This window comes from Odocoileus virginianus, chromosome 2, assembly GCF_023699985.2.
Source record: "Odocoileus virginianus isolate 20LAN1187 ecotype Illinois chromosome 2, Ovbor_1.2, whole genome shotgun sequence".
NCBI classification, from domain to species: domain Eukaryota; kingdom Metazoa; phylum Chordata; class Mammalia; order Artiodactyla; family Cervidae; genus Odocoileus; species Odocoileus virginianus.
Genome location: NC_069675.1, coordinates 27,632,556 through 27,920,913, shown reverse-complemented (window position 1 = coordinate 27,920,913; position 288,358 = coordinate 27,632,556). Strand labels below are relative to the sequence as shown.

General features: G+C 40.7%; 6 protein-coding genes, 4 long non-coding RNA genes, 1 other non-coding gene and 2 pseudogenes across 27 annotated transcripts; 8 read left to right on the top strand and 5 right to left on the bottom strand.

The window, feature by feature from the left end:
- Positions 1–34,417: 34,417 nt before the first annotated feature.
- Positions 34,418–103,782, bottom strand: SOCS5 (suppressor of cytokine signaling 5). Of its 7 annotated transcripts, XM_070477840.1 has the most exons (3): positions 103,220–103,289; positions 85,370–85,431; positions 34,418–39,737 (listed from the first exon to the last, which is right to left on the bottom strand). In XM_070477840.1, exon 3 carries the CDS (start codon positions 39,723–39,725, stop codon positions 38,115–38,117), a length of 1,611 nt encoding a protein of 536 aa, XP_070333941.1. In that variant the 5' UTR covers positions 39,726–39,737; positions 85,370–85,431; positions 103,220–103,289; the 3' UTR covers positions 34,418–38,114. The 7 variants fall into 7 exon arrangements, with proteins under 7 accessions (XP_070333941.1, XP_020731807.2, XP_020731805.2 ...); XM_020876148.2 differs by lacking the exons at positions 85,370–85,431; positions 103,220–103,289 and adding an exon at positions 103,506–103,782; XM_020876146.2 differs by lacking the exons at positions 85,370–85,431; positions 103,220–103,289 and adding an exon at positions 103,556–103,782.
- On the top strand, positions 82,760–84,278 carry LOC110126476 (zinc finger CCCH domain-containing protein 15 pseudogene; annotated as a pseudogene).
- On the top strand, positions 102,994–120,100 carry LOC110126496 (collagen alpha-2(I) chain-like). Its single transcript, XM_070477871.1, has 3 exons — positions 102,994–103,352; positions 116,542–116,596; positions 119,029–120,100. Exons 1-2 carry the CDS (start codon positions 102,994–102,996, stop codon positions 116,543–116,545), a joined length of 363 nt encoding a protein of 120 aa, XP_070333972.1. The 3' UTR covers positions 116,546–116,596; positions 119,029–120,100.
- A 36,841-nt stretch (positions 120,101–156,941) lies between these two features.
- CRIPT (CXXC repeat containing interactor of PDZ3 domain) lies at positions 156,942–178,361 on the bottom strand. 6 transcript variants are annotated; one of them, XM_070477780.1, is made up of 6 exons: positions 178,192–178,350; positions 175,927–175,992; positions 172,185–172,260; positions 168,925–169,028; positions 168,546–168,610; positions 156,942–158,093 (listed from the first exon to the last, which is right to left on the bottom strand). In XM_070477780.1, exons 1-5 carry the CDS (start codon positions 178,205–178,207, stop codon positions 168,546–168,548), a joined length of 327 nt encoding a protein of 108 aa, XP_070333881.1. In that variant the 5' UTR covers positions 178,208–178,350; the 3' UTR covers positions 156,942–158,093. The 6 variants fall into 6 exon arrangements, with proteins under 6 accessions (XP_070333881.1, XP_070333902.1, XP_070333891.1 ...); XM_070477801.1 differs by lacking the exon at positions 168,925–169,028 and having other exon boundaries at positions 178,192–178,361; XM_070477774.1 differs by lacking the exon at positions 156,942–158,093 and having other exon boundaries at positions 166,813–168,610; positions 178,192–178,348.
- Positions 178,362–178,630: 269 nt separating this feature from the next.
- On the top strand, positions 178,631–208,704 carry PIGF (phosphatidylinositol glycan anchor biosynthesis class F). Of its 3 annotated transcripts, none has more exons than XM_020876164.2 (6): positions 178,631–178,867; positions 180,690–180,938; positions 182,075–182,166; positions 183,659–183,775; positions 197,364–197,472; positions 200,229–201,859. In XM_020876164.2, exons 1-6 carry the CDS (start codon positions 178,844–178,846, stop codon positions 200,322–200,324), a joined length of 687 nt encoding a protein of 228 aa, XP_020731823.2. In that variant the 5' UTR covers positions 178,631–178,843; the 3' UTR covers positions 200,325–201,859. The 3 variants fall into 3 exon arrangements, with proteins under 3 accessions (XP_020731823.2, XP_020731824.2, XP_020731822.2); XM_020876165.2 differs by lacking the exon at positions 200,229–201,859 and adding an exon at positions 201,875–207,403 and having other exon boundaries at positions 178,632–178,867; XM_020876163.2 differs by lacking the exon at positions 200,229–201,859 and adding an exon at positions 208,399–208,704 and having other exon boundaries at positions 178,642–178,867.
- Positions 205,791–245,970, bottom strand: RHOQ (ras homolog family member Q). The gene is made up of 5 exons (XM_020876169.2): positions 245,464–245,970; positions 244,843–244,901; positions 213,572–213,736; positions 213,167–213,262; positions 205,791–209,064 (listed from the first exon to the last, which is right to left on the bottom strand). Exons 1-5 carry the CDS (start codon positions 245,603–245,605, stop codon positions 208,909–208,911), a joined length of 618 nt encoding a protein of 205 aa, XP_020731828.1. The 5' UTR covers positions 245,606–245,970; the 3' UTR covers positions 205,791–208,908.
- On the top strand, positions 211,491–215,690 carry LOC139038681 (uncharacterized). Its single transcript, XR_011491739.1, has 2 exons — positions 211,491–213,083; positions 215,414–215,690. It is a non-coding gene; the product is annotated as an uncharacterized lncRNA (long non-coding RNA).
- Positions 214,401–214,568, bottom strand: LOC139031786 (U4 spliceosomal RNA; annotated as a pseudogene).
- On the top strand, positions 220,147–225,087 carry LOC139038680 (uncharacterized). The gene is made up of 3 exons (XR_011491735.1): positions 220,147–220,556; positions 223,529–223,622; positions 223,875–225,087. It is a non-coding gene; the product is annotated as an uncharacterized lncRNA (long non-coding RNA).
- On the top strand, positions 221,760–221,831 carry TRNAC-ACA (transfer RNA cysteine (anticodon ACA)). Its single transcript has one exon. It is a non-coding gene; the product is annotated as a tRNA-Cys (tRNA).
- LOC139038679 (uncharacterized) lies at positions 245,970–270,626 on the top strand. The gene is made up of 3 exons (XR_011491734.1): positions 245,970–246,239; positions 247,246–247,432; positions 270,181–270,626. It is a non-coding gene; the product is annotated as an uncharacterized lncRNA (long non-coding RNA).
- Positions 247,564–261,173, bottom strand: LOC110126485 (uncharacterized). Its single transcript, XR_002310448.2, has 4 exons — positions 261,054–261,173; positions 260,299–260,417; positions 248,319–248,624; positions 247,564–247,652 (listed from the first exon to the last, which is right to left on the bottom strand). It is a non-coding gene; the product is annotated as an uncharacterized lncRNA (long non-coding RNA).
- On the top strand, positions 261,277–270,151 carry ATP6V1E2 (ATPase H+ transporting V1 subunit E2). Of its 4 annotated transcripts, none has more exons than XM_070477724.1 (3): positions 261,277–261,347; positions 262,410–262,546; positions 269,184–270,151. In XM_070477724.1, exons 2-3 carry the CDS (start codon positions 262,504–262,506, stop codon positions 269,966–269,968), a joined length of 828 nt encoding a protein of 275 aa, XP_070333825.1. In that variant the 5' UTR covers positions 261,277–261,347; positions 262,410–262,503; the 3' UTR covers positions 269,969–270,151. The 4 variants fall into 4 exon arrangements, with proteins under 4 accessions (XP_070333825.1, XP_070333822.1, XP_070333829.1 ...); XM_070477721.1 differs by having other exon boundaries at positions 261,316–261,487; XM_070477728.1 differs by having other exon boundaries at positions 261,317–261,487; positions 262,410–262,561; positions 269,280–270,151.
- Positions 270,627–288,358: the final 17,732 nt, after the last annotated feature.

The following is a 288,358-nucleotide window of genomic DNA, read 5'->3' as shown; positions in this document are numbered from 1 at the left end:
GTATTTAAGACCAAGAATGGGGCCCCGATTTCTTGATTTCTACTATGGGGGATGCTGATCCCCACTATAACCCATGGATGATACTTCAGGTTTAAGTGCAACACCCTTCAAGTCACATTTTACAGCCAGGCCATTGATTCAGCTATTCAGCACCTACTGTGTGCCAGGAACAACTCAGGATGAGAGACAAAGTCCCCAGCCTCACAGAACTGACATGTTAGAGGGGAGGGACAGGAAAGACAAGGGCCACTTGTGTTACGTGGCATCAAAGGAACAGTGAGGGTGCCACGATAGAGAATGGTCAGGAGGACCCATGGGCCGAGGAGGGCCCCGGGGCGGGGAGTGAAACGGAAGCAGGTTGGAGGGTGAGGGCCATTAACAGCAGCCCATGCAGAGGGACAGTTGTGCAGAGGCACAGTGGTGAGAGAGTTTTATTACCCGTTTGAGTAGCAGGCAAGTGAGTAATCTGACCTGGCTGCCCTTGGAGCTCTTAAGAGAAGGAAGGACCAGGTGAAGGAGGAAACAGACAGAACAGGCTCTATCTTGAAAGCAGGACTCCATCTTGGGCTGGACTGTGGACCTTGAGCAACATGCCCAGTATCTATGGAAATGACATACCAACTGGAAAACCAGGCCCTGGGAAGGAAGAAAACCAGGCCCCCAGAAAGAAGAGCCCCAGGGCTTGTACCCAGACTCTCCGTTGCCTAAAAGAATACCCTAATTATCTGTGTAACCAAATAGAATCATATATTCTATTATGCTTATTGGGGTATGACCACAGGCCTGTTGATAATTGTCCACTGTTAACTACCTAGGCTTAAGGCACAGGAATCACGGGTTAACTTTGATTGTATCTTTCTTTTCCTTTCTTCAGACTAGTTTCAGGGAATATGGGGAGGTGGGTTTGGCATACACTTAGGGTATATAAGGTTTTCACAAAAACTGGTCGGGGTCCTTGGCTAAGAGGAGACTCTGCCTTGGGCCCGCGAGTGTAATTGACTGCAGTCCACTATCTGCATTGTCCTTCTGAGTGAGTGTGTTTCCCTGAATGCATGGCTACTACACAGGCAGTGTGCTTCTGCCCATCTGTGCTGAGCGACCTGGAGGGCCTGGCCTCCCTGCTCACCCCGTAACTAGGTCCTGCCTGTGGTTGCACCAGCTGGAGTCCCAGAAGGGTTCTGACACTTCCTCTGCCTGCACTCCCACCCCACCCTGGCCTACCCCACCAGAGTGGCAGAGCTCCCCAGCTCAGCCGCCTACCTTCCCAGCATCTGTGCTGAGCTCCCTGGCAGCCTTGTCACCCTGCTTTTCTCCACTGGAGCCATGAGGCGCCATTCACAGCTCCTGTCCACGCCTTCAACCTTCACTTCCGTCAGGCTCCTGCCTCTCCACTCTTCTTAGAGATGTCTGATGATCCCCAAAGGTCTCTTCAAATGCACTCCTGTCTGCCCCCCAGACATTTTCCTCCCCCTTTCCCACAATGCTGATCCCATTGTTAGTATTTGAGTCTCTCTCCCCAGCTTCCCAGGGCCAAGGTTTGAAGCACCTTTGTATGTGTATTCCTAGTATCTGATGCAGAGTAGATTATCACTAAGGATGTTTTGAATGAATCCCTCATGAACCCCTGAGAAGAATAATCTTCATTTATTCAGCATTACCAAACCGCTTTCAAAACTGCCCCATTTTCTGCTCTCAGTACTTCATACAAGTGGGTGGGGACCCACTGAACAGGTAAGGACATGGAGAAAGGTTATATGACTTATTCTCTATCACACATAAATTGGTGGCAGGGCTGCGACATCTGCCTAATAATATCTTTAGCCCTGGTCCCGCCATCCTCACCAGCCTTAGAGGACTCACAGCTGGAGCCTTAGAAACCCCAAGTTCCTCAGTAATAATCCTTAAGGTATAAGTTGGAATGTGTACACCTGTTATGACCCAAACTTTTAATTTATTTTTTATTTTTAAAATTGTTGGCTGCACTGGGTCTTCATTGCTACGCAAGGGCTTTCTCTGTTTGTGGCGAGTGGGGGCTTCTCTTCACTGTGGCACGTAGGCTCCTCATTGCAGCAGCTTCTCTTGTTGCGGAGCATGAGCTCCAGGTGCACAGGCTTCAGTCGTTGTGGCACATGGGCTTAACTGCCCCGTGGCATGTGGGATCTTCCAGGGATTAAACCCACGTCCTCTGTATTGGCAGGTGGATTCCTAACCACTAGACCGCCTAGAGAAGCCCTAAAATTGCATTTTAAGATCTGAGGTAATACAGCCTTTCAGTCATTCATTCAAGAAGCATTTATTGTATTCCGAGTTCTGAATTCTAGGAGACACCAAAGAATGTCATGTCTCGCCTCTACAGCACTCAGTTATTCAGGGGAAAGGACCCAGAGAAACAAAACAAATGGAGGATGGGGGTCAGGATATGGTAAAATGCAGCCAGATAAGTGCAGGAAGTCTGGACGGCCCTTGGGGAAGAATGCATGAAGTCATTCCCCTGGGGGAAAAGGAGTGAGGGCAGAGGAAGAGTGGGAATGAGGAGCAGGGAAGAGCAGGGGCGGTGGAAGTGGAGACAGCCCAGGAGCTTTGCAAGGGCACCTTCAGAAGACTCGCTTCTGGGGACTTGAGATGGTCTCCCTGGGTGTCTTGTCCATAAGTCAAGCATTTCTCTTCTTCAATTGCCAGAGACAATTTTAGGAAAACAAACTCAATCTCTGCCTAGAACGGATGTCTCGGCCCAAGGGATTCTAAGAGAGCAGGATTTGTCTTTCCAACTCCACTTAGCTCAACTCAGCCCAGTATAACCTGCTCTTCACACTACCTACCTGTCCTAGGTCAGCCCTCCCTATCTTCAGCTGACTGAGCTGGTGAAGTAGTTGAGAAACGCAAGCAGAAATTTTCTCTCTCTTCTCCGCACCACTCACAACTCACAGCATCCCTCCCACTTCACTTCACCTACCCCCATCTCAGTCCCTCCCCAACAGGAACCAAAGGCCCAGCTCCTTTAGTGAACTGGCCCTGGGGGTGGTTGGCGGTCCCCAACACTGGTGGGAGAGCCTCTGGAGGACACAGCTCAGCCTAGAATGTGACTCTTCTTCTTCCCTTATAAACCAAACCCACAGTGAAATGGGCAGGAGGACAGAAGGGGTCATTGTAGGTACATGAGCCCACCAGACCTGGCCATTGAGGCTGTGCTGGCATAGGGCTGTGCCCTAGGTTGGCTTTAAAGGTGCCAGGAGGTTTTACAAAGACCCAGTGCATAAAAGTCTCATGAGAAAGCAGGTCTAGCGGGCCCGTTCTCTATTACCTCTTTCAGACTCAGACCTCAGGGCTGGCTGGGTGCCAGGCAGGGATCTACTTCTTTCATTGTATCCTTGGGTAGCATTAATACATCTCAGCAGCTCTGTAACTTCAAAGACCCATGGGTCTCTGCGGAGCAGATCACACACAGAGCATCTCTGACTGAGCCCACTGGCCTCATCACAGTTTCCTTGAGCTGTTCATGGCCTGTAGAGACCATTAAGTAAAAGCTCATATGGACCCATATGGGTCAACACAGGAACCAGTCACTGATGAAAACATCTATATATTCCAACAGATTTCCTGGGGAAAGTTCCTCATCTCTTTTCATAACTTCTTTGTTCAGCTTGAACTCGAATCTAATCTCCTACTACAACACAAGCCTGTTCTCTTGGTTTGATCTTTAGAGACAGCACATTGAGTGAGAAAACCCATACACTGCACCATTATACTGGGAGTGGGAGAGTGGGGAAAAAAGAGACAAGAGAGGAAATTCCTACAGCCATTCCAAGAAACCAACAAGCAGAATTGTGGTAGATATAACAATAACCATGATCACTGTTATTTAGTGAGCAATCTCTCTGTATTAGGCACCCTTTATGGACTTAACAAACATCTCCTTTAACCATTTCTACCTTAAAAATAAGACAGCCAGTTATTTTTACTAGCAAAATGGGTTTATTAGGGAATAGCAGAAGAATTGCAATGCAGGATATGCAAGCTATGGCAAACCATGCACAAGTCTGGAGAAAAGAGGAGAGGAGTGTAACTTTGTAGAGAAAAAGGAGGAAGTTGAGGGGAGCTTCTTTGAATGAAAGTCCATCGAAGGAAGGTGAAGGGTTAGGATGGTGATAGTTTCTCATTGGCTGAGTTATCAGACTTTTTCATTGGCTGGGCTGTTATTGGGTGAAGAGAAAATCTTACTTCCTTCTAATGGGGTGGTAAGGTAAGCTTCTTCCTGCCCAGAATTGTAAAATAAAATGCAACTGGTGGTTTGCGTGTGAAAGATCCCCCTTCAGGACTTCTCAAGTCCATTTAAAATGAGGGTTTCCTGTTTTAATTTTCACAGTCATCATGTGTAGACCTCATTATCTGTTCTACAAATGAGGAAATGAAGAGATGAAGTTGCTTGATGTCACAGTAATAGAGGGCAAAGTGCACATCTAGATTGAGGCTTACAATTTCAACCTTAAAACATCCATCTGTTTAAAAAACATGTGTGGAGTATCTGCTACATGCCAAGCACTTAATTGGCATTGAGAACATGGACAGATACAAAGGCAAATACCTCTGCCTCATTTCAGAGACATTCACAGAATCACAGCTGCAGTGGAGACATAAGTGATTATGCACAGATGGGTAGGAGAGACCCACAGACACTGAGTGACGTGCTCTTGGTCACTCGGGAAATCTGAAGGCAGAACCAGGTGCCCTGTCTCTTGACTTCTCTTGCTACTCCTCTCTTCTTTGGAAGTAAACCTTTATTAGATAGTCAAAAGAACTTCTTGTTTTCTGGATTCCTTGCCCTAGAAGTTCTCCTCACTGCTTTGGAGGGGTTTTCCTAGCCTAAGATGACTAGATTGGAGAAGGAAATGGCAATCCACTCCAGCATTCTTGTCTGCAGAATCCCATGGGCACAGGAGCCCAATGGCCTACAGCCCATGTGGTCGCAAAGAGTCAGACACGACTGAGTGACTAACACCACCACCACCACCATGACCACTAGATTCAAGTCCCAGGGGTGCTGGTGTGTCAGCCCCCGGCGTGCAGAGCTATCCATGTGCCTGCTGCTTACAGAGGGCTATGCTCCTTGTCCTAGACCTTCCTTTTTTGGAAGGATGTAAATGCATGGCATTAATTTTTCGAATGCATGGTATTTACGAGTTTTTCCCCCTGGGGGCTGCACCATGTTCAGAAATGTGAACATGGCAAGAAGGATGGATACATTTTTAGATCAGTAAGTGCAACCAGATGTGTGGATAGGACTAAAGAAACACAATAAGCTTTTGTGAGGGATGCAGAGCTCTTAGACACAGCCTGGGGAAATGAGTTCATGACACAGCCTGGGGAAATGAGTTCATAGTTGGCACAAAAATTCATAAGTCTAGGTGTTCTCTGAATAAGAGTACCAGCTTCATGTACCCTCTGAAAGATTGGAACGCTGTGCTACATTCATGAATCCAGCTCTCACGACAGCAGATGATAGCCAGGGGCTTGACACAAGTCTCTGTTTTACTCCATCACATCCATGAAACTGATGAGGAAACTGGGACTCAGTCTGGCTAAGTAACTTGGTCAGAGTTATATAGAAGGAAGCAGGCAGGGTTCAGATTTCTACCAGGATGGTTGGTCTACAGAGTCCTTTTTCCTTCAGAACACCACAGTGTCACTCTGGAGCAGTTTCTTTCCTCAGGGAGCAGGCTGGCCAGAGGCAGGAGGTCTTTGGTGGTGCAGGATGCTTGGGAGGCTCTGTCCCAGGTGATTCACAATGAGAAACACCTCTTGGCACTGTTGGAGCAGATGGTAATGATGTTGCAGGAGGAAAAAGTATTATAGTACTCATTCCTGAGGAATTCAAAATCAAAGGTGAGGCAAGACCCAGAAGCACCCCTGCACTGTGAAAGACACGTATCAGTGTTCAATAATGCTTAATTCTGGGGAGGCAGACTGTGAATGCTTAGACCTGAACTGTGACCTAAAGTAACCTGGAAAATGTTCAGGGTGGAGGGATTCAAACTGCGCCTTGAAGGATGGGAGGAATTTGGAGAGGCAGAGGGGTGTGAGAAGCGAAAGAGGCTGAAGTGAGTAAGCTGCAAAAATAGAGCACAAGCACAAAGAGGAATTAAAGAGGTGAGGTTGGGGAGATGACAAACAGCATTTATTAATCACCTATTGTGTGCCATGAACGGTGCTGGGTCTTGCATATATTCTCATTGATTTAAATCAGCTATATTTGGTTTTAATTTACATATAAGAAAATGCATACATTTTTAAAGTGCATAGCACAGTTCCAATCACCTGTGCAATAATATCAAGCAGTCTGGTGTCCATGAAATTGGACTTCCAGAAAGATGGAAGAGAGGAATAAACAGAAAAGTATTTGAAGAAATTATGGCCAAAAATTTTCCCCAAATTTGTTGAGAACTATAAATCTACAGATAGAAATGTCTTACACCATGACACAATATGATCAAGTTTCTGAAAAACAGTGACAAAAGAACATCTTTAAAGCATCCAGAGAAAAAGACACATTTTGTACAGAGGAACAAAGATAAAACTTGTCACAGATTTATTATAAGAAACAATGCAACCCAGAAGACAGTGGAATGCATCTAAAAGTGTTGAAAAAAAAAGTCAACCCAGAATTTTAAATCTAGCAAAGATGTAATTTAAAAATGAAGGTGAAATGATGACTTTTTCAGACAGACAGAAGATGCAAGCATTTGTTGCCAATAGGCCTGAACTTAAAAAATATTAAAGTTCTTCAGGCAGTAGGAAAATAATGCCAGATGGAAAGTTGGATCAACACAAAGGCCTGGAGAGATTGGGAAATGGTAAATAATGTGGGTAAAAATAAGAGACCTTTTTTACCCTTAATAAAAAATTTTAAAAGACTAATGACTTAAAGTAAAAGAATGTATTCTGGCGTTAATAGCATATACAGCAGTAAAATATATAACAACAGTAGCACAAAGTACAGAAGGGAAGCATAGGAGCATACTGTTGGAAAGTTTTATATGGGAAGTAGTATAATATTTGAAGATACCCTGTGATACATTAATTATGCATATTTTATTTATTTTTTTTCATTTATTTTTATTAGTTGCAGGCTAATTACTTTACAATATTGTAGTGGTTTTTGTCATACATTGACATGAAACCGCTTAATTATGCATATTTTAAATCCCAGAGCAACTATTGAAAAAATAAGACAAGGTGATATAGTTAGCAAACCAATAGTGGAGGTAAAATGGAATACTAAAAAATGCACAATTAATGTAAAATAAGACAAAAAGATTAAAAAGAGAACAGAATAAAGGGAGCAAGTAGAAACTAAGCAGCAAGATGGTAGATAGAAACCTGACTCGATCAATCATTACGTTAAGTGTGAATGATCTAAACACTTGTTTCAGAAAGAGACCTCCCCACCCACCTTGAGCTGGCTCAGGGAAGAGGGATTTAGTGCAAGGATCTGTGAGGAAGGGATGATGACCCCTAGAAAAGAAGCCTTGACTCAGCTGGCTCGCATGGAGCCGGAACTGATGGGAAAGCCGTCCCAAGCTAAGGCCACGCTCCCCGTCTTTCCAGGAACCCGTGGCCTCTAGTTGCTGCTGTTGTCTGCTCCATTCTCCTGGCTCTGCCCCTGGCTGCTTTATGCCCTCATCTGGTGTGTGACCACCCTGGCAATCACCTCCGTCTCTCCCCTTTCTGCACCACAAAGTCCAAAGCCTCTCAGTTTCCCCCACTTACGGCCTGAAAAAGGAATCTTAATGGACTTTTTTTTTTTTTTTAACCAGGCCACAACTCAGTGGACTTGAGACAGGTAACCTGAGGTCAAATGCCCCCCTGGTCTAGGCAGCTGTACCTGAGATGGGCAGAAGGGCAGGTTCTCATAGGTTGGGGGTGAAGAGTGAAACAAGATTGGCCTCCCAGCTGACATCGTTTTCCTTAGTGGAAACGCAAGAGACAAAAGCTATTCTTTTGAGCATTCAGGGTTGGCCTTCTCACAGTATTCTCCAAAGAGAAGAAAAATGTCATCTCTAAACTCCAGATTAATCCCATGGCAGTTGGGATGTTAGTGAATTCATGGAGAAAAAAATTTCTGTGTGTTAATATGATGAAAGCAATAATAATAAAGTGGGGTCAATTAACTAGACTCAGACCTTGAAGGTTTGAAAAGGAGCTGAGAGAACAAGACCGGGAGCTGACTGTGGCTCAGATCATGAACTCCTTATCGCCAAATTCAGACTGAAATTGAAGAAAGTAGGGAAAACCACTAGACCATTTCAGGTATGACCTAAATCAAATCCCTTACAATTATACAGTGGAAGTGACAAGTAGAATCAAGGGATTAGATCTGATAGACAGAGTGCCTGAAGAACTATGGATGGAGGTTTGTAACATTGTACAGGAGGCAGTGATCAAGACCATCCCCAAGAAAAAGAAATGCAAAAAGGCAAAATGAATGTCTGACCAGGCCTTACAAATAGCTGAGAAAAGAAGGGAAGCTAAAGGCAAAGGAGAAAAGGAAAGATATATCCATTTGAATGCAGAGTTCCAAAGAATAACAAGAAGAGATACGAAAGCCTTCCTCAGTGATAAGTGCAAAGAAATAGAGGAAAACAATAGAATTGGAAAGACAAGAGATCTCTTCAAGAAAATTAGAGATACCAAGGGAATATTTCATGCAAAAATGGGCACAATAAAGGACAGAAATGGTATGGACCTAACAGAAGCAGAAGATATTAAGAAGAGGCGGCAAGAATACACAGACAAACTATACAAAAAAGATCTTCACAACCCAGATAACCATGATGGTGTGATCACTCACCTAGAGCCAAACATCCTGGAATGCAAAGTCATGTGGGCCTTAGAAAGCATCACGATGAACAAAGCTAGAGGTGATGGAATTCCTGAGCTATTTCAAATCTTAAAAGATGATGCTGTCAAAGTGCTGCACTCAATATGCCAGCAAATTTGGAAAACTCAGCAGTGGCCACAGGACTGGAAAAGATCAGTTTTCATTCCAATCCCAAAGAAGGGTAATGCCAAAGAATGTTCAAACTACTGCACAATTGCACTCATCTCACAGGCTAGCAAAGTAATGCTCAAAATTCTCTAAGCCAGGCTTCAACAGTATGTGAACTGTGAACTCCCAGATGATCAATCTGGACTTAGAAAAGAGATCAAATTGCCAACATCCACTGGATCATTGAAAAAGCAAGAGAGTTCCAGAAAAACATCTACTTCTGCTTTATTGACTATACCAAAGCCTTTGACTTGTGGATCACAACAAACTGGAAAATTCTTAAGAGATGGGAATACCAGACCACCTGACCTACCTCCTGAGAAATCTGTATGCAGGTCAAGAAGCAACAGTTAGAACTGGACATGGAACAACAGACTGGTTCCAAATTGGGAAAGGAGTATATCAAAGCTGTATATTGTCACCCAGCTTATTTAACTTATATACAGAGTACATCATGAGAAACACTAGGCTGGATGAAGCACAAGCCGGAATCAAGATTGCCGGGAGAAATATCAATAACCTCAGATATGCAGATGATACCACCCCTTATGGCAGAAAGTGAAAAAGAACTAGAGAGCCCCTTGATGAAAGCGAAAGAGGAGAGTGAAAAAGGTGGCTTAAAGCTCAACATTCAGAAAACTAAGGTCATGGCATTCGCTGGTCCCACACTTCATGACAAATAGATGGGTAAACAATGGAAACAGTGACAGATTTTATCTTCTTGCCCTCCAAAATCACTGCAGATGGTGACTGCAGCCATGAAATTAAATGACGTTTAATTGGAAGAAAAGCTATGACCAACCTAGATAGCATACCAAAAAGCAGAGACGTTACTTTGCCAACAAAGGTACATCTAGTCAAAGCTATGGTTTTTCTGGTAGTCACCTATGGATGTGAGAGTTGGACTATAAAGAAAGCTGAGCACTGAAGAATTGATGCTTTTGAAATGTGGTGTTGCAGAAGATTCTTGAGAGTCCCTTGGACTGCAAGGAGATCCAACCAGACCATCCTAAAGGAAATCAATCCTGAATATTCATTGGAAGGACTGATGCTGAAGCAGAAACTCCAATACTTTGGCCACCTGATGTGAAGAACTGACTCATTGGAAAAGACCCTGATGCTGGGAAAGATTGAAGGTGGGAGGAGAAGGGGACAACAGAGGATAAGATGGTTGGATGGCATCACTGACTCAATGGACATGAGTTTGAGCAAGCTCCGGGAGTTGGTAAAGGATAGGGAAACCTGGCGTACTGCAGTCCATGGGGTCGCAAAGAGTCAGACATGACTGAGAAACTGAACTGAACTGAGAGAATATTAGTTCTCATGTCAACTGTGCCCTCATGGAAAATTAGGCTTAATGGTGTAACATCCATTATTGATTCTTTTATTAAAGATCTTCCTTTTTGTCTGATTCCAGCAGAGAAGTTTTATAGTTTCCTTTGTTAAATCCTCACTTTTCTAGGAAGAATTTGAGAAGGTTACAGGAAAATATTGATCAAGACAGGTTGTAATTCCCTGAAGGTTTCAGCAGAAATGATATTGATCAACTCCCACCCCTGGCCCTCAGTCCCCAAAGCAGGAGACCTCAGGCCACCTCTGGGGTTCTTACTTCTCCTATCCAGGAGGCAGGCCCTGCTCCACGTGGCCAGACCTGGAAGGATTTGGAGTCAGCAGGGATGGGGCAGGGTCCCTGCTCTGGCTCCACCTCCAGTCCTGCCAGGAAGGCTTGGAGCTGCTCCTTGACCTGGGACCATCCCTGGGAGGGGCACAGAATTCTGCCGGAGTTTTACATGGCCACGGTGCAGCCTATCTCACCGAGGTCAGGAGGCCAGGAAGCCCAGGCCTGTTCACAGAGCCTCTGAGAGACTGACCCTACTTTATTATTATTGCTTTCATCATATTAACACAAGGAATAACAAGTGTTTTCAATATCCTAAACACATACTTAGAAGCTGCAATGCGCCATAAAAATACAAAACCTACAAGGAGCTGGCTACTTGTCTGTGCTCTGGGAGGCTCAGGTGGACTTGAGACTGGTCACCCTTGATCCTGAGCCGGCCCCCGAGTCACCAGGTTGCCACCCTTGGCAACGACTGACAGTGGTCAAGTGGTAGTGTTCTAGACAAAGGCTGCCATCTGCAGAACCACTTGCAAGAACTAGGACTTGGAAATCTTGGTAAAGAGAACTTTCTGTTAGAAAGTCTAGCCAGCTGCTGTGGGAGCCTGAAAGGACAGGTGTTATATAAGCAGGGTGGCCAGCATGGTCCAGACCTCAGATGTCTGCATTCGGGCACTGGTTCTCCATCCCCAGGGGGACTGCCCTGCCCACGATTGTCATAGTGCTGATTGGGCCCAGTGGAGGGGCCGTACTCACAGGGGTCCTGCTGAGCTCCCCACTCTGTCTTGCTGCAGGGAAGCCAGACTCTAGGAGCCCCCTCCCACTTTGGTAGGTGTTGCCCCTTACAGCTGGGTCACACTGGGCACATTAGCCAGCATCTCATAAATGGAAATTCTAGCCTCTGCCTTTCTGACCTCAAAGGGCTATTTTATCAGCGCAAAATAAAAGAGCTATGTAAATGGCCAGGCGCTGAAAAATGTGATGATGGCACTTGGTGAAATGACATTTAACTTTGAGGACATATTTTACTACCCACAAAAGTCTAGTCTCCTCTAAGGAGTAAGGACAATGGAAATTCCAGAGAAAAAATTGTAAAACAAGAAATACTGGGCCAATAGCAAACCAGAAAATGGCATTTCTAATTCCAGCCCTTAAAAGCCTTGACTGAGTCGAGGGTGACTGCGGCCTCCCTGGCGTCTGCTTGGAGGCCTGTGGTTTCAGTCCCCTTTGCTGGAAGAGTCAGGGTCTCATCCCCAATTTCCTCCCCACCACCCCCAGACTCCCATTGCCCACCCTACCCCACCCCACCCCACCCCCACCACATTACATCCCACACCCCCTCAAGAGTAGGCTCACGCCAGACCTCTTACCTGAAATCCCATCCGCTGACCTCACAGTCCCTCCCCATCCCTCCTTTGAGCCACCTGAAGTGGTCTCCCAACTCCTCCGGGCAGAGGGGTCCAGCACTTTTGGACACGATTGCTGTCTGTCCCAGTGTGGGTGCCCCCCAAAGGAGACTCTAGACAAGGATTTAGGTACAAGTTGTTTATTTGGCCTGGAGAATTCCATGGACTGTATAGGCCATGGGGTCGCAAATAGTCTGACATGACTGAGCGACTTCCACTTTCATTTTGTTTATTTGGAGATGATTCCCAGAAGCATGGAAAAGGCCAGAGGGAAAGAGACAAGGGAGGGAGGAGACCACTCAGGTTACGTCAGTGAGCTCTGGGCCTTGAGCTTGGGCAACTGAGAGGCAGTCCTGCTGAGGATCTGCTGAAGTTCAGTGTACAACTCACCTTGAGTCACCCTATTGAGGGCAAGGAGGCTGGAGCAGAGAGGAAGCTAGGGTATCTCTACCCGCTCTGGGGTTCTTTGTATTTTGAGAGGGTGCCCCTAAAAAAGCATTAACTCCCTCAAACTTTCAGTCTGACCTGTTCACAGGCAAAGAGTGCTCAGGGTTCCAGACAAAACCCTTGGGCAGAGTCTCAGGTGTTCGAGGCAAGAAGTCATCTGCACATACTGTTCTCTGAGCCTGCAAGGAACTTCCCCATGGGCTGGGGGTCACAGACAGTGCCACAGTGACCAAGGCTCAAAGGGGGGTTCTCGCTGCCTGTGCTGACATCGTCGCTGTTGACTTGAAAGCTGGCCCTGCCCCCAGAGCCAACCCTGAGCAGCTGCCCCCACCTGTAAGCCTCACACTCCTCTTCAGTTGTAATGGAGGTTCTTGTAGTCCCCCTCAAGAATGTTGTAGAGTCTAGGAGGAAACAGGGATACTGGAGGGGATTTTAGAAAAATGAATGGTCATGGAGAATAAGCAAGTCCCCAACACCTGAAATAAACAGCAAGGTGTCTCCAGGCTGTACTCTTCCCTCCCAGCTCTAAATTCCGCTGCCCAAACCAGACAAATATTTTGAAATGGCATTGTTGTGTGGTTTTGGAGATAAATGACACATGCCGAAATGTATATTGTTCATTTACCACAAGCTGCAGTTACTATTACACTCTTGATCAATCATTATGGAAGTTCTAGTAATAATAATAAGAACTGGCATGGCAATACTAGCATATTCCTGCTGATTATCCCACCAACATCTTGCCTGCCCGATTCCAAATGTTTTCCTGGCCTCCAGCTCATCTTGTTCCTTGTCATTTCCCCCTTTGCTACCAGCACATCCTGTACCCTCTCAATAGGAGGCTTTCCTAAGATTGAGTTTCACCTTAACATTTGCTTGCTGGCAAATCAAGAGTTTTCTTCATTCTTCTCTTACTGTACTAGATACCAAATGAACTGCCTTCCTGCCTACTTTGTAGAAACTGCCTCACATCAACTCGTTTGGCAAAAGCAATTGGTCCTGGTAGCTCTTTTATGCACTTATGTATGGTTATGGTTAATTGTTTCAAGGCTAGACAAATTGGGGGTGGCAGATGAGATGGTTAGATGGACATGAGTTTGAGCGAACTCTGGGAGACAGTGAAGGACAGGGAAGCCTGGAGTGCTGTAGTCCAAGGGTTTGCAGAGTCAGACATGACTTAGCAACTGAATAGCTTAGAATATGGACTTAGCAAGAGAGAAGTCAGACTGTTTCTAGGTGGCTGGATGTATAATGTAAACTCAAGAGCCGAAGAGGAGCCTGAGGCCTATGTTTTCCATCCTGCTCCCTGTTCTAAATTGGGGCACCAAGGCAGAACTTGCAGGGGGGGTGGAACAAATGTGCTCCACCAACATAGTCTCCTTTTTTTTTTACTCTCTGCCCCCAGCAGTGTCTTGTAGGTTTCAGTTTTCCTTGAACATTTTTTGTTAGATTTATTCCTAAGTATTTGATGTTTTTCATCCTACTAAAAATGGTATTTAGTTTTAACAGAATGTTGTGGATTGTTTGGAAACCTGGCAATCTTGTCTCTGACTTTGGGCTACTGGAGGGGTTTGGGCCAAAAAAGAGGAAGCAGGTTCTAATGCTGCCTAATCACTTCTTCCGCTTCATTCCTTTCTGATGATTCGAATTTCATGCTGGTATCATTTACCTTGTTCCGAAAAACTTCCATTAGCATTTCTATGTGCAGGTCTGCTGGTGTCAAATTCTCTTAGTTTTGTTTTATCTGGAAATTTCCTTATTTGACCTTCATTCTTGGAGGATATTTTTGCTAGATATAGAGTTCAGGGCTGATAGATTTCCTTTCCTTTCAGCACTTCAGGAATATTGTTCTACTCTCTCTTGGAATTAATAACTTCTGATAAGAAGTCAGCCATTTATTGAACTGTTCTTTGAATGTAGTACATTATTCTTTTCTTGCTTCCTCAGCAATGTTTACTCTTTGTATTTGGCTTTCAATATTTTGACTATAAAATGTGCCTTAGCACAGCCTGCTTGATGTTCTTTGAATACTTTGAATCTATAGATTTAAGTTTTCAACAAATTCATGAAATTTCCAGTCATTATTTCTTCAAATATTTTTTTCTGCCTTATTTTCTTTCCTTTCCCCTTCAGCTACATATATTTTTGACTGATATTATCTAAAAGATGTCTGAGGCTTTTGTTTTTTTCAGTTGTTAAACTCTATTCTTCATATTGGATTGTTTCTACTGATCTATCTTCAAGTTCACTTACTTTTTTCTCTGTTATCTCCATTATGTTAAATTTATCCAGTAGATTTTGTAAAACTTCAGCCATTATGCAGTTTTTATATATTATACATATATACTTTTTAAGAATATCTTAAAATTTTTTATTTGCTGAAATTTTCTGTCTTCATTGTGAACATTTTCTTTTACTTCATGGAGGATAGTTATGATAGCTGCTTTAAAATCGGCCTGCTAATTCCATATTTCATTCATCTCAGGCTTTTTCCTCAGTGGATATTCTTTTCTCTTGAAAATATGTTCCATTTTCTTGGATCTTTTTATGTTGAGTAATTTTGGACTGTATCTTGGGCATTATGAATTTTAATTTATGGAGACTCAGGGTTATGTTATTTTACCCTGATAAACATTCTTTCTTTTCTTTAAAAACTGTTTTCTTTCTTCTTTCCCTTTTCTTTTTAAAGCAGGCGATCATCTTTGCTGAACTCAAACTGCAACACATCCTTTTTTGGCCACTACCTCCAATCTCAAATCAGATTGTCTGCCCTCAGCAGAGCTGCTTTCAGCTTGTTCTGTGCATTCAAAGCCAATAGCGATATGAACAGACAGAATTTGGGGATCTCTTCTCCAGCTCTCTCCTGGAGCCCTTTCTAGCAGCTGTGGTTCCCCCATATTTAGTCTTCTGGTTCCCCAGAAAGACAGTAGTTGTTCCATCAGCACTCCCACTGTGCTATGTGCCACAATGACTGCCTGGTCTAAAATGGCAACTCACTCCATACAACTCCCTTCCTCCAGGCATGGACCCCTCACCAGAATCTGCCTGCTTTTGTTCACTCTCCAGTGCTTCAGGTAGCTGTTTTACTTTAGTTATCACCTGCATTCTGTTTAGAGTTTACAGTTATTATCAGCAGGAATGCTGGTCTGGTAGGGTCTTTCTCAGGCACCCAGGTGCCACAGTGGTAAAGAATCTGCCTGCCAATGCAAGACACACAAGAGACGCCGGTTTGATCCCTGGGTTGAGAAGATCCCCTGGAGTAGGAAATGGTGACTTGCTGCACTATTCTTGCCTGAAAAATTCCATGGACAGAGGGCCTGACAGGCTGCAGTCCACGTTGTCACAAAGAGTTGTATATGACTGAGCACGCACACATACACGAACATGCCTATCCTGTGCAGAGCAATAAAGGGCAGCTGTTTTTGGATTCTTCCCGCTGCCGCATGGTGGCAATTCAGCTTTGGCAATGTGCACATCTTCCGGTCTAATTAGATGTTCATCTATTGAACAGCTACTGTGTGCCCAGCATAAGAGACAAGATGGTACTAAGGACCTTGTTGTTAAGAAGCTTGTATCCTAGCTGAAGCTCACAGGACAGAGAGTGGCACAGAGTCTTAGGATACTAAGTACAGGGGAGAGGAGGAGGCAGGGACCTACACCTGAGCACACATGTCCCTTCAAGAGGTGCGTGAAGCGCTCTTTTCTGCTTCAGCAGGCAACTTTACCATTATGTTTTAAGGAACAGTCTTGTGTGGTATAAATTTAACAATTTCACAGTTTGGCAGCAAATATGTTTGTGCTGGATGAGCTTCTCAGACACATTTTCCCACACCTCCTCTTTTCTTAGTCTAGTGAAAGGCCCCTCTTGGAACCTCCCTGTAGCCCTACTTGACAAGAGTTAAACATCAATCATACCCATGAAACATACAGATGAGGGAGACCCTACCGACTTCAGCTTCACACAAGCATTCAACCCCAGTTCCCAGGGTTTGCTAACATATTGCACTTTAGTTTACTAAACTAATACCTCCAGAGCCCAGACCATACTTCGTCCTGGAAAAGAGTTGAATTATTTCCTTTTTAAGCCTCCAGGAGCCATACTTAGCCAGGTGTATGAGCAGGTGATCCCCTGCCTTAGTCCACTGAGGCTGCTTTAACAAGGTGCCAGAGACTGGATATCTTATAAACAGCTGAAATGCAGTGCTTGTTGTTCTGGAGCCTGGAAATCTGAGACCAGGGTGCCGGTGTAGTCAGGTAAGGGGCCTCTCTGGCTTGTAGATTTACAGTTGTATGCTCAGTAGCACTCAACTCCAATTTCCAGGGTTCACTAACACATCTTACTTTAGTTAACTAAACTAATACTAATGTCCTCAGAAGGTGGCTAGGGCTCTCTCTGGTGTCTCTTTCATAAGGACATGAATCCCATTCATGAGGATTCCACTGTCATCACTTACGCACCGCCTAAAGGCCCCATCTCCTAATACCATCATCTTGCGGGTTAGATCTCAACATAGGAACCTGAAGGGGACACAAGCATTTAGACCATGGTAACCCCCATGTGCCATGACTTGAGGCCATTGAGAGGCCTGCTTCTCCCTCCATCATATACCTTCCTGTTAGCCTGCAATTGAATTACCAATGAGTTAGAAAAGAGAGGCATAGCACTGCCTATTGATGGGGGCCTCCAGTCATTAATTTAGTGACATTTTAGTACTTGTTTATTAGATGCTGGGCATTGTGGTTAGCATATGATTTGTCTGCAAGTCACTCTTTAGACTTCTCCCGCTTGTTGGAGATGCTTTGGCCAGAAGGAAAGAAAATAGGCAAACAACACAAGACCAAAACAATTCTTTCAACAGAGCTGGGTGGGGGATTCAGTGGCAGGAAGCCATTGATTCAACTTTCTCTGTGAAGCAGTGCCTGAGGCCCCCTGTGTATCAGGCACTGTGATGGCTCTGGTGATGCAAAGGTGAACTGGATCCTGCTGTTGCTCCTCAGGCATCACATTCAAGTGAGGTGTCTGGTGTGGAAAATAAATGGTTTCTAATGCAAAAAGCCTGGTTGTAATGAAGTTATAAACAGAGTAGATGGGTATCCAGGAAGAGTGAGAGGAAATAACAGAGGGAGGCATGGGGCACGGCTTTGCCAGGCAGATGGGGGTGGCAGGACAGAGGGCAGGGCCAAGTGAGGAGAAAGAGGAGTGTGTGCAGAGAGGCAGAGCTGAGAGTGAGCAGTGTGTTCACGGACTGTGAGGTTCCAGAGCCACTAGAGACAGAGTACATGGGTAGGAGTGGGGCTCCAGGGCAGTGAGAAAGGTGGCCACTGCTCAGACCACAGTGGCCGTGTATGCCAGCCCATGGGATCTGGCTTGTACCTTACGGCCCCGGGCAGTCAGTGGAGCAGCAGCTGTAGAAGTGATACTGGGGAGCTGTGGTGAGAGGAGCAGGCTGGCAGGCGTCACCAGGCAGGGCAGAGAAGAGACTGGGAAGAACGATGCCTCTGCTGGGCTTCCAGTCCAGCCCAGGGCTGCCTCCCATCTGGGCTTCATGAAAGAAATGCTTATTTCGCATGACAAATTTTAAGGCTGCCACAAACACTTGTTGTTGCCTTATATAAGAAGTCTTGCCTAATATAAAAATTTAAAATCATAGTTTAATCTGCTTCTCAGGACTCCAAATAACCTATGTGACAACACAGCGGAGAACTTGGGACTTGGGATGTTAGGAAAAGAACCACCTTAGGCATCCTCTAGTCCATCACCTTCTTTGGTGGAGGTCTTTCAGAAAGGGCATGACTTTGCTTGAGATTCCTGCAAACAGACTGAGTGCAGTCAGACCTTGGTCCTCTGCCCTGCATATGAGGCTAAAGGCCAGAGTGTGCTACTAAAGAGAGGTGTCAAGACTAAGGCTTACACCCCACACTGCTGAGAAAGTGCCTTTCAACCTTCCACATGTCATATTTTTGAAGTTACAACTGGAATATTTTTCCTTCTCACTAAGAATTACTCTCAGTTGTTGACTGTGCTCATGCTCAGCTGTGCCTGACTCTTTTGTGACCCCGTGGACTGTAGCTCACCAGACTCTTCTGTCCATTGGATTTTCCAGGCAAGAATACTGGAGTGGGTTGCCATTTCCTTCTCTAGGGGATCTTCCCAACACAGGGATAAACAGATAAAATGCCCCACTGTTCTGAACAAATTATGTATATTTAGTATCTTAATATCTCCAAAATGTGCAAAAATTATGTAGGGATTAGTGGGAAAATAAATAATTTTGCCATTATAAAGATTTTTTGGCAACAAGCATTTTCATTAGAGGGAAATAATGGCTATATTTAGAATAAATAAGCCAACAGGTTGAAAACACAATTTGCTTATAATTTGTGGATAGTATACTGTATGAATGGAGAAAGTAATTTAAAAATATATGTATACATAGACATATGTACATATACATAAACATGTACATGTGTAGGAGATGTGGGTTTGATCCCTGGGTCAGGAAGATCCCCTGGAGGAGGAAATGGCAACCCACTCCAGTATTCTTGCTGGAAAATCCCATGGACAGAGGAGCCTGGTAGGCTACAGTCCACGAGGCCACAAAAAGTCATACACGACTGAGCGACAGAGCACACACACATGTATACATAAGCATATGCACATATATATGTACTGATCAGCAAGAGAGGATGTCACAGGTTAGATTTTCCAGAATCAGGTACCGAGGCAGAATTTGGAGTGCAAGAATTCTCACAGGGGAATCCCACCTGTGAGAAGAAGGAGAAAGAAGGATGGATCAGAAGAAGTTGAATTGCATTAAGGCCTCAGCCAAGGTAGCAGGGAGCTTTGGAGTGAATACTGTCTGCAGAGTTGTCTAGAATGGCTATGCTTTTACATCCCTGCCCCTGTTAATGGATATAAACTGTCTTGGGAAGGGTATGACCTTGAACATGGTACCTTTTTTGCAGAGAAGTGGCTTTTTGCAGCTGAGGTCGACCCTAAAGGAACTGACAGTTGGAAATTGATCGCCAACACCTCCTATAGATGGATAGCTGGTTCTTTCTAGGATGGAGATCTAAGCAGTGCATCTGGTCTCCAGCAGACAATGGTGCCCTGATAATCTGGGTCATTAAAAAATTTTTTTTAGTCTTTATTGAATTTGTTATGATAGCATTTTCTTTTTTTTTTAAATTAATTTTTATTGAGACAAAATAAATACATAACATTATATAAGTTTCAGGTGTACAGCATTATGATTTGATATCTGTGTTCACGGCAACTTTGTTGTCGTGATCATCACCAAAAGTCTACTAACTATCCATCACTGTATGCTTGACTTCCATCCATTTTACCAGCTTCATAACCTCCTTGCCTCTGGAAACCACCAAACTGTCCTCTGTGCTGATGATGTGTTTTTGTTTGTTCTTGTTTTCAGATTTCACATAGAAGTAAAGTTATATGGTTTTTGTCTTCCATCTTTTGACTTCCATCTATGTTGTCGCAAATGGAATTTGTTATGATAGCATTTTCATTCTATGTTTTGGCTTTTTTGGCCCCGAGGTGTGTAGGATCTTAGCTCCCCAACCAGGGATTGAACCTGCACTGCCTGCATTGGAAGTCTTAATCACTGGACCACCAGGGAAGTCTCACTCTGTCATTTTGACAACCCCTTTTGGCTGTGACTCACTCTAGAGTTGCCTCCCCCATGTCCCTTGGTTTACCTAATATCCTCCTTGCTCAACTAAGGGCAACTGGAGGGTAGGAGAGTGAAGAAGAAAGAGCTATTCCAGCCCTTTCTCTTCACCTCTCCAGCTCTGGATGTGGCTGTGTACAAATATTTACAGTTTTGGTTACCTCCAACCCCTCAGGACTGGCTCATTTCCAGGTTCAGTGTGTGTGTGTGTGTGTGTGTGTGTGTGTGTGTGTGTGTGTGTGTTAGTCACTCAGTCGTGTCCAACTCTTTGCAAACCATGGATTGTAGCCCACCAGGTTCTTCTGTCCATGGAATTGTCCAGGTAAGAACACCAGAGGAGGTTGCCATTCCTTTCTCCAGGGGATCTTCTATCCATCAGCTTCTCTTTGAAATCCCTAAATCTCTAATTTTATTATTTATAACCTAAATCTAAGGCAACATTTAACCATACATCCTTTGTTTCATGCAGTAAGCCTTTGCAAAAATAATTGAGGGGTAGGAATGTGCACTTGTTTTATTCCCTAAACTGCCCAGTTAGTATTGAGTGCATGATAGGTACTCATGTATTTTGTATTGAATCGGAGAAAATTTCTTTCAGAAGGAATGTTCAAAATGTAAAGTGATTAAGTTTTAACTGTATACAAATGGTTTTAGCTGTTGCAGTTTCTTATTTGAAAGAAAATTAATGATTATGAAGGGGTCTGGAGGAATAGCATGTGGGAATTTAAATTCATTAATTTATCAAATAGCAAAAAGTTATTTCTAGCTTCTTTACCAGAACTGACTAGGCTTCCAGAGTCATACTGCAAAGGTGGAAGGAGTTGCTGGATCCAAGTTTGAATCCATGGCTCTTGGACTGTTAACCTTGGGAGCTACTGATTATTTCATTTGAGGCATTGGTAAATCCTCGACCTAATTTTAGGATTTTAAAGGTATTTTTCAAATCTCATGGTTTATTCTATACAACTGTGTCAAAATTTGCATTGATGGTGCAAAAGCCATGGTGGGCAAAAATGGTACCCTTGCATGAATCAAGGCATTGATAACCAAACTGTACTAGGAATGATTGTGTTCTGTACTGCTATGCACTGGCAAAACAAAAAGAGCCAGCTCCACCTAAGAAAGTCCTTGATAAAGCAGTAGAAAGGATGTTTCATTCAATTTCAGCTCTTAAGTACACATCTTTTTAATATTAGGCGTGCCAACAGAGGAAGTGAAAAAAAAACATTCTGCTGCCTCTCAAAGTAAATGGTTGTTTCCGTGAAAAGTACTTGTGTGACTGAGTTTCAAGGTGAACTAGCCACTTCTTAATGAAACACCCTTTTTATTTGAAAGAATGGCTGACAAACTGTGGTGACTCAGATTTCCATCTGGCAGACATTTTCTTGAAAGTGTTACTTCAAGGTAAATAATTGAAAGAATTTGTTGCTAATGATAAAATTTGAATTTTCAATCAAAATTTTGAATTTTGGAGAACTGGTATCAAATATTATAAGTTTCCTAGTTATTTATCAATGAGATTAGGAGTGCTGTTATCAAATGTGATTTTATAATATTGTATATTAAAAGGCATAAATATTTGGAAGAACTGCATAATTCAGTGAACTAAGATTTTCCAAATGACCAATGCATGATGCTGCAAAACTCATTCAAAGTGCAAGACAGACCATTAGTTCATTGATACAGTTGCAGACTCTGCTTTGTAACCAGACTTTAAGAAAGATTATCTGCTGAGTTTTACTCTAGTATTATTGAAGAATATCCACAGTTATTTGAAAAGGCTATTAAAATACTCCTATTCCAACTACATATGTATGTAAGGCCAGAGTTTCTTCAAATTCTTTAACCAAACAACATATTACAATAGATTGAGTGGAGATAAGAATATTCAGCTGTCTTCTATTAAGCCAGATATTTAGGAGACTTTCAAAATTAAAACAATTTGGCTCTTCTCACCAATTTCTCCAAAATATGTTATGTATTTAATGTATAATGAATTTTTAAAAAGAAATAAACATTTAATGTTTTAACTTCTAAAATGCTAACTATTGATAGATAAATCAGTAAATAAAACTTTTGGGTGGGTCATCAATAATTTTATAAAATGTAATAAAGTCTTGAGACCAAAAGTTTGAGAACTGCTGCCATAAACCAACGGGAACTTAGGATTTTAGGGAAATGGGCTCAAACGACGTGAGGTATGCATCAGTTAGAGGAAGGAAGCGGTTCTGATTTCAGAGACAGCAGAACACAGACACAAGTAAAAGTCCAAACAACTGCCACTCCCAAATGTCTGGTGGGGACAGGAGCTGAGCTTCTGTGAGGGTGGGAGCCATATCATTTCTTGAAGGAGTGTCTTATTGGACACAGAGACTTCTCGTAAGCATGGAGATATTCTTTTTCCATTATGTGAGGTTGAGAGATCCAGGCAATTATTGTTTTTAAACACTTAAATTTAACCAAAACTTACAAATTAAAATATATTTTGAATCATTCAGTGTTATTCTTTCATTCAATAACAGAATAAAAATAATCATAGGATCAAACAATATAAAGTTTTTAACCTGGAAGTACTAGAATCACTCAAAGAGATTGGAACTGTTCTCTCCTGAAAAATTTTTCTGGTTTGATTATGTATGATAAGCTTTCTTGAACTCAACTGACTTAAGGCAGAATTTAGAATCAATGGACTTAAGGTAGAAGTTAGCTTCAATTTTAGGATATGGTCAAAGTGGTTTGTTTCACCTGTCTTCACCTTGACTTTCCTTCCCAAGCTGACAGACACAGAGAAACAAATGCCTCTGCAGTGAAGCCTACACACAATGTCACAGCAGCCAGGACCCAAGGACAGGACACACAGTACAAGTCACAAACCATTAAAATCTAAACAGGGCTTTCTTTGGCTTGGTCTGCATGATGGCTTTCAGACATTCCTTAAAGTGTCATAGAGTTTTCAAGATGTTCCATTAGAAACTGCTCCAGCATAGGGCCCAAGATTCTGAACATTTTGCTTTAGAGAATGAAAGCACCACTGTGATAGCCATTCAGTGTGAACAGGGGACAGCTGTATGGCCTGTATCTGTGTCCCCCAGCTCGTCTCTCTTTCAGGAAATACTTGATTAGGTGGGAGCATTTGCTGCCTCTTACTGATGCATTGCAGCGCCTCTGAGCCTCACTTCTTAACAAATGGTAGTCACTGCAACCTCAAAGCAAAACTGGCTTCTACACCTCCAGCAGGTCTAGAATCAAAAGATGTGTTTATGGTTTTAAAGAGTTACCTAAGTTACTTAGTTACTAAGCTACCTAAGTTACCTAAGTAACTGGAGTTACTGTTTACGGTTTCAAAGAGTTACCTAAGCAGCAGAAAGATGCAATAAAGCCTAAAAAGGTTAAGTCTCAATTTCAAAATTAAGAGACTTTTAACTATAAGGCAGTAAACTAATTAAGTCATTAGTCTTATGACATCACAGGATGATACTGTGACAATCTGTTTTAGTGGCTGCAATGTAGACTGTATTATGACTGTATTAGTCAATCTGCAATGTAGAATAAAGTACAATGACTTTTATTAATGTTTTGGCGTAAGTTAAAACTAGCAGTTACACAATGCTAGCTTGCTTTTTAATTCCTTCATGTTTTATGTTTTATAAATGTATCCACAATAGATATTACTTAATTTTTGAGAATCCACTCTTTGAACAAATATCTACTGAGCACCTGCCATGAGCCACGAGAGCTGGGTTCTCGGGATCTAGCTAGGAACTTGGGGGTATGGTCTCTGTGCCCACAAACCCACAGCAATGACCCTGTGTGTAAGGGTTTCCCTGGTAGCTCAGCTGGTAAAGAATCCGCCTGCAATGCAGAACACCCCGGTTTGATTCCTGGGTCGGGAAGATCCCCTGGAGAAGGGATAGGCTACCCACTCCAGTGTTCTTGAGTCTCCCTGATTGGCTCGGTGGGTGAAGAATCTGCCTGCAAAGCAGGAGACCTGGGTTCAATCCCTGGGCTGGGAAGATCCCCTGGAGGAGGGCATGGCAACCCACTCCAGTGTTCTTGCCTGGAGACTCCCCAGGGACAGAGGAGCCTGGCGGGCTACAGTCCATGGGGTCACAAAGAGTTGGACGTGACTGAGCGTCTAAGCAGAGCACTGTGTGTAAAGTGGGGAGGCAACAAACTAGGTGGAAAGGGACACAGGGAGATTTCCCCAGAAATCTCTCAGGCATGGAAGCAGCCACACTGGTTTTCAGAGTCTCAGGCAACAACTGACAACAGTTTGGATTTATCACAGGATGATACTGTGATAATCTGTATTAGTGGTAACGATGGCTACAACAGGTTTTAAGGCATCCTGTAGCCATGCCTATGCTGTGTGTGTGTGTTTCCTAAGCCTAACAGTCATAGCCAGGCTAGAAAATAAAGTGGTGCATGTGGAGAAAATAATTCCCGAAAGTTTTCTAGGTGTCCTGCCACATTTCTACCGGGATGTAAAAACATGAACCAGATGCATAGAAACTCTACATCTATCAATGCCCAAGATACATTCTTTCGCTTTATGGAAAACTAAAACACCTTATGAGCACTGAAATAAAAATTTGGACAGAATTATGGTTCTCTTTATCCTATCTGCTCCCCAATAATTTTCTGAGATTTAGAAATAATGTTTCAACATTTTGATTATGTCCATCAGCAAAACTCCACATTAAGCCAACAGTATATAAGAGAACTACTGGTTGAATTTACATTTTAGTCAAGCCCTTAACAGAGAAAAAGGACTGCTTTTGATCAGAAGCTCTGGATTCCAGTTCTGCACATCTGCTAATGTAATCAATGATGGGTGGAAGGATAAGAAAACAATATTTACTGAAAACTTACTATGTGCCAGGCACTGTGCTGCATGTTTCTCAAGGATTATTAAATGTATTTCCACACTACAGTGGGGGTAGAGATGCACCTTAAATGAACAGACTGAGCCTGCAGAGAGTTAAGAATCTTACTGGCTAGCAGGCAGCTGAACTGAAGCACAGCCCAGGCAGTCTGACAATAGCTACACACCTAAAATAAACTTGAGTTCTTCGAAAGAAAAACATTATATGAAGGACTTCTTTCTTAGTTTAATCATTTTACGTACATCTCTGTCTTTATATTAAGTCACATATTACAAATTTTTTCCAACTGCCAGAGTTCTGAAAATTAATGGTTAGTGCTTTTCCCATCATTTATCTGAGATAATTTCCAAAACGTGATTCTGTGAAAGGGGCAGATAATTCCTTTACAATGAGAAGAAGCAAAAGCCAAGAGAAACTGTAATTTGACCAAGGTGACATGAGTGCTGACCTCTGAACCTGAACCCAAGTCTTCTAACCCCACCACATCCCCCCTCTCTGGTTGGTTTAGTCATGTCCCATTCTTACGACCCCATGGACTGCAGCCTGCCAGGCTCCTCTATCCCTGGGATTCTCCAGGCAAGAATACTGGAGTGGGTTGCCATTTCCTTTTCCAGGGGATCTTCCCGACCCAGGAATCAAACCCGGGTCTCCTGCATCGGAGGCAGATTCTTTACTGACTGGGCTGTGAGGGAAGCCCAATCACATCTGACCTCCCTATGATCTCATAAACTGTCATACAGTTTTTCTTCAAGGGCACTGTTCTCTAGTTTTTAAAAAGATGACTTTCAATGCCATAAAACTTAGGGTGTATAGTTTCATAGATATAGTTACCTCCAACTATGTGAAACAACTGCCTTAGTTTTTCTAGCATTCATTTGTTCTATGTATTACCTGTGGGTTTCCCATTATTATATTATAATGGGAGGGTTATCATATTAGTTACCTCATCCTTTTTTGGGTATTTTTTAATTGAAAGTATTAGTTGATTTACAGTGTTTCAGGTGTATGATAAAGTGTTTAGTTAAATACCTATAACTATTCTTTTTCAGATTCTTTCCCATTATAGGTTATTACAAGATACTGAATATAGTTCCCTGTGGTATCAATTCAGTTCAGTCACTCAGTCATGTCCGATTCCTCACGACTCCATGAACCACAGCACGCCAGGCCTCCCTGTCCATCACCAACCCCTGGAGTCCACCCAAACCCACGTCCATCAAGTCGACGATGACATCTAGTCATCTCATCCTGCATCGTCCCCTTCTCCTCCTGCCCTCAATCTTTCCCAGAATCAGAGTCTTTTCCAGTGAGTCAGCTCTTTGCATTGCAGTTTCAGCTTCAACATCAGTCCTTCCAATGAACACTCAGGATTGATCTCCTTTAGGATGGACTGGTTGGATCTCCTTGCAGTCCAAGGGACTCTCAGGAGTCTTCTCCAACACCGAAATTCAAAAGCATCAATTCTTCAGTGCTCTCAGCCTTCTTTATAGTCCAACTCTCACATCCATACATGACCAATGGAAAAACCATAGCCTTGACCAGGTGGACCTTTGTTGGCAAAGTAATGTCTCGGCTTTTTAATATGCTGTCTAGGTTGGTCATAACTTTTCTTCCAAGGAGTAAGCGTCTTTTAATTTCATGGCTGCAGTCACCATCTGCAGTGATTTTGGAGCCCAGAGAAATAAAGTCAGCCACTGTTTCCCCATCTATCTGCCATGAAGCAACAGGACCAGATGCCATGATCTTACTTTTCTGAATGTTGAGCTTTAATCTAACTTTTTCACTTTCCTCTTTCACTTTCATCAAGAGACTCTTTAGATCTTCTTCACTTTCTGCCATAAGGGTGGTGTCATCTGCATATCTGAGGTTATTGATATTTCTCCCGGCAATCTTGATTCCAGCTTGTGCTTCCTCCAGCCCAGCGTTTCTCATGATGTACTCTGCATATAAGTTAAATAAGCAGGGTGACAATATACAGCCTTGATGTACTCCTTTTCCTATTTGGAACCAGTCTGTTGTTCCATGTCGTTCTAACTGTTGCTTCCTGACCTGCATACAGATTTCTCAAGAGGCAGGTCAGGTGGTCTGGTATTCCCATCTCTTTCAGAATTTTCCACAGTTTACTGTGATCCACACAGTAGATCTCTCTTGTTTATGTTTAGTAGTGTGTATCTGTTGATCCCAAGCTCCTAAATTATCCCTTCTCTCGCTTTCCCCTTTGGCAACCCTAAGTTTGTATTCTATGTCTGAGTCTATCTCTGTTTTGTAAATAGGTTCATTTATATAATTTTTTTAATTCCGCATATAAGTGATATCATATTTGTCTTTATCCATCTGACTTACTTAGTATGATAACCTCTGGGTCCATCCATGTGCTGCAAGTGGCATTATTTCATCTTTCTTATGGCTGAGTAATATTCCATCACACACACACACACACCCCACACACATATTCTTTGTCCATTCATCTGTTGATGGACATTTAGGTTGCTTCCATGTCTTGGATATTATAAATAGTGCTGCTGTGAACAGTGGGATGCATTCATCTTTTCAATAAGAGCTTTTGTCTTTTCTGGATATATGCCCAGACTGGATCATATAGTAACTCTACTTTTAGTTTTTTAAAGGAACCTCTATACTATTCTCCATAGTGGTTGTATCAATTTACATTTCCACCAACAGAGCAAGAGGATTCCCTTTTCTCCACACTCTTTCTGGCATTTATCATTTGTAGATTTTTTGATGATAGCCATTCTGATCAATATGAGGTGATACACTTCATTATAGTTTTGATTTGCATTTCTCTAATAATTAGCAACATTGAGCATCTTTCCATGTGCTTTCTGGCCATTTTGATGTCTTTGGAGAAATGTGTTTTTGATCTGTGCATTTTTTTGACTGGGTTGTTTGCTTTTTTTGATATTGAGCTGCAAGTACTGTTTGTATATTTTGGAGATCAATCTCATGTTGGTCTTATCATTTGCAAATATTTTTTCCCATTCTGTGAGCTGTCTTTTTGCTTTATTTATGGTTTCCTTTGCTGTCCAAAGCTTTTAATTATATCCTGTTATTTTTTATTTTCATTACTCTAGGAGGTGGATCCAAAAAGATCTTGCTGTGATCCATGTTAAAAATGTTTTGCCTATGTTTTCCTCTGTGAGTTTTATAATATCCAGTCTTACATTTAGGTATTTAGTCTGTTTTGAATTTATTTTTGGATATGGTGTTAGAGAATGCTCTAATTTTATTCTTTTACATGTAGCTGTCCAGGCTTCCCAGCACTACTTATAGAGGCTGTCTTTTCTTCACAGTATCTCTGTGCTTCCTTTGTTGTAGACTGGGTGACTGTAAGTGTGAGCATAATTTCTGGACTTGCTATCCTGCGTCATTGGTCTGTATTTCTGCTTTGTGTGTGTGCCAATACCACGCTTTTGATCGCTGCATCTTTGTAGTATAGTCTGAAGTCAGGGAGAATGATTCCTCCATCTGTTTTTCTTTCTCAGGATTCTTGTGGCTATTCAGGGTCTTTTGTGTTTTCATACAAAGTTAGAAGATTTTTGTTCTGGTTCTGTGAAAAATGTCATTGCTAATTTGATAGGTATTGTACTGAATCAGTAGACTGCCCTGGGTAGCATAGTGACTTTGACAGTATTGATTCTCCCAATCCAGAACACATCCCAGTCCAGAATCTTTTCACCTGCTTGCGTTATCTTTGATTTCTGTCGTCAGCATCTTCAAGTTTTCAGAGTACAGGTGCTTTGTTTCCTGTACCTTGCTGTCTCCTATGCCTTCACCAGTGAGCTTTCCCATTCATAATCTTCCTGTTTCTAGTTGTGGCCTTTTCTTTTCTGTCTAGAGGAGTTCCTTCAGCATTTGTTGTAAAGCTGGTTTGGTGGTGGTGAATTCTCTTTTGCTTGTCTATAAACATTTGATTTCTCTATTGAATCTGAACAAGAGGCTTGCTGGGAAGAGTATTCTTGGTTGTAGGTTTTCCCCTTTCATCACTTTAATACATCATGCCACTTCCTTCTGGCCTACAGTTTCAGCTGAAGAATCAGATGATAACCTCATGGGGATTCCCTTGTATCTTTTCTCTTGTTGCCTTTAAGATTCTTTCTCTTTTTGTCCATTTAATATGTGTCTCAGCATGTTCCTCCTTGGATTTATCTTGTATGGGACTCTCCACACTTCCTGGACTTGTTTTTCCTTTTCCATATTAGGGAAATTTTCAGCTATTATCTCTTCAAATATTTTCTTGGGTTCTTTTTCTCTCTTTTCCCTCTGAGAACCCTAGAATGCAAATGTTAGTGCATTTAATGTTTTCCCATAGGAGACCTATTGTCCTCATTTCTTTCCATTTTTTAAAATTCTCTTCTGCAGCAGTGATTTCTATCAATCTGTCTTCCAGCTCACTTATTCTTCTGCCTCATTTATTCTGCTCGATTCCTTCTGTGTATTTTTCATTTCAGTTATTGTATTGTTCATCTCTGACGATGATGCTGACCTCATAAAGTCCAGAAGTTTTCCTTCCTCTGCAATTTTTTGGAATAGCTTCAGCAGGATAGGCATTAACTCTTCTCTAAATGGTAGAATCCACCTGTGAAGCCATCTGGTCGTGGACTTTTATTTGTTGGGAGTTTTTAAATTACTGATTCAATTTCAGTAATGGTAACTGTTCTGTTCATATTTTCTATTTCTTCCTGGTTCAGTCTTGGGAGATTGTACCTTTCTAAGAATTTGTTCATGACTTCTAGGTTGTCCATTTTATTGGTGTATAATTATTTGTAAGTAGTCTTATAATTCTTTGTATTTCTGTGACATCAGTTGTACTTTCTCCATTTTCACTTCTGATTTTACTGATTTGGGCCCTCTCCTATTTTTCTTGATGAATCTGGCTAGAGACTTATTAGTTTTATCTGTTCAGTGAACTAGCTTGTGGTTTCATTGGGTTTTGTTTTTTGTCTCTGGGTGTGATCTTTAAATGACATGATCAGGTCTCTCTGAGGAGGTGACATTTAAGCTTAAGAGATAAACAGTGAAAAGAGCCTATCTTGCTAATATGGAAGACTGTGAAGGTGAGAATTTCAGGAGGGAGCAACAAGTGCAAAAGTCCTGAGGTTGGAAAGATATTGGAGTGTTGAGGCCACTATAAGAAGCCAGCATGACAGCAGAGAAGTGAGCAAGGGGGACAGCAGTGCTAGAAAAAGTTGGGGAAATAGAAGACTCCTTAGATAATGAACTGGAGTAGGAATTAAGGAATTCTAGGGGCCTACTGCTTCAATACTTTTATGAATGGTTTAGAATCTATTTTTATCAGTTGTTGAAAATTTATTGTCCGCTTGACATGAAAATAAGGGACAAAGTAGTGGAAGAAATTTGGCTCACAAAATTAGGATCCAGAAAATTAAGGTATCATTGATAAGCGCTTAGGTTCTGGCCTCAACCCATGTTTGAAACCTAGCTCCAAAATTCACTCTCTCTGTGACTTTGGCCAAGTACTTAACTCCTCTAAGTCAAGTTCCAAGACAAGCAGAGGATTTGACACAGCAGCTCAAGTAAGTCTTATGTATTACACAATAATTCATCTGCTGCATCAGGTTATATATGGTTTGTTTTTGGGGTGCGGGAGGCTATTCTGACGACTTCCCCTCTAGGATTATTTTAGGTACATTACCCAGCCTCTGACAGAATTCATAGATTTAAATGTAGACCCTTAACATTTATTTTGTTCATGTCACTAATATACTGCCTCTCAGATTATCTACTTGAAGGATGGAAATTTAGTATAGCCAAATTTTAGAAATTAATTTTAGTTTTCTAATCCTATTATTATTCAGATAGAAACTGCTAAAAGATATTTTAAAATACAGTTTGCAAATTTTATCATTCAGTCTTGTAACTACTACTATATACTAAAATTTTTCTCTATTCCTATATAATGTCATTAAAATTCAACACTTCCTCTATTACACTCAAGGGCATCTTAAAATATTTATAAAATTAGATAACAAATTATTCCAGTTCAATTTAAAAAATATATTCAAGTGTTTACAAAAAACTATAAAGTAATTCATCTTAAACAGAAGCCAATAAAAAGTAGGATTAAGTGCATAATTTTATTCATTTTAAGACAGATGAGAACGTATTAAACTGTTCAGTGTAATCCTAAATTGTATTGTTTAAAAAACACCCTAAAATCTTGGGGTTCTAGTTAAAAATAAGAAATACTTTCTTAGAGAAAGAAGTATCAGAAAGTACTATACATTTATAAATATAACCCTGAGTACTAAAATTAGAACTTAATGCAGTCTTCACTTACTAAAATTAAAAATGAGAAAAACTTCATCAATTAGAATAACTTTTGGGGGGTTTAAATTCAGTAACTCCCTCTTAAATCTTATTTTGCCTCCTGTTCTCAGCATTTTTGTCAGTTTGAAAAAAATTTTTGATGTTTAGATTTTACATAATTTTCCTATTCTCTATATAAAGCTGAGTGATGAACTTTTCCCTAAATATTATTTCTTTGCATTAAAAATGTGCCTTTCAAAAATACACTATCCATATTTTATTTAAAAACAGGATACATATTCATATTAAATGGGAGATACTATCTTGGCTTTCCTATAATTTGCTTGCATTTGGAGAAATTATGACATACCTATCATCTTCTAGGCAAGCAAATTGCTTGTTTTCCTTATCCAGAATGGTGGGGTTCCCCCACCCCTTTGCCAGTTTCTTTCAGATATGCTCCTCAGCTTAATACAGTGGTATCAACCTGACCCAGGCAAATTTCACAGGGCATCCTCTCCAGCCTCTCTCAGTTATAATCCATTTTATGGCTGCTGGCATAATCTCGTAATCTTTAATTCTACCTTGCTATGAACCTAGATAAATCCAGACTCTTCAGTCTAGTATATTCAATGGTTACACTCAACAGATTCTTCTACCTCACCCTGCCTTCATCAGTTGCTACTTACCACTACACTTTCACACCTAACTTCTCCACTATCTGCTAATCAATTTCTTAGACATTCTTGTGATGAAATAAACCTAAGACACCAAATCACCCTGCCTCCAAGTGGGTCACTTTTGTATTCTTCCTTATCAAGTATGCAACCAGTTTCTGCTAAATTACTTTTTCATTAGTCTATTTTCATATATTCTCATCACTTCATATTTATATACTTGCCTCTGTCCCCATTAGTTTAAAAGTTCTATGAGATGAAGATTCTCATCTTCTACTGACATTTTATTTCAAGAAACCATCAGTGATCGGGGCTTAGCAGTGTCAGTTACTCTAACCATTGAATGACTTGTCTCAAAAACCTGAAGAAAGTTAGGTCCACACTGAATCAGGTAGACAGTAAAATTTGGACCATATCTGAGTATGCCCTAAAAGTGATTCAAGGTCCACAACTCTCTTCCTCTCTTGGTATGTTATCATCCATCTCTATCCATATTTCAAAAACTTTCATCTTTTGTTAGAAATGCATGGATAATAGTGGAAGAGCAAATAATAAATGTTAATAGCAGTTACCTCTACAAAATAGGAGTTGGGAAGGTCAGGGTCAGGGTTGATGACAGTAGAGGAAATGGTAATATGGACTTTTCTGTGGTCTTGATTATTTTTAAAAGTTTTTAGACCACACTGTGCAGCATATGGGATCTTAGTTCCCCAACCAGGGATTAAACCTGTGCCCACCCTGCATTGGGAACATAGAGTCTTAACCACTGAACTGCCAGGGAAGTCGCATCTGAGGTACCAATTCTTTATAATCTTCAGTATTTTCTAAATATTCCATAATGAACTTGCATTTTTCATAAAAAACACTTGTACTAAAAAAAAGATATATTAACTTGACATGGAAAACATGACAACTAATTTGACATGAAGTTTTAAAACTGGGTACAGGCTTATGATTCCAGTATTTGAAGTTTTTGAAGTGCAAGTCCTCTATTGAAAGTAGATGACTTAAAAAAAAAAAGTTAATGATACAGAATCTTGAATTGACAAATTAAGGTAAGTGCTGCCATAATTACTTCTCCCAAAGAAATACTTGCTACCCTGGTAGGTCTGCCCTGGTGGGTCAGATGGTAAAGAATCAGCCTGTAATGCAGGAGACCTGGGTTTGATCCCTGGGTTGGGAAGATCCCCTGGAGAGGAAATGGCAACCCACTCCAGTATTCTTGCCTGGAGAATTCCATGGACAGGTGAGCCTGGTGGGCTACAGTCCATGGGGTCTCAAAGAGTTGGGCATGACTGAGCAACGAACACTTTCACTTTTTCCAAAGAAATACTTAAGCCCTGCAATTCCTAGCTCTTGCCATCCTGTCCTGTAGTATGTCATATTAGCAATGCCCCATATTTTCTTTTCCCCCTTAACTCTACATTCAGACATCCCAATGTCTCCACTGAGATAATTAATAGTAATTCAGACATCCCAATGTCTCTGTTGAGATAACTAATAGTAATTCATACATCCCAATGTCTCTACTGAGATAATAGTAATTTCTAAATTCAACATATATAAGGTCAAGATTTGACTTATACTCCCCAATTTGCTCCTCCAATGTTATTCTAAAATCATACATAGCATCACCATCCTTTGCTCAAAATCAGTCATCTTTGATTTCTCCTTTCTTCACATCCAACCTATCACCAAATCCTGTTATCTTTTTCCAGCAAAAGTCTCCTCCCTATGACTACCGCTCCAATCAAGGCTCTCACCATCTCTCACCTAGATGACTACAATTTTGCCCCACTGCAGCTTGTTCTCCATCTATTAAAGGAATATAAGGCATACCATGTCACCCCCTTATTACCATCAGACTCAGAATAAAATTTAGATTCCTTACTTCGGATCCATAGCCCTAAGTGGTCAGGCCCTTGTCAATCTCTACAACCTTATCACCTACCATTTTCCACCAAACTCACTGGACGTGGCTTACTAGCATTCTTTTTCAGTACAAAAGCTCATTCCTCCTTTTAGATCGTTAGTTTTATTGTTCATCAAAATACTTTTCTTTGATATTGGTGATTTTCTTATCACTCAAGGTCACCATTCCCCAATGACCCTATAACTTTGTCTGATAACCCAATGTGTGCCCATCACTAAAATGGTGATGGGCACATGGGTCTTCAATGAGTATCTGTTGAATGAATAGCTGAAATGAGTCTTAATATTTAATCAAGCTTCCTGGGTATTGAAAGTTGTTCCAACTGATCCTTACTTTGTAAGGACAATTCATCCACACCCCGCCCCCACCAAACCACCAACCACCTCCCACAAAAACTCCATCCCAAACCTCCTTAGAAATATACCACATTGTGAAAGTCTATGTTCTGTATTTGGCTGTTGCAAAAATATGAAACAAAACATGAGCCGAGATACGTAGTTTTTATGCACCAAGCAGTATTGCCTCCTTTGGAAATAATATTTCTCACCTTTAAGTCAGCCCTTAGTGTGCATGTTTATCTAATTTCATCTGGGTTAAACTGTATGTGTTGTGGTACAGAATATGATGGAACTCATGTGATTTGCCCCGTGTTAACACTTAACACACTCCCAGAGATGGAATTAGGCTCTGTATCTTTCCTAGGAGAGTTCTGGCTCACTCCAGACTCTCTGTCACTACCAAAAAGCAACTTTATAGCTTTCTTTGTTATAAAAATAAGGGATCTAAGACCAATCTCAATAAAACTTACCAAACTAATATTTAGTGATATGGAGCAAGAGAAAACTTAGGATGAAAATGAACAGCAACAAGGTCAAAACGTCAAATTAAAATGTTCATAAACTTTGAATTTTGTCAAAATGAAGCTCAGAATTCAAGTATCAATTTTTATGGTTCAAGCCACTATAAATCTTATGTAAATCTTCTCATGGACCATAAGAACACAAATCAGTTTGTGAAGTGTGATTATTTGGGCTCAACTTTTGTCTAAGAAATATAAATTTAATTATGACTCTTAATAACTACATTTAAACCAAGCCGTTTCTTCAAAGAATCTTTAGTAAAGAAAATACTAATGAATGCTTTCTCTTTATAAGATATTACAAACAAGATTATAGTTACAAGTCTAAACTTCAGGTGCAGATAATCAAATCTGAATGGTACAAGGATAGAGTGTATATTTATATCTATCTATCTATCTATATAAAGCCTTTAAATGATTTTGAATCAGGTGTCAATATTAATGTTGAAAGTAATATTAACATCATAAACACATATGTATGTGTGTATGTATATAGAGAATATGAATGAATGGATAATGAACTTAAGAATGACAATGTATACGAACCAGAGCAATCTTTCTTTGGGTTAATTATAATTACTTCTCTATGAAGTGTCTAAAGTTCTAAAGAATTTCCTAGTTTGTATTCAAATGCACTTCAAAAAAACCATAAAAACATAAATTTAGTTGACAGACTACAGTGGGATTCAGAAAAAGACACAGGGAATATAGACTTAGGTGCAGTTTCATGCTGGTGTTTTTTCTTTTTTTAAAATGTAAGCCACTAATTTTTTTAAGGAAAAAATTTAAACCAAAAATTGCATATGAATATTACACACAAACTGAAACATAAGTGACTTTTAGCACAGTGTATACATGCTTACATAAACTCAAATATTTACACATTTAAAACAATTTCCATTTAACATAAGAAATTTCTGAAATACATAAAAGCATTAATACTTTCTATAAAACTACAATTAAAACATCAATTTCCTACAAGCATATAAAACATCAAGTGCTTTCTTGGAGTTTCAAGTTACCTCTTTAAAACAAGATCTTGCTTGCATATATATAGTCTTTCTCCAATAATCAGTATGAACTCTTTATCTCCCCAAGAGGTTTATTTTGCAGGTACATTATAAGTTCAAGAAAACGGACCCAACAATTATGCAATGTAATTATGTCATAACAACTTAATTGCACATAATGCGTTAAAGTAGGTTTGGATGACGTTCTCAAACACTTTGGTATATGTTCTTCAGGGACTTCTATAAGAAATGACAGGAATTATAAGTCCCTTCAATCCCCATTTTGCTTTAAAATGGACAAGTCTTTGGTTAAAGTGTCTACATTTTGGGTATTTATTATTAATTAAAATGGTCCCCAAACCAATAAATGGTGCTACTGTATTATTAGTTCACAAGACTTCATTTAACTTGCTTCTGATGCAGGAGGCTACAGATATTCATCTACTGTAACATGTCATTGATAGTTTCAATCTTTCACTTATAAGCAGAGAAATCAATAGGTTTAGTCAGTATTTCTCTGTTCATTTTCTGTTATAACCTAAACTATACAGTAATTTTCTGTAACTAGAGAGATACTGTTCCACAGTATATGTGATTATGATTGAAAAGATGTACAGAATTAAATTTAGAATTAGCTTACTTGGAATAAGTCAATATCAGACTGTTCAGTAATTCTGCATTAACTATAGTAGGTTGCCAGGTAATGCTTATTTAAAAACCCCAAACCATTCCATTTACAAGAGAAATTGTTGCAAATGTATAAAACAGCAGATATACAAGGAGAACACCAAACATACTTTATTAGCACAAAAAAGCAGCTGTAACAAGGCACAGCAAGCAGAAACATACATTAGCAGTCCAAGGGTTAGTGTTGCATACAAATATAGCTTTCCTTTTTTGTGGCCTTGGCAATAGCCATTGGGATGTAAAATAACTTTCTGTAGCAGCAGGTAAGGAAACTAGGGAGCACTCACCAGTGGTACAGAGCACGTTAACAGAAAGACACGAGAACGGATTTGACTACTTTAGTGCAAAATGTCTAAGACGGACTGTAAATTCGGTTCAATACTAAGAAGCAAACACTAGAACTTGGTATTACGTCCAAAATAGCTCACTCAAGTAGTATTGCATACTATTCTAAGTGACAAAAAGGAGATAAGTAAAGTTATTTACAGATACAATGGTTGTACAGTACCTTTTAAATCAGCAATTTAGGTTTCAGATTTTCCATTAAAAATTAAGTGCACTGAAATTCTATAACTTGTACTTAAGCAATTCAGCTATAAGAGTTTACAACAAAGAGATAAATACTGCCATCCAAATTATGAGTTACAGTTTAACAATAATCTCAATGACCAGCAACCACTGTAGTTAGTATCATCTGACTTGTCTGGGTATCGTCTCGTCTCACTTTCTTCATGGCTCACAAACTCATCATGGGCATAGAAAAAGATCCAACTTTAACGAACCAGCAACTCAACTGCACATGTCAGCTTAAAAAAAAATCACACGCAGGCCTACCTTGCAGCAGCTATTTCCAATGCGTTTTAAGTTAAAGCACTCATTAAAAAATGAATACGTAAGGCCTTAAATAAAATTCTACTACCAACTTTCTATAAGTCTGAAATTTTAAGAACTACTACTTAGAAAACCTGGTTTACTTAACAGTACCTTTTGCAGAAGAGAAAAGGAGACTGACTATAAACTATATCAATACTTACATGAACTGCACTATGCCCTTGTGGCCAGAAAATTGCATTTTTTTTTTTTCTAAAAGGAAGGCAGTCTTTATTTTTTTGGACTTCCAAACTTGACTTATAGTAACTATAAACATCACTACTTTTGGAAGGTTATAGAAAAATTCTTAGAAAAAATAATAATTTCAAACATTAGTCATACCGTTGAAATACTCATTCAATATTAACAATTTGTTCTTCAGTAAGAAATAGAATTCTTCATAGCAAATGCCCCAGAGTTGCTTCACTCAGTTACTACAGCCATTAAAAACCAAACTGTCAGCTAAATTGGCAGAATGTTTTTGCAGCCTTACTGAATACCTGTAGCTCTACCCCCTGCTGTCTCAATAGGCACCACATGTACTGAGTAAAAGTAACAGCAGACTGCCCCTGACAGATACTAACACTAAGCTTACAAACTGTACTGAAGACCTAACACTGATATGTGTGCTTGCTATGGGTATACTGCCTGGTGCACATAAAAGCAGATCTAGTCAATGCCCTTTGGGGACAGGAGGGTTTACTTTGCTTTGACTGGTTCTCGTTCTAGCCAGCGAACTCTAACCTTCTGTTTATAATGATACTCTTTTAAAAAATCCTGTAACATCGATGGTAAAGGGAGCCCATCAATTCCATCATATGTCGTGCATCTGCAGATGACTGCACGGCAGATGTACTGCAGGCTAAAAGGGAAAGTCCTGTTTAGTGATATTGTAAGCAATGGTTCAAAAAACATGCAAGAGCTGGGGTCTTTGTAATGTTCCAAAAGTCCTGTTACAGTGGAGGAGTGAAACACACATGGGTCATGGGCATCGAAACTAAAGTTGTGATTCCACTGTTCAATTCGGGCATGCAGGGACCTGTTGTAGCGACGGAAGCTCACAGAGAAGAGGTAGTCCTCTTGTGCAGAGTCCCTGAGCAAAAATGTACCTTCAGGTTTCCCTTCCAGAAGGGCTTCTGCTTCGTAGCGGTCCATCACTCCCCAGTAACAGGGATTACCTGTGATCTGGAGCAAGTCTGGCACGAGGCAGTGTATGTAATCAATCTGCGTGTGGACCTTCCAGGCTCCCTGTCTGCTAACGTGGGCATGGCTGTCTCCAGATACCTGACGTTGCTTCTGCCTCCGTGACTGCAAACACAGCGTGGTTGTGTCCTCTTCTGAGTCACAATTAGCTTGTGGAATTGCAGAACTGTCCCCATTTATTTCAGTCATTCCAGGAGCTAACTTTGGTCCCAGTTTATATAACGGGTTAACCTGTGCAGTGGCTTCGAATGTATGTATTTGTGCGTTGGGAGGGGGGTCTACCCCTTCTTCAATACTAAGCCGCCTTCTCTCTCGAAGCCGATCTTCTTCATCTTCTGTAGAAACCAAGGATGGATCAAATGTATCAAAAAATGTTGAATGTGGGCTCACAGGGGCCGTATGCTGCTTAATCAAATGCCATTTTTGGGCCAAATCTGAGCCAGCAGGAAAAGGGCATTTCTCAAGCATTAATTCAGAAAGATGTATTTTTCTTTTATTAGAAAATAGGGGCTTTGACTGCTTGTTGTAAGTTCTCATGGGAAAACACAAGCCCACAGTATCCTGCAACCTCTGTCTCAGAGAGCGACTTCCTACAGTCCTGCTGGACACACCGTCCATGTCGTGCACGGAGCTGACACCGTACCGCCGCTCTCTCCTCTGAAGTCCACTTCGAGTTCTACCGAACTTTTTATCCGTATCCAGTGAACTCTGTGTCTTTGTAGAGCAGGAATGTTTTTTCTTCCCACCCCAAGGAGCATGTCGAGAGTAGGAATCTCTTCTTGCAAGTCTTGTTCCTGGGGTGACACACGAGTCATTATCCTTTTCAATGCTTATTTCAACAATCTGAGGAATTTCAGTGGCACAGTTTTGGTTTCTCCTTGAAGAATTCTTTGAAGGGCTTAACCCTAGTTGTAAGGCAACATTTTCTCTTAAGGGACTGCTTTGCTGCTGAGGAGCTGAGTCTCCTAAACTGTTGTTTTTCTCTTTGACAGACAAACATCTGTTGGAGTTCATATCCACATTTTCACTACGGCTTCCTCCCTCGTGACTGAAGAGATTCTGACACCTGTACTTGAAGTTATTCCACATTTTCCCCACTTTATCCATTGATTATAAGACCTAAAGACAAAAAAATAGAAAAAGAAGAAAAATTAATCAAAGGAGTGTGTGAAAACAAAAAAGGCAGTAAGTACCCACCCTTTTTCTCATGAGAAACATCAGTGGTTCTGGTCAGAAATTTACATTACATCACCCCATTATGGCAATGAGGTTTGGCACCTGTAGGGTTATGAGACCCTACTGTGGCACCGTTACCCAAGCTAGTCCTCACTTTCTCCCTCCCTTCACACAGAATAGAGAGGAAAGGAAACAAACCCTTTTAATTAAACTCTGGTGGCTTTCTCATATGTGTTGTTGTTGGTAATCATTATGATGTGTCCGACACTTTGCAACCCCATGGACTGTAGGCCACCAGGCTCCTCTGTCCATGGGATTTCCCAGGAAAGAATACTGGAGTGGGTTGCCATTTCCTTCTCTAGGGGATCTTCCCGATCCATGGGATCTCCAGGAATCAAACCTGTATCTCCTGCATTGCAAATGGATTCTTTACCACTGAGTCATCAGGTCATTATGACATTGGTTTCTGTCTCCTTACTCTGAATAATTTAGGTACTGCCTCAAGTATTATAAACGGAAAATGTTTTGCATTGTTGAAACACATCTTCATTCAACTTCTTAAAAGTGATAATCAGGACCACATTTGTGTAATACATCAAAATTAATAAAAAAAGAAACCTTTAAGCAGTAATCTAATTTCACTTACCAACTAACTCTACTCCACTCATCTAGCAATCTAAGCCTTACATGTCAATCACTTGTTAAAATTCCTAATCTGCCCTCCTCACCCTATGAAATAATTTTTTCCCGTGATTTTCAAGTAGTTTGAGTGTAACAGAAAACAGGAAAAAAGAAAGATAATACAGTATTTAAATAGAAGGTAAGCGTCCCGATTCTTAATCCTGGAAAAACTTGAAAGTAACAGAGTAATAGAAAAAAAGTTATGATACTATAGTAATTAAAAAATAAAAACTATGCAGTTTGGGTTCTTTATTCTTGCTCCTTTAAAAAAAATCTAAAGTAGTTCATGGCACTTTACAAGTAAATTATTTTAAGACTATGACATTTATAAGCACACTGTCTCATTTAGTAACCTAAAAATCAACATTAGAAGAAACAGAAAAGCCTAAACTTAAACTTCAACCAGTTTTATCACAATATGACAGCAGAATCTTTTTCTTCTTCTATTTTTCTATTTAATATTTATGGCACTTTTTCCCCTGACTTTTTTGATTTATGTTTATTTACTCTCATTGTGTACTATTCTGCACAGTTCAGAATCAGTATTGGAAAACTGAGTTTTAACAGTGATGAGTCATTAGAGCTGATCTTTCCATAATTGACTAAATCTCTGTCAGAAATATTTCCATTTTCAAGAAGCTGACTAGGAGCAAGATAAATAAACTTTCTCAAGAAGAATTATGTATCTTCCCTTTAGTTTATTACAGAAAGGGTCTTGAACTAACAGTGCTCTTGGAATAATGACAATGCCAACATAGATAATTTATGTCTCTGAAATCATAAAATGTACTGTTAGAGTCCTCTTTATTAAAAGCTTACCAATAAATGCTGGAGAGGGTGTGGAGAAAAGGGAACCCTCTTACACTGTTGGTGGGAATGCAAATTAGTACAGCCACTATGGAAAACAGCTTTTCTTAAAAAGCTGGAAATAGAACTGCCATATGACCCAGCAATCCCACTTCTGGGTATACACACCAAGGAAACCAGATCTGAAAGAGACACGTGCACCCCAATGTTCATCGCAGCACTGTTTATAATAGCCAGGACATGGAAGCAACCCAGATGCCCATCAGCAGACGAATGGATGAGGAAGCTGTGGTACATATACACCATGGAATATTACTCAGCCATTAAAAAGAATTCATTTGAATCAGTTCTAACGAGATGGATGAAACTGGAGCCCATTATACAGAGTGAAGTAAGCCAGAAAGATAAAGACCAATACAGTATACTAACACATATATATGGAATTTAGAAAGATGGTAACGATAACCCTATATGCAAAACAGAAAAAGAGACTCAGATGTATAGAACAGACTTGTGGACTCTGGGAGAAGGTGAGGGTGGGATGTTTCAAGAAAACAGCATTGAAACATGTATATTATCTAGGGTGAAACAGATCACCAGCCCAGGTTGGGTGCATGAGACAAGTGCTCGGGCCTGGTGCACTGGGAAGACCCAGAGGGATTGGGTGGAGAGGGAGGTGGGAGGGGGGACTGGGATGGGGAATACATGTAAATCCATGGCTAATTCATTTCAATGTATGACAAAAACTACTGTAATGATGTAAAGTAATTAGCCTCCAACTAATAAAAATAAATGGAAAAAAAAAAGCTTACTATTAAGTACATAGAAATTTGCATGATAGGTGGTATATGTTCTAATAAAATGTTAGATGGGACTGTTAAATCTATTAAACTCTGAACATTTCAGAACATTTTGCTTCCTCCTCCTTGCAAAAAAAAATCTTTTGTAAGCATTTTTTGAGTCTTACACCATTTGAACATGCTTTACTTTTTATCAGTTATTCTTTTTATATTAAGATTTCACTTATGGCCCTGTTATTTTTAGGACTAATTCCTGCTCCATTCTTGTTGACTCTAGAATTTGTAGATGTACTCTTCTAACATCCTAGCCCCTTTTAGACTGGCTTCCTTCTCATTTCTTAAAGTTGCTTTTTATTTTTACCTAACTCATACATTTACAGGTTCAAAGGTCAAACACTACTACAAGGCTTATAACACAAAGGAGTACTGCCTGATACACTCTCTCCATTCTTGATTCCCACTCCCAGGGGTCAAGGAAAGTTACTTTGAATTTTGTTAAGCTGTTTTTTCTGCTGTTTTCCTGTTTCTAGATGATGTGTTTATAGCAGTTGATAACATTCTAGGATGGAAATAATTCACCCTCAGAATTTTGAGGGCCTTATTCCACTATTCTAAAGGCTTCAATTTGGCTGTAGAAAAGTCTAATGTTATACCAGTTCCCAGTCTTCTGCATGTGACCTGTTTTTATTTCGTGAAACACTGCAGATTCTTTATCCACACTTTATCCATAGTGTGGGACCTTTTTTACACTCATTGTGCCAGACCCTTTCAATTTCTTTTTACTCCCCCATCTTCCCTCCCTCCCTCCTGAAAGTTCATTAGACACTAGACCATTTAGATTCATGTTCTGATTATCATATATCTCCTTTTAAAGACTGTCTTTCTTTTCATTTTCTACTGGTAGATCTCTTTGACATCGCCATCCAACAGTTCCAGTGCAGTTACAGTTCTTTGTATCACAGTTTTAATTCTCAAGACAAATTTTCCTGTTCTCTGAATGTTCTTTTTAATAGCTTCCTATTCCAGCTTCCCTGGATATACTATCTCATTTCTCTAAGAATACAAAGTTTTAAAATGTTGTTTTCCTTTTTTCTTCTTTTAACATTTTAAATATTTTTATCTGTTTCTTCTAAGTAAACTGCTTTTTCTCCTTAAATCTTTAGATCTTTGTTTTTGACTTCAGAGGCTTTCTCTAAGTGTCTGATGATGCATCAGCACTGACACGCTGATCAGAAGCTCTGTTCCCTGGTGGGGTGGGAAGCAGGGGGTGGATGGGGGGCAGGGGGGCGTTGCTTGCTGACTGGTTGGCTTTATTACAGGTGAGGAAACAGTGAGTTGGCTTTTTATTAGGGAATCCTCAAAAGTTACTATCTGTAAGCTTGGTCTCCTGGCTGTTCATCCCAGAAGGAAACGCTCCAACCTCCTGTGTGGGGCACACACAGCTGACTGCCATGTTCTGAACACAGGGAAGGGGAGTTGTGAGGTCTTAACCTCAATATTCTCACTTTCACTTAGTTCCTGTTTTTCAAAAGTGGCACTTATTTCCAAAAGATATCCCAACTTTAGTTACGACTAAACTTCTTAAACTCCTCCCAGCTCTGACCTCTAGTTTTATCCAAGGTAAAGGAACAGTCATTTCCTGGCTGCTCAGGGTGAAAGACGCACGGGAGACTGATGCACAGACTGCCCAGCATTCTGTTTTCAGCTCCATATCCCACCCTGACCACCGGAGGTAACTGGTTCCTCAAAGTTTTGAGCCAGGAGCATAAACTGGTTGCAGAAGCACTGAAGGGGCCTCTTAAATTATCTGTAGTGAAAGCAGTTTCTTTTTAATTTCATAGACTGATTCTTCTGTAAAATATAATAAAATTGCTTTTAAAATGAAACATAAAAAAGACATGAAATGTAAGTGCCAAGTTTCTTACTAATTGAACAGATGTAAAGTTAAGTTGCTATAAAATATTTTAAATGCTTGTTTTTCATTTCTATACTTAACCTATCAAAAACTGGTAACTGTAGACTGACACCAGCTCACGGCCCCTGCTTCAAACAGCTCTGGTGCAGAACTGTGCTGCCTGGTACATGTGGTTACTGAGTCCTTGAAATGTGGTTAGTGCCACATATTGAAATAACAAGTTTGGATGTAACTGGTAAAATATTGTAGTAGAATTCATTTCATCTGCTTCTTTTTATTTTTTAAATGTGGCCACTAGAAAATTTTAAATTACATATATGGTCCAATTTATATTTCTACTGGACGACGCTAATCTAGAGCAGGGGTCAGCTGGCTATAGCTCAAGGAGGAAATCTAGCTTGTCGCCTGCTTCTGTATAGACTCAAGCTAAGAATGGTTTTTACATTTTTTCAGGGATTAAAAAAGACAAAAACAAAAAGCTCTGAAAGAACATTCAACAGAGATCACATATAGCCTGCAAAGTCTAAAGTATTTTCTATCTGGCTCTTTACAGAAAAAGTTTGTTGACCTTGGTCTAGTTTATGTAAGATAATAAGCCATACCACTGCAGAAACTGTAAGAGTAATATTAAAAAAGTACAGAAATTTCTCATCTCCATGTTTATAAGATAAGTTTTGTAGCTATCTAAAGATACTTCTTTGACAAGCAAATTATACCTAAAAAAATAACCATTCATTTTAGAAAGTGACCAAACTTAAAACCACTTATTTTCATATATAGCTCTTTGTAAGCTGTATGAACAAGCTGCATGACAGGACAGGTGACAGCAGGCAGTTTCCAACACTAAACCTCTGGTTCAGTTTCATAGACAGAGCATGAAATTTAGTGATTTCTGTATTCCTAATGTGGAAGGTTGCTGCTAGATTGCATTGTGACAGAATATCCTAACTTAAAAGACTAGTATGCTTCCAAACTCCTTGGCGACAGAAAATGGATTTTTTCTTGATGTGGGGAATGCTATGTGGGTGGCTATAATAGTGGAAAGAAAATCCCAATAGTGATTCATAGAAGAGTCCATGTAAGAATCAGGAAGACATACCAACTATCTTAATATTTACAATGTCAGTTTTGAGGTTCTTTTTTCTGGTTAAATTTTTGGAAATACAACTGAAACCATTTGAGAACTAAATTACAACTCTATTACTTTATGGTTTCATATAAAGTTACACAGGGCTTTTTTATGAAAAACTGTTAAATTTCAATTGTATTGATTCTAGATTGAAATCATCCATTAACAATCTTTCACATTTCTATACCTGCAGAGTTATCTTTAAACCTATCCAAAGCAAATTTCTAAAAAGTCATTCCTTCCCTGAAGGACAATCATAATTTAAATTGATTTTATAATACTGTAGTAAGTTAAACAGCTTTTATTGAAAAGTGATAATTAACAGGATAAGCTATAAATCAGAATTATGAAAAAATGAGAGGTCAAATTCCATTACTAGAAAATTTACATATATTAACAAAGTAAAGACTGTAGTCAATGGCCCTCTTAATGCCAAGTAGTATCTATTACAAAATTTCCACAAAACAAAGTCGTTGAAATAGTTCCCAGGAGTTCATTCCAGTGGAACTTAATCCATACTTTATCAGAAATAAATTAAATTCAACAAATTTTAAGACTAAATGGCATGCCACAGTGGGCAAAGAAGAAACATGTGACCCAACTAAACCTCTCCTCTACTGTTTAATCTATGTAGACTACTAACCATAATACCTTTTCAATAGAAAGCTCTTCAGTTACAGTACAAAAACTGGGACACATGGACTGAGGCTAAAGTATTTCTGTGTCAAAGTCAAGTACAAGATGCAGTTTAGGAGATTCCATTTTTGACTGATACTTTGGTGACATTTCAATAACTTAAAAAAAAATACAGTGTTTAATATTAAAGACTGATCCAGAAATCCAGAGAAGCATGGCTGTCATAGCTCTAGTCCCTTAAAAGAATCTGAGAACCACTGGGGTTTTTTAGAAAATTATTTTTAAATATTTTTAACATACGTTATTGTCTGTGACATGATCTACATTATCCAACTGTATGCCTACCTATCTTTTACACTGTTATTTAATATTATATTCGACCATATAAAACTGCTGTTTTGTGGGTAATAAATGGTCATATAATTCAGTTACAGTATTATACTATACACAGTATGTTAATATAGTAGAGCATGTACCTGTGGAATCCACTGACCTACTATACTCAGACTTCTTCCCATCAGCTGAGTTTTACTGAGTTCTACATCTGTTCATGTCATTTATACTTATTATTGCAATTAGGTGATTTAATTGTTAGTTAACCTAACAAAATGTGGGGGAATGAGAAGACTGAATAGTTTTTGATATACTCGATAAAAGTGAGATACTTCTGTTGCTGAATTAGGTATAGGCAAGAAAATAGTTTCAAAAATTAGAAAAAATACTACAAAAATATACAAGGATTCTAAGATCAGAATGCATCAGAAAAGTCTAAACTCTTGTTCTATTTAGAAAACCCAAACTATAAATCTTAAATGATATGAGTATAGTTTCTAAAAGATAAACAATATGGAACTGGCAACTAATGGACCTACTCCCAAAGAAAAGGCCTTTGTCCCTTAATAAAAGACTGACAAATGAACATGGAGTCATGTTCTGAGAGTAAAATACTTAAAGTATGCATCCCTTTTAATGATTTCTTGCTTTAATAGACTTTGTAGACTACTGGTACTGACGGAATCAAAGGAAAGGTCTTCCTTAATAACCAGTTAATTAATTTTATAGTCATGCCAGGTGGGAGTGGTACAAAGTCCTAATGTTAACAGGGAGTCATGAGCTAGATTCAGGGGTGGTAAGGAAGACTTCTCTCTGAGGAGGTGGTATTTCAAAATTCTGTCAGGAAGGATGAGTAAGACTGAACGGTGTTCAACACTGTTGTAGAATACTAGGACAGTGTTCTACAGGCAGAGGAAGCAGCATCTGCAAAGGTCGTGAGGCAGGAAGAAGCATGGCATGAACAGTGGCTGAAGTTGACAGAGACGAGCAAGTGGAGGGAATGAGGGGTAAGGCACAAGAGGCAGGGCTGTGACCCATGGGGAGAGGACAGGGAAGGACACTGGTGCTGCACAAAGGCCACCTCAGAGGCCAGGTAAGGACTCCACGAGGCTGCTAACAGTGGAGACACAGATGTGAAACCATTAGAAGTCAAACCTACAGGATTAATGATTGCCTTGAAATTGTGAAAGAGGAAGAGAAAGGTGTCCAAAATGAGTTTCTCGCTTGGGTAAATGGGTGGAAAGAAATGCTATTTCAGAGATAGAAAACTCAGTAGATAGAGCAGTTTTGGCACGTGAGAGGTTGAAGAGAGTTAATAAACTCAGTTTAGGAAACACTGCAGTTGAGGCTGTCACTGAGACATCCTAGTGAAAGCTCATCATTCCATGAGTGTATATCCATATGATGGAACTAGACAAGCAGGAATGATAACCCACTTGCATCTATACCTATGAAACTCAAAGACAATGCTTAGAGAACGATATGTTATGTAAGATATATATATTATGAATCAATTTATCTGTTAAAGTCCAAAATATGTTGTTGAGATAGGCATACACACTGGTAGTAAGAATATAAAAAGCAGGTAAATGGTTACATTTGTGGGGAGGGGGTACAGAGATAGTGAGAAGTACTTAGGGCATTTCTAAAGCACTATTAATTTTCTGTTTCTTTGGTTGGGTAATGGCTACATGGTTTTTATTTAGTAAATATTTTTTAGACTTCACTTACAATTTTACAGTCTTTCCTGTATACAATACACTGCACAATAACAGTTTCAAAATTATACAGCCACATTTTGACCACAATGGGAATTAGTAAACACTATTTAAAAAGCCACTAGGAAAATAAAAGGCTCTCATAACTCTTTGGTAGAAGAATTAAAAACTGAAAATTACAGATGATTTAGACAATAGCATATTAACATTTGGGAGATTTTTTTTCTATATGCAATTTGGTGATTTATCAAAATGTTCCATTAAAGGATGGAACTGATATTAAAATGGGACAAAGCTAGCACTCAGAAGAAAACCACTGGCTTGTTCCCTTTTAAAAAGTGCAATGTGTGAAACAACACTGATAAAAAGAACCCAGAGCAAAGGTACATTCACAGGCCCGCTGTGAATGTCCTGGTGTCTCTATTCTACGCCTACCTACTGTGAAAGTCGTAACTCTGCAGGCGTGCATACCACTCAGAAACGTTCTGATATTATTGTAACTAATGGATCTATCGACAGATAGATCAACAGATAAACCAAACTTCTAGAAAATTCTTTTCTAGAATACTACTTTTAAATATAAGATCAATTAAGAATATGTTTGTATATACATTACCGTATGTGAAAGAGAGGACCAGTGCAAGTCGGATGCACGAAGCAGGGCACCCAAAGCCAGCGCTCTGGGACGACCCCGAGGGGGGGGGGGCGGGCGGGGACGACACACGTGTACCCATGGCCAATTCATGCTGAGGTACGGCAAAAACCATCAATATTGTAAAGTAACTGTCCTCCAATGAAAATAAATAAATTTTTAATAAAAGAATATATCTGGAGCCACATGCTGAATTTCAAGGGATGAAGCTTAGTAATTTCTTGTATTTCTTTCTACATATTAAGGTAAATACAATACCACATCTTAAAAAAGAAAAAATGGACATTAAATCAAATTAAGAGTCATAGTGTTATATAGACTGCCTTAATAAACCCCCCAAAAGACAATTTAAGAGCTATTTCTTTTTCTGCTTAAAAAAAAAAAGTATCTAAAATTTGCATGTTTCTTAAATTTTACTCACACAATTATAATTTCCAGTGTCATACAAGAGAGTGCTCCAAACCATCAAAATCCCAGATTCTTAAACACAGAGTACTTGTAGTGATTTTGCCTGCACTTTGCGTAGGACAACATAGTGAAAAGGGCACTGGCATAAGACAGTCCACTGAGGGGCGAGGGGGGCAGGCTGAGTGAGAACAGTCCTTCACATTTCTGAACCTACGTGTCCCTCTTGGAGAAATGAGGATAACAGCATCTACCCCATGAGCTGGATGTGAGGATTAGAAACCATATCTATAAAGCTGTTGGTTCACGGGAGACACTCAAAAGACAGTGGCTGTTACCAGTACTATCTAGCATGAACCTTTAGCTTTCCTTTCTTCTTAAAAATAATTCTCCCTTTCAGTTCTTCTAGGTCATGTCACAAATGTCAGTATTTTCCTATGTACAAAATCTAACCGACTGAAAGTTCTATCATTAATCATTTAAAATTCTATATTATTTCCTAAGAAATATTACAGGGATTTCAGTATTCCTTAGCAGTTGAAGCCATAGCTCATCTACAACCTAAACTAAGCATAGCTAATCTGTACAGTACTGGGCAAGGCCCAGGAACATAGTCCTCATTCTTTTTTTTTTTTATTCAAAATTTCTTCTTAGTTTATAACACTGCCATCATTTAAATTCTACCATATATACACTGCACACTAGGGAGGCATAAAATCCTAGTAAGTTATGCTTCATTTTCTATGGATAAAGTATCTTATGTAATATACTAACAAACATACTATTCATTGAAATGTCTCTTATCTGGCCAGCATTATTGGCAGACTGTGGCAGAACACAAAGAACACGTGCTCTCGCTTCAGAAAGCCTTAAAAGCAAATTCAAGCACTCACTAGCTGTGAAATCTAAGTCTCAGCCTTTCTATCTAAAAATAGAAATAACTACCCCCCTCTTACAAGGGTTTTTAAGAGGATAACATGACATAAAGGTAAGTATAGCCGAGTATATATAACAAGGGCTCAGAGAAGGTAGCTTCTGTTATACAATCTACAGGGCAGCAGAAAGTACCTGCTGGTGATAGCAGCAAAATGCAAAATTGTTTTTACTAAGCATCAAAACAGGATACAATTGGTTGCTGTTTAGTTGCTAAGTCATGTCCAACTCTTTTGCGACCTCATGGACTGTAGCCCGCCAGGCTCCTTCTGTCCATGGGATTTCCCAGGCAAGGATACTGGAGTGGGTCATCATTTCCTTCTCCAGGGCATCTTCCCGATGCAGGGATCGAATCTGGGTCTCCTGCACTGGCAGGCAGGTTATTTACCACTAAGCCACCATGGAAGTCCAATGTGATCAGTACCTTCTCAGAAATGCCTGTAACATTTCCTAGAGTACAGGGCCAGCCCCCTACCCCCAACACACATACACAAATCTCCCTTAATACCAAAAAGTAAACTAGAAACAAATATCTACAAAGGAAAACAGCTCTCAGTTGAGGAACTTAGTGGATCAAGCTACTACACTGGTTAGCCTTCATTGCTGATTGGGGCCTGTTTAACAATGAGCTCACTGCATTCCTGCTAATAATTTACAAAGAACATTTAGTTACCAATGGTAAGTGAGCAATTGTAATCTGGAGCATTCCTTCTCTAGGAAGGATAACCATTTTGTAACTCCAGGAGTTTAGTGTCACAAGAAATACAAAGGTTCCAAGGACTAAAATAAAACGATTTTTTAAATAACACTTTCCTTCTATTATCACTATTATACAAACTAAAGGATACTACTTCCTTCTATGCCAAATTATAGGCCTGAAGATAATCCATGGTCTTCAAATAATTTGACAGCTTGTAATGAATGAGTAAAATAAAGGAAGAAGCCCCATAAACAGGACAACTTCTTTGGTTTTTTATCTAGATCCTTAAATTGGCCTAAGTAAAAAAGAAATTTTAAATATCTTGAAATGAATCTATTCTTTAGAAAGATATTTGGGAACAATACTGGGAGAAGTAAAGACAAATAGGATACCTTTTAACCGTTTAATAAAACTAATTTCAAGAGAAGCACTCTGACCAAAATTATAGACTAGAAACTCCAAGTAATATACCCTACTTTTATGTATTACCATGTTACAATTTTTTTAAACTAGGACAATCAAAAAATCTTTTAGCTTGCTAACAACTGAAATAAAACCTCACCTATCAAAAGATTAAAAACAAGTAATCTGAAAAGACGATAAAAATATATATTCATTTTAACGTTTACTGATACTACACGCAGAAGTGCACAGCAATTTGGAAACTGCAAATGAAAAAAGGATGGCAGGGCAGAAAAGTTTAAAGAGAAGTGATTTGAGGAAGTAAGCTGACCAGAGCAAGAGACCAAAGAACCTTAGAAAGCATAACAGCCTGGGGTCAGAAACTACATGGATACACACTGTAAGACATTTAAAAAGGAACAAACAGATATAAAACATGAAAAATTTTAAGCCAATAAATTTAAAAGGGTTTCAGAAAGGCTAGATTTTTAGAAAAATATAAAATTTCAAAACTGACTCAAGAAAAAATAAAAAACACCAAGCCCATAACTCTAAAAGATTTTGAATCTGTAATGAAAAATCTTTGCATAAGGAAAGCACCAACCCAGGCAAGTGTTCCAGGCAGAAATCAATCTAACAACTATGATTTCTAAATCACTGGTGGCCAGATCAAGAGATTAGGGTTAAAAGAGAAGTGAAAGCCACCACAATAAAGCAAGAAAAAGAAATGTTACTTGATTGGGCAGGAAGAAATAAAACTGCCCATTTTCAGATGACATGATTCTCCACATAGAAAAACTTAAGGAACCCTAAAAAAAAAAAAAGGAAAAGAAAACCCAGCAGAGTTGCAGGATACAAGATCTATATGCTAAAAATAAACACATGGAAAGTGAAGAGACGCAACAATGAACATGACCTTAAAGGGCTGACAGGTCATTTCTTTACTCTTTAGGCAAAGCCCTAACTTTTGTATGCTTTGGAAGTATGAGATTCAAATTGCAAGGAGAGAAATACAAACATCCGAGAGTTACCACTGCCTTTACACCTCCCCTAGGGGAGGGTGAACTGGAAAAATGTGGTCTACAGTCCACCCGAGAGCCCTGTCAGGACACCTGTTCTCCATTGCCCTGGCCCAGGTTCAGTCTTCATCATCATTTGCATACACTACTTGAAACAGCTGCTTAAGTAATGCATCTTCCTTCACTCTCACTCCCCTCTAGAATATCTGCCTTAAGACTGATCCCAGGATTTCAAGCAGTGAAGAAAAGTCAAGGGACTCTATGTCCAGGTCTTCCTCTACATTTTAAGATCTCGGCACAAAAGGAGCAACAAATCAACAGTTATCAGTATTATATGTAACCAGGTAACCAGATGGTTGTTGTAAGGATATAAAGAGTCTTTCTCCAGGAAGAATTCTGAGTGGTCACTTTTTAATCCTCAGGAAGACAAAAACAAAGAAACTCTTAGAAAAAATTAGTATTTCAAATAGTTAAAAATGTAAATAAACAACCAGAAGAAGGCTGTAAGGAGTCTTTCATGGGAGATGTTAAAGAGGATAAGCAACCCTCTGTCTCCAGCCAGCCCAGGGAGTCCTCTCTCTACAAGCAACTACATTAACTAACCTCAACGACCTGTGATTTTTTAAAATATCAGAACTTAAAATTTAAGTATAGCAATCTACAAATAGAGTCACGTTATTTAAGATATACCAGTAGCAAGCACATCAGATACAATTCTGAGTCCTAATCATACTACCGTGCGATTAAAGTATAATACCCTAATGTCCAACATGCTGAGCTATTCTAACAGTCTTGTACTCTAAGTAACTAGTCAGGTTTCAGTCAGGTGCTGATTTAATGTTCAATTTAAACACTAAAGGTTCAGGGTCAGCTGCAAAGCAACAACAAAACCCCTCATAATAGCAATACTACTCTGTCACAAATTTTCTCCATCCTGTCTTCCCTTACAAAAACCTTCCCAGCACAGTTTAAGAGATATTTACTTGCTCTACATACAGCTTAAAAATTAGGGTTATTTTTATAGATAAAGTAAGTTTAGACTGTGTCAAAGATAAATTGAGCAATTTGAAGTACAGTTCATTCTCAATATTCTTTGATAATAAAGCAGTACTTTATTTAAAAAAATTCTTAGATATTCTGTCAGATTTGAAATGAATTAAGATTTACTATTTACTTAAACTGTTCACATTTTAACTGTCTGAAGTAAAAATAGCAAGTAAAAATACTATTGCTTGCAGGTAATTCTGGAAAACCACTTATATGAAATAATTCTTGACCTTGTCAAATAATTGGCTAATTTTCACAATGAAATGTCACACTTTCCAGTTAAACACTTGGATCTAACGTGTATGAACCACTCCACAATTGCTATTTCTAACTAGAATCACAAATACACACAAATCAAAATCTAATTTTTAAAAATCTCAATTATTATGCTGAAAGAGTTAAGAGAAATATCTAACCAACCACAGACATTTTCTAAATTCTCCCCTTTATCAAATAACTTCACCAGAAAGACACCTATGTGGTTTATATTATTTTGACTCCTGCAGATATAGTATTTTACCAGAATTAAAACTTAATATTATGCCCTTAACTTTTTATTAAGAGTTTATAAAATAAATGGCCTTCTATTATTCTATGTCCTATAAAAATGGTATCAAAGACATCATTCCTCATATAAAGATCCATACCAAAAATTCCTCTGACTTTACTGCCAAGATTTCTCTCTTAAGAAAACTGACAACACTTCCTTTAAGCAAACAATGAGAATCATGTAACTAACTCACTGTTCCTCCTCTTTTCTGCTATTACTAACAGGAAACCTGAATGGAAGGCCTACAGACTTGGAGATTACCCCTCCCACTCCCTTGCATAAATCAATTATCACCATAATAAGTGTCCAAGTGTAGATCTATTGTTAAATCATTTTTTTCCCTTAAGGAGATGGGAGTAAAAATAAAGTTAACAGATTTTCTTAAACTAGAAAACTCTATACTTCTGAATCTAAAATTTTGTAATTTTTCCAACATAAAAGGAATGGATGAGCATTTCAATGAACTGTAAACAGACTCACCATAAATAAAAAAATAAACATAAGAGACCATCTAACCTATCAGAGAGATGGGAAAGTCAAGTTATTTAAGATCTACCCGCAGCAAGCACATCAGATACAATTCTGAGTCTATTTGTATCTATTTAAACAATGCTGAAGAAAGAAACCAAAAGGAAATTATCAAAGTACTTAATGGCTGAATAATTTAAACTTTTAAATGTCAAAAAATGCCATAGACAAAATTAAAGGACAAATAGTATGCTACATAAAAAACTTTCAACATATGACAAAGTATTAATACATTTGTAAGAAAAAGATAAAGCACAACACCACAAATAGAAAACAGAAAAGGGTATGTCCAGGAAAAAAAAAAAAAAATCACAAAATCAGGTAAAACACTTGACCAATAAATGTATGAAAAAAGGTCATTCTTAGAATTTACTAGACATCCAAATCAAAGTGTAATATGAGATTTTTTACTTATCAACTTGGCAAAGTTTTTTTTCTTTCTTTTACATTTTAATGGTAGTATCTAAACATGGTATTGAGAAGCTTGTATTCTTACATATTAACCTGAGAACATAAATCCACATGGCATTTCAAGAAGGAAATTTTATGTTATCAAAACTTAAAAAAGATGTGTATACTTTTTGACAAGACTTCACAATTAGAAATATATTCCAAGAAAATAATCAGATAAAGACACAAAGGTTTATATACAGAGAAATATTCCTCATAGCCTAACTAATATTAGAAAAAATTGGGGAAAAACTGTATTGTTCAGTTAATAGAGGACTAGTTAAATAAATTGTAGTGCTTTCATTGACTGGAATAATAGACATTAAAACCATGTTTCTGGAGCATTTAGTGTTTTGGAAATGTTCATGATATAAAATAAATATGGTAATAAAATATCATTAGTATGTAAACATACCTCAACACATAAATACAAACATTTTAATAAAAAGATTATGGATAGGAAATACCACTGTAGTTATTTTGGGTGGTTTTTAATTATTGTAACTTCATTTTTTTTCTTTCTTTTCTGTCTTTTCCAAGACAGAAACTTTCAAATGTAGTGTATTAACTACCTAGTTGGAAAAATACTATTTCAAAAGGAAGTAGATCTTGAAAAACACCAATCTGACTTCATATTATAAAACCCAAATTATGTGTAAAATGAAGAAGAAATAAAGTATTTTTAAAAGCTTTTTAAAGAAAAGGTGGGGGAACAGTGAGTTAGAAAAGATACAAAGAAATGGGGGTTGAAGGGGCTGATAAACACAATCAGTAGAGAAAAGAATAACAAATACAGAGCTCTCCATTAAAGCCAACCTGATTCTCAAACAGAATTTGGGATCAGCAGTAAATAACACCAGACTGGGAAGTAGGAAATATCCTTTGCCAAAGAGTACCGATAATAAGTAATATGCATTCTTTTGTGTATCGTAATACTATTTATAGGATAACCAACAGAAATAGATTATGTGATGCAATACAACTTTAACACTTCTAGTACAGCTGAGCTTATAAGATGAGTTTCCAACAAGTAATAAAAAGAAGATAAAAAGCAGTGGTAGGAATGGTGGGAATTCCATGTTATAAAAATATTAATCAAAAAAGCAGCATTCTGATGTGAATTCAACCCTACCACCTTAGTATCTTCAGTGAAAGTCCAATCATCTCTATGCTAATACACTATTTTTCCAATTATATTACCTGTATCATTACTGTAACATATTGTATCTTAAGGCAATATCGAATTATAAGAGAAGCACTCTATTGCCAAGGTTTTTTTCTTAACTCCATATGGTTATAAATGTTTTGCTATATACACAAAGAGCCATTGTGAGACAGAAAGCCATAAACATTTGGCATAGCAGCTTCAACTAAATGTTCCACTAAAGGAAAACATGAAACATTCAATAATTATACACTAGTAGATTACTTCAAATGTTATAAATCAAACAAATTAATTGTTAATTCAGTAGCCTATAAAATTTAAGAATATAATGCTCCTTGGCAAGACATTATTGTACCACAATATTTATTCCAATAAATAAGAAAGAAAGAATCTAAGTTCTTGTCTCTGTTCTGCATCCTTCTATGTAAGGCATAGATTATACTTTCTTATTTAATAGCATGGGAGAAGAACTTCAGTGTCCTGGATGTAATTTATGAATTACATCTATTTAACTAGTCTCATCAGTTGAAATGAAGCTAATGGGGGTGGGGGGGGACCTTATTTAAGGGGTGGGAGGTGGGAGGGAGGTTCAAGAGGGAGTTAGGAGAAAATGTGCTCTCACTGTTACTGTTATAATCAGTGATCTTATTTTCCAGGACCAGTTCTCACCTCCTTCCACCCACTTTTCAGTCCACTACAAGCCTAAAAAAAAAAAATCTGTCTCATTTTGGCTATTTTCCTTCGCAACTCAAATTCACCATATCTAAAGTTAATTCAAGAACTTTCCCCAAAATAGGATATCAATCACATTTCTATGGAATTTCTCAGAAAATTTTTTATTTTGCTCTTCTTCCACTTGACACAGTTATACTTATTGTTATCTAGTTCGATAGATTTTTTTTCCCCTCCAGAATGGCTCTCAAATTTACCTTTTTCCCTGCACTTTCACTGCCACTAACTCTGTCCAAATTTCTATTGCTACTTTCCTAGATTTCTGTTAACACCTTAGTCTCTCTTCTTTTCCTGCCAAACTCATTTCCTTTCAGGAACATTCAACAGTCACACACACCTTCTCGCACCTCACTTTCACTCACTGCCATCCATAATCAGGCCCCATTTTATTCGAACTTATTTCTTGCTCTAAAGAGAGTACCTTTACTCTTACCTCCACTACTTTGTCCTTTACTATTCACTTCGATTTTTAACGTCTATATCAATTTCTGATTTCCAAAAAAGAATTCAGAGCTAGTACCGTACTGTGTTCTTTTCTCCTCAGGTCCTCTCAGGCATGTCGATTTATCTCTGTGACTGTACTAAAGATTTAAGTGACAAGGAGGCCTGAGACTGCCTCTTGTAACTCAAAACACCTAGGGGAAGGATGGAAACTCACATCCAGACTTTCAAGGAAAAGACAAAATGCTAACAAAGCCAAGGTTCTCTATTCTATTCTGGTGCTTCGGTCTTGGTTCACATAACTGAATAAATCAACGGCTGGTTTGTGGTTGGCTAGAGAAGTATGACTCACATTTTGCCAAACTGACCAAACAATCAGCTGCAATGGGAAGGTATCTATGAGATTCTGTTTTAAACCACTGGACATGTACTTTGATATTAATGTAAATTTGAAAGTTTAATCAGAATTTTAGTAAAATAATTTAATTGCTAATTGGGACTTTGTATCTAGTGGGATAGAGGTCAATATCCAGAATTTTCTAGGCATCAGACATGCTGTAGTTCTGGTGAGGGATGGTGGTGATGACTCCACAACAATGTGCATGTACTTACTGCAACAGAACAGTGTACTTAAAAATGGTTATAACGGTAACTCTTAGGTAAATTTTACTACAATTTTTAAAAATGGCATAATACAGAAAATATACCTTTTATTTTTCATTGTTCCTGACACTAGTCACTTTTATTTATTTTGTCAGAAACATACGAATTCTATTACTCATGGCACATCAAATGGACAAACAAGGTTCCACTGAATAGCACAGAGAAATATACCCAGTATCCTGAGAAGCCATGATAGAGAAAAATATATATAAAAATGTATACATGTCTATGTGTAACCGAGTCATTTTGCTGCTCAGCAGAAATTAACACCACATTGTAAACCAACTATACTTCGGTAAAAATGTTTTACATGAAGCACAATTCTTGTTTATATACAACCTTTCAAGTAACTCTGTTCTGTGTGGGCAATTCTGAGGCATTACTGAAAAGAAGCCACGCCCTCTACTATTGGCAGTGTCCACTTCCCTCTACAAAATGGCAAAAAAAAGAAAAAAAAAAAGCTTAGGTCTAAGAAATCAGTGTCTATATAAGCAATTTCCCTTGTTCACATGGCTATTTAAGTATCATTGCCTGCTTTTGTCTCTGATAATTTTGCTATAATTTTCCTGAGTGCCTTCAGAAGTCCACAATTTGGTGGAGAAGACACATGAATTCTAACACAACCTAAATGCTAATTCGAGTGCTGCCCAGAACACAGCACAATTGAGCCATCTCTAGCTGGGCAACTGTGGCACACTGCTAGCTGCGTTCCACACGTTCTCCCTTTCTTCCACAATAATGCGATTAGCTGGTACAGAGCCACCAAGAATAAAGACTGTATCTCCAGATCTTTCCTGGGGCCAGTGAGATGTAAGCAGATACATAATTTGGCAGCTTCAGGGAAATTTTATGAGACAGCTCACGAATATCCTTAGTCCCTTTTTTTGTTCCTTTCCTTTGTACATGATAGTACATAAAATAGATTACCTCCATTTTGGATGGTGAGGACAAGGGTTAAATCTGAGAGATTCTGCCGCCCTGAGGGAGACCTCTCTTCTCTAATGACATCAGGAAGCGGAGCTGTCATTTCAGCTCTTTGCGGCATATTCCACTGTTACAGAAGAGAAATAAATCCTTTCTTTAGACCATTGTTATTTTGTAGGTTCTGTTGCTTGCCACTGTACCTAATCCTAACTAACAAAGGGGGTCAAGGAAAACTTCACAGAGAAGGTGATTTTGAGCTAGGTTTTGAGAAATGAACAGCTGCCTGCTGAGTGAGTGGAGAAAGGTATTTAAGGCAGAGACAGAGGACAGGATCTGGCCTCCCAAAGGAGAGGTGTGTTCAGGTGGCTGAAGGACAGGGTAGGTAGAGTGAAATAAAAAGAAAACGCAACGGAAAAGCTGGAAATAAAGACTCTAAAGGGTCTTACACGACATGCTTAAACAGGGTGCTTCTCTTCCTGTACTTGGTTGTACAGAATGACTATGACTCCACTGATGATTCTCTGCATATTCTAGAAAAGCCAAATGGCTCAGTGAGAAAACAAAGCATTATTTCTATTAGAAAAGGACACACTGTTATTTCTGTAAATCCTGAGGACTAGAAGAAGTAATATTTGGCACCAAGATTACGAGTTCTCAGAGCGTGAAGGGAGAAAACATGGACAGTACAAAGAAAGGAGCATACATACAATATGGCAACGTCTGGATGAGGCAAAGATTAGAATCTGCCTTTAAAAGCAAACGGAGGTCCATGAATTACAGTATAAATATGGCCATCTGATTCTAACATTTATTTTTATTGTATACCTATACCCGTGGTTTCTTTTCAAAGTGGCTATCAGAGATTATCATGTAAGTGATAACTGAACAGCTTCTAGTCCACAGTAAGAACTTGGTATTTGATGGTCAAACTCCTTTCACCATCAAAGAAGAGTTATAAAAATGAGGAGGGAGCAAAAACAAACAAAAAAAACAGCATTAAGGTTATTAAGAGTTTTAACTTTTATTCATGCAAGTAGCATTATTTTCTGCAATAATCATATATTATTTTTGAAATGTTTTAGTTTTATAATTAAGGAAACAAGCAACCACCAATGCCCCATCAATAAAATAAAATAAAGAAGCAGCAGCAACTATTTAAAGTATTACAGAGAAAACACTGAGAGAGCCTCCATAAATCCATAATCTAATAATAATATTCTCCAAAATTTCAAAAATCCGAAAATTCTTTTAAGAAGTCTCTCAATGTTTTCATTTTTTGTCTCTAGTTCTCCCTAAACTTAAGTATAGCATTTTAGCCTCTTAATAAATGTTTATTACTTGCTGACCAGATCCTAAGTACTGTATGGAATACTGGAATTTATTAACTAGAAAACTGCAGGACATGTTTTTTTTAATATATATTTTATTCTGATGTTGTTGTTTTCAATTAGTTTTAGAGTATCTTTGGTATCTTCAACCAGATTGTGAGGTTTATCAGTATCGTCCTCTGGTAACTGGCATCAAAACATGCTATGGAATCCTGTGAGGAAAGATACACTTTTTTAAGGGGTGGGCTAGATGGCTTTCTTTATTTGGACTTGTAATTAAAATCGTTTGTATCTAACTTTTGCTGGGAAGACTCTGCTGCTGCTGCTGCTAAGTCGCTTCAGTCGTATCCGACTCTGTGCGACCCCATAGGCGGCAGCCCACCAGGCTCCCCGTCTCTGGGATTCTCCAGGCAAGAATACTGGAGTGGGTTGCCATTTCCTTCCCCAATGCATGAAAGTGAAAAATGAAAGTGAAGTTGCTCAGTCGTGTCCGACTCTTAGCGACCCCTTGGACTGCAGCCTACCAGGCTCCTCCGTCCATGGCATTTTCCAGGCAAGAGTACTGGAGTGGGGTGCCATTGCCTTCTCCGGGGGAAGACTCTAGTTATATCATTTTCTTAACCCCTGAATTTCATCTGATAACTACTTATCCCTTACAATAGTTATCCTTTATTAATAAATAATTTGGGCAAAAATAGGAATTACAATGGGCAAAGAGACTTCTGCTCATATAATTATTTCTCAATGATTGCACGATGATACAACTTCTCCAGTAGTGATTAGCCAACATCATTTTTAAACATTATATAAATAAAGCTAACAGTGAAACTAGCTACTGTGGAAGCTGGTTATATTAATAAATTCATTGGACTCCTCACCATACAGAAGACTAACTTTCAAAGTCCTAGCCCTTAAAACCAAGAAACAGGGTTACAGTAGTGACTTCTAGGAACACAGAAAAGACACAGTTGCTAGTAAGCATCTACAGCTTTGATGATACTCTCAAAGGGGTCAAGGCTATAAAAGAACCACACTAGTTCCTCCTTATTCCACGAGATTCCCAGATTCCAGCTGAGTCTCCTTCAGTCCACCTTCCATACTGTCACAGTGAGTGCTATATAAATCAGTGACAGAAAAATATAATTCACAGTTGAAAATTTTTCAGTGTTCTCTACCCACTGAGGGATAAAATGTAAATTCTTTAAAGTGGTATTCAGGGCCATTGAGAATTTGGCCCCTGCCTAGCTATTATGTTTTGTTAACTATGTTTCCTTTCTTTCCTTCTCTCCTTCCTTCCAAGCTCTAACCTTCTTTAACGCTGAACTACATCAGAGTTTCTCCAACATGCCAGGCTACATCTGCCTGCGTTTCCAGGTGCTGCTGTTCACCCTGCCTGGAATGCCCTCCTTCTATGTCATACCTGGCAAAACGCTGTATTTATTTGCCAAGTCTCAGTTCAACTGTCCTTTCCGTCAGGTCTTCCAAGACTCCTCCAGGTTGACCAAAGAGCTCCACTTCCAGAGATGTGCTGGTAAACCAGGTCTCAGAAGGGAAAAAAGCCCTATTACACTCAGTTCTGCTCTAACATTTGTTTAGAAAACTTAAATTTGTTTCACTGCCCTTCTTTCACTACAGAACAACAAGAGCACCACAGGAATGCCATTTGCTTATGCACGATTAAACGCTAGATGAATGCAGAAAACTGCACCCAGCTGCACTGAGCCCTGTGCCTAGGAATACACAGAATACACTCATACCTCCAACATCTCCCAGCTACTTCAGCCCACCTCCTGTAGGGAGCCTCACCCATACACATCAGGTGTTAACTGCCTCAGGTATTAGACACCTTCCCTCCACCAGTCCACAACTCACAAAAGGTAATCTCCCCCACACCCACTTCACAAGCAAACAGGGTGCTTTTCAGATTAAAGCACCCTATTTATAATAATGTTTATTTTTTCTTAACCATTTCCATTTTAATATGAAAAATTGTTTTACCGTTTTAATTAGGTTTCTCCTTTAAAAAAAAAGAAATGTGTGGCTGAGGAAGTTTTTGAGTAGTGTGTTCCAATCCCATTTTTCCCTACACTCAGTGATTTTTAGGAATACATTTGTCCTGTTACAGCAGAACTGGCTACGTACGTAACAGTTCTGATTTGTGTGCTGTACACACCACCCCAGATGATTTCAAATACTAACAGCGCGGTTCACACGTCCAGCCTGTCTCCAACACACCACACTCACAGTACTCTACATATCTTTGTCAGAGTAACTAACTTTTTGGAATAGCAATTGTTTCTCTGTAAGCTCCCTGAGGACAGGGCCCTTTTTACCTTACAAGAGTATTCAGTGATTATTGTGTCTTGCTAATGCAGATACTATAGGGTAACAGACTTAAAAATCTAATATAAATAGTAACTATAAAACCTGCTTCTACAATAGAGAATTAATACCTACTCTACCCTAATCCCCAGCTATTCTGCAAGTAAGAGGGATGATCACAAAAGAAAATGTTCCCTAACTAACCTACTAATCTAATCAACTAATCCACATACCTCAAAAGCATAGGTGGATTGTAGGCTAATTTAAATAATTCTGAAGATGTGGTCTTAATAAGACTTTTTTCTGATTGGTAAATTCATATAAAATGTTTTCCCATACAGATGGCAATGGGTTCGCAGAGTCAGACACGACTAAGCAACACAAGACAGCCAAAAGGCATATAAAAAGATGCTCAACACTGCTAATTATTAGAGAAATGCAAATCAAAACTACTATAAGTTATCACCTCACACTGGTCAGAAAGGCCATTGTTAAAAAGTCTACAAATAATAAATGCTGGAGAAGGTGTGGAGAAAAAGGAACCCTCTTACACTTGTTATTGTTTAGATCACTAAGTTGTGTTTGACCCTTTGCAACCCCCTGGACTGCAACACACTAGGCTTCCCTGTCCTTCACTATCCCCCCAAATTTGCTTAAACTCATGTCCACTGAGTCAGTGATACGATCCAACCATTTCACCCTCTGTCGCCCCCTTCTCCTCTTGCCCTCAATCTCTACCAGCACCAGGGTCTTTTCCAATGAGTTGGCTCTTCCCAACTCATGGCTCTTCCCATCACGTGGCCAAAGTACTGGAGCTCCAGCATCAGCATCAGTCCTTCAATGAATATTCAGGGTTGATTTCCTTTAGGATTGACTGGTTTGATCTCCGTGCAGTCCAAGGGACTCTCAAGAGTCTCCTCCAGCACAATTCAAAAGCATCAATTCTTTGGCGCTAAGTCTTCTTTATGGTCCAACTCTCACATCTGTACACGAAAAACCATAGCTTTGACTATACAGACCTTTGTCAGCAAAGTGATGTCTCTGCTTTTTAATATGCTATCTAGGTTTGTTATAGCTTTTCTTCCAAGGAGCAAGTGTCTTTTAATTTCACAACTACACTCACCATCCACAGTGATTTTGGAGCCCAAGAAAATAAAATCTGTCACTGTTTCCATTTTTTACCCTTTTATTTGCCATGAAGTGATGGGAATGGATGCCATGATCTTAGTTTTTTGAATGTTGAAGTTTTAAGCCAGTTTTTCACTAACTTCTGTCACTTTCATTAAGAGGCTTTTTAGTTCTCTTCGCTTTCTGCCATTCGGGTAGTATCATCTGCCTGTCTCATCTGCCTGTTGATATTTCTCCCCGCAATCTTGATTCCGGCTTGTGATTTGTCCAGTCCAGCATTTCACATGATGTACTCTGGATGTAAGTTAAATAAGTAGAGTGACAACATATAGCCTTGACATACTCCTTTCCCAGTTTGGAACCAGTTTGTTGTTTCATGTAAGGTTCTAACTGTTGCTGCTTGACTCTCAGGAGACAGCTAAGATGGTCTGGTACTCTCATCTCTTTAAGAATTTTCCACAGTTTGTTGTGATACACACAGTCAAAGGCTTTAGTGTAGTCAATGAAGCAGAAGTTTTTCTGGAATTTTCTTGCTTTCTCTGTGATCCAAGGAATGCTGGCAATTTTATCTCTGTTCCTCTGCCTTTTTAAAACTCAGCTTCTACATCTGGAAGTTCTTGGTTCATGTACTGCTGAAACCTAACTTGAAGAATTTTGAGTATTCCCTTGTGGATCAGCAGGTAAAGAATCTGCCTGTAAAGTGGGAGACCTGGGTTCGATCCCTGGGTTGGGAAAACCCCCTGGAGAAGGGAAAGGCTACCCACTCCAGTATTCTGGTCTGGAGAATTCCATGGACTAGAGCCCATGCAGTCTCAAAGAGTTGGACAGGACTAAGTGACTTTCACTTTCACTCACTCTGGTAGCATGTGAAATGAGCACAATTGTATGGTAGTTCAAACATTCTTTAGGATTGCCCTTCTTTGGGACTAGAATGAAAAGTGACATGTTCCAGTCCTGTGGCCACTGCTGAGTTTTCCAAATTTGTTGACATATAGAGTGCAACACTTTAACAGCATCATCTTTTAGGATTTTAAATAGCTGAGCTGGAATTCCATCACTTTCACTAGCTTTGTTCCTAGTAATGCTTCCTAAAGCCCTCTTGACTTCACACTCCAAGATGTCTGGCTCTAGGTGAGGGAACACATGTGGTTATCCACATTGTGGTTATCCCAGTCATTAACATCTTTTTTGTATACTTCTTCTCTGTATTCTTGCCACTTCTTAATTTTTCTGCTTCTGTTAGATCCTTACCATTTCTGTCCTTTATCGTGCCCATCCTTGAATGAAATGTCCCCTTGCTATCTCTCATTTTCTTGAAGAGATCTCTAGCCTTTCCCATTTTGTTTTCCTCTATTTCTTTGCACTGTTCACTTAGAAGGCATTCTTATCTCTCCTTGTCATTCTCTGGAAGTCTGCATTCAGTTGGTTGTATCTTTCCCTTTCTCCCTTGCTTTTTGCTTTGCTTTGCTTTTCTCAGCTATGTGAAAAGCCTCCTCAGACAACCACTTTTCCTTCTCACATTTTCCTTTGGGATGGTTTCAGTCAGCACCTCCTATACAATGTTATGAACCTCTGCCCACAGTTCTCCAGGCACCTGGTCTGCCAGATCTAATTCCTCCACTGTATAATCGTAAGGGATTTGACTGAGGTCATACCTGAATGGTCTAGTGGTTTTCCCTACTTTCTCCAACTTAAGTCTGAATTTTGCAATAAGGAGCTCATGATCTGAGCCATAGTTAGCTCCAGGTCTTGTTTTTTGCTGACTGTATAGAGCTTCTCCATCTTTGGCTGCAAAGAATATAATCAATCTGATTTTGGTACAGACCATCTGGTGATGTTCTTGGGTTGTTGGGAGAGGGTGTTTGCTATGACCAGTGTGTTCTCTGGACAAAACTCTGTTAGCCTTTGCTCTACTTCATTTTGTACTCCAAGGCCAAACTTGCCTGTTACTCCAGATATCCCCTGACTTTCTACTTTTGCATTCCAGTCCCCTGTGATGAAAAGGACATCTTTTTTTGGTGTTAGTTCTAGAAGGTCTTGTAGGTCTTCATAGAACCATTCAACTTTAGCTTCTTCAGCATTAGTGCCTGGGGTACAGACTTGAATTACTGTGATATTGAACGGTTTTCCATGGAAATGATTCTCACCTCTTACACTAGTTGGTGAGAATGTAAACTGGTGCAGTCACTATGGAAAATGGTATAGAGGCTCCTTAAAAAACTAAAAACAGAGGTGCCATATGATCCAGCAGGAGGGGCATATGTCAGGAAAAAACTACAACTGGAAAAGATACATGCACCCCTGTGTTCATCGCAGCACTATTCAGAGTAGCCAAGAAATGGAAGCATCCTAAATGTCCATCAACAGATGACTGGATGAAGAAGGAGTAGCATATATACACAATGGAATATTAGTCATAAAAAAGAATGAAATAATGCCATTTGCAGGAACATGGATGGAACTAGAAATTATCACACTATGTGAAGTAAGCCAGGTAAAGAAAGACAAATAACGTATGATACTACTCATACGTGGAATCTAAACTATGATATAAAGGAACTTATTTACAAAACAGAAACAAACTTACATACATGGAAAAGAACTTATGGTTACCAAAGGGCAAAGAAATTGGGGGAGGAATAAATTAGGAGTTTGGGATTAGCAGAAACAAATTACTACATAGAAAATAGATAAACAACAAGGTCCTACTGTAAGCACAGGGAACTATATACATTCAATATCTGTAATAAACCATAATAGAAAAGAATGTGAAAAGTAATAATATGTGTATGCGTATGTATGTATGTATGTATGTATGTATGTATGTATAAAAAACTGATCACTTTGCTGTATACCAGAAACTAACACTTTTTTTTTTCCATTTATTTTTATTAGTTGGAGGCTAATTACTTTACAATATTGTAGTGGTTTCTGCCATACATCGACATAAATCAGCCATGGATTTACATGTATTCCCCATCCCGATCTCCCCTCCCACCTCCCTCTTCACCTGATCCCTCTGGGTCTTCCCAGTGCACCAGCCCCACGCACTTGTCTCATGCATCCAACCTGGGCTGGTGATCTGTTTCACCCTAGATAATATACATGCTTTGATGCTGTTCTCTCGAAACATCCCACCCTCGCCTTCTCCCACAGAGTCCAAAAGTCTGTTCTGTACATCTGTGTCTCTTTTTCTGTTTTGCATATAGGGTTATCGTTACCATCTTTCTAAATTCCATATATATGTGTTAGTATACTGTATTGGTCTTTATCTTTCTGGCTTACTTCACTCTGTATAAGGGGCTCCAGTTTCATCCATCTCATTAGAACTGATTCAAATGAATTCTTTTTAATGGCTGAGTAATATTCCACGGTGTATATGTACCACAGTTTCCTTGTCCACTCATCTGCTGATGGACTTCTAGGTTGCTTCCATGTCCTGGCTATTACAAACAGTGCTGCGATGAACATCGGGGTGCACGTCTCTTTCAGATCTGGTTTCCTCGGTGTGTATGCCCAGAAGTGGGATTGCTGGGTCATATGGCAGTTCTATTTCCAGTTTTTTAAGGAATCTCCATACTGTTCTCCATAGCGGCTGTACTAGTTTGCATTCCCACCAACAGTGTAAGAGGGTTCCCTTTTCTCCACACCCTCTCCAGCATTTATTGCTTGTAGACTTTTGGATAGCAGCCATCCTGACTGGCGTGTAATGGTACCTCATTGTAGTTTTGATTTGCATTTCTCTGATAATGAGTGATGTTGAGCATCTTTTCATGTGTTTGTTAGCCATCTGTATGTCTTCTTTGGAGAAATGTCTGTTTAGTTCTTTGGCCCATTTATTTTTCTGGAATTGAGCTGCAGGAGTTGCTTGTATATTTTTGAGATTAAACCTTTGTCTGTTGCTTCGTTTGCTATTATTTTCCCCCAATCTGAGGGCTGTCTTTTCACCTTGCTTATAGTTTCCTTGGTTATGCAAAAGATTTTAAGTTTAATTAGGTTCCATTTGTATATTTTTGCTTTTATTTCCAATATTCTGGGAGGTGGGTCATAGAGGATCCTGCTGTGATTTATGTCAGAGAGAAACACAACATTTTAAATCAACTACATACTTCAATTAAAAAAAATAAAATGTCTTAAAAGAACATGCAAATTAAACTTAGGTGTACATTTAATCTTTTGTGAAAAAAATAAAATTACACAAAATAGGACTATCTGCAAATTTGGGCCATTATATCTAACCCAATCTTAGTCTAAACCTGTATAACAAATTACCCTGAAATCTAGGGAAATAAGTATTAACATCCTAAACTTTAAAATACAGATCATGGACTTCCCTGGTGGCTCAGATGGTAAAGAATCTGCCTGCCAAGTGGGAGACTCAGATTCGATCCCTGAGTTGGGAAGATTCCCTGGAGAAGAGAATGGCAACCCACTCCAGTATTCCTGCCTGGAGAATTCCATGGACAGAGGAGCCTGGGGGGCTACAGTCCATGGGGTCACAAAGAGTTGGATACAATAGAGACTAACCCTTTCACTTTCTCATATAATATAGTAACTACCAGAGACTATACTGGCCAAAAACCACCTGTAAACTGATACATACACACTCATTTAAATTTTTAAATTCATAGTATTAATATTTTAACTACTGTAAACTTGAATAATAAAGTGTAATTTTAAAGATGTATGTTATTTACATCAGTAAGAAAATTAGTTCTCATTCAGCATACTACCATATGTCTCAAACAATGGTGAAAAGCTACTTCTGTTTCTTCAGAGTTCAGAAAAGAAACTAAAACATACTTAGTATTGTGAAGTCCTATAGCATAGAGAAATGGTCCTCAAATTTAGCATCCATGAGGTTAACAGAGGCTCATCAAAACCAATTACTGGGCCCCCTTCCTACAATTCGGATTTAGTCGACCTGAGGTGAGACTAGATCATTTCTAGCAAGTTCTCAAGTGGGTCGGATGAGGCTGGTCCTGGGAACACACCTAGGCTCCTCTGTTCAACTCCCAGCCTGTCACTTACTATCTTTGGACCTAGTTTGAGAGTTCACTCCTCAATTTCCTCATGCCCAAAGACAAAGTTGTCAGAGAAGTAAACAAATAATATATTTAAACTGCCAAGCACATGGTCCTCACTCAAATGATAAGGACATATATAGGTTGAATTAATAATAACCTACTTAAAGTATACAATACAGGGTTCCCGTGGCAATTAAGATAAAGTAAAAACACTCCACCCTGTCCCTTCTACTGTATATACCTACCAAATCTAAACAAAATGTCTGGAACAGTTATTTAAAGACTCTAAAAATTGAATGGTACAAAAAAAGAAAAAAAAAAAAATTGAATGGTAGCAGGTAGCTTGGGCAAGACCAGAATTCAAAGTACCACGGAACCAGAGGTGGGTTTACTCCCTCTTGTATCCTACCACTCACCTACACTGGGAAAAACCTGGAAGTGGGTAGTAATGCAGACTGTGTTTCACATGGCATCCTTTAGTTCAAGGCTTGGGCAGGAAAAAGGGAGGCAGTAATGGCAGGGGGCCCACAGGTACTTTAAAGTATGAGCCAGAGAAATCCTCTTCTCTTAATCCCAGAAGCTGTGGATTCAATAGGGTGGGGCAAACCCCTCTCCTAACACTTCCTCCCCTGCAACTTGGTCCCAGCATGCGGGCACAATCATAGGAAGTAAGTAGACAGCATTCAGGGAGGTTCCAGGGAAGCAGAAAGGGTAGGGGAAATAGCTGAGTGGGAGGAATTCAGAAAAGCAACTCCATAAGGTTGATTATCAACAGCTGGGGTCACTCCAGAGCTGAACATAGCATTGAATTTATCCTAAATAACAAACCAAAAAGGTTCAGAATTGAATAAAGACACAAAGTCACCTATCTCAAACTGGCCAATGGGCAGGGTACACACAGGACAGATCCAAACAGCAGAGCGCTACAGGCTTTGAAAACCAAACTGATACTGAAATCTCAACCCACAGAAAGCTAGCTGCAACTCGCAGCCTAAACCAACAGGGTCCACTGCCTGCTAAAACACAAAAATGAACATTCTCCACTTAATTTAAGCAAGACCCAGAGTCTCATAATATATCAGGATGCAATTCAAAATTACTTGGCATATGAAGAACCAGGAAAATCTCAACTTGCTTGGTACAATAAAGAGCCATCAACTCTAAAACAACGGAGTTGCTGGAATTACCTGACAAGCTTTAAAGCAGTTGGTATAAAAATGCTCCAAGAAGGCAAACACCTTTGAAATAAACAGGTCTCTAGATATTTCCAGTAGTCTCTTGTTCTTTGACAGGAGAAACACAAAGGTTTTATTCCTGAGTTTAAGTTCCATAGTTGTAAGTGTAAATTTGTCACCAAGTCTTTGTAACATCAATTTACAAATTATGAAAAAATTTAAACATGTTCATAACACTTAACATACTAATTCTAGTTCTGCAAAGCCATTTCACTGAATAGTTGGGTTTTGCTTTTTTTTTTTAAGAATTTATACTAGTGTAAAACAAAAAATAATCTACACCTCAATAGGGAAAGATTATGTGAACTATTTTGTGGGTATTAAAAATAATGCCTACCTAGAATTCTACTTCTAAAAATTTACAGATACACAAGTGAGTATGTGTGTGCATGAATATACAAATATAAACATACATGTTGGTTTGCACAGAAAAAAAAGTAAAAACAATTTATATGACCATTAATAGTAATATCCATACAATGAAAATTTAAAATTCCATGTATCTATTTTACAACAAGCATGTACTGTTACATAAATTAACTAATATAAACTAAGCTATATTAAACTAACACTTTAAAAGACTAAAAGAAAAGGTCTCAGCAAAGAAACCAAACCAAATGTAAATTTTAAATTTAAAAAATACAACAACTGAAATAATTCACTGGATGGGCTCAACAAGCAAAATGGAGGTGACAAAAGAAAGTCAGTGAACTTGCAGACTGACTGATAGAAATTATCAGGTCTGAACAACAAAGAGAAAAAAAACATAAACAAAGCCTCAAGGACCTCTGGGATACTAAAAGGTCTAAGTTTGGTGTCACTGGCATTGTAAAAGGAGCATGAAAGAAGGCACTTGAGAAAAGAATGGCAGAAAACTTTCCAAACTTGATAACAGACACAATGTACATACAGATTTGAGAAGCACAGAGAACCCAAACACAATAATCCCCTAAGAAATCTGTGCCCAGACACAGTAAACAGTAAAACTGATAAAAACAGTGAAACTGATAAAAACTAAAAACAAAGAAAAAATCTGAAAGTAGATAAAATAACGGATGGAGAAGGCAATGGCAACTCACTCCAGTACTCTTGCCAGGAAAATCCCATGGATGAGGAGCCTGGTGGGCTGCAGTCCATGGGGTCGCGAAGAGTCGGACACGACTGAGTGACTTCACTTTCACTTTTCACTTTCATGCATTGGAGAAGGAAATGGCAACCCACTCCAGTGTTCTTGCCTGGAGAATCCCAGGGACGGGGGAGCCTGGTGCGCTGCCCTCTCTGGGGTCGCGAAGAGTCGGACACGACTGAAGCGACTTAGCAGCAGCAGCCAGAATAAAAGTGATTAATTACTTATGGGGAAGAACAATTTGAATGGATGTGAATTTCTCAGCAGGAACCATTAAGTTCTGAAAGAAAAGGCATATTTTTAAAAGACTGAAAGGAAAAAACTGTCAATGCAGAATTTCTATATTCAGTGAAAATATCCTTCAGGTGAAGGGAAAAGTCAAAAAAATTCACTACCAGCAAATTAGCTTTGAAAGAATTGCTGAATGGCATAAGGGATGTTATGCCAATGGAAAAATGGAACATTAGTAATAAAAAAGAATTAATAACCATATGGGTAAATACAATAAACTATTTTTTCTCTTCTTGAATTCTTTAAAATGTTTAGTGGTTAAAAATAAAAGCCGTAGCATTGTTTGATGGAGTTTTCTAGGTATGTAGATATAATATATGACAATACAACAAAAAAAGAGGCAAGATGTATAGACAGTAATAAGGCTTCTACACCCCACTTAAGTGCGAAAACATTAATCCTAAACAGACTATAAAAATTTAGATATATTATAATCCCTAGAGCAAACACACACACCCACACCAAGACTAGAATGAGATATAATTTAAAAAATAATAATAAACTTAAATGAAACACTAAAAGCTGTTTTAGCTTCTGCCAAAAAGGCAGAAAGGGGGGGAAAAAAGAAAAAAGAACAGAAAGGAAAACAATAAAATGGTAGCACTAAATTCAAATATATAATTATATTAATTGTAAAGCACCTAAACTCACCAAATAAAAGACAAAGACTATGAAATGGATTTTAAAAACAGGATCCACTTATATGCTACCTACAAGAAATTTATTTCAAAAACTTATAATATTAGTAGCTTACAAGTAAAAGGATGGGGAAAGATGTGTCACAGAAATATTAATCATGAGAAGGCTGGAATGACTTTATTAATCTCAAATAAAGTAAACTTCAAAGCAAACTATCAGGCATAAAAAACTGCATTATAAAATGATAAAAGGGTCAATTCACCAAGAAGATTATAATACTCCTACATGAGTGTGCACATAATAGAGCTTTAAATTACATAAAGTGAAACCTGACAAAATGGGAAGAAAAAAATACAGAAATCTCTATAATTGGAGACCTCAACACTTCTTATCTCAGTGATCTATATGATTAGTAGACAAAAAAATCATCAAGAATACAGAATACAACCAACCAACTGCATCCAACTGACATTTATAGAACACTCCACCCAACAGGAGCAGTGTACTTTCTCTCCAAGTATACACAGAATGTTCTTCAAGACAGACTTTATCATGGTCAGAAAATAAATCTTAACAAATTTAAAACAACTGAAGTAACACAAAATATGTTCTCCAGCCATAATGAACTTAAGCTGGAAATCAATAACAGAAAGACAACAGGAAAATCTCTAAAAATTGGAAAGTTAAATGGTGCGCATACAGATAATCCACAGGTCAGAGACAAAATTTCAAGGAAAGCGAGAAAATATTTTTACTTCAAAGAAAATTAAAACACATCAGAATTTGTACAACGCAGTTAAACAAAGCTCAGGGGACAATTTATAGCATTAAATACTTATATGAGCAAAGAAGAAAATTCTCAAATCAATAATCTTAAGTGTCTACCTTAGTTGGGGAAAAAAAGAGCAAAATAAACCCAAATCAAGTAGAAGAAGGACACGCTTACAGCTAACATCATACTTAACAATGAAAGTATGTTGAATATAGGTCCTATTTGCAGACAACTTGATTGTCTACATAGAAATCTCACAGAATCTACATAAAACCTCCTGGAACTAATAAGTAAAATTATAAAAAGTCATAAAATTTAAGGAAAACACACAAAAAAATCAATCACATATATACCAGCAATGAACAAGTAGTAACTAAAATTTTTAAATGCCACTACAATACCTCCCCAAAATTTAAAATATGGAGGTATAAATCTAATAGAACAGGTACAAGATCTGTATGCCAAAAACTACACCGTTATTAAAAAAATCAAAGATCTAAATGGAAATTCGTATTACATTCATGAATTCAAAGTGCAACATAGTACAGGTGTCAATTTTTCTCATTTAATCTGTAGATTAAACACAGTTCTGATCAAACTACCACCCTCCAGGGTATTTTTTGTATATATAGACAAACTTACTCTTAAAACAATAGCAAAGGAGCTAAAAAAGCCAAACAATTCTTAGCTACAGTAGTAAAAAGAGGGTATGACATTGGGTTGAAGAACAGGCAAATAAATCAATGGACTAGAGCTGAGAAACAGATCCATATGAATACAGCCCATATGATTTTGGACAAAGGTGTTTGCAAAGGCAATTTCTTCTTCTTTTTTAAAAATTTATTTATTTTTTAATTGAAGGATAATTGCTTTACAGAATTTTGTTGTTTTCTGTCAAACATCAACATGAATCAGCCACAGGTGTCTCCTCACTCTTGACCCTCCCTCCCATTTTCCTCCCCATCCCACCCCTCTAAGTTGATACACGGTCCCTGTTTGAGTTCCCTGAGACATACAGCAAAGTATCTATTTTACACTTGGTAATGTAAGTTTCCGTGTTACTCTCTCCATACATCTCACCCTCTCCTCCCCTCTGCCCCTGTGGATAAGTCTGTTCTCTATGTCTGTTTCTCCACTGCTGCCTTGCAAATAAATCCATCAGTACTATCTTTCTATATTCCATATAAATGCATTAGTATATGATATTAATCTTTCTCTTTCTGACTTATTTCACTCTGTAATAATAGGCTTGGGTCATCTACCTCATTAGAACTGACTCAAATGCATTCCTTTGTATGGCTGAGCTGCAAGATGCCGGAACAGCGAGCAGCCGAGAGGAGATACCCTACGTCCATGGTCAGTAGCGGCAGCCTTGAGGAGATACCCCACGTCCAAGGTAAGGAGCAGTGGCTGCACTGTACTGGAGCAGCCGTGAATAGGGACCCCACGTCCAAGGTAAGAGAAACCCCAGTAAAACGGTAAGCACCGAGAGAGGGCATCAGAGGGCCGACAGACCGAAACCACAATCACAGACAACCAGCCAATCTGATCACACAGACACCTTGTCTAACTCAATGAAACTAAGCCAGGCCTTGTAGGGCCATCCAAGACAAACAGGTCATGGTGGAGAGTTCTGACAAAATGTGGTCCACTGGAGAAGGGAATGGCAAACCACTTCAGCATTCCTGCCTTTAGAACCCCATGAACAGTATGAAAAGGCAAAAAGATAGGACACTGAAAGAGGAACTCCCCAGGTTGATAGGTGCCCAATATGCTACTGGAGCTGAGTGGAGAAATAACTTCAGAAAGAATGAAGAGATGGAGCCAAAGCAAAAACGACACCCAGTTGTGGATGTGATTGGTGATAGAAGCAAGGTCTGATGCTGAGAAGAGCAATATTGCATAGGAACCTGGAATGTTAGGTCCATGAATCAAGGCAAATTGGAAGTGGTCGAACAGGAGATGGCAAGAGTGAAACTTGACATTTTAGGAATCAGCAAACTAAAATGGACTGGAATGGGTAAATTTAACACAGATGACCATTATATCTAGTGCTGTGGGCAAGAATCCCTTAGAAGAAATGGAATAGCCATCACAGTCAACAAAAAGAGTCCGAAATGCAGTAGTTGGATGCAATCTCAAAAATGACAGAATGATCTCTGTTTGTTTCAAAGGCAAACCATTCAATATCAAGTAATCCAAGTCTATGCCAGACCAGTAATGCTGAAGAATCTGAAGTTGAACAGTTCAATGAAGACCTACAAGACCTTTTAGAACTAACATTCAAAAAAGATGTCCTTTTCATTATAGGGGACTGGAATGCAAAAGTAGGAAGTCAAGAAACACCTGGAGTAACAGGCAAATTTGGCCTTGGAGTACGGAATGAAGCAGGGCAAAGGCTAATAGAGTTTTGCCAAGAGAACGCACTGGTCATAGCAAACACCCTCTTCCAACAACACAAGAGAAGACTCTACACATGGACATCACCAGATGGTCAACACTGAAATCAGACTGATTATATTCTTTGCAGCCAAAGATTGGAGAAGCTCTACACAGTCAGCAAAAACAAGACCGGGAGCTGACTGTGGCTCAGATCATGAACTCCTTATTGCCAAATTCAGACTGAAATTGAAGAAAGTAGGGAAAACCACTAGACCACTCAGGTATGACCGAAACCAAATCCCTTACAATTATGCAGTGGAAGTGAGAAATAGATTTAAGGGACTAGATCTGATAGAGTGCCTGATGAACTATGGACGGAGGTTTGTGACACTGTACAGGAAACAGGGATCAAGACCATCCCCAAGAAAAAGAAATGCAGAAAAGCAAAATGGCTGTCTGAGGAGGCCTTACAAATAGCTGAGAAAAGAGAAGTGAAAAGCAAACGAGAAAAGGAAAGATATTCCCATTTGAATGCAGAGTTCCAAATAATAGCAAGGAGAGATAAGAAAGCCTTCCTCAGCGACCAGTGCAAAGAAATAGAGGAAAACAACAGAATGGGAAAGACTAGAGATCTTTTCAAGAAAATCAGAGATACCAAGGGAATATTTCATGCAAAGATGGGCACAATAAAGGACAGAAATGGTATGGACCTAACAGAAGCAGAAGATATTAAGAAGAGGTGGCAAGAATACATAGAAGAACTGTACAAAAAAGATCTTCATGACCCAGATAATCACGATGGTGTGATCACTCAACTAGAGCCAGACATCCTGGAATTCAAAGTCAAGTGGGCCTTAGGAAGCACCACTACGAACAAAGCTAGTGGAGGTGATGGAATTCCAGTTGAGCTATTTCAAATCCTGAAAGATTATGCTGTGAAAGTGATGCACTCAATATGCCAGCAAATTTGGAAAACTCAGCAGTAGCCATAGGACTGGAAAAGGTCAGTTTTCACTCCAATCCCTAAGAAAGGCAATGCCAAAGAATGCTCAAACTACCGCACAATTGCACTCATCTCACACGCTAGTAAAGTAATGCTCAAAAGTCTCCAAGCCAGGTTTCAGCAATACGTGAGCTGTGAACTTCCAGATGTTCAAGCTGGATTTAGAAAAGGCAGAGGAACCGGAGATCAAATTGCCAACATCTGCTGGATCATCGCAACAGAGTTCCAGAAAAACATGTATTTATGCTTTATTGACTATCCCAAAGCCTTTGACTGTGTGGATCACACTAAACTGTGGAAAATTCTGAAAAAGATGGGAATACCAGACCACCTGACTTACCTCTTGAGAAATCTGTATGCAGGTCAGGAAGCAACAGTTAGAACTGGACATGGAACAACAGACTGGTTCCAAACAGGAAAAGGAGTTATGTCAAGGCTGTATATTGTCACCCTGCTTATTTAACTTATATGCAGAGTACATCAGGAGAAATGTTGGGCTGGATGAAACACATGCTGGAATCAAGATTGCTGGAAGAAATATCAGTAACCTCAGATATGCAGATGACACCACCCTTATGGCAGAAAGTGAAGATCTAAAGAGACTCTTAATGAAAGTGAAAGAGAGTGAAAAAGTTAGATTAAAGCTCAACATTCAGAAAAGTAAGATCATGGCATCCAGTCCCATCATTTGATGGCAAATAGATGGGGAAACAGTGGCTGACTTTATTTTTCTGGGCTTCAAAATCACTGCAGATGGTGACTGCAGCCATGAAATTAAAAGACGCTTACTCCTTGGATGGAAAGTTATGACCAACCTAGCTAGACAGCATATTAAAAAGCAGAGACCTTACTTTGGCAACAAAGGTCCATCTCGTTAAGGCTATGGTTTTTTCAGTAGTCATGTATGGATCTGAGAGTTGGACTATGAAGAAAACTGGGCACAGAAGAATTGATGCTTTTGAACTGTGGTGTTGGAGAAGACTCCTGAGAGTCCCTTGGACTGCAAGGAGATCCAACCAGTCCATCCTAAAGGAGATCAGTCCTGGGTGTTTATTGGAAGGACTGATGTTGAAGCTGAAACTCCAATACTTTGGCCATCTGATGCAAAGAGCTGAGTCATTGGAAAAGACCCTGATGCTGGGAAAGACTGAGGGCCGGAGGAGAAGGGGATGACAGAGGATGAGATGGTTGGATGGCATCACCAACTCAATGGAGATGAGTTTGAGTAGACTCCGGGATTTGGTGATAGACAGGGAGGCCTGGCGTGCTGTGGTCTATGGGGTTCCGAAGAGTCAGACATGTCTGAGTGAGTGAACTGAACTGAATATTCCATTGTGTATAAGTACCACACTTTTTTATCCATTCATCTGTTGATGAGCATCTATTTAGGTCGCTTCCATGTTCTAGGCGTTGTAAATAGTACTGCAATGAACACTGGGGTACATTTGTCTTTTTCAATTTTGGTTTTCTCAGGGTATATGCCTAAGAATGGGATTGCTGGGTCATTTGGTGGTTTTATTCCTAGTTTTTTAAGGAGTCTCCATACAGTCTTCCATAGTGGCTGTATCAATTTACATTCCAACTAACAGCGCAAGAGGGTTACCTTTTCTCCACATCCTCTTCAGCATTTATTGTTTGTAGACTTTTTGATGATGGCCATTCTGACCAGTGTGAGGTAATATCTCATTGTAGTAATAATGATTTGCATTTCTCTAATAATTAGCAATGTTGAGCATTTTTTCATGTGTCTGTTAGCCATCTGTATGTATTCTTTGAAGGAATGTCTGCTTAGGTCTTTTCCCCACTTTTTGACTTGGTTGTTTGTCTTTCTGGTAGTGAGTTATATGAGCTGCTTGTATATTTTTGAAATTAATCCTTTGTCAGTTGTTTCATTTGTTATTATCTTCTCCCATTCTGAGAAGAAAAAGTAATAAAGGGAATCCAGATCAGAAAAGAAGAAGTAAAGCTCTCTCTGTTTGCAGATGACATGATACTATACATGGAAAACCCTAAAGATACTATCAGAAAATTACTAGAGCTAATCAATGAGTTTAGTAAAGTCTTAGAATACAAAATCAATACACAGAAATCACTTGCATACCTATATACTAACAATGAAAAATCATAAAGAGAAATTAAGGAATCAATCCCATTCACCATAGAAACAAAAAGAATAAAATATCTAGGAATAAACCTACGTAAGGAGACAAAAGAACTGTATACAGAAAATTATAAGACACTGACGAAAGAAATCAAACATGACATAAACAGATGGAGAGATATTCCATGTTCCTGGGAAGGAGGAATCAATATTTTGAAAATGACTATACTAACAAATGCAATCTACAGATTCAATGCAATCCCTATCAAATTACCAATGGCATTTTTCACAGAACTAGAACAAAAAATTTCACAATTCATATGGAAACACAAAAGACTCCAAATAGCCAAAGCAGTCTTGAGAAAGAAGAATGGAGCTGGAGGAATCAGCCTTCCTGACTTCAGGCTCTACTACAAAGCTGCAGTCATCAAGACAGTATGGTCCTGGCACAAAAAAGAAATATAGGCCAATGGAACAGGATAGAAGGCCCAGAAATAAACTCACGCACCTATGGGTACCTTATTTTTGACAAAGGGGGCAAGAATATACAATGGGACAAAGAAAGTCTCTTCAATGAGTAGTGCTTGGAAAACTGGACAGCAACATGTAAAAGAATGAAATCAGAACAGTTTCTAAAACCATATACAATGAAAAACTCAAAATGAATCAAAGACCTAAATGTAACACCAGAAACTATAAAACTCTTAGAGGAAAATATAGGCAGAACACTCAATGACACAAATCAAAGCAAGATCCTCTATGACCCACCTCCTAGAGTAATGGAAATAAAAACAAAAGTAAAAAAGTGGGCCCTTCTGCTGCTGCTGCTAAGTCACTTCAGTCATGTCCGACTCTGTGCGACCCCACAGACAGCAGCCCACCAGGCTCCCCCGTCCCTGGGATTCTCCAGACAAGAACACTAGAGTGGGTTGCCATTTCCTTCTCCAATGTATGAAAGTGAAAAGTGAAAGTGAAGTCACTCAGTTGTGTCCGACCCTTAGCGACCCCATGGACTGCAGCCTACCAGGCTCCTCCGTCCATGGGATTTCCCAGGCCAGAGTACTGGAGTGGGGTGCCATTGCCTTCTCCGCAAGTGGGCCCTACTTAAACTTAGCAGCTTTTGCACAGCAAAGGAAACTATAAGCAAAGGCAACTTAAGGACAGACTTTTCCAAAAACAGTGTTGGAACAACTGGACATCCATAAGCAAAAATATAACCTAAGCCTCATATCTTATAGAAATTAACTAAAACTGGATTACAGATCTTAATGTAAAATACTAAGATAAAAAGTTTTAGAATCTGCAGTATAAAACCGTGATGACATGGAGATAGACAAAGAATTTTTACACACAACACCAAAAGCATGATCCATAAAAGAAAAAAATTATAAATTAGACTTCAATTTAAAACTTTTGCTTTGTGAAAAAGAAAATTAAAAGCAAGCTATAACTTGGAGAAAATATTTACAAATAGCGTATCTGACAGAGGATTTGTATTCTAAATATGTAAAGAACTCTCAAAACTCAGCAGTAAGAAAACACAGACCCCAGTTAAAAATTGGGTAAAAGACTTGAACAAAAAGTTCACCAAAGAGCTAGACAGAGGGCAACTGACTACACTAAAAGACATACAGTAACTTTAGCCATTAGGTAAATCCAAATTAAAGGCATAATGATATTATAACAGCTAAAATTGTTTTTAAAAAGTGACTGCCAAATGCAGGAGAAGATGCATAGCAACTACAACTCGCATACATTGTAAGCAGGAAGGCAAAAAGGACAGCAATTCTGAAAAAGTGTGGCAGCTCCTTATAAAGTTATTAATAAATATACACTTACTATATGACCCAGCAATCCCATTCCTTGTATCTATCTTAGAGAGATGAGCATCTGTGCTCACACAAAAACCTGTACATAAATGTTTATAATAGCTCTATTCATAATCACTTCAAACTGGAAACAACCCAAATGTTTTTCAACAGGTGAACAGATAATCAAACTTTAGTACAGTTGATCAGTGGAATACTACTGAGCAATAAAATGGAATGAATTACCGATACATGCAATAGCTTGTATGAGTTTCAAAAGCATTATTGTCAGTGAAAGAAACCAGTCTCAAAAGATTACATATTGTATGATTCCATTTACATGACATTAGTGAATTATCAGGGGTTAAGAGGGGACAGCCAGGGGTTTGGGGTGTGACAGCATGAGAGAGTTCTAGGGGGCAATGGAACTGTTTAGTATCCTGATTGTGGTGGTGGGTACATGGATGTATACAAGTTAAAATGTACACAACCATACACCCTCATTTTCTTGGGCTCCAAAATCAATGTAGACAGTGACAGCCATGAAATTAAAAGATGCCTGCTCCTTGAAAGAAAAGCTAAGACAAACCTAGACAGTGTATTAAAAAGCAGAGACATCCCTCTGCCGAAAAAGGTCCATGTAGTCAAAGCTATGGTTTTTCCAGTAGTCATGTATGGATATGAGAGGGACCATAAAGAAGGCTGAGCGCTGAAGAATTGATGCTTTCAAACTGTGGCGCTGGAGACTATGCAAAGTCCTCTGGACAGCAAAGAGATCAAACCAGGCAATCCTAAAGGAAATCAACAGTGAATCGTCATTGGAAGGACTGATGCTGAAGTTCCAATACTCTGGCCACCTGATGCAAAGAGCCAACTCATTGTAAAAGACCCTGATGCTAGGAAAAATTGACAGCAAGAGGAGAAAGGGACAACAGAGGATGAGATGGTTTGATGGCATCACTGACTCAATGGACATGAGTTTGAGCAAACTCAGGGAGACACTGAACAACAGGGAAGCCTGACATGCTTCATTCAGTTCATGTGGTCGCAAAGAGTCAGACTTGACTTAGCGACTGAACAATACCCTCCCCACCAACAAGTCTATTATACTGTAGGTTAATCAAGATTTTTTTAAAGCTTTTAAAAATATATAGTTTAAGTTATCTTAGAACTTTCTTTTCTAGCTAGTCATGAATTAAGGCTCAAAATAAATGTTTTGAGCATGTGAAAACCAATGAGATGGGAGGACAAAGAGATAGTTGGCAGGAAACTTAAATTTTTAAAAATTATACAAAGATATGGCAGATATACAAAGATATTAATTCTAAACTCAGAAACTCAAATTCTATCCCTCAACTAACAATAGAGGCTGTAATACATAGTAACAACTAAAGACAAATATTTAACATCACCATGTAAAAAAGATAATTTGAGATGAAATAAAAATATAGCATAAATTAAGTCAAAAGAAAGATTCCACATTCGTACTAGATATTCATTTGGTCCTTGAAATAAAAATGACATTGTTTATTATTAGTATGGTATGTCCCTTGTTTTTCCTAATAGCAATTACAGATTTACAGTGGTTTATCCAGATTTTTCTCAACTGATTCTGCTTGATATTAAAAAAAAAACACTTTTAAGAATGCTGACATGATGAAGAAAAGGTGACATATATAAAAACAGAGAGTAAAATGGTGTTTGCTAGGGGCTTGGGGGGGGGTAGGAGAAACAGGGAGATGTTGGTAAAAGGGTACAGACTTTCATTTATAAGATGAATAATTTCTGTATGGCATGGTGACTATGGTTAATATTACTGTATTATATACTTGAAATCTGCAAAAAGGGTAGATCTTGAATGTTTTCGTTTCCCCCTGCAAAAGAGGGTAACTATGTGAGGCAATGGAAATGTAAATCAGCTTGATTGCAATAATGATTTCACAATGTATATGTGTATCAAATTACCATGCTATATTCTTTAAATATATAGCCACTCCAGTATTCATGGGCTTCCCTGGTGGCTCAGATGTAAAGAATCCAAATAATGTGGGAGACCTGGGTTTGATCCCTGGGTTGGAAAGATCCCCTGGAGGAGGGCACGGCAACCCACTTCAGTATTCTTGACTGGAGACTCCCAATGGACAAAGGAGCCTGGTGGACTACAGTCCATGGGTTGCAAAGAATTGGACACAACTGAGCTACTAAGCGTGCATGCGCACACATACACTTTAACTATATACAAATTTTACTCATCAATTATACCTCAATAAAACTGGGAGAAAAAAAAAAAGACTGCTGACTGAGACCACATACTAAGACTGTCATAACTGTACCATTCTGTGCCATCCTAAGGAGCCATGAAATAATTTTTTTTCCTTCTCAAGAAATAAACCCAGAGCAAATCTACTAAAACACAGAGGATTATAATTCAAGACAGCTATTCTCCATAATTATATATATGTGACGGGTGCCATAAAATTAGACCTTAGGTTATGATTGTAAAAAACAAAAACACAAACAGATGACCACAAGTCATTTATTCAAAAAAGTGACCAACCTCACCATCTGCAACTTTTCCTAGTTCTTAAAGCATTACAGTTATCTGTGACAGCGCTCAATTTCTTCCAAATGATAACAGCACTTTTGTAATTTTTTTCAATCTTAATTGTTCCAAGGATACAAGCTTTAAGTAGCAAATACAGATCTTTCTCAAGTTGAAAGTATGTTAAAATATAAAGTTTGGTGTAATTAATAAATTGATAACATATTTACCTATTGATCAACAATTTACTGGATGCTTAAAATATTCCAAGCCCTAAGGGTCACAGAAAAGAGATCAAAATGGCACAGATCCTCAAGGATTTAGCTGACGACACAGTACACATCTGTGAGATAAAAAAAACACCAGGACTATAAGCAAGAAAGTACTATGTACAAAAATTAAAGAATAACATCTAAACAGATGTCAAAACACTCTTTAACAGGTCTCCTATATAAGTCAAATGGTAATTCAAAGAAGAGAAGAAAAAATCCACCTGATGTAGGGAGGACAGGGGTATGGCAAGAAGAAGAGCGTGCTGGAGTCCAGAGGCTTGTCTCAGCCCTGCCATCGAAACTCCAGGGTTGGTCTTCCTCCTCTCCCTACCGCGGGGCCAGAGTCCCTGAGGGAGTCCAGCTACGCTTAAGTCTGGCTGGCGTGACCTGTCTCTGCAATGCCCCCCAAGAAACAGGCTCAGGCCGGGGGCAGCAGAAAGGCAGAGCAGAAAAAGAAGGAGAAGATTATCGAAGACAAAACTTTTGGTCTGAAGAATAAGAAAGGAGCGAAGCAACAGTTTATCAAGGCTGTCACTCATCAAGTTAAATTTGGTCAACAGAATCCATGTAAGGTAGCACAAAGTGAAGCTGAAAAGAAGTTGAAGAAAAATGACAAGAAGAAAGAATTACAAAAGCTGAATGAGTTGTTCAAACCTGTAGTTGCTGCTCAACAAATAAGTAAAGGTGCAGATCCCAAATCTGTAGTACGTGCATTCTTCAAGCAAGGACAGTGTACTAAAGGAGATAAGTGTAAGTTCTCTCATGACTTGACCCTGGAGAGAAAATGTGAAAAGCAAAGCGTTTACATTGATGCAAGAGATGAAGAACTTGAAAAAAGATACTATGGATAATTGGGATGAGAAAAAACTGGAAGAAGTTGTGAACAAGAAGCACGGTGAGGCGGAAAAGAAAAAACCAAAAACTCAAATAGTGTGCAAACATTTCCTTGAAGCTATTGAAAACAACAAATACGGCTGGTTTTGGGTATGTCCTGGAGGGGGTGATATTTGCATGTATCGCCATGTACTTCCTCCTGGATTTGTCTTGAGAAAAGATAAAAAGAAAGAAGAGAAAGAGGATGAAATTTCATTAGAAGATCTAATTGAAAGAGAGCGTTCTGCCCTAGGTCCAAATGTTACCAAAATCACTCTAGAATCTTTTCTTGCATGGAAGAAAAGAAAAAGACAAGAAAAGATTGATAAACTTGAACAAGATATAGAAAGAAGGAAAGCAGACTTCAAAGCTGGGAAAGCACTAGTGATCAGTGGTTGTGAGGTGTTTGAATTTCATCCTGAACTGGTTGACGATGATGATGAGGAAGCTGATGACACCCGTTACACCCAGGGAACAGGTGGTGATGAGGCCGATGATTCAGTGAGCGTAAATGACATAGATGTAAGCCTGTACATCCCAAGAGATGTAGATGAGACAGGTATTACTGCAGCCAGTCTTGAAAGATTCAGCACATATACTTCAGAAAAGGATGAAAACAAACTAAGTGAAGCTTCCAGAGGTAGGGCTGGAAATGGTGAGAGAAGTGATTTGCAAAAGGACAACAAAGGGCAAGGACAGGAAAACGGAGCCATCAATGCTGTTCCTGTGGATGAAAATCTGTTTACTGGGGAAGATTTGGATGAACTAGAAGAAGAATTAAACACATCTGATTTAGAAGAATGACACCAAACAAGTCAATGAAAAAACTGAGCCAGCTCAGCATGAGTTGCAATTGACTACATTAATTTTTTTCCACGTAAAACTCTTCAACAGGATGTTTGTTTCCCATGCTGATTATGGAGGGCTTACTTCCTCCAAAAAGGAGTATTCTCCCTACATCTTGTTTTCTGACTTTGGCTACATCTCATAGTAAGTTCAGAGTAGTTCATGATAAATTAAAGATAAATGGTCATTGCAGAAAATGATTGATGGTTGTAATTGTCCACTCAAGTAGGAAGTGTAAACTGCTTTTCCAGCTTTTGATTTTCATTGGGCATGTGTTGTTACAAGGACAACATAAATTTAAATTACCCTGCATTTAAGGCAATTTTTAATGAGTGATTCTATTTCCTTTGTATTTATGTGTTTAAAAGACTGCCTAAGATATGAGCCTGTACTTCATCAAGGAAACTGCATATGCAGATTCAGTATTGTATATCTTTGGACAATCAGATGGACATTTAAAATGAGACTTCATTAATCTGACAGGATCAACTGCAATGCCCTGTGTTAAACTGTTTGAAACCACTCCCTTTTCTTTTTTGCCAATAAAGTTGTAAATAAAAACAGTGATACAATACATTAAAAAAAAAAAAAAAAAAAACAACTCCAGGGTTAAACCCCAGCTGTTCCACAGTGCCCAGGGAGTAGACATGGTACCTGACACGAAAAGGACATTTGTTCCTTCACTGTGATTTGGATTTGGCTAAGCAAGAAGGAGAGGCAAGCAGGGGCTCCTTCTCGAAGGGACCTACTTAGGATGTCTGCTACTCAGGCAGACACCGCAAGCTCCCTGCTTGCATTCAGTAACACCTTCTCACAACCATGTGAAAGAAAGGATGCTGACATCTAAAGGAAGGAGCCTGCTGCTCTCCTTGTCTCCTCTAGAGTACAAATTCATCAAGGGCTGCACCGTCCTGGACCCAGCTGCACCAGCACCTCACAGTCCCAGAGAACCACTATGATGCATCAGCTTAGTCTGACTTAGTTTCAGGTTGGTTCTCAGGGTCTCAGTAAGCTCATCTGAAGGAAAGGGAATGGGATCAAGTCCTTTACAACATTATAATCTACAAATGTAATAAATTAGAAATATTAACTAGAGAGTATGAACCTTACTAAGTTGTCACCAACAAGTAAAAACAGTTTATTAAATCTGTTACCTGGACTTGTTTGTTTTACAAGAAATACCAAGCTGTTTAGAAATGTCAAATTTGAAAAGAAAACACTACTGAATTCCTTATAAGAATGATTCTTACCTTAGTCTCAAAGTATTAAAATGAAGGCTTCCCTGATGGCTCAGTGGTAAAGAATCCACCTGCTAATGCAGAAGACACGGGTTCAGTCTCTGATCCAGGAAAATCCCACACGCTACGGAGCAACTAAGCCCTTGCGTCACAACTACAGAGCCTGTGCTCTAGAGCCCACGTGCCCTCACCCGCCAAAGCCCACGTGCCCTAGAGCCTGTGCTCCACAACCAGAGGAGCCAGTGCAATGCAAAGTCCACAACCACAACCGGAGACTAAGAAAGCCCATGCAGCACAGCCAAAAATAAATAAATAATGTCTGAAAAATATGAAAATGGTGAGATCTCACAGTAAAACATAACTTCTGCAAAGATTCATCACAGTTCTTCAACAGGTTGTGTTAACTTTATCACTCACAACAATATTCTTAGAAATCAAATAGTGTTAGTACCTCAACACCACCTAGCCAAGTAGCGTTCCTATCAATGCCTGCAGGGAGCAAGAAAAGATAGAGTGCCTGTCTCAACTCCCAGGTGTCAAATCTAGAAGTTGAAGACAGCAAATCATCAGAACAATTACTGAACGGCAACTCTCTAGTAGGCACTGCAGTACATGGATTACCTTATTTAGTTCTCACAATAAGTCTAGGAAGTAGCTAGTTATTATCACAATTTTAATGATGAGACAACTGAAACTGCTGAGAGTAAAAAATTTGCCCACAGCTATAGAGTCTCACAAAGTCTAAAAATAAGGCAATCAAAGAAGAATGTACTGCCTTGAACCTTCAGGAAAACACAGTCTGATTAGATGGACCCTGACTGTTCACATCCCATTGGCAGATGTAGCCCTACTGTGAAGATGTGAGCTATCCAACTATTATGGCTTGATACTATTAAGAAATAATTTGCTTGTTTCCCATAGGAGTCTTCAGTAACTTTGGGTAGCAGGAAATCAGTTCCCGTGACCAAAATAAGTTTCTGCATCTGCAACTGCTAAGGAACAGACACCAGACTGTCCAAGGTCATTTTCTGAGGTCTGATAATAAATGGTACCTCCCTGGAAGACATGTCTAGTTTCTTTATTCATTAACCACAACATTCCTTTGTCTCTTCTTCGGTATATTAACTTTCCCCAATGGATTTCTAGCATGTTCTATATATAGCAAAAAATGTGAAGCTGAGTCACTAGAGTGAGTTCCTAAAGAGCACCAGGTTCATACACTTTAAGATGCCAGGGACTGAGACAGCAAATGTAGTATTTTATTGAGAAAAGTAAAGACTTTTTTTTTTTAAGACTATTCTTTTTTACACCATAAGGGTATCCACATCTGCAAGGAGCTGCAGAGTAATAGGTGGCTGAGAAAGCAAGACAAAAATTAAAAAAAAAAAAAAAAAAGGAAAGAAAGTGATATTAATCTCTTCAAGTGTACAAAGCAGTGCTTGATAGAAATCCACAATTCTAAACTATGAAACATGGGAGACTGCCTTAAAATAGAAAAAGTTAGGATATATATTATACATATAACCTAAGAATAAATAAATGTTTCACTAAATCTATACTGATAAAGCCCAAGTTAAAGTAACTGCAAAAGTGGAGAAGAGGCATGATTAAGATGAGAAAAACTACAATCACTTAAATCCTTCTGCCCTTATCCTTCCATTCATCTTATCAGAATTTTAAAAATTAAGGTTTTTGTATGAATGAACATAGCACCTGCTTCTTGTAGAAAAATGTGAAAAATATTAAATAATAGATAATCTGAAAATAACCTATAACTTAACTGTTTAAAGTTAGGATGCTTTTATATTCTTTTAGATAAATATTTCCTTTATAAGAAACTCAAAAGTATCATCTTAGTTTTTTCATTTACTATATTTTCAATATTTTCTTATACTTAAACATCTTAGAGTTCATGATTTTTGTCACCTGCAATTTTTCCTTTTTAGTATATTAAACACAAATTTAAACATAATTTACAATGGTTTTATGGTGTTTGGTTATATGGCTGTAGCATAATTTAATCATTAAAGAGGCTTCTAATTTTTAAACTTTATAAATAGCATAGAAATGAATAATGCACACACTCATATATACATATACATCTCATACTTCCTTAAAATAAATTGCTAGAAATGGAACTGGGGGCAAAGGATATATATTGCCAAACTGCCACTGTAGTGGTATGAATGTTTGTGTCTCCCCAAAATTCACATATTGAAATCTAATACCCAGTGTGATTGTTTTTGGAAGTGGAGTCTTTTGGAGGTAACTAGATCACAAGGATGGGGCCCTCAAGAATGGGATTAGTGCCTTATATGCAGCAGTCAAAGAGCTAGTTAGCTCTGTTTCTTCCATGTGAAGATACAGGAAGTCTGTAGTCTGCAACTCTGAAAAGGGCATCACCAGAACCCAGCCACGCTAGCACCCAATCCTGAACTTCAAGACTTCAAAACTGTAAGAAATAAATTATGTTGTTTATAAGTCACCTGTTGTTTATAATACCATAAGTTTATAGTATTTGTTATAGAAGCTTGGGCTAATATAGCCATTTAGATACTTGTATCAATTTATGCTCCTAACAACAGCAAGTATCTGCCAACACTTGATTTTTTTTTTTTTAATATGAAAGACCCATTGAAGCATGCTGACTATGATGTAATGATACTAACCTCTTGGGCTTTTCCCCATAATCTTATTTCATAACCTTAGAGAAAAACCTTTGGGAAGTATCTCTTGTAGTAAATAAATATTTAGCTGTGGCTGAGCCATTCTTCCACTGTTGATTCTGCTTAATAAATTTACTCTTGTTAATTAAAGTGTTTTTAATTAAAAATAGTATGAATTGCATAAATCTACCTTAAAAATTATTTTCCTATGTGTGTATTTGCAATAAGAGATCTGACATGATAAAGGTAACCATGGTAACCTCATTTTGGGATATTAAGCTTTCTTCCTTTCTTTTGAACTTTCTTCTTTATAGCTCTCAGTATGGCTTGAAAATTAAAATATGATGATACGCTATACCAAAAGTTACAAAAGTTTTTAGGGAATTCCCTGGTAGTCCAGTGGTGAGAACTCTGCACTTTCACTGCTGAGGGCATGAGTTTGATCCCTGGTCAGAGTACTAAGATTCCACAAGCCACACAACAAAAAATGTTTTTAAAAAGAAGAAAAATTAAAATGAAATTTTACATTTCCATTTCCAGTTATGATGGAGTAACTGATACAGAGCTAGACCTACTGCTGTGAAAAAGCATCAAACTGGGCAATACACATTAAGTATTATCTTCAGATGTTGGACAACAGGCAGCATCAGACTGCGATTCTTCAGAGGAGGGAAACAAAGACTCATGAACACCCTGGTTTTCTGCATGTACCTGGGAAGGGAAACCTCCAAAAAACACAGAGATCTCACTGAGTTGAAAAAATAGAACTTCATGTTTGAGGCTACTGAAATCATTGGAATTTAAAGAGAATATAAGAAAGAAGGGAGTTGTGGTGAGAAAACATTTCAAAAACCTATAGAGAGATCTCCTAATTCTTTGCCAAGACTAAGCTAAATATGCACAAGGCAAGACTCCATGAGGCCAAAGAACAAAATCTGGGGAAAGAACAGCTATGGAGCATGCGCTGAACAACTACCTGGGAGACATTCAAATTCCTGGCAGCTGGAGAGGAGGGACTTCAATGAGTATTACATGCATTTGGTAGAGATCTCAGAAAGGCCATGCCTTGGTATTAGGGTTGAGCTAGTCCTAGAGTAAATAAAATTGCTGAAAACCAAAGATAAAGAGAAAATGTTTAAAGGTGCCAGAGGAGGGGGGAAAAGACACATTACATCAAGTGAACATTGGTAAGAATGACCACCAACTTATCAGAAACAACTTAAGAGAGTAATGAAATGATGGTTTTTAAATGCTACAAGAAAAAAAAAAAAGCTGCCAACTTAAAATTCTACATCCAGCATAAATATCCTTCAAAAATGAAGGCAAAAGGGACCAACAAAGTCCAGAATTGTCCTCCTGACACAAATAAGTAGACAACTAGACAAAACATAAATCAATTATTTTCAGACACTAGGTAACAGGCAGTATGGAAATAAATATGACCTCTGAAAGAAGGAAACAAATGAGGTCAACCCAAAGATTGCCCTAGTTTTCTGTTTGGAACAACAACAAAAGGAGGGGGAACCCAAACAGAGTCAATAGTCTCACAGAGGTAAGGTCACAGAGTTCAGAATTTGTGGAGTCTGAGACGGGTAGGATTTGCAGGGCATATGATCATAAAGCTAGAAACTAAACAGAAACCCTCAACAATCTAGAGAAGAGGCCTCTGAGTTTCTGGCTAAACACTAATCTGCATATGTGTGTTATATAAATCTATGAGACTCTCAGAGGAAAACTTCTAAGAAAAAAACAAATATTAGGGAGCTCTAACAACTCCCAGAGTTCACACAGGGCCAGGATCATTCCATTTCCACCAGCCAGGATGAATAAACCTTGATGAACACATAAGGCAATCAAGTGAGACACAAGAAGGAACATGCCTCAGTAATGGGCCCAAACTAGCCCTAAACTAAAAGCTATTCTAGAACCACCCAAAACCAAAACCCAAAAAACCCTGAAAACAAAATTCAAAGGATCAAGCTGATCCACAAAGTAACTGCCTGCCAGAATTAAACTTAATACTCAAAAAAGGAAAAAAGAAAAAAACAAATATTCAACACCATAATCCCACAAGAAATTACCAAATGTATGAAAAAATAAGAAATGGTTATCTATAATCAGGATCCAGGAGTGGCAGGGATAAAGAGAATCTTAATAAAAGGACTTCAAAATAGCTATTAGAAAAGAGTTCAAAGGCTTAAAGGAAAACACAGACATAATAAAAAGAAAAATCTTAACAGAAAAGTGGAAGTTATTTTTAAAAGATCAATGGTAATTCGAGAATTATATTTTTTAAAAAGTATATCTGACAGAAGAATTTAACTGGATGGGTATAACAGTATGTTAGACAAAGAATTTTTAAAAATCTGTGTCCTTGAAGACTGGTTAACATAAAATTTTTACAATGAAAAAAAGAAAAACAGATTGGAAGAAAAATAAAAAGATCTTCAGTGATCCTGTGAATTAATATTAAGCGGCTAAATGAACATACGTAGGACTATAGTCTTAGGAGAAAAGAAATACTTGGGAACTTAAAAATCTTAAGTTAGATAGCTAAAAATTTTACAAATGTGGTGAAAACAATATACCCACAGATCTAAAAGTTCAATAAACTGAAAGAATAAACATAAAACCACACCAAGGAACATCATAATAAAGTTGCTGAAAACTAGCAATAAAGAGGAAAATTATAAAACCAGCCAAACGGAAAACACACACTACATATAGGAAAACAAACATAAAAATCACCACAGAATTCCTATCAGAAAGTATGCAAATGAGAGGATAGGGAAATAACATCTTTAAGGTACTAAAAAAGGGGAAAATCCAAAAAGCCTAGGATTCTGTAACTATTAACAATAACTTCCAAAACTGAAGGCAAAATGAGAGAAAGCAAGAGGAGAGGGAAAGAGAGAATGTTGCACTAAAGGAAATGTAACAAAGTTTTTAAACAAAAGGAATATGATACTAGATACAAACTTGAATCCACATAAAGAAATGATTAAAATGAGAGAAATATGAAAGACATTTTTCTCACCTGTAATGTTCTAAAAAGTACAACTGCCTAACAAAAGCAAAAAAAACAGCAACAGGGTTAAAGCACATATATCAAAATGTATGACAAAAATGCACAAAAGATGGGAAGGAGAAGTTGGAAGTGTAACATTATGTATGATTCTTACTTATGAAGTGGCATGATATAATTTGATGGCAGACTATTAAGTAAGTAAAAGGGCTACCAATAAAAAATTTTAAGAAAAATGTTATAAACCAATAGAAAAAATAAAACGGAACCATAAAAAATAACCCATCCAAACGAAGACATCAAGGAAAAAAAGAATGAATAGTAAACAAATAGTAACATGATACATTTTAATCCAACCTTATCAATAATTACATTCAGTGTAAACGGTCTAAGGTAGCTGTTGGCAATCTTTCTCTATGAAGAACCAGAAAATATTTTACACTTTGGTCTCTGTCCCATCTACTTAACCTTGCCACCTGCAGCACAACAGCAACCACAAGCAATGGGTAAATGAATGAGCATGATTATGTCCCAATAAAACTTTATTTACATAAACAGGTGGTAGAGTTTGATCTGACAGCCAAACTTTACCAACTCCTGGTCTAAACACACCAAATTAAAAGAGACATTATCAGAATGGATTTTAAAAGTTAGATGCAACTACACACTATTTACAAGAAACCTACTTTGAATATAATGATACAGATAGGTTAAAAGCTTTTAAAAGGATGAAAGAATATATACCATACAGCAATAGTAAATATACCATTAATCAAAAGAACACAGAAACTTCAGAACAAGGGAAATTATCAGGAATAAAAAAGGACATTTCATGATGACATGGAGGCCAATTCATTAACAAGGCTTAACAATCCTAAATATGTATGCACCTAAGAGTGCTGTAACAATGCTTGAAACATGAAACAAAATCTGACAGAACTGAAAAGAGGAGAGAAATCCAAAATTGTAGGTGAAAACCTCAGCTCTACTCTCACAGTAATTGATAGAACAAGCAGGCAAAAAAATTGGTAAAAATATAAGAAGATCACAAAGACCAATTTAACCTAATTGACATTTAGAGAACATTCCACACAGCAATAGGAGAATACACACTCTTCTCAAATAGACATTGAACATTCACCAAGATATACCATCTGTTGGGCCATAAAATAATAAAAAAGCCTAAGTTGCCTGGAATTACTAGGTTTGTTCTATAATCACAATGGCATTAAATGAAAACACAGTAACAAAACAGCTGAAAAATTCCAAATATTGGGAAATTATTTGACAAAACTCTTTGAAACAACCCATGGGTCAAAGAAAAATAATAAGAGAAATTAAGAACTATTTTGAATGTAATGGTAATGAAAATTTATAGCTTTAAATGTTGATCATTTTTCAAAAAATTAAAAATCAATGATTTAAGTTTTCACTTTAAAAGCTAGAAAATGTCAAGCAAATTAAAATCAAAGTATAGAGGAAGTAAGGAATTAGTAAAAGATAAAAAAACTTATATCATGAAATAGAAAACAGATAAATCACAGAGCAAATCAACAAAACCAAAAGTTGATTATTAGAAAGGACTGATAACCCCTAGCTAGAGTGATCAGGAGGGAAAAGAAGACAATAAATCCAATAACCAGGAATGAAAGAGGGAACACCAGTACATATCTTACATTAAAAGAAAATACGGTTTCATAAAATGTGTAATTTATTTTTCAAGCTGATAAATTTGACAAGTTACATGAAGCAAACTCCTCAAGACACAAATTACCAAAACAGACACCAAAAGAAATAGAAAATCTGAAGAGTCTTAGAGCTATCTCTTTAAAAATCAAACCCTTAATTAAGAACCTTTCTACAAAGAAAACTCCCAGGTCCAGATGGCTGCACTGGTGAGGTCTATCAAACACTTAAGGAAGAACATCAACTGTACCCAAACTCTTCCCCCCAAAAGGGAAGAGGGGACACTGCTGGTAGGAGTGTAAATTGGGAAACCCACCTTGGAAATTGTTCTGTGTTTCTCATGTTAAACACACTTATCCCATACACCTAACAATTCCACTTCTAGGTATTCACCCCAAAATAAGGGATACACGTGACACAGAAAGCCTGTATGGGTATGTTCAAAGCAGCTTTCCTCATAACAGTTTAAAACTGCAACAACCCTTTCTTCCACAATAATAAACCACAGTATATCCACACAGTGAAACACTAGTCAGCTAACTGACATGTTACATGTATCAGGATGAATCTATATTTCAAACAAGAGCTTTATATAATTTTTATGCCCAGTAAAGTTTGAGAACTACCAGTATAAAAGTACATAATGCAAAAACAAAAAGAAAATATAAAGAATTTGGATGGTATATAAATTAATCACTGCCACATACATCATAATTACATCATAACCTATATATAACAGTTGTCATCTTCCATAATTGCTTAATTGCTATTTAAATCATGTTATAATACCCCTCTGTTCACATTCAACTTTCTACTTATGTACTTTAAGGAGTACTAACTCCAAATTTTAGTTTTCAGTCATTTGACACCAATTTCTCATGAACCACATCTCAAACTGTGCATTTTAGATAAAGAATCCTGTTCACCAGTTCCTTTGCTTTTCTTAAAAGTTCTACCTTCTTGGTACATACTGTTTTCCCTAGCTCTTTAATAGTGTTATTCTTACTTTTTGCTGCACAGCCTTGTCTTGCTACCTCCTTTAAAACTGAACCAAAAACTCATCTTTTCCACTAAGTACTGAACCACCTCAGATTCTTTCCAAATTCCCTCGGCACTTGAAGACCTAGCTCCTAATAGATGTATTTATTTTACTGAATTTGGACATCTCTTCTTAATGACTCACCAACTCCATCCCCTGGATTAGAGAGTAGAACCTTGGGGGAGAACTGAAAAGATTATAGTCCTCTTCAAGACTCTTTCTCTTGTGATGTTTTTACTTTTCCCTCTTAAGAGTGCCATTCTACTGCCAGAGCCTTGAGCTCCATAGGGCTGGAAAAGTAGGAAAGACAGGTAAAGAGGTGGTTAATTAGAGCTGCTCTGGGAGAGATTTTAAAGGTAAAAAAAAGCCTTCAGGCTTCAGTATCTGTTCAGACAACCCTGCCAGCTCAAGGAAGCAAACAGGATTCCAAAAAGAGACTAAAGTGAAGAATAAGGAAGTGCATTTGTCTACGAATTCCCTGTTATGCTGGATGGCCAGACAGGATGTGGTACACTATTTCAAGGACACTAAAATATTTCTGGCTTGCTGGCAGTAAATATTTCTATGTATTCTTTGTAAGGCTACGTGGTGGGTGTTTGACTAGAGGTGGCCAAAATTTCAAACAAATATTTTAAAATGTCTACATTCTTGAGCTTAGTGTTAACACTGGCAGTTACTTTTTGTTTTGCATGCATTATTTTTTAGGAATTATGGTCATTACCTGTCTAATTTCAAAACTTTCAACTACAAACTTTATACCTTCCAAATCATATCTATAAGCCTGACCATGCTCCTGAGCTAGACCCATTATTTCCAACTGATCACTTATGATCTATCTAAAAAGCATAACTACTTATCTGAAAGCAAACTCAGTGTTTCCCTTCTCTCACTTGCACATATTATTCTACCGCCAAGTCAGGAGCCTTAGACTCATCTTCAACTTCCTTAAACTCCAATCACAAACCAAGTCTGGAGGAGTTAAAACTCCTATGTATCACTGAAATCAGTGCTCTTGTTTCTATCCCTACTACAAATTCCTTAATTCAGACCATCATAATCTCATTCTTGAATGAGAATTATAGAGCCTTATATTATATGGCATCTTTGACTGTGGACTGCCTACCAGAGACCAGAGAAAATACCTCATTCACTCACTCTACTGTATGCACTGCTGTTGGTTGTTTAGTCGCTAAGTCGTGTCTGACTCTTGCGACCCCACAGACTGCAGCCTGCCAGGCTCAGGAGTGGGTTGACTTTTCCTTCTTCAGGGGATCTTCCCAGCCCAGGATCAGGTCTGATCCTGCATTGCAGGTGGCTTTTTTTACCACTGAGCCGCCAGGGCAGCATTACTGGTGAATAAATGTCTCCACTGCCTGCTCCTCTGGGCTGCTCTTTTTATCACACCTGTAACTGTTTTTAAAAGACCAAACTATTTTTTAATCACTTCCTCATCTATAAAAGAAAATAAAAACCCTAACTTGTACTATTGCATTTTGTTCCCATTCTACCTTGGTTCTAATCTGATTCCCTAACTTTCTTTTGCACTTATTCTGACAGATCAAACTTCACCCTTTTCCTTAAACACACTATGCCCTTTTATTTTTAATAATCTAGAATAAACAATAACTCAGTCCAGCTTATTTTATTTTTATGAGCACCCTTATACAACTTAAAACCATTAGCTAAGCCTATACAGAAGTGGAGAAACAGACAACACAGTCAACTCTCAATGAGCCTATTTTCATAGCCTTGTTAACACGGTCCATGCAGACTACCTGCTGGGCTACCTCCTTGTCATTTACAGAGTCCTCAGTACAGATGTATCGCTCTCCTTTTGACCAACTGGCACAGAGAACTACAGCTCAACCTTCTTCACATTCATCCACCTCCTTTCTCTCGTCTTGAACATCTTCCTTTACCACGTCTGCTGTTTCTCCTCTTGTACTTTTCTCTTCCTACTTAAAAGTTTTCACAGCATCCTCTTTGTCCACCCTTCTCAAGAGAATCAGTATTCCTCTATCACTCTTACTGAAAGAACACTCAAAAATTTACAAAGTACTTTCACATTTACTTACTCACTTGGTTCTTAGAACCTCTTTTTTTGAGGGTGCCAAAATCAATAAATACAAAATACCTGTAACAGTTTATACACGATAGATGTCATCCTTATAAGTGAAATATAAAATGTTTTCTTACATTTTAACTCACATTTAAAGAAGCTACAATTTCTCTCTTCACCTTCTCATTTCTTAAAACAGTTCAAGCCTTCTCCTACTTCCACAGCAAGAAAATGAATGCCTGTTTCAATGTTATCCAAATGTTTTCACGCCCCTCTTTCAGACCACTAGGAGAACCCAGGTCTCTGGACTCCTACTCTGGTGTCCTTTCCACCCAAAAACTATTTTTTGTTAATGTTACCCTTAGTAATGCCCAATAATAATCCAGCATGTTATAAAGTCAACAGGAGAAACATTTTATGGGCAGCCAGCACTGAGAATAAGACTATACACTAAAACATTCTCATTGTTGTTGTTGTTTATTGGCTAAGTCATGCCCAACTCTGCGACTTCATGGACCGTAGCCTGCCAGGCTCCTCTGTCCATGGGATTTCCCAGGCAAGAATACTGGAGTGGGTTGCCATTTCCTTCTCCAGGGGATCTTTCCAACCCAGGGATTGAACCCCTGTCTACTGCTTGGCAGGCGGATTCTTTACTACTGAGCCGCCTAGGAAACCCCAAACATCCCTAGTTTTCTTTAAAAATCAATAATTTAAGGAACGTCTTTAAGTCCTCTCAAAGTATCTAGACACTGTCTCTTCTGGTAATGACATCCAAAACTGCCACAGCAAAGGAGTACAACCACAGTCCATAAACCCTAAATGATGACAAGTCTGAAGAGCTGCCCCCTAACATATCAGGAAATGTTTAGGGTTAACAACAAAACAAAAACCAGGGCCTCAGTCTCAATTCTACCACATACTGGCCAACTTGGGAAAATTACTTCTCTGAATCAAATTTCCTCTTTGATAAAACTGAATGCCACCTACATTTCGAAACTGTTAAAACAGAATTAAATCAAAGCACAATGGCAAATCTCTTGGCCTGGAACATAATAGTAAAAATGGTAACCCCTTGTGTAATTATTTTCATGTGCAACAACCTTTTTGTTTTCAGAACCTGGCCCCACAACACTCAACATGTTGAGTGGACTTTATGGCCAAGCAGTAACTATAATGAACGCCTTCAAGGAAGTTATCACCATGACTTCTGGATCCCCTTCCTGGGTCACAGCTCAGGCTATAAATATAATTTGGACTATCTTCTCCTAAATGCATTATCTTGTTCTCTGCCACACAAAAACTCATCGAAGGATGTTCCGGTAGCTTCTTCTTGTTGGCTTGGCTTTTAACTGCTTGGAACGACACACGGAGTCAGCTGCAAATCTGGCAACTTTCAATGCCAGTATGTCTTTAAACCATTTATAAAAATGTTAAATAAAATTAGTCCCAGCACTGATCATCCGAAGAGCAATAAGGATGGCCTACTTCTCATGTTAATAACCAAGGTCAAAGACTAAATAAATAATTAGGCAAATTAGTTCCCCTTTGACTACATGCATATTTTAACTCTTAAAGTACTTGGACTTCTCCTAACAGGTTATATTTAATGTTTACTAAGTTTATCCTTCAGCAGTTTTTCTGATACAAAGATACACCTAATACATAGAACCTAGGATCAATGCTAGGGCTAAACTCCTACCAAAGCCCAGTTTTCTTCAACACTCTCTATCCAACCTCTAATTTTTAACTTTCTTCCTCTGACTACCTGCCACATATGCAGGCCTGAAGTTCAGTTCCCAAATCATTTTTATTCCATCATTCTATCTTTCACGTTCCATTTTAAGCCTGTGTATTTATATATATAATTTAAATAAGCTTCTATCCTTTTCAATTGCTTGAAATACCGCATATGAATACTTGATTACCACCTCTAACTGAATACTGTGGCTCAGAATAGAAAGACTGGATATTATTCCTGTATGCATGCATGCACGCTTAGCCGCTCAGTCATGTTGAGTTCTTTGTGACTCCATGGACTGTAGTTCCACCAAGCTCCTCTGTCCACAGAATTCTCCAGGCTAGAATACTAGAATGGGCAGCCATTCCCTTCTCCAGGGGATCTTCCCGACCCAGGGATCAAACTCCACCTCCCCAGTCTCCCGCATTGCACGAAGATTCTTTACCATCTGAGCCCCAAGGGAGCTCTGCAGTTTTCCAATAAAATAAAGAAGTTATTATTTGAAGACAATCCCAGAGCAGATAAACTCATTTCAAAAATAACTTTCAAAATTATTTTCAACACTGCTTCTTCTTATTAGCTTTGATAAAGATACAGTAACTGTATGACATCTCACCAAAGGGAAGGTAAATTTAATTTTGATGTGAACTAGCTTATAAGTAAAATGCTTATATACTATTAGTGAACTTGCAGACATACATTCTCCCTATATGTATTTAGCAATCCCATCACTATGGTTTCCCTCAGGGTATTCCTCAGAATTTGTCACCTGCATGGAGAGTTGCTGTTGTTTAGCCCCTAAGTCATGTCCAACTCGTTATGACTGTAAACCACCAGGTTCCTCTGTCCATGGGATTTTTAAGGCAAGAATACTGGAGTGGGTTGCCATTTCCTTCTCCAGGGGACCTTCCTGACCCAGAAATCAAACCCATGTTTCTTGCACTGCAGACAGGTTCTTTACCACTGAGCCACCAGGGAAGACCAGGTGGAGAGTAAAGACAGGTAACTAACTCTCAGTTAAACTACTCAGATGCAAACTTACCCAACACCAACAGTCCAACTCAGCCAACTACCCTTCAAGATTACTTCTGCTCTAACCAGATACAAAAGCCCTTTCCCCCCTTTAAAAGTAGGATAGCTGGATAACTCAGATGAAAAATTCATTAAGTTGAGCAAGGCAAATGATTTCTATTTTCCCTGTCACTCTCTAACATCTACACTGAGGCTAAGAAAAGTAGTTTGCATGGTCTGTATCTACTCAGTCCATATCCATGAATTTTCAATATGACTAACAGGCAATTCACAACACCATGATTATTTTTAAGTACATGAAGAAAATCAACTTAATGAAAAATTGAGTAACGGTTTGTTTCTTTATTATAGCATGGTATTTATGATATCTTTTGAAACCATATTTAACTAAATATTTTATTCACATAATTAGATTATATAGTAGATGTGAAGAAAAGGATCTGTATGTCTTAAGTTCTACGAAATTCCTAAAAGTATGTCATGAGGCCAAAAATGACCAGCAAATTGTTAGTAATTTCATAATTTTTATTATAACAATTTATCAAAAGAGGACTAGGGGTTGGTCACTCTCAAACAGTAAAATTCTGTACCAATGAAGGAAAAAAAAAAAATTACTCTGGAAACTTTTGGTGACTCTGTGTAACTCTTAGCCCTGCTGGTCAGCATTACTTCAGAGTAAAGGGATGACCCGTGTATTTATCATCTAAAGTACCACCAAAAGAATGCCTACCTGAGATCTAGAATAAAATAGTCAAAATCAAGTACTGGCATAACAAAAATGCTTTTGAACTACAACTTATTTTTTGTTTTAATCTCAAACATGTAAAATAGGCTCAATTCAGTGAAATTCTAAAAATAAGGGAAATTTTTAAATATTATGTGATATAACTTAAAAAATAATTGAAGTTAATGTAAAAAAAAAAAGGTATTAAAAAAAAGTAAGCTCCTGTGTGACTGCTTCCCTGGTGGCTCAGTGTTAAAGAACGTGCTGCCCGTGCAGGGGACACAGATTCGATTCCTGCGTGGGGAAGATCCCGTGAAAAAGGAAATGGCAACCCATCCAAGTATTCTTGCCTGGGAAATCCCATGGATGGAGGAGACTGGCAGACTACTTGTCCATAGGGTCTCAAAGAGTCAGACACAACTTAGAGACTAAATAACAACAATAAACAGAAGACAAGCTGCTATAACATCAACTGAAGAACCTGATGAGGATGAACTCCAAAACGACCAGGAGAAAAAATCCACCACTGTCACCATGAAGCACATTTGCTAAACCACATGTTCTTGAGACTAGTGAGATCTGGGCTACAGCAAATCAAAAAGAATTAAATGTTATAAAATTGGAGCTAAACAAATTTTATCACTAAAACCTAACAGTTTAATGAATGAAGTCATCAAAATATTCACTTAATAGAAAACAATGTTCAATGATTTTTCTCATGGTTCCATTGGGAGAAGGGGGTTGCAAATAGTAATAGACCTTACAGAGACCTGGTTTCCTCATCTAAGTTGAACAAGGAGGCCTGCAGAACTCACTGTATTTTCAACAGAATATCTGCAAATCAATTGTTAACATTTTAATTCTAGAATAATGAAACTTCTACAAGGGTCTCCCAATGACATTCAGAACAGCCACACTCACTCTAACTTGATATATATATCTAACTCAAGTTCCAAGGTGAGCAGAGTAACGACTAAAAATAAGTAAATAAATAAAGGAAGGCATCATTTGCTCTAAGTGTCCCTTAAAGCAGACTGTTATTTGATCATGTATTTATCTAGGAAATTTGTGTAGCCACAAAGTGACTTCATTAATAGCGAGTAAACAATTGGACATATAACTGCTTGTATATACCTAATGAACATTACAAATGATATCTAATATTTGTTGTACCCTTACCCTGTATTTTTAATCCTCACCAATACCCATGAGGGGGTATATTTACTAACCTCACTTTACATGTGAGGAAACTTAGGTACACGATGGTTAACATAATTTGCCAGGGATCACAATGTTATTATACAAATCCAGTCTTTACTACAACTATGATCAAAATCATGTTTTTATAATCATGCAATTCTACTACTGTTCTTTTTAAAGGTACTATAATCCATTTTAACAAAACTCCCACACTTATTTAAAATAATAATTTTTGTATAATTTATTTTGAAAATATCTGAGCCTATTGAACTGAAAATTTTTTAGACAATTAAGTTTTAGCACAAAAATTACAGAACACTAGTTCAGCTAATATTTCAATCTAGATGACAATGAGAGGGAAATATCAGCACTTGCACTAACAATGCGGCATACTGTTGTAAAATTTTCAATAAAAGCTCATCTTATTGTATATCATTTCATGTATAATAGTAGTCAGCCCAAGTTTCGCCATCCTTAGAAGGGAACAACATCACCCATGATCCTAAAACCACTTATTGTGAGCACTAGAATGCTTTAGAAATAAACAACGTGAACATGATAAAGTAGAAAAACCCTGCACTAGAGTCCAGAGACCTGCCCACCAATCCTGGCTCATCACTAGCTAGCATTTTAGACCCTTCCACTGGTCTGGGTCTCAGTTTCCTGATCTGCAAAATAATTATATCCAAATTGTACTCTTCCAGCTCTAAAAGAAATTTGACTCATACACAAAAATCTTTTTTCTAAGCTTCCTATTCTCACTCTCTTTAGTTATTACCATTACTTTGCAGGTATTAAGCATTATTTTTCCTTATTTTTACAATCGGAGAATAGCCCATTCTAAACAAAGCTAAGAGGAGAAAGCCTTTCTGACCACTGGTTTGCCATAAATGAGTCGGAAGGTGAATAATGTAGAAGCTATTATAATGTTAAAAGGTGTTAGGTTTCAATATTTTAGGCTACTGTTTTGTGTGCCAGTACATTCTCCCTAAGGACAAATAGTAAAATTCAAGGACAATAGAGAAAAAAAATTTTAATTTTCTATTATTTATTCAATAACTAAGAAGGTGCCAACTGAATATACTAACAACCTTTTGCAGAAATTTTTCTCTGACGGATGAATTACATTTTACATCAAAGTGAAAATACGATCTACAAAATTTTCTCTTATGCTTAAATACACCCTTTTAAAAAAAAAGCTTTTATTTTATAAATTGTGATGAATCAGTAAGATATATGATTGTGAAAAGATTAAAAATCTAGCTGTGAAATTCTTAGCTTCCTCTTCTAAGCGACAGGAAGAACCTCCGTGGGCTGCCACAGAAGTGGATTCTGTGGACTAACCCTGGTATGCATTTTCTATGCTCTTAACTCATTCTCAAGAGTGTTATGCAAAATACAAGATTATTAAAGTTAAACTAAGCTTCAGGCATTAAAATTCCCAACTGTTAGAAAAATCAACCTGATTTTCGTATTGCTTTCTAAAGCTGCTAGCCTACCAAACATCTTCCCAGCTCAAAGTTAAATTATTTTAAACTTCTATAAAATCTGTGGTTCAATTTTATATGACCTTGTAAAGAAACAATTAAAAAAAAACAAGGGAAAGAAAGCCCGTGAATTACTTATTAATCTTATAGAATAAAAATCATTAACAAACTGTAATAATAGCACACACCAGTCTAAATGTTAAATTGGAAGGAAGTAAACTACTGCTATGGATGGAGAGACCTGAAGGTGAGATCTTCAGCAGATGGAGAAGCTGCTACAAGAGGTGCAGTTTGTGAATTTCAAGGTGCAATTTGAGAATTTCCAGCAAAAATAATAACCGGTAAAACACCATCCAACGCATACATACATTTTAGAAGGTAGCTGCCAAGGTCCACCTTTTGGTTGGAATGCCGAAAGAAAATGTCAAAAATCACCTCGTGACTGCAATCCTCCAGCCTCTCAAAGTTGAGAACCAAGCCAAGATGAGCGCTTAAACTGTTTCTGAGCATCCTTCTTTAAATACAACGCCCTCTCCAGAAAGTCACTTCGCCTCAGCTACTTGAATCCCCAAATCCCAGTACCAAAGAATCTTAGGACCCCAAGTAGTTGCAGAAGGTCTTCCAGCGCTCGCCTGAGCATCCCTTTCCACCTCGGGTTAAACTCCGGAGGTGCTCCAGCCACTTCCCCCATCCAAGTTTCCCCGTTCCCTCTCTCATCTCCCGGCGGACCTTCTCGTCGACCTTGAGGACCCCCCGGATTGGAGCCTCAGAGCCCAGTATCTTGACGGGTGCCCTCTTCCAGGCAGCGCGCGCAAATGCCCCAGTCTCTGGTGTCCCCCGAGATTGGCCACGACCCTGATCATGAACGCCCTCCGACTAGCCTGGAGAGATCCCTCTCCCCTTAGGCGCCCCACATTCCTTCAACCAGAAAAATAATTCAACGAAATGCATCGAAAGCCTACCAAGCGCAAGCTCCCACTATGCGCCGCACGGTCTGCACCGGGCTCGCGGCCCGGGTCCGCCGTCCCCCGCCCGTCGTTTTCTTCCCGGCCGGAGGGCCGGCGCTGCCTCCGCCCGGGATGTGGAGGCGCCGGCCGGAGACGGACTGCGCCCGGCGCGAGCACCTGGGGCCGGAGAGGCGGCATCTAACGGCGGCGCGGGGGCCGGGAAGCGCTCACCAACCAGGTCGGCCGCGGGGACACTCACCGGTCGGGGCGCGCGGGGCGGCCTCATCCAGGGGCACCTGCGGCCAGGCAGGACGGGCCCGGACGGCGCAGTCACCGAGAGCGAGTCCGCCGGCCAGCTCGCCGGTCCCGTCCGGCTCTCAGCGACTGCCTGAGTAAGCGCAGTCTCGCTTCCTCCGGACGGAGCCCGGGGACCCCAGCTCAGCCGGATGCCCCCTCCAGGCCCCCACCCCTTTCCCGGGCCGCCTCCCCCTCTTCACCCTTTACCCCTCCCCCCACCCCCCAACCCCCACCGGAATGGAAAATACCTCCCGGGGCGGGGGGCGGCGGCGGCACGCCTCTCTGAAGGGCAGCCTACCGTGACCAATAGCAGGCGGGGCTCTGAAGGGGCGGGATTCCTAGCGGCCAATCCGAAGGCGTGTAGGTGAAGGCCGAAGGAGGGAGGCCGGGAGCGAGAGTTGGGCGGCCCGGGAGTCAGGGAGGTCCGGCCGCTCGGGTACGCTCTGTGCGCGGCTGCCATTTTGGAGTCGGGCCGCTGCGACGGCGGCCGGGTCCGGCCCGGGGAAAGGGAGGAGCCAGTCAGATGGGCGATATAAAGTCACGTGGGCTTGAGGGGCGGAGTAAAGCGGGCCCAAGGGGAGGGGTCGGCGGCGGCGAGTCACTGGGTCTGAGCAGGGTCACGTGGTCCAAGAAGGGGCAGCGGTGGGCTTGAGGGCGGAAGGTCAGCCTTGAAGTGGTAGGAGGAGGAACGCTTTGTCCCTGGTTTCAACTCTGTTAGGGAAAGGGAAAGGAAAAATGTTGAATGGAGGCGTGAGTTCCTTGTCGAAAAATGTGAATGAGTCTCCCTAGTCCCTCCAGCAAGGAGCCTGTTACTAAATTCCAAGATTCACCGGAACCTAGGCACTTAGGTTAATTCAAGTATTCCCATCCCTATTGCCAGCTGTCACAAACATGACTCAGATCGGGTGGAGGGGTGTCTCCCACTTTTTCCTTGCAGTTTGGATGCAAGGGCCCCCGCCCTAGAAATGGCTAAAAGGATAAAAACATAGTTGAGGCAATCTGACTCCACCAGGACAGGCCATCTGAACTTATAGAAGCCTTGTCATTCACAAACTTACCGGCCACTTTTGTGTTAGACATACCCATGGTCGTATCACAACACCTCCAAACAAAACAAACTTGACTATGAGACCCTGTCTAGCTCTCAGTCGTATTTCAATTCGTGCTTCCAGTACAGACTAAATTATGTTCCTTACTAATCCACTGAAAGTGCCCCTCTCAAGGCCACCAGTGACATCTATATGATCGAGTTCAAGGGTCACTTGTATAAGGTGATCTCTCTTGCGGTAGTTTCTAAGGTCTTGCCTCACTCCAGTTTCCCTGAGACCATAAACTCTCAGATTGTATTTCTTTTCAGTTAACCTTGCTAATTAAATCGTGTTGGCTTTTTAAGAGAATCCCAGGATCTAATCCTCAGTCCTCTCCTCAGTAGGTACAGAGTCATTCTGCTGCACGCTAAGGTGGTCTAACCATTCTGATGACTGTACCTTTAATGAGGTTCCAATCTGCCTGTTTTAGTGCTTTTGGATATTTCCACTTATATCTAATCTTGACACATCCCAATCGGAACTGAAATACCCTAAGAAGTCCACAAAACCTGTTCCTCTCTGTCTGTTATCTTATTTGATAACATCACCATTCATTCACTTAACCAAACCAGAACCTGGGAGCAATCCTCCAGGCTACTCCCTCCTTGCTGTAACACTTCTGTACTTCTTTGAGCTTTGTCCTGTTGGTTATCTTTTCTAATTGCTCTTTCCTCTCAATTTCAACAGCCATTGCCTCACCAGGCCATTTATTCTTTAGCCCAGTATTTACTAAGCATTTTACAATGTGCCAGGCACTGTTTGAGGTGCTTAGGATATAGTGGTGAACAAAACTGACAAAGTTCCTGAATAGGGCGAAATAAAGCATATATGAGTAAAGTAGCAAATTAATAATTCAGGGGGTGATATATACTATAAAGATCTCCCACCAAAAAACAGAGAAACATGCAAGAACCTCCTGAAGTTGTTGCCCAGCTCTTCACCTCAGTCTCCCCCTCCATCCTGCTCCCCCAGCCTCCCCATCCTGCTTAGTATCTTCTCATCCTTCCTTCTTGTTCTCCAAGAAAAGATTGCCCTGATTGTTTTCATCCGGAGCGGTTTTTCGTCCTTTCATCTGCGAGGACTTCCCTCTTTTTGTCAGGGCTGCCTCAATACCAATACCCCAGCTAGGAGAGAAGCTACTTTGAGGGCAGGGGTCACACCTTATACATCTTTGGGCCTTCACAGTGTTTTGGCTCAGAATAGGTACTCACAAAATGCATATTGAAACAAACTGGTGGAATCTCCTGACCCCTGAAGCAGGCTCCACAAAAGCATCTTGAGCCCAATCAGAATGGAAGGTCAGCAAGCTCATCTATTAGAGTGTAGAGGCTGTGATGCCTCCTGGCAGGGGGCAGAGTAATAAATGAATGAGATTACCTCTGTTGGTTGCTTCCAGGCCTGGGATTCCATGATGCTGTATCCCATGTGGGGCAAGAGTTGCATCATAAACACTACTTTACTTGACAGTGCCAAGTACACGTGGGCAATTTAAAAGTACTCTTTGTTTCTGATGAGGAGCTTCAAACCCAGAGCACTCTGGGTAAATTGCCAGGAGAGGCTCTGCAGGAGAAGGGTTGCAGTTGCCACTTGACTCTATTTCCAGGCCCTTGGGTGTTGCACCCCAACACGGAGTGAGATGTTGCCAGTTCCGTCACAGTCATTGTAATTAAACCCAAGTTCTGGCAAAGGGCAGTGCGTAATTATGAAGTACTATTATGGTTTTTATCATTATTAGGCACCCAGCTGCCCAGCCCAGAAAACCACAGTAGTAAAACACGGAGAAGCCAAGCTCCTCTCCCAGCTGGCATGAATCAATACCAGGTGTATTGGCACACAGTCCTGCAGCTCTGCTCATCAGGATGAAACCTTCTGTCCCCTCTTCTTGGCAAGATAAAATTTTAAATGAATGAAAAGAGGAAATGTAAAGAAAGACCTTTGCCACCTCCTCTAAATGGAGTTCCATTTTTTCCATGTCCCCAGAATGATCTCTTCTCATCTACATATTTATTGTGTAAATCTTTTTCAACTTTATCCTTGACCTGCCAGCTTTCTCGGCATCATTCACCCATGTCTCTGGAGGATATATTAGTTAGAGTAGGAGTGCAGAATGCAGAAAAGAGTGCTTTTACTTTCAAGAAATTTATAATACAGACTAAATAATTCAGAAAGTATAGTCAGGCTTGACAAGGCATCTGCCTTTTATTGAGCGCCTACTCAATGCCATCTTTGGCATTTTCACATATGCTAACTGACTTGATCCACACCACCCTGCAAGGTGCCTCTTATAATCCTTATTTCCTTCAAGGTCTCAAAGACTCAGTGACAGAACTGCGATTCCAACATAAATGTACAAATTTGGTGACTGTATATTCATGCTAGATGTGTTCACATTGGGTGGTGAATACAGGTATCAGACTCCTCCTCCTCCTGTCAAATTAAACATGGTTTTTTGAACAAAGTAGATTTTAAGCTGAACATTGAAAGAACAATTCAGAAGTGATGCTGAGGGAATGGTGCCAAACAAGGAGGCCAAATTGGCCATAAGCCTGAAATCAATCAATATGGAAAGATTTCTTGTTCAGCGGTGAGTCATATTGTATTCTTCAAGTACCTTTATTATCTCAGCTCTTCCAAATGGGGAAGTCAACCCAGGTGGTACAAGGGTGGGCTGAGGATGAAAGAGGGTGGTTTAGGGAGGGAATAAGTTTTTGAATGGAGGACTCCCAAAAGGCCCATAAACTGGCACCTCAGGCACTGGCTTCTGGAACCAATGAAACCATGGCAGCTTTCCTTGCTGCCTATCAGTTGTTTTTAACTGATGTGTGTAGAACAGTTTCTTATTCCCTTCTTTCTTATAAAACAATTAACAGTTTTTAAAAACAATTTAGCAGTATGTTATATAAGGCAGTTCACTTTTATTTTTAGCAGTTTTATTTTTAAGGAATTCAAGATTATATAAAATGAACCCATTTAAAGTGCACCATTTGATTTGTTTTGAGACATGTATACCCTTGTAATCACTGTCATAATCATGAAATAGAACATTTGCTTCATCCCCAAAAGTTCCCTTGTGCCCCTTTCGCAGCAGAAATTTTAATACAACTTATATTTTGAATACTCCAAAATCTAGTCTCTAACTTCAACCTTGCTTTCAAATTCTAGACCCATATTTATAGCCATCTACTTGACAGAGCTGGGCTTCCAAGGTGACACTAGTGGTAAAAGAAACTACCTGCCAATGCAGGAGCCAGACGTGGATTCGATCCCTGGATTGGGAAAATACCCTAGAGGAGAGCATGACAACCCACTCCAATATTCTTTCCTGGAGAATCCCATAGACAGAGGAGGCCAGCAGGCTCCTCAAACCATATAGGACTAAAAGCTTTATCTTAGCTACAAGAAAACCACCATCTCCTCCAGTTCCCTTTTCAAATCATTTTTCTGCATTCTTCAATTCTGCTGAAGAAGTCGTCATCCACTGAGTCATATAAGCAAGAAAATTAAAAAAATAATAATCTTCACTCTTCCCTCTCTTCAACCTCCCAAAAAAGTGATTCTATTTCACACAGATATTTTGTAATCAGTCCTTTCCATTTCTAATATCATCATTCAGATACGGCTTGCTCACATGATCACTATTTTAAAAAAAGCCCTCCTAACTAGATTCTTCATGATCGAATTCATCCACCAATCTGCCACTCTAATTCTCTTTTGAAAACCCAGAGCTGACTGTTGCAAACCTCTGCATTCAGAGACTGCCCAACTGCATACAAAGTAGCACTGAAAATCTTTCACAGTATGGCCCCAACCTCCCCTCCTGGATTCCTCTGCTCCCTGCCACATAAAGCGTGCTATACATTTTCATCTTTCTGTGCTTTGTATCAGATTTCTGTCTGAACTGTGCTTCTTCCTCCACCTGGAAACTCCTCCACCTTTCATAGCCCCACTTATATGACTTTCCTCAATAAAGCCTTCCTAGACCTCTCCAGATAAAAATAGTCATTCCATCTGTTACACTTGACCTCCCATAGCATGCTGCACATAAATTTATCACACTGAACAGACATAGTGATGAATTAGAACAGGAGATCACTGTGGATGGTGACTGCAGCCATGAAATTAAAAGATGCTTGCTCCTTCAAAGGAAAACTATGACAAACCTAGACATATTAAAAAGCAGAGACATCACTTTGCCAACAAAGGTCCATACAGTCAAAGCTGTGGTTTTTCTTGTATTTGTATACAGATGTGAGAGTTGGACCATAAAGAAAGCTAAGTGCCAAAGAATGAATGCTTTTGAATTGTAGTGCTGGAGAAGACTCTTGAGAGTCTCTTGGACTGCAGGGAGATCAAACCAGTCCATCCTAAAGGAAATCAACCCTCAATATTCATTGGAAGGATTGATGTTGAAACTGAAGCTCCAATATTTTGGCCTCCTGATGTGAATAGTTGATTCATTGGAAAAGACTCTGATGCTAGGAGAGATTGAAGGTAAAAGGAGAAGTGGGCAGCAGAGGATGAGATGGTTGGATGGTATCACCCACTCAATGAACATGAATTTATTTGAGCAAACTCTGGGAGATAGTGGAGGACAGAGGAGTCTGGAATGCTGCAGTCCATGGGGTCACAAAGAGCTGGACATGACTTAGCAAGTGAACACTGAACAACAGCAAAAGAACAGGAGAGCTGAGTCAGAAGATCTGGGTCTACCTTAAAAATCTGATTCACCACTTGCTGCACCATCTAGGGCAAGTCACATAACCTCTCTGAAATTTGGTTATTTAACTACAAAACTGAGATAACACTTTTAACAATACCCCTCAAAAGACTGTTCTGATGATTAAGTGAACTAAGTATAATTATAAATGTGAATGTATCTTGCACTATACAGATTATTAGAGACTATGATGACAAAGCTATATCTTCTGCTGGGCTTCCCTGGTAGCTCAGATGTTAAAGAATCTGCCTGCAATGTGGGAGACCTGGGTTCAGTCCCTGGGTTGGGAAGATCCCCTGGAGGAGGGCATGGCAACCCACTCCAGTATTCTTGCCTGGAGAATCCCCATGGACTGAGGAGCCTGGTGGACTGCAGTCCATGGGGTAGCAAAGAGTTGGACACTACTAAGCAACTAAGATATTTAAAATATCTTCTGCTAGATTTTGAGCTCCTTGAGTGCAAAATCAGCATCTGGCCATCTTTATATTCCTTCTACTTAACTTACTGCTCGAGCTGCCTGTCGCCTAGATTGGTTTATGACATAAGTTACTATTTCTTGTATTAATAGAACCATATTCTCTTCATTTATTCTCTTAGCCTACTTTATACAATATAAAAGCAAATCGTGACACTTAATTTTTTTGTTGTTGTTGTGTCCATCTCTTTGAGACCCTATGGGCTGTAGCCTGTCAGGTTCCTCTGTCCATGGAATTTTCCAGGCAAGAATACTGGAGTGGGTGGCCACTTTCTACTCCAGGGGATCTTCCTGACCCGTGAATCAAACCCATGTCACCTGCATTGACAGGCAGATTTTTTACCACCAGCAACACCTGGGAAGCCCTTGATAATTGTTTATTGCCTTTGTAATTAAATAGTTTCATCAAAAGGTCTCTGAGGAAACAAACTATATAGTCTATCACTGATTAATTTTGAACGTCTTTATTTTTATTCAACAAAAACTTTTCAGAGCCACTGAGTGATATTTAATCTATATAGTTAAAGGTTCTACAGAAAGAGCATGGGGAGTTGGTACTGACGTAACTGGAGTGGTCATAAAAAGCCTTTCTGAGAAAGTGGCCTTTGAGCATCAATAATGAGAAGGAGCTGCTGCTGCTGTCGCGTCAGTCGTGTCTGACTCTGTGCGACCCCATAGACGGCAGCCCACCAGGCTCCGCCGTCCCTCGGATTCTCCAGGCAAGAACACTGGAGTGGGTTGCCATTTCCTTCTCCAATGCATGAAAGTGAAAAGTGAAAGTGAAGTCGCTCAGTCGTGTCCGACTCTTCGCGACCCCATGGACTGCAGCCCACCAGGCTCCTCTGCCCATGGGATTTTCCAGGCAAGAGTCCTGGAGTGGGGTGCCATTGCCTTCTCCGAATGAGAAGGAGACAATCCTACAAAAAGGAGGAGGAATAGCCTTCCAGGCAGATGGAAGAGCACAGACAGATACCCTGAGACAGGGGAAGGCAAAGTCTCTGTGAGGAGCTGAAGGTAAGCTGATACGGTGTGGAGGGAGGGAGGGGAAGTGGTAGGAGGTGAAGTCAAAGAAGCAGACAGAGCTTGGACTAGCAGAATAGAGAGTTTAAATCATGTTCTAATCATAATAGAAACCACTGGAGGATTTTAAGCAGGAGTATGGTATGGATCTGATTGGTTTTTTTAAAAATAGCCCTAACTACATATGAAGAATGTGTTCTGGGGGAGGTGGGAGTGAGGATTCAAAGGCAGACTAGTGATTTCTGTCCAGAACAGAGATGCTGATCTTGATTAGGGTGGTAGTGCTGAAGATGGTGAAGGGTAGTAGTTTGGGGGTATGTTTGGCAGATAGAACTGATGAGTCTAACTGATGGATTTAATGATGGATTTAATGACAGCAAGTGAGGAAGAGATGCTAAAAGATGACTCTTAGGATTAGGAGCTAAGCAGGCAGAGAGAAGTTCAGCTTACTGAATTTACACAGTGCCTATGGAGGTGCTGCGCTAGGCTCTGAGACTACAAAGCCCATTTAGTAAGACACGTACTTGTCCTCAAAAAACCCAGGCTAGTGGGGAGGGCTTCCTCTACCAGTTAATAGAATTACCCTGGTAATTTCTGTTGGTAACTTTTCTGTTGGTGGCATCTTCCGGGATCTTGGGTTTTTTTTTTTTTTTTTTCTTGAGAGAAGAGAAAAGAAGGATATGGAAAAAGAACCACAAGGTTAAGATACTGGACAGAAGCAAGGTGCTCTGCTAACAGGAATGGGAGTCACTGTGGGCTGAGCTTCTGCTGTTTCCACCTACTCATACCTGACCAACAGATTACCTGTGGTTGAGGATGAATTCAGATTTCTTTTTCTTTTTATTGTAAGTATAACTTTCATGAAATTACTGTATGACTCCTGAATGATGTCTCTCAAGCTTTTTTCTTTCTGGTATTTATTTAATTTTTAATATTTGACCAGTTGATATGTTCAGATGTTTCAGAAATCAAAACAGGACTTCCCTGGTGGACCAGTGGTTGACAATCCGCCTGCCGATGCAGGGGACATAGGTTTGATCCCTGTCTAGGAAGATTCCCACATGCCATGGAGCGACTAAGCCTGTGCACCACAACTGCTGAGCCCACACTCTAGAGCCTGTGCTCTGCAAGAGAAGCCACAGCAGTGAGAAGCCTGGGCACCGCAACTAGAGAGTAGCCCCTAGAAGGTCCGTGCGCAGCAACAAAGACCCATGCAGACAAAAATAAATACATAAATAAATAAACGTAAAAAACAAAGATTTCTATCAGAAATTTTTAAAAAGATCAAAACAAAATTAAAAGGTATATGGTGAAAATTCTCCCTCCCACCCTGCTTTTTCCACCCCTTCTTCATGCCCACCCACCCTCATAGGTAGAGATAGTTACTTATATTGGACTTTCCATGTGTCCTGATATTCATGCACATGTAAGCAGTTCTTCTTCTCTTCCCTGCTTACACAAAAGGTGGCATATTATATCTCCTGAACTGTATATTGCTTTTCCTGTTGACAGTGTCTCTTCGAGCTCTATCATATCAGTACTGAGAGAGCTTCCTTATTCTTTTAAACAGCTGCATAGCATTACACTACAGTTTATTTAACCATTCCCCTATCAATGAACACTTGAGCTGTTTACAGTCTTTGCTATTTATTATAAACAATGCTGAGATGAATAACCCAGCACATATATCTGCAGGTATATCTTTAGGATAAATCCCCAGAAGTCTCCCAAACACTTTAATGAAACCTTCCAAAGGAATATTCTAAGGTGGCATGACTAGGTTTCCAAAGTAGAATGTCAACTTTCAAAGGATTAGCTCTCATGTTCCATTAAAAATAATTCCTCATTCTTTGGTCTGCAAATTATAGCTTTTATCATTTCCTAATAATTAAAAAAAAAACTTCTGCAATGAGCATTTACTGGTATTTTATCATGTTTAACTATTTTTTTAAATGATCTATTTATTTATTTTTGGCTGTGCTGTGTCTTTGTTGCTGCAAGCCTGCTTTCTCTAGTTGCAGTGTGTAGTCTTCTCTTATTGCTCAGCCCGGGCTCCAGGGCACTTGGGTTTCAGTAGTTATGGTGCATGGGCTCCGTTGCCCTGTGGCATGTGAAATCTTCCTGGATCAGAGATCTAACCCATGTCCCCTGTATTGGCAGGCAGATTCTCAAACACTAGACCACCAGGGAAGTCCAGAAAATGTTAAAATATTTAATCTGCTTCTCCTATAACCAGTAATGGCTGGCGTACTTTTAAAAAGAAGAAAAGAAAGAATAATATTCAGCTTGATTCTGTGCCAGTTAATAAATTGCAAGCTCTAGAAAATACATGAGTTTTCTTAATTCAACATATAGAAGCATCTTTTGAATGAAGACTATGATGGGATTAATGGGCTTGAGTTGAGAGCGTGTAAGGTGTAGACTGCTCCAAAAAGCTCTAGTGCTACCCTACCCCTGGTTCAAATATCTTTAAGCCATTTTTTTTATTAGCATCCCTTTGCGTTTGTCCCTGTAATTCTTCAGTTTCCCATGGTTGCTTTTGGAAAATAGGTCTAAGGGCCTGGTAAAATGGATAGACTTTGGTAAATGTGCTTTATAACTGAGCCTTGTAAAGTGAGCATCCTCTCTTTATGTTAGGCACCTCCCTCCATACTTTTTTTATTATTAGATTCCAGATACATGAGAGCAGGATGGAAAAATCCTAGGGTACTTAGTTTGCATGAAATATTTAGAACTATTTAGGGCATCATCAACTCAATGGAGATGAGTTTGGGCTAACTCCAGGAGATAGTGAAGGACAGGGAAGCCTGGCATGCTGCAGTCCATGTGGTTGCAGAGAGTCGGACACAGTGACTGAACAACAAAATTTAGGAGAACATACAGATGGAGAAATATGTACAAGTAACATGGCAGTGAAAGCTGCCATTTACGAAATACATGTAAATATCGTAAGAAGCTAGCCTAGCCATATTACTATCACTATTAGAAAATAACATTTTCTTTCCACATAGGACTTCTCTTTGGTTCCATTTCATGTATGGGGAGGTTTGTTTGTTTGTTTCAATTATAGAATGAAAGTATTTAAAAACAAACTATGAGTTGACAATTTCAACAAATAGCCACCTATAAAAGTTTCCTTAGCTCTAAAGTTCTCTTCCTCAGAAACTGCAAAATCTACAAATCATGAAGCTAGAACTGCCCAGTATCTTTGAAGAGTATCTACTCATAGCTCTAATTGAAACTACCTTCTATTTTTAAAATGTCTCACATGAGGATTCTATAGTCTCTGGGAGACTATAGAGTCTCCCAGTCTCTCATTATCTTTTTCTTTTTTTAAAATGGAATCCACTTCTTTTTTGGTTTTAAATTAATTAAATTTAAATTCCTTCTCATATATTTTGGTTTCTGTACTTGCAATATTTATCCTTCAAGTTTTCATTAAGCACTAATTCTTCTATGTAAACATTAGGAAATGTCAGTTATACATTCTCCTTTTTTTCTCTTCAGCTGGTAAGACTTGGATTCTAGAAGATATCCAGAATTCCTTCTTAAGTGAGGGATAATACTCAGTAAATTTATTCGTGCGTCTGGTTCCTGCGTGTTTGTGGAGAACATCAGTTCTACTCACCACACTCTTAATTTTGTTCTGTAGACTCTGGTCCTCCCTGCTCTCAGGGCTTGGTGAGAATAGTGATGTCTCCACCCCCATGCTGTGGGGTGACACATGTGACCTTGGTCTAGGTCATCTAGTATATCCTACTCCCCTGGTCACAGTGATCCTTTCTAGATCTGCTAGAAAATTTGGTCCTGGATTTGAACCTCGGGGTAAGTAGCAGCTTGCATCTGTATTGGGTATAGAAGGTGAGAGCTTGTCCAAGAATGAAGCCCATATGGAAGATGCTGAGCTGAGAAATGGAGAGAGAAAAGCAAGTCCTAGGTCATATTGTTTGAGACCTGGATCAAGCTTCACCTGCACCAGATACTCTAAATTATCCAGTTACATGGGTCAATAAATTTACCTTTTGATTCAGCTACTTTGGGTTATGTTTTTTCAACTTTGGCGAGCAAAGGATTTTTGATTAATGTAACATCTTCAAACAAAATTTGGCAAATTAAACTCATGTTGTGCCCATGGTTTGCCAAATTTTGTGATTTCCCCAGCTAATTCCCAGACTCCTTTCTTCTCACATCTAGAGTGACTTTAGCCTTGCAGCAAACCCATCTAAACACCAAACCTGAGTCTTCTTTTCCTTCCCTGAAAGACTCCTCCAGTTCTATGCTTAAACCCAGCTCACTGGGGAAGTTAAAGAAGGAAGGGAACAGATGGCAACCTGATTCATATTCCTCTTATAGGAATTAAGCCAATTGCTTTTAGGGGTCAGTTCCAGTTCAGTTTCAGCAGTGAATGAGAGTTGTTTGAATCCATTTCTTCTTTAGGCCTGTAATCATCTGCAGTAATCCAAAGTCCTTCACTGGGGAAAATATTTGAGGGAGTTAAAATTTTGTTCCAGTTTGAGGGAACCATGTAATGTAGAATCAAGTTGCACCTGTCTTCTTAGGCCTTTTGTGCTAATAGGGTCAGTATATGGGCAGGATAGGGAGGTGATTACTAATATACTTAATACAAAAATAATCAGCCTAGACTGCATCCATAATAAGCTCTGTCATAAAATCTACTCTTTGGTTTGCTTTTAATAATTCTAATCCACATGAGAGTAGACTTTGAAACATCAGACTGTATCCACCAAATGACTAAAAGATAGGTTAAGACAAACTTTTAAAATTTTTGCCTCTTTTAGAGGAGCAGGTGCCTTATAGTGAAACACTTATGGCCTGTTTTTGAAAATTATTTCTAATTAAAGTGATAGACTTAGTGAACAATTTGGGGACATGATTATCCTCTAAAAAGTAAAAATCTAGGTTCAGAATATCAACTGGACCTTGGTATATATATAATATAAGCAATACTATATTAATAATATATAATATAAAAATGTTATATATAATATAAATAATTACAAGGCACTTAAAGAATGCTCAGCTTGTTCCAGGATATTTTTTTGTTAGTGGGTAGTGTACAAACAAGAGATAGAATGACAGATGCCATCTATATGTTTTACAAAAACACCTCTTGCTTGTGCATGTGTAAGCAGAGTCAGGTTTGACAAAATGCAAAAAGATGTCTTTACAGATGGCGCATGTGAGGAGGACAGGTCTTCTCAAGCTGATAAGGCTGTAAATGCAATTGTCATGAGTATGTGCAAGTCTGCCACACCTGTTCTTCAAGGAAATTCCCACTGGTAAATATGAATCTTCAGAATCAGAGACCAAGGCTAGCTGAGCTTAGTTCAGTTTCCCATTAGTTCAAGAGAGACTATGACCACCAAAATGGCTTTTTGTGAGTCTTTCTGAGACTTTTCTATTTCCCCTGACTCTGTGTTATTTGTGGTTAAAATTTAAGATTAAAATCCTCTTACTTGGTCCTTGAAGAAATAACCATGATTAATCTTATAGCATTAAATTCATTGGTGATGTGTTTTGAAGCGAATAAACTCCTGCAAAAATAAACTGCAAAAAGGCTTGGATATACAGAATTTCGATGCTTCAAATGATGCAATTTTCTATAATATTTAGCCTGCCATTTTTAGTTTGGTATTTGTATAATAGGAGATTTCGAAGAAAAAGCTAGAGAGGCTAATTTGCTTGGTACTGCTTCTGTTCTTTTGTTCTGTTAGAATCTAAAATTAACCAACATCTGCAGTGTCAACAGGGACTCCATATGGCATTCAAGTTTGTACTTTTCCTAAATAATGCATTTGAAGCAATGTAATCTGAGAGGAATTCTGAGGTGATAATGAATAGACTGCCTTATATTGTATAGCACTGGATAGTTTCAAAATGATTTAACAACTAGGACTTCATTTGATCTTCACAACAATGTTAAGAGGCAATGAGATCAGGTATTTCTTATTCTTGTCAAACAGATGAGAAGACAGAAGTCCAAAATATGGAAGAGAGATGACCACAGTCACAAATCCGGTGAGTAGCAGACCCTGGCCATACTCTAATCTCATGCCCTTTCGCCAAATTACTAGGATCAAGTTTTTGACTCAAGTTAAAATAGCATGTTTTCAAAATATTAGATCCCTCAAACAACTCTGTAGGAAAATGGAAAGGACTCAATGCCAGAAATAAATAATAAACATGCAGGTTTAGTTTCCTGGAGTTTAATGGATTTCATTTGCTCAATTAAGTTCACAGAGGACTTCCACTAAAGTTCATCTAGTTACTCTTGTGAGTTCCTATTTTACCTACCAAAAAAAAGTTTTTACCAAAATGTTTTTTCTTCTGTGAAATCACACCTCATAAATCTTTATGTCATATCTAGAAAATTCAAAAGCTTTCCAGTTAGATGTTGCAACTAAGAATGTTTTCCTCCCAGTAATAAATTATAATTTACCTCTACCTGAGTTTTGAAACATTTTTTCTCAAGCCAAATTCCTGTAAATGTCCACAGAGTAAATCATTCAGGGTTTCTAGGACAAGAAAGAAAATAGTTTAAAGTCAAATAATGTATTATCTTGTGACTGATACACAGGCATAAATTTCAAAGAACCCTATTTTTGAAAGCATAAGTAACGTTATTGCTAATCCACTTTAGAGAAATTTCTAGCTATGTAATACTACTATTTCTACTTTTAAATGAAGAGAAATTCAGTTGCTTCCATTTCTTTAAAGTTGGAGACTTAAAAATTATGGCATTCTTGAAGCGGAACACTGTGAATTATATCAAAAAAGGTACTGGCGTTCACAAACACTGACAGGCAGATGGATTTCCAACAAGTGGAAACACAGAGCTACACTGGCAAAAGGAGCAGCCAGCAAGCATTTTAATCGTGATTTGGCTCATCTCTGCTGGTTCTGACTCCACAGTTCATCTTTAGGAAGCACCTTCTACCAAATGGAAAGCTGGCAAGAAGTAGTGCTTGAGATTGCTGACACTGAAACAACCAGAGCTTACTTAAAATTGAAAAAACATTTCCCCCTATTATTTGTTTGGATATGTCTCAAAGAACCCCAAACAGAAAAGCAATATTTAAATTTGATTTTGTCCAAAACATTCTTGCAATTCTAATACCCTACCTACTCTGTGTCCAGGATTGGTGGAAATACACTAAGCATTTTTGAAAAGATTATCTAACCCAAGTAGAGGAATGTTATCTTTCCATGAATGAGCAAATTTAGATATGGGAGTGATGAAAAAGAGAAACTGAGAGAGACAAAGGGGATGACTGGGAGTGTACTTCACTAGAAAAAAGTAATTGGGAGAAATTGGGTGGAGTTGGAGAATTTGGGTAGAAAAGTTTTCAGAGAGGGGAGGTTTAAATCATTTGACTAGGCAATAACTCCATCTGGCTAATAATGGGCATCTGTAAAGAAAGAGCCAAGGGTGATAGAAAGGAATGACTATGGTGGTACCATTTGGTGGTAATCTGACTGCAGAGAGACAGCGAATGCAGAGATGGGAACAAGGTAACAAAAGAAAGGGAAGTGCCCAAGATGCCATAAGAACCTAGACTGCAGGGTTTTTTTTCTTCTTCAGTCAAATCTAGCTTTTCTCTTCCCTTTCCACCATCTCTACACCTCTGCCCCACACTGCAAGAAAAATCTGTGTTCACAGACCCAAGTTTGTTTAGCTTAGTCCTCCTTCACCACTGAATGATTTGTGGAGACAGACTGGTAACCACTTTTTAGCAAGGACTTCAGCATTAATCAATCAGAATTAGAATGATATAACTTTATTCCCAGTCAACCCAATTACACCCACAGACCTCTTTGAGCTACAGCGCAGTAATGTGGTGTCTTGGCGATTCTGCCGCTGATTAATGGACTGGACAGAGAAGTGTTGGAAGGGCCAGTGCAACTCCTGCAATAGTCCACTGCTTTTCTGCCAGATCGGCTTAAAAAAAAAAAAAGCTGATCATATCAAACCATGTTAGCCAATACCTGTATTGTTTGCCTGAACTATAAAGCACAACAGTACATCTTGTTCTTTTGCAGTTCGTTATTAGAAGAAAATATAAAGAAGAATTAGACCATGCCTATAATATTCAAGATAGCTAGACAAGCGTGCATACTCCTACACTGCCCATTGGAACATGTCGTTTGCACACTGATATGGTAATGATTATTCTCAAAGTTAGATGCAGTATCACTCCCTCTTCCTCTCCCTGCCAAGATTCAGTGTCTCTCAGAGGCAGTGGGACAAGGACACGGTCTTGCCAGCTGATGCTAAGGAGGACCAAAGACTCAAGGACCAGCTGTGCATATAGCTCATTCACCTGCCTCTCACAAATCACCCAGTCCACACACATCATCGCCACAGGAGGAATCAGGTTCTCCAAGGTCATCCTAAGGATGACTGTGGAGGGTAGCTGGACCCATGGGATTTTGCCTTGTTTTCTCCACAGATACCTTTACAATGGCTTTTGGGGGCCTGTGCACTCTCAAGAAACTGATTCCTCCTGTGTGAAAATGTAGAGAGCCTGGATGAATGGAACATATCCTGACTGATCTCTGAATACCTCATCCTGGAGGGAGTTGTTCTTGTTCTCACAAATAATTCAGCGCTCAGTTGATCAACACATTTAAAGGAAGTTTCCAAACATGTCTGAAACTCTAGATGCAGAGGCTTTAGTGCCAATTAACAAAGGCAGTTTAGAACAGAACAGAACAGAGGTAGGAGATCAGGAAAGTGAAGAAGCAGTGTGATAGAGTAGAGACAGCCAGCTCTGTCAGCAACTAGCTGTATGCCTTTGGTGATTATGCCCGCACCTCAGTTTTCCCAGCTCTAAAACGAAAGAAACTTGGTGAGAAAAGCACGTTTCTGGCGTCTCTCTGTATGTTCTCCCTTACATTGAATTCACTGAGGGTATACGGCTGCCAGCCCTCCTCGTCATGCTTTTCCCTCACCAGCCCTTTCTGGCCTCCACGTTTTTTCACTAGGGATATTTTATTGAGAAAGACTGGTGGCACCTGGCGAAATATCATATGCTGTCTCCCAGATTCCTGAATAATTTCTTCTAGGTTGGAAGGGAGTATCTTTCATTTCCAAATACCTGTATCTAACGTCAGCCTTGCCCTGAGGAGAAACACCACACAGCTGGAGGGGCGAATCTTTACTTAGCTTCTCCAAGGCCGTGTGCTAATAAAACAAACAAACAAACTAAAACTTAACTGATCTCTTCTGTGTTTGTCTCTGTTGTTGTTACTGCTGCGGTTTGATTGCCGAAGAATGTGTTTATCATGTCAGGACCGTGCTGCCCTTAGAAAGGGGTAAAACACTTAGTGCAAGTCAAAACCTCGCCGGATAGGTTGCCAGCTTTTTTGATCTCTTATTTGACACAATCTCATCTGCGTTTTTCGTGGCAGAAGATATATGTTGCTATGTTCTTCTAAGGCCATTTTCCTCATGTAGAGTGAGTCTCAAATATTTTGGAAGGAAAAGTGATATATTTTGTTTTGTTTTGTTGTTATTATTTGTAACTTAGCCTATAATTTTTATTCATTCAAAATAAATCCTTAGGTCCCTTTGTATTTCACACCAACTTGGTAAATAAAGGAAAATGGTATTCAAAAATCTTCCCTTTCCACTTACCTTTTTGAGTTCTCCTATATAGCTGAGGAATTGCCACTCTGAGAAGTTGGGGGAGGGGAGGGAAGAGCATTCCTCTAATTTCAGGCCTCCTAAATCTGGGATTCCTTATGTTGTTAAAGAACTAAGCATTCTGAAAATTCTGCAAAAATTAATGCAAATATTGTTCTCCCAATAGAACTACTAAATGTGGTCATATGGTCTATCTCTTACAGGAGGATTTATTCCTTCTTTCTTAATTAAATGAGAAATAAAAGGAAGTCATGTACAAGCTTTCAGAGCAATGACTATAATATAAAAAATGTAGTTCCAGGGAAAGAAAGAAAAGAAAAAATGTTGAAATGTGGAAATAATAGGAGGGCTTACTCAAGTAGATTCTTATGCTCCATCCAAGCACTGAAAGAATTAAGAAAAGCTCTAAAGAAAGGTAGAAGAATGCAGACAATGGAGCAAAGCAGTCAAGGACAGAAAGTAAGAAGTGTATAGAGTAATAAATTGGAATCTGGGATGATTCTTAACTAAATCACTTTCAAACTGCAATTTCCAAATAAAAAATGAGATTGAAAAAACTCACTGCTAGGAAAGAAAACAAAATGGATTTGTAAAGAAAGCCCATTTTGAATAAAGTCTTCAGAGATAAGGTCACCTGGCTAGAAAAGAGTTGAAACAAAATAAAGTGGCACAGGTGAGGACATTTGCTAAAAAAACAAACCATCCTGACTTTGCTACATCCACCCAATGTATCAGATACCTCCCAAAGGCAAGTGTTTTAGCATATGTGCTCTAGTTCCAAAAGGAAATGGATTTAGTCAACTGTGTTAGTGCTATGTTACTGTGTAACAAATATTCCAAAACAGAGCTTACAACTAAATTTATTATCTTACAGTTTCTTTCTGTCAGAAATACAGGTACAGCTTAGCTGGTTTCTCCCGCTCAGGGCCTTTTACAAGACTGCAATCAAGGCATCAGCTTTTTTAAAAATAACAATAAAATACACACATACTTTTGAAAAAATACAAAAGCACACAAAATGACAATTGAATTCTCACCCTTTGACTCCCTCCCTACTCCCACTCAACCAAAGATTTTTACCTGTTTCTTAGATATTCCTCCAAATATTTTAAATGTGAATGCATTGTGTGTCTATGTATGCATTTACATATATGGGATCATAATAATATTGTTGTATATCTTGGTTTTTAAAATAAGCATAATGATATGTCTGGGAACGTGTATAGATGAGACCCATCTCAATTTTTTTCTTGACTGCATAGTATTCTCTTAAATGGCTGGCTGTTTTATAATTTATTTACTGAGTCTCCACCTAATAGACATTCATATCCACCCCTCCCCCAACTTTTCAGCTATTTCAAACAATGCTGCAATGGGCATGCCTATCTCTGTATACTTTGGTGAATTTCTCTTACAGACAAATCCCTAGCAGTGAAATTACTAGGCCAAAGGATATGTTCATTTAAAAAATATAAAGCCTCTTATTATAAAATACAAATACAGAAAACCAAACAAAATAAATGCAGAGTTTAATTTGTTATAAGGCAACACCCCCTTAACCATCACTCAGGTCATGCCAGCCTTCCATGTGCTCCATGATTACAACTGCCTCCCTCCTTGATATTAACCACTATACTGATTTTTCTAGAAATCAATTTCTTTTGTGGTTTTACCACCCAAGTGTCATCCATAAATATGATAGTTTAGTTTTTTTGTCTATTAAAAAAAAAATCTTTCAAATCTCTTTAAATTTGCAGTTTTCCCTTTCAAACCTTTCTTTTCCATGCAAGGGCTATTATCACAGGAGCCCAAATGCTTTTCAGCAAATACCTCTTGGCTGTTATTGAACTTTCCCATCCCCTGACCTTTGGATACACTGTTTCTCATGGATTTCTCTGCTTCCTCATGCATACGTGCTGATAACAGGCATGTCTTCTGGCTATCCCATTTGGTTGGTATTTTGATGTTCACAAAGCTACTCCATCACCTAAGCTTTACTGTAAATATTTTCAAGGGTTTTGAGTTTTGCTATCCAGTTATTTATTTTGGGGAAGGGATCCAGGGAGATTTAAAGCTATGCTACCACTTCCTCCATCTTCCCAGAATTTCCTCCTCATTTAAAAATTTGGTTCAGTTCATTTCAGTTGCTCAGTCATGTCCAACTCTTTGCGACCCCATGGACTGCAGCATGCCAGGCTTTCCTGTCCATCACCAACTCCCGGAGCCTGCTCAAACTCATGTCCATTGAGTTGGTGATGCCATCCAACCATCTCATCCTCCATTGTCCCCGTCTCCTCCTGCCATCAATCTTTCCCAGCATCAGGGTCTTTTCCATTGAGTCAGTTCTTTGCATCAGATGACTAAAGTATTGGAGTTTAAGCTTCAGCATCATTGGAAGGACTCATTGAAGTCCTTCCAATGAATATTCAGGACTGATATTTCCTTTAGGATGGACTAGTTGGATCTCCTTGCAGTCCAAGGGACCCTTAAGAGTCTTCTCCAACACTACAGTTCAAAAGCATCAATTCTTTAGCGCTCAGCTTTCTTTATGGTCCAACTCTCACATCCATAAATGACTACTGGAAAAACCATACCTTTAACTAGATGGACCCTTGTCCACAAAGTAATGCCTCTGCTTTTTAATATGCTGTCTCGGTTTGTCATGGCTTTTCTTCCAAGGACCAAGTGTCTTTTAATCTCATGGCTGCAGTCACCATCTGCAGTGATTTTGGAGCCCAAGAAAATAGTCTGTCACTGTTTCCATTGTTTCCCCATCTATTTGCCATGAAGTGATGGGACTGGATGCCACGATCTTAGTTTTCTGAATGTTGAGTTTTCAACCAGCTTTTTCACTCTCCTCTTTCACTTTCATTAAGAGGCTCCTCAGTTCCTCTTTGCTTTTACAAACTAATTAAAATTTGGTAGATATGATCAAATTACCTGGAGGATGATGTGCTTTCTGCGGACATTTGCCTAATATTTAAAAAGTACTTATTTACTTTTGACTGTGCTGGGTCTTCATTGCTGCACAGGCTTTCTCTAGTTGCTGTGCACGGCTTCTCATTATGGTGGCTTCTCTTGTTGAAGTGCACTCAGTCTAGAATGTGCAGCCTTCAGTAGTTGCAGCTCACAGGCTTAGTCACCCAGTAGCATGTGGAATCTTCCCGGACCAGGGATCAAACTCATGTCTCCCGCATTGGCAGGCAGATTCTTAACCACTGGACCACCAGGGAAATCATGGACATTTACTTTAAATTAATAGACTTCCTATTCCTAAATAGCAGAAAGAAAATAGTGAAATCTTAGGAAGAGACTGTATGTCCTATGCATTTTCATTCTGAACCAATGTCTGTGAACAGATATCAAAGAGGTTTGTAAATAAGAGCTGGTAGGATCTTCAGTTCTGTAGGATCTTTATAGAATCTTTATGCACTGCTCTGAGATGAACAATGCAGCTGGAGGACAGGGGGACACACTGCCTTTCAGAGACCAAATCAGGAGGACATGCCTATAGATTCTTCCAGAAGTCACAGTGCCTTTGAAGCAGAAACTGAAGATCTCATGGGGTCAAGTTTTAATACGAATATGTTAGAGGAGTCTATTCAGGCATCTCTCAAACCATGGGTCATATGTCTGTTTTTTTCAGCTTTCTTAAGTCAGCTGGGAGGGACAGTTGGCTTTTATTATATTCTTCTATTTCAACAGGCTTTTCATGAATGACATGCAGCCACTGACAGGGACTTCTGTTATGTTCTCAAAAAAATTGCCTTTTTTGGTCCTCATATTTGGTTTATGTCTATACTGTTAAATTGAGTCCAAAACCTCTAAAATTAGCCACTCTCATAGTATTGACTAGTCAACTAGCGCAGTTATCTAAGAAAAAGAAAACATTCGGTATTTGACTATCTTTCCAGCCTGATGTGAGGAAGGCTTCCTAAGTCATTGACTAGTTACGTATCTTAGAATATTAGACTCAGCAATCTTCATATGTTTGGGTCAACATGCTTGTCCCTGTGAATTTCGTGTTCACTCCCAATTCACTGAAATATGATGCCACCTACTCAGTGGCTTTTGTATGTAAAGGTGAAGATCCCATTTACATGTCCATGGAGCGCTGCTGGCGTTGAACCTGTCACTAGAGAACTCAGGACGAAACTTCAGTAGAGGCTTTTTGGGGAAGTTTGGAGTGCAGTGATGAGTCCTTAGAATAGAAGTACTTAAGAATGGACAGTTCAATGAAAGATTAAAGACGCTCTGGACAATTTTCTAATTTTAACCTGTTTGTTTTTTTTTAAAAAAAAGCTTTTCCTGAATGAATGGGTGCAATCCTGCCTTTTTAGAAAATACACCAATGAAATATTAAAAACCATCATTTTCTAGAACTAATTAATTTCCTTAAATATATATTGCTGTCTTATTTGTGTTAACTCTGCAGAGTACTAGCCCACAAACTATCTAGAAGATCCCAACGGGACTATTACCTCCTAAAATCTTAAACCCATACACTCCATCCATTCCTTATCAATCCACTACGTGATTTCTATTCATCCATCAAGAACATGCATAAAACTAACTAAACTGCCGCCAGACATCTGCATTAAGTAGTATAACCTACAGTACAGTAGGCATTTCTCATATCGTTATCAGAGTAAAGCCTCATCAATTATTTACGATACATTTCCTATACTCAAGGCGCCATGCTAAATCATATTCAGTGTTTGTGGAGTAGTTTTAAAGTAGTTAATTATTACCTAAGTGCAAGTCTCACAATTGACGTTTGTGAAGAATGAAATGTCAAAAGCTGCATTTTTAAGTATGATGCACAAAAGATAATGTTAATTGCTAAAATTTATTTGGCCTAAGAGAGCTATTTTCTCCTCGCTGCATTGGCTACACATTAACTGGAGAATGGGAAGTCTTTTCTTTTTGTTGTGTTTTCAACGTATACCCTGTGACAAACAACGATGACAAAGAACGAAGAGAAAAGAGAGTTTAGTGAGGGTGTAGAAATAAGGTAAAGAGAAAAATGAGGATGGGTAGGGCATAACGAGAGGGTTTGTTGATTGGGATTCTACAGGAGGAAAGGAAGAATATATTGGTTGTTTTGTTTTGCATCTTTGTTTATTTTGAGCACATAGATGAGTGTTTAAATGTACACAGAAAACCAAAATCAGGGAAGAGAAAGCAGCAGCATACAAGGAGTTTTGAAGGAGTGTTCTAGACAGGTGTTTGCTTCAGTATAGCTGTTTTATTTTTGCAGTAAGAACATTTATACAGCAAGAAATATCTGGGTAAGAAGCAAGGATTAATGACAAATGATGTTGTGAATTACTGACCTGTTTATTATTAAAGAGCCATGTAAACATCAACCTGGATATTTGTAGAATCATGGCAGTCTAAACCTCGAAAAGTTATTGATTTCTTTCCTGGAAATAGTACACATCAATACAAATGTGAAAATCTAGAAAAGCTCCAGAAGGGTCTCAGAAATGACTTGACTGATGACTTACTGAATGGGGTAAAGCACTTTGGCAGGAAGACTGAACAGGAACATGATTAGATTTTATGAAACTATGAAGTTTATATACTGTGTAATCAGGAATGATTCACCAGATTTTCCACCACTAAAACTAAAAGGGAGAAGGAGCTTTTGAACTTTGAAAGGAGTAATTTTAGAACACGTAAGAGGGGATTCTACTTTTAGTCTTTGCGTTATAAATTCATCATACCAAGAAGCACTAGAGACATGAACAAAATAAATGCTACTGCAATGTAGGTAACTGCATGCATAAAGAATTCATAATGAGTTGTTAAAGGAAGCAAGAGCTGCTTTATAATTTTGTAAAGATGATGTATTGAAGACTATTTTTATCCTTCTATAAAAACAGTCCTTGGTTTGCCTCAGGGTTGTCTTCTGAATAAGCCAAACTAGATCCAACCTATTGTACTATCCAGTACCTAGCACAGTGCCTGGTAGGAAGTAGCCTGTTAGTCTTTGCTTGGTTTGTTGATTCTCTTTTGTACGTCAGAGAGATATGTACATTCAGAAAGGCCATGTGGTGACCTCAGTTCAGGTCAGTCAGTTCAGTCGCTCAGTTGTGTCCGACTCTTTGCAACCCCATGAATCGCAGCACGCCAGGCCTCCCTGTCCATCACCAACTCCCGGAGTTTACTCAAACTCATGTCCATCAAGTCAGTGATGCCATCCAGCCATCTCATCCTCCGTTGACCCATTCTCCTCCTGCCCCCAACCCCCCCCCCCCCCCAGCATCAGGGTCTTTTCCAATGAGTCAGCTCTTCACATCAGGTGGCCAAAGTATTGGAGCTTCAACTTCAGCATCAGTCCTTCCAGTGAACACCCAGGATTGATCTCCTTTAGGATGGACTGGTTGGATCTCCTTGCAGTCCAAGGGACTCTTAAGAGTCTTCTCCAACACCACAGTTCAAAAGCATCTATTCTTTGGTGCTCAGCTTTCTTCACAGTCCAACTCTCACATCCGTACATGACCACTGGAAAAACCATAGCCTTGACTAGACGAACCTTTGTTGGCAAAGTAATGTCTCTGCTTTTTAATATGCTATCTAGGTTGGTCATAACTTGCCTTCCAAGGAGTAAGCATCTTTTAATTTCATGGCTGCAATCATGATCTGCAGTGATTTTGGAGACCAAAAAATAAAGTCTGACACTGTTTCCCCATCTATTTCCCATGAAGTGATGGGACCAGATGCCATGATCTTAGTTTTCTGAATGTTGAGCTTTAAGCCAACTTTTTCACTCTCCTCTTTCACTTTCATTGAGAGGCTCTTTAGTTCTTCTTCACTTTCTGCCATAAGGGTGGTGTTATCTGCATATCTGAGGTTATTGATATTTCTCCTGGCAATCTTGATTCCAGCTTGTGCTTCTTCCAGCCCAACATTTCTCATGATGTCCTCTGCATATAAGTTAAATAAGCAGGGTTTTCACCCTGCTTCACAGCCTTGACGTACTCCTTTTCCTGTTTGGAACCAGTCTGTTGTTCCATGTCCGATTCTAACTGTTGCTTCCTGACCTGCATACAAGTTTCTCAAGAGGCAGGTCAGGTGGTCTGGTATTCCCATCTTTTTCAGAATTTTCCACAGTTTAGTGTGATCCACACAGTCAAAGGCTTTGGGATAGTCAATAAAGCATAAATACATATTTTTCTGGAACTCTCTTGTGATGATCCAGCGGATGTTAGCAATTTGATCTCTGGTTCCTCTGCCTTTTCTAAAACCAGCTTGAATATCTGGAAGTTCATGGTTCACGTATTGCTGAAGCCTGGCTTGGAGAATTTTGAGCATTACTAGCGTGTGAGATGAGCGCAATTGTGCGGTAGTTTGAGCATTCTTTGGCATTGCCTTTCTGGGGATTGGAATGAAAACTGACCTTATCCAGTCCTGTGGCCACTGCTGAGTTTTCCAAATTTGCTGGCATATTGAGTGCAGCACTTTCACAGCATCATCTTTCAGGATTTGAAATAGCTCAACTGGAATTCCATCACCTCCACTAGCTTTGTTCATAGTGATGTAGTGATGCTTCCTAAGGCCCACTTGACTTCACATTCCAGGATGTCTGGCTCTAGGTGAGTGATCACACCATCATGATTATCTGGGTCATGAAGATCTTTTTTGTACAGTTCTTCTGTGTATTCTTGCCACCTCTTCTTAATATCTTCTGCTTCTGTTAGGTCCATACAATTTCTGTCCTTTATCGAGCCCATCTTTGCATGAAATATTCCCTTGGTACCTCTGATTTTCTTAAACAGATCTCTAGTCTTTACCATTCTGTTGTTTCCCTCTATTTCTTTGCATTGATCGCTGAGGAAGGCTTTCTTATCTCTCCTTGCTATTCTTTGGAACTCTGCGTTCACATGGGAATATCTTTCCTTTTCTCCTTTGCTTTTCACTTCTCTTCTTTTCTCAGCTATTTGTAAGGCCTCCTCAGACAGCCATTTTGCTTTTTTGCATTTCTTTTCCATGGAGATGGTCTTGTTCCCTGTCTCCCGTACAATGTCACAAACCTCCGTCCATAGTTCATTAAGCACTCTGTCTATCAGAACTAGTCCCTTAAATCTGCTTCTCACTTCCACTGTATAATCATAAGGGATTTGATGTAGGTCATACCTGAATGGTCTAGTGGTTTTCCCTACTTTCTTCAATTTCAGTCTGAATTTGGCAATAAGGAGTTCATGATCTGAGCCACAGTCAGCTCCCAGTCTTGTTTTTGCTCACTGTATAGAGCTTCTCCAATCTTTGGCTGCAAACAATATAATCAATCTGATTTCGGTGTTGACCATCTGGTGATCTCCATGTGTAGAGTCTTCTCTTGTGTTGTTGGAAGAGGGTGTTTGCTATGACCAGTGCGTTCTCTTGGCAAAACTCTATTAGCCTTTGCCCTGCTTCATTCTGTACTCCAAGGCCAAATTTGCCTGTTACTCCAGGTGTTTCTTGACTTCCTACTTTTGCATTCCAGTCCCCTATAATGAAAAGGACATCTTTTTTGGGTGTTAGTTCTAAAAGGTCTTGTAGGTCTTCATAGAACCGTTCAACTTCAGCTTCTTCAGTGTTACTGGTTGGGGCATAGGTTTGAATTACTGTGATATTGAATGGTTTGCCTTTGAAACGAACAGAGATCATTCTGTCATTTTTGAGATTGCATCCAAGTACTGCATTTTGGATTCTTTTGTTGACCATGATGGTTATTCCTCCATTTCTTCTAAGGGATTCTTGCCCACAGTAGTAGATATAATGGTCATCTGAGTTAGATTCACCCATTCCAGTCCATTTTAGTTTGCTGATTCCTAGAATGTCGACGTTCACTCTTGCCATCTCCTGTTTGACCACTTCTGATTTGCCTTGATGGAGAGGTCTGACAAAATGTGGTCCACTGGAGAAAGGAATGGCAAACCACTTCAGTATTCTTGCCTTGAGAACCCCATGAACAGTATGAACAGTATGTGACCTAGTATCCTAATATTTAATTTGAATGAGGAAGTCATTTGAGCAATGCAGATAATTGTCAGTAATAAATAAACAACTGGAATGAATTGTTATTTAGCAATGGGATGTGAATGCATAGGATGCAAGACTGGGTTAAGACTCCTGAGTTCCACTGTGGTTTCTGTGACTGTTCAAGGAGTGGTCCATTCCCTTTGATAAGTAAAATGACGCTGATAAACAAGGCCGGACCAAGACAGACAGATGCCTTAATGGGACAACTTTGTATTGCTTCAGACACATTTATTTAAATATGTGCTTAATATTTATTTAAAGACAGCTTCATAACCACAAGTGAAAGAGGATAGAATCTGTTTCTCCTCTATTGGTTGAGCCATTTAATTCTGACCCAAACTTGTACTTCTGCTCAGCAGAAGTGAGCTCTACACTGGGCCACATCCCACCCCACTCTAAAGGCAGATGAGTGAAATACCATTGTCACTTGCATAATTCCTTTGGGAGTCTTCAAACCCAAGCAGCTTCCTGAGAGGTTCCAAGTAAGCGTAATTATTTCTATTTTATTCTATTTCGTACTATTTCAGTATACAGATTGATTCAGTATATAGACTGAGTGTACATTTCATTTATAGAATGAGGCCTGGAGTTCTACCCTTAATTCAACCCTTAAGATAAAACAAAAAGAAGAGAGACAAAAGATATCCACTAAATCAAAGCTTTTTACTAAAATGACTTGCAGTAGCAACAGAAGATCACAAGATTGGCATTCTATGAGGGATTTCCATGCTATTTCTGTATCTACATAAATTGGTCCACTGTGGGCAGACAGAGCGTGCTTAGTCAATGCAGATGGAAACAGTGCATGGTTGATAAAAACAGGTAATACTGGGACTTCCCTGGTGGTCCAGTGGTTAAGAATCCACCTGTCAAGGCAGGAGACACAGGTACGATACCTGGTCCAGGAAGATCCCACAAGCTGCAGGGCAAGTGCTGCAACTACTAAAGCTCGCACTCCAGAGCCCGTGCTCTGCAACGAGAGAGGCCACCGCAATGAGAAGCCCGTGCGCGGTAACTAGAGAAAGCCCGAGTGCAGCGACAAAGACCCAGCACAGCCAAAAAGTGAGTTAATTAATTTTTTTAAAAGTGATTGAGGAAAAAAAAAGATTAACACTGGGTCACTCTCAATGTCCTCTTTCTTTGGCCCATGAAGCCAGCTTAATGCCCACCACACTTTATTCCCACATTGACTCATGGTGAGAATCAATTTTCAAGTTTGTGAGAGAAAGCAGCATCCTTGAAAGAGGGCTACTCAGTTACCGCTAGTCAACAACCCAGGAAATTCAGGGTTTTTTTTAACCTATTCTATTTTGTTTAGAATAACTCAATATGCATTGTATTAGACTGATCCATATGAAGTAGCCTATTTTCAACCATTGTTGACCTGCAAAGAGGCTAATCATAGTGAAAACTGCACTGTTTTCTTGGTGGAAAGAACATGGAGGCCAGCTTCTGGAATTCGGAATTCAAGTCTCAGTACTGTGACTATGTTGAGGAGCCAGCTAACCTCCTCCAGGTCACATTTGCTCATTCAATAAAGACTGAGCTTACAGTCTATGTGAGACTCTCCAGAGAACACAAGATGTGTGACACAATTTCTGTCTTTTTGGACTCACAGTTTATTTGGGGAGAAAAAAATTCACCTGCAAAAAAAGCTTTAATCCAAGGCAGTATATGATGGCTTTGTACACCTTTTTTTTATTAACTCTGTCACAAGTAAGAAAAACTAATTTTGCTGCTATAATCAGAAGAGCAATATAGAAGAGAAGACAGTTAAGCTTGGGCTTAAGGGACAGTTAAATTTCATTAAGCAGAGAACTGAGGGAGGGCAGTTCAAGCAAGTGATGGCAGGAGCAAAGGTGCAGAGGCTGAAATACGGTGCTATTTTTGTGTGACTGGACAGATGGTTTCTGTGGGCGGGCTAGGAGATAAGACTACAGACCTGTTTCTACCATGGCATGTAGGGGCAAGTTTTTATTTCAATCGCTACACTGAATGAATGAAAGGGCTTTCCGGGTGGCTCAGTGGTGAAGAATCCACCTGCAGTGCAGGAGCCTCGGGAGACAAGGGTTCAATCCCTGGGTCAGGAAGATCCCCTGGGGGAGGGCATGGCAACCCATTCCAATATTTTTGCCTGGAGAATCCCCTAGACAGATGAGCCTGGCAGGTTACAGTCCACAGGGTTGCAAAGAGTAGGACACAACTGAAGTGACCTAGCACACATGCATGAATGAAATATGGAAGATGGGTAAAAAGAACCCCAGAATGGAAATCAGGAGACCAGACATCAGCTTTGTCACCAATTACCTGGATTCCCTCAAACAAGTCACTATGGAGCTGAATTGTCCTCAGCTGTCAAACAGAGGTAATCTGACTTGTCTCTACACAGTCCTAAGAGTTACAAGGACAAAATGAACAATCAGAGGGAAAACTCTTGAAAAAGGAAACTGCTGTGCCTTTCCCTCTAACATGAACTGCTATGGACTAACGTCAGTTTAGATACTCTTGGTAACAGCAAACCTGTGTACCTTTTTCTTAGAGTACTTACTACATGATAATCTCATTTCTCAGTTACAAGTGGAAGAAACTGGAGGAAAAAAACTCAGAATTATGATCATTTGGGTCAGCCAAGAACACAACAAAATCTCGGATGAAAGCATGGACAGAGATGGAATGGAAATGTTAAATGAAAGCCTCGATATCAAATCATCACAGTACCTGGAGAGAAGTGAGGAGAGGAAGCCTCCTGGAAGTAAGAGATCAGATGAAGAATTCACTGAGCCCCAGGATTACAGACTACATAAACCTCTGGCACCCTTCCAGCTCCACACCATGCCCTTCCTCCTGCAGCACACGACCCACGCACAGGTTACTGATGCGGAGCAGGAAGAAGCATTGTTGTCCTTGCCAGCGACTTACCTGGAGCCAATCTACTTTGGCAGCCAGCCAACAGGGCAGAATGGGCGTTCCTCCATTACAGCTTCTTAAATAAGTCTTGCTCGTTTCAGCCAACTTTCCTTGGCTCATGGTTCCAGGATGGACTCTACCAGGTCAGAGTCTAAAAACAGCTCTGCATTTCCCAGATGAGAGTTGGCTTGACAGCGTCTTCTCTGTGGACTCAGATCAGGTCAGATGCCCACTGAGGCACCCCATATGCATAGCCCAAGGAATGTGGCTGCTCCTGGTGTTTATGAGAAGGCTGTAGGCAGACAGACCCATCCACGTGGCGCTGCCACCAAAGCCACAGGGAGGAGAAGCCGTCTGCTGGGTGTTTTCCTTGGCACTCTTGACCAAAGTCATTGCCATCTGTCAGGCCAGTGACTAGATGAGCTCATTTCCTCTGGTGGGATGAGTTATCCTAGAAAATCTAGAAGAAACCCCTATGGAATAGAGACTCAAGGACTCCAGCTCATCAGGGAGTAGTTCCCCACACATCTCCTTCCCGAGCGAGTACCAGAGCTTCAGCCTCAAGTAAAGCTCGTGGCAACTCCAGGAAAAAAATGAGGATGGGATGGCCATGGAGTTGGGGCTGGGTAGCAATGCCCTTCACCTGTTGTTTCTGTTCCCTAGGCAACCCGATTTGGGGCCAGGCTCAGGTTTTACTGATTGGGAGAATCCCAGGCTCCCTCAACAACTTACTGTGGAGAAGCAGGAGTCACAAAGGCGGAGATTCAACCACAGCGGGAAAGGATGTAACTTCATGCAGAAGAGTAATGCCGGTTAGCAAGTGTGAACAAGACAAGCACTAATGTTGCTCTGTGTAAAGAGTTAGAGCAACACTTATCTGAATCCCTTGAGAAAAGTTCTCTTAAAATTCATGTGAGCAAGAAAGATCCAGTCTGTGGAAGTTCTCTACTATGTAAGTCTCCTGGTCTGGGAAACCATATCAAAACACTCCCATTTAAATCTGGAGGTGAAAATAGCATGCCTGTCACTGACACCAATGTTATCTCAGAAGGACTGGCTGGTGCTCACGACGTCTTTTCTTGTTATGGCATTTGAGAATCTGTCAGCGTTCTGGGATCATAAAAGGAAGATAAAGGTTAGTCCTGAGGTACGACTCCACGAAGACAAGCACAGAGCCTGGCGGTGAGCTATTAACAGGACTGGCATTTCACAGCAGAGCTGCCATGAGTGAGATCAGAGCTCATTAATAACACCTTGGCACACAACAGGAGCTGTTTGCCCTGTCAAGATAGGTGAGGGTCTGGGCCTCGGAGCTGGAGATTTTCATGCTGAGGCATCCGTGAGAACCAGGGTCAAGTGAGGTCTCTAAATAATGGGGAGAGCAATCCTCTTGACTGATTCCTAAGGACGAAGCATGAATAAGAGTTAGGGGCATGGATACATTGCATAGGGGCGTGTCATCACAAGTTGCAGTATACAGACTTGTGTACTTGACTACTTCTGGTTTGTTCATGTACAATGATGTATATTTGCAGTAAACATTTATACCCTGAATGTCATCACTTTCCCCCAATATGGACTAGGCTGAAAATTTTAGGAAGCCTGCTTTTTGCCATCACAGGTAGTGCCTGGAGCTAGAAGATATATATAGAAGACATTTCCACCCCTCAAACAGGATACTTTCAGGGGTTGATTAGAATCCCTGACATCTACCCTCTAGAAGTGTGTCCAAAATAGTTTGACTAAAGCACAGTTCTCAGAGCAGCAGAGCAGACACTGGGATGGTTGGGCAGGATCTATCCTTGGGCTTCCTCTGATGCTTCTGGGTCAGGTTAATGGGTTGGAAAGGCTTTTCTTTGTTGGCAGCTCTTCTCCTTCCAAAGCATCCCAAACTATTCTGTCCACCCCGTCCCTGCATCTCCTTGGTCCTTACGAACTCCCTTCCCTTGCAGTTGTTTATTCCATGGTGCTTTGCAACTATTCTCTTTCTAGTAAGCCAGAAGCTACCCAGTGCTGGGGCCTGCTGCCTTGGTAGCCAGGATTTCCCCAGAGCTGGGACCATTCTCTTCCAACCAGCCTGGGACACTCATGGGTAGAAGCTCATCCTTCACCTCCAGTCTCTTCCCCAGGCCCCTTGGGAAGTGGGCCACTCTTAGCTGCTTGCCCTCAGGTTGCTGGCCAACCACATGGTTGCAACAGGACCACAGGTAAACAGGCCTTCTTTCCATGGCAGCAAATTCAGTCACGGCTAGAGCTTATTCACAGACCTTGGAGTCCACAGAGAATTTTCAGTGGCTCATCTAGTCTGTTCCTTCTCTCTGTTCTCTCGCATGCTCTTCCTGCCCCCACCCTTCTGTCTATCTCCTGCTTCTTTTCAGTAACCTAATCGGAAAGACTTCGATGTGGAAGAAAATGTTCTTCATCTGCCTCATACATTTTGCACAAAAACCAAAAGTAAAATACACTGCAAAACCCTGGCACCGTCCTGAGTCTTTGCCATCGGTGGGGTCATTGCCTGTGAACTGGTGAAGTTGGGAGGTTGGAGCGGAGATGGTGATTGGATGCTTGTCAGCAAGGTTTGGAGCCCCTTTTCTGAGCCACTGCATATTACAGCCCCAAGTTATTCGGATCCCTTTTGGGGCAACTGCTTGGCCCCCAACTGCTTTTTGAAAAAAATGAATTGGCTGCATTTAGCAAAGTAGAGTTAGTGTTTTTAATAGCCTGAAAAATGATATCCAGATGCTCGACACAAAGGAGGGGGGCCCTTCCCTCTAATTTCAAGCCTGCCACAGTGATCCTCAACTTGGTCCCTCCCATCTGGACAGTTGCCCTGTGCTCTCTGGGGGTCTACCTTGGGAGACCGCCCAGGAGCTCCAACTGGCCCCAAACCCAAGGAAAAAAGGCAAACCATCTGGAATGCATCGTCCAGATCAACTCCACACGGCCCAGGCACCCTGACAGCTTCTTGGGACGGTTGGCGGCTTGGATTTAATCCATCAGGCTCTCCAGTCAGAGGCCTCCAGACCTCTCTTTGTCTCCTTCCAGAATTTAGATTCCACAGAGGCACAATTAGACCTGCTAGTCACTTCCAAGTTTGGCTTTCTCAGGAAAAGGACCAAGGTGTGTTCTGAGTGACTCATTCCAGCCGCTCTTGAACTAGGAACAAATGAAGGGAAGGGAATGGTTGCAGCAAAAACCTTTTCCTCGCCTCCCTTTTCATTCCCACTGCCACATCCTGACAGTCTACTGCAGCCCTGATGGTTGACACTTACTTGAAGGGGAGAAGGAAAAGCTGTCCCATTCTAGGATGTTTGAGGGACACTTTAAAATGGCAACCTGACTTCCCACACCATCTTCTCACCAGGTAAGGTATGCTTGGGAGAAACAAAAGAATCAACTCTACAGGGGAGGGAGTCACTAGAAATGAGGTTCAGAACCATCCTCAAATTGTAAAAAAAAAAAAGAATAGATCAAGTGTTTTAAATTTTTTTTCCCTAAAACTGTAAACCCCCATCAACTATCAATGCATTTATTGCATCCCCCCCCCAAGGCAGTAAGCCAAGGATTACTAAATTTGCATAGGCTAAACATGTTTCCTACCATCTTGTCATCTTGTCTGATTTGTTTCTTCACAGACAAGAAAAAGGTAATTTCACCCAAACCCCTGACCATGGGAATACAGATTCCAAGTTAATTGGATCCAAATGTAAGAGACTCTAGAGTGTCTGATATCAGGCTAGCTCTCTCAAATGGTGAGAGTGTAATGACAATGAATCCCAGAATAACCTGGCACAGTTGTCTAAGAGTTGCCTTTAAAGCCTCTGGTGTGTTTGGCAAACAGGGGATATGTTTCCTGTCCCTGCCTAAGTCTACCTGGCAGTTGCTTCTGTGTCAAGCACTCCTCCCTGCTTCTCCCAGACCCACTTTTAGCTTCTGCTCACCCCACTGGTGTTGACCAGCTGGGACTAGCAGTTTCCAGCCTAAAATCGAGATCCAACACTCCTAGCTACAGGAGTCTCAGCAGAAGTGAGTGGAGCAGACCATGTTTCTCTATACTGTCCTGCTGTCTCCCTCCTCATGTCTCCACCACAAAAGCTATAGAGGTGTATCTAGATTTGGAGCAGGGAAGAGATCATCTTGCCTGACAGCAGACAAATTAAAATTCAACAGCAAAAGTCCTCTGGTCATGTCACATAGAGAATCTCTTATTGGCTCCTTCCCCCTTAAGTTCCAGCATCTTTCTATGTCACTCAAACTACTCCAAACTTCTCCAGGGTCCTCTCTTTTGTATTCTTTCCTTCATCTCCAGTATCTACCAACTCCTTATGCAGAATAATCTAGCCAATTCTTTGTCTTCTATCAGACCATGTCTTGGAGCATCACTTCCAAATGAAAAGAGGCCTGTAAGGTACCACTGTGGATGGGTCAGTGTATCCCTTCTCCATGGTGGGGAAAACCCACTCGAAGCACTTGTCCTCTTTAGGACATCCTTGTGCTGGGTCTCACTGGGCAAACCAAGGAATGTGGCTAGGGTTATATGGAGTTGGGGAACTGATCCAATGGCGAAACTGGCCCATGATAGGTAGACAAGCATCCCAAGGCTTGATGAAAATCCCAGCTTTGACTTATACCAGGTCAAACCTGGGATTTCCAATCTGGCAGGCAGAGCACAGACCCTGGGAATTCAGAAGACAGTTAATGCTCAGAAGACCTCTGAATGGACAAACACCATGTAGGAGGCTGGCCCATGGGATGTAGGACCCAACCACAGGATTTGGGTATAGGCCAACACTCCAGCCCAGGAAGGGGACCAACAGAAAGATAGTCCCCCAGTGCTGGATGGTCATTCAGAGTGAGCTCCAGCCTCCGAAGGGGACTTAGTTGCTAAGCAGGATAAAGGGCTTAAATGTCAGACACCAAGGTCAAAGTTCTGGTGAATGTGGGAGGATGTAGAAAGAGCTATTCCTCAGGGCCAATATGCATGACCAGTGGTCACCACAGAGGCCTCAGATCTCAGCTCAGTTGTCCATGAGGATATGAGGGGAGTGAGTAGGCACCCTGGTTGTCAGTCCCACTGGATGGTGGAGCAAGTGGGCTAGGCTGGTCTATTTATGTACTGAGCCAGCAGAGCCAGTGATGTTCGGCTAGGGAGGACAGCAGAAAACAACGTGGGCACTGGTCATCTTCAGCCATAAAGGATAACATGTTTATCGTTGGAATGGCACCTCCCTGGCACTCTGACCATGCACCAGCTTGAAGCTGTGGGAAAGCACCAGATTAGAGGTCAGGTGTCTCTGTTCTCGTCCGGCTTTAGCTAATAATCAGTTGTGGGCCCTTAAACACGTAGTTTTAATTCTTGAGCTTCAGTTTCCTCATTGGTGATCTGGACATTGGACTAAATTAGTGGTTTTCAAAGTGTGGTCCTCAGACTGGCAGCATTAGCGTCACTCAGTAGCTTGTGAGAACTACAAATTCTCAGGCCTCACCCAGAGTCAGAAACACTGGGTCGAGACCTAGCAATCAGCGCTTTAAAAAGCCTGCAGGTGATCCTGATGTACAACAAAGTTTGAGATGCCCTGGGCTAAATAATTTCCCTGCATGCTCAAATGCCTTTGGATCTGTTAGGAGAGAGGAAATCAATCTCTCTGCTTCTCTCTCTGTTTTTCTCTCTCTCACACATACACACATGCACACACAAAACACAAGCCACATATAACTTGGCCAATAAAATACCAGTCTTCGGATTTTGTAGTTAAAAGCCCCATGAGCCGGTCTTTACTGCATTTTCCAGAAAACCAGCCTACATTATTTTTCTCCTCAGCCTGTCACTAAAATCAGAGCCTGCCTCTGAAATGGAGACATTAGTGTTTCAGTCAGCAGGTGGCAAATTGGACCATAAATTCTTGTCTCCTCTACCTCCTGCCCAATTAGCCAGAGATAAGATAGGAAGATTTAGTCTTTTCCACAAGCAAGGTCACAACCTGGAGCCCTAATAGAAGCCAGTTTGCAGCCTGGCTCTCCTGAGGCTCCGGCAGCGGATTGGCTAAGAGGCAGGTGGATCTGCCTGGTAGCAGGGATTTAATAGGCAAAGCGGTCCAGGGAGGAGAACCAACAGGGAAGAATAGCTGTGCTAAGCCTGTTGCCTTCTAGTTAAAAAAAAATTTATAGATCTATTTATAACCTGTCTTGCTCCACAAAAGATTTGAGGCGCTGCCTTCTTGCTGAAAAAATCCTTGATGCCGTGGACATCCCCGCCTGGAGCAGAGGGTCCAGTCTTACTTGTACAGCCTCTGTGGAGGATACAATGGCTGCTCCAGGCAGCCTGTTGTGGAGCACCCCCTCCTCCTGCTCGTCTCCTTCCTTCTACCTGCTTCCTCAGAGAAAACATAGTCACCACGATCCTGTTGCTTTTTGTTTTTAAACTGCATAACCTGACACCTGGCTTTACAATTTCCCATTTAGGTCAAATAAACAAGACCCACTAGAAAACGTTTGAAAGCCTGGTTTGAGGAGTGGTCGTGGACGGTCTATACATAGAATTCTTCAACTTCCCTCAGTGATCTATTCCTCATGGGAGAACACCAACAGAAAAAGCATCAGCTGGATACATACTCTGAGTTGATTTAGGTTGGAGTAGGTGAGATTTAAATAAATTACCACATGGAGTAAGTGCCTGGAAGAGAGATAGGCCCATAGTAAACGATCAGTGGTGTCTAAACAAACAAACACAAATATCAGTAAATGGACAAGGATTCATACCAGAACCATCTATGTTCTTTTTGGAAGAAAACAGGCTAGTGCTGTGGGTTCAACTAGGTTTGTCTCTTGTGATATTAATTGATGCCTATGAGTCTGAATCCCCAACTCTGGCTTCTCTTCCAATTTTCATTCATCTCCTTAGCCTAGAACAGTATTCAACAGTTAATCACTCCTAGTTTTCCTCTTTTTTCAGAATAAGTAATTCCAGTTCTTCAGTGTATACATGCTTGTGAAGTCACTTCAGTCCTGTCCACCTCTGTGCAGCCCTATGGACTGTAGCCCGCCAGGCTCCTCTGTCCATGGGATTCTCCTGGCAAGAATACTGGAGTGGGTTGCCATGCCCTCCTCCAGAGGCTCTCCCAACCCAGGGATTGAACGTGTGTCTCCTGCATTGGCAGGCGGATTCTTCACCACTGTGCCACCTGGAACACCTGAGCCATGGTTCTTCAAGACACCTCCCCAAACGTGGAGGTTTTAGTACCTTTATGATATCCCTGGGCCACTGGGTTAACAAAAATAAGCAGAGAGCCTCATATCACTTTTTGACATTGGCTGAGCTTTCCCATGCTGGGTGGTATTCTGGCTCCAGAGGCCTTGGTTTCTGGATTTCAGATATGCTGTAGTGACTGGTACCACCTTTCATCACCTACTCTGCCTCAAGTGGTCCTCACTGGTATGCATGTGGATGCCCCCTGCTCCTGCTTCTACCCATGACAAGTCCTTTCAGGAACTTGACAAACTATTTAAAACTTTTTTCAGGGAAGAGCCAAGAGCAAAGAATAGATAAGATACTTCTAAAAAAGTAAAGAGACTTACTCTACCAGATATCAAGGCTTATTATTAAGCTTATAGAAATTAAAACTATTATTGGTATGAAGATATATTACTAGACTAATGGAATAGAAGCAAGAACTCAGAAACAGACCCACACACACATAAATACATGACTGAGAAAGCACTAAAGATAGGAAAAGGAGATGAGGGGTCTATTCAGTAAGTGAGACTGGAAAATTAGTTCCTTTTATCATAAGGAAAAAAAGAAACTTGATTCTTACTATGTACAAAATGAATTTCTGATAGAATAAAAATTTAAATGTAAAAGGCACAATTTGAAAGCTCTTAAAAAAGAACTACAAAATAAGTTTAGAAACTCAGCATTGGAAAGAGTATCTCAAATAAGTCACAGAAGGCATAAACCATTAAGGAAATGAATAGTACATTTTTTCCACATTGCCTGCAATATAAGGAGGATACCAATGAATCAAGAAGAAAGAGAAACACCCCAGTAGAAAAAGGGACAAAAGTCATAAGCAGGCATTCACGGAAAGGGAAAGACAAATAGCTAATGAAAAAGTGAAAAGATGCTACAATGAGATATCCATCTCATACACAATCAATGAGCAAAAATTTTAAAGTCTAACAACAACAAATACTGAAAAGAATGTGGAGCAACCAAAACTCCTTATTAGTGTTAATGTATACTGGTACAGGTACAGGAAAATAATTTGGTATTTCCTGCTTAGGGTCAAGACAGGCATACCCTACCATCCAGTAATTCTACATACAGATATGTACCGTAGACGTTCTGTATCGATGTTTATATCTATGCCTATACCTATATCCATATCCACATTCATGGATATCTGTATCTAAACCCAGAGACACATCCAAGAATGCTTTGTGCCACATGTTCAGGATAACCAACCCAAATATCGATCAATACTACGTGAACAGGTCAATGTTGATGTGTTCCTCTCAATGCAGTATTATACAGCAAGTAAACAATAGCTTCACACCTCATTATGGATGACTCCTACAAACTACATTAAGAAAAGCAAGACCAAGAAAAATACACCGTGTCGTTTCATTTATGCAAAGACAAAAGCCAGAAAAACTAAAGATGTATTGTTCAGGGACACAGGTATGTACTCTCTTGTCAGTCAGTGTTCTGGCAAGAAAGAACTGGCGTACACAAGCTGGGTGGCTGAGGACGCTTTTTAAAGGGACTCTTTACAAAAAACATGAGTTGGTTTGAGGTATACATTCTCAATGAGGGGCCATATTATCCCCAAGGGGGCAAAGAAGTATTTTCTTTTCATGTGTAAAGCAGAGATATATATATAGTACATAAACAGATACATAGTACATCTGTGGTATTAAAATTTCATGGTGGGGAAGAAGATTAGGAAAAAAGTCTGAAAAGGCTACTTGGTGGTTGAGGTGGGTGGTGAAAATGGGGAAAAAAATATTTGAGAAACACTAGGTTTGGGTAACCACAAAGAATGGTGTAGTGCTCTGGGGCTAGCAAAACAGTCCAGAAGCTTTTCCATCCCTAAGCCTGAAGGAGCTGGTGGCGGTGGGGGCAGGGGGAAGGACAGGGAGGGAATAGCTGCATGGAAGGCTGCCTACCTTTGGTAGAGGAATGCAACTGATTTATTACAGTGGGTGACCCAGCAGGGAGGGGCAGGGGGGCTAACACCCGGCCTCATTCTCCTCATCCTCTGATCTCCTGCCAGCACTTCACTTTAGCCAAACCCATCAGGAAGCCAGGGATCAAGGGAGCCTCCCAGGGCAGTCAATACAGGGCAGCTTCAGGGGACACCAGGAATGATGAAGAAGACTGGAGAATGGATCTGGAGGGGCAAGTGGCAATGCCACAGCAAACACATGTGGTAAAATTATAGGGCACAAAGCGATCGCTGGAACACATGTCAGGATTGTGGTTGCCTCCAGGGCTGGGAACAGAGGGGAATATGGGACTTCAATCACATTGGTTGTATATTATTCCTTAAGTTGAGGGGTGGGTTCATAAGGACTTAATTGTCTTAAACAATACATGTTATATTATTTCTATTTATTTGCACATATAATCCATGTCACGTTCTGTTTTTAGAAAGTTAACATGATAGAAACTTGGTAGGTGCAGTAAAATGAAAAGAAATAGCCATTGGACCTGGAGATGGAAATGGCGGGTTAGAACCTAGGTTTTACTGCTAACTAGCTGTTTGAGATTAAGCCAATAGGTTAGTTTCCTTGATGAACCCTGTTAAAGGCTGAGGAACCACCATCCCCAGCCCCACCTTTTCTCAGGGATGTTCAGATTAAATGAAATTAGTATGTAAAATCATGTGATACACTAATTGGTGCATAATAAATAGTCTTTTCTTCTTCCCTATTCTATCTATCCAGTTCTATTTCCTATTGTTTACTCTCTTACAAGTTCCAGTGTCCCAGCAACCCCATCTCCTCCCTGACCCCCAGCTCTGGCCTTGCATCCAGGCCTGGGTTCATGCGCTGTGTCCTTCCTCAGCCTGATGCTTTCTCCTGTCAATCAGCCTGGCTCTAGTCCCACCCCCAAGCCCCACCCCTCCCAGTAACTCCTCCCTTTCCCCTCCAGCACTGTGCCTCCTTGTTCAGTTCAGTTCGGTCGCTCAGTCATGTCCGACTCTTTGCGACGCCATGAATCGCAGCACGCCAGGCCTCCCTGTCCATCACCAACTCCTGGAGTTTACTCAGACTCGTGTCCATCAAGTTGGAGATGCCATCCAGCCCTCTCATCCTCTGTTGTCCCCTTCTTCTCCTGCCCCCAATCCCTCCCAGCATCAGGGTCTCTTTAGTGCCTCCTTAGTCTCTCACAAATTGTAGGTGCTAATTTTAAAAAAGAGAATTAGGATATTATTGTAGATGTTCTCATCAAATGCAATTGGGACTATTGTTGATTAGTTACTTGAAAACATTGGTTAGAGCAGATAAGACAATGAAATACACAAGCCTTAAGCATCTTGAAAGAAACAAAGTGTTAGTTGCTAAGCTGTGTCCAACTCTTTGTGACCCAAGGACTGTTCTCCAGGCAAGAACACTGGAGTGGGTTGTCATTCCCTTTTCCAGGGGATCTTCCCGACCCAGGGATCGAACCAGCATCTGTTATATCTCCTGCATTCCCAGGCAGGTTCTTTACCACTAGTGCCACCTAAGGAGCCTTATTTTAACTTAAAACATACAGGTAGGGGGTTATTTGCCAGTCTTTTGGTGAGAAGCCTAGGCTTTTCCTCTGAGCGCGAGTTCCTCATCATCTTTCTTGCATCATGCCAGCATCTCTAAGGTGGAGCAAGATCATAGTCACTTGAGAAGCCCAAGGTCGCAGAGCTTGCAACAGACCTGATACCAGAATGACTTTGTACTCCTCAGCACAGTGCCGAGTGGAGCAGTGTCCTATAAATTTAGTTGAAGTGCACAGAGCAGCTTGGATGGGTGCCTGAGGAGGGCTGGGATGGGAACAAAGAGGCTAATCTGTGAGCCACTGGCGGGTGCCAAAGACAACTTGAACTTAAATTATGACACTGCCTCTGGTGGCCATCCCTGGATCAAGCACTGGGCACAGCTACACACACCCTCACACAGAAAGCTTCAACTGGCATCTGTCTCTCTTACAGCCAACTGCTCATTTTGGAATTTACTGATTTTTTCGTGTATGTATTGCAGGGTAAATATAGGAGGCTGGGTAGGAGAGAGGGACATGGATGGTGAGGAAGGTAGACTTTGGCTTCCCTGGCATTTTTAGGCCCTTTTTTGTCCAGTCTGTGCTCCAAGGTTAGAATCTAGTCCACAGCTATTTAAAAGCCTTGACTTGGCCCTGGAATGCTGGCAAGCTCCAGTGGAATTAGAGTTCATAAGTACAGTTTCCTAGGGCTGTTGGTGCTTCATGTGAGAGGCTTAGCAAACCCCAAGGAGACATTTGGTATGCATACATGCATATAAATGTATATGTGTGTCCATGTACATGCATATATGTGTGTGGATGTGTGCTCCCTTCCCCACTGAGACCAAGTGAGTACAAATTGCACAGGGAACCAGGGAGTGCCTTTGCAGTTCAGAGCTCCCAGAATGTCAAGGTGCATGTGCTGCTGTGGATGATACTTTTTCTCATAAATATTCTCTTATTGTCCCTACCTGGGCAGTGCTCTCCCAGGGGACAGGGGAGGCCATGCAAGTCCAACCTGTTTGTCTTGGTTAGGCCTGCCCTGGCATAAAGCATGGTGGCCACTGGCTCTTCCTTGGGGCAGGTGGCCAGCTGTGGGGAGCTCCTGAGCTGTGGAGGGACCAGTGGCAGGGTGCAGGTACACTGCGAGGTGGCTGTGGGGGAGCAGTGAGGTAGAAACCCAGGTGATCAGACCCCCTTCAGCACTCACTATGTGTTTTTATTCTCCTGCCTATTCAAGGGCCTGATTTAGGAGAGTTATAGCACAGCTCTGCAAATGCCGTCCAGCCAAGGAGGATGTAAATTCCTGATGTACTCCTGATGAGTCCTAATCCCTTATTTCCTATCAGTACAATTTAAGTCATTGAGAGGTTCGGACTGGGCAAGAGGAAGTCCTTCTTTGAGAACAAGAGTGATTAGAGACTGGGTCAGATACTCTGAGATGGTAGATCATTCCAGAATAGCTTCTTGATAGAGATAATCAAACAACAGCCCAGAGAGGTTCACTGACTTGTCCCAGGTCACACAGCTCATTGGATTGGATGGCATGGTTCATGAAGTCTTTTTTTATTTTTTAGGACTGAATTGTTGAGAATTTTTTCATCAATTTTTACACTAAATAAAGAACAAAGTAGCAACTGGCTTCTCCGTTCACTAGCTGTACTTGTGCTACAATGCACCTTCTGTTTCCTCCTCTGTGAAGTGGAAGAAACAACACCTCCCAAGACCAGTGTGAGGAAGAGAAAGTTAATGCATGTGAGGCTTCTGTCTCAAGCACTCAAAGGGCTCAACAAATGCTAGTTCCTCATTCCTTCTCTCATCTTCATTTTCTCCTCCTTGCCCTTTGAAATCACAATAAACAAAAGTATGTCCACACCTTATTTCATAGACAGGCTCACCTCTGAGAGGATATGACAAAAAAGTGGTTAGAACTGATTAGATCCAAGATGGAGGACGATTCGACTTAGTAGACCTTGAGCCTCGATATATACTCATCATAATATATTAGCCTATGCTAAATAACACACCCACAGGCTCCAGGACAGTTCTAAGGCCAGCCATGAAAGGCCAAAAGCGGGTCGTGCCCCAATTCCTGGAAATCCCCACCCCTTCTCCAAGATAGTTAGAATATCCCTCCCACTGGTCAGCCTGTAAAATGACCTGGCCTGTAAAAACTAACCAACCCTACGGCTGCTCTCACTTTCCCAGATGCCCCCGTGCCCTGGACTGCCTCTTGCCTTCTGAGATGGTCCACACTCTGTCAGTGGAGTATGTATCTTGCTGGATAAACTTGCTTTCACTTTACCATGGCTCAGTCTTGGGTTCTTCCCTGCACAAAGCCGAGGAGCCTCACTTGGCTGCCCATGCCAGGTACCCACCCGCCACCTGGGACATGACCATCCTCTCCAGCTCCACTACCCTGCAACACCTTGAGCTGAAATGCAGACCTGAATGCACGCTGTGGGTGGTCCATCCTTCAAGCCCAACTGAAGCTCAATTCTGGTCTCTTCCTGAAAGCTTCTTTAGAGGAAATCTAGAGGCACATGATGACCTTACTGTGTCTCCCTGGGCAACATTAATTTGTTGGTTACAATTCAATTGCCTTTGACCATCTGGGTTCCCAGGTGCTCCTTTCCTCCCCCAAAAATCACTGTGAGGGAATCTCCCCATTGTTGTGCCCCACCCTCTCTGCCACGTGGTGGCTCCATTCTGCAACTTCCTCCCCACAGTTCAAGACCCCAGAAACCAAGGCTGATGTGTCAGGCACCAACCATCATCTGAATCCTTCACGCAGACAAGGGGTCCAGAGGCACTGGCTCCGGGCAGGGTGTAGCATCCACACAAGGGGGAGAAACGGAATTTCCAGTCCTGGATGCCAAAGATTTGAACAGAGCAACATCCAGACGAGAAATGGAAATGCAAACCTGGTCCCATCCAATGTAGTCATCTATCCAAAAGGGCTTTGGAGAGATGGAGAATCCATTTGCAGGCAAAGCAGTGCAACCAGGAGGAAGTCCCTGAGCCTGAGAGCACACCTTCACCCATGTTGTAAGAGGTGGGAGAAGAAGAAGAAAGGGACCATGGGTTGACTGGATAAGCAATGTCCATTCAAGGCTTACTGCTCTGGTCACTCAGCCCAGAAGAGAAGATTCTTGTTCTCCCCATGCTGCTAATTACAACTCTTACTAGGTTGCCGAAATGAAAATGCCCTCTCTGATGAAGGACCTGAGTGAGTTTCTAGGACCCTGCCAAGAGTCTAAAGCTACTTGTGAGCAACCTTGCCGCATCTCTGATCAGCATGACTCTTCTCACCCTGCCAGTTTCCTCTACCTTCAAGTTCCCCCCTACTTGCGACAGATAGTCCTGTGTCTTCCCTGGAATCAGGGGAGCAAAAACAAAACAAAACAAAACAAAACAGAACAGGTGAAGAAGACAGGAATGAGTTCTATGAGCCAAAGATGAGAGTCTAAGTGGATGAAGCCAGGGAGACAATGCCAAGACAACTGTGGCTTCACACTGGCAAGCAAGTCATGGTAGAAATCTGGGGTGTGGGCTGCAGCCCTGCCCCAGAGGCCCAAAAAGGCAGCATGTTCAGGCCTCCCTGACCAGTCCAGCTCAGGCCCAGGTTTGGGCTTCTCCAGGTACCTCAGCTCACCTATCTAGGGCTTTCAAGAACTTCTTCCCAGAACTGAGGACTTGTTTACTGTTCCCCTTTTGGGAACGGAAAGCCTGGGGCTTTGGGACCAATCATCAATCCTTAGAAGCCTTCCTTGCCATTTCTCCCCAAAGAGATGGGAGAATTGTCTTTCATGTAAATAAGATCTTTAATTGTGCCCTCCTTTTCCTAAACTCAGGGCTTTTTATGTATCTGCCTTACCCCAGACTTCTCCTTTACTCATTTAGCCATTATCCTAAATTATATTTAGGATATATTTTTTGATCACTACAGCACATGTGTTTTGTCACTCCAATTAAGGAGTACATACTTTGTGATTCAGTATGGAGAGCCTGCTATGGTCTAGACCCTTTGCTAAGGGCTTTACAGACTCTCTCAGCTAATCTAATGAAGTAGGCATCATAATTTATTTTCCCCACTTTTCTGGGGGAAGTAGGGGAACAGAGAATCCAACAAACCAGCCCAAGATTCTCGCTGTGAGTTGAGCAAGTTAAATAATCTCTCTTGGCTTCACCTCAGTCTCTGTAAAATGGGATGAATAACAGTACCAACCTGATAAGACTTCTGTGAGGTTTAAAGGAGCTGAACGTTTAAGTGCTCAGAAGAGTGCCTGGCCAATAAACGTTGGTGAAATAACAAATGACCTTCTGGCAGAGCAGGGCAGAACCCAGGCGGTTTGGTTTCAGAGCACATATTCCTAACCATGATCCATTTCCTTGTTGATCATGGCCCGTTTTGTTTCTTCTGGAAATTTTCACAGGGCTTTTGATTTCCACTTTACAAAGATGGGCAGACTGAGCTACAGAAGTGATCAGAACAGGGTGACACATGAGTTTCTCTTCCTGAGAATTCCATTGTGACAGTTGACGTATTCTTATGGGCTAGGCACTGCTGCTCTGCTGGCTTGGCTAGCTATGGTCGATCAGTGTGTTTTAAAAAAAAGGAAACTGGAGCAATCTCCTCCATTAGGAAAGAAAGTCTCCCCAACAATGTTCCTATGATCTTGTGATTTAACACCAAGAGCAAAACTTCAATGGGTCAAAAAATAGCTGCAGGCTTGTGTGGTGTGTAGGGTGACCAACCATTTTGGTTTGCCCAGGATTAAGAGGTTTTCTGTAACACAGGACTTTCAGCTTTACAACTGGGACGTTTCTTAGCAAACCATGTTGATTTGGCCACCCTAGAAATGGGCCAGACTGGGAGAGTCTGAATGTTAGGCTGGGGCAGTTATTGAAACCTAGGGTCCAATGCAGGGCTTGCTCATAGACCACGGCAGACAAGGTGAGACAAAGAGTGACTCAGGTCCCTCAGTAAGAGGAGCTTCACACACGACCCACCAAGCTATTATTTTGTTTTCCTTTCACATTTTCACTCTTCCTAAACACTTCTCATAGTGATTTCCTTTTAGGGGAAGGCAAGCAGCAGAATAAAGAGACCTGGCCTTCACTTTAGGGAGACCCCATGAGTAGAAGAAAGAATATGGACTTTGGAAGCAGAGAGATCAGGGTATGAATCCTGTCTCTGATGTGTCATTTTAGACCTTTGTGCGAGTGAGTTAACCTCTCTGAATTTTGTCATAAAAGGATAATATAAGAAGATCAGTCATGGTATATAAAGTGATTTGCACAGGGTGGACTGATAGATGCTAAATGGCTGATGAAAGAGGCCGTAGCTCAAGGTTGGAGCTGCCAATGGACTGGTCCTGATCTGAAACGGGAGCTGAGGTCTCCAGAGAGATGCTGCTGGGTATTTGGTTCATGCCTGATATTGTCTCTTGGCCAACTTCTTCTCTTCTTACTTTCAACATCACTTCCTTAAGGAAGCCTTAGTACAGACTCCTGAGAAGGATCCTATACTTCTTCATATGACTTTTTGTAATTTAAATTCAAATTTACTTGGAATCTTAAAAATACAACCAACTAGTGACTATAAGAAGAAGAAGCAGCAGACTCACAGATATAAAACACAAACTAGTGATTACCAGTAGTGAGAGGCAAGAGGGAAGGGGATTAAGAGGTACAAATTGTCCTGTATAAAATAACCTACAAGAGTATATTACACAATCTGGGGAATATAGCCAATATTTTATAATAACTACAAATGGAAGACAGCCTTTAAAAGTTATGCATCACTGTAGTGTACACTTGTAACTTCTATAAGATTATACATCAACTATACTTCAATTAAAAATAGTAAAAATTAAAAAGACAAAAATAAAAACAAAAATGTACTTGACAAACTAATTTCTGTCTTTCCCATCTGACCACAAACTCCCTTAAGACAGGGACCATGTCTGTCTTGTTCACTGTTGTAGATTTAGCAGACAAATGCTCAGCATACAGTAAGCATTCAGTAAATGCTGTTGAATGAAATGAATGAATGAATCAAATGACCATCAACTGTACTAGAAGACATAGTTTTGGGAGGGAACTTAGGCAGTAGTGAGCCACTAGATGGAGCTACTTCCCTACATGAAAACTATCCAACACAACTTGCGGGAGACATGAGGCTCTGAACACTGGATGTCAGCCTCCAATCCTGTGCTCTTTCCAGGGTTTTTACTTTGGTAGTCTAATGCATCCAGTGGACATGCTTCCTGCTGCGACGGTCTCCCCACTCTTACCCCGACCTTTTTCCCCCTCACATCTGGTTGTGGTTTTATCATATACCCAAGCAGAACTCTCCACACAACCACTGGTTTCTAAAACCCCAACTTGGAGAGGGGAAATGAGAGGCAGAATAGACTCAGTGTCTCTTACACCAGACATTTGATTTAAGTCCTGAGCTCATTCATGAGCTAGGTGTAGCATTCTGAGGAAGTGGGGAATGATCTTCAGTGTATTGATCAGTCATCAGTAGTTCTTCACTCAGCATCTATGTATGTATACACAGGGCTGAGCAAACACAGATAGCCTTATAATCTAGTAGGGGATACAAGACATGCCTATACAGGACATAATACACTGTAGTACCTAAGAGCTTGTGGATGGTATTTCTAATAAGTGTACTAGGAATTCAGAGGCAGAAAGATTCCTATGACTGAGGGTAGTCATAGATCTGAAAAAGTCAGGGTCGACCTCTACAGAACACACATTTAAAGATATGGGCACCAAGTAAATTCGTCCCTTTTCCCAGAGGTGTGGACAAAGGACCAGTTGCTTTGACACCACTGAGAGCTTGTTAGAAGTGTAGAACTGTGGGTCTCGTCTCGGACCTGCTGGACCAGAATCTGCATTTTAACAGGATCTCCAGATGGTTTCAGACTTTTGGGGACTAAGTATCAGTATTCACATGTCCCTTTAAAATGAAATAGAACTCTCTCTAAAATGCTCCTCAATTTTACTGTTCAGTTAAACTTTAGATTTTTATTTGCTTTTTTAAAAATTAATTTTTATTGGCATATAGTCACTTTACAATGTGTTAGTCTCTACTATATACCAAAACAAGTCAGTCACACATACACATGTGTCCTCTCCCTTTAGGACTTCCTCTCCATTCAGGTCACCACAGGGCATTTGATTTGCTTTTAAAAGAATGGTATTAAGTACTTAAAATTTCTGCCATTTCTGTCTATGAGAACCTATGAAGATTCCTAATAGTCACACTGTCTGTGGCCTTGTGATTCACTAACTAAAAGGAAATCTTTAATTCAGAGCACCTTCACATGTATTTATACAACAGAAACTGTTGTTGAAGAAACTAGGCTTTGCATATTCCTAAAGGATGTTTTCTGAATCACTGAAGTGTATGACTTCCCTGATGGTACAGAGGATAAGAATCCGCCTCCTAATGCAGGGGACTCCGGTTTGATCCCTGGTCCAGTAAGATTCCATATGCCTCAGGGCAACTAAACCACGAACCACAACTACTGAGCCTGCATGCCCTAGAGCCCGTGCTCCACCAAGAGAAGCCACCACAATGAGAAGCCGATGCCCCTCAACTAGAGTAGCTCCCCGCCCACTGTAATTAGAGAAAGCCTACACTCAGCATTGACCCAGTGTAGCCAAAAATAAACAAATAAATAAAAATTGAAAATAAACCAAAGAAGTTTATTTTATTCTTACTCTACCTGTTCAATTTAATTTTGGTACATTCTAATTATTTTCTAACCTATGTATGATAGGACCGTACACTGGATCATCTCCTCAGGTCACACCCTACCTCTCCACATTATGTCTTCCCCTAGTACCTTTGATGACCCAACATATGCCATGAAAGTAGAGCCAATAACTGGGTGAAACGTTCTCTCCTAATAGTAAAGTGTACAACTTCCCTGACCCAATATATCAAGTCAAATGATCTGATTAAGTGTGAAGCCTACATTTTGACATTGAAAAAAATATTTTTGCTTAAACTCAAGCATGATATTAACTCTACTCATATCAGCTGGATAAATGAAAATTGTCGGAATATGAAATCTGTGATAACTCTGGAGAAAGTTAAGACACCAGCATATCCATAACATTAGCTTTGACCTCTCAGTAAGAAGTGATGGTGGCCTTATGTCTAACATTGGTCCCATTCCTCTTATCCACTCACGGAAGCAGGGTGAGTCCACTCAGAAGGCAGCATGGTAAAAGGAAAAGAGCACTAGAAAACTAATGAGAAAACAAGGGATCAGGTCTGAGACATGTTAGCTGTATATCTTCACTTCTCTGAGTGTCAGTTCCTCATCTATCAACCTGGGATGTGAGCTAGATACTTGCTAAGGTCCCTCCCTGGTTTAGCATTGTATAAGCCTAGTTAAGTAGGAGTTAGAGCATGGTGGTCATTCATTAAAACCAGATTATGTACTCCCAAATAGAGACGGTCCATATTGTCTTCACTTACAGATAGAGAAGTTGAGAAGGTTGGTTACCATAGCAATTCACCTTTATGGAGTCACTTACTGATTTCATTCGTGAACTGGCACCTGCACAACTCCCTAATGTTTCCTTTGCTTCCGTTCTCGCCGAGGCAACAGTGCCAAGAGTAGTCCTTATCTGGAGAAGCAATCAGAGTTCTCAAGCTGCCTTTCGGTCTGCTAGAACAGAAGGTGCTGGCAGGGGTGGGAGTGAAGGCAGGCTTCCTTTCAGTTTACTAATTCTGTAGCTGCCCTTCACAAACTCCAGCAAATATTTTGCGATGTTGCAAGGTGTTACGAGAAGTGAAAAGCAAGCTGTGATTCAGCTGGTATGAAGACTTTGCAAACAAAAAAGAGTGATCTGTTTTGCAACAAACTATTATTTCTGCCAGAGTCCACAGACTGGAATACTAAAAGAGGTATTTCTGCAAGACATCGCCATCACAGATATTGGAGTTGCCAAATAAGACTAATTTTAAATGAATTGGCCCAGCAGGTTCCCACTTGTGGACCTCAGACCCCTGGGAGCGGAGGAGTTACCTGAGGGGATCTGCAAACCCACATGCATGATCTGTCTGTAGACTAAGTGAAAAATGTACGCATCCATATGGATTCCTTCTCAAACATGCATAAATGTTTTTATGATGAGTGAAATGATCTTACAATGTTGCCGAATATATCTCAGCTTTTTGTTATGTATTTTCTTAATCAGGTAGATACTAAAAAAAGTAGAGTTAATACCATTTGGTTTCTAGAAACTTAAAACCTAAGAAGACATTTTAATGGCTACTTGAACACAGCTGCTCTGTGGGAAATGTCACCCCTAAATACAAGGTATGAATAGTGGATACATGTCTTAATCCACAAATTTATTTAAGAAGTAGAACCTAAATTTTATTCCAGTCTTCCATTTCTTGGCATTGTCAGGAACTTAATCTCAGTGAATTTGTAGATTTCAGCCTCCCCTTTCCCCTGATTGTGTCTAGTTCCTAGGAGGGGGTTATGAGGTGTCAAGGTATGTGGTGGAGGAGGGGGAGTGGAGGGAGTGCTGCATCTGCTCCCCAAGGTTGTTCTACCACATATGCTGGTATTTACTGAGACATCCATTACCCTGGTTGCATGACCCCTTCAGGTTCAGAAGCACCCTCCATTTCTCTGGCATCCTCTCAGGCACAAGGAGGAAAGCTTTATGTCTCACTGGGGTATGAAAAATTCTACTAGCCTATCTAAAGCCCCTTCATCAGGGAGCCACCAGGCACCTAGTCCTTCTCTGAGGTCTTGAAACCTTCCTGGGGCTCTCCTGAGGGTGTAAGAAACATTTTCTCTATTCCCAGACCCCATACAACCATCTAGGATTGTGCCTCCTTTCCTGGGTGAGCCTGTAGAGTAGTGCACAGGACCTGGAAATGTTTCTGCCCTTGGTCTTTTCCCAGGAATTCACTGCCCCTGCCCCACACCAGGAATAAGGAGCTCTTTTCTATGCTTATTATCTTTTCCTCCAAATATCTTGTCTATGGTATAAGTTTTCTTCTTCTTTATCCTAAGTGCAACTTTTGAAACCAAAAGCCATTTTCTCTGACACTCATTTCTCTACTTCTAGCTATCACATCCCTCCTCTGTAAGAAGCACAAACTAGGTTAGTTGCCTGAGTGAGGGGAAGAAAGAAGGCAGTTAAACACAGGGAAAGGGATAGGCTGGTACTATTCTGCCACATATATAAATTAATACAAATTTCATGGGTCCAGGGCCTGCAAGGGAAGAAACCAGCCCCAAATGAAATCAGACACTGAGCAAAGAGTGAACTTTTAAAGAATAATTAAAATGATTCCCAGCAGTGGTGCAGTTTTTCTAAGACTCTTCATGTTTTCTGCAGTGTTTGTATCCAAGACTAAATGACTTTTAGACATGATGCTGAATAATAAAAGGATCTTTTCTAGGGATGAGGTGAAGGTTGAAAGCTCCCTCTGTGGAATATGAAGGCTCTCCAACCAGTCAGATTGGATGTTGGGAGAGGAAGGGTAAGGATGGGAAGAATGGGGAGGTGCTGTTCACTGCCAGGGTATCACTTGTGGCTCTCCTCTCAGGCTCTCTCTGGAATTTCCTTGCCCCTAGGGCTGTTGGAAAGGCACCTGCCACTAACTCTGATATTCCTGCCCTAGGTAGATCTGAAGTGTGTTTGTTCAGTTCATTCATTCATTCATAACCACTGAATTCCTATACTATGTTCTGGAGAACAAGCAACCCTGCTTTGGTCTTGGTGAATTTATTTAAGAGTCTTGTTGAACAGAAAAGGCATGGTCACTGGATTTCAAGACCTTACAATTCAGTTGGGGAGGGAGTGGGACCCATGGAAAGGACAGGAGAAGGAGTGATGTCAATATCATGATGGGAAAATGCAGGCTGTAGTGAAACGCTGCGTCAAGACTGGAGGTGCCAGAGAAGGCTTCTGGGGTAGAAGAAGGAACAGGTAGAACTTGAGAGAAGGAGCACCAGAGCTTTGGGGGCAGGGCAAACTCGGGAAGCTCTGAAACAATCCAAATTTCCAGTAGCCATACCTTTCAAATTTGATGATTATGAACACATTTTTCTCATTCAAAAGGCTCTTGTTAAGTGCAAGCCTAAGCCAGAATGTTCCATCTCCCTGTATCTCAACTTGTGCTAAATCAAGAGCCTAGTGGAGAAGGCAATGGCACCCCACTCCAGTGCTCTTGCCTGGAAAATCCCATGGATGGAGGAGCCTGGTGGGCTACAGTCCACGGGGTCGCGAAGAGTCGGACACGACTGAGAGACTTCACTTTCACATTTCACTTTCCACTTTCATGCACCGGAGAAGGAAATGGCAACCCACTCCAGTGTTCTTGCCGGGAGAATCCCAGGGACGGGAGCCTGGTGGGCTGCCGTCTATGGGGTTGCAGAGTCGGACACGACTGACGTGACTTAGCAGCAGCAGCAGTAGCGGGGGAAAAATGGGTGGGTGTGAGAGTGGGGTGGGTCCTTCATCATGCAACAGCCACAAACTCTCCCCCTGGCCTCTTGGAGATAGAATGGCAGTTGACTTAAAAGATCCTATATTTCAGGAGGGACTTCCCTGGTGGCCCAGTGCCTAAACTCCGTGCTTCCGATACAGAGGTCCAGGTTCCGCCCCTTGTCAGGGAACTAGATTCCACATGCTGCAACTAACAGTTAACATGCCACATCTAAAGATCCCACGTGCTACAACTAAGATCTGGGGCAGGCAAATAAATAAAAATAAAAATATTTTTAAAAATTAAGAAAAGATCCTATATTTCAAAAGAAGAAGAATCTGTTGGCAAAACCAACAGACACCAGAGGACTTTTGTAAGCAATGTATTTTTATCATTAAACTCTTGGCCAAAGCACATGTGTTCCAAATGGACTATCTTAGCTGAGTATGCTCACCTAAGTTTGAGGAGAGAGTTTTGAAAATAGAGGTTTGTTGCAAACAATCCACAAAGAAAGCAAATTAACACTTATTTTATAGATGAAGGATAGTGTGAGAAGGCAGGAGGATCTCTGGCCCACTAAATCATGAAATAGGATGATGTTTCTCCAGCTGTGCAAAACTTAATATCCTGTTTGGGGAACCTCAACGACATCACCTGAAGGCCAACTCGGTGATGTGGAAACAAATCAAAGGATTGCATTTGACAAGAGACCCCAACGTTCCAGATCACACAGGAAATGATGTACTACTACTCTTGAGTGCATGTAGCAAGAAAAGAAAATCCTAGGGTAAATAATCAGAACAAACTAAAGACATTTGCATTAAACTGTAAACAGTCATCTAGATTGAATTACTTAAAAATTTAATCCATCAGTATAGAATAACATGAGCTTTAGTTTAGGCCAGTAAGATAACCCTGAGAGATGTCTGACAGACTTCTGGCCAAATGTGGCCCATAAGGTGATGAAGGAATTAAGAAACAATAAAAGTAGCAGCATGGGAAAACATTGTACCACTACTGTGCAGCCACTAACCTTTTATATCTACTCAAGATTTTTCCCAAAATGCTGATCATTTCTAGAACTATCTAGAACAAGAGTCAGCAAAATTTTTCTTGAAGGGTCAGGTAGTAAATATTTTAGCTTTGCAATTCTGCTGTTGTACCACAACAGCAACCACAGACATTCTATTAATGAATAGTCATAACTGTGTTCCAATAAAAATGTATACACAAAAGCAGGCAACTAGTCTGTGGGTCATAGTTTGCTAACTCTTGAACAACTACATAGATGTAGAAAAACTGCAAGCTCATTTGAAAGAATTACAAGTTTCCTGGAGCACCTCAGCAGATCAGTTTCTGTAGGGCTGAGATGGGGGTGTATTGGTCCATTTGTCAGCAAACTGTGCCCTTTTTCTACAAACATTACATAAGCAAATCTGGACGAGGTGCTGTCATGAGGCTAGTTGGCTTGCAAGCAGCAGACCTGGTGCTGGATTCAGAGAGTTGTTAGTCTGAAGTGCAAACTACTTACACAGAAGGAATAAGCACACTAAGTCAATCCCAGTCTTTTCACATTTCCACCACTCATGGTAGCTTTATAAGGTAGCTTGGGGATGCTGTAGCTGACACCAACTTCAAAGGGCAAAATTGTACACCAAAAAGTTTCATTTCTGTTCTAATTCAGATTCATTAAAACAACTCTTTTGTCTGGGCAAATCAATGTGCCTGCCACATTTGTAGTTGCTGTTGAATGGACAGCACAACCCATCGTCTGTCACTACTGGCCACTGAGGCTCAGGCATGTGTAACGTGTACCCTGAATTGAAACGTAGAGCTGGGCCCTAATTCTCCTTCAGTAGTTTGAACTGAAACACTAGAGGGAAGAAATAGCTGGTGGTAGAGACGAAGCCAGAAAGGTCACATGACCTCGGGAATTAGAATGGCCCTTTGTGGTCCTTGTGCCAGATGTGTTCACTATAAAAGCAGAAGTAAAAAAGAGAAAGCGTTTCTGTTTCCAGTTCCAGAGGACTGGCTGTTCTTCAGGAATCTTGATATTCCAGTGCAACCACTCTGTGAATTTATAATAGCCTCTCTTTCCCTTTTCTTGATTTGTCTTGATTGGGCCTTTTCTCAGTAAAGCATGTGGTGCTCAACCAGGCACATTTCTTGCCACAAATGACATTTTATTTGGTGTTTTCAGATCTACCACCCATGAATGGAAGATTCCATACATCTGACTGTGATCTAACTTCTGTACCTGCTGGAGGTAACAATCAAATTTTCCCTGCCAGTGACTTTTAAGTCTGTCCTTTCCATTCCCATGCTTCCCACTGTGGCCCAGTTTATCACTCTATCTGAATTTCAGCCACAGTCCTGGAAGGCTCCTTTGCCTCTCCTCATTCCCTATTCTTCTCCATCTGTTGTCAGAGCTCTGAGATTAATATTTATAAAATCTACTTTCATCAAATAACTTTCCAGATTAAAAAGTCCATAGTGCTTTCTGACTACCTCCTGGATTCAATATGATTTCAACAAACCAGTCTTTTAGGCTTCATAATCTGATCCCACCTTGTTTATTGCATTCGTATCTCCCATAACCCTTCAAGATGAACTTCAATTTCAACCAGTTAATCTCCAATAAGCTCTGTTAACATCTTTCTCTTCATTCCTACTTCCCAATTATAATATTATCTATAAGAATGGATGGGAAGAAAAAAAGGCTGTATCTGTTCTCTTCCAACTGATAGTCCACATTCCAAAGGGTAAGTGTCTGAATACAATTAGGAACATGACAAGTATTAAAAGTACATAAAATTGAAGCTTCTGGATAAAGACAGTGGAATGAAACACATCTAGTTTTCATCCTTCTCAATTTCCCCACATAAAAATACAATAAAGGGGTGGCATAAATCCTAAGGATAAATAGAGTGAAAGAAGATACCAAAAGAACCAAATTTTGGAGTAGAAAACAGACAAATAGTAACGGACTTGGCAAACTTTGAGAGACCACGAGTAAGTTAGTAAGCTGACATTAAGTGAAGACAAATTGTATAAGCACTCTCAGTTCAGTTCAGTTGCTCAGTCGTATCCGACTCTGCGACCCCATGGACTGCAGCACGCCAGGCTTCTCTGTCCTTCACCAACTCCTGGAGCTTGCTCAGACTCATGTCCACTGAGTCAGTGATGCTGTCCAACCATCTCATCCTCTGTCATCCTCTTCTCCTCCCACCTTCAATCTTTCCCAGCATCAGGGTCTTTTCTAATGAGTCACTTCTTCACATAAGGTGGCCAAAGTATTGGAGCTTCAGCATCAGTCCTTCCAATGAATACTCAGGACTGATTTCCTTTAGGATGGACTGGTTGGATCTCCTGGCTGTCCAAGGGACTCTTGAGAGTCTTCTCCAACACCACAGTTCAAAAGCATCAATTCTTTGGTGCTCAGCTTTCTTTATAGTCCAACTATCATATCCATATATGACTACTGGACTCTAGAATCCTCAACAAACTCAAGGATTGATGGCATCTCCAGAAGAGGGGTTAAATGGGGTGTTGAAATAAGGAAGACTGGTTGAATTAAGGCTGTCTGAGGATCAGGTAGCTTCCTGGATTTCTCCTCTTCCCATACTCCACATCACTGGTTGATCACCCCTCCCACACTTTGGCCAAAGTCTAGAGGTTTAGGCTTCAGAGATGGGAAAACAGATGGATTCTGGTTGGAGGAAAACCAGTCATGGTTGAGGGTGGGTGGTACTTAAAACAAGAAAAATAAGTGGATGCATATATATTGAATACTAAGACTTTCTGCTGCTTCTGACACTTTATCCTTCAACCAAGAGAAACTGGAGGACTAATCTGTGCAGAGTAAGATCATTTCAAAAAGAAATATCTAAATATACTGACTTTAGGAGTCCCTTTGCAAATACCTTAGATAGATCACCCCAAATCAGTGATCTAAACTTAAGACACATATGGCAAAGTCTGGAGACATTTTTTATTTTCACAAAACTTGGTGGGGTGGGGGGTTCTAGCATCTAAAGGGTAGAGGTTAGGGATGCTGCTAAAATATCCTACAATGCACAAGAAAAGCCTCCTACAACAAACGATTACCCAATCTAAAACATCCGTAGTGTTAACAGCTGATAACCTCTGCCTTACATGAAATTCATAGTCAACTTCTACCAACGTGAGCAGAGTTTCCAAGTCTCCCCAAGAAAGACAAAAAGACCAGACACTCGAGGAAAACAAGAACAGAGACCTAAACAAACAGATAAAAGCAACATGGAGGAAACAGAGACTTCGGGAAGAAAAAAACTACAAAACTACACTTGCCTCCCACTTATGACCATGATGGACTACCAGGACCAAACAATTAGGAATCCAGACAAGTCTAGAAAACTGTTTTCTGACATTGGACAACAGGACTGCCTTTCACATCTAAGTCCTGGATTTGACTTTTGCTTACAAGGATCCAGTTTTAATTTACTGAAGAATTTCCCCACTGATTTATAACGCCACTTGCGTCACATGCCACCTTTCCACACATGTATTCATCTACTCTTAGTTGCTCTGTTTCTGTCTTTGTGCTGGTATAATACTGTCCTAATAATTCAGTTTTATAACAAACTTTGATATTTGGTACATCAAGTCCCTCCAACTTATTTATCATTAAAAGTGTCTTTTGGCTCTTTGCTCTTCCATATAAACTTTATTATCAGCTTGCTGAGTTCTGTCTTGTTCAATAAATTTTATAACTTTCTCCAAAAAGACTTGGACACCTTTTGTTATATTTATTTTTATATAGTTTCTATTATATATATTTTCAAATGACATATAGTTTTTGCTGGTATGCTTAAATGCATTCTGCTTTTGTATACTTATCGCCTTAGCAGTAAATTGCATAAACTCTTTATTCAGTGTAATAATTCATTGGGGTTCTTTGGAGAGCCACAACACACTGAAATACTGCAAACAATTAGTTTTGCTTTCTTCCTTCTGACCTCTATACTTTTTTCCTCTTTGTCTTGTTTAACTGCACTGGCTAGAATCTCTAGTACAATGTGAACAGAAATGGTGAGGGACTTCCTTGGTGGCCCAGTGGTAAAGGCTGCACTCACAACGCAGGGGGCCTGGGTTTGATCCTTGGTCAGGAAACTAGATCACATGTGGTGCAATTAAGACCCAGAACAGCCAAATAAATAAAAAGGCAGATTCTTTACCATCTGAGCCACCAGGGAAGCCCAAATAAAAATACTTATGTTGGCCAATCTTGCATTTCTGGGATAAACCTGTATTGGTCACAAAATATTATCAACTGTTAAGAATTGAGCAATTAGTTTTCTAACATTTTCCATCTTTGCTCATGACTGATAATGCTCTGTAATTTTCTTTTCTTTACAGTACTTGCCTGATTTGGGTAACAAGGTTATACTAGCCTCATAAAGTGAGTTGAGTAGTCCCACTTTTTCTCGTTTGAAAAGGTTTGTGTAAAGTCTGGAATCACTTAATAGAATTTTGGTATAATTCACCTGCAAAATTATCTCATTCTTATGTTTGATTCCTGATAAAATTTCTTTAGTTACTATAGGATCTTTCAGGTTTTAAATTTATTCTTGTCAATTTCAATCATTATTTTTATAGGAAAATATCCATTTAATCTATTTTTCAAATATACTGACATGTGTCCACGGTATTCTTTTTCTTTGCTGTATCTAGAATTAAGCTCTAATATCTATTAAAATTGTCTGTTTCTGATTTTTTTAAAATCAATCTTGCTATAGGTTTTAGAGTACTGGTCTTTATAAAGAATGAATTTTTGAGCTCTATTCATTTCCTATTGTACCTTAGTTTTACATGTGATTCATTTATAATCTTATTTTTATTAATTCCTTACCCTTACTTTCTTTGGATTTGTTTTCTAACTTCAATTCTTAGCTCACTGTCAGACTTTCTTTTCTTTCTAGATAAGCATTTAAAGCTATACACAACCCTCTGAATTTCACTTTAGTTGTATCCCACGTTTTGATAATTATTATTTGATCTTAAGTAAATTCTAATTCAACAATGACTGTTTGGACTCAGTTATTTAGAAGCATGTTTTATCCAAATACAGTTGTTCCTCCGTATCTGCAGGGGACTGTTTTCAGGACCACCCCCCGCAATACACCACAATTTGCAGATGTTCAAGTCCCTTATATCAAATGGTGTAGTATTTCCATATAAACTATGCACAGCTTTCCTACCATATACTTTGAATCATCTCTAGATTACTTATAATGCCTATAATACTATGTAAATAGTTTTAAATACAGTGTAAAGGCTGTCTAAATAGTTGCCAGCACATGGCAAATCCAAATTTTGCTTTTCAGACCTTTTTGGAAATTTTGGGGGGAATATTTTCAATCCGTGGTTGGTTGAATTTGTGGATGCAGAACCCAAGGATAGAGGGCCGACTATACACACTCTAAAAAAAATTATCTTTCTGTTGTTGATTTCTAACCTGTGTTATGATTAGACGTTGGTCTTTCTGGTATCAAATCTCTGAAAATTGTTGACATATGTCTTATGGCTTAGTACATGATTTTTTGCTAATGGTTGTATGCTTAACAATGCATATTATTCAGTTACTGAGATGATCTTTTCTGTGTCCATTAGATCAAGTTATTAATTGTACTGTTCAAATCTTACTGAATTTTTAATATTTCGGCTGTTTGATCAATTAGTGCAAGAAGTATATAAAACCTTTCACTACAACAGTTTGTCAATTCTTCCTTTATATATTTTGAAGATATCAGCAGTATACAACAAGACTTGTTTTTATCTTCTTGGAAACTTGAACCTTTTATCAGTATGTAATGGTCTTTTTTTCCTCTAGTAATGCTTCTGACCTTAAGATTTTCTTTCTCTATATTACTATAGCCACATCAGTTTTCTTTTAATTAATATTTGCCTGGTATACTTTCCCATCATTTTACTATAAATGCACATTCAGCATATGGCTGGAACTTTAAAAGAAATGTGACAATTTGTTTCCCTTAACTGGAAAATTTAGTATATTCACATCATTTGTGTTAGAGATACATTTGAATTTATTTCCTCCATATTACTTTGCTCCTTTTGTTTTCTAAACGTCTTTTCCAAGCACTCTCCTTTTTTGACTTCTTTTGGATTGATATATTTTCCCTTACTCTATATACCTCAGTTTGGAAAATATGCTGTTTATTTTATTCTGTTAAGAAATTTTAACCTGTATTGCTTTAAAATGTATTTTTTAACTTAACCAAGTTGAAAATCTGTCAACATCTTTTTCTTCTTGAGGACTTAATCTGATCAACTATTTTATTATTTTCCAGTATTTTAGTTATTAACTCCACAAACTACATGTTAACATGCTTCATAATCAATGTTTGTCTATACTTAGCTGCATATTTATCATTTTATGGAACTGACCATTCTCTCTTGTATTTCATTAATTTTTGAGCTCACTTTCTTCTTCCTGAAATATGCCTTTTCGAATGTCCTCTACTGAGGATTTGGTTGGTTTAAACTCACCTGCTTGCCTAAAAATGTCTATCTCATCCTTGTTCTTAAGGAGAGATTTTAATTTTCTTCCCCATGTCTTCCCCCAAGGCTAAAGCTAGGATAAAAACATATTCCGACTGCCTTTTTGCAAGGGGTTTTATAGTAAATACACTGAAAACACTGTCTTGTAGGGATCCATGCTTTATGCACCTATGTCTGATCTAACCTTTCCACCTTGTTCAAGTCCAGGGCTTTGTCGTCTATGCACATGATGCTTTAAGTAGGTTTTAGACACTGACAGGTTAGAAGATAATTCTTTTAAGGCAAGCATGGGCTTTGGTACTAATGTACATTTTGGACTTCTTTTTCTTTGTTTCTGGGCTCTAAGAATCATCATTATTTCCTGCCAGTTGATAGGTACACAGAAATTTTATATACTTAAATGAATATATATACATGTAAATAAATGGCTTCCAGTATTTTTATTGTATGACTAAGTTTCTCTGCCTATCTTTTCACAATGTTGTTGGAGACTTAAGTCCACCTATTTGATCTGTACGTCTAAAACTGCAAATCTTTTATAGCATGATGGAAAATTAAAAACCAAGAAAGAACACCACTGCCCTCTGGTGGAGGAACTTACTATTAGAACATATAAAGGAGACCCACTATAACTCAACTTCTCATTTCCTCATTTAGTCAACAAGGCAGTCAAATCTTTTAACAGGTCATCCGAATCTGTCCCTTCATTTCCATTCTCTGAGTATCACCTTAGTCGAGTTCCTTTTTTTCTGCTAGAATTGCTGTTTTTGAAACGGTCTCTCTCTTTAGTTACTATTCTTTCAATATATTTTCTTTGTACCTTACAATACTATATTAATTGATAGGTTGTTTATCACAGTCTTGCTGATGGTTATGAGCAAAAAACTTGGAGCCAATAAAAGTAGTCTGATTAGGGATGAGAACATAGTATAGATTCAATAAATGTTAGGTGAATTGAAACAAGTATTTAGTTCCAGTTATTCACTTACCAAATTTATCTGGGAGGCAGCATAAGCACAAAAGTTCCCAAGCTTTTTTCCTGCACTAACATATTGAAGAACGACATTCACATGTATTATTCTGTTGGCTTACTTAGATTTTTAAGAAACTTTTTTTAAGAAACAATTTTTAATTGCAAAATACATGAGCAGTATTAAACAATTCAGAGTTCTGCAATAATGATGCTGGAGACCCAGGTTCTTGCTGTGGAAGAAGATACAAATATTAAATGGGTAAAGGCAAGAAAGAACCCTGTGGGGTTGGTTTGGAATTGAAGGTATTAGAGAAACTGGTGATTTCTGGTAAATGTTTCTTAGTTCTTTCTGTTGAAGGGCCCTATAAGCAATGACAAGCCAGCAGGTCTAGATCTTAGTTTCTAAACACCATTGTCCACTAAAAAAAACTAAGGATCTTTGGAAAAATGGCTGATTCCAAGGATGGGTGAAGGGAAAACAACAAGATAAACTTGGAACATTTTGTGCTGGAGAGTAAGAAATTTCTCAAAGAATGATAAAAACATGTCAAAAAGACTCAGAAGCCAGCCTAAAAGGTCTCCACTGACCAAATATGGAACAATTTGACATTAAAACAAATGAGAGTAACAGATGAATAAAATAGGAATTTATGAGTTCATACGAAAAGAAGTGAGAAAAGGCATCTTCTCTTTATAATAGAATGCCAACTAATAAATGTGGGGGAATGATAGAACTGGAAAACTATCATTTGGCAGCTATCAGTTAACAATTCAACCAAGAAGCATCACTGGATGCTAAACTTAGTGTATGAAAGTTTGCTGAGAAACAGAATATTTACAGTCTCAAAGTATCTGCCCACAAAATGCTTGCTAACTTAAAAAAATTAGAAACTTTACATTGGAAAAATCTAGCAGATACCACCAAAAATAAGCAATCAAAACAAACAGCTTGTGATGGAACAACCAATACCATGATTCGATGCACTGAAAAGGACACTGTCACTTCTATGGTACTCTTGCCAAAAAGATAAAAACTCAATTTAATCATAAACAAACATCGGAAAATCTCAAATTAAGGGACACTTCATATATGTAAGTAGTCTATATTTTTCACGCCCTTGACATTTCTGAGACAGATTGAAGAACTGCTCCAGACTGAAGGAGACTAGAGACTTGACAACTAAATGGAATGCGTTATTCTGGATTGAATCCTGGACCAATTCACCCCTGCCCCTCTCCCCGACCATTACTGGAACAACCAGTGAAATGTGGAATATATTAGATACTGTATTAACACTAATTTTCTGATTTTGATAATTATGCTGTAGTTACATAAGAAAATATCCTTATTCTTAGAGAATACACACTTATTTGGGGTAAAGAGGAATCACCTGTAAGTAATATTCAAGTGGTCAGAAAAAAAGCATTTATTCTACACTTACGATAAATAGATAAAGGGAAACCTCTTCTTTAGAGTAGTATGACAACTAATTAATCTAGAAAGAATAATGTAGGTAGAAAAATCACAATTTTGTAAACATCACAGTAAAAGTTTATTCAGACAAGAATTATCAAAAGATGCTAAATCTAGGAGGGGAAGGTTTGACAAGAAATAGAACATCAATCAACCTGGGTCTCAAATTATCTACTAATTGCAAAAGTTAAAACAGTAACTAACTATACAGTGGAGAAACTGGACAACATCTTACTCACATGATAAAATTAACATCACCAATAAGAGGCGAGGGGACATTCTGAGAGCCTGGATATGACACTGAAAGGACACATCATTCACAGTATTTCAGCCCACACTGTATAATCCAAATGTAACCATGAGACAGAATCAGAAAAACCCAAACTGAAGGATAATCTATACTTTAACTGTCCTGTATTCTCCAAATAAATACTATAAAAAACAAGGAAAGGCTGAAGAACTGGTCCAGATTAGAGTGAAGATAATCTAACATATGATCCTGGGTTAGATCCCGTAGCTGTAAAAAAATTCACCAATGGGACAACAAATGGAACTGGAACAAGGACTATAGATTAGATGAAAATATTAATGTTTAAAAAATAAAAAAAATTAGAAAAAGAAAATATTAATGTTAAATTCCTGAATTTGATAACCATACTTCACATGCTTGCTCTTATGAAGTACATATGTAGTATTAAAGGGTGTGGTTTCTGCAATGTATTCATCATGTGGTCAAAAAAATGTGTAAGGAGACAGAAAATGGTAAAGCAAATAGAAACATTAACAAGCTGAAGTGCAGAACAATGTACACATTTCTTCTGCCTGAAATTCTCAAAAAATAAATATGTATCTATGCATGTAAATATATATTTCTAGGATACTAAAATTATTAGTACTCTCCTGTTCCCCCAGGTAAAGGGATTAGAAGCTAAAAAGCACTAGGTAGTTGGCATGAGGCTGTAAAGGGCTAAGTCTCTCTTTTCTCAACCCTTAATTCTATTCCACAGAGAAAACCGTATCAGTGGCTTTCAGATGTTTTCCATTTGTATACATAAACTTCTGCACAAATACATAAATCTTGTATTATTTTGATGGCTGCATATTTTAATAAGTGAAAGTACTTAAGAAATTTTCTGTTGGTATTTGTTTCTGACATACATACATTAAATACAATCTGAGATTTTTTAAAAAATGTTATTTAACTTGATAAAGGCTAGATGTGATCTTAATCCTGTCATCTTAATGTTATATTTTCTATTTTTTAATTTCTTTTAAAAATATTTTATGTTTATGTTTTATTTTGGGACTTTCTTCCTCTTTTAATAACTTCTATTCAACTTACGGCAGTCACATTGTTATTTCTACAATATGAGGGTTTATAACACTTACACTACTCTGAGGTATAACACTGACAAATATCTTCACGGAACAACCTGAGTCTGGCCATTGGATCATTTACAGTAGAAGGCTAGTCAGGCATGAATAGGAAATATGAGTTGTGGAAATCCACATCCCAGTTGATACTTGATGTACTTTCCCAAAGTTGACAAATGCAGCTTTTAATGGATCTGGGTCACTCTCTTAATCAGGTCCTATTATGTATCCCTTGTGTTGAGTTTAGCTTAAAATCCCAAATTAAAGCATGAGAAGATACTTCTTGCCCTCAGAGCTATTGTTATTATATTTTTCATTATTGCTGTGATCTTTCTGGGTAAGAATAAGAATGTATCCTAGGGGGGAAAAACCTTATAGATAAAATTAAACAGTTAAAACTTTAAATACTTTCCACAGTAATTTTAAAACATAAAAATGTGGTACCTATACCATTGTATCATCATTGTATCTAGTCTACCATTTTACAGTGATACACTTTATACCACACTTGGCAATGGGGAATACTTTTTTTGGCCTCCCACAGTAAGCTTGTTTGAAAAGCAGAAGTCCTGTACCTCTAAAGGCAGCAAAAGACAGGGATTTGTCTGAAACCTGAAAGTGAACAGACAGGCCAGAAATAAACTCACACACCTATGGTCAATTAATCTTCAACAAAGGAGGCAAAAATATACAATGGAAAAAAGACAATCTCTTCAGCAAGTAGGGAAAGTTGGACGGCTGCACATGAATCAATGTAGTCAGAACATACCCGCTCACCACACACAAAAATAAACTCAACATGGCTTAAACACTTAATAAGACGTGATGCTGATGCCATAAAACTCCTAAAAGAGAATGCACGCAAAACATTCTCTGAAATAAACCGCACCAATGTTTCTTAGATCAGTCTACCAAAGCAATAGAAACAAAAGCAAAATTAAACCAACTGGACCTAATCAAACTTATAAGCTTTTGTATAACAAAGGAAATCATATACAAAATGAAAAGAACAACCTACAGACTCAGAGAAAATATTTACAAATGATGTGACTGACAAGTGCTTTATTTCCAAAACACACAAACAGTTCATGTAATTCAACACAAAGCCCAAACCACACAATCAAAAAATGGGCAGAAGACCTAGACACTTCTCCAAAGAAGACATACAGATGGCCAACAGGCACATGAGAAGATGTTCAACGTCACTAATTATTGGAGAAAAGCAAATCAAAACTACAGTGAAGTACCATAGTCAGAAAGGCTATCATTAAAAAGTCTACTAATAACAAACGCTAGAAAGGGTATGGAGAAAAGGGAACCCGCCTACACTGTAGGAATATGAGTTGGTACAGTCACTAAGGAAAACATTATGAATGTTCCTCAAAGAACTAAAAATTGAACTAACATATGATCCAGCAATCCAACTCCTGGGCATATATTCAGACAAAACTACAATTCAAAAGACTGACACATACAATGGAATATTACTCAGTCATAAAAAGAATGAAATAATGTCCAATTAACATGACAGCCTTAGAAATTACTGTACTAAGTGAGGTTAGAAAGACAGATACCATATGATTTCACTTAAAGGCAGAATCTAAAATATGACACAAACGAACCTATCTAAGAAACAGAACAGACTCACAGACAAAGAGAACAGCCTTGTGACTGCCAAGGGGGCTGTCGGGGTGGGGAGATGGATTGGGAGTTAGGGGTTAGCAGATGCACAGAACCGATAAACAACAGGGTCTTACTGCATAGCACAGGGAACTGTATATCTTGCGATATACCATAATGGCAAAGGATTTAACAAACAATGTATATATACGTATAACTGAATCATTCTGTTGTCCACAGCAGAAATTAACACAACACTGTAAATCAACTACACTATAGTTAAAAAAAAGAAACCTCAAAGCAGTCTTTTAGCAGTCTATATTAAATATATATTTTAAAAAAGAGTCAAAATGTTTGCTTTGTCTATTTATTTTTAGTGGGGGAGGGAAAAGAAGAGGAGGTTAAAAAAATGTTTGGTGTCTGCTTCAAAGCACTTTCCCAAATAATGGTGATTCATTCACTATACATCATTATGGATGCGCAATGTTCTTCTGGCTTCTGAATTCAAGGTGATATGTGTTTTTCTGAAATCCAGTGTATTTTTTTGGACACATGTGGGTTGTCCCTTGAGTTCCTGTTCTCATATGAAAGCACTTCGGCTTCACAAATGAATAAAAAATAACATAAAAACAACTTTTGTTTAATTTGGGTCTGGGATAATTTATTTAAGGAACTATTAAACAACAATGGACTCAGATATTTAAATGTCCTATGATGCTGCAATTAATTAAGGAACGGCTGATTCTAAAGCTACACAACCAACAGGGAATGAGGGAAGGACTACAAGTCTGAATGCCAAATTCAAAGCCATGTATCAATAGCTTCCTTCTTTTGCAATATCTATAATGTAGAGGGAAAAAGAATAAAAATTATATGAGTAATGATAAATTAAAAAGTGCATACAGAACTAGGAAAATAGTTTTGTTAGATTTGTTACTTACTCCAGTTAAATAAGATGTTTGTAAAGAAAATAAAGCTTATGGCAGAAAACTAGTTACATTGCTGCTGACCTTCTTGACAGCAAAAGAAAGAATACCAGTCTACTTCCCTGGTTTAATTGTCTTAAGACATGTTATTTTGTAACTTGAACATCTAAGTTGTGCCTTGAAAATTCAAAGCAAAAAGTAAGATCATACAGAAAATCAGAAACTTCAATACACCTAAACAGATGTTTGCTTGTAGTTTTTGGTATCCAAAACCTTTTTTCCACACATAGCGCAGATGCCTAAAAACAAACAGAAAACTCATGTAAGCAATCAAATGCTAACAACAACTAATTATATCAATCAAATATTTAACTAATACCAATGATTTGGTTTAAGTCACTGCTGAAGGTAAAAAAAAAAAAAAACACCATCAGAAAAGAGAAAACATATATACTTTTAACTATGACAAGTTCTGTATATTTTGCCTTAGAAAAAAGGACATTTATCTGACAAATAAGATTTATGAAGGGCTACTCTTTTACTGTGTTATTCAAATCAGTATCAAAAGAAGTATTTTGATATGAACATAAAAGTGGTATTAAGAGAAACTCACCCTTTTTGTAGGCACAGCCCTGGCAATAATGAGAACCCGGTTGGTGTACAGAACTTTTACAAATTCTGCAAGTGGAGAACTTATTCTTTCCATATGGATCAAATCTAGAGATTTTTTTTTAAAAAGAAAAATGTACAATAGAAATACCCTTAAATAACCGCACTTAAGCAACAAATGTGATTAATCTATGCTTTCTGATCCCTCTATAAAACTCTACAAAATTGATAGGCATAGCACTCTTCTAACTGGCTACTCTCTTAACATACCTGCACACTTCTGCCCCTTCCATGTAAGCTGTATGCTTATAGAGTCATCTGGACTTAATCCCAAACCTGTTTATAATAGCTGTATTTGTCAATCTATTCATGTGATACAATTAAATATTATGGAAACTCATGAAATGAAGAGTACAAAAAATGTAACTGATTCTATTAAAAACTAAGTGAATTGGATGACCAGGAAAGAGTGAATCATTAAAACTGCTACAGCATTAGTCATGGGTAAGAAAACTTAAAAATTGAGAAAAAATTCTAAATGGAAGGACTTGGCACTTGAAAAGTGTCAGTTCTTGAGCTACTTTAAAGATACTGAAAATATATATTCTGGTTATGATTTATATAAGGCAAATGATAAAGTAGACTCATATTCAAAAAGTCTTGTCTCAATGTAAAATGATGAAATATGTGTACAGTTATGTGCTTTGACTTAAAATAAGGTATGTGTATCTCTTCATGATTGCCTAGTTTAACTGATATTTTCAATTAACTGATGTAAACTTCTTTGGATAAAAAAGTTTCTATTAAATGAAAATATCATCCTACTGTAACTGCAGTGCAGAATAATTTTAGAGGAAATACTTCCCATCAAATTGGCAATAACTTTTTGTAACTGAACTCATATACCAAATACCAACACTGTCCAGACCTGGTTTCTTCTCTTGGGTACAATATGATAGCTCATTTTTCAAAAGTTAATTTTTCTAAATCCAAAAGAATGTCACTTTACTTCCCACAAGGGAAGTTAAAAGTGAACCTGATTCTTCCTTTGAATAATAAGTTCAATTTGTTTGGACCTACAAGTCTACAGATTACTTTTTCTTAGAACCATATTTTTTTCTAAAATGTACATTTTAATATATCAGAAATCTTATGTATACTTCCCAAAATGAGACATTTAAAATACCCCAAAGTAATAGCTACTTATTAATGATACTGAAGGAAGTGTGGGAGCATAAAGGAACTAGAAGGACCTAAAACTGTATGCTCTGTAAAAGAAACAACTTGGTCAATAATAACTGAATGATCTTAGAAGACATCAATATGTCAGTCAACAATACACAATGAGACAATGTACTGAAGTTTAAGTCTATTATGCTATTTTATACTCATTATTTAATAAACACCTCTATGTGTAAGGCACTTTATGTATTAGAAGCTTTGTTATTAAAAGCCAAAGATGAACTTGACAAAGCTTCTGTCCTCACCCAGTTGACATTTGTGAGAGGAGACAGACAGTAAGTAAAGAGACAACCACACTTTTAAGATAGTAATACCTGTTATAGAGAAAATTCAAAGAGGATAGTGTGGTGGACAGGAGGGGAAGGAAGGAAGGAAGGAAGACCATTAGTTTAGATGCTGATTAGGGACTGTCTCTGAAAAAATGACATTTCAGCTGCAACTCAAGTAACCAGAAGGAGCCAGCCATGTGAGCTCTTAGGGATGAGTTCTAGGAAGAGGGCACAGTAAGCAAAACCTCTTCCAATGAGAGTGGGCTTGGTAAATCTGATTCAAGAGTTGGCTCAATGGGAAGTCACAGAGGTAGGAGGGGCCAGACTATAAAGGACCCTGTGAGAACATGGCACGGGGCCTGGATTTTATTCAATGTAAAAAGAAACTCAACGGACAGTTTTGAGCAAAGGAGTTACATATCTTTTAAGGAACCACTCTGATTATTATGAGAATGAAGTATAGGGAATCAGAGAGGAAACAGGGAGACAGAAGTTATTACAGTATTCAATAAGAAATAATAATGATGGTTTAGAAGAGGGTAATAGCAGTGAGATGAACAGAAGAAGGTGGATTCAGGTTAGTTTTTGGTAGTAGAGCCACAGAACTCACTAATGACTTTGGGAAGTGAATGAAATGGAAGAAATCAGTGAGGAATTTTGGTTTGTACAAGTAGATTGAACCCCAGAGCCTTGATGAGAAGACTATGATTAAACTGAAGGAAAAAGAGGATGCCTGTCAAACATCAAATTAGAAAAGTCAAGGAGGCAACTGGATATATGTCTGGAGTTCAGAAAAGTCAGGATGAGATATGCATGTGGAAGTCATTAACATACAGTTTGAATTTAAAGGTGTTGGACCAAAGTCACTTGAGGAGAGATAGCAAATTTGTAAATGGGAAAAAAAAAAGTCTAGGATTGAGTCTAGAAGCAGCGGACTGAGAAGCAACAGTTAGTGAGTTAAGAGGAAAGGAGAATGTGGTATCTCAAAGCCAAGAGAATAAATGGTTGCAAAAAAAAAAAGAGAGAGAGACAGCACACTTTTGAAAGGTTAAGAAAGGTAAGAACTGAGAAGTAGCCAACAGTTTCAAAGGTCATGTGTGATCTTGACAAGAGTAGGTTTATGAGTGTGGTAGAGACAGAGGCCTGACTACAGTGGCTGAAGGCTGAATATAACTTAATGACACTGAGAAAGTACTCTAGATACGGCTTTTGAAAACTTCTGCTATAAAAGGAAGCAAGAAAATGGATGGCAGCTAGAAGAATTTATGGAGCTTTTAAAACTGAATATAGTAGAGCATGGTGTCAAAAATTGTTTTTATGGTAGGAGACATTTTTACCCCCATTCCTCGGTAAAAAAGCAATGTTCAGGAAAGTTAAGGAACTGTTTTGACTTGCTTAAGGTTATAGAACTAGACAGTAACAAGTCTAGATTCAAATTTATGTCTGACTTTAGAGCTCATGATCTGTCCATACTTGTCTGCTGCCTGTGATTCATAGAAAAACTAAGAACTAGAAAATATAAGTACTATTTTCTGGTCAAATTATAAAAATAATACATATCTTCATATATTGATACAGTGAAAAGAACAGGGTAAAACCAATAGGATGTAACAGATAGCTTGGTTATACACCCTGGGAAGTACCTAAGTCTATGCTTTATTATAACAGAATGAGGCAAAACAAGTTCGTTCCAATACACTTAATATTAAAGAGTGGAAATTTATGACTGCTTTACAGATGCTCTTTTACCTACCTTGCTTTTTTTGAGGTCAAAGCCTTATTTTCGTTCAGCTTTCTTCCACCACTTTCTGCATTGAAATATACACACACTAGGTGGGTTATTTCTACACATTTCACATAATAACATAGCCATGCAACATTTAACAACTAGAAAGTTCATCTTTTGATTTCTAACCAATCAGTTCAGTTCAGTTGCTCAGTCGTGTCCAGCTCTTTGTGACCCCATGGACTGCAGCATGCCAGGCTTCCTTGTCTATCACAAACTCCCAGAGCCTACTGAAACTCATGTACATTGAGTTGGTGATGCCATCCAACCATCTCACCCTCTGTTGTCCCCTTCTCCTCCTGCCTTCGATCTTTCCCAGCAGCAGGGTCTTTTCCAATGAGTCAGTTCTTCGCATCAGGTGGCCAAAGTAATGAAGTTTCAGCTTCAGCATCAGTTCTTCCACTGAATATTCAGGACTGATTTCCTTTAGGATGGACAGGTTGTATCTCCTTGCAGTCCAGGGGACTCTCAGGAGTCTTCTCCAACACAACAGTTCAAAAGCATCTATTCTTCTGTGCTCAGCTTTCTTTATAGTCCAACTCACACATCCATACATGACCACTGGAAAAACCATAGCTTTGACTAGACAGACTTTGACGGCAAAGTAATGTCTCTGCTTTTTAATATGCTGTTTCAGTTGGTCATAACTTTTCTTCCAAGGAGTAAGCATCTTTTAATTTCATGGCTGCACTCACCATCTGCAGTGATTCTGGAGCCCCTAAAAATAAAGTCTCTCATTGTTTCCCCATCTATTTGCCATGAAGTGATAGGACCAGATGCCATGATCTTAATTTTCTGAATGTTGAGTTTTAAGCCAACTTTTTCACTTTTCTCTTTCACTTTCATCAAGAGGCTCTCTAGTTCTTCTTCAGTTTTCGTCATAAGGGGGGTGTCATCTGCATATCTGAGGTTATTGATATTTCTCCTGGCAATCTTGATTCCACCTTGTGCATCATCCAGCCCAGTGTTTCTTATGATGTACTCTGCATATGAGTTAAAAAAACAGGGTGACAATATACAGCCTTGACATACTCATTTCCTGATTTGGAACCAGTCTGTTGTTCCATGTCCAGTTCTAACCGTTGCTTCTTGACCTGCATACAGATTTTTCAAGACGCAGGTCAGGTGGTCTGGTATTCCCATGTCTTGAAGAACTTTCCAGTTTGTTGTGATCCATACAGTCAAAGGTTTTGGTGTAGTCAATAAAGCAGAAGTAGATGTTTTTTCTGGAACTCTCTTGCTTTTTCAATGATCTAACAGATGTTAGTAATTTGATCTCTGGTTCCTCTGCCTTTTCTAAAACCAGCTTGAACATCTGGAAGTTCATGGTTCACATACTGTTGAAGCCTAGCTTGGAGGATTTTGGGCATTACTTTGCTAGTGTGTGAGATGAGTGCAATTGTGCAGCAGTTTGAATATTCTTTGGAATTGCCTTTCTTTGGCATTGGAATGAAAACTGACCTTTTCCAGTCCTGTGGCCACTGCTGCATTTTCCAAATTTGCTGGCATATCAAGTGCAGCACTTTAACAGCATCATCTTTTAGGATTTGAAATAGCTCAACTGGAATTCCATCACCTCCACTAGCTTTGTTCGTAGTGATGCTTTCTAAGGCCCACATGACTGTATTCCAGGATGTTTGCTCTAGGTGAGTGATCACACCATCATGGTTATCTGGGTCATGAAGATCTTTTTTGTACAGTTCTTCTGTGTATTCTTGCCGCCTCTTCTTAATATCTTCTGCTTCTGTTAGGTCCATACCATTTCTGTCCTTTATTGTGCCCATCTTTGCTTGAAATGTTCCCTTGGTATCTCTAATTTTCTTGAAGAGTTCTCCAGTCTTTCCCATTCTATTGTTTTCCTCTATTTCTTTGCATTGATCACTGAGGAAGGCTTTCTTATCTCTCCTTGCTATTCTTTGGAACTCTGCATTCAAATGGGTATATCTTTCCTTTTCTCCTTTGTCTTTAGCTTCTCTTCTTTTCTCAGCTATTTGTAAGGCCTCCTCAGACAGCCATTCTGCCTTTTTGCATTTCTTTTCCTTGGGGATTGTCTTGATCACTGCCTCCTGTACAATGTCATGAAACTGTGTCCATAGTTCTGAAGGCACTCTATCAGATCTAATCCCTTGAATCTCTTTGTCACTTCTGCTGTATATTCATAAGGGTTTTGAGTTAGGTCCACCTGAATGGTCTAGCGTTTTCCCTACTTTCTTCAATTTAAGTCTGAATTTGGCAATAAGGAGTTCATGATCTGAGCCACAGTCAGCTCCCGGTCTTGTTTTTGCTGACTGTATAGAGCTTCTCCATCTTTGGCTGCAAAGAATATAATCAATCTGATTTCAGTACTAACCATCTGGTGATGTCCATGTCTACAGCCTTCTCTTATATTGTTGGAAGAGGGTGTTTGCTTTGACCAGTGCATTCTCTTGCTGCTAACCTTTGCCCTGCTTCAGTTTGTACCCCAAGGCCAAATGTGCCTGTTACTCCAGGTGTTTCTTGACTTCCTACTTTTGCATTCCAGTCCCCTATAATGAAAAGGACATCTTTTTTGTGTGTTAGTTCTAGAAGGTCTTGTAAGTCTTCATAGAACCGTTCAACTTCAGCTTCTTCAGGATTACTGGTTGGGGCACAGACCTGGATTACTGTGATACTGAACGGTTTGTCTTGGAAATGACCAAAGATCATTCTGTTGTTTTTGAGATTGCATCTAAGTACTGCATTTTGGACTCTTTTGTTGACTATGATGGCTATTCCATTTCTTGTAAGGGATTCTTTCCCACAGTAGTAGATATGATGGTCATCTGACTTAAATTCACCCATTCCAGTCCATTTTAGTTCACTGATTCATAAAATGTAGATGTTCACTCTTGCCATCTCCTGTTTGACCACTTCCAGTTTGCCTTAACTCATGGACCTAACATTCCAGGTAGACTAGCCTATATCAACATTTTCAAAAATCTTCATTTAAAAGCCAGGTTTTAAAGACACTACTTAAAAATAAAACAATTTTTTACTAGGAGAATAAAATTTGGATAAAAGGCAATCATTATAGGAACTCCCTGGCAGTCCACGGTTAAGACTCTGCCAAGGGGGTGGATTCGATCCCTAATCAGGGAACTGTGATCCCACAAACTTCACAGCATGGTTGGGGGTGGGGGACAGGGTGTGGTGGTGGAAAAAAAGCAATCATCTTATTCCTCAGACTCAATGTAGGACTTTGGGAATGGGTCTATATTTACTCTATCTAATGTAAAGTCCAGACACCACTACTTTAGTGCCAGTGACACTGAATAGTGAAAATATTTTTTTGTTTCCTCTGAAAAAAATCCTCACTGTAATTAATGATTATGATGGTGAAAACATTTAAATAATTTGTTCAAGAATATAAAATCAGGTGAGGAAAAGGGGCTTTCGATACTAACCCTAATTAAGCTTAATCAAATCAATTATTAACACTATGATGCACTCGTTGCTTAAAATTCATTTTTCTGCTATTTCCTTTCTACCAAATCAGGAACCCTGACATGTCACTGAAAGAACGAAATAGAAGAATATATTAAACAGTTGGGAGATCTAGTATTCTTTAATGTTTAATAAATGAAGTATGCTGTACGTATAACAAGATTTCATTTTACAAATAATGTGAAAATGAAAACATTATTCACAGGAAGTATCTCATTCAATATCTATGTTCTAAAAGGAAAAATACCTGTGGTATTCCTTGCACCATCTTTCCATGTATCTGGAGTGATAACAGTACCAAGTTTCTTTTCACCTGTTATAAAAAGACAGTAAAAACAAGGGGGATTAGTGTTTATTATCTAATAAATACACTACATTGTGCCTAAAGTTCACAATGGTATCACCACTCACAATGTACAAGCCTGTTAATGTTGGGCTTAGGGCCACTGAACTGAGACTTAAGATATTAACTGTGGGTAATGGATAACTGACTCTCAAGTAAAATTTGTGGATAACAGGATGGCTTATAATAGGCTTCCTCTGTACATGTATAAACAAATCTGATAAATCTATTCATTCTATAAACATTTACTAAGCATCTCTGATGTAGAAGCCATTGTATAAAGTATAGAGAAAAGTAAAATGAATTAGATAAAGGTCTAGATTTCAAGGTGTTTATAGCACACTGATTTTCCTAACAGTAGTCCTTAGTCTGAGTCTCACAGGTAGGCCACAGACGATATATGAATAAGACAAAACCATACATAAACTTTTTGTATATTCATTTTTAAGTAGACTATATTAAGTCCATAGCTTTCATCACATTCTCAAAGGGCTCAGAGAACCACCCCCAAAAGTTAAGAACTATTCAACTAAGATATAAGCTGGAAAATAAACAGTATAACAATTCAGAACTGTAGTGCTAGGAGAAATCTCATGGAAGAAAAAAATAATCTTGATCAGGGAAATCCAGGAAACCTTTGTGGGGAAGGCAATAGAGAGGGTTAGTGGCAATGGGACTGGTAAGAGAGAGGAGAAAAGAGGATGAAGGTAATGTGGATAAAGGACACATCCTGGGAAAAGGCATGGAAAACTAAGGGTATGTACATACAGGCATACAAAACAGTTTGGTTTGGCTGAAGTGAAGAATATAAAGGTTAGTGGAAATGAAGTTTAAAACCTAAGCTAAGGCTTTATTGTGAAGGGTCCTCCCTAATGCTAGGCTCCAAATATAAAAACACCAAATTATTTTCTGTACTCTGAAAATTTAATAAAGAAACCATTCCATGGTCATTCTTTCACCTAATATAAAAACTCTGATTCAAACTCACGGGCATCTGGGTTCTAAGTTTTATATACTATGGGGATATAAACAAAACAGATCATGTTAATTATCAGGATATGAGGACTTGAATCTTTACAGAAGAGTCAGACATACCTAACGGTAGGAAAAAGATATTTGAGGATATGACAGCTCTTTTTAAACCTATAAACAATATGTGAAGTCAAAAAATCATATTTTCTAGAACTCTCAAGGGTTGGCATTAGAGTCACTGAATGGCAACTATAAGGAAGAAAGTGTTAGTCACTCAGTCCTGTCTGACTCTTTGCGACCTCAGTGACTGTAACCTGCAAGGCTGCTCTGTCCATGGAATTCTCCAGGCAAGAATACAGGAGTGGGTTGCCATTCCCTTCTCCAGGTGATCTTCCGGACCTGGGATGGAACCCGGGTCTACCTGCACTGCAGGAAAATTCTATAGATTCTGAGCCATCAGCGAAGTCCATGAGGAGGAAAGACTTCTCTAAAAGCCAGAGAAAACTACAGAGACTTCTTTGAAGATGGTAAGATTCTCCTAGCCCCGTGCCTCAGTACTCTAGGCATTCATGCAAACAGCACTTAAGCCAGTGGGTGGGATCCTGATTTAGGCTTGTTAGATAAAGTACAGGACACCTAGTGAGATTTAAATTTCAGATAAACCAAGAATACATTTTCAGTAAAGAATATTGTAAAAGTGCGTGCTTTGGGACAAAGCACTTAATAGTAGTAGGAGCAGCAAACAGGGCCAAGTCTCAAATACAGCATAGGACATATTCACACTAAAAATTATTCGTTGTTTACCTGAAATTCAAATTTAACTGGGCGTCCGGTACTTTTATTTGCTAAATCCAGCAACTCCAGATGTTGTGGAAGTGATATTTAAGATCCATTCCAACCCTGAGGGTCTGTGAAGCGAGGGAGCCTGTCAAGAAGCAGCACAGGATGATAGACGGGGTCGAGGGGAAGCAACCGAAATAGACAAAACGGAGCAAAACTGGGACCACCCCGAATCCAACAGATACAGGACTATACGGTCATTGGGGAGGGGCCGGAATGGTCAAATAGTAAGACAGAAGGACAGAGACTTAGTCAGAGGCCTGTGGCGGAAGGAAAAACAAAAAAGGGCAAAGTCCCCGGGGAGTTCGAATTAGGGTCTCCTAGCCTCTTTCTCCCGGAGAAGTCTCCTTAACTCACATTTTTCGCACACCATCCTTTCGCGACGATATCCTCAGCCGCAGGACAAGCAGCAGCTGGAAGATATCAACACTATAGCCAGGAAAGAACTCCTCTTCCGGGTTACTAAAACTCACTTCCGGCCCCACCGCCCTTCGCCCCGCCTATCCTGCACCTGGAAAGGAGCGGGAGGAATAAACGCGAGAGAGAAGGCGGGGCTGCCTTCTTGGTCCGCCCCTCCACTTCTGCGATTGGCTGTGAGGCCTTGGGTCTCCGCCCCACAGGCTGCGCCTGCGCGAGGCTCAGAGCAGTGAGTGGCACCTGATGGTGGGAGGTAGTAACCCTCCCTTCCGTTCCGCGGGTGGGAGAGATAGGTAAGCCCAGCCGAACGCCCCCCGCATGCGAGCCTCCCGAGGCTGCAGGCCACTTTCGCCAACTGGCCGGAAATCTCTGTCCCCGGCCAATTGGCGCCTGCCTGCCCCTCGAGCGCCGCCCTTCCGGCGTTAGCCAAGGGCTGCCCTGATGGACTGACCTCTTTCGGATACGTCTTTCTGTGTCTGTACCTCCGTTTCTCTTGGTCTCCACGTCTGTGTTCTTTGATTATGCTTCTCAGCTCGTCCCTCGCTGCCCACACTCCGGTCGGCTGAGACAGGTTTAGGCAGAGTCCGGAGCGATGCAATTTGGGATGAAGCTGCAGGTTAATGTCCCGCCAAGGCTCCTCTAGGAGTCGCTCAGAAGGGCCTTCTCTACCTCTGCAAGGCTTGAGGGCCTGGGTCAGGTGTGACTGCGGATACCGGGTTCCTGGCCACCTGAGAGGGCACCTGACCAGAGTCGTCCTCGGCTAAGCCAGGGCCTGACAGAGGGCTGGTTTCTCAGAAGGGCAGCACTGAACCAACTCTTTGTTCATTCACTCATTCCGCAAGCCATCTGAGTTTGGGTGCCGCTCACTGTCTAAGGTCCAGATCTGCTCGGTCAGTTGGGATTCTGAGGGTGGCCCAGAAAAATATCTGAAGGGTTGTCTATTGAGAGAATATATTCTAGATTTCCCTCCCTGCCCCTCAGCTGAGCGTAGCACCTGTGAGAAACATTTCCTTTCTTGCCATTCATTCCCTTCTTGACCCCTTGGTGCGTATATATCAGCGAGGCTAGGTTTTGAAATGGCTTTAGCACTTGAGAGCTTGAGACCTTGGAGTATTTCTTAATCTGTTTTAGCCTGTTTCCTTATCAGTAAAGTATTAACGTTTGCGTTTGAAAAGTGTAGTGTGAATTCGAATGTTGGGATAAGGTGTGGATTCGCCCTTTTGCCCTGTGGGCGCCCTGTGTGTGTGTGTGTGTTTATAAAATACATACATATATATATATATATAGGCTTTCCTGGTGTCTCAGTGGCCGGTAGCGTGCTCAGTCACTCAGTCCTGTTCGACTCTCTGTGACCCTGTGGGCTATAGCCTGCCAGGCTCCTCTCTCCATGGGATATTCTGGGCAAGAATACTGGAGTGGGTTGCCATTTCCTTCTCCACAGTGGTAAATAATCTGCCTGCAAAGCAGGAAACTCAGGAGACCTGAGTTCGATTTTGGCTGGAACAGTCCCTTGGACAGAGAAGCCTGGCAGGCTACACTGTGGGGTCGCAAAGAATCTCACTCGACTGCGTGAATGTCCACATTCTGCACATTGTCCATATCTATATGTATGTATATATAATTTTTTCTGGACTGTTCAGCTCAGTGTAACCTGTGGACTATTACTTTAATAAACTCCTTACTTAACATCAGTCCATACCATGTATAAGCTCTCTGTTAGATAATTTGTAAATATGTACATACATCAAATATGTGTTTTATAGAAAGAAAGTAAATATTTTTCTTCCTTTCATTCATGCCCTGCTTTTGCTTGGAATCTGGCATCTGTAACGGACATTGCCATTTTGGTATTTTTGCAGCACTGGGGTTCCTTGATTTAGCATAATGTTCTTAGAAGGCTCTTGATAACACTGGCCACCATTTGAGTATTCCAATGTGTACCTGGTGTTACTTGGCACTTACTAGAAAATGTGAACTACTGTGATGTTAGACAAAGGTCCATGATGACAAAAATTGCCAACAGTCCAGCCAAAGTGTATTATGGGGTTCCTAGAATGCATAGCTTATAATTCCAAAAGGGCAAGTAATTAACCTTATGCCCTTTGTTTTCGCCTCTGATTTTGGCAAAGAAAAAAAGGAAAGGAAAAATACAATGGATTGCTTAAATAGTCCTAGCACATGACCATGTTGCAGAAACTAAACACAAATATTTAAGAAATTAGTTAGTGTGTCCTTTTTTAGGCTGTGAGAACAGTTTGTATCATATTAGTCTACATGTATATTTCCACATATGCGTCTCCCTGTATTCTAGCACTTAGACAATTTTGCCCATAGAAAACTGACTTTGGTTCATGGCTTATTTTTAGACGTCGAAGCATTTAGGACAATGCAAAAAGTCATTATTGTCTATGCTCTTTTCTTAATTTGTTTTTCATTAGATAGCCACTCAAGAAAACACCATGAAAGATACTGACATCAAGAAACTACTGTATACCCATCTTTTATGCATATTTTCAATTATCCTAAGCATCTTCATTCCATCATTCTTCTTGGAGAACTTCTCAATATTGGAGACACACTTGACATGGTTATGCATCTGTTCTGTTTCTGTAACTGCCGTCAATTTAGTATTGTATTTAGTAGTGAAACCAAATGTGTCTTCTAAAAGAAGTTCATTATCATACAAGGTAAGGCTTATTTCTTGATAAATGATTTTTAGATGTAGGTAATGTTTCTTTTACTGGAAGGATAAAGTATTAGTCAAGCACTTATTAGGCTATTTACAGTGAATAAAGAAGCTGATATTTCCCCCCCAAATCAGTAATGTATTGCTTGCTGAAAGACTGTCCATAATGTTTGATAGATTCTTGCCATGAGTTCATTGGATATCATAGCATTGTGAATCTATATAGTCATGTTTTACATCATCATAAAACATGATGAAGATTAAAACATGTAGCAATTGCACCTTTAAACCTTATAAGACATTTCAGTTTATTTTCATGCGTCTTTTGCATTTCTGAAAGACACACTGGGGTTTTTAGACATTATAAAATAAACCACCTTGGTAGCTCTTGTCTCAAACATGGCCTTCCTTGACTAAATGGTAGTTGAAGTTTCAGATATTGGAATCTATTTTCTGGAGTATTTACTACAGTGTAACATGACTATTATTTGAGAAGTCCTCACTGAACATTATTCAGTACTATACATATGCTGTTAGGTAATTTAAAACATGTTTACTGCCCTTTGATATAAGAAGCTCAATGTGTGTTTTACCGTTAGATCTTCTTGAAGTCAAGTAGGTCCCACACACTGATTTTCAAACATGCAGGTCTTTTTTATAGTAACGTAATTATGATTTGGGGAATTACTTAATATTGTAATTTCTTGTCCAGTTTTTCTAGGAATTTTGTTTTAAAATGAAAAAGATTTATCATAGTTATTTTCTGTAAATATTTCACGTGTAACATTATCACACAATAAGAACTGTATTTTTTGTGTGTGTATCCTAGCACTCTTATTGGTAGATATTTCATAAATACTGCTTAACAGCATAATTCAGTACATAGCAGAGGAACAAAAATGTATTCTGACTCTGCTGTTGGTTAGGTGTGTGGAATATGGGGGTCGATTCTTGTCTTTTAGGCTTTTTAAAAGTGTTGTGTAAAGCATATGTGATCTGACTTCAGGAGCAAATCCAAAGAATAGTCCCCTGTACCACTCAATGTGGGACCAAGTTGTATTTGTAGATAAAATTCAAAGTATCTGCTGTCCTTCAGGCACTCTCTTGATTCTTTAAATTGTTCATTTCTTTTTTTAGGTAACCAGATTTTTGAAATGCTGTATCTACTTTCTTACGTCTTGTTTCTTCTTTCATGTAATTTTTGTTCTGTATGGCGCACCACTAATAGAGTAAGTCTGAAATGTGTACCTTAAGCCAATTATATTTTAAAACAGTCATTGGTAAAACCAAATGCTGATTCTGTTGGTGACTAGAGAAAAAAAATGGCGTGTTCAATTAATGGATCACGGAAGGATACTGACATCATTGCCCTTCCTTGCCAGTGTTATTTTTTCTTTTAAAGACAGTGAAATAACTTAATTCACTAAATGTTCCTATTACCTAGCCTTCTGTTACCCAGTTGTCTGAGGAGGGAGGTATATCAGAAATTGTCCTATAGCAGTAAGTGTATGATACTGGTAATCATAATTCCTTAGAACTTCTAAGGAAACTGATTATAATGATACATATAAATTAGTTATAAACAGCATATCAGTTCCTAGTAAATGTGATTCTAAATTGCTCGAAAAGTTTGTTTTCTTAAAAGTCAGTAGATTGCTGTGTTGGAGAAGGCAGTGGCACCCTGCTCCAGTACTCTTGACTGGAAAATCCCATGGACGGGGAGCCTGGTGGGCTGCAGTCCATGGGGTTGCTAAGAATTAGACACGACTTCACTTTCACTTTCACTTTCATGCATTGGAGAAGGAAATGGCAACCCACTCCAGTGTTCTTGCCTGGAGAATCCCAGGGATGGGGAAGCCTGGTGGGCTGCCATGTATGGGGTCGCACAGAGTCAGACACAACTGAAGCGACTTAGCAGCAGCAGCAGCAGATTGCTGTATTTAATTACATAATAAGCTAATGTTTATAGTTGAAAGGCAAAGTTTGACTGAGTACCTTTTCTAAGCTGGAAAATTTTAAATAAGTGAAAGGCAGATTCATGAATATGTCTTATGTGCACAGTAGTTGAAGAAAGTTCAGCTGAGCAGTGATAAATGATCATGGCGAAATGAGTGATGTAATATACATACACAGAGCTGTGTGTATATATATTTGTGTGTGTGTATCTGGTTATATGTGCACACAATAAGTTAATAGGCAATTATTTTGTAGAGCAGGGACAAGACCTTTGAAACAGGAAATGCTAGTGTTCTATCTAATCCATTTAGAGTAGAGTGGATGTCTGGAGCAGTGGTTCTCCAAGTGTGGTTCTAAAACCAACAGCATCAGCATTTTATCAAAATGCAAATTCTCAGGCCTTAGTCAGAAATTAGTTTACTAGTTCTTCACATGGTTCCAGTATAAGCTAAATCGAACCACTGGTTGCATAGAAAGTTCCAGAGACTATTGAGGAAAAAGTTAATGATCTAGAAGTGGGTTTTCTTGCAATGGACAGTCAGTGTCACAGGGCATTTAACACTTCTGAACTCTATAGTTAGAGCCAGATATCTGCTAGATTGTTTTTTTATAGTTTGCATTTCATTAGTAACATTTTTTATAGTCATCATTTTGGTAGGACAGTAGGTTTATATTATTAAATCTGTTTAAATAAAAATGACACAAAATGTGTACATGCATGTTTAACACTTCTTAAAAAGTTAATGAAGGTTTTCTTTTTTCTAGGTTGGTACTGGAAACATTTTCACTTGCAGTTATTTTGTCCACTTTTACTACTGTACCTTGTTTATGTTTGTTAGGACCAAACTTCAAAGCCTGGCTAAGAATTTTCAGTAGAAATGGGTAAGTTTTAATTTTATATTCTAGAGATGTTTGAAGTATTAGAAAAAAAAACTAGCTAGTTAGCATTAAAAAACTAACAAGGTACTTTTCTATTCAGGGCAACTGTTTCTCAGCCCTGGATGGTTCTCAGAGATGCCTTCTGGGCGCACTGCAGCTGGGGACCGGGACCAGGGAAGGATTGTGTGCACTTGAAGGGGACCCAAGCAGGCAGAACTATAGGCCTCTCCCTCCACTTTAGCATGATCAGCTCTGCTTTTTTTTCCCCCCTGTATGGTAGAATTTCACTTAGTCTTTTGTGTGAAAAAGAAAACTGCTACCGAAAAAAAACTTTGAAAACACTCCCCGGGGATACTTTGTCACTGTGATAAAATTGCTGCAGATAAAATTGCTTCCATACATCTTATAATGTAGAATTGGTGTTCATTAGCGAAAAATGTTTAGTGTTAACTTGTGGTGAGACATCCAAGTGCAGGTTTTACAGGATTTTATTCCCTTAGTAGCTGTATGTATTTTCAGCATCACTAAGTTAAAATTTTAGCTTCTTAAAAAGTGTTGAAATTACTTGTATCAGAAATGGTTGAGTCATAACTAAGAAAACTAAAAGTTAGTTGGTACCCATGATTTTTCCCTATTTATCATCCAGCAGCAAAAACTTCTTGAACCTTTAACTCTGTTTAGAGTTTGTACAAACAGAGTTTGTGGAGTCTGAATCACCTGATTCTCTCCCTGAGGGGCTTGGATATTCGAGGGGCAGGGATGAGACGAGCAAAAACATAAGACTAAATTTGTGTAAACAGCAAAGTTTTAGGAACTTGGTAGTGGGGGAGATCCCTTAAGAGTGAGCTGGAATGGCGATAATCTACGAAAGACTTGGATCAGGAGTAAGAGATTTGGTGAGACTAAGGGGAAAAGGGAGACACTGCATGCTAGAGGAATGAGTGAAATCATAGAAACTGAAATGAATGTGGTATTTTTGTGTGATTTGGAAGAGAACAGCCCAAGTAGAGCAAATACTTCCCATGTAGCTAGACTCCGTACATTACTGACTTTTTTCCTTTTGAAATGCATGCTGTTTGTTCACCTTCAGAACCATCTTCTAGTGTTCATAAAGTCTCTAGAAAACAAAATTGTATCATCATTGAATACCTTTTCCCACGTCATTACTATAGTATTCCAAATAGCATTGATTTCTTGTAGCATTTTAGTTTGAAAATTTTAAACAGTGAAAATCAATAGAAATCTTATTGGTTTGGATTGCTAATTTATCCAGCTTTGATTTCAGTTTCTGATGAAAGCACTGATGGTGCATTTAGGGTGATATTGTCATCTGATTGTACAGTCAGTTCTGCTATATGATGGCATATGCATATCTAAAAATCCTTTCCTTATACAAAACTAAGCAGGAAGAAACACAGAGCTTGTGAAGAAAGTGGAATTGAGGTGCAACACTCAGAAACTTCGTCAGTAACACATCATAAAACATATTCAGTACTCAGAAGAGCGTGTGCATGGCTGCTCAGTTATGTCCGACTCTTTGCAACACCGTGGACTGTAGCCCACCAGGCTCCTCTGTCCATGGCGATTCTCCAGGCAAGAATACTGGAGTGGGTTGCCATATCCTCTTCCAGGGGATCTTCCCAATCCTGGGATTGAACCCCGTCTCTTGCCTCGGCAGGTGGATTCATTAAAAAAGTAGGAACTTAATAAAAATGATAGGGCAGTTTAAGACATGTTAAATAGCTAAGAAATACATAAATACTGTAATCAGTTTGTCACTTTTCCTTGGGCTAAACCTGAAATTTGCTTTTGGAAGTAGATGTGGGAGGGGTTGCCTCTTGTAAGGAGAGTTGTTGAAAAGTTAGGGCAGATGGTGGAAGGTGTGGCTCAGATACGTGAGGGGAGCTGAGACGGCTGGGAGACAGGTTTTTTAAAACAGTATGGAGATATAATTCAGACACCATATATATCACCTATATAGTGTCCAATTCAGTGATTTTTAATGTATTCACAGATATGTGCAACAGATATGTCAGTTTTGAATATTTTCATCACCTAAAAAAGAAACTGTATCCTTTGGTTATAACTCCCTATTCCTCTCCCCTAGCTGTAAGCACCCTGGAGAAGGAAATGGCAACCCGCTCCAGTATTCTTGCCTGGGAAATTCCATGGACAGAGGAGCCTGGTGGGATACAGCATGGGTCACAGACACTTGGCAAGTGAACAAGCCCTAAGCAACCACTAATCTATTTACTGTCTGTAGATTTGCCTGTTTGGGACATTTCATAACAATGGAATCATATAATATGTGATATTTTGTGATTGGCTTTTTCATTTATCATGATGTTTTGAGGTTTATCCATGTTGTGTAGCATGTTGTTAAGTCATGTCTGACTCTTTTGCTCTGCCATGGCCTCTAGCGTGCCAGGCTGCTCTGTCCAGGGGATATCCCAGACTAGAATTCTGGAGTGAGATGCCATTTTCTTCGCCAGAGTATCTTCCCTACACAGGGCTCAAACCCTGTCTCCTGCTTGGCTGGCGATTCTTTACCACTGAACCGCCTGGGAAGCCAGTTGTAGCATGTGTTAGTACTGGATTCCTTTCTATGGTTGAATAATAAGGATGGATATGTACCACGTTTTGTTTATCCATTCATCAGCTGATAGACATCTGAGTTTTCACTTTTTGCTGTTCTGAATAAGTTGCTGAAGGAGTCTGTGTGCAGGTTTTTGTGTGGATATATTTTTAAATATTGGAACCGTTTTTTATTTTATGTTTTTAAACTTTACTGAGGAAAAACTGATGATATAAAATTATACATATTTAAAGTGATTTGATATACATTGCAGAATGATTGCAAGATCAAGGTAAGTAACACATATGGATAAATGTTTTTATTTCACTTGAGTATATGCCGAGGAGTGGTGGTGTTGGATCATATGGTAACTCCATGTTTAATCATTTGAACAACTGCCAGATTTTTTTCAATGTGGCTGTTCCATTTTACACGTCCATAGCAGTGTGTGAGGGTGCCAATCCCCCTACATCCTCACCAACAGCTGTTAGTATTTGACTTTTTAATTATTGCTATCCTTATGGGTGTGAAGTATTATCTCTTTGTGTTTTTTATTTGTATTTCCCTTTTGACTAGTGAGGTCAGCATCTTTTCCTGCTCCTATTGGCTGTTATATGTTTTCCTTGAAGAAATATCTCTTTAGATCCTTTGCTCATTTTTCAATTGAGTTTTTTATGTTTTCATCATTAAGTTGTTAGAGTTCTTTATGTATTCTGGATACAAGTCCTTTATCAGATGTATGATTTGAGAATATTATTTACTCTCTTTCTGTCTGTTGTTTTCTCACTTCCATGACAGTGTTCTTTGAGACACAAAGGTTTTAATTTTGATGAAATCTCATTTATTTTTTTCTTTGGTTGCTTGTACTTTTAGAGTCATATCTAAGAACCCATGGCCAAATCCAAGGTGTTGAAGATTTACTCCTGTGTTTCCTTCTAAGAGCTTTCTAATTTTAATCCTTAAATTTGGGTCTTTGATCCATTTTATGTTAGTTTTTGTGTGTGGTGTGAAGTAAGGGTCTCCCAGTTTATTCTTTTGCACGTGGCTTCCCAGTCGTCCTAGCATCATTTGTTGAAAAGCCGTTTATCCCTCTGAGTGATCTTGGCACCTCTGATGAAAATCAGTTGATGATAAGCACATGATTCCATTTCTGGACTTTCAGCTCTTATTTCATTAATGTATATCCTGATGCCAGTACAACACTGTCTTGATCAGCTGCTAGATATCTGAGGGGTGTGCATGTTTTATGTATTCATACGCTGCTCAGTTCAGCTGGGTGCAGTTTTTGTGTTCATTCAGTGTTCCTCACAGACAAAATCACTCCTATTGTTCTTTAATATATCAGTCAAATTGGAATAAATTCAGATTTTCAAAACGAGCATTATAGTAGAACTGACTAAATATATATAAATTCCTAATATTTTAAAATAGAAAAAAGTCAAACTTTAAAACTGAAGGGAAACAGTAACCATTCTTAGTTTCTCTTAGTAATTTATCAGAACTTATTATATAGATGTTTTCTGAGCCTTTTTCTTTTGATAATTAATTTTTTTGAAGTATAGTTGTATTATATGTTATATGTTACAATTATATGTATAGTATAGTGATCCACAATTTTTAAAGGTTATACGCCATTTGCAGTTATTATAGAATATTGGTTGTATTCCCCCTGTTGTACAATATATCCTTGTAGCTTATTTTTTACGCGATAGTTTGTACCTCTTAATTCCCTGGCCCTGTATTGCCCCTCCCACCCTGAGAGTCAAGTGAGATTATGAGATAGTAAGTGCTCGAGAAATGTTTGTCAACTGGGTTAACAATTGTCAGGAGACATTTTTATACTTCGTACTCCCAATCCTGACTGCCATTTGTCTTAGTACTTTTTTTGGTTTAGGTAACAGACCAAGGAGTGCTAAGCATAGACAACCACAGGAAGGAGGAATGGTTTTTACAGCACATTTAATGTAAAGTTGGTTTGGACTTTGTCGTGGGGAACTTAAGTTGTCAGGTCTCTACCATGCATTGGTTTCAATTTCCTCCTGTCACTTCCCTATCACTTTTATTATACTTCAAGGATTTAGTATAAATATGTCACATGTCCAATTTTGAATGAGGGAGGAAATAATCTGATACAGTAATTTGTTTAATGTTAGAGTTAGCCTTAAATGTTCACTTTTATGCAAAAAATTTTAAAAATTCAAAGATCTGGTGATTCTGCAGTGATAGTATGAAATACCTAAGAAAAACAATTACTTGTGTGTTATTTTGAAATTATTGACATTATTTATATTGAGTCACAACTTTAATTTAAAATAATGTTATTATAATTTAAGGAGGTTATATAGAACATATGAATAATACTTTTCTTCCTATCCAGTAATCATTTTCAACAGAAATTAAAGTTCTGATTTGAAGTACTTATGCTATAGTTCTAATTCACTGAAAGTATTTAAAATACCTTAAAGTACTGATTGAAGATTTTAGAACCTTAAATTTTTATCATTCATCCTGTGTTTTAGTATAGAAAACATAGTAGAGTAGTTTAGTTTTTTTCCTTTCATTTTGCTTATTTAAAGTTGGCCCTTGTATTATTTTTGAAATATAACTAATTCAGGTGTTCAGTACGAATAGCTCAATTTTGAATTGGGCTGACATCTTGTTCAGTATTGAATCAATATTTTGTACTATTTTTAAGTGAAATATCATTATATCCTAATTTTTAGTGTATTTATTTGCATGTTTAACACTGAGTAGATGATAATCAAATAAAGACTGAAGACACCAAAGCTCTGAATTTGAGAACTGTGTAGGAGATGCATCCCAAGAGTAAAGGGCCAGTTCTGACACTATTCAGATTGAATATGTAATCAAATGACTCTGTTTTAACCAGACTTTTTCTTAAAGTCATGTAAAGTTATTGTAAATTTTTTTTTTTAAAGAATGCTATTTTAAAGAAGCTTGAAGATAGAAAAGTCATTTGGTTTCCTAAAAAATTCTAGCAACTTCTTTTTGGTATACTTTATTACTGAATATACTCAATTTGTACTAGTTTACTTCAATTTGTTGCTTTGGTGTTGTAATTATTGTGGGGCCTTTTTTTTTTTTTCCGTTTGTTGACTTCCTTACAAAGGAAAATAATAATTTGACTGTCTTCATCCTATATTTTTCATTCAAGTTTGCTTTTTCTTTTATCAGTTTATTTTATGCTTTTATTTGAATGTTTCAGAATCTGATCACTGTTCATGAAATGAAAAAATTTAATTTCTGAATACATTCCTGAATCTGTGATTATCTTGCCAAGCTAAAGACAGCCTATAAGCCGTATTTGTATAGTGAAAACAATAGGCCTCTTTTTGCCATCTTTGTGTTGAAATGGACTTTATATTGAAAAAACCACTGTGGACATTAAAAGTGAAAGGACAGTGAATGACCAGTTTTTATATGTATTAAAATTAGGTAATTTAGTGTTAATGTGGGTACAAAAATTTAGTAGCAAAGAGGCATTGGTTTTAATATTTATTCAGTGAGGGAAGGGGAAGTTTATGTAAGACTTCTCTAAGTATCTTTAGCCATTAGGAGTTGTTTAGTGCCTCTTTTTTAGATAGAGATCAACAGTTAAAAAGATCAACTCCATCTAAACAAGCACTGTTTTGATGACAGGCTGTCTGAGCCATAGTATTTATTGTTAACTATTTCAGATAACTGATACAGTGTCTGGAGCATAGATAGTAGGTATTTGAGATGGTTTATTTATTTCAATTAGGATTTCATAAAGTGAATTTCAGTGGAGTCATATAAGGTGGACATTTACTTAGAACTCACTGTCATGAAGACTGATCTGTAATATTTAGTCACTTTTAAGTTTGTTTACAGAATAGTGCACTATGTATTCTGTTCTCATATATATGTGTAAAACTTAACTATGAAGAAATTAGCCATTAATCACTGAATTCCAATGGCTTTATTGTGTAAATTTATAAAATGAAAATAAATCAATGTCAGTGCTGCCATAAATCAGTGAATAGAAAGGAATTTATGCTTTTTGTTTTTTACAAAAGAATATTATAAAACTTCAAATAATAGAAAAATATCAGCCGTTACTAACAGATTTTATATGTTATGTTCCAGATTTTATCTATACAAAAATATATGTAATTTAAAAACAAAACTGGTTATACTAGTCACTGCTTTATAATTTGCTTTACTTTTCACTTATTGGGCTGGTAGGGAAATGGCAGCAACTTCTCTTCTCTCCTTAAATCTTCCTAAACTAATCGTTGGGAAAGAATGGGATCACCATGATTTAATTAGCCTAATCATCAGAGATGAGATGAACGTTGGCAACTAATGATCATTTTAGGTATTCCATGTACCATGATTTAACTAATTTCCTATTGAGGGTTATTATCAAATTTTCATGATATAAATAATGTTGTTATAAACATCTTTGTACCATATAATTTTGTATACTTGTACACTGATTTCTGTATACCAGATTTCTGGAATGGAATTCCTAGGTCAAAAGAAGTTGATAGACATCACCAAATTAAAATTCTAATTTGAAATATACACACACACACACATATATACTTTATTATTATATATATATATATATATATATATATATATATATAGCTTCCCAGGTGGCACAGTGGTAAAGAATTGCCTGCCAATGCTGGAGACCCAGGTTCAATATCTGGGTTGGAAAGACCCCCTGGAGTAGGAAGTGGCAACCCACTCCAGTATCCTTGCCTGGAAAATTCCATGGACAGAGGAGGCTGGCGGGCTACAGTCCATGAGGTCACAAAGAGTTGTACAGATCATCTGAGCACATCTGACCCACATCACACACTAGGCACACACATCATCATCAGAACTCACACACACAAACATATATACACCTCAACAGAGTGCCAGTTTCCCTGAATCCCCGTCAGTGCTGTTTGTACTCTTTATCAGTCTCCCAGGGCTGCTGCCTACTGGGTTTACCCAGGAAGCAGACTGTTTACTATAGTTTCATCTGATTCCTAATGGGATGCATAAGCCCTGGTCAAAAAATTTTTTTAATTTATAGAACCACCATTCATTAAATTTCAGCTGAATATTTCTAATTAAATTGCAAAGACACCATTTCCCTTGCCTTGGCTCTCTGCCTCCATTCTTTCCTTCTGCCTCATGTCACCAAAAATTTGATAGAAAAGAACATCCAGTCCTCAAAATGCAACTTCAAGACTTGAAAAATTGATGTTGGTTAAGATGGGAAGGCAGCTTCAAATAACACATTCATTTTATCCAAGCAAATGGGTAGTTTGGGCAGCCTGACCATATGAAGTATGGGCAAGTTGAAAAGAAATGGTCTGACAATGCCTAAAAACAAGCTATAGAAGAAGAAAAAGGCATGTAGAAGACAAGGAACTCAGCCTGGAAGAAAATACTACCCAAGGAACAAAAACACAAAAGTTCCACACAGTTTACCACAGAAAAAAATATTATTAAGGATATTAATGCAATAAAATAAGGGTTCAAAGATGAGATAATTAAAGAAAATGAGGTGGAGAAGGAAATTAGAAAATTAATGAAATAAATTGAGAATCCAGATCATACTATTAGATCATAAATTAGAAACAAAGATGAATTACAAAATCAAGTTGTAGCAGCAAGAAAGGTTTGAGCTAATCAAAATGAATGAAGGCTAACGGGGGTTGGGAAGAATAAAGCAATTAGAGAAGAAATGATAAATATAGAGAACACACAAAGGAGATCAACTTACGACAAGTTAGTACCCCTAAAATACAAAGCAAAAAATAATTCAAAGATATGATAGAAGAGAGTTTCCCCAGATGAAGGAATTACTGAGTGTGTATATAAGGGGGTTACTATATCAAGAAAATAGTTGAATGAATTGGAGTTCAGAACAGAATATAAATACTGTATAAATATCATAGTAATGGAAGTTATACAGTGGGTGAAGGGAAGATGGAGAAAGATGCACCCACAGCCACTCTGGCTACCCCCAGATCCTGAGCCTAGTTGCTACAGTGTCTTCAGGAACGCTTAAAATTCTGCATACTAAGCAATGAGTCTTTACCTTATGCCTAGTCCTTTTTATCTTCTGGGCCCAGAACACTGACAGCCAGGCTTATACCATCTAGGCAGAATACTGAAATGATTTCTCTCTGGGAAAAATGGTACCAAACACCTATAGATACTGACATTTGAGATTTCTCTTAACAGGCAGGGTTCCTACCCATTTCCTGGAACAGTGAAGCCCATCAGTTGAATCATGCTACTCGTGTACAGTGATCAGCCAGCCAGCTGTTTATAGAGTTTCACTTTTTTGTTGTCTTTTTAAAAAGCACATTATTGAGATATAACTTCAAGCCATAAAACTCACCCATTTAAAGTGTACAGTTCAAGGAGACTTCCCTGGTGGTCCAGTGGTTAAGACTCCACGCTTCCACTGCAGGGGACAGAGGTTCAATTCCTGGTTGGGTAACTAAGATCCCACATAATGGCCAAAAAATAAAGCAATAAAATGTATAACTCGATAGTTTTTTTGTATAGGTACTGTTTTGTAACCATCAGCTCAATCTAAGAACATTTCATCACCCCAAAAGAAATACCTGTTAACAGTCATTCTCCATTCCCACCCTTCTCTCCCACCCACCCCCTTACTCTCCATCCCAGGCAAACACTGAAGTACTTTCTGTCTCTTATAAATTTGCCTTTTCTGGACATTTCATATATAGTGTTTTACATTTAAGTAGAATGGTAACTGAAGAATCACTAGACATTTGAAGGACACCTCTAAGCTAAAAACCAGAAATGCAAACAACAAAAAAGAAACTCAGTGGAAATAAAAGCAGTGTAAGCACCAGAAAATAACTTTAAAAATATATATTTTTACATCCATAAACATGAACAGGAGGTAATCAAAAGGAATATTCAGAGAAGAAAGCTTCTTGGGAATTAAAAAATTCAACAGAAGTAGGGACAAAGTTGAAAAGACCTTTAGTCAAACAAAAAGGCAAAGATATGGGAAATGGGTTAAAAAGTAAGAAGATTAGAGAATTAATTCATAATGATAGTATTCCTCAGCAAAAGAGTAAGAAAAACAAAATTCTTAAGGGATCTGGGCATCAAAAGGCAAGTCTTTAAATAAATGAAAATTTCAAGAACTAAAAACCTGAGAGTCTAAATTAAGAAAGCCCATGTGTATTTCTGGCATAATGGATGGAAAGACCCACTCCAAGACATATTAATGTGAAATTTTAGATAACAAGAAATAAAGAGATGATTCTAAAGGCTCCCAGAGAGGATGGTGAGAGGGTGGGGCATAGAGAACATGTCACTTACAGAGAACTGGGAGCCAGATGGCCCTGAACTTTTCAAGCAGGAATCAGAAAACAGTGTAGCAATGCCTTCAACATTCTGAGACAAAATGATTGCCAACAGTTACAGTAAAGTCACTGTCAGACTTTAAACATCTCTAAAATCTGTTTTCCCCCTACATTTTCTCAGGAATGTATTAAAGGATGTGCTTTTAAAAAGGGGGGAAGTAGAAGGAAGAAGTCTTGAAATTCAGGAAAATGGAGACCCAGAAGGAGGGACAGAGGCCAAGGGAATTCACAAGATGGTGTAGGGCGCTCACAGGAACACAGTCACGCCTGAGGCTTAGACAGCAAGCCGGGCAGTTTAGAGCAGGTGAGGTGTCCCCCCAAGAGGGGGGGAGATCAGAGAGGGGGAGCACCAACAAGCATTTACAGGGGACGTTTGGTTTCCTTGGAATATTTGAGAATGACTTAGTGACAGCTATGTAAACGGAGGGTAAGAAAGAGAGGCATTCTTAATATCCAAAGAAAATGAAAATTTTACTCTAAGGAGGAGTGTAATTATGGTTAGCTGTGTGCTTCAGCTGTGATGAATGTTTCCATAATCATCATAATGTAGGTACAGCTGAGAGGAGGAGATATTACCGTCAAAGAGGATGAGGAGTCATAGAGAAATGTGTGTGTGGGGATGGGAGGCTTGTGGGTGAAGAGTTCTAAATCCTCTTCTTCCACTGTAGAGAGCAGAAAGTAAGTACATCTTGAAAAACTAAACTAAATCTTGAAAAATCTTTAAATATGAGGTACATGGAAGAAACAGTGAAGAGTTGAAACTGTCTGCTATTTAGAAGCTGAAATCAGGAGAAGGGATCAGAGAGGGGTTATATTAGTCTAATTGTGATCTTTGATTTTAAAGATATTTATATATTTTTTGATAAATATAAATTTTTAATTTTAAAAAGATAGGCTACAGATTTCTTCTAATTTTTAAACTAGGTCTTGGTTCCATTTTTTTCTGCGTTTGTTTTTTGTAAGATTGTAAATACTCTTCATACATCAAAAAAAACAAAAATAGAGGACGACCTCTTGGATATTTGCCCTTATTTTAACAAATATAAGATGACCACAAGTGTGCTTATAACAATGAAAAACAAAGTGTGAAGACATGGATCTTGCCCCTTGAAATTCAGGAACTTGGAGCTTAGATTAGACATGTACATAAATCTTATTAGACTTACCTCATATTGCTGACTGGATTTAAAGCCTTCAGAAACTTCTCTTGACTTCTTTTGACTTAAAAAATCTGACTTTTAAGGCTTTTATAAAATCTTAACCCTAAATCTACCACAATGAGATACCACTTCACCACTCACTAAGATGGCTATAATCAGTAGTAGCAAGTGTTAGCGAGGATCTGGAAATTGGAACCCACATACACTGCTGATGGGAATATAAAATAGCTCAGCTGCTTTGGATGATAGTCTTGCATTTCCTCAGAAGGTTAAGCAGAGTTATCAGCAAGTCTATTCCTTAGTATATCCCCAAGAAAAACATATGTCCACACAAAACTTATATATGAATGTTTATAGTAGCATTAGATGTAATAGCCAAAAAGTCAAAACAACCCAGGTGTCCATCAACTAATGTATAGAAAAATAAAATGTGGTATATCTGTATAACAAAATGTTACTTGGCAATAAAAGGGAATGACATTTTTACTTGCTACAAAACTGATGAACCTTGGAAACTATGCTAAGTGAAATAATCCACTCACAGAAGACCACACATTGATTTCATTTGCATGAAATTTCAGAATAGGCAAATCCATAGAGACAGAAAGTGGATTAGTGATCTAGAAGGAAGGGGAAATTGGGAGTGACTGCTAATGTAAAGGGTTTTGTTTTGTGGGTGATGATTGTGCATTTCTGTTAATATACTAAAAACATTGAGTTGTGCACTTTAGTGAATCGTATGGCTGGAAAAGGTTTCTCTGTAGCATTTTTTTTTTTTTTTTTACTGTATTCAATAAAGCCATTATTTTTTAAAAAATCCTACTCTAACCTACTTTTCCAGTGTTGTTACCCATTCTTCCACTTGGGCTCAACCAATTTTGCTTATGTTCTTTTAACCTATAGTATATCTCTTTCTCCATTTCTTCAAAACCAAATACTGCTCATTCTTCCAAATTCAGCTGAACTTCCTCTTTCATAAAAAAAGAAAAAAAGTAAAACTCTTCTTAGCAGAAAGTAAACTCTGCTCTCAACTTTTGTTTCTCTCAGCAAATCACTTTACACATTGCAATACCAAGAAGTGTATGTTTTGGTGAAAGGTAGTCAACATTTCTCAGCAACATAAAGTAAAACATTACCTTAGACAAACCTTTAAATTGCCTGAATCGTACAATTCTCTCTTTACATTCAACTCATCAGTTTTTTCACCTCTAAGACTGGAATAGATCCCTGTTCTGTTGAATGTTAGTTGAAGAAATTGACTTTTGTTTTTAAGTGTTACACAAAATAGAAAAGAACAATTAAGCCCAACAAGTAACACAGATGTGGATGTATGGGGATTGCTTCCAATCTTCTTCCCACTCCAGTTTTCAACAGAAACAGGCTGAAGCTCTTAACTCGTTGTAGGTGAGGGAAAGGTAGTAATGAGATGGATAGGTGATAGGATGTTGGTTTATGGACTGACTTGTCATTCTGGATGGTTTTAATTCAGTGTACTTTATGTGTATAGTAATGAGCCTGTTTCTAAAGCAGTCATCTAACACAGTAAATGTTTCCCCCCTTTACCACACTAACGGAAGGAACTGCTTTTCATAAACTTCAGAATAACTGAACACTGCATTTGAAACAGTTGAATATTTGGACTCCAGTTACTGCATTTTTGGGGAGTGGTTTACTCCACTGTAATGAGATTCTTATTCCACCCAGTTAAGTGATCACATTAGGGGCAGACTGAAGCCAAGACTTACTAAGAGACAGGCAGAATTATGTCTTTCCACCTTTAAACTGTCACATGTGCACTTAATAAATAAGAATGGTAGGCCACATCATTGGATCTTTTGTAATATTTTGTTCTCATTCTCTACTCCTTCCCCACCAAATAGAGTTGATTTTCTTAAATGAAATGTGCCATAAGGGACTAGTTGAATAAATGATGCTTCCTTGGGAGAATGAAATACTAGTAAAACTGTTAACGGGAAGATACACAGCAAAACCGTGTTTATGACATGGTACATTTGAGTTTTGTTTTGAAGGGTTTATACATACATGTGTGCATATAAGCAGATGTGCATATAACATTCTAAACAAAATTGTGTGGTTTTGTGTGTATAAAATATTTCTGGAAGGCTATGTACTAAGTTGGTAATAGTCATTTCTGGGAAAAGGAACCAAGGTTGATAATAAGGGTGAGAGGAGGATTTAGCATTCATTGCAAATACTCTTTTGTATTGTTTGACTTTCAGTATGTGTATATGTTACTTTTCCAACTAAAAACCACTTATATCTTCTTGCCAATTAATTGTTAATGATTCATGGCAAATATTTATGTGTCGATTTGAGATGCTTATTTGAAATGAACAAAATACGTACATATGTATGGTGTTAATATATGCTATTTGTTTGATTTCCCAGCAGCTGAGATCTGTTCCACCAATGATATATATATTTGTGTTTTACAGAGTTACATCCATTTGGGAGAATAGTCTTCAGATCACTACAATTTCTAGTTTTGTAGGAATATGGCTTGGTGCCTTTCCTATTCCACTGGATTGGGGAAGACCGTGGCAGGTTGGTTTCAACTCCTTAAAGCAGCAAAGTAAATGTTTGTACAGTGAGGGTAAAACTGATGATGCCAACGAGTGTATATATAAATTGTTTCATTGTTTAGTTAAGTAGGGACGTCGGTTCCCTCTGTCACTGTCATCTGGGTGACTTATTGGGGCCCCAGTGCTACAGGTATGCAGATTAGCCTGTTTCTGTCTTCCAGCACTATTTTAGCATATAGCAAAGTTGATTTTGAAATAAGTGTTTGTGAATTAGAGGAAACTTACAAACATCAGATTTTTCATTTTCTTCACAGTAGGGTATAGCTAATAAGCTAGGTGAAGCACCGTAAGTATTCTTTTTATCCGAATTTTACGGATAAGAAAACTGATACCTAGAGGACAGGTGATATTTCCAAGGTCACTGAGCTAGTGATGAATACATCTTTGTCGTAATTTTTAATGGCTTTGTAGTAAATCATTGTATAGTTATTCTAAAATTTGACAGATTTGCTATTGATCATTTAAATTATTGCTAATACTTTACCATTTTTACTATTTTACTGTTATAAACAATGTTATGATAAAGAGCTTTTAATCTGTATCTTAATGGATGTTTCCAATTATCAAGATAATTTCTCCCAAATCAATTTTAGTATTAAAAAAATACTTTATTTTTTCAAAATGAAATTTTTTCTCTTGATTACAAAGACAGTATACATTTATTTAGAAAACTTCAGCAGTACTAATAATTATAAAAAGTAAGTAAAAATGATCAAATATCCAGCCACCCAGAGGCAACTCCCATTTGTGTTTTGGTGACAGCTTTTGCAGCTCTCCCTTTGTGTAACTATTCATAGTACACATATTATTTTTAATCTGTTTCTTTCCCCTTCCACAGTATATTATGGAAGTCATTCCATGTCAGTGAAAAGTTGCATGGGTGTAATACTGTATTATTTGGGTAAAATAATATATGAATTTCTTATGAATGGATATTTAGATTGTTTACAGTTTTCACTATTATTATCATAATTATCATAAAACACATCCTTGCAGTTTTGTCCAGTTTTCTCCTTAAATTTGTCTTAGTTTGTCCAGTTTTCTCTTTAAAATAAATTCCTAAGTAATGAATCTCTAATATGTGTCTCACTTTCCAAAGGCCATTGAGGGAACTAGATTGTATGACTTGCATTTAACTGCCTACTTTTTAAGTCCATTTTTTGTGGTTTCTATTAGATGTTGTGTCTCCCTAACAAATGAGTTGTTGTTTTACATTCCGTAAGTCTGGTAGGTTTGCCCTTCCCTGTAGTAGTTCTTCACCTACTTATATGTTATAGAAATCCCTGGAGGTTTGGCATGTGTGGTGTCACTGATACCATTCCCAAGGTTATAGTATTAATAAAGGTTTCTTTTATATTCTCTTGGCCATCTCAGTGATTGCTGGGAAATAGAGATTCATCTGTACTCATTACCATCTTATGAAACTTAATTTCATTCTATAGTGTCATAATTTCTAAATTGGAGGACAATCAAAATCACTGAAAAGTATACATAGGAAATTGTGTCTTAATCCCTTATTTCTGATATATGAAATTAAATCTAATACAAAGTATCAATATATAATGCACCATGGGCCATCAGCTTATGAGTTGGTAAGGTAACATGTAATTAGCTTGTTGGTTTTCATATAGATGGAGTATTTTGGAGTGTAAAAGTTTGATATCTTGTTGTTGTTTAGTCACTAAGTCGTGTCCAAGTCTTTGTGATCCCATAGACTACAGCACACCAGGCTTCCTTGTCCTTCACTATCTCCTGGAGTTTGCTCAAACTCATGTCCATCAAGTCAGTGATGCCATCCAACCATCTCATCCTCTGTTGCCCCCTTCTCCTCCTGCCCTCAGTCATTCTCAGCATCAGGGTCTTTTCCAGTGAGTTGACTCTTTGCATCTTACACCTGTATAAATCGTCTTAAGACTATGCAGGGATATCCCTGGTGGCCCAGTGGTTAAAACTTTGCCTTCTGGTGCAGGGGGCTTGGGTTTGATCCCTGATTAGGAAACTAAGATCCCACATACTATGTGGTGCAGCCAAAGATGGGGGGAACGACAGGCAAAAAAGACTGTGCAGAAGTAGATGTTGAATTATGGGGAGTAGATGCATCTTTCTAAAATCTGGGTTTAGGTTTGTGTAGAAAATATATATTTCAATTATTTACAATTCAATTATCCATTTTTGATTGTTTAGGCTTCTAGCTAGTGACTCTCATTTTTCTATCTCAATTCTTATTTACAGTAAGAGGTGAACTGGATCCAAATTAATGGTATCAGACTTTTAAAATTAATATAAATGTTGTATTTGAATTGGTGACTTAAAAAAAAATTCTATCTAGCTAATTTAGTATGTAACAAATGTTGGTCTTCATTAGGAATGTTTCATTTGACTGGAATATTACTGGTTATTTAATAAACCTTTACTGCTGGGTTGTTTTAAGAGTATTCTAAGTTAATGAGCCACTTATTTACTATCATCTTTCAAAATTATGATAGATATGTATTCACTATCATCTTTTAAAATTATGATAGATATGTTAGAAGTGATGTATAATTAATCATCTTTTATTCAAATAATAATTACCTGCCCCTCCCCAGTTTAGCAATTATTTACTAGTTTAATAATTATAAACTAGAGAAATGATGTCTTTTTTTTTCACTTTTTATTTTCATCAAAGTTTTCTGTTCTGTTGTGTTTTTTTCTTTGTAAACCTAACTACACAATAAGTACTCAGTGTGGCTCGTGATGCTGACAGAATCTGCCAGAGAGACAATAAACCAGATAAAAGATTATGGCATTACTTCAGAATGGAGATTTTTCTAAAGTAGAATTTCAGAAGAAGAAAACTTCTGTCTATACTTTATTATTTAAACTCTAATATTATATATTAGGAAGAGATTTTAGTTCTGTATTCCTTGTACCCCAATAAAGATTTGATATGTTTGTGGTAAAGTAAGCTTTTCTGGGTTGTGACCTGATTTTACTTATGTTTAATAAAAATAAGTAAACTTGGAGAAGCAAGAGTATCTGGTTAAGCAATTACACTTTCTTTAAAAACACATACACACAAACCAACTCACAAAAACTTTCACATATTTTAGTTCCATTTTTCTACTTTGGACTCAATCTGTGTATAAAGTGCCCAGAGGCCAAGCATAAGATTATATAGTGATGCAAGTTCTGTATTGAGCAAGTTCAAGAATATTTATAGTTTTTAAATTGTTTCAAAATTTAGTGACTGGGAAGGCCCATTGAAAATACATAACCTTAATGAAAAGGTTTTTCACTTACTAATAGGAATTTTAAATAATTTTAAGTAATGACAAATAACAAAAGATACCAGGCATCTATAATTGGAGGAAGCCTTCCATTTCTAGTAGGCAACAAGAGAATTTGGTGAAAGAGAATATGGTTGATGGCTGCCTGCTATGTTGTTGGTCATCTTTATTGTTTTCTTTGAAAGTAATTCAAAGTCATCTTGCTTCTCTTCCCTGCCTTAATTATTACATTATAAACATTGAATTGTCCATAACCCAGACTGCCTTCACCCCCAGAGAAAACTTATAGCTGCAGTAACTGACAAAATTTTTGACTATGGAAAATCTTTTTACATTATAATTTGATGCTTCCATCCGCTGTAAAAATAGCTAATCAGTAAGTATTTGTTGAGTTCTTACTGTGTACAAAGTACATATTCTATATAAGTTATAACAGAAATATTACCAGGACTGGAATTTGTTTGGTAATGATAATTTAGATCCAGATTGTGAGTTAGATTCTGATTCAGATTTAATATGCTCTAAATATTTTCAGAATATATGGTTATCAGCTTTTCATCTGGAAAATGTCTTAATTCTTTACTTATCAAAAATCGGCACTTCACGTTATTAAAAAAATTAGTACAAAGTTAAGAATTGATCTTGGTCATTCTAAACAAAGGAAGTTTACATGAAATTTTTAAACCCACATGTTTTATTAATAGGTAGACAGATAACAGGATTTTTAAGAGCTGAGGCATCCAATTACTGGGTTCAAACCCTGGCTCTGATACTTCCTAGTGAGGATTAAATAGTATAATTCTAAATTACTTAGTTCAGAACCCAACAGCTAACTGCTTAACTGATGTTATAGGCATTTATGACCTATAAAAGGAGTAGGTTAATGACTGTTTTTTCTTAGCATTCCCAAAAAACTGCCAATTCATTATTTGAATTCTCCAGAGAATGTGCATTAGCTCAGCTTGTTTTATTCATTCTGCACAACAGTCCTTAAATTGGTAGAGTGGATTGTTAACTCATCTTTTGTTTCTCTGGTATTTGGGTATTTAGGGTATTTGGATTTCACGTCATTTTCAATCCTATCTGACATTTCAGATGGCAGCAGAGGGAAAACGCAGTATCTCTGTTTATGGACGAGGCGTGGGGCTTGGCCGTGTCACTCAAGTAACTTAATCCTGGTAACCACAGTGCAAGGCCGGGTTCATCCTCATTTCTACACATAGGAGAGCCAAGCCTGAGGAGGGGAGTATGCATCTTGTTCAGCATTTCTTGACTGATTAGAGGAAGACTCAGAATCTAGCGCTCCAGGACACCATGCTTCTTTTTATCCCTGTTCTTTAACAATGGCCATGGCTTAGATTTTTTGAAAAAGGTCGAGTAGTTATTATATTCTATTTCTTTCCCCACACAAGAATCTCATTTAAATGCCACAGCCACTCAGTTGAGTGTATGTTAGACCAAAAAATTTAATGTATTTGTAGAGTATTTGAAGCTAATACATGAGGATTTTATACCTAGTAAACCAAGAAATACCTTTAAATTCTGAACTTCCAGTGCTACTATCTCCAAAATGGAATTGAACGCAAAATCAAATCTCTTCTGAGTATATTTGTTTCTTATAAAGTTTAAAAGCGAAATGGATGGAGATTGTCTTTAAAACAATTTAAAATTGTTAAATATTTGTACTTATTCCCATCAGATACCAGATAAATGAGGCATTGTTATATTTAAAAATTATTTTTTGTTTTCTCTGGTTTTATCAGATTTAAAAATGAGTATCTGTGAGACATATATTCATTATTAAAAGTCACAGGTGCCACAGATAATACTTTAATAAATTGATGCTGGAGATCATTAGGAAAATTAAATGAATCACAGCAAATAATAGTAGAGAAAGAGATGAAGCCAAGATTATGGATTTAATTATTGAAAGAGTGCATATTTTTAGGTTAATTGGTGTTGTTACTAAAGGTCTTACACAGTCTTTTAGACAAACCAAAATAAAATATTAATTTATATGAATGTGAGTTACATACTTCAAGCATGGGAAAAATACTAGTATTTAACTGATAGAAAGTGGTTTGGGATTTAAAAGGTGGGTTCATTGTAGGGCAATGATACTGAAGATGATATGCTAGTAGGACTTTCATGTGATAGAGAAGAATGCTGGCTAAGGTAAAACTCATTTGCATGGTCCTGGCAGGGACCTTATATCATCACTTTGACAAGAAGTTCCAGCCTGGAGACTGTGGCCCTCTCCACAAATAGCTCTTCCTAAATCTGTGTTCTTAGTCACAGGAGAGTGGTAGATATACATGGCTCAGGGCAGAGTTACAACCAACTCTGAACCAACCAACTCTGAGTTACAACCAACCAGAGAAACGTACCCAGATGAGTAGATTCATCTGTTCGTGTATTCTCACACCAGACAGTAGCATCTACTTTAAGGACATCTGGAAAAACACATCATTTAAAATGAAATTCAGAGGAAAATATAAATGATCATTTAAAACCAGATGAAGTTTGAAAGTAAGTAGGTTTTGAAAGATCAATTCTATCAGTCATGCAAATGTAAATCTATGGTAAGCATGATAAACAAAACATATTACAAAGTAGTTTGTGTGAAATTTAGAATTGCCTGGGTTTTATCTTTGTTTTTTATGAGTCAGTAATCCTAATGGTTGTGAGTTGTTCTAAGTGTTTCTAGGTTTTCTGATCTGCAGATAAGTCAGTTTTCCCTTGAGATCTCTCATATCACATACCTCTCCAAAAATTATATTGCAACACATTTTTTAAAGTTTGTGTTATTAAAATTTATCTAAAAAATAATCTTAGTTTGCCCCTTAATTGCTTGGTTTATAGTAGGGGCTCTCAATACATAATTTTGAATGAATAGAGCCATTCAAATGGAGACTCTTAAAAATGATAGAAATGGTGTAGTTTTTTAGAAATACTTTAAAAAATAACTTTAGATGGTGCATTTGAGGAATGATAGGGTTGCAGATTGTAATTACAACTTATTTCACATGTGCCTATTTAAAAATATGAACTGAAAGATTATCAATTATAAATCATTGATTGGTCACTTGTCCTATGTGCCAGACCTATGGTTTAGGTATGACTGTAAGTACCACATAGGACATTACCTCATTTGGTCATTACAGTAACCCTGTGAGGTGCGTTTTACAGTGATCCTCATTTTGCAGATAAGAAACCAAGGCACAGAAAGGTTAGGCGACTTGCCTAGGGTCATAGTTTTGTTAACTTTTTTTTTTAAGTATAGTTGATTTACAATGTTGTGTTACTTCCAGGTGTATAGCAAAGTTATTCAGAATATATATACACACACACATATATACACATAGAGAATACTATACTCTACTACTTATAACATGCTTTCAAACTCTATATATTAGTACATTTTCCTTTCCTAAAATGTAAAGCAGAGTTTTATAGCAGTGCCTGATCAGAAGAATGTAGTGTGGTCTTGGGGTGGAAATAAGCTTATGTAATTTTGAAGTGTCTTTCAAGCAGCAATAATAGTGATTTTTCTAACAGAAAAACACATATCTGTATTATTTTTAAAGTTTTTTAAAGCTTATTAGGGTGAAATTGTTTTCTTTCTAAGAGAAAAATAACCTATTGCTAGTACCATGTACTAAGATCCTATGTATCAGGCCTTTGTTAATGCTGATTATTTTAAGCGAACACTGACTTTTCAAGTGCTGAGACACATAAGGAATTATTTGATTTTGAGCAAAGATAATAGTAGTACTCTAAAGCAAGGTACTTTCTTCACATGATGTAGCTACTCATTTTTTTAGTTTTTCTTTTTGACAGAAACTATTGTAATTTTACCCAATTGCACTATATTATCTTTTGTTATGCGATAGAAAGTTTTCTTTTATTTAGTGATTTAAAAAAATTTTTACATTTATAAAAAATTGGATAAAAAGATGGTCTTTTGGTGATAAACACTTGTGACATTTACATGAATGTCTTTGAGTTTTCTATTTTCCTTAAACAAAACAAGATAATTATATAGCTCCATCTCAGATGACCATCATTTGGAGACATGTTTATAGCAACAGAGTTGAATTGTCTGTTCAATAGATACCGTGTGTGTGTGTTTAATCCTGTTTGTAGTATGAGGAAGGATAAACAGAAACATCTCCATATGTGAGATGATACTTTTAAATGGAAAACTTCAAAGTCTATTTATGGAAATACGTGACAAATCTAGGCTTGTTTGACAATTCAGTATGATCTGTTGCCACAGGATAGTTTTTAAATTGTTTTAAAGCAGTTACAAGAAGGTTAGTAGCAAACCGTTTGAGGAAAGGTTGTTTGTTGGCAGCCTCCCGCCCCTCCCCGACCTCAACTCCCTCCAATAGTCTCTGTGCCATCCCCTATTCTCGGTTTATAAAAATCAGGAAAGTTTGCCCTTATATAAAGAAAATTGCTTGTTAAAAATGACTGTGTAACAGATAAGGATTACTTACTTAAGGACAATCAAGCAGGAGAGTGTGACCTGTCACTAGCAAACAGTGTCTAGTCCAACATTCTGATTTGTTGATGGCATGGATTCCTTGAGATGTTGAATAGCAAGTGTTTCAAACTTTAACCCCTCTTTAGGCAAAACTTTTAAACTTTTTAATATTTACTTCATTTCTGGCATTCCACTGGAGGTGAGGTATGGCAGCTATTTGAAGAATGTGTGTGTAAATGTATCTTTGTGTTTGGAAACAAAGAGCCACACTGAAATTACAAAGTGATTAAAATAGAATTTAGTAACCCAAATTGGAATCTGGCTGGATTCATGAGGGATTATGATTCTCCCTACACTTTGACAATGCGCTCTTTACCAAAGTGCACGTGCTCACAATTGGCTGATGATGCATAAGCTCACAGCGATGAGAAACACAGGAAAATCGAGTGTTAGTCCAAATGTTTACATAGAGTGTTAAATAAAAACTACTAAGGTAAGAAGTTCAATACTTTACATAGGTAGTAAACTATGCATATTATTTTATTTGTAACCCCATGTGTTGAGATGGGACACTGTTAAAGTAACAATCACTTAAAAAGCAACAACCAACAAACGAGTATTCAATTTGGTACGTAAACTGAATAATTAAAATCAAATGGAAGCAATGCCTAAAGTAACTAAGATAGTTCACAATAAAAACCATTAGTTCAGGCTCTACTTATTGGAAATATGATAATTCAACATAGGCTAACCTAAAATGTACCTTTAGAGATTGAATAAGGATATAAGCAAAATATTAAATAAGATGTCGGGAAGTCCCTAAAACTATGTTTAAGGACTTCAAACTGATTACTTACATGCAAAAAAACTTAACTAAGTTTGAGTTCATTCATACATGATCTTATTTGAAGCACTGTATTTTCATTCACTAGCAAAATTCATGTCAGTAAGATATTTTTGAAGTATTTTATTTTCCAGATATTTCACTATGTTGTTCCAGTGATTAGCCTGAATTTCTGTGGAAACCTAAGTTTTAAATGAAGACATGCTTCTGAAAATAAGGCAACTTTTCTATCATCTGTTTATAAACAGAAAAAAAGAAATCTTTGGTTTTAGTTAAAGTGGCTGAAAGGGTTTTGCAAACAAAAAAAAAGAGAGAGAGAGATACTAAAGAACCAAAGCAATGAAAAGGCTCTTCATAAGCAATGGGGAACTCCAAACCCCATCAAGGTCAGCAGAGTACCTAAGGCACCTCAGGTTCCGATGATACAATCATCTTTGCTTAGAGTTCTAGTAATCTATATACAGGATTTTTACCATCTTAAGAACATGAAGCCGAAAAGGTAATGTCCAACAGTGATTACTGTAAGAAAGAAGAAAATCATAGCAGTTGATAGGAAGAGATATTAGAATCCATATTTAAAAGATGAGAAAAATGAGGCCCAGTCAAGAAACAGATGACACTAGAGTTTGTGTTTCTAGATTCCTAGTCCATTTCTCTTAGGGCAGGGCAAATTCTAGATTTTAACTTTATTGGCTAGGAAACCAAGTGTGAAGAGTTTCAGATATGTGAACTGAGGAAGAAAAAATTTCCCATCAAATCCCCAAAGGCAAGCTGGAAATAAATATATAATACTTACTGTCTTAATTCCTTTATATCATGTGTTGGACAACTTGGCTAATATACTAATTGAGTTATACAATTCTTTCAGTTCTATCTAAAAATAGCAGACCAAAATTAAATGAGAAAGTTACATCAGATTCCATTTGAGCATACATAAGGCCATGATACTTAACACGAACCACTGCTTCTTGGGAAAAAGAAGATATCCACTGTCCAGTTCAGGAGAGAAAACTCCTGACCAGTTATCCAGTAGATTCTCTACTCTTCAATGGGGAATATGATGCTTATATTTTTAAAAAAACCTCTACAAAGCTCACATACAAGACAATACATCCTAGATTTGTGACTGCTATGAGCATTTAAGGCTGTCATTTTCAAGTATAAAAGTTTAGTGTTCCATTACCCAATCTGTGCAATAGACATAGCTATAAGCTCAAATCATGGAAATTAACAGAAGCTCACCAAAGACATAAATCATAATTTAGGCAACAGCAAGTTTAAATGTAGGAAAGGCTGGGGGGGAAATTATGTGTTAGATTATGCTTCTCTGAACTGCATCAGTTGTTCACACTGAATCTTTGCCTAACACACTGTTGCATGGCATTTGGACTAAGGTAGATCAACAGCAGACCAAACAAGGAAGCTTAATTAGGTAACAGAACTATCATTAAGATGGTTCACCTCTAACACAGTTATACGGCCTGTTTCCCTAGAGAAAAATTAGAAATGGCTCCAGTATACCAAATGAGCTTCACAGATAAACATGAAAAAAAATTTTTTTAAAAGCAGGACCTTTCACCTTAGGACCACCATGCACTGCTCACGGATGATCAATAAATCAATATTATTTACTTCTGGCTAGAGGTAATATTGTGAAATGTAACATGACTGGAGAAAAATGGGTATTTGGAAGCCAGCACGTCATTTAACTTATACTGTAGGTAGATGTGTACGTTAAGTTGTAGTTCTGTAACTTCTACTGTGGTTTCAACATCTATGTCTGAAAGGTGACATCAGTTTTATTATGAAAGCAGCTGCTTTGTTATAAATTCCATGTAACATGCTTGAATTCTAGGTCATTTGTCTTTACATGATTTAAAGTTTCTTGTGGTTTGGTCAGCATACACACTTTTTGTCTCATTTGATATACAAGCCAATGTGGAAATTAAAAACCTACCAACTAGTTCAGAGAGCTGAGTTGAGTCCAGGATTATGACAAAGTCTGACCCAAAGTTTTTAATCTGTAATCTCAGCATGTATCTCATGCAGTCTGGGGAGCATCAAACTAAGTCTACAATCGCCAGAAGCCTTGTTACAGTTGAACGCACATTAACTAAAAGGTGTACATTTTTAGTGTTCATGATAAATGCAGTTATGACCTTATTACACTTTTGGCATTCTTTAAGAAAGCACGTTAAGCTTTAATATAGAAATATTTAGGTTACACTTGTGCTCAAGTAATAATAAAACATTTGTTCTTTTTGATCTCATACATTCTCTCCTCAGGAATGGCCCATCTCCTGCACGCTTGGAGCAACCTTTGGCTACGTGGCTGGCCTTGTTATTTCACCACTCTGGATATACTGGAATAGAAAGAAACTCACATACAAGAACAATTAATTGGAGCAAAGGGAGAAGAGATTTCTTTGTGCAGATTCCATAAAGACTGTGCAGAGATGTATATGGTCTAAGCCAGGCAGTTCCACTTAACAGCACTGTTTTTTACTGTTACATGATGTGATTGTAGCTTTTTAAACTATGAAACCCCTGAGAGATTGTACCTTCTAGTTGAAATAAAGTATTTATAATAGATTGTGGCTTCAGATGCTGTTTGCTGCTTCTTGGACCTTTAAGAAACATTCTTAATGAACTTTTATAGAATTCTGAGGACAGGGTTGGTTTTTTTTTCCTTTCAAGTTTTAAACTGCTTCATTATAAGAAGTCTGGGTACAGCTGTAGCATTTCATATGCTTTCTGAGAGAAATGTACAGTTTCCTTGGCCACTGAGGATGTTTCTCACGTAATCAAACAACAGTTTATACATCTTGATCCTATTCTTTTTTTTACTGTGTGTTTCTTTGGAGTTAAAATGGCTATGATAGCCTCATCAAAAACAGTCTTCAATCCCTTCTGTGTTAAAGCTGAACATTCCACATAGCAGCACGCACCTATCTGGGAGGGAGAAAAAAAAAAATCACAAATATATAAAATCTTTTTTTTATAACTGGTACCACACAAACATACCATTATAAGGAAAATCATAAAATGCAAAAAGAATGAAATCATATTTATGATTCCCAAGAGATGGCTAACTGTTAAAATATTAGTATATATCCTTTCAGACTTTCTCTGAAAAATTCTTTCAATCATCAAATGTTTACTGGATACCTATTATATGCCTCTGAAAAGGCAAAGCACCCCACTCCAGTACTCTTGCCTGGAAAATCCCACGGATGGAGGAGCCTGGTAGGCTGCAGTTCATGGGGTCTCTAAGAGTCGGACATGACTGACAACTTCACTTTCACTTTTCACTTTCATGCATTGGAGAAGGAAATGGCAACCCACTCCAGTGTGCTTGCCTGGAGAATCCCAGGAACGGAGGAGCCTGGTAGGCTACTGTCCATGGGGTCGCAGAGTCAGACACAACTGAAGTGACTTAGCAGCAGCAGCATTATATGCCTGGCACTGTTTTTAGGTGCTGGGAATCACGCCTATGAACTGAGCAAAAGAGCAAAACCCCTGCTGTGTGATGCTTACATTTGCTTAAGTTCCACTGGGGGAGGAACACAGGAATATAGGGGAGATGGTGGCACATGCTATGGGTTAAAAAAAAGGGAGGGAGAGGGTGCAGATGACAGTGGTGGTGATGGTCAGTGAAAGCTGCTCAACAAGGTAAAGTCTGAGCAGTGAGGGATACCTGCTGGCAGGGTTTCCAGGCATACAGAGCCACAGACGTAAAGATCCCTGATGCAGGAACATGCTTGGAACATTCAGGGAGCAGGACAGAAGCCAGAGTGGCAGGGGAGAGGGTGAGCAGGGGCAGTGGCAAGAGATGAAGTCAGTGAGGTAGCCTCAAGATAGTGACTTCGAGTAAGGACTTTGGCTTCTACTCTGAGAGGGGCCCCATCCATCCATCCATCCATCCATCCATCCATCTATACATTCATCTAAAACTTACAGAGCACTGATTTGCCAATCAGAGGAAGGAATTTGTTCCTTCCTACAATAAGAACAAAATTAAGTCCCTATGCAACTCTCAATGAAATGTATTTTAGAGGAAGAAGACCATGGATTAATAAATAGAGAGGCAGAAGTGGTTTGGAGAAAAATGGGGAAGGAGATAGGGAGTGGAGACAGCTCAGGCAAGATCGCATTGAGAGAGTGATATTGGAGCAGAGATCTAAAAGGAAGTGCTTTCCTAGTAGCTCAGCTGGTAAAGAATCTACCTGCAATGTGGGAGACCTGGGTTTGATCCCTGGGTTGGGAAGATCCCCTGGAGAAGGGAACGGCTACCCACTCCAGTATTGTGGCCTGAAGAATTCCACGGACTGTATAGTCCATGGGGATAGGGAGGGGGACAGGTCAGGCAAGATCTCATTGAGAGAGTGATATTGGATTAGATATCTAAAAGGAAAGGATGAACAATGTCTACATCAAGAAGACTCCCAGGCAGAGGAAGCAGTGAAAGGGCAAAGGCCTGGAGGCAGAAAACGGAAGCAGCATGGAGGCCGTGTGTCTGGAGCACAATGAATGAGGCAGAGGTGGCTGGGCCCGGATGCCACAGTGGGGCTTTTATTTATTCAAAGTCAGCTGGGGAGTCACTGGAGGACTGTGCACAGAGCAGTGAGCTAATGGAGCTTCTATTTTTAAAGACTCAATGGCTGCTGTGTTGAGAACAGGTTGACAGACACAGACAGAAGCAGAAGGGTGAGTGAGAAGCTGTTCCAGTTAATCCAGGCAGAGAGGGAAGGAGCCTGGACCAGGCTGCCAAAGGAGGGGACAGTGAGGAACATAGGTATTCTGGATATATTCCAGAGGAAAAAAAAAACAAAACAGGTTTTGCTGAAGGGTTCACTGTATGGTATGAGAGGAAGAACAAGGTCAAGTGTGACTTCAAGGTTTTTAACCTGAGTAACTGGGAAGACAAGCCTGGAGGATAAAATTGGGAATTCTGTATTTGAAGCGTTATTTTTGAGATGCTTACCACCTGGATGGACTTGTTGGAGAAAAAGTTGGACTACCAAGTCTAGAAATCCAGGCTGCAGATGGGAATTTGGGAAGCTCAGTAGTAGATTGTTCAAGCCACAAAACTGATAGAAGCTCAATAGTCCTAAAGGACTGAGTGTGGATATAGAAGGAAAGACATCCAAGAAGCTGAGGGCAGATCCCTGGACTCTCCAACATTCAGAGACAGGGAAACGAGGAGAAGGAGAAGAGGCCGAGAGAGCAGAAAGCCCAAGAGAGGGCGTTCAAGGAAGCCAAGTCAAAGTGTTTCAAGAAGGGACCAATTGTGCCAAATGCTGCTGACAGGTCTAAAAATGGGGTCATAGTGTTTTGCAACCATTTTTTCCCCTTAAACTATATAATAAGCATGAACATTGTAATAGGTATATTAGTATAAAATTTTAATAGGTGCAGGATTTTTTGGTTTTTGCTGTTACAAACAATGCAGCAACTTTATGGCCATCTCTTTAAAAGCACATCCTGTATAATTTTTTTAGGATACACTCCTACCTACAGAATTGCTTGATCAAAAGCGTTCATGACTTTAAGGCTTTTGCATGTTGTTGGGGCTGCTTTTACTCAATGACCAATAGAACAACAGAGTTCCTACTTCCTCACCCCACTGTGTGTTAGTCGTTCAGTCGTGTCTGACTCTTTGCAACCCCACGGACTGTAGCCCACCAGGCTCCTGTCCGTCGAGTTCTCTAGGCAAGAATACTGGTGTGGGTTGCCATTTCCTTCTCCAGGCAATCTTCCCAACCCAGGAGTTCAGCCCAGGTCTCCCTCATTGCAGGCAGATTCTTTACCATCTGAGCCACCAGGGAAGCCCTGTCCTGCTGGGACAGTGTTTTTGCCAGTTTTATATGGAAATTGAACTTACAGTTGACCACTAAGGAGTATGAACGTGTTTCTTATCTTTGATGGCAATCTGCATTTTTTAAGGAATCTGAGTCCCTTTTCCTATTGGAGTGTATAAATATATATATATAGATAGATAGATAGATAGATAGAGAGAGAGAATTCCCAACTTATGTATACCTGTCTTTTTCTGATTAATCCATATGCAATGGGGCTCCTGAACACTAAGGATATTAACCCATTTTTCTGCCATAAATGTCAAGTTTGTTAAATGACTTTTAATTTTATTTCTGGCATTTTGATGTATTAAGTTTTTATGTAGTTAAATCATCAGTGTTTTCATTTATGACTTTTACCTTTATGACATTTAGAAATTCCTTCTCTCCGAAGATGACAGAATTTAGTACTTGGAATTTCTAAAGTGACTTGTTAGTGAAACTATTTCTCTTTTGCTTTAGGAAACACTATCCTCCAAAAAGTTGCTTTTCTGCCTCTTGATAGTGTTTTTAAAAAGACCTTGTTAGATTCCATTTCCACAAAAGTCCTATTAAAGTCATAACATCTAAAAATAGAATCCAATAACGTTAGGGCCAAATGGAGAAAAAAGTATGCCTTTCTTTGGGGATAGGAAGACTAAGTTAGGAGGCATTTTGTGCATCAGAGTTATATTTTTAGAATGATAATATTTTCTACCTTTCATAAAAAGATTGCAACACATTTCCTCTCCTACCTAGCCATAATTTTTTGTTTTTTAACTGCAGGTTTAAATTGCCCTCCAGTTGCACTCCACTGCCTACTCCATGAGTCTTCAGTGAAGACAGGACCTGATTAAGAAGCCCTCCTTTCTGACACCTCTTTCTATACATGACTTATTAGGAGAATATTGTAGGCAGTGTAGCACAGGTTTGAAGGCTGGAGTCAGGTCTTTACTGAACTCAACTCTGCCATTTATTACCTGCAGGACCTTACAAGCTACCTGACAAGTTATCTGACATTGCCATGCCTCTGTTTTCTCCTTCAGAGCAACTGGTCAATTGACCTCACCAAGCTGATGCAACAATTAAATGATCGAAGGCATGTAACACACTCAGCACAGAGCCTGGCATATGGTAAGTGCACAATAAATATTTGCTTCTATTACTACCTTAGCTTCATTTACATTTATTTTTAAATTCCATAAAGGTTGCATTACCTCTTTTGCTAGTTTCTGTCCTTGCTCCACACATATAGGTTTTTCCTTCATATCATTCAGTCTTGCTAAAGTTTTGGGGTCATCTCGGAGATCAATCTAGTTAAGAAAAGTTGATAACATCCCATAATAGCGTCAGTCTTTAAAGATAAAACATGTAGTACCATTTAACCCCCACATATAAAAAAAAAAGATTACAAAGGAACTTGATTTTTAAAATGGACTAATATAGTGACTGCTTTCTTTTGACACTACCTTTCCCAAAAGTGTGACAGAATCTATTATAACTAACAACTGAGATTAAACATGTATCTCATTTGCTAAACCTTGGGGCCATCATCTAAGAGCAACATCACGAGGCAGGCCAGAAAGGTTATTCTTAAACAGGTAAAATCAAAGCATACATACCTGAGTTCCTATTAATAAAAAGGGTACATTTGGCGCATATTCTTTAAGTTCTGGTACCCACTCCTCTTTCACGTTTTGAAATGAGGCTGGATTCACCACAGAGAAGCATATAAGGAAGACATCAGTCATTGGGTAAGATAAAGGCCTCAGACGATCATAGTCTTCCTAAGGAAGAAAGAAAAACCTCATTATTTCCATCACTGTGAATTTACTAATAAATATGTACATTAGATTAGATGGTCAAAAAAGCATGGTCAGGACTATTCCACAAATGAAACGTATGGCATTCTACATCAAACAGCATAATTCCATTCATTTTTGCTGTTCTTCTTTTGGAAGTTCTGAACACCAGGGGGGTAAAAACATGACGATATCATTAACAACTATAGGCAAACTTTGAGAAAATACACTGTTATGACCACAGTTCTCACTGGAAGCATCTTTAACTGGAAAGTTTGCACACAGAATTGATTGTGGCTAAATATCTAGGTATAGTCATGTATAATAACTAATATTATATACTGAATGTTACTATGTAAACATACCAACTCTCTCATGTTACTTATTTAATCCTTGTAACAACTACATGACAACTACAACCACTCTCTCTGTGTTGCATTTGTGTAAACTGAGGCGCCCAAGTTAAATGACTTGTGTAAGGAAGCATAATAAGCAAGTAAAGGAAATGGGATTCAAATACTGGCAGCTTCACTCTAGAATCCATGCCTTAACCACTATACATCTTCACTGAGACCTTAAGTCTTTGTTTTCCCTGTTAATATAGTTTTCTTAATTGTGTGTATGTTACATGTGCATGTTTGTGTGAAAAATTAAAGATAGAAACATATGGAATAAATCTACAAAATCCTTCTTACTCCCCAGTTTCCATTCCTTTCCTGAACTGTAGATTTTTCAGATGTGTCTTTTCTGTTTCAATTAGCAATAATCGTGCCTTGGATAAACCTCATTGGCTACGATACTGCCACTGCACAAAGCTCAGATGTGTCTTTTCTGTTGTTTTTTGTGCATGCATATGCCTACAGCTGTATGTATTTAAACATCTGTACATAGAAGAGACCATGCAATCCATGTTGTTCTGCACCTTTCAGCATGTCTTGGAGCTGGTGCCAGACTAGAACACATTAGACTGCCATATGATTTTAAACTGAAGTGTAGCTGATTTACAATGTTGTTTTAGTTTCAGGCGTATAACAAAGTGATTCATATATATATATATATAATGAGTATATATGTGTGATTATATATATATGTGCATGTGTGTGTGCTAAGTCACTTCAGTGGTGTCTGACTCTCTGCGACCCAATGGACTGTAGCCTGCCAGACTCCTCTGTCCATGGGATTCTCCAGGCAAGAATACTGGAGTGGGTTGCCATGCGCTCCTCCAGGGGATCTTCCTGACACATATATATAATCTATTCTTTTGTAGATTCTTCTCCCTCATAGGTTATTACAATATATGTTGTTGCTGTCCAGTGGCTAAGGCACGTCCGACTCTTGGCAACCCCATGAACTGTAGCATGCCAGGCTCCTCTGACCATGGGATTCCCCAGGCAAGAATACTGGAGTGGGTTGCCATGCCCTCCTCCAGGGGTCTTCCTAACCTAGGGATCGAACCCGCATCTCTTATATCTCCTGCATTGCCAGGTGGGTTCTTTACAACTAGCGCCACCTGGGAAGCACTATTTCCTGCGTTTGCTCCAATTTATGTCCATCGAGTCAGTGATACTATCTAACCATCTCAGTCTCTGCTGCTACCTTCTCCTTTTGCCTTCAACCTTTTGACAGACATACAATTTTAAACTGCTGCTTTATATTCTACAGGAGAGCTGCACTATCAATGGCTGTTTTAACATCTCTCCATCACGAAAGGCAGTGAGTATCCTGTTTGCTTAGGTTATATCCTAGGACACAAAATTCTGCTTGCTTACATTCCAGGGAGTGAGCAGAATCAGGATTCCATTTTTGTCACGGCGAGCCTCTCATCTTGTTTCAAGTAAATTTTATTTTTGGCCTAAGCTGCTACCCCTGTTAAATGACCCTTCACTACTAGAACTGCATGAATGTGGAACTAAAGGCGTATTAAAAATATCTTCCACTCGGAGTTTCAGTGGTAGTATTTCTCTCATGAGACAATTTTCCTTTCATGTCATCTTCTGACATTTTTCTTACTACAGTGTTATACTCAAGCATATTATTATCTCAAACTCTTGACTTCGGAGTTAACCCTTCTGGTTTTTTGCAGTGCTTTCTAAGGGCACATGTGCAGTCTGGGGCCAAGGGTATTGAAAAATTTCTCAGGAGTTGGCTCGGGACAAGACGGGAAATGCCACCCCCAGTGTTCTTGAACATTTGTTTTTAAAAGTGGAGGCTTCTAACTGGTTTCAAAAGCAGAGCTCTAGTGTTAAGAAATTACTAATGATGAGCTCAAGTAGAATGGGTATGAAACATGTTGACACCCCAGTCAGTTACAAAAGGATGATTATAAAAAACATGTTCTAAAAATCAGTTTGAGTCCATTCACGTAGAATGAATAGCTAGTGGGAAGCTGCTATAGAGGGCAAGGAGCTCAGGTCAGGGCTCTGTGATGACCTAGAGCGTGGGATGGGGGTCCAATGCGGAGGGGCTGTGTGTATACATACAGCTGATTCACTGAACAGCAGAAACACAACATTGTAAAGCAACTATACCCCAATAAAAAAACTAGATAAGCAAAAACAAACATCAGTTTGAGTGTTAAATAGTACAATTTGTTGCATTAAGTATACTTTCTGTACTCCACTCCAATTTCAAACTGCATGTTCAGAAGGAGAATTAAAGGGACAGCATCTGATCTTAGCATTCTACCTAGCAGCTGTCTGTTCCTGAGCAAACTTGCCCACAGCATGGTCAGGGAAGGAGGGTGGGGTTCTTGCTACAAATTCTTCCTCCACCATATTTTGAGATCTAGTTTTCACAGAATTAGAAATGAGGATACTATCTCATAGGATTATGAGGAATAAATGAGATAATGCAACTAAAGCACTCAGCAGAGTGCCAGGCACATAAAAAACTCTTTCAATGCTTTAACATAAATTCTTCAATCTCACGGGAAACTGGTTCTCCTATTCTCTGCCATCCACACAGGGTCCCAACAATCCCATATCAGTTCTCGCTCTGCATCTCTCTCTCCAACCACAGGGAAGAAACTCTTCTAGTGAGAAACACAAATTTTCTACCCTGGCATCAAAACACACAAATGAAACTGAAGTCTCTTGAGGACAGTATAATTTTTAGATTACTATAAGAGAAGGGTGTATTATTACTGTACTAATTAGTCATTTGGGGACTCAAGAGCCTTAAGACTATTTATAATGTAACCCCCCAAAAGAATTACATATTTTTCAAGAAAATCAAATTAGATTTTTAAAATGAGAAATGTATCTCATCAGGGAAACAGAACATGCACTCTTTCTTGAGGAGGGTATTGAAAGTGAAAGTGAAAATTGCTCAGTCACGTCCAACTCTTTGCAATCCCATGGACTATACAGTCCATGCAATTCTCCAGGCCAGAATACTGGATTGGGTAGCCTTTTCCTTCTCCAGAGGATCTTCCCAATCCAGGGATCGAACCCAGGTCTCCCACATTGCAGGCAGATTCTTTACCAACTGAGCTGAGGGAAGACAAAAAGTAACTGAATGGAAAGTTCTCTAGAAATGCTAAATATTCATCCAAATATTCTATAGCACATAAGTCTACTGCAAGCATTCTTTTCATAACCTCAATGAGAGACGTGGGCACAAAGGAAGGAACCAAGACTAATCATTTCTAGATTTGCTAAATTCTAGATTTTTGTTACAAAAGTTAAAATATGAAGAACTGAGGTTAAAAAAAAAAAGACTACTGTGTTTAGAACTCCTTGGGAAGAAATGTTACTTAAGTCTGAACTATCTAATATAAACTTCTGCCTATAATCTCCAGCTAAACCATTGGCAGTGATTATCAGAATGAAATCTTTCTGCTTCCATCTAGCCTAAGTAATTAGAAGTCTAATAATAGATAACAAATTTAAAAAAATGATTCCCTGTGCATACTGTACCATGCATCATATAAAATTGTTTACATCCTCTGTGCAGTATCTTGAGAAAACACAATGTGCAATTTTAGATTTGGGGATAAATAAATTGACGCATGCAACCCTTTCCTCCCCAGCTATATATTTAAAATTTGACAACACAAAGAAAGTTAAATGGGGAACTGCCCTTTCTTTTAAAAGTCCTAATTCCTCAAAGTCAATTCTCGTGTCCTCCTAATTCACAAATTGATCATATTTTAGTCCAAAAAAAATTTTTTTAAGGTAGATATTTAAATATTCCAGCCTGGTAACTGAAACATTCTCAGTGTATTAAAGACAAGCGTCTTACGTCAAAAGCTGAAAAACAATGGTAAACTTGGTCAACAGGATTGCCGAACTGCTTAGTCAAAGCTTTAGTTTCTTAGCAGCTGGTTGAGGACCAGTGGGATCCATTTCCTCACAGTGGGGTCTGGTAGCTCAGTGATTGGTTAGACTCTCCGTGCTCATCAAGAGTGCTTGACCTGTGAGGATGACAGGCTTCACGCTTCAACAGTACCACAGCTGACAATCTGACAAGAGCCCACAGACAGTGAGACCAGTGAAACACGCTCTGAGAGGACACGAAACGCCTTCAGGTGCAAGAGAGAACTGGCCACCAGTCAGAAGACCCCTTACCGCCCAGCTCAGCCAGCAGTGTTCTTCAGGGCGCCCACTTCTGCACCACCTTGGTTCCCTTTGTGGGGACCGGGGTGCTCCCTCCCACTTTAGTGAGTTCTGTTTAAAATACATGTTTTTAGAATGTGTACACCTACTTAAACTACATATCCAAAATATGTACTTTAAGCAAACCACTCACATCGGGTGCTGTAGACTCTGCCATGGTTTTTTGTGGTATTCTATCATATACTGGTCGCTGAAAATTAGCAAAGATGTTCCAAGGACATGTACACACAAATAAAAGAAATAGTCATCCCCTCTGGAGCTCATATTTAGTTGGGAATTCAAGACATGAATACAGAAAAAGATAGATACAGCAATGGGATAAAGAAAAGTGTAAACTGCAGCAGGTGAACATATAAATGCTTAATCAAAAAGACATTAGTAAGCACCTACCGTGTGTCCAGAATGTGCAACCATCAGGGAAATGAAGTAAGGACAAGATTCAGCCATTTCTAACTTATAACACGCTTTATAAACATTTGCAAAATGCTCATAAGACATCCGCATGTTGAAAATGTGGCAATGAGCTTGAATGAGCAACACCCATGGTGTGCCCGGGTACCTCACTAGAACTTTGCATACCTCAAAGCCATAGCCTAGAACAGAAGAAACTGTGGCGCTGATGAGAGAACATGCTAAGGTTGGCACTGAGGAGGAAGAATTGATGGAGAAGAGACAAAAACATTTATAACAGTTTTTGCTCTTAGGGAGTTCACAGCAAGGGAAACAAACCTATGCGGACATTATATTACAAGTCAGAAAGTGGTGAAAACCGAGGGCAATAATTAGGAGGCGCTAAGAAAAGACTTCTTAGAAGAGGTGGCATTTGAGTTGGCCCTTACGGGGGGGTGGGGGTGGGGGGAGGACTGGAACATATGTGACGTGTTAGCATGTGCCCTTCATCAAATCGCTTATTTCTTAGAGCTTTCATCTATTAGTTTGTAAAATGGGAGATTATCAATGACAAGTGCTTTGAAGACTATAAAGTGCTATAAGAATATATTATGCTTCCGAATAATCCAGGATGTTACTTTGATTTAGAAAATAGTTATTTATCAAAACCTGTAAGAGTTTTCCTCTTTAACAATCTATAATGTGAAGTGGGACCACAATTGAATAATTCTTTTAACAGTCAAGTTCCGGACTTCTAAAGTCTAAAACAGCTTCTGACTACTTTAAGATATATAAAATGTAAGGCAACTAAGTAAGAATGTCCCTGACAACTGGTGGCTTGTGGTAAATGAAGGAGTAGTCATCTCCATCTGAAACATCTGTTTCTGGTGAGAAGCCCAAAATAGGTAGCAGGCATGGCTCCTGAACCACTCTAAACCCAAAGGGTGCTACACTAAAGCCAAGAGGACACATGGACTGAAGCTAGCTTCTGAACATGAAAAGTATTTTGTCAGAAATCTTATAAATTATCAACATTTCTATAATAATTCTTGGTAATAGCAGTCTATGAAACCTCATCTTTTTTGTGTAGTTCTTTTGTCGTTTTCATTTCACTTTTTGAAATATCACTTTTCAGCCCCTTAAAAATAACTTTTTCAAGGAAGCTGGGTTGGGTTCTTAGGAGTATTTTGGTAAGTTTGGTTCAGAATACATTGACGATGAGTTTATTGGACTAAATAAAATTTAGGGAGAATTTTTTTTAAGTGCTAGAAATTCCTAAAAGTTCATTGTTTTTCAAAAACTTAAAAAAATTTTTTTTACTTTCTTAACATCATTTTTCCTTCCTTTCTTCTTTTCTTCCACCCTCCCTACTTCCCTCCTTCCCTTTTTAAAAAACGTCTTCTTTTCAGTTGTGAAATGGCGTTTACTTATCATAAGCCTGATTAGTTCCTGGCAAAAGAGTTCTTGAAATTGAAGGCTCAGCTTCTAACTTTAAGCAGCTGTCATCTTCATATATTTTGATTAGAATAAATCCATTTCCCAGTTAATTTACTAAGTATCTAGGAGCTAGTGAACTAGATCTTTGGCTTCTTTTCCATTATTATCTTGCTTTTGGCTGCCTGACTGATTGTAATTCCTGTTTAGGTTAGCTGGAGGAAAAAAGAGAGAAATGTAAATGTGTGGTAGCAGAAAGACAACCAGCTGGAGCACGGACTGTGCCGTTATCTAACCATGTCTCATGAACCTGTACTTCCTCATCTCTAGAAGGAGAGAACTGAACTAGATTGCCACATCACATGGTGAGACACGCTCAAACTAACACTTTTTACCCTTGTGAGCAGCCCTAGTAACAGATTTAATGTGGGTGGAGGTTTAAACTACCGAATAAAAATTGAGTTTTAGGGTACTGTTTTATCTAAGCTGACCCCTCAAGGCAGGGGGTCAAGACTTAGCTAAATATGGCCCTTCGGCAAGCTTCATTTCCCCATCTGTGAGGGGAGAATAAATATAGCATACACATGTTAAGATAAATGAGAGAGCTGGTCAAGTGTTTTGAGCTCTTCAACAAGACAAGCCTGACTTTCCAAAAAAAGACAAACCACAACTTCAGAGGCAGTGCAATTTCTTTCGTGCGTGGTGAGATGACTTCCTTCATTGTAAAGGATTTAGAGCTGCAATTCTACATTGTCTGGAGCTATAATTGCAAGTCTCTTTGACTAAAACAGAGGTCAGCTGGCCTAAAGCAGGCAGAAGGATGGTCAATGTCAGGTCACACTTCTGGGCAGTGTGTTCCTTTTCTAACTTCTTTCGGTACAAATTTCACATTGATGGAATAGTCATGCATTCATCTATTCCAGCAAATACTACCCACTAGGTGCTAAAACCCTGTGCTCCAATGAGAAACCGTCGTGTACCCGGCCCTCGTGGAGTTCACCGTACGGCAGAGGCAAGCGCTTCCCCACTAGGGCAGGACTCCTGCAGGTTCCGGGGACACTGGGAAAACGCAGGAGTTATTTTTGATTGTCCACATGAATGTGGGAACCCTACCAGCATTTAGGGGCTGGGAGCCAGGGTGCTACCTGACCTGTGTCGTGAAAACTGGTCCTGGGTCCCGCATGATTGATGAGTGCCTCTTGCTAGGCACTGAGTGACTCTGGGACCTATCTCTGCTGCATGTGAGTCACAGGTAGATTTCCGAGGTGTTGTTCAAACATTACAGGAGTTGCTGACCGCTACAGAAAACTGTACACCACTGGCAATACTACTTCTAGTACCCTAACTGCCACTAAAACACAACCCTGTCAGTGAACTTTTGGCGTTATTGCTACAGTTGTTCACCTGATGACTTCATTATAATTTCTGAAGTACTCAGCCCTGGGAACTTAGGAATTTAATACTGAAATAAATGCTTTTATTATGAATTACTTTCCTTTTATTTCTCCTTCTTACTACTGCCAGGTTGTAACACTGATTTAAAATTATGTATACAGAGAGGTTAGACTTCCCCGATGGCTCAGACGGTAAAGCGTCTGCCTACAATGCGGGAGACCCGGGTTCGATCCCTGGGTGGGGAAGATCCTCTGGAGAAGGAAATGGAAACCCACTCCAGTATTCATTCTTACCTGGAAAATCCCATGGGAGAAGCCTGGTAGGCTACGGTCTATGGGGTCACAGAGTTGGACACGACTGAGCGACTTTACTTACTTACTTACTTATAGAGAGGTTATGTTACCTATTCATTTGAAGATAAGTATAGGAGAACTCTATTTTAAAAATTGTTATCAAAAGGGGAGAAAGACATTTCCCTGGTGGTCCAGTAGCCAAGACTGTTCTCCCAATGCAGGGGGCCCAGGTTTGATCCCTGGTCAGGAAACTATATTCCATATGCCACAACTAAAGATCCTGCATGCTGCAATGAAGATCAAAGATCCTGAGTGCTTCAATTAAGACATGGCACAGCCAAATAAATAAATAAAAGGGTGGGGGGGGTGGATCCAATGTATCAATACCAAGGACTTCCCTGGTGGTCCAGTGGTTAAGAATCTGCCTTTCAATGCAGTGGATATGGTTCGATCCCTGGTTGGAGAACTAAAATCCTACATGCCTTGGGGCAACTAAGCTGGCTCCCCACAACTAGAGAAAGACTGTGCACCACAAGGAAGACCCAGTGCAGCCAAAAAATTAATAAATAACAACTGGACTGGCGGTCCAGTGCTTAAGAATCCACCTTGCAATGCAGGGGATGCAGGTCTGATCCCCGGTCAGGGAACTAAGACCCCACACGCGGCCAAGCACTAAGCCCAGCACACTGCAACTAACTGAGCTCATGCCACAATTAAACAGTCCATTCGCCGCAATGAAAGGTCCTGGATGCTGCAACTAAGACCCAAGGCAGCCAGATTACATTTATATGAGAGGCACTGAGTCAGGTACTTAACAAGTTGGGACAAAAATGATTATGAATGCAAACTGGGATATGCTGAGAAGGAAAACAGCCAGGAGAGCTGGGTCATCCCACCAGGATGACCAGCTTCAGCCTGGTTGGTGTGAAAAGACCTCATGGAGGGAGTGATGTCTAACCTGGGATCTGAGGGATGTGTTGAGGAGCCAGATACACGATTGCAGGGGCAAAAGGCCCAAGGCAGGAAAGCCCTGACAGATGCTAACGCAGGAAAGGCCAGCAAGACAAGGTGAGATTGGAGAGGGAGCCTGCCTGGATCCGTGGAGCTTACTATAATGGAAAGTTATGGACTGAGTGTCATGTAATTTGTTTTTTTTAAAAAAGGCAATTCAGTCTGCTTTGTGATGAATGAGTGAGGTGGGCAGGAGTATAAGGAGAGACGGTATAATAGTAATTCAGGTGAGAGAAGATGGTGGTTTAGATTAAGTGGAAGCAACTGATAGCTAGAGAAATGGTGGATTCTACATAGATTCTGGAATTAGACTCAAGTTTTGGTGATGGATGTGGAGCTAACGGTTGGGGAGGCTTCTGGAATAATCCAAGGTTCAGTGTGTGCAGCTGGATAGGTAATGACTTTTACAACGATGAGGAAGACTGAGGGTGGAGAAGCACATTAGAGAAAAAATGCACGAGACCAATTTTGGGCCCACTAAATTAGAGATGTTGAGTAGACAATGGAAAAGTGTATCTGGAGAAGCTCTCTGTCTCTGAGTTCTGGACTCAGCCCTGGAAGTCTCCTTTTGGCTGAACCAGATGCATCTGAAATTTCACATTTCTAAAATGAAGTAATTTCTTCTTCAAATTTTCAAGTCCTCCTAAGTTCACCATCTCATGAAAAGACATCACAACTCAATCAGGATCAAACCAGAACTCTGGAAGGCCTCAGTTCAACATCAAACACAAAGTAAGTCAATCACTTGCCCAGCCAGACTGTTGTCCCCTCTCCACATCCCTCACCTGGGTACCTCACACTCACCTTTCAAACTTTGGTCTAAAAATCTCTTGGTCCAACAGACTTTCTTCAAACCCGCAATTCAGATTAAGGTCCCTCTGTAACACAATGTCATCCCATTGTCATCCCTATTCTGTCATCCCATTTCTTACATTGTAATAGATTGCCTCTTTTCTTTTTATTTTAAATCTGTATCCTTCGCAGGACTCCCTGAGGGCAGAGGACAACTCTTCAAAGTCTGGCTTATAGTAGCTGCTTTTAAAGTCTCGCTGAATGAACAAGGGAAGCATGTGGGAGGTGAAGTCAGAAGAGCCAATTGCAGCCAGATCACAGAGGCCTGCCCCTCCTTCACCAGCTACAAAGCTGGAGACAGTGGATAAAGCATTTGAATTCTCCACTAACAGGTGAATTTTTCAAGTTGCTGTTACTACTTTCCGCCTAGAGTCCAACTGCCTGCCCAACCCATCTTCCTAAACAATAAGGTGAGCTCTAAGGAGCAAAGCCTCAGACTGAGTGATTCTTCCAGTATTTTAGTTCCTGCTATTGTTTTTCACTGCCACCTTTTCTCCATTGTCTTGACACTTATTCTACACTATTCTATCTATGGAGGATATCACTGACTGTCTACCCAACATCCTTTTCCTGCTTGTTCCTTCTTTCCAAAACTGGTTTAGTTCAGCACCTACCTCTCCTCTATCCAGACACACGACCCCATACTTAGCTTAAAGTAAGTCCTGGTTGGATTTAAGACAATCATGGAGTTTCACTCCTTATCCCCTGGCCAAAGTAAGTACAGAAGGATTTACCACTCACTGGCCCCATCTCCAATACTTTGGCCACCTGACATGAAGAACTGACTCATTGGAAAAGACCCTGATGCTAGGAAAGACTGAAGGCAGGAGAAGGGGATGACAGAGGATGAGATGGCTGGATGGCATCACTGACTGGATGGACATGAGTTTGAGCAAGCTCCAGGAGTCGGTGATGGACAGGGAAGCCTGGCATGCTGCAGTCCGTGAGGTCGTAAAGAGTCAGACATGACTGTGCGACTGAACTGAACTGAACTGGCCCCATCTCTGCAGCCCCTGAAGACTGTTCAGGGACTCTGCCCAATGCTGTGGTCCCTCTATCACAGGGGACTAGTTTTTGCCCAGGGCTAACTATTTCAGTGCAAGCACGAAAAATTTCAATGCAGGCCTGACACTTCCAGGGGAGCAGCCCTCACCCTTCCAATACCTGAGCTGCCGAGGACCCTTGGACACTGTGGATGCAGGTCACCTGGGCTTCCCGTGGGCGAGGGTGCCAACGTAGAACTAGGAGTTATGGATGGGCCACATCCAGAAGAAACACCATTTTCCTTGGCTGTGGACTAAGACCTACATTCTTTGCCTTTGAGGCTGAGAAAGAGGCTGCTGCTGCTGCTAAGTCGCTTCAGTCGTGTCCGACTCTGTGCGACTCCATAGACAGCAGCCCACCAGGCTCCCTCGTCCCTAGGATTCTCTAGACAAGAACACTGGAGTGGGTTGCCATTTCCTTCTCCAGCACGTGAAAGTGAAAAGTGAAAGTGAAGTCGCTCAGTCGTGTCCAACTCTTAGCGACCCCATGGACTGCAGCCCACCAGGCTTCTCTGTCCATGGGATTTTCCAGGCAAGAGCACTGGAGTGGGGTGCCATTGCCTTCTCTGGAGAAAGAGGCTGATGATGATTAAAGTCTCTCATTGGCAGACACCTTTACACGCAGACTTCTAACACACTAGGGACAAACAGCAAGAGAAGACTCAGGAAATACCCTCTAATTAAGCCTGAAACGCTGGTTTTCTCCATGCCCACCTGAGGCAGCCACACTACACAGAGGAGTTAAATCATAACTAGCAAACATATTTAGAATCTGAGCACTTGAACTACACTCCCTGGCCAAACACACAGTACAGGCAGATGGGGAAAGGAGGCTTCTAGGTAGGTAGGCAAAATCAGGATGACCTAATGCCTTTCACAAATACTGTCACAGAACAGACCCTTTAGGAAGTACACACAGTATCTGTTGGAACTTGACAGAGGCAGCGGCTGTGCAACATTGTAAATGTACCAAAAAGAAGTGAAGTGTAAGTGTTAGTAATGTCTAACTCTGCGACCCCATGGACTGTAGCCGGCCAGGCTCCTCTGTCCATGGAATTCTACAGGCAAGAATACTGGAGTGGATGGCCATTCCCTTCTGCAGATCTTCCCAACCTAGAGATTGAATGGGAGTCTCCTGCATTGCAGGCAAACTCTTTACCATCTGAGCCACCAGGGAAGCCCATAAATGTACTACGTGCCACTAAATTGTACACTTAAAAATGATTAATGTTACATTGTGTGAATTTCACCTTAATTTAAGGAAAATACATGGGTTCACAAGTGTGCAAAGCCAGGTCCTTGTGGGCACCCCCACACATGTGCACACACACACAGATTTCTATGAAATTCAGAGGGCTGTTTGCACATGGCAGAAATACTCTTCCCCTGCAGACAGTCCCTGGCAGAAACTCCCAAGACATCCACTCCTCAGGAGGTGCGTTCATCACCATCATACGCTTCCACATTGTGGAGCACGACTTACCTTCCTTCAGGCACGTCTCAACCCCCTACTCTGCCCGTTCTGCATAACCTGCTTCATCTCCCTCCATTTCTGGCCCCCTTGTTCTACAGGAGGCTCCCAGCAGAGCTCTTTGCCAGGCTTATTATGGAGTGACTGCGCCACGCTACTTCAGCCTTATTTCACTTCACAGCAAGCACAGACTTGCTTCTGCTACCACACTAGTCCAACCAGCCCACCAAACCTTTGGCTCCCAATGTAGTGATGAGGAAACTGTGGCTCAGAGAAACTCATCACTTGTCCAAAGTCACAGTTGAGTTGGGCAGAAGTGAGGCAGGAAGGCAGTTTCTCCTATCAACTAGTTTAGGACCCTCATGGCCTCTTTGTTCTAAGCAAGCAATAGATTTTAGACACAGACCTTTTAAATCTCTGAATCACAGTCTTACTGGCTATGTGGCCTCAGGCAAGTTACTTACTGTTTCCATTTCCTTCTTCTATAAAATGGACTCAACTGTTGGAAGATTAAATGACAGACACAGCCTGTGTGGTGGCTGCAAACTTATCAACCCACCCGATGGCACAACTTCTCTGCTCAGTTTCAGGAGAGTTGATGCAAAGGAATAAATTGGAGGAAAAGGAGGATGGAGGGGAAAGTCGACTTTGTGAAAAACACACTGAGAAATTTGGCTGCTTACAAAGTGCATGTTTACTATGGCAGGCAAGAACTGAAATTGGAGGTTTTACTAAAATAACTGAAGATAGCTAAATCAACAGACCCCAAAAGTATTGTTTTAAAACAATGGTTAACGAGACCTGAGAAGTGAAAAAGAGTCAAGATGCGTGTGGACTTTGATGTGGCCTCCCGGCCCTGCACACAGCACAGGCAGTTCTCAGCTGCTGCCTGTAAAAGGTTCATTGGACCCACATTTGCACCAGCATCTTTGTGCTCCCAGAAACTCAGGCAATCCAGGAGCTGGATTGCCCACTACGGAGAACCTGTCTAGAAGAAAATGTGACACTGGCCAAAACACGCCAAGAGCCAGAGCAACAAAATAAAAAAGCAGCATTTGACGAAACAACAACATTTTCAAGAAAAACCTGTCATTTCTAGCGGTTTCAAATGTCCATTCTCTTTCGCAGATCCTCTAAAACACCTGAAGGCAGCACTGGGACAGGAGCTGCCCCCCCAAATAGGGCAGAGAGCAGCAGCCAAGCCCAGAGCAGTGGGTGAAGTGCTGGTGAGGCCGTGGCTGGAGCAGTTGGGCCAGTTAGCGTGGGGGTGGAGGCAGTTTTCAACTGCAGAGGTGTGGAGCCCTAGAGTCTGGTCAAATCGCCAGGAACCTGTGAGGTTCCAGCTCTCAGCACCACCCTCAGTCACCAGTAAGCTGAGTCCTGTCCAAGCTGACATGTCAACTCTTTTATGGAGTCTGTGTTATGTGCTTCCTGGAAAATCAAACAGCCTACATCTCCCTTCAGAGAGTCACTAGTTCAGTTAAGCAACCTTGGAAGACCCTGGCAGCAGGGGAAGTCACTAATTAGAATAATGACTTACAGATCTGGAGCCTGTGGGCCTGGTCTGAGGTCCAGCATTGCTCTCCTGGGCTCTGCGTGTAACTCATACAAGTCATTTCAATGTGTCTGTTTTCTCATCCATTTAAGCAAAGGCAGGAGGAGGGGTAGATAATACCACCTACTTCAGAGGTTGTTGTTATGATCAAATGGGATACATAGGCCCAAAGAAGGTCCCCTGATGTAGGCACGAAGAGACATATGTGCTAAGTGCCACGGGAATTCATATGCTATGTCTACCGCCTGAGGACTAGAGAAGGCTGCATGGAATACCTTGTCCTACCCGTATTCCCTCTGAACCTCAAACACACATGCTCCTGTCACCTCCTCACCTAAGAAAACTGTCCTGATCCTCCCTGTCCCCATCCTCAAAGTGGAATTGCTCCTTCCAGCTTCCCAATGTCAGCATCTGGGGATACAGTTAATAAATATAGGGGAACTATAGTAGGATACCCTAATAATTTGACATAAGGCTACACGCTGAGAACTAAAGTCATGAAAATGAAACCATAATCGTCATCAGTCATCTGCAATATGGGTCATTACTAAGAGATCACATTACTAAGAAATCACTGACATGCTTGAAAACACCCGAATCTAATCAAGGTGAATAAAATGTAACTAAAGGAAGCTGTAACCTAATAGAGTATGTTTTAGCCTGTCTGAAAAATGTTGACTTAAAAATCATTATCTATAGAGACTCTAAGTAGACTCTTGTTGTTTATTTGCTAAGTCATATCCGCCTCTTTTGCAACCCCATGGACTGTAGCCAGCCAGGCTCCTCTGTCCATGGGATTTCCCAGGCAAGAATACTTAAGTGGGTTGCCATTTCCTTCTCCAGGGGATCTTCCCAACCCTAAGAAGAGTCTAGCAAAGGAGAAATTGCATAATCAGAAATATTCATGCCCATCCAGCTTTGCCCAACAGTAAGATGCTGGACCTGGTGGACAAACAGATCCTGGACACCAGAAAGCCAAGCTCTCACATGGAAGGGGCAGTTAACCATATGGTTCCAGGATCCAGATAAAATTCATATAGCCTCTACCACCTTTTGTTCCAAACTCTGAATCCCAAGAAAGCTTCTAATGGATCCATTTTTCCCCGGTACCTTAAGGCTAAGCGAAGGTACACTGGATAACAGACACTGAAAAGGTATCTATCACTATAGCTTTGCTCTTCATATGTATGTTTTCTGACTATTAAAACAAATTCGAGAAGAATCCAGTTAAATCTTACCCAACTGAACACATGCATCTACCTTTGATCTTTCCCAAATCCTCTGACATATACAGTAATTAAAAAAAAAAAAAAAAGGAATAAAGCCACAGGACAAATTAAACAGTCACATAATTTTAGAAGGTAGAAAGCCAAAGAACAAGTAAGAACTGATATGCAGACCCTGGGAGCCAAATCCTGGATCCTGGGCCAGCAACAAGGGGAAGTTATAAAGCACCTTGTTCTGCTCAACAGAACCCCTTAAAGGTGTGGGAGCTGGCACAGTGTGTTCTGAAAGTGGGTTGAAAGCGGAACCACGAACGAGGGGTGGGTTGATAGTCTGCTTGTAAAGCAGTTACACCCCAGATACCGTTCTCTATCATGATAAATGCTCTCCCCAACCCTGACAAAAGGCAGAGATATTTATTCCCAGGAAAGTGTAGAACAGAGGGTTCCCTGGGTGGGAAGACAACAGGGCCCAGTTGAACATACCTAACACATAAGGCCAGAACAGCGGAGCCTAACAGGACCATCTCAGGCAGCAGAGTGGAAGATTCTTTTCTGGGGAACATGACCAGTGCAAGAGGAAGGACCAGGTTCCCCAGGGAAAAGGCCCAGACAGCTCACCCTCCAGCAGTGGTTCTCAAATGGGGAAACGGGAAGTAAGGGGTGGTGTTGCCCCAAGGGAACACTTGGCAATGTCTGGGACATTCTTGATCATTGTGACTGAGGTGGGAAAGACAACAGGGATGCGCTAAACATCCTACAATTCACATGACAGCACCCACAGCAAGCTGACCAGCTCAAAATACAGCGGTGCTAGGGTGGGAAACCCTGACCTTCAGGAAGGACCGGAGTCATCCAGCCCCATGTATACACACAGCATCCACATCCTCTAGGGTCACTCCCATAAATATCATTAGGTACTTGAGAAACTGCCACAAAAGGCAGAGACCACAACAAAAGACTGTGGGAAAACAAAAAGTTCAAAAACCTATCATTAATACCCTCAGAGACTTCTGATGTTGCTTTATATAAATTTATCTTTGTTGTTAAAGTGTCTAATGGCTTATAATGTCTATCTTCTTTGTGAATTGTACCTTTTATCATTAAAAATATTCATCTTTATTTAAAATAAATAAATTTTTTTTAAAAGACAAAAAAAAAAACCTACCCTCAGAGAAATTAGATACTCAAACCAGAAGTAAGCCAAGCCAAACTTAGAAGAAACTAAAGAAAAAAAAGAAAGGAACATCCAAAGAACAGGAAAGGTTCTGCTAGAATGACATTAAACAAACAAACAATAGTAAGGGTAGATGATACAATTGAGAAACTCTCCCAAAACAGCAAAAAGACACTGAAAGGGCAAATATAAGACAATTGTGGCTCAGCTGGTAAAGACTCCACTTGCAGTGCAGGAGACTTGGGTTTGATCCCTGGGTTGGGAAGATCCCCTGGAGAAGGGAAAGGCTACCCACTCCAGTATTCTGGCCTAGAGAATTCCATGGACTGTATATAGCCCATGGGGTCGCAAAGAGTCAGACGTGACAGGGCGACTTTCACTTTCAGAGAACCACCCCAAAGCTCCAATATCTAAAACCTGGAAGTTCTAGTGTAACAGAAGAGATTAACTGGAAGTGAAGAAATCAAAGAAATAAACCAGGAAAATTTCTCAGAAGGACACGAATCTCTAGAGTGAAAGGGCTCACAGCAGTTGGCTGGACCCTAACCCAAAGACCATGAGTGTGAAATTCCAGAGAGGAAAACCAGGTTCTTGACAATGAATCCAGATCCAGATTGGGATCAGACTTTCCGACAGCAGAAACTGAAAGTGGAAGACAATGGAGCCATGCCTTTAAAGTTCTGAAGAAAAAATGATTTCTAATCTATTTTCAAAATGTCAATCAGGTATGATGGAAATTAAAACACATTCAAACATACAGGCATCAAAAAATTTGCCTACAACACACCTTTTCTCGGGAAACTAATAAAATAGATGCTCTACCAAAATGAGGAACTAGACTATGGAGACAAAAGAATAAGAATAAGGATGTAATACATAAGAGAGAGTCAAAGGGAATCCCAATGATGATGAAGGAAAATCCCAGGCTGACAGATGGGCAGCAGCGAGAGGCAACTAGCCCAGTCTGAAGCAGAACAGTAGGCTCACAGCAAAAGTCTCCAAGAAGACACGGACAGAAGACTGGATACACTGGAATGCCTGGAAAGGCAAGTTCAGGATGAAACAGACATACAATGAAAACTAAGCAAGGGAAAAAGGAAACTAATTAGTAACTCCAGGGAAACAAAAAGTGGCACGAGCAAGGAAAAGTAATTATAGTACATTACATGGCTCAGCGGTGCTAACACAGCGCGTGCGTGCGTGCTTAGTCACTTCAATCGTGTCCGACTCTCTGTGACCCCATGGACCATGGCCCACCAGGCTCCTGTGTCCATGGGATTCTCCAGGCAAGAATACTGGAGTGGGTTGCTATTTCTTTCTCTAGTGATAAAGTATGAAGTGAGTGAAGTGAGTGAAGTGAAAGAAGTGAAGTCACTCAGTTGTGTCTGACTCTTTGTGACCCCATGGACTATAGCCTACCAGGCTCCTCCATCCATGGGATTTTCCAGGCAAGAGTACTGGAGTGGGTTGGTGCTAACACAGTAGTAAAGATATAACCATGGATCAATAATCAAACAAAAATTACCATATTGCTCCTGGCGATGGGTGGATGGGAAGTGGAAGATACTCTGACAGAGAGCTAAAGCCTCACCATTCACAGTGTGAAGGCAAGAGAGGATTTCTTTTACCAAAATAAACTGCTAAGAATTGAAAGTGCTTGCCTTAGGGGAGTGGAAGGACTTTTCTGCAGAGAAGTCAAGAGGAATCTTTTGCTTTTTTCATAACAGGATCTTACAGAACTGTTGACTCTTTAAAACTTAAGCCATCTGCATATATAACTTCAATATAAAGCAAACTTTTTTATAAATTGAAGGAAAACAGATAAAGTATAAAGAAGTAAATTTCTAAAAACATTCACCATCACTACCTAGAGCCAACAGATTAACATTTTGACAATTCTGTACCAATTTTTTTCTTACACATTATACATATGCATATTTTTCAAAGTTGTAATCATGCTACAGTTTTGATTCCTGCTTTTTCACACTTAACTACCACCAGCCTTTTCATATATCTTTAAATATCTGTTGAAAGCAGTTTTTAATGGCTGTGATTAATACACATCATGCTATCATTTAACAAATCCCTTTTTACTATGCATTAATGTGTTTATATTTATCACTATTATAAGTATCACTATGAATAACATTTTATGTAAATCTTTGTGTACACTGAATGTTTCCCTGGCATAAATTCATAGAAATGGATCATTGAAAATGCAACTATCTTTGCCAAATTAACTTCCAAATGGACTGTATCAGTTTTTACTGAACTGTACATAAAGCATCCTCTTCCCTGACTTCTGAATATCAATTTTTCTTATGTTCAATTTGATAAGTGAAAAAAAGGTTTTATTTTCGTATCTCTGCATATTGTGTGTTCATTGGCTATTGGCTTTTCTTCCTTGTGAGCTACTGGTTTATGTCTTGTGTCCATTTTTCTGATGAGACTACACGGTAAGTAAATCCCTCCACAGCCTTGTTTATATCTGGATGTCTATGAATTAACACAAATCAGACCCATGGACCTGATGATGTGTGAATGCCTCAGTGAAATCAGGTTTCTAAGTCTCAATGGCCCCACTGAGGGCTGGGCTCTCTGGGAGGCTCCAGGCAAGCAGCATGGCAGTCAGGCACCTCTCTGTGACACTCCTCACACTCCTACCCTTTTTTGACACATTCCATTTTCTGCTTTCATTTTGGTCATATGGACTTCCCTGGTGGCTCAGGTGGTGAAGAATCCGCCTGCAATGTGTGAGACCTGGGTTCCATCCCTGGGCTGGGAAGGTCCCCTGGAGAAGGGAACGGCTACCTACTCCAGTATTCTGGCCTGGAGAATGCCATGGATCGTATAGTCCATGGGGTCACAAAGAGTGGGACATGACTGAGCAACTTTCACTTTCACTTTCATAGTACACATCTTCTCTTTGCAATAGACTCTAAGCTCCTAGAGAGGAAGAATCCTATCTGATGGATCTTTATGTTCCTCACGTCACCTATATTTAACAGGTACTCATGTACTTGAAGGATAAAGACAGAGGGTGTGGATGGTGGGAGGTGGGGGAGGATCATGAACAGAGGCAGCAGCAGAACCGGAACACTGAAAGAGCGAGGGAGACCCGGCCCCGACCCCTTCTGGAGGCTGCGGTGAAGGCTGCACCAGAAGTACATGACCAGCAGAACTTCAGAAAGTGGTTTCCAGGGTTCAGGCAGAATGTTCATGTAATGAAGGCTGACAAAAAGGAATAAAAACGACAGGCAAGGATTATTCGGCCACAAAAAGAAATGAAGTACTGGTATACTCTACAACATGAGTGAACTTTAAGAACATGATGCTAAGTGAAAGAAACCAGACACAGGGCCACATATTGTATGATTCCACTTGTATGAATTGGCCAGAACAGGCAAATCCACAGGGACAAAAAGTAGATTAGTGGTTGCTAAAAGCTAGGGGGAGAGAATGGAGTGTATTAGTAGGTACAGGGTTTCTTTAGGGAATGATGAGAATGTGTTCTGGGATTAAATAGTGGTGATGGTTATACAACTTTGTGAATATATAAAACCTGCTGAATATGAATAATACCTCAACTTTTAAAAAGGAAAGAGGAGTAAACTTATACATCAAGCAGTCTGACCCATGAAAAACTTCTCAGAAATCGCTTTGCTCATAATACCAGCTTGCCTAGACTGATGCTTCCACAATGCCTGACCCGGCAGCAGGATGTCCAGGCTCCCCACTAATCCCCTGCTTTTAACAGAGGGACACCTAACATAAAACACACTGAAGGGATCCCAGAGATCCAGACTTGCTGGGGAACAGCACACATCCTATCCAGTATTTTATCCAAATAGACCTGGAAGCCTTTCTGCTAATGGCATCCACGAGTTAAGAAATGAGTTTTACTGCGCTTCAGTGGACAACACATTGCAATGACCACCTATAATCTGATTTTAAAGAACTTCAATAACATCCAGACAGACCAGAATCCCCTTTAAAATGAGCTGACAGAGGAGATGTAAAGTCAAGGGAAAAGTACTTTCCATGATTATCTTTGTGACAGAGTCCCCTAAATCCAACACACATCTGGCTGTGAGCCGTGCTGAGTGTATGTGCCACCCACAGCCTGCTCCTCCCCCATTCCCAGGGCTTACAATCTGGGGGCTGAGCAAAGATTTACACAAGAATAAAAGGAAATGCTAGACTAGAGCCTATAGATGACTTTCTCAGCTGAAATTCAAAGGAGTTCAATCCTTAAGAGGGCTGGAGCCTCAGAGGAGGAGCTTGGGGGATGCCTGGGCCTCAGAAGGACCTTCCCACTTTCTGCAGACTGGATAAAGACCACAAACTCCCTCCTGCCAGACAAGGCCCCTGTCTGAAGACTGCAAGAAACCCTCTCACCTCCAGCCCTCCCCCATTCCTCCAGGGCCAGGGAGGCCACGAGAAACACCTTAATTATGAACCCTTAATCAGCTAACTAGGAAGGACAGCTCTTTGAAAATTAAGCTGGGGTAAATGGAATTTTAATCAAGCTGGACAAAAAGAATTAAATGCTTCCCCTCAGTGGCTCTTACAGGGGGCATACTTGAGCCAACTCATTTATAATCCCAACCATTAGCTCATTTGAAAGAGGATGGTCTTTCTACACTGGAACAAGTTTTGAAAAAAAGAAAGAGCAAGAGAGAAAAAAAGAAGGAAGAAAGAGCGGAATGAAGGAGGAATTCAAAAGTGGGGGAAGGGAAGGGGAATGGAGGAGGAGGACACTTACACAGACAGCCATGGTCAGCCCGAAAAGTAATTACAGCTGAGAAGAGTGAGTAACGGCCTGTCCCAGTGACCTGCCTGGGGAGTTTCAACACAAAAGGATGTCATGCCCACCTGTTGCTTTGTAACTAATTTAGCACAAACCGAACCAGCCTTGTCCTCAGGGGCGGGCCTGTCACCTCCCAGAGTGCTAACCTCAGCTAGGGTGAACACAGCAGGGCCTGAGCCTCAAATCTATCTGGCTGCTTAAAGAACAGGGGAGAACATGGCTTGACACTTGGGTTTCATCAAAGTATACTCATGGAGCCTACTGTGTGCACACCCTGCGCCAGACAGCATACCACTGGAGCCAAGGGCAGCTTAAGGAGTTCTGCTTCTGTTTTCTGCTGCTGATACTGCCTTGGCCCCATCCCTACCAGACAAGTGAGGAAGGCAGCACCACTGGCTGAATGATTCAATTCATTCCAACATATACAGAGCATCCCAAATGCATGTAAAGAACTAGAGATGAGGGTGTGTGTAGGCATGTTTGGATGGATAGGGGTTAAAAGATGAATAAGTTATGTACTGCACTCTGGAGACAATGTGTAAGTAGAGCAAGTATACAGCACGTGCGTGTATGTGTGTGTGTATACACACGTGTTGGGGGAGGGGAGGTGGCTTGCTGTGAGGAGATACATGAGGTTCACAGTTATTCATTAATGGTGGCTCTGATATTTCAGTTGTATCAGAATCCCCTGGAGGGCCTGTTATGCCAGAGTTGTCCCAGATTTTCTGATTCAGGAGGTCTGGGGTGAAGCCTAAGAGTCTGGATGTCTATCAAATTCCCAGGAGACACATGCTGGCTGCAGGACCACATTTGAGAATCAGTGTAGTTTAATTCAAGGGCTTGCCAAGTGGGGCTAGTGATAAAGAACCCACCTGCCAAAGCAGGAGACATAAGAGATTCGGGTTCGAGCCCTGGGTCAGAAAGATCAACTGGAGGAGGGCATGGCAACCCACTCCAGTATTGTTGCCTGGAGAATCCCATGAGCAGAGGAGCCTGGCGGCTATAATCCCTAGGGTTGCAAAGAGTCGGACACGACCGAAGCAACTTGGCATGCTCGCACGTAGCAATTCAAACCCTTGCTGAGCATCGAGTACATGTACGAATGCAACCTGGCGCTTTTCTTCACCTAAAATCGACCTGGAGAATCCTAGGCAGCTTAGCTCTTAGGGGCAGTTCACTGCTTGGGAAGGACAGAACCCAGGCCCCCTCTGCGCCCCCCGATGAACAGGCACCTACTCCCTTGGCCCTTTTGCTGAACTGTGAACTTCTGGCGGCAGGGCCTGACCTGTCTTGTAAGCCCCGCCCCCGGCAGAGGTACTGGTGGCCCAGACTGGTGCTCAAGGAACGTTTGCTGACTGAGTGAATGAATGTCTTCATCCCGTCCCCGCACACACACTCCAGTCAAGTCGGGCTGGCAGGCGAGCGGGGTGACAACACGCAGGGGCGCCGCGCACAGTCCGGTCTTCCTTCCTGGGAAGGGGCGATACAGGCACCAGCCTCACTGGCAGTGCAGCCGCTGATGCCATGCCGGGGACGGCCTCTTTTTCAGCAAGAGGAAGTTAATGAACACATGGACAAAACGCCCTTAACCTCCCAGGATGGGGGTGCAGTGGGGGTCTCTTTAAGGGCTGTTTCAGCAGCAGCGCCTGGTGTCCCAACTATAGATACCATCCCACCCACTCTTCCATCCAGAAAAGCAACAGGCCTGGAATACACTGTTAAATGAAATAGCAAGAGAGTGATGTAAAGGAGACACATAACACCATCTAGCTGATTTGTGTGAGCGATTTAACATAAAGAACCCAGGCCTTGGAGTTGGGCAGTCTAGCTTGCAATCTTCATTTTGCTTTTTATCAGCTGTTGTGGTATGAGCAAGTTACTTAACTTCCCTGAACCTGCACAGGAGACAATGGCAACCGGCTTTCTTTACTCACAGAGCAGGTGAGAGGCCTCACGGAGGCAGGACATGAAACATGCTTTGTACCCTGTAAGAACACCATTCCATGACGAGGGTGTCATTATTGAAGCCCAGAGTCCACCCTCAGTCTGCAAAGGGCTGGCTTGTGTGGGGATGGGGACAAGAGGTGGCCAGGCCTCTACTCAGACACTTGAAATGAAACAGTAGTCCCTTTCCCCATGTTCTGCTCTTTCTCTTAAAATCAACAAGCAACGCAGCACCAGATTAATATCTCTCTAATTACTAAGCTGTCACTTACCAGGTGAAAACCTCCATAATTTAGGACTCATCCCTACTCCACATGTTGACACTGATAGCAGGGATCTGGGGTAGCATAAAAAGACACATTTGGGACACGCCATGCCTGCACGCCCCACGCTCTTCCTCTCTACCCAGAATACCAGTTCTCCATGCCCCTCTGCCTCTGTGACCTCATTTAGTCCCTTGCTTCTCAAGCTTTCACTCCTTGGGAGAGAAAAGAGATATGTGTTCAGCACACAGTGGATCAGGTAGAGGGGCCCTGGGGTAAGTGACGGAGGTCAGGCTGATTGAGCTGGAAGGGACAACCTGAGCCCAGGGCTGTCCATCCTAGGCCCCACCCAGCTGCCTTGAGGCTGAGAAAAATCACTTACTTGGGAGCTGGAAAGCTCTGATTTGATTTTATAATCCCCATTTTACAGATAAGGAAAGTGAGGTTTTGAGAGGTCAAGACCCTTGTTGAGAAGTGGATCCTGGCAGTCCAATGTGGCAGCCCACCATAGTAAGCAGCCTAGTGTGCTGCCTTCTGTCTCTCCCTGCAAGCCAACAACTTCCAAAAGCTCGTCTGGACCACCTCCTCTCAGCTGGACCATGTGGCACGCAGTTTCACACGCGGAGTGTTCCCTATTGCATAGGTGGACCTTTATGCCATCTGATTCCCCTTTTCTCCTCCCCCAGGAGACTGACACACAGAACCAGCCCTGAACCAACACCAGCTGAACTGAACTGGGGTGAAACCCCCAGAGCCAGCCTGGACCATCGTCACAGACTGAGTGCCAGGCCATTTGGGACCATCTCTAACCCTGAGGGAACCCTGCAAGGTGCCCATTATCTCCCCACTTTATAGGGAGGGAAGAATCCGGGCTGCCTGATGCTCTCACAAAGAGAGGAGGAGCGCAATTCAAAGATGTTCCAGACAATCCAATGCCCATACATTTACTGCCAAGCTGCCTTCTCCTCAGGGGATTTGAGACAGAAACCTCAGGAAAGATGCTTGAGACAGCAGTGGGGGACGGACCCACAGGTGATACTAAAGGCCCCCAGGGTCCAAAAGAGGGGATAACACTGTTGGCCTGCTGCTTATCTACATGCCTGTCACTCCTTTGAAACTTAAGACACTCTTACTAAATTTACAAAGCTTTTTATTTTTCCCCAAGAAAGGGGGTGTGCCAGAAGCTATTATTTAAGAGCAATAACCCTAGTCTTTGGTTAACCTTTTAGCAGAAATGGGTCGGCAGCCAAATGGGAATCAACTCAATTTAAGAAATATTCATTGTAGGCTTACCACGCACCAGACACTGGGCTACCAGCTGGAAACACGGTAGAGAAAAAGAAACACAGTTGCCTGTCCTCACGAAGCTTAGAGCGGAATGGAGCCAGATCTGCAGGCAGCGGATCCAGAAGGACTGAACTCAGGAGGGCTGGGAGACCTGGGAGAAGGCGTGGATGGCTCGCCACGGCCAGCCTGCCATGGCCCGCGTGCCACCGTGTGCAGCCTCCCTGGCTGGGTCTCCCCTCGCTTCCTCGTGCAAAGCAGCTGTCTGCCAGAAACTAAAAGAGGAACAGCAAACTGCTGAGGGCAAGGAAAGCTGCTCCTTGACCCAAGCATGCCAAATTAGGGCAAAACCAAGCCCTCCGACTGAAAAGAAATTCAGCTGAGGCGCACAAATTTTAAAGACATGTGCGGTCTCCGGCTTAGTTTCTTTGTAACAGCCTCTCTGTCCTCCTCCTTGTATATTGCTATTCTGTCTGAGGCCTCTCAGTAGTACCAGCTGCTGCCAACACATGTGTCAGCCCCGTGGAGAGTGGCTCCGTTTCGTGTTGTTTAACACCATTAGGGCTCATCTCTTGAAACCCCCAATTCCACAACAAAACACAAACGCCCAGCTCCCCACAAGGCCTCTGACCCATGAGCTTTAAAGCAGTGCTTCCCACCTTTTTCACATCCTGGCACATTTATACAAAGGACCGCATCTGCTCCGCTCCCTGGAGGCTGCACACTGCCCCATCCCCCCCAGAGCCGAGCGGATGGGATCTGGGCACACCTGTAACACCGTTCCTGATACACCTGCTGCGAAGCTTTGGTTCCCAGAGCGTAAATGTCACCAAACGTCAAGAGAATCATGACAGAAGTGAAGCCAGATGGATCAGAGGACCACATCCCAAACCTGTATCAGAGTCCCAAGACGGGGGACACAGGACCTTTGGCCACCACAAAGGCTTTGGAGCCAAAAAAGGCCATCCACCTTCCCCAGGCAGAGAGGAAAGCAGCATTCCCTATGATGCAGTGCAGGCTAGAGATATAAATAGCTTCTAAAAAGGTTAGCAAAATGCAGAGATGACAAATCTACAGTAGGTTACTAAGGGAAACCAGGGTGCTCAGTGCCCGGATGTCACCTGTTGCGGCTGATGTCTGAAAGGAACGCTGCAGCTCCCCTCAAACTCTGCTCCCCGGGTCCTCCAGGGTGAGTGAGAGGGCACAGGGACCTGGAGGCCTGGTGCGTGAGCGGGCACTTCCTGAGTCTCACTGATGTTCCCCGCAGACCCCTCTGAACTAAGGAAAACCTTTCTCTGGGTCTGGTTTTCACAAGCCCACTCCCTCAACTCCCTCAGCAGGGAAGAGCCCACCTTGGAGGTTTCGTGAGGATGCTGGCCCGAAGGCAGGAGGTGTTCCATGAGTGGCAATTCCCTGGGCTTTCCCCTCCCCCTTCCCATGACCCTGGGCCCTTGGGTGCTGCCCAAGGAAACACTGAAGGCGGGGCATTCCAGAAGGCGGGGCATTCCCAGGCTACGGGCCCTGGAGATTCCCTTCTGGAAAGGAAGTGCTTTCCTGGGTACCCAGAGAGTTTGCAAGGGAGCCACAGCTGCTGGGCTATGACAAGTAAGAAACAGACCTTGCCAGTCCCTGAACCAAGCCCCGGGGACACCTGAGCTAAGGTATTTATAGCTCTCCTGTATGCATCCTTGAGCTTGTGTGTGTTTAAGTTAACATATATAGCAACAGTACACCCCAAAGCACACATATGGATGTGTACGCACTGAGGCAGTGGCTAAATCTGGAACTCCCGGGAACACAAACTCAGACCCAACACACACCCTCTTGAGTGTGGGTATTCCGGGACCTGGGATAAACTGGGCGTCTGTCCTTCCCTCTTCAAGGTATCAAGTTCTGCCTTCCTGCCAAGGATTAAGAGATCAGCCGGGTGCTGGAGAGAAGCTTGCCAGGCAGCTCCCACCGGCTCATCTGCCAGAGCGCTTTCCACTTCCCCCAAGCTCCCTGCACAAAGGCAGGAGGGGAAAATCTCACCCTCTAGCCCCTCTGTGGGCAGACAGAGGGGCTGCAGAGCCGACCTCAGAGCCCTGAAAGCTGGGCAAGAAAGGAGAAGCACTGCAGAGGCCCAGGCCGGAAGCCAGACCCTCCAGCAGGCCCCAGGGAGCAGGAGGGAGTGTCCACAACTTCCACTCTGAAAAGCTTGGTAGTAAAATGTTGGGCCTGATCCTGGGCCACCCAGGGTCTTGTCCAAGACGGGGGGCTTCCCTTTGGCCTAATGCTGGTGGTGGTGCGGGATGTGCCCAGGCAGACAACGTGACCGGACTAACACTGCCCATCACACTCATGTTCTCTCTCTCTCTGCCAGCAGCAGAGGTGAAAGGGGAAACTGCCTGCTCTGGAAGGCAAGAGGTTATCTGCTACAGCCACCTCGTGAATTGTTCTAATATGTTCTTTAATATATAAATTGGGCCATTGTTACATGGCTTTGTTACATGGGGTCAAAGAGGGGACCCAATGGGACTTCCCTGGTGGTCCAGTGGTTAGGACTCCATGCTGCTAATGCAGGGAGCTCAGGTTTGACCCCTGCTTGGAGAATCAAGATTCCACATGCCAAACAGGGCAGCTAAAAAATAAAAATTAAAAAGTTTTTTTAAGAGGGAACCCAAGAGTAGGTGCCCAGACTAGAAGTCCCAACCAACCTGAGGAGGGTGTTGTTGCTATGAATCAAATATAGAGAGCACCCAAGTACACAAGGGAACATTGTACTTTATTTTTTAAAACTTTTTTTATTTTTTTCTGGCCTCAGGTAGGATCTTAGTTCCCCAACCAGGGATCAAACCTATGCCCCCTGCATTGGAAGTGCAGAATCCAAACCACTGAACCATCAGGGAAGTACCCACAAGTGAATATCTGAAAGTGCTATGAGTTCCTTCCCCATCCCAACCTACCTCCCAAAGTAGCATCAACTGAAACCTACATACCCCCCTTGGTTCTCAAATTCTACACTGAACTCTTCATTTTGCTAAGAGTTCTATCATTGGGGATGTAGGTTCTGATGGAGAAAGGAAAACCATCTGACACAACAGGGCATTTAGAGAAGGGAGCATTCAACTGTGTTCATGGGTAGTGATGGAGATTGTGGGAATTCTGAAGTACAAAGTTGGCACCATGGCTCCACTCAAAAGGCTCTGGGATCTGGCATCCTAGTGGAATTTCTATCAACTCCAAGTATAACACACTGCCCTCTTCCACCTGAGACCCCTTCACCCCACAAAACTGCCTATAGTGGAGCACAGTAATTTCTCCAAATATTTATTACACATCTACTACTATGAATGAAGAATAGTGTCAGCTGCTTTTCCACACATTAAAAAATTTAAGTTGGCCTACAACACTGCAGTGCAGATTTTAATTATCTACATTTTTTACTAGATCACAAAGAAGGTTAATAATGTGGTAAGAATCACAAGAACAGTTCAACCAAGTAGAGATCCGGGCCCATGCTAATTTGGTTCCAAAGCCCATGGGCTTTTTTCTGGTGCCCTTTAGACTTTAACATTTCTCTACATATGTATATGTGTTTCTTGATCACTATTATTATTATAAGATTAATCTGATATTGATTCATAAAGGCATGAGGCCTTAATGCCCAAGTACAACACAAGTACCTCCTAGATAACACTCATGGCATCTAATTCAAACACTTCCACCTATGCTGTCATTGGCCATGGCAGATCCCTATCTTAAATTTATTCTTTGTAGCCCCCAGTTGCTTAGTGCAGGGCTAGGTGCCACAGAGTTGCAAAGAGTCGGATATGACTGAAGCGACTTGAGCACAGACACACACAGGTACAAAGTGGGCACTCATTTAATCTCATTGAGGATTATGTTGCTAAGATTGCTTATTAGTAATAAACGCTTGGATGCTGAAAGATGAATTATTGCTAAGAAAAGTCTTAGACACTGAGAGAAACACCAAGGGGGCCTAGTCCACCTCGTGGCCAACAGAATAGGTGATCCACCACTGGGTAAAAAGAGTAAACTGTAATCACTAATAGGTTGATCCCACTAGGTATACAGCTTACAATGTCCACTGGAAAGAGCAGTTGACTCTTTGGACCTGGGTTCTTTCCTCTGCAGGACTGGCATATAACCCCCACTCAGAATAGCTGTGAAGATTCCAGGGACCATGTCTACAGACATACAAGCAACCCAATCAACCCAGGTGTTACCTCAGCACCTCCCATGGCTTCCTGTGTATATAACCACCTCTATATTCAGACCTATGTCCTAACCCCAGCAACACCCTTCAGTAGCTGCGTGATCTTAGATCAGCGACCTAGCTTCTTTGAGCTCCTTTTCTCATCTGCAAAGATAGTGGATCACCTATCTCATGGGGTTGTTTAGTGAAGAAGATGATATAATATTTGCATGTGGATGACCCTGGCCTGATATGTACAATAGAAGTCAGCAAATATTAGTCAGATACAAATGTGTACAGAACAGCTCTGACATACACACGTCCTGTTGAATAGGGCTCGTGGTCAAAAAACAGTCATGGTGACAAGTAACAAAGAAAAGGGAAGAGGCACTAGTGAGAGAAGTTAAAATTAGAGATGATTCTTAAAAACCTCTCTCCTTTCAACCAATAATTTCAAACTGTTGTTTACCAGCTGTACTGCTTAAACATTGGTCTTATTTGATTGAATGGGTTCTGCCTCTTACCGTCCATGACAGAAGGAGTAGCTACAAGGCAGGTAATGAAAAGTGGCCCTGGAAAGCTAAGAACTGGTTATACTGGGACTTCCCCAGTGGTCCAGAGGTTAAGATTTTGCCTTCCAATGCAGGGAGTGCAGGTTCTATCTCTGACCAGGAGCTAAGACCCCATATGCCTCTGGGCAAAAAACCAAAATATAAAACAGAGCAATATGGTAACAAATTCAGTAAAGACTTTAAAAATCGTCCACATCAAAAAAAAAAAAAAAAAAATCTAAAAAGAACACTGACCTGGGTGTTTGGTGAGAGGGGGTGGCCTTAGTCACCTCTCTCTGACAACAGTCTCCCTTTTGAGGCTACTCTATAGAGTCTATTCTAACAGTCTCTCTCAGAGGCTCCTCTAACTTCACAATACAGAAACCAGAGGTCACACTGAGGCCTCCAGAGAAGACATTTTCCAGAATCTAACCTGATACTACAATTCTGAAACCCAGAACTAGATGAGTTACAAAGAAAACCTCCTCTTTATTGACCTACCAAGTATGTGCCAGACTCAACACTAAGCATCTAGCATATAATACATGCCCAGGGGAATGGTCTGAATTTTTTACACCCCATCTTACACAGAAGGAAACTGCACTATTGGACATTCCCTACAGACACTCTCTAAGGCCCTCAAATGCCCACATGTCCTCAAGAACTCGTCAGGATGACACGTAGAAACTTCCGTCTGAATTTTCAGGTCTAATCACAGGGCTGGATTTTGCAAAACTTCATCACACATCTTAGGCCCACAGCAAAAGTGCGGTTTGGAAAAAGGGTGGAACTGGTAGCGTCAGAAAGGAGACTTCAATCCTTCAGAAGCCACCTCTAATTTGCCAGTAATGGTTAGAGGCTGACAGGAGGAGGGTGCATTTTCCTTTTGCACAGTGATCTCTACCAAAGAAAACCCAGACAAAGTCACCTGGCCTTCCTAGGGAACAACAACAAAAGCTCTTCCTCAAAGGTTCAGGCTGAACTCCTAACCCTTCCTTCCTCTCCCTGCCCCAGGGAGTGGCTGGATGGTTGTTGTTTCTTTTCTTTTTTTTTCCCTGTGGTCCTCCGTAACACCACAAATTACGTTTTCAGGGACTTGAGTCCCAGAGTGCAATGATGTTGTAATAAACATAACCAGGACCAAATGCCTTCCCATCATATTAGATGATGCCATTTCCCACCAATCAGGCTCCTCGGGCAGGCAGACCACTCACCAATGAGGGACCAGACAAAGGCTGTGAGGGGAGACCTGGTCATCTGCAACTAAAAATAAGGGCGCTTCAGGATTGGCTGCTGCCACTTTGCAACAGGAGTTGGTGTGGACCCACACACCAGGCACCACACAGAAGGCAAACACAGGCAAAAACTTTCAGCCCAGGGGTTCCCATGGGGTGGGCTGGTCTGCCTTTGTTGCTGAGGTTTTATCTTTTTCCCAATGTGCTGACTCAAAGAAATACTTGATCCAGAGGGACCCTCGCAGACACACCCTCGCTCCTAGACACCTCAGTTTCTAAAGGCTCTTCGCGATCACCGTAAATTGGGGAAAGGGAGGGGGGTGTTGGCCGGGGCCAAGACACTCACCTGTCCCGCTGTATCATAGAGTCCCAGGAGGTACTGCTTGCCCCCTACGGTGACGCTGACTGCAAGGGCAGAAGTGGGGGCGGGGAGAGAAGCTCAATTACCTAGACTCTGGGGCCATTCTGTTCCCCACCAGGACCCTCCCCTCCCAAACCAGCGCTCGCAGGCGGGAGCTCCCAGGGAGATGCCACCCCTTTTCCCAGGCTCACGGTGAAGTGGGCGTGAGGCTGGGATGAAGTGGCCCCCAGCTGCCCACTCCCTTCTCCCAAGTCCCGTAGCCACGCTTCCCCCTCGGGGTTTGAGACTGTTGGGAAGGCGACTGTAGGAAGGTCAAGGAGGTCGGCCCGGAGCACCGAGGGGGTTGGGAAGTGCCGGGCGCCGGGACGCGGGACTCGGGACTGAGCACCGGGATTGGGGGGGGCGGGGTGGGAAGAGGGGTGGGTCCAGTTGGCAAGGGGGCTGCCCGAGGGATAGCCTGGGGGTGGGGCCGGACGCCCCGTGGAGGGCGCGGCGGGGGAGGGGGGAGGAGCGCACGCAGGGGAGGCGGCGAGGGGGCTCATCCAAAGTTGCTCCAAAGTTCCCGGCCTGGGGAGATGCCCCTTAGTCAGCACTTCCGAAGCTTACCTGCGTAGTGGTCGAAGACGGTGGGCACGTACTCCTCCGGGAAGGCGTCGTTGGCATAGCTCATGAGTAGGCACGTCTTGCCCACCGCCCCGTCACCGACCACCACGCACTTGAGCATCAGCGCGCCGGGCCCGTGAGCCATGCTGCGGCCGGCCGGCCTCCGGGCATGGTCCCCCCGGAGCCCCCGCCCCGGCCCCGGGCTTAGCCCCAGCCCGCCTGGGGGGTCCGCCGCCGCCGCCGCCGCCGCTCAGCGCAGCAGGGCCGACCCCCCGGCCCCATGCAGCGGCTCCCCCCGCCCGAGGGGAGGGGGCGACGGGCCCGGGGCGCCTCCGCCGCCTCGGTCGCTGCCCGGATCCCCGCCCGGGCCCCGGTCGCCGCGCCCGCCCGCTGCCCCCGCCGTTCGGCGCCCGCGCCCTCTCCCCGGCCCGGCCTCCCCAGGAGGATCCACTGGATCATAAGACTGGCCGGCCCCGGGGGAGACGGCAACTTTGGGGAGGGCAGCGGAGGGGAGGGGCCAGGCGGCTCACCCCGCCCCGCGCCGGGCCGGGGCCCCCTCCCCGCTGGGCCCCGGAGGAGGGCGGGCCCAGGCACCTCCCCCGATTGCGGGCAGCCAGCCTCGCGCCCCCGCCCGCCCGCCCGCCGGCTGGCTCCAGAGCCCCGCGCCCCGCCCGCAGCCGCCGCTCTGCCCTGCCGGCTCACCCTAGCTTAGCTCCGCGCGAGGGCTGCGGGGAGGGGGCGTGGAGGAGGAGCCGAGGAGCAGCGTAGCGGGGAGGAAGGTGAGACTGGGGGAGGGGGGCCGAGAGACCCGCGCTCGGGCGGAGCCGAGGGCTCCTCGCGAAAGTGTCCGCAGCGCCCAGAAGCGTCCCAAGGCCCCGAAGCTGGGAGAAGACGTGGAGCCCTCTTGGGGGACCACGACGACTTTTATGATGACGCAATAGTCGTGCAAAATTATTCATATATATTTAAACTCCACCCGGAAGGCAGGATCCATTCTATTAGCCTCTAAATGCACAATAGAACTAGAAATCGGGAAGGAAGGGCCAAAAGAGTTTGAAAAAAAAAAAAATTTTTTTTTTCAGGCGCACGGGGGTGACGGGGGAGGGGTGGCAGTAGTCCCTGAGCTGGAAAATTGGAACTCCTACATTGAGGCTTGGTTTCCACTCCTTCCCCCCCACCAACCCAACTCATGCTGTCCACATCAGAGCTTGAATCATTTGCTATGAAACTGGTGACTAAGGGAGTTAGAGCATCTTGAACCACTGACGCACTCTCCACTCCCCGAACTAGCCAGCAAAGGTGGATTGGGAGACTCTGGATGCTGCGGATGTACCTGTGCTCCCCCTAGAGGCGACATCTCTGAGGCCCCTTTACCGTCCCAGTATCCCTCGAAGGTGTTAGGCTGGGATCCCTGAGGAGTGATACACCCCAGAGCTCAGAGACGTGGCCAGTGAGCCAGGCGACAACCCCTGCCCTCCCGCCTGGACGAAGCTTGGAAACACCCATCTGTTCACTGGCCAAAAGTGCTACATCTAAGTTTAGGCCTTGGAGGAGAGGGGAGGCGGGGATGATACACTCCACGTTGACACCACACCCTCCCTCCCCTTGCTGACGCGAGATAAATCGCTTCCTGTCATCAGTTCACAGGATCAGAAAACGCTGTGTTGAGAGGCACAGCAGAGGTCAAACATACGGTCTCCCTGAGATCTCTCTCAGATTGTGGGTAAGCAAATTGAGACGCAGACAGGTGAAGTGGTTATCCTAAAGGTCTCCACCTCTTTCCAGCATTCAGGTTCTGGGAACACACCGTGGGAAATGCTCAGTTAGTTATGTCCTCACACCATGCCTCCGAGGCCTCAACTCTCAAATCCCAAACCTGATTTCCATTGTCCTGAAAGACATCCTGGCTTTTCAGAAGTTCCTTGTGGAGTCCCACTGGATGTCTCACCAGACCCCTGCATCGTGTTTGAGTGTGAGTACTTACATTGCCGGCTGCTTTAGATTATGCAGTCAAGCTGAAAGACACTTTGTATGTACTGAATGATGGGTTAAAGAAAGCAGTTTGGTGTCTTGAAGTCAGATCTCGGTTCTGCCACTTCTTTCTAGAAGGGAAGAAAGGAGGACTTACCTCCTTTGCCTGCAGGACCACTTCTTCAGGCAGCATTTGCTGGGACTAGAATTCTGAAAGGAGTCTGTTGAGAGAGGTTAAGGAGCTACTGCATGCGCTCAGCCAAGAGAGATCATTTGGTTCCAACTCTGACAGCAGTCCATCCTAAAGGAAATCAACCCTGAGTATTCACTGGAAGGACTGATGCTGAAGCTGAAACTCCAATACTTTGGCCACCTGATGTGAAGAGCTGACTCACTAGAAAAGACCCTGATGCTGAGAAAGACTGAAGGCAAGAGGAGAAGGGGACAGCAGAGGATGAGATGATTGGACTCAATGGACATGAGTTTGAGCAAGCTCCGGGAGTTGGTGATGAACAGCGAAGCCTGGCAGGCTGCAGTCCATGGGGTCACAATGAGTCGGACATGACTGAGCAACTGACTGACTGACAGTGGTTAGCCGTGTGACCTTGAGCATGCCATCCCTCTTCTCGGGGCCTCAGGTTTCTCATCTATAAATGTGAACTCATCCATAGGGTGTGATCAAGGCTCACCTTTGACAGCTCTAGAGCTCTTCACAGCGTGCTCTGAAAGATCCTGGTAGAGGCTTTGGGCCAGTTGCTAGAGACACGGGGAAGGCTTTGATGAGGAATAATGAGGTCTGTCCCAGGACTGGGAGGATGGACGCTTCCTCCATTCAAGACTCCAGCCTCTCAGTTCTTTTGCTGCTTTTCAGAAGGGCAGATACTTACTGGGGATCCGGGGAGCTGTATGATTAGCTCCAGAACCTTGACAGATGGAAGTGTCTCCAGGTTCTGGATCCTTTGGGAGAAGTTCTGGGAATATCTGGACATTCCAAGTGGGGAACTGAAGTCAGATGAATCATGCAATGGTGACTTCACTGATGATGGTGACCTCAGCCCTTTGGCCCATAGAAAAGCCAAAGCAGACTGCCAGGAGTGCTTCGAGCCCTGGGTTGATTCCACCAGTTGTATATGGAGTAGGAGTCAGAGGGGAGTATTATCCCAGATGTCCAGGTCAGCCCACTGGTAGGTTAGCTAAAAGAACCAAACAGATCTCAACAGATAAGTACTGTATAATGTGTTCAGTGCTGTGGTAGGGAATGAAGAACAGTCTTTGGGAAGTGCCGGGAGGCTGTTAGTACCTAGCTCTGGGTGTGCAGAAGGGTGTCATTGACCTGGGCTTTAATAGGCTAATGGGAGTAAGATAAGAATGCCTGGGAAAAGCAGCAAGAAGGAACAGCACACAACTTCTTGGGAATGGTGAGCCATGTAGGGTGGACAGAATGCAGGATTAGTGGTGTGAAAGAACTGGTTTGTGTTTAATTGAGAACTGTGTGATACTACCAGGCCATGGGCCTCTGGATGCCATGTTAAGGGCATGCAGGGCCAACCTGGGCTGGGCAGTCTGTGCACTGCACAAGGCAAAGGGAGAAATATGATACCCAGAAAGGCCCATGTGATACCCGCAAAGCCATGACCCTGGCCTAAGGCTGTGTACATGGGAAGAAGGGGTACTTTTTTCTTATCACAGAGGCAATTTCTGCTTATCAGACCTGTGCCTGTGGGGTGGCATCCACCCACAGAGGGACATCTCTTTCTATTTGTTATTGTTGTTTATTCACTAAGCCGTGTCAGACTCTTTGCGACCCTGTGGACTGCAGCACGCCTGGCTTCCCTGTCCTTCATTATCTCCCAGAGTTTGCTCAAACTCACGTTCATCAAGTTGGTGATGCCATCCAACCATCTCATCCTCTGTCATCCCCTTCTCCTCCTGTCTTCAGTGAGTCGGCTCAGGGTCTTTTTCCAGTGAGTCATTTCTTTGCATCAGGTGGCCAAAGTATTGGAGCTTCAGCTTCAGCATCAGTCCTTCCAATGGATATTCAGGGTTGATTTCCTTTAGGATCGACTGGTTTGATCTCCTTGCTATCCAGACAAAGGAACTAGCTAGGTAAACAGTGGCTCTGGGAGTAAGGATGTGATGAAGGGAGGAAAGGAGGATTTGCTGTGAGCTGTCACTGTGTACTGTGCCCAGGCACTGTCCTGGGTGTTTGCTGCTCATTTCATAGGTCATAGTATTACACCCCCAAAATAACCATGCAAGATAAAATTCATAGAGAATACCTATTGGCTTCTCTATTCAAAACAACACCCTTTGCTTGTGTTACATGTTCTTTCTGTGATCATGTGGTTTATTTTCTTTTTCTTTTAAAAAACATTTACCTATTGATTTATTTGCCTGCTCCAGGTCTTAGTTGCAGCATGCAGGATCTTTTAGTTGTGGCATGCAATCAAACCCAGGCTCCCTGCATTGGGAGCATGGAGCCTTAACCCCTGGACCACCAGGGAAGTTCCAATCATATGGTTAAATGGTAGATGCCCTCTTCTTACACATCCTGTCCTTGATTAGCCCTGGGCACCTGACACCAGATGGGGTGACCAGAACGTTTCTTGAGAAGTTTGAATTTGGGATTCAAAAACTGGTACTAACTAAGCTGGAAGATAAGGCCTAAAGGTAGTGGGTCATTCCTGCTTCATGTTTCAGACGTTTGCAAAATAGTCAACCCAAGGAAATGAAGCAACAACGCACAGAGAGACAAATGGAGAGAGATACTCTCCACCCATCCCCCTGAAAAGTGGCAGGGATGACACGGGATATTTGTGAGTTCCTGATTCTGGGTATCCCTGAAACTGTTGTATACTCCTGGGCTTCAGTTGGTCACTTAATAAGTCCTCCCTTCTTTTTTGCCTAGACTGTGTAGATTGGTTTTCTGTCACTGGTAACTAAAGGAATCTTGTCTATGATAGTATTATCACTACAGTCAAGATAGATGATGTGCAGAAAAATTAAGACATTTATTCAGAGTCACGTAGCTGCTAAGTGGCAGAGCTAGCTTTCAAAAGGATTGGTCTGAGCTCACGCTATTTCTCGTGTTCCACAGGAAGGAGGCATTAAAAGTTTTCAGTTGGAAATGACAAGTTTAGAGCTATCTTTTGAGATGATCACTCTGGGAGTGGTGTAGAACATGGATTTAGAGGGGACCCAAGTGAAGGCAGAGAAAGTGAGGAGGAGAGAAGTCATGAAGGTCTGGATCAGGCTTGGCTGTGAAAATGAAGAGGAAGCAGGATGTTTAGATGACCAAGTTCACAGGGCTTGGTAACACAGAGAAGGGCTGGGATACTCTGAGGTGTCTATGTTATGATTCCATTGACACATCCCTTCTCTCTCTTCCTTTTAAATCTTCTCTGTTTTATCCTCTTTACTTCTTTAGGTTTCTTCCTAACTTTTCAAAATTTACCAGTCTCCTCTTGGTGACTAAACATGTGACCCACTGCCCAAATCAAGCTGAGAGTAGAACTCTAGAAGGACACTAAGTTCCTAAAATGTATTCACTTTCTGTCATTTTGCTTGTGTCCCTTCACATTTACTCCAGAAATGGACAACTGGATTCGAGTAGATCATTTGGTGTCATGACACTGGGTTTCAAGTAATAGGAAAGTCAACCCCAAATGGTTTCAACAGCAAAGGGAGTGTATGGACTTCTTTGATTGAAACAACTAGAAGTAGCTCAGGCTTCAAGTATGGCTTGATCAAGACCCTGAAACTATTTTTTTCCTGCACATCTTTCAGTTTTTCTCTTCTCTCTGGGTCAGCATCCTACTTAGGTTGCTTTCACTCTTGAAAACAAAATGCTTATACCAGGTCCAGGCATTACCTCCCATATACCACACTGCCCAGCAGGAGAGAGAGCTTCTCTTGATTCACTTAATACACAAAATTCTTGGACTTCCTCTCATCAGATTAGCTGAGTTCATCACGGTGGCCAGCAGAATGTCAGATGCTCATTGCCTTAGGCCTGGGCTACTGGCTGTCCTGGAAACCATTGCTGGGACAGGGGCTTGGAACTATCCTTATTAGGCCTGTCATGGCCCACCCCAAGGCCAGAGTTTTATTCCCCCTCAATTGTTTCTTGCACAGTGGACAGCAGACATAGGCGATAATATATGCTGGGGAGGCAACCAATAATACCTATCACCTCTGGATTGTTGCCAACAGTCAAAGTTTCAAGGTCTCCCCAAGCTATACTAGAAATAAAGAAAAAGTAAATTTCAAGGGAAGAGGGAGGTGAGAAGGATCCAAGTTATATCTATGATTTGTTTTAAATTTCAGTCAGTTGATTTGTCAGTACATGAATCCAGGCTTGGTGTGAGTCCCTAATTCTTGGCTGATAGTAGGTACTCCTTTCCCCCTTCAAACTTCCTTCTTAGATTTATTGGCAAGGAGGTAAAATGGTAATCATTCTTTTATCTGGTCCCTTCTGCTCTTTTATTTATTTGGCTGCAGTTGGTCTTAGTTGTAGCACACTGGATCTTTGATCTTTGTCGCAGCCCTCAGGATCTTTAGTTGGCAGTATGTGGGATCTAGTTCCCTGACCAGGGATTGAACCCGGGGCCCCTGCATTGGAAGCCCAGAGTCTTACCACTGGACCACCAAGAAAGTCCCTCCTCTGCTCTTCAATTATGCTTCTTTCCTCCATACTTGCCCAGTCTCTTCAGACTGCTGCCTCTTCACTCCCCAGGGCTCTCCTGCTTCCCAGACTCTACCTGCCCACCTTTGTAGCATCACACTGTGTGCCATACCTATTCCTCTTTTTCTTCCTACCACTAAAACCTCCCATCTGCATCCTTTTCTCTTAGGGCTCAGATGTAATGTATTATACAATTTTTTAGCTGAGATGTTAATGACTTAAACACTGCAGCAATTTCTTAAAGGTCAATGGTTCCTGATGATCAGGATGACTTAAAAAATCCAATACATCTGGCTCACTTGGTTTCATTAGTTATGTTTCTAGAATACATGTAGATCTCTTTTTTTTCCCAGCTCGTTACATGCCAGAAATTCAGGAGTAAATCCCAGCCTCTGAGAATTTTAGCTCAAGCACCCTTAATAATGTTTTCCCATCTTTATTTCTAACCATCTTTTGCTGCAGCCTAGGTCAGGAGACCAGTCATTATGACAGATGGAATTGTCACCATTGTTGAATCATAGAAAAGGACACTTCTTAGAGGCTGCTGGTGTGGAACACCTCTATGATCTGGGAGTGGCCACCTCCTGTAAGGTCCAAAGGAGGCTGGATCATAGATCCATCTTCCAGAAGTGAAATTAATGATTTTATTCTAGGCTTCAGTTCTAACAGTGCCAGAAAAAGATCCAAGGTTTGTTGATCCTGTGGTCACTGAGTGTTATAAGCACATTTTGAATTTGGGGAATCTTCCACTTTGAAGTCTTGGTGGGAAGGAAAAGATCACCCTTGTGGAAGCTGTTAGAGACTCTTGCTTTCCTTGTCAGACTCAAGAGCTGGAGTGACTACAGTTAAATACAGAGCACACTCTTGCAGCTTTGGTGCTGGATCCACAACTCAGTGCTGAATACAGGAAGTGGCACATAGGGTGGGTGGTGGTGTTGGTTGTGGTGTAATTGAGTTCCTGGTGCAGAAGTGACTACTGTATACACTGACTATCTAGAATTTGTCGGCAGCAACAATACCAGAAGTGGTTTTCTCATCGGAGCAGGTCCAGAGGCGTATGTTGGGTGTGGTTCCTGTAAAGACAGTCCTGAGCAGCTTTTCTAAGTTAAGTCAAGTCACTCAGTCGTGTCCGACTCTTTTCGACCCCTTGGACTGTAGCCCACCAGGCTCCTCCGTCCATGGGATTCTCCAGGCAAGAATACTGGAGTGGGTTGCCATTTCACTATCCTGTGAGCCATGCATGATCCTTAAAATTTCCTTTTCTGTTTTGTTAACCACGTCCAGCTTCTTTTCCTCACAACCACAGCCTCCTGAGAAGACATTGGAGGACTGGATTGCTGTATTCAATGTGCTTCATGCAGTGTGAGCAGAAATTCCAACTTCTACCATACCCAAATCCCTGTTTTCAGATATTGAATGTAGCACAGGACTGTGATTTTTGAAAGAAAGGAACAAATGAGGGAAACTCTACTATTACCCTTTCTGCTGGAAATATGTTTTGAATCGCAGTGCACAGTTGAACCGAAGCTGACCTTAGTGGTCTTGCTGAGTTGAGGAGACTTTTCAAGACTGAGTACCAGAGAGGAGGGAGTATTCTCTTGAGTCTGTCGCTTATGCTAAGTTGCTCGTTGTTCAGTTTCTAAGTGGTGTCCGACTGTGTGAACCCATGAACTGCAGCATGCCAGGCTTCCCTGTCCTTCACTGTCTCCCAGAGTTTGCCCAAACTCTTATCCACTGAGTCGGTGATACCATCCAACAATCGCATCATCTGTTGTTCCCTTCTCCTCCCGTCCTCAATATTTCCCAGCATCAGGGTCTTTTTCCAACAAATCAGCTCTTCAAATCAGATGGCCAAAGTATTGGACCTTCAGTTTCAGCATCAATCCTTCCAGTGAATATTCAGTGTTGGTTTCCTTTAGGATTGACTGGTTTGATCTCCTTGTTGTCCAGAGAACTCTCAAGAGTCTTCTCCAGCACCACAGTTTGAAAGCATCAATTCTTCAGCACTCAGCCTTCTTTATGGTCCAACCCTCACATGACTACTGGAAATAGTATAGCTTTGACTATACGGGCCTTTTTCGGCCAAGTGATATCTCTGCTTTTTAGTATGCTATCTAGGTTTGTCATCACTTTCCTTCCAAGGAGCAAGCATCTTTTAATTTCATGGCTGCAGTCATGTGTCTGCAGTGACTTTGGACCCCAAGAAAATAAAATCTGCCACTGTTTCCACTCATGTGCAGACACAGAGTGAAATGCCACACGGAGTTAAATTCTTATTGAGCTCTATGTTCCAAGTACGTGGGTGGAACAGGAGGAGGTGTCTCCCTGGGGCAGCCACTGCAGCACCTCTTCACATTCCTCTCTCCTCCATCTGAAAAAGAGCTGCAGATCCCTAGGATTGTGACAGTCTATACAGAAGACTCTTTCCTCACTATCCATCCATTTGTCTGTGAGTCCAACAGATAATGCTTAAATGTTATGTACTGGACTCTGTTGTTGTTCAGTCACTAAGTTGTGTCCGATTCTTTGCGACCACATGAACTGCAGCACACCAGGCTTTCCTGTCCTTCACTGTCTCCTAGAGTTTGGTTAAACTCATGTTCATTGAGTCGGCGATGCCATCCAACCGTCTCTTCCTCTGTCACCTCCTTCTCCTCCTGCCCTTAATCTTTCCTAGCATCAGGGTCTTTTCCAGTGAGTCAGCTCCTTGCATCAGGTGGCTTGGAGCTTCAGCTTCAGCATCAGCATCAGTCCTTCCAGTGAATATGCAGGGTTGATTCCCGAGCACAGAGGATGTCAGAAAGAGCATTTTTCCCAACTATGTCATATGGAAGTCTCTGTGAACATGAGGGACACAGTTGAGTGGATACACTCTCTTCCTTGCAAGCCAATAGCTTCCCTGCTTCTGGGCTTGAGCTGTGTCTCTTAGCAGAGGTGAAACCAGTCAGGACCGATAGCAGCAAGCGTTAAGTCAATACTAGAGGAGCATTTGGCATCTGAATGCATCCCCTGAACTGGGGACTGGTAGCAAACATTGCCCCTGATGTTCCTAAACAAGCAGAGCATCTGCTCTTTCTAGGCTGTCCCTGACCGTGGCCCACTATCTGGAGACTTGGCCAGCCGACTTCCCAGGAAAAACTTGTGTCCTGGGGCTCCTGGATGACCTCAAGCCCACCCTCCACTTGCCTGGAGGCTTTCTAGAGTTCTGACTGTTGACTTGCTCCTACCTCAAGGCAGCTTGAGGTTCTGGGAAGGGCAGGATGATTGGGGTGGTGTTTTGTGAATGAGGACACCTGTGGTTCACCTAGCATTTAACACAGCTTCGTAACTCCTCACCGCATTTGGCTTTCACAGAATTCCTCATTAACATCCTTTCTGTAAACAGATGAGGCTTTGTGTCTTTAACCAGAGGGAATTCAAACAGATTGTGAGCCTTTATCCAGATCACCCAGCCTATGAGTGACATCAAGATTGAATCTTTTACCTCTGATGCTCCATCCGTTGCAATTCTCATGACACCAGTTATGGCCCAGGGGGGCATCCAGGGCAGAGAGAGGCCTCTTACTTCAGGGGCAGCCTGGTTCCTACCCTCAGTTACCATCCCATGATGTCCTGTGACCGCCCAGCCCCTGGGGGCATGCTCAGTAGATATTAGCCATGTAAATTGCTCATGTTTCCCAGGTGGCTCAGTGATAAAGACTCTGCCTGCCAATGCAGGAAGACACAGGAGACTCAGGTTCAACCCCTGAGTCAGAAAGATTCCCTGGAGGAAGAAATGGCCACCCACTCCAGCATTCTTGCCTGGAAAATTCAATGCACAGAGGAGCCTGGCAGGCTACAGTACGTAGGCTCACAAAAAACTGGATGTGACTGAGTGACCATGCTCCTCATACATCATGTAGCCAGAATCTTAAACCACTTCCACCCACCCCCATCCCCACCTAGAAGAGACATGTTTTGGGGATGAATACTTTCATAAATCAATTGAGGGAGAATTTCCAGGGTCTGCTTGAGTAACACTAGTTGCTTTCTAAGGAGGTTGGATTCAATTAACTGGAGGTCAGAGTTTTCTGTTGTTGTTTTGTTTTTGAAAGTACTATTTATTTGGCTGCACTGGATCTTAGTTGCAGTATGTGGGATCTAGTTCCCTGACCAGGAATCAAACCCAGGTCCCCTGCATTGGGAGCACAGAGTTTAGCCACTAGACCATTAGGAAAGTTCGGAGGTCACTGTTGTTCAAATGTTTTGTATGTTAAGTCACAGTTAACAAATACATTTTCATTGTGCACCAGAATACATATGTACGTATGCATCATATATATGACAAAAATTTGACAGACAACACTTATGCTGTAATGAATTTTGGATTTTCTATTCCTTTTGGTTTCACAGCCCACACTTTGAAAAACCCTATCTAGGAGCTTTGTTTGCTGGCTGGCTGGCTACCTGGCTGGCAGCTGGAGTGCTCAGGACCACAAAGTGATAAGAACTCCTATAACTAAACCACAAAAACAACCTGGTTTTTAAAATGGGCCTGAACAGACATTTCTCCAAAGAAAATACACAAATGATCAATAAGCACATGAAAAGATGTTCAACATCACTAATCATTAGGAAAATGCAAATCAAAACTATAATGAGTACCACCTCACAACCATTAGGAAGGCTTTTGTCAAAAACACAGAAAATAACAAATGCTGGTGAAGATGTGGGGTAATTGAAACCCTTGTTGCATTGCTGGTGGGAATATAAAATGGTGGAGCCATTGTAGAAAACGGCACAGTTTCCTCTAAAGAGTAGAGCATTGCCATGTGATCTAGCAACTCCCTTTCTAGGTGAATACCTATGATAATTGAAGGCAACGACTGGGACAGATATTTGTACACCCACACTCAGAGGAATGTTATTCATAATAGCAGAAAGGTAGATGCAACCCAAATGCCACTGACTGAGCAAAATGTGATAGGTACATACAATGAAATGTTATTCAGCCTTACAAAGGAAGGAAATTCTGATAAGTGCTACAACATGGATAAACCTCGAATACATTTTGCTAAGTGAAATAAGTCAGTCACAAAGGACAAATGATTCCACTCACAAGAGGTTTCAAGAGTGGTCAACTCTAGAAAATTAGTGTCAAAGAACTGATGCTTTTGAACTGTGATGTTGGAGAAGACTCTTGAGAGTCCCTTTGATTGCAAGGAGATCAAACCAGTCATTCTTAAAGGAAATCAGTCCTGAATATTCATTGGAATGACTGATGCTGAAGCTGAAACTCCAATACTTTGGCCACCTGATGTGAAGAACTGACTCCTTGGAAAAGATCCTGGTGCTAGGAAAGATTGAAGGCAGGAGGAGAAGGGGATGACAGAGGATGAGATGGTTGGATGGCATCACCGACTTGATGGACATGAGTTTGAGCGTGCTCCAGAAGTTGGTGATAGACAGGGAAGCCTGGTGTGCTGCAGTCCACGAGGTTGCAAAGAGTCAGACATGCCTAAGCAACTGAACTGAACTGAGGGTGGCCAAATGCATAGAAACTCAAAGTAGCGTGGTGGTTGCCAGGAAATGTGGGAGGAAGGAATGAGGAGTTAGTGTTTGATGGGTACAGCATTCTGGAGATGATTGGTGATGTCTGTCACACAACAATGTGAATGTATTTAATGCCACTAAACATTACTTAGTGGTTAAAATGACAAAGATTTGTTACATATATTTTACTACAATAAGACAAAGAAAAAAGATAAAAGGATTTTACTTTTCAAATGGGATTTCCAGCTTCTCTAAAATGTGAGAACTTGTGCCCCCAAGTCCCCATTTCCAAAAGACTCAGAAGCCTGGGCCCTTCAGGCAGGGATGAAATGGAGGAGTTTTGTTTTGGAGGTGGGGGGAGCCACCACTGAAAACCTTTAGCCACGCAACTTTGTAGCACATTGCTCTTGGGAAGAACTTGACTCCTTTGAAGTAACCTTCCTGCAGATGTGTGAAAAGGAGACACTAAGTTGTAAATTCTTAAGGTACATTATTTGGGGAAGAAATATCTCTGACCCTACCTGGGTCTCTCCTTTATATTACCTGCCTGCCTCTTGTGGGCACTAGGTTTCTCCAGTCCCAACCACAGCCTGCTTTGCCTCTGGGATGGAGTTCTTTGATTAAAACTGTATGTGTCCCCTTAGTTATCAGCAACTGAAGCAGAGATAAAGCTTTGTGGACACTTCTGATTTCCTCTCTGGGGGGACGGGTCTTTTAATTCCTCTCTTTTAATTCCAAACCAAATGAACTCTCTGGCTGTTGCTTTCTCTACCCCCAGCTGGCTCTGGAAGGAGCAGGGTGCTTCACACCTGCTTTTCCACATCTTCACACTGAGTTGAGCAGCTCAGCCCTGTGGGTGGAGCTTCGGCAGGTGCTAACGGGGCCAGACCCTGAGTCTTCAAACCTGCCAGCTCTTGTACCACATCTCCTTCCACCCCAAGCCTCTGTTCTCATGTTCTTGTCCAAGCCCTCATCCATGAAGTCTCGACCCGGCATTTACCTAAAGCCAGACTCTCCAGCTTTCACCATCACCAGGCTAATCTTTCTAAACTCGGGTTTGGCCAAGTTACATCCCTACTCAAAACCTTTAATGGGTCTCCTTAGCCTCATGTCCCAGCCCTCAGTCTGACATTTCAAATCTTCCCCAACTGAGCTCCGACTTTCTAGACATCGCTCACTCCCACTGCCACTGGAGGCCTGTCTGCTACTGCTGATCCAATCTGTTCTCTGCGCTCAGACCTCCTACACATTCCCAGCACAGTGCCTCTGCCCACAGCGTTCTCCCTGTCTAAACATTCTCACTTTCTCCTCCTGCTTCTCAAAAGTATCTGTCCTTCAATGCCCATCTGTGCTTCTCCCTCCTAGGTTGACCCTTTGCCCAGAGCGTCGCTCCTTCTACTGAAGTCTGCAGTCGCTCAGCCTGTGCCTTCTCCTTTCTCTTATACCTTCCTATGATGGGTCCAGGTACCTTTCCATGTTTCTGAGCCAGAGTCCTTCTGGAAACCCCAGGGCATTGCTTCGAGTCAGGTATCCCTAACAACTTGATTGATTCTTATCTATTTGGAAAACCCTCTTTCGTGAATACTACCAACTTGCTACCTTTTCCAAGTGGTGGTGATGGTTTAGTCACTAAGTTGTGTGTGACTCTTGCGACCCCATGGACTGTAGCCTGCCATGTTCCTCTGTCCATGGGGTTCTCCAGGCAAGAATACTGGAATGGCTTCTCCAGGGCATCTTCCCAACCCAGAGATAGAACCTGGGTCTCTCACATTGCAAGTGGATTCTTTACCGATTGAGCTACCAGGGAAGTGACCTTCATCTAAAGCATTTGTTGTCACTAATGATGTATCTCAAACCACCCACTACATAGTTTAATGGTTGCAGAGCAATTTATTATAAAAGAGCCCATGGTGAACTTGGGAGGGGGGCGTTTAGGCATTGGATCCCTTCATTTGCTTAGCCTTTTTGTTTAAAATTTTTACTATATATTTATTTGGCCATGTCAGGTCTTAGTTGTGGCATGTGGGATCTTTAATTGCAGTGTATGGGATCTAGTTCCCTGATCTGGGATCGAACCCTGGCCCCCTGCATTGGGAGCTTGGAGTCTTAGCCAGTGGACCACCAGCAAAATCCTCACCTAGCTGTCTTGGAGCTGCTGATTGCTAACAGGCCACCCTGTAGTGTGACTTCCTGTTGACCTGTTGGTCCCCCCCCCCCATGACATCATGGGCTTGGGAGGCAGGGCTGGTGTTTGCTTGTTCTCTGTCTCTAGTGCCTACGTAGTGCCTGGCATGTAGTAGATGTTCAGCAAATATTTGTCCAAAGACAGAAAAAGGGACACCCCCTTTCCACATATTAAGTATTTAACCACACCCCCACACCCCCCACCCCCCACCCAAGAAGTCCTTATTTTTCTAAATTTCCTCACCCGCTTCCTGGGCCCTGCAAGTTGCCCCATGCACCCTCCCCTTGCTCACTCTGTCATCTCTAAGTGTCTGGAAGCCCTGATTTGATGCTGCTTGTCTTTAAACCAGGGAGCCCAGACCTGGACACATGACCCCTCAGACTTAACAAATCCCAGCTGGAATGAGGAACAGGGTCTGGCAGGGCTGCAGGTTGACAGACACATTTGGCCCCCCAAGCATGCCTACCTCCCCTCCTCCCTCTCATGGTGACGAGGATTCTCCAAGGTGCACACAGGCTCCTGTAGGTGAGGACCGGCGAAGAGAGATTTCCAAGCCCACACGTCCTCTAAGAACACCTCCCATGCCTATGAATACAAAATCAGTTTTGAAATGTCTTCTTCCCCAAGGTCATAAGGAGGGGTTTCTGGGGGTGCTGGCAATGTCCTTGTGCTTGACCTGGGTGCTGGTTACTGCATGTTTGCCTCATAATAATTCATTAAGCTATATACTTTTCTGAATGTGTGTTATAATTCACAATTAAAAAAAAAAAGCACTCCCCCCACCCCAGCCTCAAGCCTTTAATCCAATCAATTCATGTTTAACGAGTGCCTCCAACCCCTGCTAGAGAAGGAGATTTTTGTCCTCAAGGAATTTCCTGGAGGAAGCAAGGTAACTGGAGCATCAGAAGACTGTGAATTATATCTGGAAAATAGGCCATGCTGTCATTTTGAGGAGGAGTCCAGAGGTCAAGGAGGTAGTGGGACTCACACTGGGCCGAAGATGTAGATGTGATTTAGTTAAGTTGAGAGAAGCAGAGGAAGGCTCTTTAGCTGAGGGAACTGTGTGGTCACAAGCTACATGAGTTAGGTAGGGCTGAGCCTGCTGTGTCTGGGGGGGGCAGTGAAGAGACCTCGGTATTGAATAGTTTATGGGAGTAAGACTGTCTTGAGAGCTCTAGGTGCTGTCCCCTACCAAGCATAGGCAGGACAGATGCCACTCACAGTGCAAGCCTGCCTCGTGGGACGGGAGAGTCCTGTGCCCTTGTGCAAGAGCAGACATGTATGTTTCATATTTCTTAGCTCCTTTTCATTGTTTTGTTTGAGCCACAGGCTCATGTGAGTTCATAATCCCCATCCCAGACAGACTGGAAGTTACATCAGCCAGATGCATTATACAGGCAGCGTGTTCCCGTGGAGACACTTGCTCAATCCCTGACTTCTAGCCCTGCCCCACCCTGCAGCTGCTTTCAAGTCCCAGCACCAAGAGACTGATTAGAAGTGGGAGTCCCAGAGGAGGTATCAGAACTCAGGACTGCAGTTTCAGGGACTGTTATAGGCTGTGAGATGACTCCACCTCACCCCCAGCCCAAGAGCCCTGAAATTCCAGGACTTTGCCTCCCGTCATCAAGGATATGGCTGGCCACCTGAGACCACGGGTGAATTGTATGCTGTGAAGCGCTGGGAGGTTCTCAAGCTTCTTGCAGGGCTACTAAGTTTAATACAAGGAAGCAAGACTAGGATGTGTTTCTACTTACTTTTGAGAATGGAAATCAAAGCAGTCGTAAGTACTCTGTATATACACAGAGTGACGATGATGAGGCTTAAAGCAGAGGAGAATAGCTAGTTATAAAGTGGTAGCAGTAGTAATAGTGATGCTGATGACGACGGTAACTACCAAGCATGACGATTAACTGTGCGCTTAGCATTATGCTAAACACTCACTTCTTTCATTTAAGCCTCACAGTAATCCTATGATGTGCATGCTATTATTATTTCCATTATACAGATGAGGAAACTGAGCCTTCAAGGCATGAGCTGTTTCCCCAAAGTCATACAAATATTAACTGCGGAACTAGGATCTCAATTCCAGCAATTTTGCTCCAGAGCCCATACTGCGGAAGCCAGTGATGCCCCCTTTAAGCCCTGTCTGGGCTTGGAGAGGATGTCCTCGCTTGTGGACCAGAGCAGGCCAGCGCCTGTGGCCACTGTGCCACTCTTAGAGACCATCTGGCACATTTTGTTTGCCCTGGTTTCTCACTAGACAACTTTTGCATTTGGCTTCCCATGTGACTCACATACAGAGAAAGAGGGCCATGACCTGCCAGCTTGACGGCTGTATTTTTCATTAGTAAATTAGTAAACTGGCTGCCTGGGTTCACACACATATCTGTTTCTGATGGTTTGGTTAAGGTGAGCCTACCCCAGAGTTGAAGCCCACCGTGTGCTAACTTAATTGAGATTCTGAGCATGCAGGCATAGCCCCCAGCCCAGGCCTGTGTGCCAAGGAAATTCCTCTTGGCCTCCTTTTGGCTGGCTTGGCTCCCTTCCCCAGTGACAGCCTGGCTCTTTCTATCCAAGCTGCGAGGTCAGACTGAGAGGGTCGTCTGCAGAAAGAAAGAAGCAACAGTGCCAGGTTCCAGTGGGTGTTCCAAGTTCCACATTCCGCCTGCAGATGCCCGGCGCCAGAGGAAGGCTGGCCCTTCGCAGGGGGGCTGGTAAGGATTTGTCTGGTACATTTTTTCCTCTACACACTTAACCTGCGACTTCCTGCATCTCCCCCTCTCTGTCTTTCATTCACAGTGGCTCTCAAAGCTGATGATCAGCAGGGTTACCCAGAGAACCTTAAAAAAAAAATTTAATGGACTTGTCTTATTTAGGAACAGAGAATGTTTTTCTCTGTTTACAAAAGCGCAGTTTAAGGAAAATTACATCCTAAAATAATGGAGAATGGATGGGCTAAATTATTTTCGTTTTAACTTCCGATGACAGTTTGCAAAGTTGAACCCAAAATCTTGGTCTTTGTCACAAACATGGGTGTGTTTTTCCAACAAGCTTGGTGAGTGGTGCATCTTTCTGGGACAGCATTCTTTTTTTTCTTTCAATTAAAAAAAAAACAAGTAACATAAAGTCTACCCTCTTAACAAAAAACTTAAGTGTACAGTACAGTACTAGCTATATATGCATTGTTTAGCCGATTTCTAGGACTTTTTCATCTTGCATGATTGAGACTCTATACCCATTAAACAGTAACTTCCTAATTCCCCTCCACTTAGCCCCTGGAAACCATCATTATACTTTCTGCTTCTGTGAATTCAGTTACCTAAGATACCTCATTTAAGTGTGATCATGTAGTATTTTTCCTGTGACTGATTTATTACATTGCATATTAATGTCCTCAAGGTTCATCTATGATATAGCATATGACAGAATTTCCTTGTCATATTAAGGCAAAATAATATTTCATTGAATGTATATACAACATTTCCTTTATCCATCCAATCATCAATAGACATTTAAGTTGCTTCTACCTCTTGGTTATTGTGAGTAAAGCTCCAGTGAACATGGAAATGCAAAGATCTCTTTTGCGATCCTGTCTTCAATTCTTTTGGGTAAATATCCAGAGGTGAAATTGTTGGATTATATGGGATTCTTTAATCCATTTTGAGTTGATTTCTGTGTAAGATAAGGGTCCAATTTAATTCTTTTGCCTGAGGATATTTAGTTTTCCTAGTACCATTTGTTAAAGAGATTGTCCTTTCCCCATTGTGTAGTCAAGGCACCCTTGTTGAAGATCATTTTATTGTGCTTGTGTGGGTTTATTTCTAGGATCTGTATCCTGTTATATTGGTCTCTCTATCAGTACTATACTGTTTTGATTACTATAGGTTTGTAATATATTTTGAAGTTAGGGGTGTGAAGCCTCCAGCTTTGTTCTCTTTCAAGACTGTTTTTGCTATGAAGGATTCCTTGTGGTTTCATATTAATTTTAGGGTTGTTTTTTCTATTTCTTAAAAAAATGCCATTGGGCATTTGATAGAGATCACATTGAACTTGTAGATCAATTTGAGTAGTATGAACAGTATTAAGTCTTCTAATGAACATAGATTATCTTTCCATTTATTTGTGTCATTAAATTCTTCCAACAGTAATTTGTAGTTTTTAGTGTTCAAGTGTTTAGGTTCTTTGGTTTAATTTAGTCACGGTATTTTGTTCTTTTTGATGACATTGTAATTGGAATTGTTTTCTTAATTTTCTTTTTGGATTATTCATTTTAATATTATAGAAACAATTGATTTTTGTATGTTGATCTTATATGTTTCAAATTTTGATGTCTTTCTCTTGTCTAACTGCTGTAACTAGGACTTCCAATTCTATGTTGAATAAAAGTGGCAAGAGTGGGCATCCTTGCCTTATTCCTGATGTTAGAAAAATAGCTTTCAGTTTTTCACCATTGAGTATGAATGATGTTGTATGCTAAGTCGACTCAGTCATGTCCGACTCTTTGCGACCCCATGAACCATGGCCCTCCAGGCTTCTCTGTCCATGGGATTCTCTAGGCAAGAATATTGGAATGGGTTGCCATTTCCTTCTCCAGGGGATTTTCCCGACCCAGGGATTGAACTCATGTCCGTTATGTCCCCTGCATTACAGGCAGGTTCTTTACCACTAGTGCCACCTGGGAAGCCAAGTGAATGATGTTAGTTGTGCACGTTTCACATATGACCTGCATTATATTGAGGTAATTTCATTCTATTCCCACTTTGCTGGTTATTTTTTTTATCATGAAAGGGTGTCTAACTTTCTCAAATGCCTTTTCTGCATCTACTGAAATGATCATATGATTTTATCTTTCATTCTATTAATGTGGTATATTGCACTGATTGATTTTTGCGTGTTGAATGATCATTTGTATCATCATTGATTTTTATATGTTGAACCATCCTTGCATTCTAGGGATAAATCCCACTTGGTCATAGTGTATAATTCTTCTAACGTGCTCTTGAATTTAGTTTGCTAATATTTTGTTGAGGATTTTTACATCTGTGTTCATCAAGGATATTGGGCTTCAGTTTTCTTTTCTTGTAGTGTCTTTGGCTTTGTTATCAGGGTAATTATTGTTGTTCAGTTGCCCAGTCATGTCCAACACTTTGTGACCCCATGGACTGCAGCACACCAGGCTTCTCTGTCCTTCACCATCTCCCCAAGCTTCCTCAAACTCATGTCCCTTGAGTCAGTGATGCCATCCAACCATCTCATCCTCTATCATCTCCTCCTCCTCCTGCCTTCAATCTTTCCCACCTTCAGGGTCTTTTCCAGTGAGTCAGTTCGTCTCATCAGGTGGCCAAAATATTGGAGGCTTCAGTCCTTCCAATGAATATTCAGGGTTGATTTTCTTTAGGATTGACCAGTTGGATCTCATTGCAGTCCAAGGGACTCTCAAGAGTCTTCTCTAACACCACAGTTCAAAAGCATCAATTGTTTGGTGCTCAGCTTTCTTTATGATGGTCCAGCTCTCACATCCATACATGACTACTGGAAAAGCCATAGCTTTGACTATATGGACCTTTGTTGGCAAAGTGCTTTTTAATATGCTGTCTAGGTGTGTCATAGCTTTTCTTCCTAGGAGCAAGCGTCTTTTAATTTCATGGTTGCAGTCACTGTCTGCAGTGATTTTGGAGTCCCAGAAAAAATGCTGACCTCTTAAAGTGAATTTGGAGGTGCTCCGTCCTCTTCCATTTTTTGGAAGAGTTTGCAAGGAGTTGACATTAATTTTTTAATTTTTTTTTTGTAGGGTTCTCCTTTGAAGTTATCTGGTCCTGGGGTTTTTTCATTGGGAGGTTTTTATTACTGATTCAGTCTCCTTACTTGTTATAGCTATGTTCAGGTTTTCTATTTATATTTAGTCTTGGTAGGTTGTATGTATCTCAGAATTTATCCATTTCTTTTAGGTTTTCCAATTTGTTGGTATATGGTTGTTCATAGTAATCTCTTATAATCCTTTTTATTTCTGTGGCACCCCTAGTAATGTCTCCTCTTTCATTTTTTATTTTATTTGAGTCTTCTCTTTTTTTCTTAGTCTAACTAAAGGTTGTCAGTTTTATCATTTCAAAAGCTCTTAGTTTTATTGATTCCCCCCCCATTTTCTATTTCATTTATTTTTGCCCTAATTTTTATTATTTCCTTCTGCTAACTTTGGGCTTAGTTTTTGTTTTCCTAGTTCCTTAAATGTATAAAATTAGGCTGCTTATTTGAAATTTTTCTTCTTTTTTAAAAAAAATATTCATTTTATTTTTGGCTGTGCTGGGTCTTTGTTGCTGTGAGCAGGCTTTCTCTAGTTGCAGTGTGCAGGCTTCTCATTGTGTTGGCTTCTCTGGTTGTGGAGCACAGTCTCCAGAGAGTGCAGACTTCAGTAGTTATAGTGCACTGGCTTAAGTCATCATGAGGCATGTGGAATCTTCCTGAACCAGGGATTAAACCTGTGTCTCCTGCATTGACAGGCAGTTTCTTAACCATTGGGCCACTAGGGCAGTCCTTTCTTCTTTTTAATTGTAGGCTTGTAACACTATAAACTTCTTTCTCAACACTTTGCTACACTTCTTTGCTACATCCCAAGTTTTGGTATGTTGTATTTCATTTTTGTTTGTCTCAAGATATTTTCTAATTTCCCTTTTGATGTCTTCTTTGAGCTATTGGTTGTTCAAGGGCATTTTAATTTCCACATATTTGTGAAATGTCCATTTTTCCTTCTGCTACTGATTTCTAGTTTCATTCCATTGTGGTCAGAAATGATGCTTGGTATGATTTCAGTCTTCTTCAGTTTGTTAAGACTTGGTTTGTGACCTAACATGTAATCTATGCTGGAGAATGTTAAAATTGTGCTTGAGAAAAATGTGTATTTTGCTGCTGTTTGTGGAATATTTTGCTATGTCTGTTAGGTCTGTTTGATCTATATCATTGTTAAAGTCCTCTGTTTCCTTGTTGATCTTCTCTCTGGATATTTTATTCATTATTGAAAATGGGATATTGAACTCTCTTACTATTATTGTATTTCCGTCTGTTACTCTTCAATGTTTACTTCATGTATTTGGGTAGTCTGATGTTGGGTACATATCTATTTATAGTTATTATATCTTCTTGTTGAATTGACCTTTATTATTATAAAATGTCTTTCTTTTACTCTTATGACAGTTTTTTACATGAAGTGTATTTTATGTAACTTAAGTACAGCCATTCCTGCTCCCTTTTGGTTACCATTTGCACAGACTATCTCTATCTTTTCACTTGAAAGTAAAAGGATATGTGTTTCACAGCCTATGTGTGTTCTTAAAGTGAGTCTCTTGTAGACAGCATATGATTGGATCCTGTTTTGTTTTTAATTTCATTTAGCCACTCTATAGCTTTTGATTATGGAGTTTAATCTATTTACGTTTAAAATAATTGCTTATAAAAGAAAGATGTGCTATTTCCAGTTTGTTCATTGTTTTCTGTCTGTCTTCTAGCATTTTTTGTCCCTCTCTTGCTGTCTCTGTGTTTCACTGATTTGTTTTAGAGACATGATTTGGTTACTTTGTCAGTTTTGTTTGTGAATCTGGATGTCCATTGCCTTCCTTAGACCTGGGGAGTCTGGAGTCATTCTTTCTTCAAATAAGCTTTCTGCTCCTTTCTTTCTTTATCCTCACCTTCTGGACTTCCACAGTGCATATATTAATCCATTTGATGGTGTTCCATATGTCCCTAGACTTTCTTCACTTAAAAAAAAAATTGCTTTTCCAACCATAATGGATAATTTCAAATGGCCTATCTTTGAATTTGCTGATTATTTCTTCTCCGTAATCAAGTCTGTTGTTGAACACCTCTAGTGAATTTTACAATTCAGCTATTATATTCTTTAGCTTCAAATTTTCTGTTAGGTTCTTTTTAATATTTCCTGGCTCTTTATTGCTATTCTTATTTTTTCATATGTCATTTTAAAATTTTCATGTATCATTTTCCTGGGCTCATTAAGCATCCAAGAGAGTCTTTTTTTTATTTTCCATTATGGTCTATTACAGAATATTGAATATAGTTGCCTATGCTATACAATAGGACCTTGTTGTTTAACCATGCTATATATAATAGTTTGCATCTGCTAGTCCCAAACTCCCAATCCAGCCCTCCCCGGCATCCCATCCACCTTAGCAGCCACAAATTTGTTCTCTATGTCTGTGAGTTTGTTTCTTTTTTGTAGATAAGTTCATTTGTGTCATATTTTAGATTCCACAGATAAGTTATATATATGATATTTGTCTTTCTCTTTCTGACTTACTTTGCTTAGCATGATAATTTCTAAGTCCATCCATATAGCTGCAAATGCATTATTTCATTCTTTTTTATGACTAATATTCCATTGTATGTATGTGTGTGTGAATATATATATACCACATCTTTTTTCCAGGCATCTGTTCATGGACATTTAGATTGTTTCCATGTCTTGGCTTTTGTGAATAATGCTGAAATGAACATAGAGTTGCAGGTATCTTTTCACATTACAGTTTTGTTTGGATGTATGCCCAGGAGTGGGATTGCTGGATCATCTGGCAACTCTAGGTTTTTAAAAACCTCCATACTGTTCTCCACGGTGACTGCACTGATTTACAGTCCCACCAACAGTGTAGGAGGTTCCCAGAGAGACTTAAAGATATGGATTCCCACCCAGACCCTACTGGCAGAGATTGTAATTCAGTATTCTGGAGTGGGGCCTGGAAAGCTGTATTCCTGAAAGGTCCACAGGTGATTTATATGTACATCTAGGTTTGGAAACCACTTCCAGTTAAAGGATTACCATCAAGCTCTCCCAACTCCAGTTCTCTCCAGGATGCCACCATCTGCCCACATGTATTGTGTCTCTTCGTATGATTTGAGGCACTAAAGATACTTCTTTTTCTAGGGAACCTTCCTGGATTGAATCCTGTTTAACCACAAGTTTCTTATGACTGCCCCAGCCCTCACCAACCTGAAATGGGCCTACACTTTCCATTTTTGTATTAATTTGACCTTTCCATTCTTTCCACTTGTTATCTGTGACTGAGCCATTGCTGGCTAGAAATATTTTGTCTTGATCACCTCATATTATTTGATGACAAAAAGGTGGTGAGTGTAGTAGAAATGGAACTCTGGGAACCCAAGTTTGAGTCTGATTCTACCAGGGTATGACCTTGGACAAGTTGCTTTCCCTGTCTGAACTTCAGTTTCCTCATCTGTGAGATGAGTTGTGAATAAATGGTCTCCGTGATCCTTCCCTTTGGACCCTAAATCTATCCTTCCTCCCCTTGGATCCTGACTCTATCCTTCCTCCCCTCATACACTCCACAGCTCAGAAAGTGGAGCTCCGGAAACACACCTGGAATTCTGCCCAAAGTCAGAGAAACCAGAGGGCCCACCAGTTCTCCCTCTTACCTCCCTTTCCAGGAGCAGCCATGGCCCTAAGTGATTTCGATGTGCAAAAGCAGATTAAGCACATGATGGCTTTCATTGAGCAGGAAGCCAATGAGAAGGCAGAAGAAATAGATGCCAAGGCTGAGGAAGAGTTCAACATTGAGAAAGGACGCCTTGTGCAAACCCAACGACTGAAGATTATAGAGTATTATGAGAAGAAAGAGAAGCAGATAGAGCAGCAGAAGAAAATCCAGATGTCTGCCTTGAGGAATCAGGCAAGGCTGAAAGTCCTGCAAGCCCGAAATGACCTCATCTCAGAGTTGCTGAATGATGCAAAGCTGAGACTCAGCCAGATGGTGACAGACCGAAAATTTTACCAGGGGCTCCTGGATAAACTAGTGCTCCAGGGTCTGCTCCGACTGCTGGAGGCTGTGATGATTGTACGCTGCAGGCCACAGGACCACCTCCTGGTGGAGGCTGCAGTGCAAAGAGCCATCCCCCAGTACACCACAGTCTCCCACAGATGTGTGGAAGTTCAAGTTGACAAAGAGGTGCAACTGGCTACAGACACAATTGGAGGTGTGGAGGTCTACAGTAGCGATCAGAGAATAATGGTTTCTAATACTCTGGAAAGTCGACTGGATCTCTTAGCCCAGCAAAAGATGCCAGAAATACGAAAGGCCTTGTTTGGAGCCAATGACAGCAGGAAGTTTTTTGTATAAGCCTCTGGAAACTGAAGCTCCTGTTGAACTTCTAAGCCATAAAAGTATAACTCATTAGGGCAAAGCAAACTGGTAATATCTCCTCCTCTGTTTTGCTCTGGGATTAGTCTGTCTTTATAAAATACTCTCTGACTAGCTAAAGGCATTATACTTTGGAATAAAGCCTGACTTAATGCTTATAAATCTAATTGCATTTTATCTATACATTCTAGAGCTCCTGGTCAATTCTACAGTCTGGGCTGAAAGAAGTAGAGACATCTACATGGTCGCAAAGAGGGGGACACGACTGAAGCGACTTAGCATGCACGCCCACACAAAACTCTTTTCTTGTGTAGAGGGTCAACTTCATGGGTGTATGATGAGTGCAGTCACACAGAGCTCCATGCTCAGAATTGCCCAGCAGCTGGGGTCTACGACAGAGGATGAGATGGTTGGATGGCATCACCGACTCAATGGACATGAGTTTGCATAAGCTCCAGGAGTTGGTGATGGACAGGGAGGCCTGGCGTGCTGCAGTCCATGGTGTCGCAAAGGGTCGGACACAACTGAGTGACCGAACTGAACTGAAGTGGGGTCTAATGCTCTGTAGCTAACCGTCTTGAAGTTCTTCATTTTATCTTTGTATGTGTGATTTATAAGTGAAGTCCTAACTCTTGAAGTCTACGCATCTCTCTGGGATGGGTTCTTGACCACCCACTTCTCAGCTCCCTGGTACTCCAAGATCCTGCCTTCCTCTCCCTCAACCAGTGAACACTAGTGCCCTCTGCCCCTGGTTAGGGCCCAGTGTATGCAGGGAAGGTCTGTATCCTTCACAGAAGCTTAGAGCTGGACATAACAGTGGCCATCTCTGCCCCAGGTTGGCAGCTCCATGGCACATCCAGCAGGCAACTTGGTGAGCGTGGGTTTCTTACCCACCAGATACCGAGCACATCTCAGTGTGGAGGTAATGACCCTGAGATTCACCTGCCTACTGTGAATTGGATCAGCCAGCTTATTGGAATGGGAGATGCGTGGCTTGACTTCCCTGATGCTTGGCACAACACATAGATCTGGGGACTGGTGGGAAGGAGGGCATAACATTTGTTAGGGTTGCTGGACCTGAGTCTCAGGGTGGGACTTTCAGAAGCTTATGAGGGTCTGTACTTGCCTTGTAAAGTGTCCTGTGCCTGGTGGAGTCCTCCATTAGACAACTCAGTGCATGGGGGAACTTGGGCTCATCTCATCTCTTGTTGCCAGTTGGATGCATCTTCTGGGAGAAGCCAAGAAATACAGTCATTTTGGTGATTCTCTAAATGGGCATTGCACAATATAAACATAAATGATAAGATTCATGCTAAGTATTTTATACTGTAATTTTTATTTACCCAGACATTAAATAGCAAATAAACACCATGACAAGCTGAAAGAGAGACTGGAGAAATAAGTAAAAAGCTTTATAAGTATTTCTGTGCCTTTAACTGTACTTTGGGCTTCTCTGATAGCTCAGTTGGTAAAGAATCCGCCTGCAATGCAGGAGACCCTGGTTAAATTTCTGCATTGGGAAGATCCCCTGGAGAATGAATAGGCTACCCACTCCAGTATTCTTGGGCTTCCCGTGTGGCTCAGCTGGTAAAGAATCTGCCAGCAATGCGGGAGACCTGGGTTCGATCCCTGGATTGGGAAGATTCCCTGGAGAAGGGAAAGGCTACCCACTCCAGTAGCATGGCCTGGAGAATTCCATGGACTATAGTCCATGGAGTTGCAAAGAGTCAGACACAACTGATCAACTTTCTCACTCAACTGTAATTTAAAATAAAAAAAGTTTTTAACTTATTTTTTGTCTGTGGTATATCTTCATTGCTGCATTTGAGGGCTGCTTTCTAGTTGCAGTACACGGGCTTCAGTAGTTGAAGCGTACAGGCTCAAGCACACAGGCTCAATAGTTGTAGCATGTGGGCTTAGTTGCCCCGTGGCATGTGAGATCTTCCCAGACCAGGGATCGAACCCATGTCTCCTTCATTGCAAGGTGGATTCTTAACTGGACCACCAGGGAAGCCCTATACTTTTGAACAAAGGATCCCACAGTTTCATTTTACGTTAGGCCCCATAAATTATGCAGCTGGTTCTGCCTGTGTATGGTGATTTAAAGTCTAATTTATGCCTGAGTATGATTTTTGTATTAAAATAGAAGTTTTTTGAAGAAAAGAACCCTCAAGATATTCTACCAAGGGCAAAACTTGGCTTGTGTGGTCAGGAATTTGTAAGTAACAGAAATCCCGTGAAGCTCAAAAACAGAATAGAAGGCAGGCTATCCATAAACAGGGTCACCTCACAGAAGCTTGGGAAAGGCATCTGTCATAGTCTCAGGGGACGGCAAAACTGAGTATCAGAAAGCTTTATGAAGTCCTCTAGATGGTTACTTCATTCTCCTTTTTAAAAGAATGACATTTTACCGTCCATTTTAGGTGGTAGAGTTTGCATTCCCCATATACTTTATATCCCAGACTCTACATGATGTGGGCTTCCCTGGTGGCTCAGTGGTAAAGAATCTGCCTGCAATGCAGGAGATGCAGGTTTGATCTCTGGTTCAGGAAGATCCCTGCAGAAGGGCATGGCAACCGCTCCAGTATTCTTGCCTGGAGCACCTCCATGGACAGAGAAGCCTGGAGGGATCCATGGGGTCGCAAAAAGTCAGACACGACTCAGCAACTAAGCATGCATGCACTACATGTTGTAGTTTCAGAAACAAATTTGCTTTTCTTAGAGTCACTTCCTCTTTTCTGAGAAGGAGTCCGTTTGGCCCAGCTCAGATCAGATGTCCATCTCCAGTCCAGTTGATGTCTGGGGTCAGTTCTATGAAAAAAGGGTGTCTTTGTTAGCTGGACAGACTCCTTAAAAGATGTCATCTTTGTGGGCCCTTTTGAATTGCAAACTCAGTCATTCATTGAAAATTTTCTGAATGCCAGGAATGAGCCAGGCACTGCGCTGGCTGCTCGGCTGCAAAGAATACCATCTGGCCCTGTTCTTTCATTAGTTACAGACACGTTCACAGATGATAACTTGGTGATGAAACAATGCAGAAGTGCCGTATACAGCATGCTGTGGAAATACAGTAGTAGGTGGAAGGAAAGGGTCACAGAAGGCTCTGGGGTGTTGGCAGTTGAACTGGGGAAAAGAACTTCAGGTAAAGGTGGGAGTGATGGGTGGGGAGAGCATTTGGAAAGTCCCTGACATGTGTAAAAGCAAATTGTGTTTGAGGACCTGTGTGTAGTTCAGTGTGATCGAGTGTGGGAGTGACAGGAAGTGACATGGATGAGGCTGAAAAGATGGACGGAGCCTGATTACATGGTGCTGTGTGCCCTGCTCAGGAATTAGATGAATTCGGGTAGGGGAGGCAGGGTGTAGGTGATGAGGGGTCATTGAAGGACTTTATTTATTTTAAATATTTGACCGAGCTGCGTGGCATGTGGGATCTTAGTTCCCTCACCAGGCATTGAACCCACACCCCCTGCACTGGAAGGGTCTTAACCACTGGTCCGCCAGGGAAATCCCAGAGAGCTGGACTTTCAAAAGATTCTTCTAGCGCCACAGTATGTGGAGGACACACTGGAGAAAGGGAGAGACTGCAGGCAGGGGCCCCATTGGAAACTGTTCATCAGCCCAGGTGAGAGATGGCAAATAATCTCCGCATCTTTTTGGTGAGGTAGCTTAAATTCTTTGATACACAGGCTGGAAGAGGTCAGAGTCAGTGACCTGTGTCCTACCCATTCTCACCCCGCTTCCTTCCATCCCAATAAATCCTTTCACTTGTCCAGGGCTTGAGACTTTCCATCACAGTTTCACACCATCTGACAAGTCCCACTGGACACCACCCCCCCCAAGTCCACCTCCTTCTCTCCCAGCCATCATTCCAGGCCCAGCAAAGAAAGCATTCCCTTCCCAGCTGCCTGAGCCCCCAGCCACCTCCCCTTCTGGGGACTCTAACCCCACTTCAAGCTCTATAACCCAGGAGTATCTGATCCCCCTGGCCAACCCCAGTTCTGACCTTCTGAGTTGGACTCAATCTATTATTGGGGCCCCAGCGATCATCCATGTCCCCCAGATTGACATGAATTCATCTCCTCTGCAAACTCGTTTTAATGAAAGGTTTTGGGGAAAGTCGAGAGCTTTACAAAATTTCTCCCTGTCCCACTTCAATGTCTCTCTGTTTTCCAAAATGTCTCTTCCAGAGCTGCCTGATTCTCTCTCTCTCCCCAGCCTCCTTCTCAACCTCTCAACCTGTGTGTTCCAGTCTACACCGTCATAATGTTCCCCTCCACAAAACAAAAACCGGTGGTGGACCAAGCCTGCCCTCCCAGCCCCTGGTTGCCAGGAACCACAGCCCCAGTTGATGAGATCTTTCCCCTCATTGCCTTTATTTCCGGTCAGCAGCTTTGTCTGCTTGGCCCACCATCTTTTTCAACACAGCTCTTTGTGGGCAGGACTGTGTCTTCATCCTTCTCTGTGGTCCTTGCTGCCCTGTTGTTTTATTGCTGACACTGGGGGTGCACATTGTAGGGTCTGAACAGACATTTATGCTTGTCACAGTCTTCTGCCCTGGCCTGGCGCTGGTCTCTGGATGGAGGCTTCCAGCATCTGTCTCTTCTTCAACTATGGATTGTGCCATTGAAAGGGGTGCTTAGTTGAGGTGTGGGCCGGGCAAGGCTCCCCACCCAGTAACACAGGGATGGTGTTTGATAAGAGAATCCCTCTCTCCTGCTCCTGGTGGGGAAGGCTGTAGATGCGTGGAGACTGAACTCAATCAGGACTCACTTCAGTCAGGGTTGGTTCCTTCTGGACAAATCTGGGTTTTATTGCGTCCCTTCCCTCCCTGGGAAACAAACAGGGGGAGGGGCTTGCTTTGGACCTGGGTGCGAAGGTAGGGGGCTGTGGATGAGCTAGGTCCTCCGCCATGAAGGGGCACCTTTCTGTAGCCCCCAAGCCTGCCCTCGACCTGCGGGGGTGGGTTGCTGGTCAACATCCTGTCTTTCCGGCAGCTGCACTGCTGTCCAGATCTTTGCTTTAGAAATGTTTGCACTGGGCACTTTGTTCGATACCTGCTACAAACTGATACACATTATTAGCGTTAACCATCTTACCCTCAAGAAGGCATGTTCCATGTATAAGTTCCTCAGTGCCTGTGAGCCAGAAGGAGCAAACTGTTACAACCGCAAGCAGGCACAGCCCTTCCTCACTGCTCTCCTCATTAACACTTCCTGCCGAGGTGCAAGGGAAGCTGTTTGCTGCTGACGCAGTCCCAGACTGTGTTCCAGCTGAGACTGTTCTGCAGGCTCACTCCCTGCTCTGGGAGAACTGGGGGGAGCTGAACACTGGGTGGCCAGGCACTGCCCCTCACTTCCTGCTGCCCCAGGAATGCAAGGATAACTTGGTGGATGGGGAGTGTGGATTTCATTCTGAGCCTGAGCTGCCTGGAGAGCCAGAAATGGAGAGGGAGCTTTGCACACTTGCTAGCATTTTGGAAAATTCTGCAAGGCTTCCTCTCTGTCTCTAGGGTTCCAGGAACCCCTGAAGGGATCAGCAGACCTGCACTGGGCCAACCCCAACCCCCACACCTCCCGGGAGCCAGTGCAGCTCCTCACTGGACTCCCCAGGGAGATGCTCAAGTCTTCAGCGCTTCCTCTCTTCTCCTCTGCATCCTTTCTGTACCCTCCCAGCCCATTACTCTGACATTATGCCTGTTCATTGGCAACACTGCGTGCTCAGTCACTTTATTCGTGCCCAACTCTTTGCGACCCCGTGGACTGTAGCCCCGTCAGGCTCCTCTCTCCATGGGATTCTCTAAGCAAGAATACTGGAGTGGGTTGCTATGCCTTCCTCCAGGGGATCTACCGGATCCAGGGACCATACCCTCGTCTCTTATGTCTCCTGCATTGGCAGGCGGGTTCTTTACAACCAATGCCACCTGAGAAGCCCGTTGACAACACTAGGAAGGACTGAATCTTTCCTGCCACCCCCACCTTCCTAAGCTCTGTTCTTCTTTTTCTTCCCTTAAACTCTGTTCTAAAGCATGATAAACCCTCACTTTGTCACAGCACCTCAGCTTTCCTGCACAACCTCACAGCTCACCTTGTGGTCTTTTCCTGCAGTATGGGACCCCTTTCACTAAAAGGCTAGCTACTGCATTCTCTTTGCAGATGCAGCAGAATGGATCCCCAGTTCAGAGAGAGTCTTGGCAGACCTTGTCCCAGCTCACCACCCCCTCCTGTACACCCTAGGAGTGATGGAACTGAGCACTTTTTTTTTGTTTTTTGTCATTGGGAAATGAGCCCCTAGAGAGTGATGTTTGACTCATCCTGGCTGCTACCAAGCCTGCGTGAATTTGTGTGCCAAAGATGACACAAGATCTAGAACTTGAAGGGATCTCAAAAGCCAAGTGTTCATTTGAATCTGAGGCTCAAAGGAAGCAAGAAAGTAGTCCTGGGTCATAGCTAATAAGACTCTTGGGACTATAAGCAAAAAAGCTGATAAGACCAGGTTGTTGTCATTCATTTTTATGAAAAACTTAGTGTATAGGAACTCTAAAACTTTGACTCCCAAGAGGATAAATATGTTAGCGAATACATGCCTGGAGTTAGCTGGTTCCTTGGGGAATCCTTCACTTTTCTTTCCCAGGGTGTCTGTCCTCAGAGCACAGAGGTCCAATGAAGGTCCAGGGAGAAGAGGTACCAAGGGTGGGGGTGCGTGTATAAGGGATGTGACTTGAGGGGGCCTAGGGTTAGCTGGGGCCCTGGGTGAGATCAGGGCACTGGGCACATGTTGGGGAGCACAATGGGTGGGAAGGTGGGCTTATCACACAGCACCTAGCCAGAATAGGTGCTCATGAACCTCTGTAAAAGAAAGAAGCGAGGGTGGGAGGGAGGAGAGGAGAAAGTGGAAGCAAGCTGCATGGGGCTCAGTTGAAAGGAGGGAAGCAATAGGGAATGTGTGAAGATTCTCATCTTTTCTCCTTTGGAATTTGAGCTCTGAGCGTTCACTCAGTTACATTCTGAGCAGCAGATTTCTTTTTCGTTCATTCATTTCACAAATATGTATTGGCTGGTTCCCAATGTCAGGCGCTCTGCCAGGCACCACATCCCTTTTAGTGAGCAGGGCAGTTAAACCCCAGGTTTTACAGAGGAACCTACGGAGGTGGAGGGCGGGGCACTAGCGTGAGGAGTAAGGGCTGGGGGGTGGAGGTACTGGCCTCGCTGAGCAGGTAGACGACTGGTGACTGGGGTCTGATCTAAGTACTATGGAGAAGTAAAAGTTTATACTTAGGTAGGGAGCAGAGGGAAGCAGGAGGCAGCCTTGCATTCAGCAGGGTGAGGGGAAGGGGGCAGAAAGGATGTTCTGAGCAGAGGGACCCACAGTGTCAGGCACCAGGCAGAGACAGCTCTGTTGGGTTGAGGAGCTGAGAGGAGGTCAGTGGGGCTTTGCTGAGTGAGAGAAGGTGAGAGAGAAGGGGCAGGGCCAGATCCCATGTGACACTTATGGGATCTGAGTTTATTCTAAAGAAACTGGGAAACCACTGAAGGTTTGCAAGCATGGAATGGACATGATTTCATTTTACCATCTCCCTGCTTCTCTGTTAGAACCCCAGCACAGCACTTGCACTTCTTCTTTACTCTAAAATCCCACAGACCCCATGGAAATAGGAAAGCAAACACCAAGTTATCATCAGCTCAGACCAATGGACAGGTCTCTTTATAGGCAAGATTCCCTCCCCCCTCCTCAAAGCCACCTTTGTCTTCAGTAGCAGGAACTGCTCACATTCAAGTGTTCCATACTTTCTGTTCCAGTTTGGGGACAAACACTTAAATGTACTGTTTACAGAAACCACCCTATCCAAGCACTTCCGCCTCCCATTCTCCTGACTAGGGACCCTCCCCTGATGTCAGGATTGGTAAATCTAGGCTTTCCTCCCACTCTTAACTTTTTGTGCCATGACCTTGCCCATGGAAATCCTTTGGTTTTCTTTTAGCTCTTTAGAGCACCTGCATCCTGCTGGACCACTCGAGTCACATGTCTGTCTGGCTCCTCCTGCCTTCAGAAGCTTTCCCCACTGAGCCCTGGACTTCTCACGCCCCTGGACTCAGCCCATTGGTTTGTTTTCTGTGCTGTGGAGTTTGAATTTGTTTCTCTGGAGGAGTAATTGCCCCCTTGCCTGTGACATCCACATTTCCCTCACCTTGAGTCATAGGGGTCACCTGATCCCCAAAGGAGAGGGGACTGGGGACAGGGTACTGGCTCTGGACCCATGACAATAGGAAGATCTGATCAGCAGGAATGGCACTGGGTATATCTTGAATGAATTAATGAAGCCTGGCTCTGTGGAGTTGTGGCCTGGTCCCTGACTAATTCCTTTGTGCTTTGGATTGGGCTTACTCCTGCTCAGCCTGACTGTGACCCTGGCAAGTCACATCTCCTTCTGTTACTTGAGGGACCAGGACCTGTTTCCCTGGGGTTCTTCAGCCCCTCCGGTTCCCCACTGTTGGCTTGGCCCACTGTCGCTGAGACTTGACCTCTTTGATCTTTCTCTTTTTTTTTTGATTGAAGTATAGTTGATTTACAATGTTGTTAGTTTCAGATATATAGTAAAGTGATTATATATATTTATTTATATATAAAAAGAAAAAATATATGTTTGTATATGTATTTTTCTTTTTCAGATTCTTTTCCGTTATAGGCTAGTTATAAGATACTGAGTATAATTCCCTGTGCTATACAGTAGGTTCTTGTTGTTTATCTATTTTATGTATAGTTTTGTGTATCTGCTAATCCCAAACTCATAATTTGTCCCCTCCTTCCCCACCTGTTTCCTGTTTGGTAACATAAGTTTGTTTTCTATGTCTGTGAGTCTATTTCTGTTTTGTAAATAAGTTCATTTGAATTTTTTTTCTTTTTAGGTTCCACATATAAACGATATCATATGATATTTGTCTTTGTCTTACTTTACCTCAGTATGATAATCTCTAGTTTCATCCGTGTTGCTGCAAGTGGAATTACTTCATTCTTTTTTATGGCTGAGTAATATTCAATTGTATATGTTATATATATTATATATAATTGTATATATATATATGCCACATCTTCTTTATCCATTCTTCTGTTGATGGACATTTAGGATGCTTTCATGTCTTGGCTAATGTGAATAGTGTTGCTCTGAACACTGGGTATATGTATCTTTTTGAATTATTGTTTTTGGTTTTCCATATATATGCCCAGGAGTGGGATTGCTAGATCATATGGTAGCTCTGTTTTTAGCTTGAAGGAACCTCCATACTGTTTTCCATAGTGGCTGCTCCAATTTACATTCCCACCAACAGTATAGGAGGGTTCTCCTTTCTCCACACCTGCTCCAGCATTTGTTATTTGCAGACTTTTTAATGATGGCTATTTTGACCAGTGTGAGGGGGTACCTCATTATAGTTTTGATTTGCCGTTCTCTAATAATTAGCAATGTTGAGCATCTTTTACTGTGCCTGTTGGCAACCTGCATGTCCTGATGCTCTTCCCAGGCTTGTCTATCTAGTGCCTATCTAGTTTGCAACTAACCTTTGACACATGCTGGCCTGTGGGGCCCCTGATCCTCCTCCTCTAGGGACTCTTGGTGAGACTGTACACCAGACAGTGTGGGTGAGGATAAACTACACATCTATTGGCCTCTCTCTCCATCCGAGACCAAGGCATGTTCCCAGGGAGCCTGTTTTGGGGGACATGGCTGGCTGTGTGTGTTGGGGGTGGAGTTTGGAGAGTGGAGGGAAAGCCTTAGGCCTTAGACATTCCCACTCTGAAGACAGAGAGGAGAAACAGGGCATGCTCCCTGTCCCCCGGCTCTGGCTCACTGGAGAGAATCTACACTTAGATCTCAGAGGTGGGGGTCTTAATCATTGGTTTTATTCTCCAGGCAGCACCATCAGCCTTGGCATCAGGGAACTGGTGTGGTTTATAGGCCAGAGTTCTGGGGTTGTAGGCTCTGGTCCCAGGGTTGCCATGCATTTAGTAGTTTACTCCAAGTAACTCATTTGCCATCTTTAATGCCTTAACTTTTCTATAGGTAAAATGAGAAAGAACCTAGTCTCATTGGGATGTTTTGGCAATGAAGTGAGATAAAACAGAAAGCATTCTGGAAAGGTAAAAAAGATTCCCATGTGCTCTGTGCTAATTTTGATATGGAACCTTAACACAATAAAATATTGTTTATAAGTGTTTATAAAATAAGATAAAATATTAAAATAATAAAAATATTTTTATTAGTATAGAAGAAACAGAAGATATTATAGAAGTTCAAAAAAGTTTTAAAAATCACACATAATTTTACCATCCTGATAGTTATCTTTTGATATTGTTTTTTTCTTTCAGATTTTACAACAATATTTTCAAATAATTGTATATAGTATGCCTACTATTTTGTACCTTGATTTTTCACACAGTGGTATCATTTGATCTCTGTACCTTTCATTTTCAGTGCCTGCAAATTATTACACCTAATATGCTTTAAAATTCATTTAACTATTCAAAGAGTAATTGTCATGAACTACTTTGAAGTTTTCATTATATTAATAATAAATGATACCATAATTAAAACATGACTTTTTAGTGAAATCAATCTGCATATAACATTTTATCTACTTGTTAAATTAATACATATACATAGCATTAATTTATAATACATACACACTGCATTAAAAGATTTGGAATAGTATAAAGAGAACTTAAATTGCTGGTAATTGTGCCACTGAGGGATACCACTGTGAGAATGTGGGTGTCTGTCCTTCCATTCTTTTGCTATTCATATATTGTGTGTGTGTACACACTACTGACCTGATGGTGTGTGTGCACTATTCATACTGATTTCTTGCCAGTTATTACTGTGACAGGCAGTTAAGAGCATGGCAGTTAAAAGGCTGGACTCTAGCTTCAGATTTTGTGGGTTCAAATCCTGCCTCTGTCATTTATCTAGGTAATCCCTTTGGATAACTGCCAAGCCTCAGTTTTCCCACTTTATTAGCTAGTCAGCCTTAGGCAGGTTCCTTCCCTAGGCCACAGTTTTTAGAAGAGGGGTAATAATGGTATCTGTCTCCTAAGGGTGTAAGTATCAACCCATAGAAAGCATTTAGCAGAACATCTGGCACATAGGAAGTGCTCGGCAAATACTCCCTGTGGTCATTGTTTCATACATTTTTCCAGGTCATGAAAGATTCTTGGAAATCATTTTAAACAACTGAACAGTATTATATTGTTTTTTTTATACTCTCATCTATTCACTTTCCTTATATGGTTGGTTAATTTCAATAACTAAGTGACTTTCATGTACCTAAACCTTTGCCCCAGTTTGAATTACTTCCCATACAGGCACGCTAGAAATGGAATTAATAGGCCATATGAAGATTTTTAAAAGACCGTTTAACACATATGCCAAATTGCTTTGACAGAAAAGATTTTAAGGAGCCTTAAGCATAATTTTCAAACTGCAGCAGCAGTAAGTGCTATCTTGGACTTTTTTTTCTCTCTCCCCTCCTTTCTTTCTAGCCCAGCCCTTTAAATTGTAACATATGGAGCCAAATCCTTCAGGGTCCTACACTTTTGAGACGGTCCCTTGTTGTGAAAGGGACCAGAGCCTTCGAGAGAGAACTGGTTTGAATGTCGCACGCCCAGACCGGCTTAGTAATTGTATCACAGTTGACAGATGCGGGAGCGGTCACGTGACCCGTGCATGACCTCATAGCTCCCGGCTCCCCCCCACCCACTCTTCAAGTCCGTGGTTCGGCCTCCGGCACCCAAAGCGGACTCGGGGGCGGCAGCGGTGGCGGGAGCGGGAGGGCCTTTCCATCACTCTTACTTGGCAAGCTGTCGAAAGGAGACCTGGGGTTTGGAAACTCTCTTTGGTTTCCTGTGCGGACAAGGAGGACGCTAGGAAGCCCAGACTTCTGTAATCACTGGCCAGAGGGAAAATTCTACTGCGCGATTAGCAAGTATTTGCGGAACGCAGCTGGGTACCCAGTTCTGGCTGCAGGCCAGCCTCCGTGCCAGTACGAATTTCATCTCGCTGAATTCTTTAATCCGCCTCTTACTGCTGAGAAGAGAGTCTTGGAGACACAGATGAGAAAACGAATGCCTTAGCTGGGAAGTGAGGACTCGCCCAAAGCAAGAGAAAACTGGAGGAAGCAGTGGGTGCACCTCGTTTCCAAGAGGTGGTAGACTGCGGTCAGCGAGTCTAGGGAGGGCAGGTGGGGGCACTGCCCATCTGAAAGCTTCTGGAAGAAAGGAACGGTGAGGCGAGATACAAACAAGCCGAAGAGATCTCACACTGACCGGACAGGGCATCTGTAGTGGAGAGAATGGGATTTGGGAGGAAAGCTGAAAATAAAACAAGCGAGAGAATAAAGAAGACGAAGGAAAGTGTTGATAGGATGAAGGGGGAGCGCCTCAGCCCAGTTTTGCACCAGTGAGAGGCCGCTACCCCCAGCCCAGCACTTTAAGGGTGCCGCCAGGTCCCTGGAGACTTAGGAAATCCTTAAAGGTGCTGATTTTGCATTCGCTGAAGGCCATCCCCTTGCAGGCAAGAGTTAAGCTCTGTCACCCTGGTGCTCTAAACGTTTTTCTTGTGGACTCCATTTTTTTTTTTTTTTTTTCCGGAAAATCTGTATACCCCTTTGCACATTTTTAGGAGCAAACGTTCAAAATTTTTCCATAGTTTAAATAGTTACATAGGGTGTACTTTCTGGTGTATGCAAATATTGACATTTAAAGAGAAAACTGTTACAGTACTCTGAAAAATGTTTCTAAATGAAATAGTATAGTGATTGGATACCCAGCATAATCCTTTTAAAAAATACATGAAGTTCTCCCTTAACAGTTGGAAAAATTTCATCTCTTTTTTCTCCTTGAATTTATGTTTCCTTCTTCCCCAACAGAATTTTATCCTAATACATTTTTATGATTGAATATCTTTTATTCACCGAATCATACTTCTCTCCAACAAAGCTATGTATATAAAAATGAATTTATTTTAAAATGTTCTTGTTACCATAGTTTCTAGATATTAGAAAATATTTTGTCTGGACTTGTACCACGACAACTAATCACAATTAATCAAAACAAATGCTATTAGAAAATTTAATAGCTACTTAAGGAAGCATAAAAAATAAAGCTTAATTGAAGATGTATCTCTTAATGAGGATGAAGTGCTTTTTTTCCCACCCCAATTAGATCATATATCCATGGATGAATATTACTCATTGCTAGGAGGAGTCAAGTTTCAGTATTTTTCTATTTTAAAAAATAGATGCAATAGCTGAGCTCAGAAACGTTTTCACATACGTAAATACTAAAGAATGTAAGGAGTTTTGTTATAGCAGTGTCACTCAGTTTTATAAACTTTTTGAGTTATATGTCAAAAATAATATGGGTAATCGTTAAAAACTTATCAGCTGACAGACAACTAGAATAGATTCTCCTTCACTTTGAATGAAAGCAGAGAACTGGAAGCTAGTTGATTTGCCGTCATTTAGCCACCATTCTTCTCCACATGGATACAGGAATTTAGACTCTCACTTTGTTGTGCCATACATTTTCCCTCAAGCCAGTGCACCATGGGAAGATTCAGGATGGGTAAGAAGTATGCTGCTGTTTGGGAAAGTGGGAGAAGGGTGATATTGTAAGGGAAGCAGGAGGGAGAACCAGCAGCCTCCCTCACATGTGTACTAAGATGAGACACTGTTTAACACAGTCCTTGTGAAAGGCGAGGACTTGTCACATGAGGCTCTTAAAATGGCCCATGCCAAAATACCCTTGGGAGGTTCTCCGTGTACGCCCAGGAGCACCGGTACCTTAGTTTTTGCCCGTCCATTGCTGGATGGATGAGCAAAGAAAGGGAAGGTGATGGGATGAGGGGTCACTGCAGGGTCTTAAGGTCTGTTTGTAGGAGGAAAGATGCTCTGGGCATAGGAGACATCCGTGAGGGGTGACCACCTCTCTGTAGGGCCTTTCTGAGGAAGGGACGGAAGCAATGATAACCCGAGTCCAGGCGCACTGGCTGCTGTGTGTCTCAGATCCAGACTCTTCTCTTAGAGCTTTCCTTCTCCTTTTGGTTCAAGCTACCTTGAGCTCTTGAAAGACCTTCCTTCTCATTCTTCTATGAAGGGCCTCTGCAGGAGGAGCTTGGGTGTCCCCACAGACCAGTCAGAGCAGAGAGGAGCTTAGTGGGGCCAACAAGAGGCTCAAGATGCTACAGTCCCCGTCGGACCCTGACGGAAGGCTGGCTGCTATGCTGGCTCTCTCCTCTCCATCCCAGGGCACGCTCATTCCTGGCTTGCCCCTGGTGCCTTTGTCACTAGGAAATGGTTTTCTTTGGGCAGATACAGCACCATGGGCATATGAGGTGGGGAGCACAAGACACCTTTGTACGAACAGCAGTTTCTCCTCCAGACTGACACAGCCTAGTGCCAAGGGGCATGTCTTGGCCCGGAGAGGGGAGCTGTGTGTGAGTCCCTGCCTGTCCCCTTGGCTGGGCACCTTTTGACATTGCACAACCTCATAACCACATGGGTCATGCTGCTTGTTCTGAGCACACCCTCTGCCATCTTGGAGGGCTGTCCTTCTAGCTGGATTCACCAGTTCCTATTCAGCCTTTGAGGCCCAGTTCTGGTGCCACTTTCTTCAAGGACTAGCTCTTCCCACCCACGTTCATCTCCCCCTCATTTGTTGTTGTTTAGTCACTCAGTTGTGTCTGACTCTTTATGACCCTTTGGACAGCAGCTTGCCAGGCTTTCCTGTCCTTCACAATCTCCCAGAGTTTGCTCAAACTCATGTCGGTTGAATCAGTGATGCCATCCAACCATCTCATCCTCTGTCATCACTTTCTTCTCCTACCTTCAATCTTTCCCAGCATCAAGTTCTTTTCCAATGAGTCGGCTCTTCTCATCAGGTGGCTAAAGTATTGGAGCTTCAGCTTCAGCATCAGTCCTTCCAATGATTATTCAAGGTTGATTTCATTTAGGATTGATTGGTTTGATCTCCTTGCTGTCCAAGGGACTCTCAAGAGTCTTCTCCAGAACCAGTTCAAAAGCATCAATTCTTTAGCTCTCAGCCTTCTTTATGGTCCAACTCTCACATCCATACATGACTACTGAAAAAGCCATAACTTTGACGAGATGGACCTTTGCCGGCAAAGTGATGTCTCTGCTTTTTAGTACACTATCTAAGTTTGTCATAGCTTTTCTTCCAAGCAGCAGGCGTCTTTTTATTTCATGGCTGCAGTCACCATCCACAGTGATTTTGGAGCACAAGAAAATAAAATCTATCACTGTTTCCATGTTTCCCCATCTATTTGCCATGAAGTGATGGGACTGAATGCCATGATCTTAGTTTTTTGAATGTTGAGTTTTAAGCCAGTTTTTTCACTCTCTACTTTCACCTTCATCAAGAGGCTCTTTAGTTCCTCTTCACTTTCTGCCATTAGGGTGGTATCATCTGCATATCTGAGGTTATTGATATTTCTCCTGGCAATTTGATTCCAGCTTGAGCTTCATCCAGTCTGGCATTTCTCATGATGTATTCTACATATAAGTTAAATAAGCAAGGTGACAATATACAGTCTTGACGTATTCCTTTCCCAATTTGGAACCAGTCCATTGTTCCATGTCCAGTTCTAACTGTTGCTTCTTGATCTGCATACAGATTTCTCAGAAGGCAGGTAAGGTGGTCTGGTATTCCCATCTCTTTAAGAATTTTCCACAATTTGTTGTGATCCACACAGTCAAAGGCTTTGGTGTAGTCAATGAAACAGAAGTAGATGTTTTTCTGGAATTCCCTTGCTTTTTCTATGATCCAGTGGACGTTGGCAATTTGTTCTCTGGTTCCTCTGCCTTTACTAAGGTCAGCTTGTTCTTGGTTCATGTACTGTTGAAGCCTACCTTGGAGGATTTTGAGCATTACCTTGCCAGCATGTGAAATGAGTGCAATTGTGTGGTAGTTTGAACATTCTTCTCTGGTGGCTCAGCTGGTAAAGAATCTGTCTGCAATGTGGGAGACCTGGGTTTGATCCCTGGATTGGGAAGATCCGCTGGAGAAGGGAAAATCTACCCACTCCAGTATTCTGGTCTGGAGAATTCCATGGACTGTATAGTCCATGGGGTCACAAAGAGAAACTTTCACTTTCACTTTGAACATTCTTTGGCATTGCCTTTTCATTGGGATCGGAATGAAAACTGACCCCCTCATCTGGCTTCCTGTAATTATCTGTCTATAAACATTAATTATACCGGAAATGATGGGGGGCTGTGTTTATACTAGAGCAACAGTTCTCAACTGGGGCAGTTTTGGCCCCCATGGGACATTTGGCAGTGTCTGGAGATACTTTTTGTTCTTACAACTGGGGCAGGAGCCCGTACTGGCATCTAGTGGGTTAGAGGGCAGGCATGCGGTTAACATCCTGCAAAGCACAGGACAGCGTCCCGTCTCTCCAAGCAAAGGGTGGTGGTGGTAAGAGTCACTCAGTCATGTCCACCTCTTTGCAACCCCATGGACTATACAATCCATAGAATTCTCCTGGCCAGAACACTGAAGTGGGTAGCCTTTCCCTTTTCCAGGGGATCTTCCCAACACAGGGATCGAACCCAGGTCTCCCACATTGCAGGTGGATTCTTTACCAGCTGAGCCACAAGGGAAGCCCAAGAATACTGGAGTGGGTAGCCTGTCCCTTCTCCAGGGGCTCTTCCTGACCCAGGAATTGAACTGGGGTCTCCTGCATTGCAGGCAGATTCTTTACCAACTGAGCTATCAGGGAAGGCCAAGCAAAGGGTAATGTAGTCCAAAGGGTCAGCCGTGCCTAAGAGAAACTATGAATGAGATGATCTCTAGTCTTGAAAATGCTTTATGTCACACCCTGTTATATCATGGAGTTTTTATATTGTGTGTGTGTGTTTTTTTTAATGTTGAGCATCTTTTCTTTTTTTAATATTTATTTTTATTTATTTGTTTGGCTGTGTTGGGTGTGCAGGCTTCTCTTTAGTTGTAGCACATGGGCTCTAGAGCAAACAGGCTCTCTAGTTGAGGCTTGGACTTAGCTGCCCCATCATGTGAGATCTTAGTTCCCTGGCCAGGGATGGAATCAGGATTCCCTACAGTGGAAGGTGATTCTTAACCACTGGACCACCAGGGATTGTTGTGTTTTAATGAGCCGCGTCAGTGTTACTTTGTAGCCAGATGATACATTCTTGGAGGACAGAGACCAAGTGTGTCTTGAAGGTCTCTCCTGCAAGGGCACTAGCACATGATTCCTCAGAGTTTTTAACCAACAGGAAGATGTAGGGGAAGGATGTATGGATACTCCCTGGCCGGCCTCAGTCCTGCTCTCAGACGTTTCCCATGAGCTTCTGCTGGGATTCTTTGCCAGTCGGACTCTTACTACATTATATCTTAAAAGCAACGACAACAAAACTGAAAGACAAGAGAGCCTCTGAGAACCACTGAGTCTCCAGCCTGCACCTCATTATGTGCCTAAGCTGTGGACTCAGCTGAGAAGACGTTGAGATACATCATTAAACTTCACGTTGTGGGCAGCTCTGTCTCAGCTTTCTCTGTAGCCTGGAGCAAAGAATCCATGAAGTTTCCTAAATCCGTAAATGCAGCCTGGGAAATCCCTTAGCAGGATTCTGTAGAAAGAAGAGCTCTGATAGATTTCTCTCAAGTGAAGTATCTCTCAGTGTCAGATCTCTGTGTTTGCGGGGATCCAGAGCATGAAGACAAATGGAGGTCCACAAGCCATGTGTTTATGTATCTTACAGCTATAAAGTGGGCTAACAAATTGTTAAATGTTCCAGCTTTCTTTCTTGAAAAATACATCTTCATGATGACCTGGAAGGTCAAGTTTGAATTGAGAATGCTCATATTTCTCTGATCACTTGCTGGAATACTTGGTGATTGTGGGGAGAGCGGGCCCCAGGCCCCCCCTGACCCTGCACTCACAGCCCGTGGCCTGTCCCTTTATCCTTCACCCCCCAGCTCTGCCTCATTCTTCGAGGGGCCTGGTGTGGGCAACCAGCCTGCATATCCAAGTTCCAGTCACCCCTCTTGTATGTGCCACGCCCCCCCCCCCAATTCAGTCTACCCTGTGGGGGATGAACCTGGGGAAGAGGACTGCAGGCTTGAGAAACAGGTTTGGGACCTTTTGGGCAAGGAGTTCCCGGGTCCTGTATGCCTGTGGTGTGTTCTCAGGAGGTGGAGTGTGGTGGGCACATCCACGTGGCCCTACAGCCTTTCTACCCTGTGGGGAGGGGTGAGGCCAGATAAGAGTCAGAGGGGAGCCCTCTTATAGTGCTGGCTCAGAGCGAGGTCTCTCGTGCCAGATCTAAGGGCAAACTCCCTCCC

Excerpts from the sequence above, each read along its gene's own strand:
- LOC110126496 (XM_070477871.1), top strand. The coding sequence starts at position 102,994 with ATGCGCCGCACGGTCTGCACCGGGCTCGCGGCCCGGGTCCGCCGTCCC.
- CRIPT (XM_070477780.1), bottom strand. Across the intron at positions 172,261-175,926 it reads TGGTGCAAGGAATACCACAG|TGTGTGTATATTTCAATGCA; the intron begins GTATTTTTCCTT and ends TAACCCACCTAG. Across the intron at positions 169,029-172,184 it reads TTGACCTCAAAAAAAGCAAG|ATTTGATCCATATGGAAAGA; the intron begins GTAGGTAAAAGA and ends AAAAATCTCTAG.
- SOCS5 (XM_020876148.2), bottom strand. The coding sequence starts at position 39,725 with ATGGATAAAGTGGGGAAAATGTGGAATAACTTCAAGTACAGGTGTCAG.
- RHOQ (XM_020876169.2), bottom strand. The coding sequence starts at position 245,605 with ATGGCTCACGGGCCCGGCGCGCTGATGCTCAAGTGCGTGGTGGTCGGT. Across the intron at positions 244,902-245,463 it reads CGTCTTCGACCACTACGCAG|TCAGCGTCACCGTAGGGGGC; the intron begins GTAAGCTTCGGA and ends CTGCCCTTGCAG. Across the intron at positions 213,737-244,842 it reads TCTATGATACAGCGGGACAG|GAAGACTATGATCGTCTGAG; the intron begins GTGAGTGTCTTG and ends TTTCTTCCTTAG.
- PIGF (XM_020876163.2), top strand. The coding sequence starts at position 178,844 with ATGCAATTTGGGATGAAGCTGCAG. Across the intron at positions 178,868-180,689 it reads AATTTGGGATGAAGCTGCAG|ATAGCCACTCAAGAAAACAC; the intron begins GTTAATGTCCCG and ends GTTTTTCATTAG. Across the intron at positions 183,776-197,363 it reads AGAATTTTCAGTAGAAATGG|AGTTACATCCATTTGGGAGA; the intron begins GTAAGTTTTAAT and ends TGTGTTTTACAG.
- ATP6V1E2 (XM_070477724.1), top strand. The coding sequence starts at position 262,504 with ATGCCCGGCGCCAGAGGAAGGCTGGCCCTTCGCAGGGGGGCTG. Across the intron at positions 262,547-269,183 it reads GGCCCTTCGCAGGGGGGCTG|CTCAGAAAGTGGAGCTCCGG; the intron begins GTAAGGATTTGT and ends TACACTCCACAG.